Source organism: Puma concolor, chromosome B2 (assembly GCF_028749965.1).
Source record: "Puma concolor isolate L17-30 chromosome B2, mPumCon1.1.hap2, whole genome shotgun sequence".
Taxonomy (NCBI): domain Eukaryota; kingdom Metazoa; phylum Chordata; class Mammalia; order Carnivora; family Felidae; genus Puma; species Puma concolor.
Window position 1 is genome coordinate 121,681,722 of NC_141671.1, and position 288,358 is coordinate 121,970,079.

The window sequence follows — 288,358 nt, forward strand, 5'->3', positions numbered from 1 at the left end:
AAATGTGTACCACTGGTTCACAAGTTACATTCAGTTTTAGCAGCTACTGTAGCGGTTTCTATTACGTATGTAACGTTCAGCCTGACATTCTCATAGGAAAGAAGGTAGAAGGGAAAAACAATAGGCAAGGAATTTCCCCCCCTTTTGGGACCAAGTTTTTTAACCAATTGCTTTAGTCACCCACGTGCTTACCAGTTAAGTATCAGCACAGAAGAAAATACTTTAACAGTGCAGGCTTGAACTGCACAGATGGATTTACCTATATGTGGATTGTTTTCAATAGTTAGTCTAAATGTAGTCTTTCTTTTTAATGATGTTCTTTTCTGTTTAATTTTTAATTTTTATTTTTGACAAAGAGAGAGAGAAGTGGGAGAGGGGCAGAGAGAGAGGGAGACACAGAATCCAAAGCAGGCTCCAGGCTCCAAACTGTCAGCACAGAGCCCAAAGCTGGGCTCAAACTCAAGATCATGACCTGAGCTGAAGTCAGACACTTAACTGACTGAGCCACCCAGGCTCCCCTTGAATGATTTTCTTAATAGCATTTTCTTTTCTCTGGCTTACTTCATTGTAAGAATACAGCATATATACATATCACATATAAAACATGTGTTAATCAACTGTTCATGTTACCAGTAAGGCTTCCAGTCAACGTAGGCTATTAGTAGTTAAGTTTTGGGGGAGTCAAAAGTTATACATGTATTCTTGAGTAGGGGTGCTTGGTGCCCATAACTCCCAAGTTGTTCAAGGGTCAGCTGTACTATGAAATAGAAAGGAAAGTTCTATTTTGTTGGCTTATTTTTAAGCCATTTTACTTCTTAGAAAGGAAAGCTAAGAGAAATAAATAATTTCATTTTAATGAAAATGGCGCACACACACACACACACACCACAGAGTATTCTTGTGCTAAAGGCAACTCCATGACAATACATTTTAGGGTTTAATTGCAAACTTTTTGTGTTCCTGGTTTAGTGACTTTCCTATTATAATCAGCTTACCGTCCATTTTTGAAAGTCATACTCAATCCTTCTAAGCTTCAGATCATAGGGTGCAGAGCTCACCTCCCTTTAATATTCAGGAAACTTACATAGCCAACAAGCTCTAGGAACCTTAATAAAGTTCTTTGAAATGCAGAGCATGATGTGTATGTTAGTATACGTCATGAAGGGTGTTCCTCATACCCCTGCCACAGAGCAGAAAGGGGCACAGTGGATGACTATTTGATGACTTCATCAAATAGGACTTTTAAGTAACTTCCCTCTAAGCATCATTGTCCTGTATGGTGTATTTGGCACGTTTCTTGCGTGTGACATCCATCAACAATTCAAACATTTCAATGGTCACATCTTTCACATCTTTTACAGTGATAGTCTGTGAATGCTAAATGCATAAAACAATTCTTTCAGGACTATATTCTTCAAGTATCATTAAAATTTTTTTAAACCAGGGCACCTGGGTGGCTCAGTCAGCTGAGCGTCCAACTCTTGATTTAGGCTCAGGTCATGATCTCATGGTTCGTGGGTTCAAGCCTCATGTCAGGCTCTGTGCTGTCAGCATGGAGCCTGCTTGGGATTCTGTCTCTCCCTCTCTCCCTCCCCCTCCCCCACTGGAGCATGTTCTCTCTCTCTCTTTTTCTCTCTCTCTCAAAATGAATTAAAAAAAATTTTAAACCTGTTAATATAAGCATATATAGCTACATGGATGTTAATAGAATTAAAGCATAATCTTTTCTCCATTGTTGATATATCTACAAGAAGATCAAAAACTAAAGACGCAGAACACAATGAATTGCTTGCACATTCACGAATAATTAATAAACACCATGCCTAAAATTTATTCCACTGTATTGTTAAAAATAAAAGTGCTTTCTACACTCCTGAGAAAGTGATTAAATTGCAAGACCATGTCTGCAATAATAAAGTATTTTCTGATTTTTCTAATGTAATCTCTTGTCTCTTTACCTTATTAAATTGGTAAGTGCTTCCATATTAAACATTCCTCTGCTTTAGCAACCATTTTTTCAACTTTTAACAGACTTTAAAAGTCCTTCTTCCTGCCAATCATTCTTTCTACCTTTCTGGAATTATTCTGCCCTTATCCAAGCTTTTGTTTTCTTTCAGTTTTTCAATTTCTATGAAATATTCAATGGTAATGAATCTTAACATATTAAATAACACACATGAACAGCCTTAGCACAATGCCTAACGTACAAAGAACACTACCAAGATGACTTTCTTTTCATCTTTCTTCCTTCTTTGCTGGGATGGACATTCAAGAATATATTTCACCAGAAAATATTTTTCCTACAAAAATAAAGGATTGGGGTTGTATGTAAAATCTGAGGTCTGCTTTAATCCTCTGCTTCACTTAGGTTAATGACAGTGATAATTTACTCAGCCATTTGTGAAGAGGTAACACTTTCCAGGATACTAGATCTTCTTCCCAAGAAACGTATTATACTGCAGAGCAACATATTATCCCGTTCACATAATAAAAAGACTCTGCCTTTTATTAAAAATTCATATTGAGTTGTGCACCTACTATCTTTTATATTCCTACACATTCTCCCTGCACATGGCAAAAATGCAAAAAAGAAGAATCAGGTCATGAATAATGCTGTTGCATAATAGGAATGACAGTTTACTTCCTAACAAAACCTCAGGAAAGAGAAAACACACAGGTCTGTCCTTAATCCCTTCTCCACATACCTGTTGTATTGTAGATGAGGCCATTGTTAATCAAACTCCTTCTAGCAGGACCTTTATTTCCTTGTTTCTTTTCTAACCACTGTGAATGTTTATATGGAAATAGAAGACCTGCAGTATGTGAATGGTGCTATTCTAGAATTTATCAATTAATCTCAAGGGAATTGGGACTGAAATACTTAAGAGAGGGGGAAAAAAGCAAAAACAAACCCTTGCTTTCTAAAGTCTAACAGCTTAATAAGCCTAAACCACTCCTCTATCCTCTCAGGAGTCTCTGCTGCCTAAGTTGTCATCATCTGAACCTTTGGTCCCTAAGTCCGCTATTACATAATGACTATAAAAATGCAGCTGACCTGTTGCATTTCAGGTGGCCCTAAGGAAGCTGATCCCAACCACACAATGATTCCAGTAGAAAAATGGACATGTGTCCTCCAACTCTTTAGGAAAATCTGAGATCGTCACAGTTCGTATTTGTCTCACATTCCAGCCACTGAGAAGAGGCCTTACCATCCATTGTTTTTCTTTTTCTTTTTTCCCTCGCAAAAATGTGATTAGAAGAACAATTCTCATCAACCCTCTTAGACCAGGAAGAATGGGGCAACTTGCTGAATTCTCTTATTATTTTAAAAGTTTCTCTGTGGATTTTTGTGGATTTTCTATGTGGGTAATAATACTATCTATAAGTAACTATGGTTTTGTTTCCTCCTTTTCAATCCTTTAGGCTTTCAATTCCTTATTCTTAACATATTGTGCTAAGACCTCTAAAACAGTGTTGATTAAGGTACAATTACAAAATGATGAAGCAGCTTTTAAAAAAAACTCATACTTGTTATGACTGTTAAAAGTCTTCTGTTCTTTTTCTTTTTTAAGTTTTATTTAAATTCTAGTTACTTAACATATAGTGTAATATTAGTTTCAGAAGTAGGACTTAGTGATTCATCACTTACGTATAAAACACCTATATAACTTCTCATCACGAGTGCCCTCCTTAATACCCATCATCCACTTAGCCCATCCCTTGCCCACCTCCCTTCCAGCAAACCTCAGTTTGTTCCCTAGAGTTAAGGTCTTTATGGTTTGCCATTCTCTCTTTTTTTCCCCCTTCCCCTATGTTCACCTGTTTTGTTTTGTTTTTTAATTCCACACATGAGTGAAATCATGTGGTATTTGTCTTTCTCTGACTGACTTATTTTGCTTATCATAATATACTCTAGCTCCATTCATGTGATTGCAAATGAAAAGATTTCATTCTTTTTGATGGCTGAGTAATATTCCATTGTATATATATATACCATATCTTCTTTATCATTCATCAGTCTATGGACGTTTGGGCTCTTTTCATAGATTGGCTACTGTTGCTAATGCTCCTATAAGCATTGGGTGCATGTGCCCCTTCGAATCAGTATTTTTGTATGCTTTGAGAAACACTGAGTAGTGCAATTGCTGGGTCGTAAGGTAGTTTTATTTTTAACTTTTTGAGGAACTTCCATACTGTTTTCCAGAGTGGCTATTTCCAAGTTTTCAATCCCACCAGCAGTGCAAGAGGATTCCCCTTTCTCCACATCCTCACCAAATCTGTTGTTTCCTGTGTTGTTAATTTTAGCCATTCTAATAGTGTGAGGTGATAGCTCATCATGGTTTTGATTTGTATTTCCCTGATGATGAATGATGTTAAGCATCTTTTCATGTGCCTGTTAGCCACCTGGATGTCTTCTTTGGAAAAATGTCTATTCATGTCTTCTGTCCATTTCTTAACTGGATTATTTGTTTTTTGGGTGTAGTTTGATAAGTTCTTTATAGATTTTGGATACTAACCCTTTATCAGATATGTCATTTGCAAATATCTTCTCCTATTCCATAGGTTGTCTTTAAACGTTGTTGATTGCTTTCTTTTGCTGTGCAGAAGATTTTTATCTTGATGAAGTCCCAATTATTCATGTCTGCTTTTGCTTCCCTTGCCTCTGGAGACATGTCTAGTAAGTTGTTACTGCCAAGGTCAAAGAAGTGGCTGCCTGTGTTCTCCTCTATGATTTTGATGGTTTCCTGTCTCACATTTAGGTCTTTCATCCATTTTGAATTTATTTTTGTGTATGGTGTAAGAAAGTGGTCCAGTTTCCTTCTTTTGCATGTTGCTGTCCAGCTTTCCCAACACCATTTGTTGAAGAGGCTTTTTTCCATTGGATATTCTTTTTTAGATATTCTTGGATATATCTTTTTTCCATTGGATATTCTTTCCTGCTTTGTCAAAGATTAGTTGGCCATACATTTGTGGGGGTTCTCTATTCTGTTCCATTCATCTATGTGTCTGTTTTTGTGCCAGTACCACACTGTCTTGATGATTACAGCTTTGTAATATAGATTGAAGTCCAGAATCATGATTTCTCTTGCTTTGCTTTTCCTTTTCAAAATTGCTTTTGCTCTTTGGGGTCTTTTGTGGTTCCATACAAATTTTAGGATTGTGTATTCTAGCTCTGTGAAAAATGCTGATGGTAGTTTGATAGGCATTGCATTAAATATGTAGATTGCTTTGGGTAGTATAGACATTTTAACAATGTTTGTTCTTCTGATCCATAAGAATGGAATGCTTTATCACTTCTTTGTGCCCTCTTCAATTTCCTTCATTAACTATTCTATAGTTTTCAGAGTACAGATCTTCTACTTCTTTGGTTATTACTAGATAACTTATGGGTTTTGGTGAAATTGTAAATGGGGTTAAATTTCTTTATTTCACTTTCTGCTGCTTCATTATTGGTGTATAGAAATACAACAGATTTCTGTATATTGCTTTTGTATCCTGTGACCTTGCCGAATTCATGCATCAGTTCTAGCAATTTTTTTTTTTGGTGGAGTCTTCCGGGTTTTCTACATAGAGGTTATGTCATCAGCGAAGAGTGAATGCTTGACTTCTTCCTTGATGATTTGGATGCCTTTTATTTCTTTTTATTGTCTTATTGCTGAAGCTAGGACTTCCAGTACTATGCTAAATAACAATGGTGAGCGTGGACATCCCTGTCACATTCCTTGACTGTAAAAAAACACCTCTCATCCTCCATTAAGGATGATATTAGCTGTGGATCCTTCATGTATGGCCTTCATATATGATGTTGAGGTATGTTCCATCTATCTTTACTTTGTTGAGGGTTTTATCAAGAATGGATGCTGTACTTTGTCAAATGTTTTCTGCATCTCTTGAGGGGATCATATGGTTCTTATCCTTTCTTTTATTAATATGGCATATCAGCTTGATTGATTTGTGAATATTGAACCACTCTGGCAGTCTGGCAGCCCAGGAATAAATCCTACTTGATCATGATGAATAATTCTTTTTTTCATTTTTTAAGCTTATTTAGAGAGAGAGAGAGAGAGAGAGAGAGAGAGAGAGAGCCAGCAGGGAAGGGGCAGAGAGAATAAGAGACAGAATCCCAAGCAGGCTCCACGCTGGCAGCCCAGAGCCTGATACAGGGCCCAAACTCACAAACTGTGAAATCACCTGAGCTGAGATCAAGAGTTAGACGCTTAACCAACTGAGCCACCCCGGCACTGCCTGCATGGTAAATAATTCTTTTAATGTGCTGTTGAATTTGATTGGCTAGTATCTTGTTGAGAATTTTTGCTGCCATGTTCCTGAGAGATACTGGCTTGTGTTTCTCCTTTTTAGTGGGGTCTTTGTCTGGTTTTGGAATCAAGGTAATGCTGGCTTTGTAGAATAAGTTTGGAATTTTTTCTTCCATTTCTATTTTTTGGAACAGTTTCAGGAGAACAGGTATTAACTCTTCTTAGATGTCTGGTACAATTCCCTTGGGAAGCCGTCTGGCCCTAGACTTTTGTTTATTAGGAGGTTTTTGATTACTGATTCATTTTCTTTACTGGTTATGGGTCTGTTCAAATTTTCTATTTCTTCCTGTTTAAGTTTTGGTAGTTTATATGTTCCTAGGAACTAAAAGATCTTTTAGAGATGATATGGTTCCAAACTGTTTGGGAACTCCTGCTTGTCTTTTATTCAGACACAAAAAAGTAGCCTTATGGTAGTTAGTATTCATTTTTAGAAAATAAATAGCATAGTTTATTACTTAGTCAAATCACTGAGACTTTGCCTTAATGGTTTCTTACTGTTTCTGAAAACCCAAATTCATATTAAAGATTTTTACAAATATATGTGTATTTAATCTGCAAAAAATAGGATTAGCTTTACTTTAGTCTGATAATGACTTCTCACTACTCTGAATTAGTAAAGCTCTCATTGTGGCAACTTGTCACTCACATGCTTTGTATTGAAAGTGTCAGTGTATATTGCACTGCTGTACTCTGTTTCCAGTTTATTTTGACCCTTATCCTTCCCCAACCCAAACATATGCCAGCAAAGTAGATTTTAAGCAAATAATTTTTTATACGACAAAAGAGAAAGGAATTAAGGGAAGGAAGGAAGGAAGGAAGGAAGGAAGGAAGGAAGGAAGGGGAAGGAGGAAGGAAGGGAGGAAAGAAGGAAGGAAGGAAGGGAGGAAGGAAGGAAAAAAGGAAGGAAGGAAGGGAGGAAGGAAGGGAGGAAGGAAGGAAAGAAGGAAGGAAGGGAGGAAGGAAGGAAGGGAGGAAGGAAGGAAAGGAGGAAGGAAGGAAAGGAGGAAGGAAGGGAGGAAGGAAGGAAAGAAGGAAGGAAAGAAGGAGGAAGGAAGGGAGGAAGGAAGGAGGAAAGAAAGAGGAAGGAAGGAGGAAGGAAGGAAGGAGGAGGAAAAGAAATGAGAGAGGCATGAAAGGAGAAAGATACCCATGATACACTCATGCTCAAAACTCCCCAGTGGTTTCCTTTCTTAGAATAACATTCAAAGACCTAATTTTAGCTTAAAAGGTCAGCCATTCTGGCCATCTATTTGGTCTCATCTTCTGTAACTTTCCTTCTTAAAAAAAAAGGATCAGATATTTGAGAAACAAATCCAACTATGAGCTGTTTTTAAAGAGATGCATTGAAAACATACGGATAGAGACATTTTGAAATTAAAACAAAAATTAGAAAAAAATATTCCAAACAAATATAAATCAAAATAAAACATGTGTAAAACAGATGAACATAAGGGAAGGGAAACAAAAATAATATAAAAACAGGGAGGGGGACAAAACAAAAGAGACTCATAAACATGGAGAACAAACTGAGGGTTCCTGGAGGGTTTGTGGGAGGGGGGATGGGCTAAATGGGTAAGTGGCATTAAGGAATCTACTGAAATCATTTCTTCACTATATACTAATTTGGATGTAAATTTTAAAAAATAAAGTTAAATAAAAAAAAAAACTTGTGTAGTTATATTAATATAAGACAATGTATATGTTAAGGGCAAAAGCATTACTAATGAAAAGGATACATAACAAAAAAGAGTTCCGTTTCCCAAGATGATGTAATGCATGTAATTCAATCAGTCTACAAATCCATAAAGAAAAAAACTAACCAAACTACAAAGAAAAACAGACAAAATCCACAATCTTTGTGGGATCTTTTAACACATGTCTATCAGTAAATGAAAGGATAAGTACCAGGAGCACCTGGCTGGCTCAGTTGGTCCAGCACGTGACTCTTGATCTCAGGGTCAGGAGTTTGAACCAAGCATTGAGCGTGGAGCCTACTTAAAAAAAAGAAAAAGAAAACCACACTGTAAGGAGAAAAAGGATAAATACAAATATCAGTAAGATTTTAAATAAGTAAATAAGTACAATACAACAAAACAACTGCAGAACACATGGTCTTCTCAGGCATACACAAAACATTTATAAAAATTGATAAAATACTGGGATATAACATAAAGTCTCAACTAATTTCAAGGGACTGACATTGCATGTGTCAGGTTGTCAAAACACAGAGCAATTAAGCCAGAAACAAGTAACTAAGAAAACCCCTTGTCTTGGGATATTAAAACATACTTCTAAATCACTCATTGACTAAAAAGGAATCAAACATTGAAATTGGAACTTATTTTGAACTAATCCATGAAAAAAATGTATTAAGGCTTGAAAGAGTCATCTAAAAATAAAACTGAAGGGGATAAATTTTCCCTTAATTGCTAATATAAAAGAAGAGAGACTGAAAATTAGCTAAATAATCATCCATATTAAGAATTTAGAAAAAGAGCAGCAGAGAGGCTCAGTTGGTTAAGCGTCTGCGTCTTGATTTGGGCTCAGGTCATGATCTCACGGTCTGTGAGTTCAAGCCCCGCGTTGGGTTCCATGATGTCAGCGTGGAGCCTGCTTGGGATTCTCCTCTCTCTCTCTTTCTCCCTCTCTCTCTCTCTGTCCCTCCTTTGCTCATACTCTCTCTCTCAAAAGGAATAAATAAAAACTTAAAAAGAAAGAAAAAGAGCAGTGGAATACAGAAAGAAAAGGAAGGAAAAAATAAAATAACAGGAGTAATTGATACAGGAAACCAACATACAATAATAGAAAAGCTAAATAAAGCCTAGCTATTTTTGGGAAAGAGAGAGAAAGAGAAAATACATAATATCAGAAATAAAAGGCATCTGAATATGTGTAACTATATATTCAGCAAATATTAAAAAAGGTCATAGGGCATCGTGAACAACTTTACACCACAAATCTGAAAACCCTTGTGAAACAAACTCCTGGAAAAATATGGTTCATAAAAACTGACTCAAGGAGAAAAGGCAGACAGTCTGTTCTACAGTGTGTGTTTCCAGAATACACATTAGCTCATATCCGACTGATCCGTAGTAAGATGATGTCAGCATAATTCAGAATTATATTTTGATTCTTATGTGATCTTTCCCAACACATGAAAGTTTTGAAATAATTATGACAGGCTTCCTTGCAACTAGAAAAAAAAAGTCTTAGCAATATATAGAGGTCTTAGGGATCTTCCTGAAGCGAGAGGTAGCGGTTTTGGTGGTTTTGAAAACGGCTCTCTTAGCCACAGCTCTAATCCCTCTGGGGAAGCCGAGGGTACATATGAAAAGGCGGCAGTTATTTCCTCTGATGTTAACTTTTTTTTTTCTAATTAATGATCCATAGCATGCCCAAGGTTAGATTTTTAATTTTATTTTGTTATTAAACGGATCTCTATTGGAAACAAATGCGCTCACGGATCCAGAATGCAAAGGAGTGAGCAGAAGCCCCGTCAGAGAAGTTCACTGTGAAGCTGAGTGCAAATTCCAGTGGAAATTTACTCTACTGATGTTTTTGTTAGGATTATATTTGCTTTTGTTAGGGCCCCAATTCCAGTGCTACGTGGGACTTGGGTGGTCTGCCAGTAATCCTATTTTTCCCATTAGCTCTATTATTCACAGAGCACAATTTTAATAACATTGGTTTCTCAGGTACCCACACATTGCATTAAAACAGAAACATCTGTGACTAAACAGTCTGTGACCATTAAAATGAATAGTTGGAAATGTTCTCATAAAGAATGTTTCAGGTTCAGATGGTTTTAATAGCAAGCTCTACTGAACATTCAAGGACCAAATAATTCCTGTCTTACACAAACTATCTAGAATACAGAAAACAGTTTGCGAGTTGATTTTATGAGGTTAGCATAAACTTCATATGAGAGTGCCAAATCCTTACAAGGATATGCAGGATAGGAAAATCAAAGCTTATTCTTACTCGTAAACACAAATGTAACAGTCTATAGAGTTCTGAGTTATTTTTTTAAATTTTAATGTTTATTTATTTTTGAGAGAGAGAGAGAGCACAAGCAGGGGAGGGACAGACAGAGAGGGAGACACAGAATCTGAAGCAGGCTCCAGGCTCCGAGCTATCAGCACAGAACCCAATGTGGGGCCTGATGCAGGGCTCGAACTCACAAACTGCAAGATCATGACCTGAGCCAAAATCGGACCATGTAAGCATGGTTTGACGTTTTGACATTAGACATGACTTGCAGTCATTCACTACCATGTCAGAATAAGAGTGGATGATCATTTTATTATCTTAATAGACACATGATAAAATTAAAATCTACTTATTATTTTAAAAAATAACTTGCAGCAGACCAGGCAGAAAAGTGATTTCCTTAACCCAATTAAGAGTATCTCTGCAAAAAATGAAAAGTTTTCGAGAGATATCTTACTGATGAGACATGATTCTCTTGAGGATGAGGCAAACCTCCTGAAAACACTCCAAAATCATTTCATTTCCTTCTTTTGCTGAAGGCTTTGGCCATGCAGAAAAGCAGAGGAAAAATGTATAAAGATTAGAAACAGGAAAAACTGTTATTATTGACAAATGATACAAATATCTCTGTAAAATATTCAAAATATATGTTTACATTTTTACAATCAATAAAAGAGGTTAACAAAATTTGCTATATTTTTTTAAAAAGCAGTGTACAGAAATATTGCTTTCCAACATCAAAAAAGGAGTAAAAACCATAACTTTCTAAAAGCTTATCTTTACAACATAATCAAAAAATATATACAAAATACCTTGAGAAATAGATGTGAAAGTTCTTTATGGAAAAAGTTTTCAATTTTATTTAAAGGCATAAATGAAGCCCTAAATAAATGAAGAACTATACCGTATTCTGGGATTAGAAGAATTATTGTAATAAAGGTACTAATTTTCCACAAAATGATCTATAGAGTTAATACATTCTCTATTAAAATCTCAGAGGGTGTGCAAGTGCGTGTGTGTGTGTGTGTGTGCGCGTATGCAACTTGACAAGTTGTCTCAATAATGTATAAGAAATTATGAAGGTCCTCATAAACCTAAAGTCTCCAGATGAAGAAAAAGAAAAAGCAAGAAGAGGAGAAGGAGGAAAAAAATGGGATGAAGGGAATTTTCCTTTATCTCATTCAAAGACTTAATATAAAGTTATAGTAATTAAGACAATGTGGTGTTGGTATAGGTAAATGAAGGCTTCAAAGAGCCCAAAAACATATGGCTTCCTATATATATATATGGAAATGTGAGTTATGATACTGCTCACAACAGATTAATGGAGAATGGTTAGAGGTGCTAGGACAATTAGTTACACAGACAAGATAAATGAGTGGTGCCTGGGTGGCTCAGTTTGTTGAGCCACTGACTTCGGCTCAGGTCATGATCTCACGGTTTGTGGGTTTGAGTCCTACATTTGGCTCTGTGCTGACAGCTCGGAGCCTGGAGCCTGCTTCCGATTCTGTGTCTGCCTCCCCCCACCGCCTTTCTCAAACATAAATAAACATTAAAAAAAATTTTTTTTAATTTCCCAGACTTTGAAAAAGAAAAGATGAATGAAATTGGGCCTTGTCTCAACCACACACAGCAATCAATTCCAGAATTAAGGTGAATTAAAAACCTAAATATGAAAGACAAAGCTACAAAACTCTTAGAAGCCAGAGGGGCTCAGGTGTCTTAGTTGAGGGTCCAATTCTTGATTTCAGCTCAGGTAATGATCCCAGGGTCGTAGGGTAGAGCCCCACGGCAGACTCCATGCTGGATGTGGAGTCTGCTTAAGACTCTTTCTCTCTCCCTCTGCCCCTCTCCACCACTCATGCTCTCTCTCTCAAATTAAAAAAAAAAAAATGCTTAGAAGACATATAGGAAAATATCTTTATGCTTTCATTATATAAAAGGATTACCGCTGTCACCAAAAAAGGACAAAAAATAAATGCTTAATGAATCTGACTACATGAGGATAAAGAATTTGTTCAATACGTCATCAGAAAAAAAGCTGAAAAAATAAGCTAATAATTGGGGGAAGGCATATGTCACACGTGTACCTGGCAAAGAGTTAGCAACAAGAATATGCAAAGAACTAGAAATCAATGGAATTTTTTAAAATAATGTTATTTTTCCTAAAGTGAGAATTAAGCTGTGTGCATGCTCTTAGTGATTTTTATGCCTAACGTTTGTACCTTACATATACTGTGTCAAATATTCTGCACAATATTTATTAAAAACTAATTTGCTTGTACAGACAGATCATTACACTGCAATGCGTTACATGTCGTCATAGAACTATGCCTGAGTGTCTTTTGGAGATCAGAGAAGAAAGTAGCACCTGGGTCTGAGGCGTTATCAGTTGAGCTTTAGCAAAAAGTTCTGCTGTGAGGCCTTGAGAATGAGGACATGAACAATTTGATGAAGGGCATTCTGAATAGCAGAAATCGAGTGTTCAAAGCCTGGGTTTTGAAAAGCCTGGTTCCAAAAAGACACAGAATTTTCAGGTAACCTGGTGTGGCTGAAATATAATGTGCTTATAGAGGGGTAGGAGATAGAGATAGAAAAGTAGGCGGCACAGACAACAGACGGTCTTTTATGTCAGCCAGGAACTTGGGCGTTGTGGCGCAAGTAATATAAAAAGTACTACAAAACACTTAAGGATGTTCAACAGCAGAAAGACATTTCGACAAGGGGCCAAATATGGGTTTTAGAGGAATCGGTGGCTGCTGCTCTGAGAGGCTACTGGACTAGAGAGGTCAAGACTTGAAAAATGAAACCAGTTGTGGGATTTATCCAGAGTCCATGGAGAGAAAGTTGCGTCCGGAATTACAATGCGTGGCCCATACTTGACAGGAAGTGGGGTGTAAGGATGAGGAAGAGCCAAGGATTCCTCCCAGACTCTCAGCTTGAGCAATTGCAAGGATAGCGGGTGTCTTTCAATGGAGAACATAGGAGAAGATGGGATAATGGAACAACTTAGTTTAATTAGGCACATACAGGATTTTGGCACCTGCTGAAGGGGAGCTTCCCAATAGACAAAGGCACCAGTGTGTTTTATGTAAGTTGGCCAGACAAGAACAGAAACGAGGAGGGGGCAGCGAGAGTATGATCACAATGACTTTGAGGATTTGTTATATCAGCTAAACAGAAAGAGATCTGAGCTCAAAATGGATAGTCAGGGATATATTTTTAAATTCTCTCTGCAGCATGGACGAGGCTGACAATGCCTAAGTGAATTGGAAATCATAATCATAATCATAATCACCAACTTGTTGACTGTGTGATATGAACCATGTACTGTACGTCGTGGCAATGTGTGATAAAATACAATCTCATTTCATTTCCAAAACCTGCATTTTATCTCCACAAAAATTCCAGAGGGACAGGGAACGTGTTGGCCTTGTTCCCGTCTGTACCCTTAGCAGGCAGCTAACACAATGGGCTCTAACAGGTGCTTAATAATTCATACTTGTTGTATGAATGGATATATATAACAGGTGCTCAATAATTGGATACATATAAAACAGGAGCTCAATAATTCATACTTGTTATATGAATGGATAAGGGATTTAATGAATGAAAAAAATCCTCACAACACACTGAAAGTTACATACTACCCCTTTGTCAATAACAAAAATGAAATTTAAAGAGGTTTAGTAAATTGCTCTCTGCTGTTGAACATTGCTAAACAGTTGACAATCAACAGTATTTGAATATAAACTCAGGCTAATATGCTTCCAGTGACATCACAAACCATGATTCTGGTCTCTTTTGGTTATGGTTTTATTTGATGATGCAAACAGGAACCAGGAAGAAGGGTTTAGGGGACTCACCTACCCAGGTCATGACTACCATTTTTCACTTCATCTTTTTATATGGGACTAACCTGTCACATTGCTGTCCATGATCAAATTTAGTCTTGTGGTAATTCCGTATCTAGTCTACTACCTGGCAGTAAAATAGGGGTCACTGCCCTGTTTTGTTTTGTTGTGTTTTATTTTATTATTCCTTGTAATATGAACCGTGGAAGGAAAACCAATGGATGTTTTATGGGCTTTCCCTTATTCCCCAAACTTTCATAGTTTTCCATGCTTAGGACAATATACAGACAAGACGAAACCCTAAACCATTTAAAAAATAAAGCTAACGTATTTCAAGCATATGATATCACTGTTTGGAAACTCTTCTGTTTGTTCGAAGCCTTATGAGAATTGCTAATAATAGTAATTAAATGTGTTGATTGGATACTTACCAATGCCCACCGCAATTCATTTACAGTTTGACACTCTAAAGGTGCAATCTGAGTCCACAGTCCAAAGAGACAAGTGTAAGCAGCATCTCTTTTACTTCGTCTTCCTTTGCCAAACTTCCAGGTAAATAGAGACCAGAGGGCATCATTAACACATCTGCTGTTCTGCCTTGGTCATGATGGGAAATAATTTCACACTGTAAGTCATTAGGGAAGCAGTTGTACTTAGTAGAGATAGGAAAACATTTATCAGAGAACTTTATTTGAGGAACCAACTGTTTGGGGAATTCTCAGACTATTAAGCAAAGGCAAAGTGTAAATCTGAGGAAGAAAACTTTAGTTAATGCAAGAAAGCAAAACACTGACTTCTACCTTAGTCTATTTTCTTATTTGATGTAAATATGTTTACAGAACTGGCATAATGAGCAAAAAAACACAAAAAACAAAAAACAAAAAAAAAAAAAACCAAAAAACAAAGAATCACTGTCTGGAAGATTTCACAAGTCTCAGGAAAACCATTCAACTAACATCACACCTCAGCCAACCAGAGCTGAGGTGGGGTTAGTAACCGGGCAGAATAGTGGGTTTGGAAATTTCATAAATAAAAAGTTTTAAAAACGTGGGGGTAATTGTCAGGTTATCAAATAGTCATTTTAAAAACCCCATCTATTATTATCATATTTTCATAAAAGAAAAGAAACATCTTAATCTTGAACATTTAGCAAGGCCATGATCTTAGATGAAAGAAAATCTATTAAGTTGAATAAGCATTCTAAAATGAAAAACTCCTACCTTGTTATTTTCTTATTTCACAATGATCTGTAAAATGTTTGTCATATCCAGCACTAATCCACAGACTGAGAGGACTTGGGAAGTCCTGAGTCAGACTGCCAAGGCACCATTACTTTGAGAAAATGACATTAAAATGCCTAAATTTGGGGCCACCTGGGTGGCTCAGTCGATTAAACGTCCGACTTCAGCTCAGGTCATGATCTCGCGGTCTGTACCGACAGCTCAGAGCCTGGTACCTGCTTTGAATTCTGTCTCCCTCTCTCTCTCTGTCCCTCCCTTGCTCTTGCTCTGTCCCCCCCCAAAAAAATAAATAAACATTAAAAAAATAATAAATAAAATAAAATGCCTAAATTTCAAGAGATAACTTGAGAAATAATCTTTCTTGCTGCTTTAAAAATGCCACATTCTAATCACTTATCTTTCTTCTCTCCCGTCCTTGAACAAACTTTCCTGGGGCAACCACCCTGTACCAAGGCCCTGTGGCAGGTGCTGGAGATGAACACGCCAGGATTTCTGAGCTCCTTTTAAAACATGGTATAGTATTTATTATCTCTCTAAGTTTTCACTGTACTATATGAACTGAAAAATTCAGAATACCTTTATCTTAAGGATCCAAGTCCATGGTTGTTAGAAGAAATGTAGCTCAAAGGACCTAGGTTGCTAGTTGAAACTAAAGATTTCTCAGTCTCAGTCCAAACATGCCCCAAAACTTCCAGGGCGGTTAGGGCTTCAAACATTGCCTTAGGTAGTAGCTGTTAGCTAAACGTAGTTAGTTTCAGAATACAAGTTTTAATAACTTAACTCTTCAAATCCTTTCTATTCACAATGAATACGCATTTATTACCCAAATTAAACCCATCTAGGCACATCTGCTTAGAGTTGACTGGAGATAAAACTATGAGTCCTAGGGGGCGCCTGGGTGGCTCAGTCTGTTAAGCGCTTCGGCTCAGGTCATGATCTCGTGGTCTGTGGGTTCGAGCCCCGCGTCAGGCTCTGTGCTGACAGCTCAGACCCTGGAGCCTGTTTCAGATTCTATGTCTCCCTCTTCCTCTGACCCTCCCCTGTTCATGCTCTCTCTCTCTCTGTCTCAAAAATAAATAAGTGTTAAAAAAAATTTTTTTTAAAAACTATGAGTCCTTATAGTTTCCCTATAGTTGGCTCCACTTTCTGAAATAGGTTTCCTGGAAGGTGGAGTTTGTAGCCAGACAGACTGGGGCTCAAATCTGTCTCTAACTTTTATAAGCTTGATCCCCTTGGATACCTAATCATCCCATCTTCATTTACTCCCTCTTAAAAACATGCATAGAGTGGCTTGTCTGTGCCAGGCACTGTGCTAAGCACAGGGTACAACGATGACTAAAACATACTCTCTTACTTCAGCAATTCAAAGTTCTCTGGGGCAAAGGACATCTTAACATAAGTAATAAATGCACCAACAAGGAAGTGCGTAGGATATTTGGGAGTTCAGGGAAAAACACTTACCTGATCTGGAAGGATTAAAGATGGCTTCCTGGAGAGGTTCCCCTCAAGATGAGTACTCTAAAATGAGTAAATGTCAGCCGGTAAAGGGAGGTGGAGTTAGGGAGGAGGCATTCCAGGCATCAGGGGCTGCAGAAGCAAAGGCACAAAGGAGAGAAAGCACAGGGACTACAGAGAGCTAGGATTTGAACCCAGGTTTGCCCGATTCCAAAGCCTGAAGACACCCCCATGTGTGGGGTGCTGCAGGACTCTGTTTTACGCCAATGTGCACCAGGGCTTACACAAAGTATCCATTCAAACTTATTAGATAGGCAGATAATAGTTATTTTGCAAATATCAGTATCATATATGTATATATAAATACATAGGTATATATAAATACATATATGTATATATAAATACATAGGTATGGTACACACACACACATTTTTATATAAATTATTTTCTAAAGAAATAAAAATCCCCATAGCCTCTCAAACATACTGTATGCCCAACACCGACACGCCACAGACCAGCAATCTAAAAATGTAAACACCAGGTTCAACTTCCTTCTGTGTATAGATCTGGAAATAAATCTTCTGCTATTCTGTGGCATAATTGTAATTTTGAAATTTATTAGGAACGAGGATGATGTAATTCTGCACTATCTTAAAAAAAAAAACCCTCAAAACAACCTGCTATGGACTGTTTGCCTGTGTCAACTTCTCTGTGTACATTGCCTGAGCATATTCTGAGCGAGCATCACCGTAGCATTTGCCAATAAAATGACAAGGATAATACTAATAACATATGTTTGTTGAGCATTTTCGGGAAAGGCCCCATGTTCACCCAATAATCAACAGTCAGTGGGGTGGGTGCTATCACTGGCTTCCTTTTGTAGGTGAGTGAACTAAAGCTTAGAGTTTTTAAATAACTTTGTCCAAATAATAGCTGATAAATAGGGCTCCAGAATATAAACCCACAGTGGCTGACTTCTAAGCTTTCTCTTTCCACCGCGGATCATTTTCTTGGCATAGGACCCGAGTATCCACACTATCTATTCTACATTATTGCTCCCTGAGCAGCAGCCAGGGTTGAGAGGCTCTACTTTTTAACACATCGCATAGTGAAGACATTGACCAATAAACAAATCTTAGAGTTTATCATCTATCTATTATTGTTTATCTGACTTGTATATTTAGGAAGAAGACAGTTTACCATTGATAAACCATTGTGAGTGGCTTCACTTCAAGCTTCAAAGTCACTTAAGTTGATATATACGCTAAGAACTTTTAATTTGTATGAGTCAGGGATTTCTCTCTCCCAGGAAAAATCAAAGAGAGAAACAAATTACATGCTGATATTTATTATGACTTCACAGGAGAACCAGCCTCAACCAAGTTAAAATGGTGTATAAAATCGCTGGGGGTGTAATGACTTGGGAAAGGGGTTTCAGGAGAAGGAGTGATGCAGAAAAGATGGTCAGGACCTGGCAAAGATAAATTTATGTCCTTTGAATACTTTTTTACTGCTGACCATATACTCAATAACCTGTATTGGAAAATGCACATGTACCTTATCTTAAAAAAAAAAAAAACAAAAACAAAAAAAAACACTTCGGTCTGATTCTTATGTCATCTAGATTATTTGAGTGCAGCATTCAAAATATCTCTTTGGAGAGTTATTTTATGAGTACACTTAATAGTCTGCTAAATTTAAAAACAAATCATTCTTCATACATCTTTACACACTGAAGTTAAAGTTCAAGCTCTTGTTGACAATGTTCAATTAAACAGAAACTATGACTCACCAGAATCTGCAATGGGTTAGAGTTCACATGGTTTGCCTTATGTTTTTGGCAAGTATTTATGACTCTCTGAAGACCGGATTATTGAGTTTAAGAATCAAGTTTAAATGGGAATGGGTCTTCTAGTCTATTGATCTCTTAAGATGGCTTTATTATTATCAATAATAAATAAGTTCCAACACACTTCCTTGCTAATGTGTCTATTTTTATCTCTTCCTTAGTGGTACTTTATAAAAATTCTCCTCTTTGAGAGGAGAGTGGAAAAGGAGACTGTTTTGATTGGAAATTGGCTGGACTTGAGGAAAGGAATGTTATGCCATTGCAGTCATTTTCTTGGCCTTTACCATAACACAGTATATCAAGTTAAGATTCTTTCCGTGGATGCAACCAAGAATTATTCTCCAAGAGGATTTATCAGAAGATTATCTGGGATTCATGGAATACACTAGAGACTGGAGAAGTTAATTTGGAAATGGACAGTGAGGCAGCTCCAGGGTCTGGTAAGCAAGAACCCCAGTAAGACCAAGAGCGGTCTGATCATGATTTTACCATGTAGATGTCATGGAAATCCACATGTTTTCACTGTTTTCTACTAACGATTCTGCTAAAGATCACTGTCTTTCTCATTCTGGTAAAGGTCCAAATTCCAAAGAAAGACTTTCTGAAAATCTTAGCTTGGTTTACCAACCTGTCTATTTAGCTAGGGGGAACGGCAGGGGTCTATCTTTTCCCTATAGTTCCAACAAACTATATCCAGAACTATGGATACCCATAACGATGTTGGAATGCGACATTTCTCAAAAGCTAATTGAATGCCAGTTGGGAAATGGATTCTGGACAGCTAAAAGACAAAAATGCTTTCTTCATGAAGGAGTGAAAGCTGGAATAAAGCTGGAAATATGGAAAGACAAAATGAGTCTTTCTTCTTGTTTCACTGAGAGGGTGGGTTATGGGCTATCTCTTATTATGAGTATTAAAAACATAGGCTACGAGGCCATAACGTTGAGTAAAAAAGGTAGAATTATCTGAGTCATGAACTTGTCCCAAGAAAAATGTGGAATCAATATTAAAACCTGAGTATTAATTTAAAATAGATGTAAGACAAGGATGACTCTTATTACCACTATCGGTATTTCTTTGGAAATTCTGACTAATAAAGTATAACAAAGAATATAAATAAAAATCATAACTATTGGACGGGAGATAAAATTTAGCACTGTTTGAGGATAATATGACTATAGAGTAGAAGCCCAAACAAATCAATGGAAAAGCTAAAATCAATTTTACTGCATGCCAGCAATAATGGGTACCAAAAAACATAATGGCTTAAAAAAAGATTTATTCACAATAGGCAAAACACACATACACAAAAGTACAAAATGTCTAGGAATAATTTTAAGAATAATGTGTGGGAGCAAATGGAGAACACCACAGAAACTTGCTATAATGTACAGAAAGCTGTGTAAATGCTTTTGTTCCCTTTTTAGAATCTGACAGAATCGTCTCAGCTAAAAAAAAGTCAAGGTAATTTTTGACACTAGGAGTAAATAATGACAATTTGTCTTATACACTCAATGAAAAGGTAACTTGTGTTTTTTAAATGTACCAGAACAAAACTCTAGTCAGATCAATGAAACAAAACATGTAGTCTTGAAATAGACTGTGAGAGCTAGAAGGATTTAACATATCCTCGGAGATCATCAAGTTTGTGAACACACATTTGCATGCAAGAAGGTGTGTTTTAATTTCATTTAAAATTAGCTGCCTTACCCTAACGTACTCATGAGCATAAGTCTCTTTTATTAAATAAATAAATCCGAATCCCTAGGGTTACTCCCCATGCAACAGACAACTTGAAGCCTGTATGAGAAACAGTTCAACTGGAAATCAGTGCTTATAATTAAGAATGGTTGCCCACTCCTGTTAGGGAATCTCATTTGAAACTATCATTTGTTCTTTTTTTTCTTTTTTTTTTCTTTTTTTTTTTTAACGTTTATTTATTCCTGAGAGAGAAAGAGGCAGAGCATGAGTCGGGGAAGAGAGAGAGGGCAGAGAGAGAGGGAGACACAGAGCCCGACGCGGGGCTCAAACTCACAAGCTGTGAGATCATGACCTGAGCCGGAGCCGGAGGCTCAACCGACTGAGCCACCCAGGCGCCCCTGTTCCTTTTTTTCTTTGTGTGGATGCCATCTTAACAGGCATGGCATGTCTATTCTGATTGTACCTTTTGTTAATCCCTCATGCTTGGCTGCGCTGATGGATGGCTGTTTCTCTTTCGATGCAGCCTGGAACCCAACAAGTGGATTTGTCTTACTTCCTAGAGCTTGTATTTTGAGTCCTGCCATACCAGGCACAACCTTGAAATACAGTGAAATCCTTTCAGACACTTTCCTAACTTTCAGTAGCAGGTAACAGACAGAAACTTGGTTTCATTTCCATTAGTAAAAAACAAAACAAAACAAAAAAGAAACTGAAGTCTAAGTGGTCAACAGAGAAATGGTCTAAAAAAATCTTTGTGCATCCATACATTGTAACATTATACAGTTACCAAAAAATTATGTTGTCAAGAATTTTAAGTTTTTTCAGGAGGTGAACTATGAGTGATATCTTTATTTTCATTTTGTTTCTATACGATATTTTATTTTTATTTTTTCCTTATTTTCCAAATTTCCGCAAGTATGAGAATCAAGAAAGCATATTATAAAAAGATGAAAATCAAAATATTTTAAAAGTGGAATATATATTAATAAGAATTCATGATAAATAGCAAATTATGTATAAAAAGTATTTAATATCATTTAATGTGCACTTTATTTGATTTCACAAAAAGACATATATATTCGAGCAAATGGATGACAAAGTAATTCTAATTTGCATATCCAATTGCGGCCCCATAATTTCCAGCATTGAACAATTGTCAATTCATGGCAGTTCAGCTAAGGGCAAGAAAGGCTCTTAACGTAGGACCTTAAATTCTGGACTTGCAAAGCTTCTATGTAATAGTAAGCATGGCAAGGATTACATCCACTGTGTCCCAAAAAGGAAGTGAAATAAAAGCATTATATGTCACTATCCATTCTTTGGCTCAAACATTTGATGAAAGACCCCGCAATTGGTGCATGTGGTTAATTATGTTGTGTTCAAAATTATGATCACCAGCTGTTTTGCAAAGCAGTAAACAGTAAATATAACAATTCTATGGATGTGACTCTAAAAATAGTTTATACCTACAAGAGTCTTTTTGGAAAATTTTACCACATAGAATCATCTTCAGTGCTTTTCTGAACCAGGGGTAGAAAAATGCATAAACCATTGGATTGAAAGTAGAGTTCAGGTAGCCACACCAGACCAATGCATCATTTAAGGTGGGTGGAATAGCATAGTCCAGGAAAGGGTCCATGACCATGCAGACAAAGAAAGGACACCAGCATATTAGGAAAACTCCCACCACAATCCCTAAAGTCTTTGCAGCTTTCCTTTCTTTGTTTTGTGACATTCCATTTTTCTCTTCCAATCCAACTGCATCATTAATTGATCTTGCCTGTCCTTGAGCTATGAAGTATATTCTGGAATAGACACACAACATAATAGATCCAGGTATATAGAAAGAAGTCATAAAGGCCAGTACCCCAGATGTTTTGCTAAAGAAGACAGAGCAACCTCCTATACAGTGAATGTACTTGTAATATATCTCTTCAGCTCCTTTGAAGTTGAGCTCCAGAAAGATCATTCCAAATGCAAAAAGAGCGGGGACACTCCAACTAATGAAGATCATCACAAAAATAACCAAGATACTGATCTTGGCTTTGTATCTCAGTGGGTCACACACGGCATAGTAGCGGTCAATGGAAATGAAGGACAAGTGGAAAATAGACGCCGAGCTCAGCATAATGTCAGTGCTGGTGTGAATTTTACAGAAGACTTCTCCAAAGTACCAGCCGTGCTCAACAGATCTCACCATACTATAAGGCATGACCAGGCACCCCAGCAGAAAATCCACGGTCGCCATGGAATGAATGAGCCAATTCGTTGGGGTATGAAGTTGCCTGAAGTGTGATATGGAAATAATGACTATCAGATTGCCAATGAGTGTGGTCAGAATTATGAGCACCATTAAACTGTACAGGGAAGCACGGACATCATTTGACCATCTGCTTTTCACACAAGAAATATTAATGACATTGTGGCAAAAGGACATCATTCCTGAGGGCTATCCACCAGCTTATTTCTTCCTTTGCGTGTTGAGGAATCTTTCTTCAAAATCCATACTCAGGTTAGAGTTTCTTCTTTGCTTTCCATAAACCTATTCTGGAAACCTGGGAGGGGAAAAAAAAAAGAGAGAGCGAATCATTGGCAATTTGATTCTTTTAACTTCTAACACATTTACCTACTACTTCTTGCTAAAAAACTAATCCTTTTTTTAAAATTTGTTTATTGTTTATTATTTTTGAGAGAGACAGAGAGACAGAAAGCAAGCAGGGAAGGGGCAGAGAGAGAGGGAGACACAGAATCCGAAGCAGGCTCCAGGCTCTGAGCTCTCAGGACAGAGCCCAACGCAGGGCTCGAACTCACAGACCGTGAGATCATGACCTGAGCTGTAGATGGCCGCCCAACCGACTGAACCACCCAGGTGCCCCCCCCCCAAATAGTTATTTTAGAAAGAGCTTTCATTTCTAAGCTTAATTCAATGGTTCAGTTCAATAATTTTTTTTAAACATCTACTTGATGTCGGATACTGTGCTAGAAATGAAAAGTTGAATTATTAGGTTAAAGTATATGAAACGGCACCTTTTTGAGGCCAGAGAAGGTCAAATGATGAATTCTTTATATGCTTAATCTATGGAAATAGTCTTTGTTCAAAAGACAGTCTTGAGGGAGAGCTTTATATTCTAAAGGGTAGATACAAGTTCCCAGAAATTTTAGAATTAAAATTTTAGAAATTTTAGAAGAAAAAGTGAAATATTTTACGTGTGCCTCTTGTACACAGGTAATATCCCCTAGTGCCTCCTTTTGCACTTGATAATATATAAGTTCTTTCTTTTTTTTTCAATGTTTTTTTTTTTATTTTTGAGAAAGAGAGAGACAGAGCATGAATGGGGGAGGGGCACAGAGAGAGAGGGAGACACAGAATCTGAAGCAGGATCCAGGCTCTGAACTGTCAGCACAGAGCCCGATGCAGGGCTCGAACCCACCACCTGTGAGATCATGACCTGTGCTGAAGCTGGACGCTTAACCGACTGAGCCACCCAGGTGCCCCATATAAGTTATTTCTAATTATAGAATGAATTGCAAGTACATACCTTTACTTCCAGTTTGCAAAGCACTGAAATATAATATTCCAAGTGTTACGTCATTTAACATTTCACATCTACAATATAAACACTGTTCCTTATAAGGAGGACATGGCATGTTTTGTAAGTGTAATTATACTGGCAAGAAATCGAGGCTTAGTTCACGAAACCATTAAAGCTGGAATATGATCTGAGGTCTCAATTACTTGTACAGTTTCATCGTTACCAATCCATATTTTCTTTCCACGGCAGAAAGGACCAACACAGATGAATTATTTTCAAGAATATTAAGGGAATTGGAGGAAGATGGCGGCGTAGGAGGACGCTGGGCTCACCGCGCGTCCTGCTGATCACTTAGATTCCACCTACACCTGCCTAAATAACCCAGAAAACCACCAGAGGATTAGCAGAACGGAGTCGCCGGAGCCAAGCGCAGACGAGAGGCCCACGGAAGAGGGTAGGAAGGGCGGCGAGGCGGTGCGCGTTCCACGGACTGGCGGGAGGGAGCCGGGGCGAAGGGGCGGCTCGCCGGCCAAGCAGAGCCCCCGAGTCTGGCTTGCAAAAAGCGGAGGGGCCTGACGGACTGTGTTCCGACAGCAAGCGCGACTTAGCGTCTGGGAAGTCATAAGTTAACAGCTCTGCTCAGAAAGCGGGAAGGCTGGAAGACAAAGGGAAGGAGAGCTGCTGAGCCCCCGGACGACAGAGCTCAGTTTGGTGGGGAACAAAGGCGCTCGCCAGCGCCATCTCCCCCGCCCATCCCCCAGCCAAAATCCCAAAGAGAACCAGTTCCTGCCAGGGAACTTGCTCGCTCCGCGCAAACACCCAACTCTGCGCTTCTGCGGAGCGAAACCTCCGGCAGCGGATCTGACTCCCTCCTGCTGCCACAGGGCCCCTCCTGAAGTGGATCACCTAAGGAGAAGCAAGCTAAGCCTGCCCCTCCTGCCCCTGTGCACCTTGCCTACCCACCCCAGCTAAGACGCCAGATCCCCAGCATCACAAGCCTGGCAGTGTGCAAGTAGCCCAGACAGACCACCCCACCCCACAGTGAATCCCACCCCTAGGAGAGGGGAAGAGAAGGCACGCACCAGTCTGACTGTGGCCCCAGCGGTGGGCTGGGAGCAGACATCAGGTCTGACTGCGGCTCCGCCCACCAACTCCAGTTATACACCACAGCACAGGGGAAGTGCCCTGCAGGTCCTCACCACGCCAGGGACTATCCAAAATGACCAAGCGGAAGAATTCCCCTCAGAAGAATCTCCAGGAAATAACAACAGCTAATGAGCTGATCAAAAAGGATTTAAATAATATAACAGAAAGTGAATTTAGAATAATAGTCATAAAATTAATCGCTGGGCTTGAAAACAGTATAGCTGACAGCAGAGAATCTCTTGCTACAGAGATCAAGGGACTAAGGAACAGTCACGAGGAGCTGAAAAACGCTTTAAACGAAATGCATAACAAAATGGAAACCACCACGGCTCGGATTGAAGAGGCAGAGGAGAGAATAGGTGAACTAGAAGATAAAGTTATGGAAAAAGAGGAAGCTGAGAAAAAGAGGGATAAAAAAATCCAGGAGTACGAGGGGAAAATTAGAGAACTAAGTGATACACTAAAAAGAAATAATATACGCATCATTGGTATCCCAGAGGAGGAAGAGAGAGGGAAAGGTGCTGAAGGGGTACTTGAAGAAATAATAGCTGAGAACTTCCCTGAACTGGGGAAGGAAAAAGGCATTGAAATCCAAGAGGCACAGAGAACTCCCTTCAGACGTAACTTGAATCGATCTTCTGCACGACATATCATAGTGAAACTGGCAAAATACAAGGATAAAGAGAAAATTCTGAAAGCAGCAAGGGGTAAACGTGCCCTCACATATAAAGGGAGACCTATAAGACTCGTGACTGATCTCTCTTTTGAAACTTGGCAGGCCAGAAAGAATTGGCACGAGATTTTCAGTGTGCTAGACAGAAAAAATATGCAGCCGAGAATCCTTTATCCAGCAAGTCTGTCATTTAGAATAGAAGGAGAGATAAAGGTCTTCCCAAACAAACAAAAACTGAAGGAATTTGTCACCACTAAACCAGCCCTCCAAGAGATCCTAAGGGGGACCCTGTGAGACAAAGTACCAGAGACATCACTACAAGCATAAAACATACAGACATCACAATGACTCTAAACCCATATCTTTCTATAATAACACTGAATGTAAATGGACTAAATGCGCCAACCAAAAGACATAGGGTATCAGAATGGATAAAAAAACAAGACCCATCTATTTGCTGTCTACAAGAGACTCATTTTAGACCTGAGGACACCTTTAGATTGAGAGTGAGGGGATGGAGAACTATTTATCATGCTACTGGAAGCCAAAAGAAAGCTGGAGTAGCCATCCTTATATCAGACAAACTAGACTTTAAATTAAAGGCTGTAACAAGAGATGAAGAAGGACATTATATAATAGTGAGAGGGTCTATCCATCAGGAAGAGCTAACAATTATAAATGTCTATGCGCCGAATACCGGAGCGCCCAAATATATAAAACAATTACTCATAAACACAAGCAACCTTATTGATAAGAATGTGGTAATTGCAGGGGACTTTAACACCCCACTTACAGAAATGGATAGATCATCTAGACACACGATCAATAAAGAAACAAGGGCCCTGAATGAGACATTGGATCAGATGGACTTGACAGATATATTTAGAACTCTGCATCCCAAAGCAACAGAATATACTTTCTTCTCGAGTGCACATGGAACATTCTCCAAGATAGATCATATACTGGGTCACAAAACAGCCCTTCATAAGTTTACAAGAATTGAAATCATACCATGCATACTTTCAGACCACAACGCTATGAAGCTTGAAATCAACCACAGAAAAAAGTCTGGAAATCCTCCAAAAGCATGGAGGTTAAAGAACACCCTACTAACGAATGAGTGGGTCAACCAGGCAATTAGAGAAGAAATTAAAAAATATATGGAAACAAACGAAAATGAAAATACAACAATCCAAACGCTTTGGGACGCAGCGAAGGCAGTCCTGAGAGGAAAATACATTGCAATCCAGGCCTATCTCAAGAAACAAGAAAAATCCCAAATACAAAATCTAACAGCACACCTAAAGGAAATAGAAGCAGAACAGCAAAGGCAGCCTAAACCCAGCAGAAGAAGAGAAATAATAAAGATCAGAGCAGAAATAAACAATATAGAATCTAAAAAAACTGTAGAGCAGATCAACGAAACCAAGAGTTGGTTTTTTGAAAAAATAAACAAAATTGACAAACCTCTAGCCAGGCTTCTCAAAAAGAAAAGGGAGATGACCCAAATAGATAAAATCATGAATGAAAATGGAATTATTACAACCAATCCCTCAGAGATACAAACAATTATCAGGGAATACTATGAAAAATTATATGCCAACAAATTGGACAACCTAGAAGAAATGGACAAATTCCTGAACACCCACACTCTTCCAAAACTCAATCAGGAGGAAATAGAAAGCTTGAACAGACCCATCACCAGCGAAGAAATTGAATCGGTTATCAAAAATCTCCCAACAAATAAGAGTCCAGGACCAGATGGCTTCCCAGGGGAGTTCTACCAGACGTTTAAAGCAGAGATAATACCTATCCTTCTCAAGCTATTCCAAGAAATAGAAAGGGAAGGAAAACTTCCAGACTCATTCTATGAAGCCAGTATTACTTTGATTCCTAAACCAGACAGAGACCCAGTAAAAAAAGAGAACTACCGGCCAATATCCCTGATGAATATGGATGCAAAAATTCTCAATAAGATACTAGCAAATCGAATTCAACGGCATATAAAAAGAATTATTCACCATGATCAAGTGGGATTCATTCCTGGGATGCAGGGCTGGTTCAACATTCGCAAATCAATCAACGTGATACATCACATTAACAAAAAAAAAGAGAAAAACCATATGATCCTGTCAATCGATGCAGAAAAGGCCTTTGACAAAATCCAGCACCCTTTCTTAATAAAAACTCTTGAGAAAGTCGGGATAGAAGGAACATACTTAAAGATCATAAAAGCCATTTATGAAAAGCCCACAGCTAACATCATCCTCAACGGGGAAAAACTGAGAGCTTTTTCCCTGAGATCAGGAACACGACAGGGATGCCCACTCTCACCGCTGTTGTTTAACATAGTGCTGGAAGTTCTAGCATCAGCAATCAGACAACAAAAGGAAATCAAAGGCGTCAAAATTGGCAAAGATGAAGTCAAGCTTTCGCTCTTTGCAGATGACATGATATTATACATGGAAAATCCGATAGACTCCACCAAAAGTCTGCTAGAACTGATACATGAATTCAGCAAAGTTGCAGGATACAAAATCAATGTACAGAAATCAGTTGCATTCTTATACACTAACAATGAAGCAACAGAAAGACAAATAAAGAAACTGATCCCATTCACAATTGCACCAAGAAGCATAAAATACCTAGGAATCAATCTAACCAAAGATGTAAAGGATCTGTATGCTGAAAACTATAGAAAGCTTATGAAGGTAATTGAAGAAGATTTAAAGAAATGGAAAGACATTCCCTGCTCATGGATTGGAAGAATAAATATTGTCAAAATGTCAATACTACCCAAAGCTATCTACACATTCAATGCAATCCCAATCAAAATTGCACCAGCATTCTTCTCGAAACTAGAACAAGCAATCCTAAAATTCATATGGAACCACAAAAGGCCCCGAATAGCCAAAGTAATTTTGAAGAAGAAGACCAAAGCAGGAGGCATCACAATCCCAGACTTTAGCCTCTACTACAAAGCTGTCATCATCAAGACAGCATGGTATTGGCACCAAAACAGACACATAGACCAATGGAATAGAATAGAAACCCCGGAACTAGACCCACAAACGTACGGCCAACTCATCTTTGACAAAGCAGGAAAGAACATCCAATGGAAAAAAGACAGTCTCTTCAACAAATGGTGCTGGGAGAACTGGACAGCAACATGCAGAAGGTTGAAACTAGACCACTTTCTCACACCATTCACAAAAATAAACTCCAAATGGATAAAGGACCTGAATGTGAGACAGGAAACCATCAAAACCTTAGAGGAGAAAGCAGGAAAAGACCTCTCTGACCTCAGCCGTAGCAATGTCTTACTCGACACATCCCCAAAGGCAAGGGAATTAAAAGCAAAAGTGAATTACTGGGACCTTATGAAGATAAAAAGCTTCTGCACAGCAAAGGAAACAACCAACAAAACTAAAAGGCAACCAACGGAATGGGAAAAGATATTTGCAAATGACATATCGGACAAAGGGCTAGTATCCAAAATCTATAAAGAGCTCACCAAACTCCACACCCGAAAAGCAAATAACCCAGTGAAGAAATGGGCAGAAAACATGAATAGACACTTCTCTAAAGAAGACATCCGGATGGCCAACAGGCACATGAAAAGATGTTCAGCGTCGCTCCTTATCAGGGAAATACAAATCAAAACCACACTCAGATATCACCTCACGCCAGTCAGAGTGGCCAAAATGAACAAATCAGGAGACTATAGATGCTGGAGAGGATGTGGAGAAACGGGAACCCTCTTGCACTGTTGGTGGGAATGCAAATTGGTGCAGCCGCTCTGGAAAGCAGTGTGGAGGTTCCTCAGAAAATTAAAAATAGACCTACCCTATGACCCAGCAATAGCACTGCTAGGAATTTATCCAAGGGACACAGGAGTACTGATGCATAGGGGCACTTGTACCCCAATGTTCATAGCAGCACTCTCAACAATAGCCAAATTATGGAAAGAGCCTAAATGTCCATCAACTGATGAATGGATAAAGAAATTGTGGTTTATATACACAATGGAGTACTACGTGGCAATGAGAAAAAATGAAATATGGCCTTTTGTAGCAACGTGGATGGAACTGGAGAGTGTGATGCTAAGTGAAATAAGCCATACAGAGAAAGACAGATACCATATGGTTTCACTCTTATGTGGATCCTGAGAAACTTAAGAGAAACCCATGGGGGAGGGGAACAAAAAAAAAAAAAAAAAGAGGTTAGAGTGGGAGAGAGCCAAAGCATAAGAGACTGTTGAGAACTGAGAACAAACTAAGGGTTGATGGGGGGTGGGAGGGAGGAGAGGGTGGGTGATGGGTACTGAGGAGGGCACCTTTTGGGATGAGCACTGGGTGTTGTATGGAAACCAATTTGACAATAAATTTCATATATAAATAAAAAAATAAAAAATTAAAAATTAAAAAATAAATAAATAAATAAATATTTTCAAGAATATTAAGCTTTTAGTTTTCATGTGAGAACATAGGCTGTCTTGAAAAGTGGTACCCGCCAGTGAAGTATTATGTTGTGGTCCAATGTATTAGGGATTTTAAATATACGGACCAAAGTTATGGTAAGAAATGATGTGGCCCAGAGAAAAGACGGCTGAGGTGAGAAACCCAGGGAAACTGAGCTTCGGTGTGGGCTGTGGGCACAGTACTGGAGCCTGTTTTGGTTTTTTCTTTAAAGTTCTGAAACTGATTAAAAAAATTTTTTTTCATGCAATCCCAATTTATAAAACAAATAAAAGTAAAATCTTGTTAAAACAGAGATGGCACTTTCTTCTTCCTCATGCCTCATTAAAGAACCCAAGTCTCCATGAGACCGAGTTTAAAAATGTCCCCACTGTTTCTATATGATTCTGCAATTCTCAGCTAAATTCTGGAATTTTCAACATATTTTGAAATATATATGTATATATATACACAAATATATGTGTGTGTGTGTATGTATACACACAGATACATATACACAGAAAGAGGGAGAGAGAGAGAGAGGGAGAGAAGAATGTGAATTTCTGCTGTCAATGTACAACCCGTCACTAGGTTGAAATGCTACAAAATAGCAACAAGCCTTAGAATTCTAGGAGTCTGTCATCGTTTCCATCTCCTGCATTTCCCTCTGGGCTGACAGTTTAGATCAAGACTACATAGAAATCTAAATGCATCCAGGGGTGCCTGGGTGGCTCAGTTGGTTAAGCACCTGACTTTGGTTCGGTTCAGATCATGATCTCGCAGTTTGCAGGTTTGAGTCCTGTGCCAAGCTCTGTGCTGACAGCTCAGAGCCTGAAGCCTGTTTCAGATTCTGTGTCTCCCTCTCTCTCTCTGCTCCTCCTCTCCTTGTGCGCACTTTGTCTCTCTCTCTGTCTCTCTGTCTCTCTCTCTCAAAACGAAATAAAAAAACCTAAATGTATCCAGAACTAGAATTGGAGGAATAAAATATTTAGGTACTAAAATGCATATTTTCATAAATTTGAAACACCTCTCCCCAATTCCTTCCTGCTCTCTATTCCCGGAAAGAAACATAGTTATGCCAAATGAATCTGTAAGATGCATTTCAACAGACACCCAGGCCTCTTCCATGACAGAACAAATAGCAAGTTACAACTAGTTAGGTGATTTGAACTCAGTAACATTTGAATTGTAATTCAGATTTCACGAAAAGAATGATGGGTTTTTACTATGTAATTTAAATGTGCACCCAACTATACTCTATCACTTCAGTTATATATCTTCTACGTAGACTTTTTGTCTATTTCCCCCTTTTCCTTCCTTCTTTTATGTGTGCTTTTGACATATTAAAGGAATCAAGCAACACACTCTAATCACTGTTTAGGAATGTTTGCTAATTAGTTTCTGTCAGTCAAAATCACATCCTTACCTGATATGCTAAATACGGATTCAGAGTCCAAAAAGAAGTAAGGGAAGGGGGGGGGGGCGCAGGGGGAACAAACTTGCTTTTCAGTTTTTGAATATGAAATTCATAGAGGATGGGAAAGTCATCTGACAACTCTGTATACTTCGTTCTTTGTGAATCAAAATATCCGGTTCCTAGATACAAAACAAAGGGCTCAGAGGCTTTCTTCTCATAGTTGTACATACTGGTTTCCGAGAAATAGAGTGTTAAGCACAATATCTTGGAAATTGTTGATAAATTAATGACACTTGAGTAGAAAAATTTTCCTGTGGGGCGCCTGGGTGGCTCAGTCAACGGTTAGGCGTCTGACTCTTGGTTTGGGCACAGGTCAGGATCTCACAGTTCGTGAGTTCAGGCCCCACATCAGGCTTTGCGCTGACAGTACAGATTCTCTCTCTCCCTCTCTCTGCCCTTCCCCCACTCGTGCTGTCTCTGTCTCCAAATAAATGAAAAATAAAAAAATAAAAGAGCTGTGCTGACAGTTCGGAGCCTGGAGCCTGCTTCAGATTCTGTGTCTCCCTCTCCCTCTGCCCCTCCCCCACTCATGCCCCCTCTCTCTCTCACTCTCTCTCTCAAAAATAAATAAACATTGAAAAACACATAAAACTTTTTCCTGCTTATCTTAAAGAATATTACACATAATTTATAGCAAGTATTGATTAAAGTGTTATAATTTGCCTTTAAACAGATTTAATTGCTTAAATAAATGGCGTATGATGATATTACGCGTTAAATGCTTACCTAAGAACATGACATAATAGTACTTTTGTTTCTTTTCTTCCAGCTCTGAGAATTTAGCTAACTAGAAATAATCATTATTTGTATATATAAATAATGCAAGATTGTAATATGGAAAGTTAATGAATCTCTTTGGTTAGCTCGCTAAACAACCAATTCTGTACAAATGATCTGATCACCTAATGTTTGAAAATGGCATATGAATTAAAAATATACTGATAGGAGTTATAGTTTAAAATAGGTCTGTCTGACATGATAGGAACTCAGTGGTCGAGTGTTCCCACTTCCCGGTGAAAGACCATCAGCACTAATCTCACCATGCCCTTGGTCCCTGGTTCCACCTCTAACGGCTCAGTCTCTGTTGCGTACAACTCCCTAATCTGCACCTTTCTGCCATTACTCACAAAACCCTTCCAAGTGTGCCTTCTGGAGCTTGGGTTATCACCCTACTCCTCAAACTCTTCTCAAATATTTCCCTCACTTTGTTCTAACTGAAACCATCTCTCCCCTGAGTACACCTCATCACCCGGAGCCTTGTCAAAGGTGGCTGTTCTCTCTCCTGCATCCTTAATCCCCTTTGTACCATACAGCTTAGAGGAAAAGTAGATTCCCCTTGCATTGACTGCCACTGCAGATCGTTGTGCCGCCATCCTTCCTAACCACCACCCCTCGAAAGTTTGAAGTTCTGTGTTCAAACTATACCTCCTTCATTTGTAGACATCTACAGACTCCCAAGTCATTTCTCTTTATTTCTTGCAAAGGTTAGCTCCTGACCTACCGCCACTGTCTCCAAGTTTACTCCTGCCAAAACTCTTGATAATTTTAATGTCACATAATGATCCAGTAATGAGCTTTCAGCTCGTTGACCCTTTGTCTTCCAATAAGTATGACCCCCATTCTATTTTATCTCAAACTCCCATGGCCATGCCCTAGAATTTGTCTTCATCAATAATGCAGTCATTCCAAAATATTAACTTCAAGCTCCACACTTTGTCTTCCTAATCCATGCCACTAGTGCTCTTCTTTTAACACTTTTTCAACCCCCTCGAAGCCCTTCATTCATTTATTTTATCATCTTTTCACTATTCCTCATTCCCTCAGGCTCATCTCATTTTTTTTAATTTTGTTTTAATGTTTATTCATTTTTTGATAGAGAGAGACAGAACCTGAGTGCGGGAGGGGCAGAGAGAGAAGGAGACACAGAATCCGAAGCAGGCTCCAGGCTCTGAACCGACAGCACAGAGCCTGACGTGGGGCTCGAACTCACAGACCGTGGGATTGTGACCTGAGCTGAAGTCAGACGCTCAACCGACTGAGCCACCCAGGCACCTCTGTTTACCCAGTTAGATTCCAATAGTTTTTGACATTATCTTACAACTCCTTCTCATTAACAAACTTTCCTAGCAAAACCTGAACCTTTATCCAATCCAGTTGTCCTCTTGCTCTCCTCCTGCATTCATGCAGCTGAGTGTGGTGGAGGAAAACACACAAGGGGCCTCCTGTTAAATTCATGACAAGTATTGGCCACTAGAACTGCTCAAGGATCTTACCCCTCCTTCTATTACTTTTGTTCTCCCACTCTCTGAGATGACTGTTTCACACCTGCTCCCTCCTTCTATCTCAGATACCTTCTCTCTCATCTTCGTTCTCTGATGGCCTTGATCCTGTTTCACTGAAAAAACACACCCGATCAGAAGAAAATGTCCACACTGTATCTCTTCACTTACCTCCCAGCCTACATCTGTTTGTATACTTAATCCTCTGTCTTATTAATGCAAATAACCAACCATGTCTCATCGCACATGCCCAGTAAGCATCTCTTCATACCTGTTCAAGGACATAACCTACAGTTCTCCTCTCTTCCCTGGCTCTTTAGTATTTCCCTTGTAAATAATTACCTGCAGTACCCAAATATGTAGTACTCTTCCATAAAAAGAATAAATTCCACAAAAAGCAATTATTTTTAAATTCACTTCGAAAAACAAAACTTCTTCAAAAGAGTAATTTTCACCCCCTGTCTTCCTTTCTTCTCCTACTAACCTGTTTTTATTATTATTTGAGAGAAAGCGGGGTGGGGAGAGGGGCAGAGGGAGAGACAGAGAATCTTAAGCAGGCTCCATACTCAGTGCAGAGCCCCTGACGCTGGGATCATGACCTGAGCTGAAAATCAAGAGTCTAAAACTCAAGTAACTGAACCACCCGGGTGCCCCTCTTACTAACCCTTTGAATACACTCCAAAGAGACTTTTATTGTCAGCACTTCATTAAAAGCTTTTTTCTTCAGCTAAGACAGCAGAAGAGATGATTTTTTTTTTTTTTAACGTTTATTTATTTTTCAGACAGAGAGACAGAGCATGAACGGGGGAGGGTCAGAGAGAGAGGGAGACACAGAATCTGAAACAGGCTCCAGGCTCTCAGCTGTGAGCACAGAGCCTGACGTGGGGCTCGAACTCACGGACCGCGAGATCATGACCTGAGCCGAAGTCGGCCGCTTAACTGACTGAGCCACCCAGGCGCCCCGAGATGATTTATTTTACATGTGTTACATTCAGCCACAGATGAAAACAGAATGAGTCCTGGAAGTCAAGGCTCCTTGGCAAAGGATCAAAAGGGACTGTTTTGGCATGAGAAAGGTGGGTTTCTCGAAGGTGGTCATTGTGACCAAATGATGATGGATGTCTAGATCCACTGAATCAAGTTCTAGAAAGTAAGCGTGCAGTCCAACAATTTGTACAAACATCCCTGACCTCTGGCTTTCCTTATTTGTGTTCCTGTGACTTCCGTGGGTGCACAAGCTGGCAGTTTACTTGGACCTCTGCCTCATCTTTCTTCTTTTTCGCTTCAGCCTGTTCATCCACTGCTTCTTCCACTTGGCTCTGTGGCGCAGAGGTCTCCCAGAAGGTGGCACTGATGCTGAGAGTGCAAAACAATTTTTAATCATGATGTCCTGTGTTCTAAACCCAGTGATAAATGCTCAGACTTCATCGACTCATCATTCTCAGTATCCCAAGGTACTTCTTGAAACAATTTCTTTCCTTGGCTCCCAGGTCACCACTCTTAAACCTCTGATACCTCACTGGTTACTCTTTTCAGTCTTCCTTGCTAGTTCTTCCTTAAATCACTTGCCCTAAGGCAAGTCTTTGATTCTCTTCTCTACTTAGAACAGCTCCCTAGGTGATTTCTTAGTCTCCTGGCTTTAGGCTAATCTATATGCTGATGGGTCTCAAATAAATACCTCCAGCCATGGCCTCCTGCTTATACTCTGGACAAATATCTCCTGCTGCCTAGAGGATATAACCACTGACTATGTTTAAAGCCTCAAATCTTCACAACATGTGTCCAGCTCCTCTTCCTTCCTACACATCTAGAAAATGGCAACTCATTCTTGAAAATCCTCAGTCCTAGTCCGTAAAGTAATCATTGACTACTCTTTCTTATACTCAACAATATAGCCAACCCATCAGTAGATATTTTGACACTTCATTGAAAATATATCCATAATTGGACCAGCTCTCATAGTCCGAGCCACCAAACACTGTCAAATTAGTAGCCTCCTAGCTGGCTTCGCCGATTCTTGTCTTTTTTCCCTTCCTTTCTGTTTTACTTGAATACATAGCTTCTAAGCCAAGGAGTGGATTGGTTTCTTCCTCACCACTCTTTTGTAAAAGGTAAAGAATATGAGTGAATTATGTGAAAGGGATGGAAAGTATGTCTGACAGACAATGTTAAGCAAAGAGAAATTCATTCTGTTTGCCATCAGTTGTAATAATTAGTTATAAAGTGAAAGGAAAGGAGGTCCACTGTGCCCCTTCAAGAGATAATCACGGAAAATAGAATGGAAAAGTCATAGCTTTTAAAAATAAAACTGTTGGGGAGCCTGGGTGGCTCAGTTGGCTAAGGATCCAACTTCAGCTCAGGTCATGATCTCATGGTTCGTGGGTTTGAGCCCCGCACTGGGCTCTGTGCTAATAGCTCAGAGCCTGGAGCCTGCTTCAGATTCTGTGTCTCCCTCTCTCTCTTCCCCTTCCCCACTTGCACTCTGTCTCTCTCTCAAAGATATATAACAAATATTAAAAAAATTCTTTTAATAAAGCTGCAATCACTAGTATCCAGGTGAACAGAACCAGGGAGAAGCAGAAGTTACACAAGCTAAGAAAAGGAATTTCTCAGCACTCCCAAACACTACAGGAAAAAGTCACCTGATTCCAAGGCACATTTAGAGAGATATCAAGACCTTTTGCCCCAAGGGAACTGGCAGCTATAAAAGGAAACAATAGTAAAATGGCCTGGAGTTACAACAGTGCAGAATCTTCTGGTATGTCCTTAGCAAAAATGCACAAATGTAGAAATGTACAAAATGTAGAAATACAAAAGCAGTTTCCAAGGAGGAAATGTAGAGCAGTTAAATTACCAGGGAATTCAAGGCAAGGTATGCTTGATACCTTAAAGGAAACTAAGAATAAATAGCTGTCCTTGGCTTAGATAGAAGCCAGTCTCAATGCTTTGTTGGCTTCTTTGGATTCATTTAAGTGACTTTCCATTTCTTCTAGATGGTGACTTTGTAGTTAATACATAATGCAAAATTCGGAATAGAGATATAAAACCTTGTAACCCAGGATTTCATTTTTTGTTCTAGAACTATCCATGGCTATTTATAAGAGAAACTTTGAGGTATATAGTACTCTGACTGATGTGAGGGAGGGAATTTTTAAAAAGTAATATGGACCTAGGGCATCTGGGTGGATCAGTAGGTTAAGCATCCGACTCTTGATTTTGGCTCAGATCCTGATCTCATAGTTTGTGAGTTTGAGCCCCACATTGGGCTGCATGCTGACAGTGCAGAGCCTTCTTGGGATCCTCTCTCTCCCTCTCTCTCTGTCCCTCTCACGCTTGCTCTCTCTCTCTCTCTCTCTCTCTCCATAAATAAATAAACATTTGAATTAGAAAAGAAAAGAAAAGAAAAGAAAAGAAAAGAAAAGAAAAACTACTCTAGAGGAAGAAAAATGAGAGCTTTAAACAAAATTTAGCAAAAGCACCCAAGAAGATCAAATTAGAGCACAGAAAAAGGTTCTGAAAGCAAAAGAAATTATCTCGGGTATTTTTAAAATCCATAAAGAAGTTATAAAAGAGAATAGTCACAACTGAAGACCAAATCACTGACCTTATGAATCAAGTGGAAGAACATTACATACATTAAGCTAAAATACAAAGAAATAGAAATTCACACATCAGTTTTCATAAATATTGAGTAAATGCCTTCCCTCTGTCAGATACCAGGTACTGGGGTGAAAAGGCATAACAAAACTTCCTGCCCTTCAGGAACTTACATTCAGGTGTGGGTTGGGGGACACTTCATGTTCTCAATAAACATGAAATTAGATTGCAATAGTTACTAAGGAGAAAAAATAAAGCAAAGAAGAGAGAACTGCAAGGTTTGGGGAGAGGATTGAGGTTCAGGATAAGGTAGCCATGGAAAACTTAAATAAAAAGCTGACTGAATAATATATATATATATATATATATATATATATATATATATATATATATATATATATATCTGAAGGAACCAAGAAGCTAACCACATGGATATGTAAGGAAGCACAATCCAGGGAGGGGATAGAGCAGACTCCAAAGTCTTGAGATGGGAACATGCTTAGTGTGTTTGCAAAATTAGCAGATGTCAATGGGGATAGCACAAAGCTAGCAACACAGAGAAAAAATAGATGGGGAAGCCACGGAAGCTGTACAGAGCTACACTGAATAGGGCCCTTCAGGTCACAGTAAGAATTTTAGCTTTGTTTGCCCTTGAGTGAAAAAAGGAAGTCACTGGAGGGTTTTGAACCCAGCAACATGAGTTGACAGGTTCTGACAGATCCACCTTGGCTACTGTCTGAGAACAGAGGCAGAGGGTAAGGACAAAGATGAGATGATTAGGACGTTGTCACTATAACCTGGCGAGGGAAGATGATGGTTTGGACATAGCGGGGGCAGTGAGTGTGGAGAGTAGTGGTCAAGTTTGGAAATGTTCTAAAGATACAGCAGGCAGAATTTGCACATCGACTGAGTGTGGGCTGGGAGGAAGTTATCAAGAGAAATAGCAAGGCTTTTGTTTTGAGCAGCTTGAAGGTGGAGGGTCCCGTTTAAGGAGATGAAAAAGATGGTGATTGGAGAAGGGCAAGAAACAGGAAGAAATCAGGAGTTGGGTTTTGAATTTATGAGGTTGGAGCTGTGTGCTGAAGAGTGTGGCCTTTCAAGTCCAGGCAGGTCCGGCCATTCACCTATTCTGTGCCCTTGGACAGGCTACCCAAACTCTTGGGCCTATAGTTTTCCTATGCAATAAATAAATAAATAAATAAATAAATAAATAAATAAATAAATAAAAATCTATTTCTTGAGGTTTTATGAGGCTGGAATGAGTTAACATTTGTAAAGTGTTTACTTACAATAGTATCCTGTGCATAGTTTATCAAGTAAGTAAACATCCAAGAGGAATGTTATAGACATGTTAAGGGAATATATAAAAAAGCATCAGGAAACTCTTACAAGAATACACATATATTTAAATCAACATTAAAAAGGTACATTCTAAAAGGTCACTATAGGCAGAGGGAAAGCAATGGGAAAAGGGGGATGAACAGGGAAAAATCAAGATGAAATGAATCAAAGAAGGGAGTGTGTCATAAGGGAATGGGCTGTTTTATTCATTGCTATAGCTCCAGGGCCTGGGAAATGTCTAGAACATTGAGCACAAAAATGAATAAAGGATTGAATGAATGAACAAATGAACTAAGGAGTTCATTAGTTCATTTCTGTGCCCCCTGGGGCCATTATAAAGTAGGGCACATACACTTAGCTTGGTTCTGATTTCAAAGATAAAGAAGAAAATCTTCTAGCCATCCAGTTAGAAATTCCTTCATTGTACATGTTAAATGTGTATGGTTCTTTGCATATCAATTATATCTCAACAATGCTGCTTAAACACACACACACACACACACACACAAACACACACACACACACAAAGAAGGAAAGATGATTGGGCTAGCAATTTTGGAAGCCAGAGGGCAGTGGAAGAAGTTTAGAAACTATTAAGGAAATAGGATGGCAACTCAACAATCCTATATTCAGCCAAAACAGTAGTCAGATGAAGGCAAAAGAAAGACAAATATACATTTATGACCACCTTCTGAGAAACTCTAGGGAATACTCTAACAATACAAAAATGAAATCAAAACAAAAAATTCTAAATAGCAAGAGATGAAGAATAAAAACAACATCAGCAAGTAACACTATTTAAACTAAGATTTAGTGTAAACTAAAAGGGATTATGATCATATAACACAATGCAATGCTTATTAAAAAAGGATTTTTGAAATGAAAAAATATGTATTTCAAGAAAACTGAATGTTAACCTGGAGCTTAAATTTGCAACTATCTCAATGTCTCCCAGTTTTTCTCAGGATGGTGAGGGGCAGGCAAATGAAACTTCTTGACAAGATGACAAGATATATAGCTAATCATTTATTTTGGCCAGTTTCTCTAGCAGTATTTTTTCAAGTTAAAATACCTATGTTGTTCAACCCAGCAGTAGTTTTCGTAACAGCAACAAAAGTAAGAACTAAAACAGTCTGAACTTCTAACAAATATACACACATCAGTAGATATGACAGATATACAGTAAGATGTAAAATTAAAATATTTGGAGATATAGAAAGATGGCAATGATATCTTGTCAAGTAAAGAAAAAATATTTTCAACAATACTACTTGTATGGACACACACACACACACACACATTTGTATAAGCATGGAAAATAGGTATGGAATGGTATACTTTAAATGCTTAATATCATTTACTCAGAGGTGGTGAGATTGAAACTCAAAAAAAAAAAAAAATTAAACAACAGCAAATAAGAAAAATAATACCAAATTTTACCAAAAAAATTTCCTGGGTGGTGAAAGAACAGGAAAGTTTTACTTTTTCTCTATGTTTTCTACATATTCCAAGTTTTCTACTATAAGAATGTTTTACTTTCATAACCAGAAAAAAAGTATTTAATAAAATTAAATGTATTGTCTATGAATTGTTTCAAACAAAACCTTAACCACACTTTGGAAAAAAACCTCTTGGTTAGTAATTATTAAGAAATTATACAATTTGTGCTTTTTGTGCTTATATAATTCTTTACATGAGTTATTTATCCACATTAGTCTTATATTAAAATTAAAGTTTTGCTAAATGCCCTAAAGTTTCTGAAATGCCCTCATATCCTGTTTTTGTTCTATACAGATTTAGAAATAAAACTAGAAATAAACTTGATAATAATTTTATTCTAAAAATAGGTTTGCAGCTCTCTAATTTATCCACTATTCTTTTTTTTTTTTTAATTTTTTTTTTCAACGTTTATTTATTTTTGGGACAGAGAGACAGAGCATGAACGGGGGAGGGGCAGAGAGAGAGGGAGACACAGAATCGGAAACAGGCTCCAGGCTCCAAGCCATCAGCCCAGAGCCTGACGCGGGGCTCGAACCCACGGACCGCGAGATCGTGACCTGGCTGAAGTCGGACGCTCAACCGACTGCACCACCCAGGCGCCCCTCCACTATTCTTTATTACAATACCAAAAGTGTTTTGTAAAACACTTATTTTATTTTTGTTTTTTTCAATATATGAAGTTTATTGTCAAATTGGTTTCCATACAACACCCAGTGCTCATCCCAAAAGGTGCCCTCCTCAATACCCATCACCCACCCTCCCCTCCCTCCTACCCCCCATCAACCCTCAGTTTGTTCTCAGTTTTTAAGAGTGTCTTATGCTTTGGCTCTCTTCCACTCTAACCTCTTTTTTTTTTTCCTTCCCCTCCCCCATGGGTTTCTGTTAAGTTTCTCAGGATCCACATAAGAGTGAAACCATATGGTATCTGTCTTTCTCTGTATGGCTTATTTCACTTAGCATCACATTCTCCAGTTCCATCCATGTTGCTACAAAGGGCCATATTTCATTCTTTCTCATTGCCACGTAGTACTCCATTGTGTATATAAACCACAATTTCTTTAGCCATTCATTAGTTGATGGACATTTAGGCTCTTCCCATAATTTGGCTATTGTTGAGAGTGCTGCTATAAACATTGGGGTACAAGTGCCCCTATGCATCAGTACTCCTGTATCCCTTGGGTAAATTCCTAGCAGTGCTATTGCTGGGTCGTAGGGTAGGTCTATTTTTAATTTTTTGAGGAACCTCCACACAGTTTTCCAGAGTGGCTGCACCAATTTGCATTCCCACCAACAGTGCAAGAGGGTTCCCGTTTCTCCACATCCTCGCCAGCATCTATAGTCTCCTGATTGGTTCATTTTGGCCACTCTGACTGGCGTGAGGTGATATCTGAGTGTGGTTTTGATTTGTATTTCCCTGATGAGGAGTGACGTTGAGCATCTTTTCATGTGCCTGTTGGCCATCTGGATGTCTTCTTTAGAGAAGTGTCTATTCATGTTTTCTGCCCATTTCTTCACTGGGTTATTTGTTTTTCGTGTGTGGAGTTTGGTGAGCTCTTTATAGATTTTGGATGCTAGCCCTTTGTCCTATATGTCATTTGCAAAGATCTTTTCCCATTCCATTGGTTGCCTTTTAGTTTTGTTGGTTGTTTCCTTTGCTGTGCAGAAGCTTTTTATCTTCATAAGGTCCCAGTAGTTCATTTTTGCTTTTAATTCCCTTGCCTTTGGGGATGTGTCAAGTAAGAAATTGCTATGGCTGAGGTCAGAGAGGTCTTTTCCTGCTTTCTCCTCTAGGGTAAAAGACTTATTTTAAAAGAGAGAAAGAAAGAAGGGGTAGAAGAAACAACTTTTTCAAATATTTAAGTCATGAGTCTTGAGAAGGTGATATCACTGGAAGCAATCTTTTCCATCTTAAAGAAACAGGAAGCATGGCAAATTCCATTCGTTTGCTTATCCATCAACCCATTCCAGTTGAAAAGAGAAAAAAGAATCTTCAGCAATATTATGAGCAGGTAAATCAACTATACTGGAAAATTTTTCTGGTATGTAGACTTGCATAAGATGATATGCATCAAATTTAGGTCATCATAACTAAAAACTTCCTAATCTAATCAATCTAATATATGGCACGTAAACAGACACACACACACACACACACACACACACACACACGCTAAAGGGTGAAGTCATTTGGCAAAGGGCCAGGATTTTTCCCACCAAATAATACTTGTGCAAATAAGATTTTAGTTTTGTAATTGAGCAAATAGTAACAATAACATGCAATTTAATTTTAAAATGTATAAAAATCTCTGTGGGGATCGTTTTTTTATGCTAACACTAGCCAACATCCACAGAAGGAATTTCCTTCATTTACGAGAAATGGAGATAAAAAATCATGTTTCAACTTTTCAGGTTTCCTAGGTTTTCATAGGTGAATTTTTAATAAACGTAAACATTTTAAAAACACAGGTAAAGCATGCTATTTAAAAATATATCACTATTTTTTACCTTCTCTTACTAACTCAGGTTTTATGAAACTAAATTACAGAAACCTTGTTAACTTTTCTATTAAATAATCCTAAATTTTAATGTATTAGTAAGTACCAAACCATTGATAACTTTTCTGGCTGTCAGCATTTTCTCAGTGAAAGATTACCTAGGCCCTCAGGCTAGTCCCTATGAGCATTCAGACCTACCTTCTCAGGTAAGAGTGACCAGAGAGGGGACAAGCCGGCTGCAGAAACACTGCCTTTGGGGAGGAGGCCCCCTCCGCATGTGTCCCCCGGACAGCTACTGACTAGAGCCACTGCTGTGTTACCGTAGGCCACAGTTCACCTAGACAGATGACGCAAATATTGAAATCTGGAAAAGATAAGCTGATAATAAATCTTTCTGAAGCAAGGTAACAGTATATTATTGATACATATAACTGGGAAGTGCTTTTATTCTAAACCAGCATCAGGAAGCTGGCAGTGAGCAAGCTAAATAGAGAAGGTAAATATTACCATTACTTTTAAAATAATCTCAAACATAGGCCACCAGTAACCACAGTCATGGGTGTTACCAGCATATATATAAAAACACGTGTCCATTAAAACTGCCTTAATTGTTGATTGATTTGAAAGAAAAGTACTCCTGTGTTAGATATCTTTACAAAGGAAAAAACGAGCACTGAAAAAACGGTTCGATTTCAAAACAGATGACACGCCTGCCCAAGGACTATTTTGAAAAATTAGAATGTACTTAAACCCAATAACATCTTACAGATAGAAAATAAGTTAGAACAACGGCTTTCCCAAGCTTTGTTTTAACCACAATAGGAAGAAATATATTTTGTATCATGACTCAGTACCCATGTAGGTATGCCTCCATAACAGAAGCAAACGTTTTCATTAAACAAAATGCTTACTTCATTCAACCCACTCTGATATTTTCTATTTTATTTCCTTGTTTAATTAGTGGGATTTATCCCCCCAATAATGTTACTAATCACAATTACAGAAACACTGGTTTTGAGGGTAGGTGGTCACATACGTTCGGTCCATCAATTTTTTAATTCCTCTGTATAAAACTTCCAAAATGGAGCCAGATCCTTCAGTAGAGCAAAATGACTATCTTAAGTACAATTTCTCATCCATTTCTGTTTGTTACTCAGCCATAGTAAATCATAGGATTATTGTGATAGGCTACTGTTGGTCCCAGTTCTTCACTCTCCTGGCATCTACACTTGTGTCTTTTCTTCTCTGAGAATGGAAGCTACTATCCTGTCCTTAGAACTTGAGCTTTGTTACTTTACTTGTTTTAGCCAAAAGAATATGGACAGAAATAAAAGTGTGCCAGTTCTAAGCCGTGTCATTAGGAGAACTCTATATTTATGAATGTCCTCCATGCTTTCCCATGAGAAGACCAAGCCCCCGTGAAGCCCATTGGTCCAATGAGTTTCAGGGTGGTTTGCTATACAGAATTTTCATGGCAATAAATTACTGTGTTAATTGTTTTTCTGAAAGAAGCCACTGAGATCTACTACCCCATTCCCCCACCTTGCAGAAACACCGACACAGAGAAACACTGATACCACATGATGGGTCACTTGTGATCTAAATAGTCACTAACAAAAACTGTGATAGCAAAAACAGAAACAGCATAAAATGAAAATTATGCTTTACATAAGTGAAGTTGACATTTTACTAGGCGATTATAACTCCTGCTTCAGAAATTTCTAGATATTAAAGGATGGTTCAAGAAATAACATCCAAGTTCACTGCTTATAACAGTGAATAGAAAATATTATTCATCTTTCCAAACATGAGTTCAGAGTTTGCCTCAATAACACATACATCTGTCATTTTGTGAGTGAGTTTTCTTTGCAAGCAAGCACAATGCCTCATGTATGGGAGTTTATGATGCTCTAGGAAATCAGAGATCTTATCTGCTTTGTTCATTACTGTCTCCCCATCACCTAAAATAGTGCCTGCAAATCATTTGCTCAATAAATATTTGTTGGTTGAATGATGTTAAATTACTAATTGACTTCATTTTTCATTTTTAAAGGTTTTTAAATCAGAATATTGCATGAATACAGGATTCTCATAATTTCACTTGTGTTAATTATAAAACTGCACTGAAAAGCCTTCTTTCCATTTTATGTATGTCACATTCTTTCTTTTAACCTGAACATTTATTTAACTGACTGACAATCACTGCGAGGTAAGTGTGCAGGATAAAATATAATTATGATTCTTCTTTCCAGGAATATGTAGCTAATGGTGAGTCAGACATGCAAACAGATAAAGTACAACATAGAACGTGCTGAATAAAAACAGAAAGATTGAGTTATGGGAGCACATAAGACAGATCTGGAAACCACACACGGTAGCTAGGAAAGATTGCCTGCAGGTCGCATATAAACTGAAACAGAAAAGAAGGACTCAGAGCACTTCACAAACAGGCTAAATTTAGAATAGGGAAACATATGCAAAAACTTCATATTTAATCCTAAGAAAATAATTTCATAGCGGACAATTAAAATCTGTTAATCAGTAACAATCATGTTTTACATTTTTATTATCTTATTCCAGCACCTTTTTTTTTTATAAACAGAAGTGTTTTGACTGTGTACTGCAGGCATTCAAGTTAGTTTCTAATTCCTTCTTGTTACACACACACACACACACACACACACACTTAAAAAATAGAAATTAGCAAATGTCTTCATTCTCACTATCAAAGCTCAATGAACTCCAAGTTAATGATTAGCTTTATCCCTCTTGTTTTATTTGCAAAGAACAAAACTAAGGTATCTTTGTTTGTATTGGGAATTACTTAGTATCATTTTTATAAATGGCATGTTTCTGTGGGTATGTTGATATTTTCAAAATATGTTTTTAAAGTTACTTCTATTATATGTAAATAAAACGCATTGAGCACTCATTATGAGTGGAATTATGCTAAGTGCTAAAGTAATATTTTCACTTAACCTTCACAATAACCAAATGGAGTAGATCTCCTTATTTCCACTTTACAGGTTATGATGAGTCTGGGAGAACTTAAGTAGATTTTCCAATGTCATATTATTAGCAAATGGCAAAGCCAGAAATCAAACTAATATTTCTTTTTTCATCAAGGAAGAATGTAGTTGGTGCAAATACTCTTTTCCAATATGGTGGAAAAAGATGAGTACTAAGGCCAGCTAGCACCATAAATGAATCAAATTTTTAGAAAAGACGATAAGTCATGAAATGTATAGGCAAGGAATAAAGTGTCTGCTTTTAGATTCATAGAGGTTTTCCTTACCATGTAGGTGAGGAATCAGTAAATTGTTTCTGTAAAGGGCTAGATAGTAAATGCCATACGCTTTGAAGGCCATAGGTACATGGCAACTATTTAATTCTGCCATTGTAACATGAAAGTAGTCATAGATGATACATAAATGAATGGGTGTATCAGTGTCCAATAAAATTATATTTACAGGAAATAGTTTACTGACCCCTGATATGGACTATAGAAGAGATATTATGGGGGTTCATATCATCAATCAAAGCAAAATAATGGGAATTCAAAACCATTTTACTGGTAAGATCATTTTCTCCATTCTGCTAAAAATACAGAAGACAACTAGGGTAGAGATATCACTTGCAATGGGGAAAAAATCAGTCTATGGAGGCAAAAATAAGGAAAAGGAAAGACTTTATAATTCCATTTGAGTTTTACATTTGGGGATGCTTTCTACTGGCATAAAAAGAAAACAATGTTGTTACAGCAAGAAACTGTAATATAAGCCTCTTTATAAAGTTACCATAGGCATGATTGGTTATTACTTGGAAACTATTCCAGAAATGGCTTAGACTTAAGGAGAAATCTCTGATATGCAGAGCCTTCCCCTTTCCTAAGAACCCCTAAATTTTTTACTGTAAATGTAGCAAAGATTTTTTTCTGATGGTTTCATTATTCTCAGATGCCCTCCCTCTTCTTTCCATTTTAGAACCCATGTTTCCAGTGAATGGTCATCAATGACCCCAACTTTTCACCAGCAAAACAAATATGGCTATGCCCAGAGATGCTTCCATTGAAAGGACTTAAACAAACCAGGTCTTCAATGCATAAAAGAATGTCTCAACTTATGGAATTTGGGGCAGATGGGACAAAGATCTTGGTATAAAGAATGTGGCTTCAAGCCCCTGAAATCACAGCATAGCCCTGGCATTGTCTAGGACGAAGCCTTTCCTTACATGGGACATGTATATGGTCAGGTAGGCAGTGCTCCTTCTATTGTGAAAGAAAACTGACCCAGCAAACTATCGTGGCCTCCTGAAAAATATTCCACATGAATACAAATGTCTTTTACTATAATTTTTAATTGATTTTTAGCAAGCAAACCTATATGTATTACAGTTGACTCTTGAACAATGAAGGTGTTACGGGTGCTGACCTCTCATACAGTTGAAAATCTGTGTATAACTTTTGAGTCTCCAGAAACTTAACTACTAATAGCCTATGTTGACTGGAAGCCTTATTGATAACACAATTAACATATATTTTGCATGTTACATGTATTACATATTGTGTTCTCAAAATAAGCTAGAGAAAAGAAAATCTTATTAAGAAAATTTTGGAGAATAGAAAATACATTTACAGTTCTGTACTGCATTTATTTAAGAAAAATATGAGTATAAGTGGACCCACACAGTTCAAACTTGTGTTGTTCAATGATCAACTGTATTTGGGTTTCCCAAGCAAGCTTTATATCATGAAAGATGCTGCTGTTCTGACATGAGTATCCAACTGGTTTGGTAAGACGCAGTCAATGATTTATGGAGTGCTTCCTGGATGCCAGACACGTACTGTCCTATTGCCTTTAAAAAGACTGATGCTCAAGGCAACTAAGGAATTTGGTCTCATAGCAGAAAGTGGCAAAGCCAGGAATCAAAGGAAGGTCTAACTCTGAAGTTCCATTTCTCTCTGCTGCCATTTTATTTCTCCCGTTTTACAGACAACTAGACACACTCCGATTTATAAATTGTCTTTGGTGAGTTTAGTTAAAGTGGCTCAGTTTCCCAGAGGCTGATCATTTCTGGTGACACTGAGACTGAGTTTTAGAGCTTACAGTATAGAGAACAGACAGGGAATAGAACCGTCTCCCTTCCAAAAAAGGTCAACTTTGTACAATATCAATCTCTTGACTATATTTGCAGACAGTGTATAAGTACAGGATATGACCATGATACCTTGTGAAAACATGAGGCCATCCAAGGGCATGGAATCCAGTAGCTACTGAAGCAAGTGACTCTACAGAAAATTCCATGCATATCTCTACATTAGAGCTGAATATTCTATTTGAAGCCACTTCTATCTAAATACCTTAGTGTATCGGAATCATTTATATATATTTTTTAATGTTTATTTTTGAGTGAGAGAGAGAGAGAGAGAAAGAGAGGGAGAGAATGTGAGCGGGGGAGGGTCAGAGAGAGAAAGGGAGACACACAATAGAAAGCAGGCTCCAGCCTCTGAGCTGTCAGCACAGAGCCCCACGTGCGACTCGAACTCGTGAACCACTTGTGAACTGGGAGATCATGACTTGAGCCGAAGTCCCACATTTAACCTACTGAGCCACCCAGGTGCCCCTGAAGCATTTATATCTTAGGGGCCTAGTACAGCCTCTGCGGTCTAGAAACCCAGTAAGTAATAGTTCTGGAAACTAATAATAATAAGGAAGCTAAATAGCAAGTGATGCTTCAAAAACTGTGTTCAGTTTGGAGTCCTGAGGATAGACCAAATGCTAGCAAGTCTCATAAATCTCTTAAAACTGCTTTCAGAAAATAGGTTGACAGATAAATAAAATCATCCTGATGCCATAAACCCTGAATATTTTCATGAGTTTTAGAGGATTGTCTGTATATCTATCCTTTGGCCACTACAAAGAGAAGAATGGAATGTGAGGGGCATTCAGCTTATATATTTTAGGAAGGATATTTTCTCTTTTTGAACCTATCCTAAGACATGTCACCTTGAATGTTCGTTTCTTATTTATATATTTTAGGAAGGATATTTTCTCCCTTTGAACCTATCCTAAGACATGTCACCTTGAATGTTAGTTTCTTATTGAACTTGAATCTCTGAGCCAGATATTATATTCACTTGAACCTATAGAAGGCAGCCTTTGGGTTTTTATACCAGATCTCTACTCCTCAGGGCCCCAGAATGGAGAGACCCAGTATAAAGTAACTTCATCTCTTTCACCTTTTTTGTTTGTTTTCCCCATTGGAGGAGAGAGGAGGAACAAACTAGGGCAGCAATTTAAAATAGTGAATTCCCCCACAGTGTGCTGCTCAGAACCTTTTCTCACATTTTAGGATCTTGAAGACAGAACCTGAACATACTGCTCGTGTGGGCACAGCCAATGCTTGGTTCGTGTCAATAGTAATAAAGAGAAATTATAAGGAGGATGAGAAGGGTAAAGAGCAGTGGTGAAGGAGGAAGAGAAAGAAGAGGAGGGAACATAGGAGGAGGAGGAAAAAAAGAGAAAGAGGAAGAGAAGAGAAAAGGAGGCGGAAAAACTTACTGAACTTAGACCAGTCACTGGGCAAAAGGCATTACATGAAATCTCTCTGGTTTATTCCCAATACCCTCCAAATAGCTGGATAGGGAAAACTGAGATAATTACTACCTTAATGAAAATTTCAGCTAACATCCATCTATGGATCGGTGGGTTGGGGATTCTTATTAATTACAAGCTAAGCAAGGTGAAGTGATAACAAACTAAATAGTAGTATCAGAACATTTTCAAACTAGTATTTGTAATTGTCTTAATAACTAACATCATTGTAATATATTTTTATCAACAGTCTCTGAAGATAATGCTCACATCTTTATTTCAGTTAAAATTAAATTATATATGTCCTTAAGGAATAATTTCAGTGTTTAGATTTTATTTTATTTTTTTGCCATAGTGCTTTCATAATCTACCTCTAGAACAACTACTTTCCTAAAACTAGGTACACAGTGGCAGGCTTTTCAATCAATTTTTATTCATATTGCAACAGCAAATAAACCCTCAGTAATTGTCTTTGATAGAACAAGATGAAATTTTATCATAGACAGAAAGAAAAAAATCAGCTGGTTCACAATGAATTTCAGTTAAGTCAACACTGCAATCTGTTAAAAGAGTATTTTGTTTTACTAATATTTTCACAACTCAATTCAAAGTTTATCCAATCAACATGTCTACAAAGCACATTGCCCAAACATTAACTTTTTATTAGGTAATCTACCACCATACTGACAGGTGGGCCTTATTTGCCTTGGCAGGAGTTCAAAGTTTCTAGAAGGTATTGATAGCTGAATAGCTGCTAACACTGATAAGAGCTCTTGCCATATTTCTGTGGCTAGACCACCATATGCAACTAATTTCAAAATAGAAAGATTAAAAGAGCTCACTCTTCTGTTAACACATAGTCATTGATGCTTCTAAACTTACCTCTCAAGACTGAAAAATTCCCACTCTTCATTTTGATAATCTTCTCCTAATTTTTCAAGGCAAATTTTTATTCTCCATGCCACGTCAACAAATATGACCAACTAAGTTCAATCTTTGTTCCAGGAGATATATATGCTTTAATATTAATCGTGTACTTTCACCTTAGCTCTCATCCTGCATTCTGTCAAAGTCTGAGCTATTAAAGCTATGAGACTATGTAGAATGTGGCATATCTTTCCTGTAAAGGTAAGGATGCAATTAAAATCTGGCTTTAATAATCACTAAGCAAAGGGGTGCCTGGGTGGTTTAGTTGGTTAAGCTTCCAACTCTTGATTTTGACTCAGGTCATGGTCTCACAATTCGTGAATTTGAGCCCACATCAGGCTCTATGCTGACAGCATGGAACCTGCTTGGGATTCTCTCTCTCCCTCTCTCCTTGTCCCTCTCCTGCTCACTCTCTCTCCCTCTCTCTGTCTCTCAAAAGTGAGTAAACATTAAAAAATTTAAAAAAATATTCTTAAAAATATAATAATAATCCTAAGCAAATAATCAGTGTCCAGCTCACTAAACAAATAATCAGGATCCAGCATTTGAATCAACAAGATTAACACTGAGTCTTTCAGAAAGCCACAGTCTAGTGTGTAAGAAACCATTAGTAACCTGTAATACTAGAAAAAGCATTGGACATAAAATTAAAAGATTCCCCTTTGAGGATCTGATACACCTAAGTAAGAAGAGCAGAAAACAACACTTTGCTCTCTAAGGTAAAAAATGGAAGAAGAAAAAAAAAGTACCCACTTTGTGAAATAATAGAAAATGTATCTGAAAATGTTTTGTAAACTATGAAACACTATACGTAAGACATTAGTGATGTCCTTGCATACTCTGGGTAAGAAGACACAGGCGAAGTTGCCTTCAGATTAATGGAAAGGGCAAGTAAAGTTTGAAGGAAGTGGTCATCTTGGCTTGCAATTGGCAGGCACATGGGGCTGTCAACAAAGTATGGGGTAGGAAGCAAGGATTATAGTCTCACTATACATTGGAAAATAAATGATAAATAGCAGTGCTGGTGACTCATGGCAGACATTTATTGGGTGGAAATAAATGGAAGTGGAGAAAGAACATAAGATGCATGCCTTTGAAGACTTTCATTAAATGATAGCTGTTACTAGTGCTAACCAATATTTATGAATCCCTTCCCTTTCCTGGACACACAGGAAAATTATGCTTTCTGTGCATTTAAATTTAGCAAGTCCATAGGACTTGCTTTGGCCAAGAAAATACAAATGGGAATGACAAGTATCACTAGATGAAAGCATTTTTTTTAAAATGTTTATTCATTTTTGAGAGAGAGAAAGAGCACACATAGCAGGGGAAGGGCAGAGTAGGGGGGACAGAAGATCTGAGCAGGCTCCACACTGACAGCACAGAGCCCAATGTGGGGCTCAAACTCACAAAACACGAGATCATGACCTGAGCTGGGGTCAGATGCCCAACCAACTGAGCCACCCAGTCGCTCCTAGATGAAAGCATTTAAAAGACAGTGTGCAATTTCTCCATATTCTTCTGTCATGCTCCAGAAATTATGGGAGCATTGGTAATAAGGAAACAACACACAATGAAAAAGCCTGAGGTTCTGAGCTTTGACACAGAGGCTAGCTGCCCTGGAGTAGACTTTGAGTGAGAAATGAATTTTCATCTTATTTAGCCAGGAGATTTTTGGTTTTATTTGTTACTATGCCACAAGCTAGCGTATCCTGACTAATACACACGATAAAGAAAAAGTATAGCAGAGTGAAAGAAATTTGGTTTTGTAGTGTCTGTACTTAAAACACTAAACTTATTGATTATGGCAGCATGCTACAGTATTACTCGTGGATATAGGTATTTTCCCCATCCAAGACTCAGTGATTACAAAAGCAAAATTAAGGTAATGCATTTGGAATACACTCAAGACACCCAGAATAGAGAATTGGAAGAATGTGGGGAATGCAAGGTTAATTTTCAATGTAAGAGCCAAGTGATAGATTTCAGAGCAGCTTTTGACATTGATAATGACTTTCTAGTTGATTGTTGCCATATTCAGAACACTTCAATTGTTACTTTCCATTTGTTTTATATTTTTATAGATTAGTAGAAAAAAATCCTTGCTGATTCAAAAAGAAAAAAAAAACAGTTAATATGTTGATGTTCTTAAGACCCTTTTTCCTAGTAGTGTCATTTCATGAATTAATGATTCTGGAACTTATGCTGTTTATTCTATGTTACTTTTTTTTTTAAGCTTTGTTTATTTTTGAGAGACAGAGAGACAGAAAGAGAGAGAGAGAGAGCATGAGTGGAGGAGGAGCAGAGAGAGGGAGACACAGAATCCGAAGCAGGCTCCAGGCTCTGAGCTGTCAGCACAGAGCCCAATTCGGGGCTCGAACTCATGAACCGTGTGATCATGACCTGAGCCGAAGTCGGACGCCCAACCGACTGAGCCACCCAGGCACCTCTATTCTATGTTACTTTTTAATGTGTATTCTTTTATAAAGTAGACTTCTAAGAAGTGAATGTAAAAGTCACAGGTGTGTATCAGGAGATGATGCCACCACAAATGAGTTAATCCAACCAATTTAAATTTTACCAAGAGCAGAAATCATTAAATTATTCAATCTTTAGCATAGAAAATAATTGTAGAAAGTCCTCTGGCACAATACTTTTCAGATGTAAATATTGGGAGTATATTTTGAAAGACATATTACATATATAGCAAAAAGAAAAGGAAACGGTCCTATGTTTTAAAATTATATAGAAATACATATAAATATAAATACATACTTATCGTAACAGCCAGCATCCCAATTGATCTGCAAAGATCCTTGTCTCTTGATATTCTTACCTTTGTGTGATTCTCTCCCACATTGTACCACTGTTGGTCTGTGTGACAAATAGCATATGGCAGAAGTGATGTCACTTCCAAAATTAGGCTATAAAAGACTGAAATATCCACACCCTTCTATATATAGATATAGATGATATAGATACACATGATATGGATATAGATAGATATAGATGATATAGATATCAATGATATAGATAGATACAGATATAGATGTAGATGTAGATATAGATACAGATATAGATAGACATATTTGTCTATCTCATCACTCACTCTTGGAGATGCCAGTTGCTTTTTTGTGAAAAATTTCAGGTAGCCCATGCATAAGGAAAAAGGCCACAGCCAGCTTCCAGCAAGGAGCTGAGGACCATCAACAACCATGTGAGTGATCTTAGCAGTGGAGTCTTCAGGCCCAGAGGAACTTAAGATGATTGTAACCCTGGGGACAGGTTTATTACAACGTTAAGAGAGACCTTAAGCCAGAAAACCCATTTAAGCCATTCCCAGATCCTGACTCCTAGAAACTGTGTCAGATAATAAATGTTTGCGGTTTTAAGCTGTTACGTTGCCAGTAATTTGCTGTGCTACAATGGATATGTGATATATTTGCCAAAATAGAATAGCAAAGAAGCCCTTAGGGTTTATCGAAGGCTTTAATATTTTAAACTTAACACCGTTACAACAATTTTCTTCATTAAATTAAAATTGTATGAAGTATTGAGGCTTGCCATGATGATTGCGGTCCCTAAATACATAGGGGGTTATTTTCTAATGGGCCCTTTTTAAAAGGTAGTTAATATCACCCAAAAGTATAAGGTGAATTTTACTCAAATATTATTGGATGAGATAGTATTTTTTTTGAAAAGTATCTACCACAAAAATGTTTATTTCAAAATGATATATTACTGGTATGGATCATGCTCTCCTTTGCAGAAGGGCATGCTTCGTATAGTGTGGGGCTGATCTCGGGGCTACGTGGATAGTCTACCGGTTGAGAGATGTTTTTGACTTCAACGATGTCCTTTGTTTCACTAAGTTGTATCAACAGATTCTTTTGTTACTAAAAAAGAACATTTAAGGACAGATCAAGTACATGATTTCATCCGTGTGACTTTCTGCTTTCCCAACATCCAGATGGTCTGATGGTTTCAGCATCAGTTCATCAGCAATGCTTCTCTGAGAGTATCGAGTTGAGTCTCATGGAACCAGGCTAGCTGGATCTTCTTAACTAGGTAACCATTCTGTTTAAGCTTCAATTTATGGTAGAAATGGAGAGGAGAGGGGATTAGAATTTGTACTGGTTTTCTAGGGCTGCCATTATAAAGTACCATGGATTAGTTTAAACAACAGAAATTTATTTTCTCAAGAGTCTGGAGGCCAGAAATCCAAATCAAACTGTCAACAGGGTTGATTTCTTCTGAGGGCCTTTCTCCTTGGCTTGTAGATGGCCATCTTCCTTTGTGTCTTCACATAGTTTCACATAGTTTCCATAGTGTCTATGTCCTAATCTTCTCTTCTTATAAGAATACCAGTCATATTGGATTAGGGCCCACCCTAATGCCATCATTTTACCTCTTAAAAGACTTTATCTTCAAATGCAATCACATTCTGAGGTATGGAATTCAGACTTCAATACGTGAATTTGAGGGGGGACATAATTCAGCCTATAGGAGACCTGAAATAGATTGTTTAGATAAAAAAACTAAAAGACCAAATAAGTAAAATCAATAGAACACTTAAGCAGAGCTGAATAACAGATATGTGTTATCATACAAGTAAGAATGAATTCATATTTATTATAAGTGACAAGGCTCAGAAGCTATATAAAAATTAATATAAGAATCAATAGCAACAAAACAATTAATCGTGGAGAATTTCTCCATGGAGCCTGGGTGGGAATCACTGGGGACCAGCTTGGAAAAAGGCTACTACAGTGAGAGAGGAAGTGGTTACATCATCATCATGAAGTTGATAACAAATGATATCTTTAAATGAGGAAGTATCAAAAATTGCTCTCTGGACCATTCAGAGGAGATCGGGTGCGTTCAGGGTGGTATGGCCATAGACAGGACCATTCAAATTGATCAAGGTATAAAGAGATTAAGGAACATATATTTGAGCATTGGTCTTTTTTGGAATTGGGTTGTTTGTATTAAAAGAATATTACAAATGTTTTACACAGAAGAAAAAAAATCACAGTTAAAAAGCACATCAAAACTATTGTAAAATACGTACGTATGTGTTAAAGAAATGCACAGCGAAAAAGTAATCAGATCTGGGTATGGATGTTGTAAATACCATTTTTAAAAAAGTAAATTCATTGCCTGTAATGTTTAATTTTAAGAAAAATCATTCTAAGGCAAGCTGGTGAGTTTGCCGAAGTTAAAATACCAGATAGTGTATTCATATGAATAGTTCTTAGTTGATCTCCAGGAAAAATTTGAAAATAAAAACTAATGTGCTTTCTCCCAGGAATTTGAGAACATACCAAATCCATCAAAAGGCTTTGTGATGTGGTATCTTACAGTGAATGGATATCAACCATGTTTATAAAAATGATCTTATTTGGGGTATTAATCTACTTAGTACATTTGGCCATACGTTAATCAAGGTAATCTTTGCACATGTGTGCGTGATGGTATATAATACAAAGCAAATAAAGATATTCTATTTCTCTTTTTATGAAAGACACAGGCAATTTGCCCACTGAATTGCTTTAAAGGCTTTTAATACTAACATCTGTAGTTATGTAATACTTCAGAGCAGGAGTTAACAAACTTTTTGTGGAAAGGGCCAAGCAGTAAATATTTGCAGCTTTTCTGGCCATAACTGGCCATAACTGGCCATAACAGCTTTTCTGTGTCATAACTACCCAACTTTGTCACCATAGCATAAAAACAGTCATCAGCAGGGGCGCCTGGGTGGCTCAGTCGGTTAAGCGTCCGACTTTAGCTCAGGTCACGATCTCGCGGTCTGTGAGTTGGAGCCCCGCGTCAGGCTCTGGGCTGATGGCTCAGAACCTGGAGCCTGCTTCCGATTCTGTGTCTCCCTCTCTCTCTGCACCTCCCCCATTCATGCTGTGTGTCTCTCTGTCTCAAAAATAAATAAACGTTAAAAAAAATTTTTTTTTTAAAATTAAAAAAAAAGCAGTCATCAGCAATACTTAAACAAACGTGGCTGTGTTCAATAAAACTTTAGGTATTAAGACTAAAATTTGAACTTTAGATCGTTTTCATGTATCACAAAATATTCTTCTTCTTGGGATTCTTCCTCTTTTTTAACCATTTAGAAACATAAAACCCTTTCTTAGCTAACGGGCTATGCAAAAATAGATTACAGGCCAGATTTGGTAAATGTCTTAGAGCCTCCTTATTACTATACTTATAGGCTGACAAGGTAGACAAAACACTAAAGAGACGCTGAAAACCACAAAAAACATGAAGGCCTTCTAACAAGTTCCTAGGTGGAAGCCCAGCGGCCTTCTAGAATACCTCATTGCTAGGTACCAAGCCAAAGCCAATTAGCTGATGTTGAATTCATTGAGAGACACGCTCTGAGAGACAGAGCATGAGTGGGGAAGGGGCAGAGAGAGACAGGGAGCCACAGAATCTGAAGCAGGCTCCGGGCTCTGAGCTGTCAGCACAGAGCACAGTAACGGGGCTTGAACTCATGGACTTTGAGATCATGACCTGAGCTCAAGTCAGATGCTTAACCGACTAAGCCACCCAGGCACCCCGAATTCACTGATTTTCTAACTGAAATATGCAGGGTGACTGAACCATTGGAAAATGTTTGCACTTTAACAATTAGAGTGATATAGTTTTAGCAGTCAATATATTGTGCATGGTTTTCCTGTGACAGCCATTCACAGTTGTGATATTTAGCACACGTGCAGTCCTTTCCATGATCCAGTAACTGGTCTAAGGACTGTAAGTGTATTTTTTTTTCCCCACCAAAAAATCCCTAAAATGTGGGTATAATTGTTATTCTCATTTTATGGATTTTTCCTTTCAAAATTATGTCACTGCGTATCTGGCTTCTATTATCTGGTGTCTGTGTGTGTGTGTGTGTGTGTGTGTGTGTGTATGCGTCTAAAAACAGAGAAATATATACGTATAAATAATTGTATTCACTTGTACAAAAGACCATGACCACTCTTATCAAAAGCCCAGATCCATGCTTCTGTTGTCACCCATCATTTTTTAAATCATGCAAAATAAAAAGGGAAATAGAACTATTTTACCAACTGAATGAGCACACAGTCAGTGCTATAACTACGAGCATTACTCCCGGTGCTTGTGCCCTGAGGTCTGATGAAGCCTTTAATATCCAGTCCTTCTCGTACAACCTCCCAAACAGAGTTACGGTCAAGACAGGTCCCGATGGCGGCTTCACGCTAAACAAGCGTCCATCACTTGACACCTAATTAAAGCACAGAGAAGTTAACTGGGTCTCCCTGCAAGTTCTACAACCCCTAACACGCTTTTAAAATTCAGGGCAACTGGATGAAGAAACAGTAAAAATAATAATGGCTACCTTCTGTCAGAAATTTTGAAATGGTGCAGATCACGGGAAAAATTGGAGGTGTGGAATTGGCATGGATTCATTTATTATTGAAATGGCTACAGGGGCGCCTGGGTGGCGCAGTCGGTTAGGCGTCCGACTTCAGCCAGGTCACGATCTCGCGGTCCGGGAGTTCGAGCCCCGCGTCGGGCTCTGGGCTGATGGCTCAGAGCCTGGAGCCTGTTTCCGATTCTGTGTCTCCCTCTCTCTCTGCCCCTCCCCCGTTCATGCTCTGTCTCTCTCTGTCCCAAAGATAAATAAACGTTGAAAAAAAAAAAATTAAATAAAAAAAAAAAGAAATGGCTACAATCAATATCTTATAATTGACTTATTTGAGGAAGCATTCCATGAGGAAACAAGCATAAAGCAATGGGTTTGGGAAATCTAATGCTCTCAGACAAAATAGGCTCTTCCAAGTGGACAGAAGGGACTGACTGAGGGGGTTGAGCCGAGCCTCTGTCAACCCTGTCACTCGCTCACCACAGCCCCCCACCATGTTCATTGACCTAATGCCCCACAGTGGCTGTTCCTACAAGGAATACAGAGTAAGAGCAGAACCTGCAGGAAAGCCAGGGGAAGAATGTGGCTGGGCAGAGCTTATACAGTAAGGAACTATTTCCGGCCTTTAAAAAAAAAAAAACCTGTTTTGTTTCTTGACAATTTCAGCTACCATCAGATTCTCTCTCCTCAGCTTTTCCTTCCTTCTTTTTCCTCCTGTGATCACAGAAGGTCTTTACACAACAATGAAAGGAACTCCCTTTATTTTTGCTAGGCTATCACTGCTCTTGATGTGAAGGGGTTCCCTCTGGTGGGACTGGTCCTAAAACCCTTCTGGAGTCTTCTTCCTACTCAGGGGGATCCGAAACAGCCATCCCCCTCCCAGTAGTCTCCATAATATATATATGTATATATGTATACATAATATATATACATATATATTATGTACATAATATATATATATGTATATACATATATATATTATTCTCAAGGACACTAATTACTATAGTACGAATTTCCAGACAAAAAATTCAGCCTGCTCAGTGTGCCTCCTGATTCCTAAGAACAATTTTATCCTTTCCAAATGGAGATTTTTGTGATATTTGTAAACACTTGAGTCGGTTTCATACTCAAAAAGTGCTCCCTCTTACATGAAATGAATTGTCAATATTCAGCAAAGATTCTTACCTGAAATTCCCCAGGTGCAAGCTGACTGTCACTCAGCAACACCTCAGGGAAGACATATCGGGTTCCAAAAGTGCCACTGAGGGAAAACGTTTCAAACCTGGTGGAAGCAGATTCAACCGCATCACCACAAGTGCGTAAGTTTGGTGTTTTACACTTCAGCAGAGTACAAATCTAGGAAAGTAAATGCAAACCAGTGAGTCCTAAGAAAGCCAACTGATGCACCCTTCTGACCTACAAATATTGCCTCTGCAATGCCTAGGCTCTTTTGTTTGATAAAATAATGTTATTTTTCCATTCGATTAATTCAATTCATTGATGGATAGCTAATTCAACTATTAATAAAAATAAATGACTTCAGACCCTAATGCTTTCTGCCATTCACGGTCAAACAGATTAAATTTCATGAAGAAACAATCAGACCCTTGGTCTATAGCGATGAACAACTATACCCTCATTGTTCTCAAGCTGGCAATGCTTTTAATCATTGACTTCCATTTTTTTTCCAAAAGGTTAAATCTAGTTTCATCTCTACATTTTTGCCTATTTCCCGCAATAAAAGAAATTTAAAGTTGTAATGAACCCTAGAGTTGATCTAGAGGCAATCCCTGTGAATGGGAAAAGTCACACACTTTATATCTGAGCAAGAACTGAAATAGTTCTCACTATACTACACAGTTATATTCTACTCTACTCTACTACAAAATAATGTAAATGTAATGTACATGTAAATGTAAATGTAAAATCTAAGTATAGGGATCATCTCACTATGCAGATGCAAAGTCCCCAAAAGGAAGATCCATATTCATTGAACCTGTACTGCATCTTCCAAACCTTATTTCAAGCCACCTTACCTCCTGCCTGACTAAAGCAGCAGCTTTAACTGGTCTCCCTGTTTCTACTTTTGAAGTCAGAGAGTAAGAGCTTTAGAGCAAGTATGTTAAGATGGGATACAAATAGCTTTCAGATAAAGGAACAATGAATACATGCGTCTGTTTTATTCCCTATATCTTACCTAAGCCAAACTTGGTTTGTTTGTTTAAGACATGAACCCATAAGGATAGGAAAACAGGAGGCTAGAGCATGGCTTAATGTTGGAAGTTGGGACGGTTGATGCAAAAGTAGTGACTGACTTCCCAAGCCTAAGGAAAGCCAAGTCCTAATCTGGCAATAAGAGAGCCACGAATCAACCCTATCTACACGGCAGAATACTCAGAAGATTCCACCCCTGGGAGCACCAGGTACCTCAGGAACTGGTGAAGTTGTGGTGGCTAATGTAAGGAAAAGTGGTAGGAATTTGTTAAGGATGCCTCAGATTCTGAGTCCCCCACCATGGATGGGCAACTCTCCTTCTTCTATTCCAGTAAGAGATGGGGCATTTATTCCCAGAGAGGGTAAGGCAGATGATTTTTAGTAGAGGTTTTGAAAAACCTGGTTGAAGGGGATTACATGAATGAAATTTTGTTGAGATCATCCCCCTCCACCATGATGCATCCAGCAAGGTCATTGCTCTCACCTGGTTCTCTAAATGCTGTCAGCAATGAATTTACCCTTGAGAAATAAAATTACCAGATAAAGACAGGACAGGAGCCCAATTTAAATTTGAAGTTTAAATATACTAATAGTATAAAAAATGGTTTTTAGTGTGTAAGTATGTCTCAAATATTGAATGGGACAATCTTATATTTTTTAAATATTTGTTGTTTATCCAAACTTTGAATTTACTAGGGCACCCTGTATTTCAATTTGCTAAATTAGATAACATTATTCAGGAAGAGAATTAGAAGAATTTTAAAGACTGAGAAACCTGACCCATCCCAAGAGGAAGTCTCCAAATATACTTACTCCAAATATACTTACTTACTGTTTCCCCTAACAAAATGCCTGGTTAGATCACCCTACTTTGAAGTTTAAGTGGGCAAATATCACTCATGCTTGGCCCTTCACTTAGTTTTTGGTAAGGTTAAAGGGTTACTATATTTCTGAGGAAAGCTTCTAACATGAAAGAGAGAGTAGAACAGGTAGATAAAAGAAACTTTAGGGAAAAAGAGACTATTTAAAGAGAAGAAGCTTCAAGAAAAAATTTTCTGTAGGGCACCTGGGTGGCTCAGTCAGTTAAGTGTCTGAATCTTGATTTTGACTCAAGTTGCGATCTCACAGCTCTGGAGATTGAGCCCCCTTTCAAACTCTGCACTGACAGTGCAGCACCCGCTTGGGATTCTCTCTCCCCCATCTCTCTGTGCCTCCCCCACTCACCCTTATTGTCTCTCTCTCTCTCTCTCTCTCTCTCTCTCTCTCAAAATAAATGAATAAACATTTAAAAGAAAGAAAAAAAGAAAAAAAATTCCTTACCAGTCTCAGAGAGATAAAATGCTGGATCCACAAAACAACATCAACAGAAAAAAATTCATAAAGCAAAAAAAATAGTTCTTGAAAAATAAAAACATGTCAACAAAAATAAATGACTCAATGTAAGGCTTGAAAGATCGAGAGGAGTAAATGAAAAAAAGAAAGAAGAAAGAAAGAAAGAAAGAAAGAGCAGGAAAGAAAGAAAGAAAGAAAGGAAGAAAGAGAGAAAGAAAAGATACAAAAATATTAGAGGACAAACCCAAAAAACACATGATTCCAAAAATAGGAGTTCCAGAAGAGGAAACCATGGAGGGGAGGAAATTCTATAAGGTTTCTGAGGAAACAGTAGGAAGAGGGATACACATACAAAGCACCAGGAATCAAAATAACTCAAGAATTCTCAGTAGCAATACAATGACCTTGAATTTTATACTTAGGGAAATCCTCCATCAAATATGAAAGGAAAGGCATTTTGAGACTTGTAAGTTGAAAATATTTTATCACCCACTCAGAGTGATCTTCCAGGAACTTACACCACCAACAACAAAGGAGGTGGGTGGTACTGTGTAAGAAAATATAGTAAGAAATATATATTTGGTCTTTTTCTAGTGCCTGGCAAGAAGAGCTCTAAAATCCTTGGAATTTCCTTAGTGATGAGAGGTGAAATGTGAAAAGAGGGGCTTTTGTTACTAATAACAAGCCTCTTTCAACCACGACTGAGTTCATGTTAATGAGGAGATTTTTGGAGAGCCTTAAATAACCACAGGATGGAAACTGGTGACCAGGGAAACCAACCACCTGGTTAGAGAGTTGGAATTTTCAGCGTCGCCATCCCCACCCCTATATCTGCGAAGGGAAGAGGAGCTGGAGGCTAAATTAAGCACCAATGGTCAATAACTTGAATCAATCATGTCCATGAAATTAAGCCTCCATGAAAATCCCTAAAGTATGGAGTTCAGAGAGAATCCAGGTTGGTGAACAAGAATGCCGTATCTACATGATGGGAAGGTGGCATACCCCAAACTCCATGGGACAGAAACTCCTATGCTTGGGATACTCCCAGACCTTGCCGTATGTGTCTCTTCATCTGGCTGTTCATTTGTATTCTTTGAAATGTCCTCTGTAATAAACTGTTAGTAGTACATAAGGCACTTTCTTAGGTTCTATGAGCCATTCCAGAAAATTAGCAAACCCAAGGCAGAGATCGCAGGAGCCCCTGATTTACAGTCAGTCAGGTCAGAAGCATGGGTGACAACCTGGGCTTGTGATTGGAGTCTCAAATGGGGAGGGGACTTGTCTTGTGGGACTGAGCCCTGAGGCTGTGGACTCCGCTTTAGCTCCTGGTAGATGATGTCAGACGAGTAAATTTCAGAAGAAACAGTTAAAAGATTCAAAAGTGTTTGTCTTCAGAAAGAAGGACAAGATGGATTAGGGAAGAAACCGGTGTTTCACAAGATTTTAGTGCTGTCTTCTTAGGTGTGCCCATGCATTACTTTTATTAAAATGAAGAAAGAAGTGATAGAGGCAATCCAGGTGGTAGGAAGGGAGAGAACATCTGGCATATGACAAGGACTCAAGAAACAAAGGAGTTGACTCAGGACCTGCTTGCAATGCGGCCAGTGTTCACGTGAGCAAACCTGGTCGTATAGGTCTGACAGCTAAAAGAAAAGTTTATGTTACTTTTTTTTAGCAGCAACAACAACAACGATAATAAAAGTTAACATTCATTGAGGACTTTTTATGTGTAGGCACAGTGCTGAATTCTTTACATTTATTTGTTAGTTTATATATTTACTTATTTTTAATGTTTATTTCTTTACTTTGATCGGGGGGGGGGGCAGGGAGAGAGAGAGAGATTGAGCACGAGCAGGGGAGAGGTAGAGAGAAAGGAAGACAGTGCGGAGCCAGATGTGGGGCTCAAATTCACAAACTATGAAAGCATGACCTGAGCCAAAATGGAGAGTTAGACGCTTAACGGACTGAGCCACCCGGGTGTCCCTGTTTACATTTATTTATGAAATCAAAGTTCCCCCAAATGCCATAAATAATAATAATAATAATTATTATTATTATTATTGTCATCATTCTTACTTCCCTCCTAGGATTAAGTTAGGTCCTCCAGTTGTATGGTTTAATTGTCCGTGGTACTTTCCTTTGGAAACATTTGTCCCAGCTAAAATCAACTAGTGATTTCCTTAGTTTTCTCTTCAATGGCTGTGTCCCCACCAGCATTAAGCTCTATGAAGACAGTGACAGTATCTGTCTTGCTCATCTTAATATCCTCAGGCTGTACCAAGTGCTTGCACACAGAAAGCATTACATAAATATTTGGTGAATGAAAATGAATCCACATGTTACAGATGAGGAACCAGGGATTTAAAGAGGTTGGCCCAGGGCCAGGTGGCCACTATACAGTTAAGAAGCGATTTACCCAGAATTTCTGGCTCCAGAATCTATGTTCTCACCATGTCATATCCCTAATTTCTTACCCTGTTGGGAAATAGTTTCACATTCCAGAAGAGAGAGGCTGGTGATTTGGATGACTCTTACCTTGGTGGGAGGAAATGGAGAGGACAAAAGGTACAGAAAATAATCTCAGGAGGAAGATCTCCCAGGTTATATGGGGTAAAGGGAATGAACTTTTGTTTAGTTTATTCCTTCTTTATTAATTGATGTACTCAATGATTCTTTAAAATACATAGGCTGCTTCTCCCACTCTTCTATAACCACTGCTATAAATTTTTACCCAATCTTTTACCATCCTCTACTCTAGAAAATGCTACAAGCACCTTCTTTCCCTACGTCCTTAAAATTCACTATAGAACATTTGGAAAATCTCCGTGGCAAGATGCAGAGTTATTGTACCCTTATTTCCTTTTTTTTTTTTTTTTTTGTCTTCTCTTCTTAGTTAAGAACTAGATATTGGTGTTACAGAGATTTTTCTGGCATTAGTTATCATCACAGTTAGACTATGAAGGATTATGAATATAATCCAATACCCAAATCCCTCATTCTTAATTCCAAGACCAAACTTCTCTGAAAATAAAGGCTTTTGTAGCACATTGGACATTGAAACCTAACTTGAACTAACATAAGGCTATCCTGTTTTTAAGTTATTTAGGGTGCATAATCCCACGTTTTCCAGCAGACACATTAACACGTTTTATCTGGGGTGCTGCTCCAGACTCTGCTGGTGATGTCAGGTACCAGGACTCCAGCTGAATGTCCCATAAATACTTTGAAACCAGAATATCCATAGCTGAACTGAGCATCTCTCCACTGCCAGCCTGCTCCCCTTCTAACATCCTGAAACATACATTCACCCAGCTACTCTTGTCAGAAACCTGGCATTCTAGCCCCTTCATTCTGCTTTCCTGTTCTGTATCCAATTAGCTACTAAGTTTAGACTTCTACATATTGCCAGAGTCCACACCCTGCTCTTACTCCTACTGACATAATCTTGATACAGGTTTTAATAGGGCTATTTTTAAAATCTAACCAGTCTTTGTGCCCTCGCTCCCCCCTCCACAGTGCTGCCACAGCGATCTAACTCAACAGCAGACCTGATCACATCATTCCCTGGCTGAACACCTTCCCACAGAAGACTGGTACCCAGAGAATAAAGCCCAACCCTTAGGAATGACGGGTAAGATCCTGCCAAACGTGATCCTGCCTCTAAGCCCATCTTCCACCAATCCTTGCTTCTTACGTTATGCCTTAGTGACACTGACCCATATACCCTACTTCTTGACATGTCCTCACCCTTGCTCACACTCTCCACTCCACCTAGAATTTCCTCTCACTCTTTTTCAGTCTGGAGAATAGCATGAGCATAAGCTCATACATCATGTCTCCAGAAACCTCCCTGAATCCCCAAATCAGGCTAGGTATAGCTCCTTAGTATTTCCTACAACAAAACGTGCACTCTATGTTCTATCACATGCCGATTTGTACTGACATTACCTGGTCCTATGTCTTTCCCCCCTGCTAAATTCTTCAAGAGGAGGGCCTTGGCTTATTCGTCTTCATATCATTAGCACTGAATATATACACCTACTATGTAGTAGGTACTCAACAAGTGTCCAGGTAAAGATGCATTAAGACGGTGCTTATCATACAGCAAACAACATTTTGCACATTGGGTACAGTTCCAGCACTTATGCACAAGTATGTGCATCATTTCACATAATATGTCCTTAATAAAGCTGAGCGTAGGATGCCTGGGGAGGTGGGCTTGGTGCTACAGGAAGTGTCAGGGCAGCCCTCGGGGTGAAGATAACACCCGAAAAGCACCATGAATGGTGAGGAGGTGGGGCCATCATAGATAAAGGAGACAACCTGTGCAAACATCCAGAGGTTCCGCAGATGCCAGCACACTGGGGATGAAGAAATGCCTCAACATGAGAGGAGCCCAGGGCACATGTGGGTAGAAGTGAGAGAAGAGAACAGAGAGTAGGAAGAGGTACATGTCAAGCATTTCTGAGTAGCTTTTTGGTGAGGAAGTTGATTTGCCCATGAGAAGACAGTGAGGCCTTTTAAGCAAGGCAGGGAAATAATCAGAAATGGCTTTTAGTAATTGGTATAATTAGAGTATGGGAAGTGGATGGGATGGAGCTGAAACTGTCAACAGGAAGCCCTGTTCAGATGTTGCACAGTCTGAGTGACATAGGATAGGAGCCAGATCAAGGAAGAGGAGAGCGGAATGAGAGGAACATGAAAGTTGCTTGTTGCAACTCACCATAGCTCTTCCTTTGATGTTGAGGGCTGCGAGATACCAAGTCTCTGCACCAGTAAACTACTCTACTGCATGTCTCAGAGGTCAACCCTAGATGTCTCCAGGACATACTTAGTGTCAAGTTCTTAAGTTAAAAAAAAAAAAGGGGGGGGGAGGGGGCTGGGTGGCTCAGTCAGTTGAGCGTCCGACTTCGGCTCAGGTCATGATCTCGCACTTCGTGAGTTTGAGCCCCGTGTTGGGCTCTGTGCTGACAGCCTAGAGCCTGGAGCCTGCTTCGGATTCTGTGCGTGTCTCTCTCTCTCTCTCTCTCTCTCTGCCCCTCCCCACTCACGCTCTGTCTCTCCTGCTCTCGAAAATAAATATTGAAAAAAATTAAAAATAAAAATAAAAAGCTTTAGCGAACATATCAAGAAAATGGGTATGTTTGTTCAGGGAAGAACTATCAGAGGTTAATCATCCTTTAAAATCATCTGTAATTTGATTACTGTGTCATTTTAAATGCGGGTACTGTAAATAAATCTTCTGCCTTTTTCCAGCCAGTATAAAATTGGACATCTAGGATTGCAAGTTTTGGCAAATAAGAATGCAGGATGCCCAACTAAGTTTGAATTTCAGGTAAATAACAAAATTTTTAGTGTGCATATATCCTCTAAAGTGAGGCCCATTTTTTTTTCTTGAAGTGGGACACACTTACAATGAAACAATTCATTGTTTATCTGAGAGTCAAATTCAACTGGGTGTCCTATATTTTGCCTGGTTAATGCCCCTGCCAGCAAAACAATCATTACCTGTAGATAATAACTCCCTTCGACAATATGTAGTCCATCAAATGCCCCTAGGGCATAAACTTCATCTGGTTTCTTCTCAGACATCTTGTAGCTTAGATGGCAGCAGAGTTCTTTCTGACAAACTGTGTAATTTCCTGTGACTCTTGTGAGCTCCAAGAAGGTGAATTCATCAAAAAACGCAGTACTTTTAAATTCCTGATTTCCTGTGGAGAATGCTTTTATACTACTGGCATAAGAAGCCCAATTTACCACTCCAGGGTCGTATGAAGAAGAATTCAGTCGTGAGATGAGGAGTTTTCCCTCCTTTGTCTTCATGTCATAATGAAATGCTCTTGGAGAGTCAGGTGCATAGATGCCGCTTCCTGAAAGTGATGTTGGAAATGCATTTGAAATAGAGAAGTGAAAAAGGATTGCATGATTGCTACTGCTATTTTAAACTCACATTAACATTTAGTCTGGCTAAGCTAACTATTTCAGTAATTTCAGTAAAATATACTGACAGGGAAAGAGGTGAGAGGAAATCCAACAGGGTTTGCTACTGAGAAGCCAATAAGAGAAACTTTCGGGTCAGAAGTGGTCAATCTTGAGGGGGAAAAAAAGTGTGCCTATAAGTTGAATAGAACTAAATAAATCTACAAAACAATTTAGATTGAGATGGATTCTACGGTATGTCACCAGCCAGAGGTGCAAAAAATAAGAGTTGGAAAACATTATATTAAGGAGTACACGTTAGCTAGAAAAAATCATTATTTTGCTTTTTTGGTTATGGCATAAAGTTTGTACATCTTAGAGATTATACATTACCTGTCATCCTCTTGTGGGGGTGGTGTATGTTGGCTGCAAGGAAGTTAACCCCCATGCCCACTGCCCAAGCCGAGTGGAATTCAATAGCTGATAAATGTGGCAAGACGTTCATCCACGCTGTTGGGAAAACTATGGTATCCACATGGAAATCTTTCACCAGAGTAACAGCGGGATCATGGAAGAGTATATCGAAGCATGTGAAAATGCCAAATCTTCCAAAGATGGTGTCAAAAGTCACAACCTCAGGCTTCTTTGGTACGTTGAATTGATCCTCACCCATGAAAAGGTTGTACTGTAATAAAGAGAAGATGAAGTGGGTAAAAGTCTCTTTTCAGAAGTTGGCCTGGGTGTCAATGTGTCTGAAAAAGTGCAAGCCAACATCTCTTAGTGCCAATTTCATCCATAACCACCGTCCTCACAGGGAAAAAGTGTTACAGAATCAGAGATTACTATGGCTGATAGGAGCCTTTGGTTCAATCTCTACATTTTAGAGATCTGTAGAAGGGAATCCTTATGTATTAAGACCCTATTGAATCTTACAAGACCTAAGAGTAAAATAGATAACTTCTATTTGCCAAGAACACCTAAATATTTTCTATAGACAAAATTGCTCCTTTCTTTTCAAAACCAAGTCTATCTGGTAGGTAGTTTTTTTGTTCTAGTCTTGACCCATTGCCAGGGCATGTCCTTAAAAAGACAAAGTCTAAAAGGCAACATTATATTTCAGTGCAGGTACCTCCTGCTGATTCTCACATACTTCCAAAGATACATTCCTGTGTTCCTAAATGCATAGAAAACCTCTTGAGCCTCTTTATAGGAGCTTACCACGCCTAATCATCGTTTTCTATGCTTTGTCTCTACTCTGCTTCTAAAGTATGCTTATTATAAACATTAATGTTTTTTCCCCTTTTTTCCCACTTTATTTTGTTAAACATTCAGTATCTGAACTGTGTGCAAATTAATTTTACCTTATGGTAGCGTGCCACCAGTTTTCCCTGAGAATCAAATACCACATCAGTGTTGTACTGGTAACGGCCATCAGGGGGACACTGAGGGTCACTGGCATTGCATGGCTTCTTGTCCCCAATATTTGCCACAACGTAGATAGAGTTGTGCTTGGCCAGGCAGCTGAGTCTTTCTTGCACTGGGGTGTGGCCAAACCTAATATGTGTTCATTGGAAGAGGAAAACAAAAATCAAGCTTACCTCTTAATAAAATTCAGCGTTATATTGCCTGAAGCTATTATGTGACATACACAAAACTAAATTCTAAATAACATAATAGAAGGGAAGGATTAAAACAAGAATAGACTTTGGAGGAAGTACACACTTGTGGGAATTTGGTTGTAGAAAACTGTTCTAGGATAAGATTCTAGGTCATGTATCTTTTTCTTCACAGCATTTATCATCATCTATAATCAGTATTCATTATGTGTTTATCTTATGATCTGTGTCATATCTCATAGATATTTTGGGCAAAGATATACATCTTCTGTTCACTAACCCTGGCAGAAAAGAAGCATTAAAAAAAAAATTTCAATTGAAATAAGAACAACTTGGAATTAAGAGAATTTTGGGAAGATGGCTGAGTACAAAGCACCAGGAATCCATCCTTCCACGTAAATGGTATTTGTGCTGGCAGAATCTAACTGAAATTTTGGAGTCTATTCCAAGGGTTGTGAGTTCCAGGGGGAAGGCTTGGCAGGTGCATAGATGCCGCTTCCTGAAAGCGATGTTGGAAATGGCATTTGAAATAGAAAAGTGAAAAGGGATTGCATGATTGCTATTGCTATTTTAAACTCACAGTAACATTTAGTCTGTCTAAGCTAACTACTTCAGTAATTTCACTAAATTTCACTAAATTTCAGTTAGTTTCAGTCAATTTCAGCTCTTATCATGGGTAGTGGCTACCCATGCTCTACCCCACCCCAAGCCCCATGGCAGGCAGCCATGCAAGTGTTCCTGCAATACTGTGTAGGTAGTTTATGGGATCAGGTTAGACAATAGAAACCCTGTCCTCTAAATATCAGGAAACTGTATTCTGATCACTGATAGCTGCTTCTTATCCTGGAGGTGCAGACACAGGGACAGGTAGCCATTGTTGCATCTCCACCACTATAATGTTGTCAGTCCTTCCCCCACTAACTGAAATAATTTCTAGAGGATTTAAAAAGCCAGAGTCTTCTTCTCTCCCCCTTCTTTAATTTTGCTTTTTTTTCCTTTCTTTTGGGAATCATACATTGAAGGACTAGGATATACAAAAGCAATCATATATATAGGAGATTGTAGAAAGTCGCCACATATGCTCAGGGTAAAATAAAGGCTAAGACAAGGCTTCAAAAGATTTTATACCTCAAGCTTATGCCTAGCACAGAAACACCTACAGCAATCAAAACAGACAAACAAGCAAAAGGCAGTAAACCCTGGGGAAGGGGGAAAATTTCATTTCCAGAATTATCACATTTTAAGATTCAAATACCAATTTGTCAACAAAAAAATCATAAGGTATACAAATAAAGAGGAAAGGGTGTCCCCATTCCAAGGAAAATAAGAATAAACCTACAGAAACTATCCTTGAGTACGACCAGATGGAAAACTTCCTGGACAAAGACAAAAACAACAGTTTTAAAGATGCTCAAAGAACTAAAAGCAAATGCAGAGGAAGTCAAGAAAATGATGTGTGAACAAAAAGGAAATATCAATAAAAAAGATGGAAAACCTAAAATAAACCAAAAAGAAATTCCGGAGCTGAAAATTACAGTGTTTAAAATAAAAAAAAATTACTAAAGGGATTCAGAAATGGATTTGAGTTGGCAGAAGAAAGAATCAATAAACTTAAAGGTAATGCAAATTGAAATGATCGAGTTGAAAGAATGGAAAGAGAAAAAGACTGATGTGAACAAGGCCTAAGGGAGCTGTAGGACACCACCAAGTGGACGAATATACACATTCTAGGAGTTCAAGAAGAGTGAGATAAGGGAACGGAGAGATTATTTGAAGAAATAATGTCCAAAAACTTTCCAAATTTGAATAAAGCCATGACTATAAAGATCCAAGAAGTTAAATGATCTCCAAGAAGGATGAACTCAAAGACACCCATAGCAACACACATTCTAATCAAATTATCAAAAGCCAAAGACAAAATAAGAATGTTGAAGGCCACAAGAGATAAGTGATTGATACCATACAACCAATCCTCAGTAAGATTATCACAGTTTTTAATCAGACACTTTAGAGGCCAGAAAGCAGGGGGCCAATATATTTAAAGCACTGAAAGAAAAAACTTTCAACTAAAAATCCTATATTCAGCAACACTGTCCTTCAAATGTGAGGGGGAAATTAAGATATTCTATGCTAATATCTGACATAATTGACTTTAAATTAAAAAAAAAAAAAGATTTTAAGAGACAGAGAAGAGCATTGTATATTAATATTCACAATACAACAGAGAACTCTTAAAATTCAACAACAACAAAAACCCTGATTTAAAAATGGGCAAAAGACTGGAATAAACTTTTCTCAAAAAAAAAAAAAAAAAGGCCATAAAAATGGCCAATATTACTGGTAGGTCTGTTCTTTTTTTGATAAAAACCCTCAAGAAAGTAGGGATAGAAGGACCATACCTCAAGATCTTAAAACCATATATGAAAGACCCACAGCTAATATCATCTTCAATGAGGAAAAATTGAGAGCTTTCCCCTTAACATCCGGAACACGACAGGGATGTCCACTCTCACTACTGTTATTCAACGTAGTGTTGGAAGTCCTGGCCTCAGCAATCAGACAACACAAAGGAATAAAAGGCATCCAAATTGGCAAAGAGGAAGTCAGACTTTTACTCTTTGCAGCCAACATGATACTCTACCTGAAAAACCCAGAAGATTCCACCAAAAAACTGCTAGAACTGATCCATGAATTCAGCAAAGTCACAGGACATAAAATCAACGCACAGAAATCAGTTGCATTCCTATACACCAATAATGAAGCAACAGAAAGAGAAATCAAGGATTCGATCCCATTTACAATTGCACCAAAGCCATAAAATACCTAGGAATAAACCTAACCAAAGAGGTGAAAAATCTATACACTGAGAACTATAGAAACTTTATGAAAGAACTTGAAGAAGACACGCACACAAAAAGGAAAAATATTCCGTGCTCAAGGATTGGAAGAACAAATATTGTTAAAGTGTTGATACTACCCAAAGCAACGTATATATTCAATGCAATCCTATCAAAATAACACCAGCATTCATCACAGAGCTAGAACAAACAATCTTAAAATTTGTATGGAACCAGAAAAGACCCCGTATAGCCAAAGCAATCCTGAAAAAGAAAACCAAAGATGGAGGCATCACAATCCTGGACTTCAAGCTGTATTCCAAAGCTGTAATCATCAAGACAGTATGGTACTGGAACAAAAACAGATACACAGATCAATGGAACATAATAGAGAACCCAGAAATGGACCCACAAACGTATGGCCAGCTAATCTTTGACAAAGCAGGAAAGAACAGTCAATGGAATATAGACGGTCCCTTCAGTAAATGTTACTGGAAAAACTGGATAGAGACATGCAGAAGAATGAACCTGGGCCACTTTCTTACACCATACACAAAAATAAACTCAAAATGGATGAAAGACCTAAACTTGAGACAGGAAGCCATCAAAATCCTAGAGGAGAAAGCAGGCAAAAACCTCTGACCTCAGCCGCAGCAACTTCTTACACAACATGTCTCCAGAGGCAAGAGAAACAAAAGCAAACATGAACTATTGGGACCTCATCAAGATAAAAAGCTTCTGCACCTTGAAGGAAACAATCAACAAAACTAAAAGGCAACCAATGGAATGGGAGAAGATATTTGCAAATGACATATCAGATAAAGCATTAGTATACAAAATCTATAAAGAACTTATCAAACTCAACACCCAAAAACAAACAGTCCAATGAAGAAATGGGCAAAAGATGTGAATAGACACTTTTCCAAAGAAGCCATCCAGATGGCTAACAGACACATGAAAATATGCTCAACATCACTCATCATTAGGGAAATACAAATTAAAACCTCACATCTGTCAGAATGACTAAAATTAACAACGCAGGCAACTACAATGTTGGTGAGGATGTGGAGAAAGAGGATCTCTTTTGCACTGCTGATGGTGCAGCCACTCTCAAAAACAGTGTGGAGGTTCCTCAAAAAATTAAAACTAGAACTACCCTACGATCCAGCAATTGCACTACTAGGTATTTATCCAAGGGATACAGGTGTGTGTTTCGAAGGGGTACATGCACCCCAATGTTTATAGCAACACTATCGACAATAGCTGAAGTATGGAAAGTGCCCAAATGTCCATTGACTGACGAGTGGATAAAGAAGATGTGGTATATACAATGGAGTATTACTTGGCAATCAAAAAGAATGAAATCTTGCCATTTGCAACTACATGGATGGAACCAGAGGGTTTTATGCTAAGTGAAATTAGTCAGAGAAAGACAAATATCATATGAGTTCACTCAGATGTGGAGTTTAAGAAACAAAACAGATGAACATAAGAGAAGGGAAACAAAAATAATATAACAACAGAGAGGGAGACAAACCATAAGAGACTCTTATATACAGAGAACAAACTGACGGTTGCTGGCAGGGTGTTGGGTAGGGGGTTAAATGGGCTAAATGGGTAAGGGACATTAAGGAAGACACTTGGGATGGGCACTGGGTGTTACACATAGAGGGTGGATCACTGGAATCTACTCCTGAAATCATTATTGCACTATATGCTAACTAACTTGGATGTAAATTAAACAATCAATCAATCAATAAAAAAATTTTTTAAGGAATAAAAAAAGGATGTTATATTTTGTCAAAAGCTTTTTTCCGCATCTATTGAGAGGATCATGTGGTTCTTATCCTTTCTTTTATTAATGTGATGTATCACATTGATTGATTTGCAGATATTGAACCAGCCCTGCATCCCATAAATAAATCCCACTGGATCGTGGTGAATAATTCTTTTAGTGTATTGTTTGATGTGGTTTGCTAGGACCTTATTGAGAATTTTTGCATACGTGTTCATGCAAAAATGTTGGTGGGGTCTTTGTCTGGTTTTGGAATCAAGGTAATGCTGGCCTTGTAGAAACAGTTTGGAAGTTTTCCTTCTGTTTCTATTTTTTGGGACAGCTTCAAAAGAATAGGTGTTAACTCTTTAGATGTTTGATAGAATTCCCCTGGAAAGCCTTCCGGCTCTGGACTCTTGTTTCTTGGGAGATTTTTGATTACCGATTCACTTTCTTTACTGGTTATGGATCTGTTCAAATTTTCTATTTTTCCCTGTTTCACTTTGGCAGTTTATGTTTCTAGGAATTTGTCCATTTCTTCCAGATTGTCCAATTTGTTGGCATATAATTGTTCATGATATTCTATTATTGTTTGCATTCCTGTGGTGTTGGTTGTGATCTCTCCGCTTTCATTCATGATTTTTAAAAAATTTTTAATGTTTATTTACTTTTGAGAGAGAGAGACAGAGCACAAGCAGGGAAGAGGCAGAGAGAGAGGGAGTCACAGAATCTGAAGCAGGCTCCAGGCTCTGAGCTGTCAGCACGGAGCCCGATGCGAGGCTTGAACTCACAAGCCGTGAGATCATGACCTGAGCTGAAGTTGGACGCTTAACTGAGTGAGACACCCAGGCACCCACATTCGTGATTTTATGAATTTGGGTCCTTTCCTTTTTCTTTTTGATCAATCTGGCTAGGGGGTTATCAATTTATTAATTCTTTCTAATAATCAGCTCCTGGTTTCATTGATCTGTTCTACTGTTGTTGCTTTTTCTCGATATCATTGATTTCTGCTCTACGCTTTACTGTTTCCCTTCTACTGTTGGTTTAGGGCTTAATTTGCTCTTCTTTTTCCAAATGTTTTAGGTGTAAGGTTAGGTTGTGTATTTGAGACCTTTCTTCCTTCTTCAGAAAGGCCTCGGTTGCTATATACTTCCCTCTTATAACCATCTTTGCTGCATCCCAGAGGTTTTGGACTGTCATGTTTTCATTTTCATTGGCTTCCGTGTACTTTTTAATTTCCTCTTTAATTTCTTGGTTAATTCATTCATTCTTTAATAGGATGTTCTTTAATCTCCAAGTATTCAGGGTCTTTCCAAATTTTTTCTTGTGGTTGATTTCAAGTTTCATAGTGTTGTGGTTTGAAAATATGTAAGGTATGATCACAATTTTTTTTATACTTGTTGAGGGCTGATTTGTGTCCCAGTAAGTGATCTATACTGGAGAATGTTCCATGTGCACTTGAGAAGAATGTGTATTCTGCTGCTTTAGGATGAAATGTTCCGAATATATCTGTTAAGTCCATCTGGTTGAGTGTGTCATTCAAAGCCATTGTTTCCTTGTTGATTTTCTGTGTATATGGTCTGTCCATTGCTGTAAGTGAGGTGTTGAAGTCCCCTACCATTATGGTATTATTATCAATGAGTTTCTTTATGTTTGTGATTAACTGGTTTATATATTTGGGTGGCTGCATATTGGAGGCATAAATATTTACATCATTATATCTTATTGGTGGATAGACCCCTTAATTATAATATAATGCCCTTCTTCATCTCTTGTTACAGTCTTTATTTTAAAATCTAGTTTGTCTGATATAAGTATGGCTACCCCAGCTTTCTTTTGATGACCATTATCATGATAGATGGTTCTCCATCCTCTTAGTTCCACTCTGCAGGTGTCTTTAAGTCTATAATGAGTCTTTTGTAAGCAACATATAGATGGGTCTTGTTTTCTTATGCATTCTGATACCCTATGTCTTTTGATTGGAGAATTTAGTCCATTGACATTTATAGTGAGTACTGCAAGATGTGAATTTAGTGCCATTGTGTTCCCTGTAGCATTGGTGTTTCTGGTAATGTTCTCTGGTCCTTTCTAGTCTTTGTTGCTTTTGGTATTTTTTGTTTTGTTTGGTCTTTTCTCCACTCACAGGGTCCCCCTTAAAATTTCTTGCAGGGCTGGTTTAGTGGTAACAAACTCCTTTAGTTTTTGTTTGTCTGGGAAACTCTTTATCTCTCCTATTTTGAATGACAGCCTTGCTGGATAAAGAATTCTTGGCTGCATATATCCTGCAACACATTGAATATATCCTGTCACTCCTTTCTGGACTGCCAAGTTTCTGTGGATAGGTCTGCTGTGCACCTGATCTGTCTTCCCTTATAGGTTAAGGACGTTTTTTCCCTGGCCACTTTTATAATTCTTTCCTTGTCTATGTATTTTGTGAATTTGACTGTGATAGGTCTTGGTGATGGTTGGTTTTTGTTGAATCTAATGGGAGTTCTCTGTGCTTCTTGGATTTTGATGTCTGTGAACTTCCCCAGATTAAGGAAAGTTTTCCACTATAATTTGCTCACATAAATCTTCTGCCTCTTTTTCTCTCTATTCATCTTCTGGGACTCTTATGATTTGGATGCTATTCCTTGTTGACAAGTCACTGAGTTCTCTAATTGTATCATGATCTTTTGTCTTTGTTTCCCTCCTTTTTTTCTGCTTCATTATCCTCCATAATTTTATCTTCTCTACCATGGATTCGCTGCTCTGCTCTGCCCATCCTTGCCATCGTGGCATCATTCAAGATTGCATCTTGGTTATAGCATTTTTTTTTTAATTTTTTATTTATTTTTGGGACAGAGAGAGACAGAGCATGAACGGGGGAGGGGCAGAGAGAGAGGGAGACACAGAATCGGAAACAGGCTCCAGGCTCTGAGCCATCAGCCCAGAGCCCGACGCGGGGCTCGAACTCACGGACCGCGAGATCGTGACCTGGCTGAAGTCGGACGCTTAACCGACTGCGCCACCCAGGCGCCCCGGTTATAGCATTTTTAATCTCATCCCGACTAGATTTTATTTCTTTTATCTCCACAGAGAGGGACTCTATGCTTTCTTCAAAAGCAGCTAATATTCCTATTATTGTGGCTATAAATCCTAGTTCAGACATCTTCCTTATATCTGTATTGACTAAGCCCCTGGCTGTCATTTCCTCCTGTTCTTTATTTTGGGGTAAATTCCTTCATTTTGTCATTTTGGAGGAAGAAAAAAATTAATAAGATTAAAAATTAAAATTAAAAAATTAAACACAAAGCAAAAAATCAAATAAAGGAAGCTAGACCCAGCTGTTTTGTGTGTTTTGGTCTGCTTGTTGAAAGAAGCTTGATATAATAGAGTAAAAAAAGGAAAGAAAAAAAAAGGTAAGAAAAAATTTTAAATAAAATAGTTTATATAATAAAATAAAATGAAATAGAATAAAATTTTTTTAAATAAAAAATAATGTAAAAAAGAAATAAAAATAAAGAAATAAAAATAAATGTTTCTCTTTCTGTATCCAAGAAAGAGGATGGAACGAAAGAAAAGAGAAAACAATTTAAGCAAAAACAGAAGGAAAGAAAAGGAACAAATAAATGAATCAGCAAACAGAGTGAACTCTGGATGAAGTTACATCCAGTTTCTTCTAGAACTGAAACTATGAAACCTTCTATAGTCCATACACTAAACAGGTGGAGTGGCTTGTGCTGGTTTTCTAGGGGATGTGCTTGGAGGGTGCAGTTGGGCAGGGCTTGGTGTAATGGTTCCATTCTTTACTAGGTGGTGCTGCTTAGCTTACTGGGGTGGATCAGTGTGGCATGCATGTGCATGTGCACTTGCATGTGTGTGGGAAAGGTGGAAATGGCTTCACCCAGCTCCCTAATCTCTAAAACAGGAACTCTGTGCTCTTACCGACTTACAGTCAAGCACCACTCCTTTGTCCGAGGCCTCTGTCCACTCCCCACCTCTGCCTTGTCCGTGTCCAAGCTGTCCACCTGCCAGGTGACATCTGTTTCCAGAGTTTTATCTCAGATGGGGTTGTGTTTTAAAATCCCACACTTCAGAGACCCCCGTGGCTTGGACCCATCTGACTCTCTGGGGAAGGGTCTTCTTGAGCATTGGCCAGGCCTTGGCTTGCCCCAGAAAACATTTGTGCAATTGTTCAATAGCAGAGATTCAGAGATTATGGCAAATGACAACACACAGCCAGTGCCAGATTTCAGTGCACTCTGGAGTCTTTGTCCCAATACCAGCAAACGTGGCCGCTCTCCAGCGTCTGCTGGGACCTTTGCCTATGGGGAGAATGTATGGCCTTTACCAAATGCTTTCCAAGCAAGGGAACTGCTTCCCCTGTGTGGCACATGGACCCCTCAGACCCCACTGCCTGCTCCTGGGAATTCACGCTACTTCCTCACCAGAGTACCACCAGGCATTGAGCTCAGAAACTTCACACTCTGCACTCCGCTGTTTATAGAATCCTGGTGGTAATGCTCTCCTTTCTTCCCATCAACGGTTTTGGGGAACAGATTTCTTGATCAGGCCCCTGCAAGTATTTTCACTCTTTCCCTCTCTTTCTCTCCAGCTACTTCTGGGGGAGTACTTTTCTTGCACAATCTGATGTGCTGCACTCTCCCCCTTTCTCTTTCTCTGTCCTCTCTCTGCAAAAACAGCTCCCTAGCCTCTGTGGCTTTTCTCTCCCCCTGTTCACCTTTCCATGCTATGTACCTGCCGAGTTTTGTGGCTCAAATTATGCAGATTGTTGTGTTAATCCTCAGATCAGTTTCTTAGGTGTTCAAAATGGTTTGGAGCTGATCTACCTGTGTTTCATAAGTGAAACAAGCTCAGGGTCTCAATGCTGCTCCTTTAATTTGATTTTCTTTCTTTCTTTCTTTTTTTTTTAAGTTTATTTATTTTTGAGGCAGAGAGAGACAGAGCATGAACAGCGGAGGGGCAGAGAGAGGGGGAGACACAGAATCGGAAGCAGGCTCCAGGCTCTGAGCTGTCAGCACAGAGCCCGACGTGGGGCTCGAACTCACGGACTGTGAGATCATGACCTGAGCCGAAGTCGGATGCTTAACCGACTGAGCCACCCAGGTGCCCCTCCTGTGATTTGATTTTCATCAGAGGTGCTTGGCCAGATTATTATTTCCCTTTGTATTTCAGAGACTTGTTACAAGATGCAGAGCTTCTACTTGTTTCAAGGATGAGAACCTAGTTATGGCCAACAGGACCTGTCCTTTTATGGGCCTGCCTGGTCTTCACTGAGCGTTTTCTCTCAGGAAGTTTCTGCCTCTGGCAACACCAATTTCAAGGAGATTATCCCCCATGTTTTCTTCTAGGATTTTTATTGTTTAGGTCTTATATTTAAGTCTTTAACCCCTTTTGAGTTAATTTTTGTGAATGGTGTAAGACAAAGGTTCAATTTTACTCTTTTGCATGTGAATATAAAGTTTTCCCAACACCATTTATTGAACAGACTGTCCTCTCCCCATTGAGTATTCCTGGCTCTTTAGTCAAATGTTCATTGATCATATACACGTGGTATATTTCTGGGCTCTCGAGTCTGTTCAACTGGTCTATGTGTTTCTTTTTCTTGCCTAATTGCTCTGGCTAAGACTTCCAGTACTAATTAAATAGGAGTACTGATACTGTCTTTTCTTGATCTTAGAGAGAAAATCTTCAAATTTCATCACTGAATATGATGTTAGCTGTGGGCTTGCTATTTATGGCCTTCATTATGTTGAGGTATGTTCCTTTTATACCCATTTTGTTGAAAGTTTCTAAAATGAAAGGATGTTGAATTTTGTCAAATGATTTTTCTGTATCTATTGAAGTGATATGATTTTTATATTTCATTCTATTAATGTGGTGTATCATATGCTTCGATTACATGCGTTGAAACATTCTTGCATCCCAGGGACAAATTCCACTTAACCATGGTCTATGATCCTTTTGATATGCTGTTGAATTTGGTTTGCTAGTATTTTGGTAAGAATTTTTACATCTATATTCATCAGGGATATTGGGCTGTAGTTTTATTTTATTGTGGTATCCTTACCTAACTCTGGCATTAAGGTAATGTTGGCCTCATAAAATAAGTTTGGGACTATTCTCTCCTCTTAAATTTTTTGGATGAGTTTGAGATTAACTGGAATTAATTATTCTTTAAAAGTTTGATAGAATTTATCTGTGAGCCATCTGGTTCTGGGCTTTCCTTTGTTGAGAGTTTTTTGATTACTGATCCAATATCCTTACTCATTATCGGTGTGTTCAGATTCTCTATTTCTTCATGATTTGGTCTTGATAGGTTGCCTGTTTCTAGAAATCTATGAATTTCTTCTAAGTTGTCCAATTTGTCGACATATAATTGTTCAGAGTAGTGTCTTATGATCTGTAGTACTTCTTTGATATCATGTAAACATAATGTCTCCTCTTTCATTTCTAAAAATATGGCATGCTTCAGGAATTTGCATGTTATCCTTGTGCAAGGGCCACAAGGTTTTGGGTTTTGCTAGATAAAAAAGAGTTCTGGAGGTGGATGATGGTGATGATCGAACAACAACATAAACAGACTTAATACTACTGACTGCACATTTAAAAAGGGTTAAGATGGTAAATTTTATGTTATGTGTATTTTACCCCAGTAAAGAATATTAGAAAAAAGTAACCTTTTGTAGGCTAAGAAAAGGGAAATCTTGTTCAGGGAACTAGTCAATCTGGTTGGTGCAGAGGCATCCTTAAGGAAGAAAAGGGAAGAGGAAATTTAAAAAGATGCATTTGGGGTCATAAAAGATAGAGCTCAGCACAAGAAGCTAAAAATCTTATTTTAAATTTAACAGACAGAAAAGTACCATTAAAGGTTTTAAGGACAGAAGTAACATGATCTCAATTATTTTTCAGATAATAGGGCATTAGGCTATAGAATGTACTAGAATGGTGAGAGACTAAGTGTAGGGAATTGTTGGGAAACTGTTGGAATAGTTCAAGTTAAAAGCAACAAGGGTTGGGCTAGGGCGATGCCAGACAGTATGGAAAACTGGAAATATTGGAACATTTGTTAATGTTTGATTTCTTTATTCTTTATCATGTTACCAAGTTGTCGCAGTAAATCAACTAAAATACAATCTTCAAAAGTGAGACCTCAGAATATATAACATATAGCCATATGTACTCTACTGGCACAATCCTTAAATATTAAATGGTTAATACTAGGTTATTGAAGAATAGCTGAGAAGGGTAAAATTACTGTTGAATGAATGGGATATTGGTGCCATCTGCTGGAGCTTTCTTTGAGTATCAAATCTATACTGTTAGATCTACAAATTGGTAAAATTAACATAAGCAATTATCTACAAAACATATCCTTAAAAAAGACAATGAGGATGATAAACCACATGTAAAAATTATTATTTTAATGCATTTATATAAAGAACAACTATTTGATAGTTGTTCTCCCTGTTTTCTTCAATTAATTCCTGAACGACATAGATGTAAGCACAACACATTGAACCACTTGAAACATATTTAGCCCAAGTCTTTTCAGATCTCCACAAATGGTAGAATAGTATATTGAAATAGAAGCCTGGTGTTTGGGATTTCTTAAACAGTCCCAATTACATATTTCCCTCCTTTCTATTAACCTTGAAAGTACATCAGATATTCTAATATATTTACATTTAAACCACATTTTTCAGACTGTTTACTCTATCCAGGAAAGGCTCCAAAATGCTTTGTTAGAAAATACACCCATATTACCTACTCACTCACTTCTTCCAAGTCTCTGTTTAGATGTTACCATGGAGTCGACTGATGACCAAAAATTTAAGCCCCATGCTTTCCACCATATTCACTGGTCCTGCTTTTGTTTTTCTCTGTAACATTTACCTTTGCTACATGGCATAGAGCAGTAGATAGATAACAGCTAAATAGATATTATCTTTTTTTCATTGACTATCTCCCCATAGTAGAATATAAGCTCCAGGAAGACAGAGATTTTTAATCTATTTTGTCTACTCTACTGTCCAGAATAGTGAGTGCCTGAACATAATAAGTACACACACACAAAAAAATATTGAATAGATGAGTGAAGGCAAGGAATGGAGATGTCATTAGTTGATGGAAAAAAAGAAGGGCAACCAGATTTCTTGAAATGAGATGTATGGAAGGGTCTGGTGGGGATTTCCAGGAGACCCTTGGAAATGTGGTTCTGGGAAAAAGTCATTCAGAAGCAAGTGAAGTCAATACATAATGAAAGTGAACACAGAGTGTTGCCCTTTAAGAACCAAAAATCTGGCATGAGAGGTGGTCAAATAAAAAATAATCACGATACAATGAAATATGAAGATAGTAGACGATTAAGATAAATAATACTGAACTGTGTCAAAATCAAGGTGTCTCTGTACGCAGTTACAGTGGTTAGTTTGCATGGTTTTGAGAGCATTTCCAAAACGGGAGTTCCTAATGATGTTAGCAATAGCACGTTTGGAAAGAAGTGAGTTAACAGAGATAATTTTCTTAAATCTATAAGGTATTGCTTTGCTTACGTTAAAAAAAATAGTGCTCTTTCATCATACATTATATTTCTTTAGTTTACGCCAGACTTAAACCACTCACACAGTTCTAGGACACCAATAATTACCTTAAGCTCTCAGGATTTCATTCACATTAACCTCATTTAGCTATCTTATTGATGTAAAAGGGAAATTTTTAATCTTAAACTAACATGTGACTCTATTTTGCCATTTTCTCACAGTTTTCAGATTACAGTGCCCACATGGGGAAACAATTTTTTGTTCACTGGTAAGAAGTCAGAGACTAGAGTTTCATTCTGGTTCTCCCACTAATCAACTACCCCTGTAAACCATAAGCAAGTTATGCTATTGTCTTCCAGATTCATTCTCTCAATGAAAATATATTCACAATTTGGTGGTTTCTATGAGGCCTTCCAACACTGATCTCTGTGATTTCACAATTCATATTCTCTTCCCTAATAAATGTATCAATAGGAGGTGAAAAATAATAAAATCATCTTGAGCTTCGAGTTGATAGTGAATCTTATGCACTGATCTTCTACAAAGTTCTCCCAGATACAGTAAGTTCATGTTCATGATTGAATTGTCCACCATCTGTTTCTTTACCTGTTGGGATAATTACAAGGGATCCAGTTCACTCGAGGGTCTGGGATATCCTCCAAGTATGGATAGATAGTTTCTCTGTTAAAATTCCAGCCATAGATACCATCTTCTGGAGTCACAATAATATGGGCACCCTGTGAAAAATGTAGCTTAATTGAAATATTTCTCAATTGAGGAAAGGATCCAAGAAGGGTTTATAAGAGGACCTGAGCAACTGAGTGAATGAGAAACAACCATCCAGGCTTTCTTTTTTTTTCCCCCTTTCAATCCTAATCCTTTGTTTTCACTATTTTTAGAATTTATTTTCTTGGTCCAGCCATTTTTATTGTCTAATCCCACCGTCGCCATTTCTATACAACTTTTTCATTCTTCCATAAACATCAATAGCCTTACATGTTTGCCATCCACTGCAGTTAACTGTAAACCCTGGTCTTCTCAAAATCACTTCCCTTTTCTGGACTTCAGTCGGATGTTGTGTCTGTGTCACCGGGTTGACTTATACTCAAAGTCTTGGTTTTACTTCCTCCTCCGTTCCAGCCTTCCCTGCTCCGTGTCCTACAAAAGTGACTCTGGCTTCTCAGAAGGACACTCAGACCCTGGTTCCCTGAAGCGTGCCAAGCCCAGAGGTACACCCCACGCTAACCAGGGCAACTTCAGACCGGGGGATCACCCTGAAAGCTACGGTAGCCTTTGAGAAAATGGCTGGACTAAGGGTGAAAAAGAACCTCAGAATTCTTGCAGCCTTTAAAATGTTCGTAAGTATGTATAAGAACGTGTGCTGATGAAGTGTGAGATGTGATGTGTACGTTATACGTATGTATTCATGACTCATCACACTTTACATATCCCTCCTCTACACCTGATCTACAAATGCCTTATTTAAACCATACCCATTCAAACCACACACTTAAACTTAACCCTTCATTGAACTCAAGGACTTACTATGCATCAACATATACTTTTATCCTGTAATTAGAATGAAGTATGAAGTACATAATGCATATTAATTTGCAACTTACTAACTTTATTTTGGTGTTATGAACTAATCTGAAAACCTGCACCCACTTAAGAGCACAAAAGTATACCAAGGCTGCTAACACTCTAAAGCACAGCACCTGGTCCTGACCCATTTATCTTCCACCCTTTATGTGCAGCAAAAAGACGGGAGCAAAGTTGTGGAATTCACAGCAAGTTCCTCAAAGGCCTGCTGAGCCTTAATGTTGAGGAAGCCATTCTTTTCTTCCTTGGTCTCACTCAGGGAGGCGTAATAGTGTCCTTGCCGTAATAATTTTGAGAAGGAGGTAGGACTCCGATTGTACAGCAAAAGTTGTTGGCTACCCTGACACTTACGTCATCCAAAAGTATAACTGAACCTGCCAGTGACCCTGTCTCCTAAGACCCCCACTCTTCCTCTACATGGAATCTAGCACACTCGACAGATGGTACCTGTTTTGCTGCTGAAGTGATCGCTCCCTCCAAAAGATCCAGATTTCGGTTCATTAACGCCAATGCCTCTTCACGGGACACTGGTATTAGGGTGGTATTAGGCAATATCACGGCGTGTTCGTAAACAGCTGCAATGAAGGTATCCAGGGAGCTGACTTTTAAGACACAGGAAACTGAAATTGCCACATAAGCCAGCAACTGGGGAGTAATCATGCTGAAGTCCAATGACTGCTGATAAACAGAGCAAGTCCTGATATGTACAGAGAGAAAACACAATAAATCATGTGATTCCCAGGACTTGGTACCTTACAAGCAAATTAAAATCTACTATAAGCAAGCCGTGTGGTTTTACATCATAGAGATGCAAACAAATCTTACATAACAAAGGACTCTTATTGTAGGGATTTGTGAGGATCCGATGAGGAAATGTATGTTTCAGTTTGCCAGGCTTGTCATAATAAAGGACTAGAAACTGGGGAGTTTAAGCAACAGAAGCTTATTGTCTCACAGCTCTGGAGGCAAGAAGTTTCAGAGGAAAACAGATCTGGTTCCTCTTGAGGGCTATAAGGGAAGGCAAGGCTTCTCTCTGTGTAGACGGCTATCTTCTCCCTGTGTCTACACATGATATTCTCGCTGTGTCTACTCATGGATTCCTCCTGTGCGCACGTCTGAGTCAAAACTTCCCTTTTTGACGAGGACGGGAGTCATTAGATTTAGTGCCCACCTTACTCCCCTAATGACCTCATCTTAACTTATATCTGAAACAATCTTATTCCCAAATGAGGTCACATTCTAAGGTACAAGTGGTTGGAGCCAGAATTGGTATGATCACATTAACTGTCATTGACTAATTGCCAGATGCTCCGGCAAATAACCAAGGCAGGCAGTTTTCCTACTTTTTAGACAATGAGACAATAAACCTGTGAGAAACTGACAGGACAAAGAACGCTTCGGGAGCTTCAATTAGTAAGGGCTTCCAGAATCTGGGCTAGAGTTGTAAATTAAACAAAAAGTAACAAGAGCTGTTCATACAGTCTTTTTGGCTCTAAATTTCCTATCTTTGGTAATGAGGATCTCTCTACCTCCTGGTACAGAGAGGTTACCTTTCACATGGGAGATGTATTTCTTGTTTTCTGGAGGTGAAGATGGGGGGTGTCAGAGCTGGTTTTGTTTTGTTCTGTTTTGTTTTGTTTGCCTTGGTTGTTTCTTAAGTCGCTTTTATTTAAAATAATCAACATGCCGGGGAAAATGAGTGATGGGCGTTGAGAAGTGCACCTGTTCGGATAAGTGCTGGGTGTTGTATGTAAGCGATGAACTACGGGAATCCACCCCAAAAATCAAGAGCACACTTTACACACTGCATGTTAGCCAATTGACGATAAATTATATTTAAAAAAAAATAAATAATAAAAATTGGAAAAGATAGCAAAGAAAATAAAAATAAATAGATAAGATAATCAATATGCCAAAGTGGTCACATTTTGGGGTGGCCTGTCCTTGGTCCCTATAGTTTCCTCCTCGGAAACTTCCCTGGAAGTTTCGCACATTCGAAGTTGAGCTGGCAGATTGTTTTATGTCATTAAGCAGTATTTTAGTTCTAACCATGGGTTAGTGTAAATTAAATGAACTTTAGAAGGCTGTGCTGCTTGTGTATTTTCAGAGTGAAGCCGACGGTTCAAATAATCATATAGTAGATACGAGGCATTTTTATGGAAACAACAACAACAAAAAAACAATGGTCAAGATTAGATACATTATAAAACTGGTTTTGAGTTCTGAGAGTAGCCAGTTAAAAAGATTTCTAGATGGCAGGCTACAAGCATCTTCAAATAAGGTTAGTGCAGGCAGTGACAATTTGGCAGACTGTTTCGGTTTGTACAAGCGTCTCTGGTAACCTTTCTGAGCGACCCGCACAACAGGCATGACGATTGTTATATATTAGCTGTTGTGGTGACTTCTCTGGAGTTTACATCAAGTTGTTTCTATTTAGTCTGTAAGGCTTCAGAAAAAGGAGAAGTTTTATTTACAAAATGATTCCACGTCAAAATGATGGGAAAAAACTGGAAATGTTCATTCAGAGTTATAACCAGACACTGAAGGAAACTAGAAAAAAATCAAGGTCTGGTCTCATTTGTTTGTTTGTTTGTTTGTTTGTTTTTAAGTTTATTTGTTTATTTTGAGAGAGACAGAGAGAGAGCACAAGCAGGGAAGGAGCGGAGAGAAGAGGGGACAGAGGATCCAAAGCGGGCTTCTGTGATGACAGCACAGAGCCTGATGTGAGTCTTGAACTCACAAACCGGGAGATATGATCTGAGCCAAAGGCACGTGGTTAACTGACTGAGCCGCCCAGGGACCCCATGGATCTAGTCTCATTTATAATGAACTGTTTTAGAATCTAATATCTATAAAGATGTGTTACTGAAACATAATTTTCTTTTTATAAGCACCCTCATTTTACCAAAGATAGTCAAATTAAGACTGATTTGTTTATAAAATAAACGTAGTTTAAAAATATTGGCCTGATTCTTTATAAAAGTTCAGCAAGAATAGCATTTGATCATACCGACTCTTTTAAATCTGCTTTGCTGGAATTTTTTATAAAGAACCTCTAGACTCAACTTTTAACAGGCTCTGAAGGCCAGAAGCCAAGTCAAATCCTTGCCATCAGACTCTGCCTTTAATATTTATAGATTTAGGTTAATTCTTCTCTTCTTGAAGTCCTCAAAATATCCTGAGGTTCCTGCACCTGCCAAGAAGTGACCTTCTTTACCTGTAAGGTTGCTAGCAACCCCATAAGCAAGGTATTGGGCTGTTTTCCCAAGGAGCTTTATTGGCTCCCTATCATTAATACTAGTTCCTTAAAGCTGTCAGGTAATATCTAAGTTTTTGCAGGTCTCCCTCAAATATAACATTCCAGTCAAAGCCTCAGTAGTACAATCAATGTTTCCAATTATGTTCTGTTACAGGAACCGGTTCTTACTGAACTTATGCAAGTGGATACATTGCCATGAAAATATAAGAATATTCACTGAAAATTCTGAAGGGATCAGATAGAAGAAAAAGGTATATGTTTTAATTTGTTGAAAAGTTTTATTTTGTCAAATTGCTATAGGCCATAGTTAGCTTAAGAGAAAGTTAGTTAAATCTGGAAAAGCAAAACCTTAAAAGATCAGCAATGTTTCAAACAAAAAAAGTCATAAAAAGTATAATCATCCTCAGTTCATTTAGTCTCATGATATTAATTTGTGTTCTGCTTGAATCCAATTTCCCCACTAAACCAAGTTTAGTTTTAACGTCTTAGGGTTGCTAAAACACAACCTGGTGGTGCCTGGGTGGCTCAGTCGATGAAATATCTGACTTCGGCTCAGGTTATGATCTCATGGTCCATGAGTTTGAGCCCTGCCTTGGGTTCTGGGCTGACAGCTCAGAGCCTGGAGCCTGCTTAGGATTCTGTGTCTCCCTCTATTTGCCCCTCCCCCAGTCTCTCTCTCTCTCAAAAAGTAACAAACATTAAAAAAATTAAACAAAAAGCTTTAAAAACAATAAACCTATACTCAGAGTTCTTTCCATGAGTCTCACTGGAGATAAAATACATGTGCAGGAAACTGTTGTAAAAGCGTCTGAGAAAAAGTATAACTGTCTGTAAATGATAAAGGGCCTTAAAAATCCATGATTAAAGATGTGATTAGAAATCATTACAATGTAATTGGTAAGGAAATTTGGTTATTTTCCTGGTACATAACATTTTAAGATAATAACATACCAGGACATATCAGATTTCTAGGCGTTTCATACAATTTCCAGAGTACTGACTTTAGTAACATATATCTACACAAATATAAGACAGTTTAGTATTACTTATTTGGTAATACTTCCTATGTAATTTAACATACCAAGAACACCTAAGTAGTTTAATATCTCTCTTTTATGATGAGAAATAGAATCATCGAACTATTCCAGGGGCCCTCTGGAACATTTCAATTGGCTTGTAGTCAAAACACTATTTTACAGCTCAATTTTGGAGGGTGCCTGGCTGGTTCAGTTGGAAGAGTGTGTGACTCTTGATCTCAGGGTAGTGAGTTCAAGCCCCATGTTGGGTGTAGAGATAACTTAAAAATAAAATCTTAAAAAAATTTTGATTTTGGGAAGGTCATCAAAAAATATCAAAAGTTTCAAACATTTAATTAAAGAATGATCATACATCATTATAAAACTACTTATCAGGGGCGCCTGGGTGGCGCAGTCGGTTAAGCGTCCGACTTCAGCCAGGTCACGATCTCGCGGTCCGGGAGTTCGAGCCCCGCGTCAGGCTCTGGGCTGATGGCTCAGAGCCTGGAGCCTGTTTCTGATTCTGTGTCTCCCTCTCTCTCTGCCCCTCCCCCGCTCATGCTCTGTCTCTCTCTGTCCCAAAAATAAATAAACGTTGGAAAAAAAAAAATTAAAACTACTTATCAGTTTAAACAAAGTGACAATAAAAGATTTAAAATTTTTTTTTAATGTTTATTTATTCTTTGAGAAAGAGAGAGAGAGCATGAGAGGGGGAGGGGCAGAGAGAGAGGGAGACACAGAATCCAAAACAGGCTCCAGGCTATCAGCACAGAGCCCGACTTGGGGCTCAAACTCACGAACCGCAAGACCATGACCTGAGCCAAAGTCAGATGCCTAACCAACTGAGCCACCCAGGCACCCTCTGACAACAGAAAATTTTAAAGGCACATATAGAGGATTACGTAGTTGTAAACAAATCTTAGCTCTTTTAATATTAGGAAGACTCGGTTCTTGAATGATCAAAGATTTGATTAAAACAAAACACAGAATCTTTTTCTAGGCAGATTACATTAGAGGTAAAGAAATTTTTTATTACAATTTCTAATAAAAAGCAAACAAATCACCTAAGAAAGCTTTTTTCTTTTAACAGAGGAAAAAACCAAATTCTAATTTTCTTTCCATGAGTGTACTTTTGATACGAAAACTTATTCTTAAATAAATGTATTCTAATCTTAGCCATTTACAATTTTTTTTAAGTTTATTTATTTGAGAGAGAGAGAGAAAGAGAGAGTAGGGGAGGTACAGAGAAAGAGGGAAAGAGAGAATCCCAAGCAGGCTCTACACTGTCAATGCCAAGCTGGATACCTGGTTTGATCTCACAGTTTGTGAGATCATGACCTCAGCCGAAATCAGGAGTCTGACACTTAACCAACTGAACACCCAAGTGCCCTAATTTTTAACAGCTTTAATCACATGTATTAATCACAACTTTTAACCCTTACAAACTAATTTCTAGTGAAAACTAAGTAGTAAAAAATGTGAATTGTCTGTTTCTCCAGCATTTTTTAGATTGGCAATTTTCTGAATATATTTCATAGCTTCTAGAAGCATGTGTTTCTTCATAGTGCAATCTTTTAATAAAGCACAAAACATGGCTGCTAACAGATCCAAATTTATTTTTAGTTTCTCTATAATAAGGAAATTATAAGTAGATAAACCTATGCTTAGTATTTAATGTTTATTATTTTATCTTATTTGGAAATGACCCAGATAGTCAATGAATTCAACCTAACTTATCACTTAGCAAAACGTCAAGGTTTCAACTTGCCAAAAAGATTTGGGAACGCTACTCAAAAATTTTTTTTTAATGTTTATTATTTATTTTTGAGAGAGAGACAGAGTGTGAGTAGGGAGGGGCAGAGAGAGAGGGAGACACAGAATCCAAAGTAGGCTCCAGGCTCTGAGCTGTCAGCACAGAGCCCAACATAGGGCTCAAACTCATGGACCATGAGATCATGACACCAGCCAAAGTTGGTTGCTTAAGCGACGGAGTCACCCAGGTGTCCCTGGAGAAACTACTTTAAAAGTTTACCTAAAAACCTTTTAAAAGTTATATCTCTTCAATTTACTTGTTCTTAACAGTCATGCGTAGGTTACCAATAAAAACTACATGAGACATGAAAATCTTCCCAAGCTAATTATATTTTTAAAACATTTTACAACAGAGGTAGTATCCACTTACTTGACTTGAACTAAACTGAGGCAGAATAAAAGTTTTAGTTTTAATGGTGACAATTTTAAAACATGTCTATTTTAATTAAACCAACCACCTTAAATTACCTTTAACACTGAATATTTTCCCAGATCATATGAACTTGAAAATAAGCGCTTGCCTTTAAACCAACTAAATAGGGCTCTTTTACAAATTAATTTTAGTAATACCATCCAGATGTAGGGAAAAAAATCTCACACTTACAACATATGTGTTGTTAAAAGGAAAACCACAGGCCTAAAATGGAATTACTTAGGTTAAGGCTCCAAGTCAGTAAACCACGACTAAATACCTGAACTAACTGCAATTTCAATTCCCCAGGAATGCAACCTTTAACCAGTCAACATGGAATTTCCTGGTCAGCACAAGAAGTTTATTGATAGACCTCTTCCATTTCCCTTAGGAGGGCAACACAGCCTACAACAATGGATGCTTTGCTAAAAACTATCCTTTTCCACTCCACCTCTACTTTCAAAAACAGTTCCTTTTCTGTAGCACTCTGGAGTTCCTTTCTAATTATTAGATGGGACGCTCCCAATTCATGAATTGATTCATAACGCCGATTAGATCTTTAAAATTTACTCTGTTGGATTTTCGTGATTTAACAGTATGGACATACATACAAACATACTTACAGATGTAAACAAAGATCTTATCGTTTTTGTTTTGTGGAGAGAACATCATGGGTCTGATTTTGACATACCTTTTCTCTCTCTCTCCGTCTTCCTTCTGATGCGAAACTTTTTTTTTTAGAGTTTGTATTTCAAAGGATGGCTTTTCGGTAGAAAATTGATATCACAAAGACATAGAGAAAGTATCCAAGTTTTCTCCAACGTGGACTTTTGGGGACATATTGTTCTCTTATCAGAGATGTTAGAGCCTGGGCACAAGAGGCATTTTAGTAGTTTGTATTTTTAAAAGACCTTTTCTCTTCTCTGCCTTTTTCCTTCAGTCTCAGGCAATTGTGGGCTGTGTTTACATTTCAAAGGTATGATAAAAATTTATAATTTTAAGGAACAGAGGAAGAATGCAAGTTTGTTTTGTTTTGTTTTGTTTTTTAAAGAAATGTGGGCTAATTGCTATTTAAAATTTATTTCTGTTCTTAGGACAATTTTGCTCCAATATCCTGATCTTTTATAATATCTATAAGCATTTTGAGAGGAATAGGAAAGATTTTGAGATTAGTAAAGATCGGTGGGTTTGACTTGCTTTTAGAGTTTTGTAGAGATTTATAAGATAAAGACACTTGTTTTTAATTCCCCCAAAGATTTGGATTGCACCCTGAATATCAAGGGATTGACCTGCCTTTTTTTTTTTTTTTTTTGAGAGATTGAGAGAGAGAGACAGCACAAATGAGTGAGGGGCAGAGAGAGAGAGAGGGAGAGAGAGAGAGGGAGAATCCCACGATGGGCAGAGAAAGAAGGAGAAGACAGAGAGGGAGAGAGAAAGAAGCAGGACTCAAACTCATGAACTGTGAGATCACACCCTGAGCTGAAGTTAGATACTCAACCAACTGAGCCACCCAGACGACCATCCTGCCTTTTTAGCTAAACATTATATATTTATACCTGGGAGATGATTAACTAAAATAGGAATCAAAACCTTTATGCCTGTGTAAACTCTATATAAAGCACTCTAATAAAAGCCTTTTTTTTCCCCCTAAGTACAAAATTTAACCTTGAGCTTTTATTATATTAAGCCTTGAGAATCAGCCTTCCACTGATTAATTGAAGGAGGGCCTAGGAGAAATTTTGGTCTTCTGCTTCCTCTGTGAAGGGGGGCAGAGTTCCAGGGGGCCTTCTGTCATGCCTAATAAGCATATATATAATCATGAGCTGAAAGAAACTTCCCTTAGCAACCAGTCAAGTTCTCTGTGAGTGAGGCTGTGACTAGCCATTAAACCAATTCCTCTAAATTTGGTAGGATCTTTTCTTTGAAATATTAGTAGGTTTCATGCCCAGGGTGGAGCCCCATGCAGGGTTTGAACTCCTGACCATGAGATCAAGACCTGAGCTGAGATCAAGAGTTGGGTGCTTAGCCGACTTAATCCAAGCTGGTAGGGTCTTTTGAAAGTGGAGGAAGAGGGGCATTATAACTTAAAAGATCTGCTGCTGTTCAAGGGACATGAATTCTCTATGGTTGTTGGGGGCAGGGTCATTGCATAGAAATGCCTAAAGGTGGCAGAGCCTGATTAGAGCAAAGCAAGCCCTACTGCCTGTCTCAGGTGCTTCTGCTAAATTTACTTTTTGGCTTTCAGCATTTATGAGTAACTTGTATACTTTGAACTTGAGATTAAGCTGGAATGCTGTCTACAAATCTTGTACGGAGTGGAAAGTTTAATTTCTGTTCTTTGTCTTGTTAAGCGAGTCCCTAAGGCTAGCCTTATACTAATAAGACAATTCAGAGCTCTCTATAAAGATTTTTTTTTTTAAGTTTAGCTAATTTAAAAGATTCATCTTCTGGTCACTGATGAGTAAGATCTTACTATTAATAGTGACTCAAACCAGTAAGTCTTTTCATGGCTTAACCAAAGATACAAAAGGCATCCCTAGAGAGGGCATAGTTGATGAAGTTCCCATGATCCAAAAGTCTACTCTCAAGAATAGCCTAAGAAAGCAAAGGCCTTGGGGGACAGCAGGGAAGAATGGCGTGGTATACCCTGTGTCTCCAGCCTCCCACAAAGGTGCAAAGCTTCCTGACCCACTAATGTGTGTCAGCAGGCAGGTGCTGCCAGAATGGGATTTTTCTAGCACTTAACAAGCAATGAAAGTTGAGAGGACAAAGGTCCTCATGGTCTAGACATAAGACATTTTCTCATGACAAATTCCCCTGAGAGCTGGCACAGCTGGAGAAAGAGAGTGCTCCTCGTCAGCGGGTGTCTCAGATCCCCACTGTATTCAACTGGCCACTGAAGTGCACCCCAGTAAATGCACCCTCCGAATGCCAGAGAGAATGTTCTCACTGGTCACAAAGCCAAGCTCTTAGCACATAGAACAATATGAAAGGAAAACCCTCATCCGGTGATTACACAGGGGATTCACAGCAAAGTACGTCGGAACTGACACTGTCTGATGAGAAACTGTGAACTCATCACTCAGTGGGATCAGCTTGCACAGCAGGCTGGTAGGGTCTATGCTTGAGTTCTTCTCTACGACAATCCCTTTTAAGAAAAATAACACAAAAGACACAGACCAAGGGGGGAAAAAAAAGACCACCTCTGGGAGGAAAGGGATCACTAACCAAACAGTACTCTACCAAATTTTTACCGAGAGTCACTAAGCCAAAGAAACTAGTTCGACAAATATTTTCTCTTACTAATCTAATCTGAGAGAGAGAAAGAGAGAGAGAGAGACAGAGAGAGAAAGGCTGTCATCACTCTCACTCCACCAGACCTCACAGATTCCAGGAGGCTGGCATGGTAAGAAACCTTACCTTCTGCCGGCTGTACGTCAGATCTCCCAAGACCTCAAACCTGCAGAATCTTCGGAGCAAATATCCAGCGGAAGTTGATCCAGCTGGCCACGCCAACCATAGGGGAGGAACAACCTCCTCTGCTTTCAAAGATTTCCAGCTGGTCTAAGAATTAAATGAACATGAGACAGATTAACGGGGAGTGGGGGGGGGAGCCAAAGCTTTAATACGTGCATACAGAGTCCCAATAATGAAATTGAGTCCTAAAGAAATTACCAAGGCAGACAGTTTCTCAACTTTTTAGACAAAGGGGCAGTAAATCTGTGGTGAGGAATTGACAGGACAAAGAAAACATAACTTTGGAAACTTCAATGAGTAAGGAATTCTAAACAGAATTTAGGGACTACGGTAGTAAATTAAATAAAAAGTAACAGCCTTTTTGGTTCTAAATGTCCTGTCTCTGGTGATAAGAATCTATTTACCTCCAGGCACAGAGAGACTACCTTTTTCACAAGAGATTTGCCGTCTTGTTTTCTCACGACAAGGAGGAGTCAGACTGTTATTTTTGCATTGGCTGTTTCTTAAGTAATTTTTATTTAAAATAATATGCCAAAGTGGCACACTTTGGAGTGGCCTGCCCTTGGCCTGAACAAAACTTATTTTTTTAAGTTGATTTATTTAAAAAAAATTTTTTTTAATTTTTATTTACTTTCGAGAGAGACAGAGACAGAATGTGAGTGGGTTAGGGGCAGAGAGAGAGGGAGACACAGATCTGAAGCAGGATCCAGGCTCTGAGCTGTCAGCACAGAGCCTGATGCGAGGCTCAAACTTACAGGCTGTGAGATCATGACTTGAGCTGAAGTCGGCCACTCAACTGACTGAGCCACCCAGGCGCCCCTAAGTTTATTTATTTATTTTGAGAGAGACAGAGAGAGAGAGAGGAGAGAATGAGCATGAGCAGGGGAGGGACAGAGAATCCTGAGCAGACTCCGTAGGGACCAGGGGCTTGAACTCACAAATCGTTAGATCATGACTTGAGTCCACATCAAGAGTTGGACGCTTAACTGACTGAGCCACCCAGGAGCCACTTTCCTCCCCAACCCCAACAAAACTTTTAGAGAAAGTAGAGAGAAATCTTGATTAATACCACCAGACATCCAACCAAACCTGCAAGGATAGAGATGATTACCTGCTGAGAGGGAATATGTAACATCCCACTGCCCGGTGTTGGAATAAGACCTCCAGCATCTGGGGTTTCACTGACAGCAACCCAGGTAGCCAACCCCAAAAGGAACTCGGCAGCACATCTTGCCCAGCCCAAGTGGAAAGAACCAGAAACAGGAGAAAGGAGAGGAGAACAAAGACCGAATGGGGTGGGTACTGCCTGTTGCGTTTCTCTATGTACGCAATACCCAGCACAATACCTGGTACACAAAAGACCTAACAAATGTGCCATTTAAGGGATCACCCCAGGACTGCCACCAGCTTTCGATAGAACTTTGGATAATTTACTTCCCTCATTGGTTATCTGTTCAGTTGTTGCAGCTAATCCAGTTGTTCCGGATGATCCAAGGGAGGTCAATGCAAGAGAACCATGATTTAATCATGGGTGCCTATGTAATGAAGGGGTTTGGAGAGCTTTGGGGTTGGCGAGCACATGGAAGTATGGGGAGAGCAGCACGCTCAGAGAGGGCATGGAAACTCTGTGCCCCTTCCCCATACCTTGCCCTGCGCATCCTTTCCATGTATCCTTTTTAATGAAACTAATGTTAAAAAGAAAGCCACAGGCCCCAAAATGGCATCACTTAGGGCCCCAAGTCAGTAAACCAAGACTTAACACCTAACCTGTATATAATTGCAACACCCCAAGGATGTAACCATTCACCAGCCAACACGGAATTTCCTGGTCAATTCTAGAAAATTTACTGATAGGCCCCTACCACTACCCTTAGGAAGACAACCTTGCCTAAACAATGCATTCCTTGGTAATAAATTCCTTTTTTCTTTCTTTTTTTTTTTTATGCTTTCTCTCTCCCTTCAAAAACTGTTACCTGCAAGACCCCCAAGACCTGACCCTCACTCCCCACCTGCTTGTACTCACCAACCTTTGTCCCACATTTTTCCGTAAGCTCTTCTTTCCAGCTTATCTCCTAACTCAGACAAATAAAAACCAAAAGCACTCCTCAGGCCATAGTGACTGCCCTGACAAGACCTCCAGCCAGCCCAGACCAACAAGACCAGTTTGAGCTTAACTTCTGACTTGCACCTGCACAGGAGGACCATAGAGTGACCTCCAGAATGACCAAAAACTACCTTTACCTCATTATAATACTAAAATCTCTGCCCAAGGAAGAGCACAGACCTCATTGACATAACACACAATGCACGTATAGGCATGTTTCTCTAAGGCATGTGCATGACCTTATGACTACCTCTGCATACAAAGGGGAGGCTTCCTAATCTAAATATTCACCCTGAATCTAAATAAAGAGAATCCATTCACCCTTGCTTGGAGAGTCACTGCATTGGAAGCCATTCCCTGTAATGTCCTTATTTGCTGCAAATAAGTCTTTCTTTGTGTGCCAACTCAACCCAGTTCAATTTCTGATTCACCAAGGAGCAAACTTAACGTTGGTTCAGTTACAAAACCTGCCTCTTGTTTAGCTCAAGGGAGCTCCCGTCTATTTGCTAGATGGAATGCTGCCTGATTCATGAATCATTCAATAAAGCTAGTTAGATCTTCAAATATACTCGGCTGAATTGTTTTGTTTTGTTTTAACAAATTTGGGGGCACTGTCAGGATCTGAAGCACAATTCTGACTGTATTTGGGAGCAATGAGAAACACAGGTATAATGCTCTGTGAACACTTCTGAGTTCACTGTCTTGCTTCTCATGAGGGCCATTGGTAAGTCCCTCTCAGTTAAGCTCTGCTGTTTTTGCATTCAAGCTCCTGACCTAATTGGCTTTCCAGTCCATGGTCAACAGGTCGGTCTAGACAGATAGGAAGCTTTAAATTTTTTTTTTTCAACGTTTTTATTTATTTTTGGGACAGAGAGAGACAGAGCATGAATGGGGGAGGGTCAGAGAGAGAGGGAGACACAGAATCGGAAACAGGCTCCAGGCTCTGAGGCATCAGCCCAGAGCCCGACGCGGGGCTCGAACTCATGGACCGCGAGTTCGTGACCTGGCTGAAGTCGGACGCTTAACCGACTGCGCCACCCAGGCGCCCCTAGACAGATAGGAAGCTTTAATGGAGTGCCAGTCCTAAGCCTTTTGATCAGTCTGCAATTCCACATTGGGATTCCTTCTTAACTTCCACACTGAAGTCCCCATTTACTGGGGTTTCCTGGTTTATTCCTTTCCCCAGTTCCAGTCTGCAGTCTCCATAATGAATTCTGCTGGTTTAGTCCACAGTGGGAATTGCTAGTGGTGGGCACAGCCTTCCCTTGGCCAGTCCACAGTGACAACTTTTGTTTACTCCTGGTGCATTAAGGTGCCCATGTTTGTTTGTCTTGTGTCCTGTGAACAAACACTTAGCTAATGGGATTCTTAAAATCAGAAGAGTCAAGCATGTCACCTTCTGGAACACCCGCTTATTTTATGTCTAAAAACTATAGTGCTGGGGGCTGTGATTATCTACAGAAATGGTAAAACTTTAATAAAAACAACATAGAATTATGATGGCCATGATGCAGAACGTTTCAATTAGGTAAGGCCATCTAAGGAGTACACTTGAAAGTAAGGGTTCCCAAAGTAAACAGAATGGGATACCTGTTTTAATTGGCAAGCAGACGCCTGCAAAAAGTTTCCAAATTTCAAAATAGTTTCATTGGAAGATCCACTGCAAAAGGATAATGAAAAATTAAATTTAGATGAGCTACCTGCCAGGGCCAAGGGCAGGCTGCCCCAAGATGGGCCACTTTGGCATGAACGTTATTTTGAGTTAAAAGCAAAAGAACCCAACAGATTCAGGAAAACTCTTTACCTCCTCCTCCACTGCCTGCATCAGGAAAACAGGTATTGACAGAGATTTCTCTCTACCTAATAAATCTATCAGCACAATAGGCAAGCATTGTTTTCCAAACATGTCCTCAGCTTCCTGCTGATGATCTTTCTTCCCTTTGTATCTTTAGGAATTTCATGCCTGTGTGGATTCCCTGTATGTATGAAATTAAATTTGATTTTCTCCTGTCATTCGTCTCATATCCATTTGATTCTTAGTCCAGCTAGAAGGACCTTGAATAGCAGAGGAAATTCTTCCTCCTCAACACATCTTTGTAAGTACAGTAAAATCTTGGTTTCTGAGCATAATTCATTCAGGGAATACACTTGTAATCCAAAGCGTGAGTATATCAAAGCGAATTTCCCCATAAGAAGTAATGGAAACTCAGATGATTTGTTCCACAACCCAAAAATATTCATATAAAAATGATTACAATTCTGCAATATAATACAAAATAATAAAGAAAATACAAAATATAAAGAAAAATAAGCAAATTAACCTGCACTTACCTTTGAAAACCCTAGTGACTGGTGTGAGGGAGACAAGAAAGAGGAGGGTTATTGTATAGGATGACTTTCACTTTCACTGGATGTTGACTACAGTATAGTGTCATATACTGTATTTAATGTAACTGGCAATAAGGCAGCAGAGGAAAGGGTCTAGATCTGCAAGCAGCCTGACCTAGAATGAAGCAAAGCGTTCCTAAGCTTACTCTTGTATGGAAAAGTAGAGGACTGTCCATAGTTGCTATGAAGTGATAAAAAACACACTAGTGCCAGTTATGGGCACTTTCTTTTTTTTTTTTTTTAATTTTTTTCTTCAACGTTTATTTATTTTTGGGACAGAGAGAGACAGAGCATGAACGGGGGAGGGGCAGAGAGAGAGGGAGACACAGAATCGGAAACAGGCTCCAGGCTCTGAGCCACCAGCCCAGAGCCCGACGCGGGGCTCGAACTCACGGACCGCGAGATCGTGACCTGGCTGAAGTCGGACGCTTAACCGACTGCGCCACCCAGGCGCCCCCAGTTATGGGCACTTTCTAATGTTCTGAAAAACCACTGATTTCTGCCAAACACCGTGGCCTGAGACTGAGCATCCAAGCATGGGAGACCATCACCCACAATCGCACAGTGAGAGAGAGAGAGAGAGAGAGAGAGAAGAACCATTGGCTCACTTATGATCATGTGGCATTCAGCATCATGTGCTACTCATATTGTAAGACATTGCTCTTTTATCAAGTTAAAATGTATTAGAAATATTTGCTTATCTTGCGGAACACTCACGAGCAAGTTACTTGCAACACAAGGTTTTACTGTATTGGATTTTAATACTGCTTCTTATAAACTGGACCAGATTCTGATTTCTTCTAGTGTTCCCCAATGCCTGGTTATGACTCTCCAAACTAACATTTTTTTCTCTCACCTTTCTGACTTGAAATCATTTAAAAACTAAAACTGCCTTTATTTCTGAAGCTCTACAAACTGAATATAAACAACTTGGTATAAATTTTAGAGAAATCACCACAATAGCTCGTGTATAAACAATCTTCAGGCCTCTTGCTCTGTGGACCGCTCAAAAAGATAGCCTGACGGGCGCCTGGGTGGCTCAGTTGGTTGAGCATCTGACTTCAACTCAGGTCATGATCACACTCACACGCTGTCTCTGCCTCTCTCAAAAATAAGTAAACATTAAAAAAAATTAAAAAAAAAAAAGATAGCCTGACATATAAAAATCTTCTTGATTGGCTACCCTCAAAACTTGGAAATTGGTTTATAATTTGATACAAACCTTAACCATTGTTTTCTTTTGTTTCCATAAAAATGTCTCTTATTTAATATCTGGTTGTTTATACCAAAGGCCAAACTTTGAGAATATACCTTTATCATGACCTCCTGAAATGAGTTTAACTAAATTGACCTATTGTCAGGACTAAGAGACTGGTTTGAAAATATGAAATCATCCACCAACTCAATTTATTAATGTGTGAAACATCAGGGAAGTTTCAGACAAAGGGACTGTAGGGCAAAAGGGAGGCTGTCCCAAGAAGGGCCATTTTGGCATGAAGATTACTTTGAGCTAAAGACACATCCAAATTGAAAGTGAGATGATACAGCACCACCTATCATGCTAATGGACATCAACAGAAAGCTGGAGTAGCCATGCCATACTTATATCAGACAAACTATATTTTAAACAGAACTGTAGCAAGAGATAAAGAAAGTCACTATACCATAATAAATGGGTCTATCCAACAAGATCTAACAATTGTAAATATATGTGCCCCCGATGTGGTGACACCCAAATATATAAATCACCTAATCACAAACATAAAGAAATTCATTGATAATGATACAATAATAGTAAGAGACTTTAACACCCCACTTACAACAAAGGACAGATCATCTTAAAAGAAAATCAACAAGGGAACAATGGCTTTGAATACCACATTGAATCAGATGGACTTATAATTATATTCAAAACATTTCACCCTAAAGCAGCAGAATACACATCCTTTTTGAGTGAACATGGAGCATTCTCCAGAATAGATCACATACAGATTCACAAATCAGGCCTCAGCAAGTACAAAAAAAATACCATGCATATTTTCAGACCACATTGCTATGAAACATGAAATCAAACACAAGAAAAAATTTGGAAAGACCACAAATACATGGAGGTTAAAGAACATCTTACTAAATAATGAATGGGTTAACCAGAAAATTAAAGAAAAAATCAAAAAAATACATAGAAGCAAATGAAAATGAAAATATGACAGTTCAGAACCTTTCAGATGCAGCAAAGGAGGTCATAAAAGAGAAGTATATAGCAATCCAGGCTTACCTCATAAAGCCTAAAGCCAGCAAAAGAAGGGAAATAATAAAACATAGAGCAGAAATAAATTATATAGAAACAAACAAAAAAATCAGTAGAAAAGATCAATGGAACAAAAAGCTGGTTCTTTGAAAGAATTAATAAAATTGATGAACCCCTGGCCAGACTTAATCAAAAAGAAAAGAGGAAAAACCAAGAAAACAAAATCACAAACTAAAGAGGAGAGATCACAACCAACACCACAGAAATACAAACAAGTACAAAAAAATATTATGAACAGTTATATGCCAGCAAATTGGGCAATCTGGAAGAAATGGATAAATTCCAGGAAACATACAAACTACCAAAGCTGAAACAGGAAGAAATAGAAAATTTCAACAGATCCATTACCAGCAAAGAAAGTGAATCAGTAATCACAAATCTCGCAACAAACAAAAGTCCAGGGCCAGATGGCTTACCAGGAGAATTCTACCAGATATTTAAGAACAGTTCATATCTACTCTTCTCAAACTGTTTCAAAAGAATAGAAATGGAAGGAAAACTTCCAAACTCAATCTACAAGGCCAAAATTACCTTTATTCCAAAACCAAAAACCCCACTAAAAAGGAGAATTATGGGCAGCAAAAATTCTCAACAAGATACCAGCAGATCAAATCCAGCAGTACACTAAAAGAATTATTATTCACCACGATCAAGTAGGATTGGTTTCTGGGCAGCAGGGGTGGTTCAATATTCACAAATTGATCAACGTGATACACCACATTAATAAAAGAAAGGATGAGTACCATAGGATCCCCTCAATAGATGCAGAAAGAGTGTTTGACAAAATACAGCATCGATTCTTGATAAAAACCCTCAACAACATAGGGATAGATAGAACACACTTCAACATCATAAAGGCCATATATGAAAGACCCACAGCTAATACCATTCTCAATGAGGAAAAACTGAGAGGTTTTCCTTTATAGTCAGGAACAAGACAGGGATGCCCACTCTTACCATATTTAACAAAGTATTGCAAGTCTTCGCCTCAGCAATCAGACAACAAAAAGAAATAAAGTCTTAGCCTCAGCAATCAGACAACAAAAATAAATAAAAGGCATTCGAATCAGCAAGGAAGAAATCAAACTTTCACTATTTGCAAATGACATGGTATTCTATGTAGAAAAATCAAAGACTCCGCCAAAAAATTGTTAGAACTAACACATTAATTCAGCAAAGTCTCAGAACATACAATCAATGCACAGAAATCTGTTGCATTCAACGTGGATGGAACTGGAGGGTATTATGCTAAGTGAAATAAATCAGTCAGAGAAAGACAGATATCATATGATTTCACTCATATATCAAATTTGAAAAACTTATTAGAAGACCATAGGGGAAGGGAAAGAAAAATAAGATACAAACAGAGCGAGGCAAACCATAAAAGACTCTTAAATACAGAGAACAAACTGAGGGTTGATGGGGTTGGGAGTTGGGAGTAGGGAAAATGGGTGATGGGCATTGAGGAGGGGACTTGTTGGGATGAGCACTGAGTGTTGCATGTAAGTGATGAATCATGGGAATCTACTCCTGAAGCCAACGCCACACTGTATGTTAGCTAACTTGACAATAAAACAAAAAAAGAAAGAAAAAAGTCTGTTGCATTGCTACACACCAATAATGAACGAGCAGAAAAAGAAATCAAGGAATCAATCCCATTTACAATTACACCAAAAACCATAAGATACCTATGAAAAACTTAACCAACGTGGTAAAAGATCTGTACTCTGAAAACTATAGAACACTTACGAAAGAAATTGAAGAGGTCACAAAGAAATGGAAAAACTTCCCATGCTTATGGATTAGAAGAACAAACATTGTTAAAATGTTTATACTTGCCAAAGCAATCTACATATTTAATGTAACACCTATGAAAATACCACCAGAATTTTTTACGGGCTGGAAAATAAGCCCTAAGATTTGTATGGAACCACAAAAGACCCCAAAGAGCAAAAGCAAGTTTGAAAAAGCAAAGCAAAGCAGAAGCATCACAATTCCGGACTTCAAGCTGTATGACAAAGCTGTAATCATCAAGACAGTATGGTACTGGCACAAAAACAGACACATAGATCAATGGAACAGAATACAAAGCCCAGAAATATTGTTGACCCACAACTGTATGGTCAATTAATCCTTGACAAAGCAGGAAGAATATCCAATGGAAGAAAGGCAGTCTCTTCAACAAGTGGTATTAAAACTAGACAGCAATATGCAGAAGAATGAACCTGGACCACTTTCTTACACCATACACAAAAGATAAATTCAAAATGGATGAAAGACCTAAATGTGAGACAGGAAACCATCAAAATCCTAGAGGAGAACATAGGCAGCAACTTCTTCGACCTTGGCCATAGCAACTTCTTACTAGACACGTCTCCAGAGACAAAGGGAAACAAAAGCAGACATGAACTACTGGGACTTCATCAAGATAAAAAGCCTCTGCAGACTGAAGGAGACAATCAACAAAACTGAAAGGCAGCCTATGGAATGGGAGAAGATATTTACAAATGACATATCTTATAAAGGGTTATTATCTAAAATCTATAAAAGACTTATCAAACTCAACAGCCAAAAACCAAATAATCCAATTAAGAAATGGACAGAAGACATGAATAGACACTTTTCCAAAGAAGACATCCAGATGGCTAACAGACACAAGGAAAGATGTGGATAAATCTTTAGCCACAAAATGGCTAAAATTAACACCACAAGAAACAACAGGTGTTGGCATGGATGTGGATAAAGGGAACCCTCTTACACTGTTGGTGGGAATGCAAACCAGTGCAGTATGGAGAACAGTATGGAGGTTCCTCGAGAAACTAAAAATAGATCTACCCTACAATCCAGCAATTGCACTATTAGATATTTATCCAAAGGATACAAAAACACAGATTCAAAGGGGTACATGACCCTGATATTTATAACAGCATTATCAAGAATAACCAAACTATGGAAAGATCCCAATTGTCCATTGACTGATGAATGGATAAAGAAGATGTGGTATATAGGTACAATGGAATATTACTCAGCCATCAAAAAGAATGAAATCTTGCCATTTGCAATGACATAGATGGAGCTAGAGTGTATTATGCTAAGTGGAATAAGTCAGCCAGAGAAAGACAAATACCATAGGATTTCACTCATATGTAGAATTTAAGAAACAAGACAGATAAACACAGGGAAAAGAGGAAAAAAAGAGAAAGAGGGAGGCAAACCATAGAGACTCTTAACTATAGAGAAGAAACTAAGGGTTGCTGGAAGGGAGGTGTTCCGTGGGATGGGCTAGATGGGGGATGGGTATTAAGGAGGACATTGTTGGGATGAGCACTGGATGTTGTATGCAAGCGATAAATCACTCAATTCTACTCCTGAAGCCAACATTACGCTATATGTTAGCTAACTAGAATTTAATAAAAATTTGATGAAAAGAAAGTAATCAAAATCCAGCAAATTCAGGAAAAGCTCTTTACCTCCTCCACAACTGCCTGAAAAGAATTTAGATAGAGGATCAGCTCCAGGACGTGAGCTATCACCTTAGATAACTATGTTTTGACATGAACTAGGTGTGGCAGACAGGAAGAAACCTAGCAAGACTTGTTTCATCAAAGTCCTGTTTGTCTCACGTTTCATGAGAGGCCTAGCAAACATTTGTTTACCAACCATTTATTCTTTCTTATCTCCCTGTGAATTTCATTCCTTCCCTCTGAAGTCCCAGGCCCCACCCTCTTCTCTTTACTTCACAGTGACAGATATACTTCATTTTGCCTGATGTCTTTGGAATTTCCATGTGCATGTGGATTCCCAGTACATACGAAATCAAATTCAATTTTCTCCTGTTAATTTGTCTCATGTCGGTTTGATTCCTAATCTGGCTAGATGGGCCTTGAGAGGAAAACGAAATTCGTGCTCCCTTATATATCTACAGCAAAAGACAATTGGACTGATGTAACTCTCATGGCTCATCTCTATCCTCTTCTGAGTACTCCATTCTACTAATCCTCTGTCTAAATTGTTCTCCCACTCTGGAAAGACTACATAATTAAAAGCAAAAGTCTGCCGATTTAATGCTTTTACAGACACTCCTGTAACTACCTTCAGAGAAGGGCCCCCATGGGGCCCCCTCCCAGAGTTGAAGAAACTGAGGAATTTTCTGGTAAACTGCTACATTCTTCCCTTAAACAGCTAAGAGGGAACTGGTGGATATCAGAGCCTGCAGACAGGATTCTGGAAAAACTGTCAAAGGCCAGTGAAAGATGAAAATTCTTACCAGAATCACTTCTTCTGAATCTCTGTCTGTGATGCCCAGTCCAGAGAGGAAAATGAAATCTCACTGTTGTCCCTTCATTTCCAAATGCAAACCCATTGTGTATTGTTCTTTTCTCTCCAAGGGATAGGAATTGCCTTCTTACTTGTCTCCTTTTGCGTGAATAGGCTAGGCTTTCTGCCTGCCTGGTACATGCAAGTTGTTTCTTTTGGCTGTCTGTGGGAGTGACTCTGGATTTGAGAAAGATAAGATCTTTTGCACCCTCTTTGGGGGCCTGCTGGACACCCATGAGATGTTATGCAATACTGCCAGAAATATTTAAAATTAAAACTATGTACCCATGCAGCATTACTTACAATAGCCAAATTATGGAAGCAATCCAAGTGTCCATCGATTGATGAATCGATAAGGAAGTGAGATACACACACACACACACACACACACACACACACACACAATAAATGTAACTCAGCCGTAAGAAAAGAATGACATTTGCAGCAAAATGGATGAATCTACAGGGTATAATGCTAACTGAAATAAGTCAGTCAGAGGAAGACAAATAGTTATGTCATTTCATCATGTGGAATTTAAGAAACAAAACAAACCAACAAAGAAAAAAAGAGGGACAAAAAAAAAAAAAAAGACTCATAAATATGGAGAACAAATTTATGGTTACCAGAGGGGAGACCTGTGGGGAGATGGGTGAAATAGATAAAGGGGATTGAGAGTACACTTATCACAATGAGCACTGAGTAATGTATACAATTGTTGTATCACTATACTGTACACATGGAACAAATATAACATTGTATGCTAATTATACTGGGATTAAAAAAACAACAAAGCTATGTATCCAGAGGGAAAGAAAAAAAAAAGAGGATAATGTAGTAGGATAGACGGATTAACCTATAAAGTCATTTAATTTATAACCCAGTTCTTTGAGGAATTAAAAACAACATTCTTATAGATCTTTTACAAAACAAAAGTCAATCTACAGGCTATTCAAATTCGCCTATTCTTTTACCAATCCCAAAACTTCTCTTCTTCATCTGAAAAACCCTGTAAATCATCGGCCTTAGAAAATCAAAGTCCTTCTTGGGAGAACTCCCTTTTTTTCTCTTCCCCTTAAAGTTATACATCTTATCATGTCTTTGCAATGTAAATATAGCCCCAAACTACCTGAGACTGAAGGGGAAAAAAAGAAAGAAAAAGAGTCTTTTTTAAAATAAACTGCCAGGGTCCCTGGGTGGCTCAGTTGGTTAAGCGTCCAACTCTTGATTTCGACTCAGGTCATGACCTCACAGTTTGTGAATTGGAGCCCCATGTCAGAATATGACATGTGTATGTCTCACAGAATGTGGGAATGTGTGGCCTGCTTGGGATTCTCTCTCTCTCCCTCTCGAAAAATAAATAAATAAATAAAAGTAACTGCTAAAAGGGCTCTTGTGCCCAGACTCCAGCACAGCTTTCTTAAGATTAATTTAGGAACAAATACAAATGTTAAAATCTCCACAAATATTTGTAGCAAAATTAATTTTCAAAAGAGCTCTATTTAGTTGGTTTGAAGACCAGTGCTAATAAGGACTGCCCATTCTAAACCTCCGAAAAAGATAGAAATTAACCCAAGTGTTTTTTTCAAGTTCATGTGATCCAGGAAAATATTCGATATGAAAGCTGGTTTAAGGTTGCTGGTTTGATTAAAATAAACATGTCTTCAGAGCTATCAGCAATAAAATTAAAACTTTTATTCTGCCTGGGTTTACTTAAAGTCCTATAAATCAATATTATCTCTGTTACAGAATATTAAAAAAAAAATAGCTTGGAGGAGCGCCTGGGTGGCTCAGTTGGGTGGGCATCAGACTCTTGGTTTCAGCTTATGTCATGATCCCAGGGTCGTGGAATCAAGCCCCGTGTCAGGCTCCATGTTGAGGATGCAGCCTGCTTAAGATTATCTCTCTCACTCTCCCTCTGCCCTTCTCCCCAATTGTGCTCTCTCTCTCTCTAAAAGAATAAAAAATAAAATAAAATAATTAACAAAAAAGAAAAATAACTTGGAAGACGGACTTTGATGTATCACAAAGTTTTTATGAGTAACCTAAGCATAAATTGTTGAGAACAAGTAAATTGAATAAGCATAACTAAAATAAAAAAAAATAAGCCAAACTTTTATTTTTTTTTCAACGTTTATTTATTTTTGGGACAGAGAGAGACAGAGCATGAACGGGGGAGGGGCAGAGAGAGAGAGGGAGACACAGAATGGGAAACAGGCTCCAGGCTCTGAGCCATCAGCCCAGAGCCTGACGCGGGGCTCGAACTCACGGACCGCGAGATCGTGACCTGGCTGAAGTCGGACGCTTAACCGACTGCGCCACCCAGGCGCCCCAAGCTAAACTTTTAAATAATTTTCCTAAATCTTACTGGTCACCTAGAACCTTAAAAAGTTGCTGAGTTAGGTTAAACGATGAGTTCAGTTAAATTTGTTAAATATCGGGGCGCCTGGGTAGCTCAGTCCAAAAAGTGTCTGACTCTGGATCTCACCTCAGGTCTTGATCTCAGGGTCATGAGTTCAAGCTCTGCAATGAGCTTCATGCTGGGTATGGAGAATACATACATACATACATACATACATACATACATACATTCATTAAATATCTAGATCACTTCCAAATAAAACAAGATACTAAAACATTAATTACTAAACATAAGTTTATGTATTTTTGACTTCTAGTTACAGAGAAACTAAAAGATGTCCTGATCTGTTCATGCTCCACTGGAAAATTTAAAAAGGCATATGCTTCTAAAAATTATGAAATATATTCATAAATGTGCAAATCTGAACAATTGTGCTAAGACAGACAGTTTGCAATCACTACTTAATGTTCACTAGAAATGAAGGTTTCTAAGACTTAAAAATTCTAATGAATGTAATGTATTAGACCACCGGAAATGATAAGGGAAAAAGCTTTGTATGCAAAGAAAATAAGATGGATGTTTTCAGTGAAAAAAAATTATGAGATACAGAGATGCATTCTTGTTGAGGGAAAATAAAGTAATTTTGTCCTAAAGTGAGGCTGGTTATTTAAAGAGGGAAGACCTACGACAAATCTGAGTTAAAGAAAGAAAATTATAGAAGGTTTATATATTTAAAAAAAAAAAGGAACTTGGAAAGAACTTTCAATAAGTGATCAAGTTGGCTTCCGTGACAAGGCTGCAGCAACAGAATCCATAATGATTATAGCACATCTGGATGAGGTCCATTCTGCTTCTGCAAAAATGGTTTCTCACTGTCAGGCTGTTGTCATCCTGATATCCGTATAACATGGCAACAGTCTGCCCCTGAATCAGAGAAATTGAGGTGGGTAGACAATGGCTGTAAATTAAACGAATAGTTGGGGCCATCAGAAACCCAAGATGGTTGTTTCGTTTTTGCCAGGTCCTTGACAAACTCCATGTTTTTTATTTTTGTGTTCCTTCAACCACTGTAGTGCATTTAAGATGACTCAAATTATACATAGACATTAGTGGGAAAGCCTCTCTAAAATTGCAAAAACAGTCTACCAAAATGTCTAACGTGTCAGACCCATAATCCTGAAAAAAACTGATTTTTGTCTACAGTGTCCTCAAACCATCTCCTTATAGACTCTTTGAACCCCTACCTACAGCTAGACTTCATTCAATGGCCACTTAGTAGGGGTTACCAATATGTCCTTGTTATTGTATGCATGTTACCCAGATGAGTCGAAGCTCTCATGGGATGGGGGTGGGATGCTGCTAAAAACTGTGTTTCCCACTTTGAGTATACCTTCTTTAATCTCCAGTGATCAAGGCACCCGCTTCACTGGGTGAAGCATCTGAACCTTAATGAAAACCTTGCAAACTTCTTGAATTCTATCAATATATAACCTTCTGCTGATTCCTTGCTGTCTCATGCTATTATGGCCACTACTACTGTAAGTCTCTAATGCCTTATGCTCAAGCCTGTCATCAACAGGGTAAAGAAGCCTTCCTGGGTCCCAATTCAAAGGATCCCGTTGGTCCCAGTTTAGAGCCCCGTGATTGGGTATTCTGAATATGCCATCAGAGCAAGACCTCCGGCCCCATTAGAAAGAAGCTTACCAGGTGTTCCTGACCACTGACACGGCTACAAAACTAGAAGGTGTAGAGCCCTGAGTACATATTGCACAGGTGAAGAAGACTCAATCTGACCCCTGGTCCTGGAGACACTGGAGAGCTCTGAATCAAAGTGACAGGGAAGAGAAGTAGCTGAGGTAGACTGTTTCCACCCAAGATGCCAGATCGACTTCCTCCTTTAATTGAACATGAAACCCCTTGTCCTTCTTCACTCCTCTTCACTTCTTCCCCTTCCTTCACTCTGGAATTGGCTGGGAAAAATAACCCCCTCATCTTTATCTCCCAGGCCATTTCTGAGATGGGTAACCTCTGGAATTGAGAACAACAACCTTTTATTTCAGGCTAGGAAGCTGAAATCTAAATGACCCCCTACATCTCGTTGGTTGACTCCCCTGAATTTATATCATCAAGTTAGAAAAGGCCTACCAGGAGGCTCTCGTGATTCGGGACTCACTCCTTTGGCAGGTTCCGACTTCTCTGGCAAGGGATAAATATAAATGAGGCTGTGATCAGGAGCTCCTCTTTAATTCTTGAAATTGTTGCAGAATCCACTGCGAAAGCAATAACTGCCCAACAAAGATCCTTAGACCATCTGGCTTAAGTTGTTCTTGATAACAGGATAGCCCTTGATCATCTGTTGGCTGAGCAAGGAGGTGTCTGCTGTAACCAATTTCTCCCGCTATACCTGGATTAACACTTCTGCAGAAGTTAAAACTCCGTTACATAAGGTTACAAAGCGATCCATTTGGATTAAAAAGGTGACTCCTTCCGTGAGGTCTTTTTATTTGGTTTTGATTAGATTGGGCCTAGGGGACTGATGAGGAACACAAAGGCAAGAGAAACGTAGATAAAGTTAAATTTCCTTACAACCTGCAGCCCACTGATAAATGCTTGAGACCTGCAGAGTGTGACATTCCTTAAGGAACTCACAAACTGCCTTAATGTTAATGCTTTGCTAGAGACGAAAAGCAACCTTAGCTTGACAATAGCCAGAACTCCGGGATCCTAGAAGGTTTCTTTAACATCCAGAAATACTTTTAGAGACTTCCATTATCTCTAACACCCCAACTCCAAAATATATAATCAGTCATGCCTCACAACCCCAGTGCAGCTCTTTCAATACCCACAGGTCCCGTCCCTGTGCTTTAACGAAAGCACCTTTTTACACCAGATATTTATCCAGATACTTGATGCCCTCTCTTCATTCCTATTCTTATACAAAGCTGTCTTTCTTGGGCACAGGACAGTCACCTAAGTCACTAAGATGGTTGCCAATCTTAAGACTCCAATATCAGTTTTCCTCCTCATTGGTCACTGCAATCCCCTCCACATCTCTAGTCTAGTCACTTCTGGCCAAAAGACCTCTGCTTAGAGCCAGCTGAAACCAGTATGCAACTGAATTTAAAACCGTTGCAACCAGGGAGTGTTACGTGGGGAAGTCAGTTTTAAAGACTACATGTGTTGGAATGTCGCTTAGACCGTGATGGATTTCCACTTTATTATTCCTCATCAATGCCCCCTACTGAGTACTTAAGTTGTAATATTAGGTACTTCTGCTCTTGCAAATTCTTAGCATCTCCATGGGTTAAAATGGCAGCCTGTCTTTGGTTCATCTACTGGCACCTATTGTGTCCTGGAAAAAAAAAAAATAGGGAAGAAAAGAGACATCAACATCACTTCAGTAAACAAGCTGGTGTTCGAAACAGCTTTTTGAGGGATGCCTCTGGTTGCTTTGAACACCAGGGACCCTCGACATTATTCTGAATGGGATGCAACCCAGGAGCCAGGGGAGGGGAGGCAATTATGGTAACGAACGTATCCACTTTTATAGGAACATAAGATTTCCCTCTTTTTTTTTTTTCTTTTAAGGTTTACTCTTGACATATTGGATAATGATTGTGTAAATAGGCCCCCTCCTCCTAACAAACCTGGGCTACTGGAGGAATCACCGGCCGGTTCAAACAAGGAGGACATTGGCTCTGTTATTATCCCTCCTCCTTACAAACCCTAAGGACTCTCCTGCTTCCAGCCTGGCTGGACATAACAGGAGCAGAATCCCCCATCTTCCAGGAGCTTCTCCTACATCTGGACTATATCCCCTCAGGGACGTTGTTAATGGAGAAATGGGAACTATTAGAACCCGCGTCCCATTCTTCATGGAAGACTTGACTCATACAAAACAATTAGGATGATATTCTGAAAACTCTTCTCAATTTATTGAGGGTTTTCAACAAGTTTCTATTATGTTTCACTTGACCTGGCAAGATTGAGATAGATAGATAGATAGATAGATAGATAGATAGATATCACATTAACTCATGGCTGCACCCCTCAGGGAAAGAACCTTCTGGGCAAGGGCTCAACAATTTGCTGATGAGCTAGCACCCAGAGATAAAGATCGTTATGCAGTAGGGTAATGCTGGCCCAAATACCAAACCACATTGGAATCACCAGGAGGGTAGGATGAGAAGGAAAACATGAGACCATATGATCACTTGTTTAATAGTAGGAATGAAAAAAAAAGGATTCTCTAAACTTGTAAACTTTGCTAAAATTCAGCAAATTACCCCAGGAGCTGATGAAAATCCAGCTCTATTTCAGGGTCATTTGGAGAAGCCATCCTTAAATATATAAATCTGGACCCAACCTCACCTGAGTGAACAACTACATTAAACGTACATTTTATAAAAAATCAGTTGGTACCTGACATCTGTCAAAAATTGACTAAAGTGGCTTTAGGGCCTCAAACCTCCACCCAGTGTCTACTGGAGGTACCTCCTGGAGTTTTTTGTTTTAATTTTGTTTGTTTGTTTGTTTTGTTTTAGTTTTTTTGTTTGTTTGTTTTAGTTTTCCGAGGGGAAAGGGTAAATTTTATTTTTTCTCCAATTTTTAAAAACAATCTACTTAGTTAACATGTAATTGGTGATATTGGTTTCAGGAGTAGAATTTAGTGATTCATCACTTACATATAACACCCAGTGCTCAACAAGACAAGCGCCTTCCTTAATGCCCATCCCCCCTTTAGCCCATCCCCCACCTACATCCCTCCAACCACCCTCAGTTTGTTCTCTATTCTAAGAGTCTCTTTTGGTTTGTTTCCCTGATGGACTTATTTCCCTTAGCATAATACACTCTAGCTGCATCCACATTACAGCAAATGGCAAGATTTCCTTCTTTTTGATAGGTGAGTAATATTGCATTATATATGTATATACCACATCTTCTTTATTCATTCATCACTCAATGGACATTTAGGTTCTTTCCATAGTTTGGTTATTCTTGATAATGCTGCTATAAAAATCAGGGTGCATGTACCCCTTCAAATCTGTATTTTTGTACCCTTTGGATAAACACTTAGTAGTGCAATTGCTGGATGGTAAAGTAGTTCCATTTTTACTTTCTTGAGGGACGTCCTACTGTTTTCCAGAGTGGCTGCCCCAGTTTGCACTCCCACCAACAGTGCAAGAGAGTTCCCCTTTCTCTGCATCCTCGCCAACACCTGTTGTTTCTTGGGTTGTTAAGTTTAGCCATTCTGACAGGTGTGAGGTGGTATCTCATCAGGGTGGTTTTGATTTGCATTTCCCTGATGATAAGTGGCATTGAGCATCTTTTTATGTGCCTGTTAGCCATCTGGATGTCTTCTTTGGAAAAGTGTCTATTCATGTCTTCTGCCCATTTCATAATTGGATTATTTGGTTTTTGGCTATTGAGTTTGATAAGTCCTTTATAGATTTTGGATACAAACCCTTTATCGGATATGTCATTTGCAAATATCATCTCCCATTCCATAGGCTGCCTTTCAGTTTTGTTGATTGTCTCCTTCACTCTGCAGAGGCTTTTTATCTTGATGAAGTCCCAGTAGTTCATGTCTGCTTTTGTTTCCCTTTGTCTCTGGAGACATGTCTAGTAAGAAGTTGCTATGGCCAAGGTCAAAGAGGTTGCTGCCTATGTTCTCCTCTAGGATTTTGATGGTTTCCTGTCTCACATTTAGGTCTTTCATCCATTTTAAACTTATTTTTGTGTATAATGTAAGAAAATGGCCCAGTTTCATTCTTCTGCATGTTGCTATCTAGCTTTCCCAACACCACTTGTTGAAGAGACTGTCATTCTTCCATTGGATATTCCTGTTTTGTCAAAGGTTAGTTGACCATATAGCTGTGGGTCCATTTCTGGGTTTTGTATTCTGTTCCATTGATCTATGTGTCTGTTTTTGTGCCAGTACCATACTGTCTTGATGATTACAGCTTTGTTATATAGCTTGAAGTCCAGAATCATGATGCCTCCAACTTTGCTTTGTCTGGTTTTGGAATCAAATAAAGTTGGCCTCTTATAATGAGGTTGGAACAAAGGTTTTTCCTTCCATTTCTATTTTTTTGTAACAGTTTAAGAAAAATTAACTCTGGGGCGCCTGGGTGGCGCAGTCGGTTAAGCGTCTGACTTCAGCCAGGTCACGATCTCGCGGTCCGTGAGTTCGAGCCCCGCGTCAGGCTCTGGGCTGATGGCTCAGAGACTGGAGCCTGTTTCCGATTCTGTGTCTCCCTCTCTCTCTGCCCCTCCCCCATTCATGCTCTGTCTCTCTCTGTCCCAAAAATAAATAAACGTTGAAAAAAAAAAAAGAAAAATTAACTCTTCTTAAAATGTCTGGTAGAATTCTCCTAGGAAATCATCTGGCCTTGAACTTTTGTTTCTTGGGAGATTTTTGATTACTCATTCACTTTCATTTCTGGTAATGGATCTGTTCAAACTTCCTAGTTCTTCCTGTTTGGGAAATTTGTATGTTTCTTGGAATTTATCCTTTTCTTCCAGATTGCTCAATTTGTTGGCACATAACTTTTCATAATATTTTCTTATAATTGTGTGTATTTCTGTGGTGTTGGTTGTGGTCTCTCCTCTTTCATTCATGATTTTATTTATTTGGGTCCTTCCTCTTTTCTTTTTGATAGTCTGGCTAGGCTAGAGGGTTATCAATTTTGTTAACTCTTTCAAAGAACCAATTCCTAGTTTTGCTGATTTGTTCTACTGGGCTTTTTGTTGTTGTTTTTGTTTCTATACCATTTATTTCCACTCTAATCATTATTAGTTCCTTTCTGCTGAGTTTCCTCAGCATTCCTTTTTGCTGTTCCTTTTCTAGCTCCTTTAGGTGTAAGGTTAAGCTGTGTATATGAGAATTTTCTTGCTTCTTGAGGTAGGAATACTGGAATTTTTAATAATAGCAGTATGGTTTTAAGACAAGAAAAAGACTGAAGACCTAAATTGCAGGGACAAATACAGGCTCAAATATTGGCTGCCACTATCACAGATTCTCCACAATGCCAGACTAACCAGGAGCCAAAGAAAAAGCAGGTATCAGACAAAGGACAAGGTAAGATCCCATGCTAGAAGTGTGGCCATCAGATACTGGAGCAAGGAATGTCCAAACAAATGCTCTCCAGTAAGGCCATGTCCTTCAGTCTCAGAAGGCATGTCCTTCTGTCTCTCTGCCCCTCCCCTGCATATGTTCTCTCTCTCTCTCTCTTAAAAATAAATTAACATTACAAAATAATAAATAATAAAAGCTTCCTTCTTTACATCCTTCTCAGTGCAAAAACACGGCCACTATTTGCTTTTGAATGGACCTCACCTTTCAGCCCACAGGCTGCTCGATTAACATGGACAGTTTTGACACAGGAATTTAGAGACAGTCTCCACCTTTTCAGGGGCTGCACTTAGCAAAGACCTCTGTGATATATCCTTGCCTCAAAGAACAATAATTTGATATGTGGATGATATTTTAAACTGCAGTCCCACTGGAGAAATGTCTGATAGTAATTCTATAACTTTGCTTAATGTATTGGCAGATGGGGGTATTGCATCATCCCTAAGAAGGCACAAATATCTAAACAGAAGGTACAATATCTGGGATATGAATTAACACCAGATCACTGGACACCGTTTACTGACAAGAAACAGGCTATATTAGATCTTGAGCCCCCAACTACAAAGAAGCAACTCCACACTTCCCTAGACATGGGAAGTTTTCGCCACCTATCGATTCCTGGATTTGGGCTCTTAACCACACCATTGTATGATTTAATGACTAAAGCCCAACAGACAGCCTTTCAAGCACTAAAAACTTGACAGCTGTCCACCCCAGCCTTGGCTTTACCAAATTTAGAAAAACCTTTTCCTTTATATGTAGCAGAAAAACAGGGACAAGCCTTGGGAGTTCTTATCAAGAAATTAGGAAATAAAATAAGAACAGTGGACTATTTTTCAGAGATATTTGAGAATGTAGTGCAAGGGCGGCCATCTTGTCTTCAAGCAGTGGCTGCAACAGCTCACTAAGAGGAAGAAGCTTTGAAACTTACTGTGGGACAATCCTTGACAGTAATGACATCACATCAGGCCCAGAGAGTCCTAGAGACCAAAGACCACCAAAGAAACAGTGAAAATAACAGAAGACCAATATACTAAACATACAGGCTATGCTTTTAGATATTCTCAAAATAATACTTAAAACCTGTCAAACTTTAAACCCAGCTACCCTGATTCTTGGATGTGACCATCATGCCTCTATACTAGAACATGACTGCTCAGAAATTATCAAACTTGTTTATTCTAGCAGACTAGATTGAAAAGACTCCCCTATTGAAAATGCAGACGATGGTTGGTTTACTGATGGCAGTAGCTTCCCGGATAAGGGAGAAAGAAATGCTAGATATGCTGTAGCGATCTTAACTAAGACCATTGAGGCAAAAGCCCTTCCAGTGAATAACTGCCCAAAAGGCTGAATGAAGAGCATGTACCCATGCTCTTCAATCAGCCAAAGCCCTAAAAATTAATATTTATACTAACTCTAAATACACTTTCTTGGTGCTACATGACCATGGGGCAGGTTGGAAGGAAAGGGGATTTTTATCAAATCATAATTCCCCAAACAAATATGGGCCTAAAATAATCATCCTTCTTGAGGCTGTACACCTGCCTAAGGAGGGAGCTATAATTCACCTAGAGGACATCAAAAGGGTATGAATTTAGAGTCTAAAAGAAACAATTTGGCAAACCATGCAAGTGAAGCAGGCAGCACAAAATGAACATATACCAGTCTTCATTCTAATACAATCCATAACTCCAGTCTATTCAGACCAAGAAATTCACATAGTCCAGGAATGAGGATATTTAAAAAAAAAAAAAAAAAATACATGGGACTGGCTTACTAATAACAAGGGAAAAAAAATCTTCATATCCAAAAATAACCAGTGAAAAGTAGTACAGGGTTTACAGCAGGCTACTCATTTGGGCAAATATGCTTTAGAACATTTAATTAAAAATATATTTGATGATTGGGGCTCCTGGGTGGCTCAGTCGGTAAAGTATCCGATCTTCAGCTCAGGTCATGATCTCGTTGTTCACGAGTTCAAGCCCTACATCAGGCTCTGTGCTGACAGCTCAGAGCCTTGAGCCTACTTCAGATTCTGTGCCTCGCTCTCTCTCTCTGCCCCTCCCCCACTCACGTTCTCTCTCTCTCTCTCTCTCTCTCTCTCTCTCTCTCTCTCTCAAAAATAAATAACCATTAAAAAAAAAATATATATATATACATATATATATATATATATATGATGGAATAAATTTAACAACTACTATGAAATAGCTCTGTCGATCCTATATTGTTTGTGCAGGAGTAAATTTGGAAGGTGCAGTCTTTCAAACCAGTCTGAAGACTTGAACATATCCAGAAGAGGACTGGCAGCTTGATGTCACACAGATGCCTCCTTGCAAAGGCTGTAAGTTCCTACTAGTGTTTGTTGATACTTTCCCTGGATGAGTCAAGGCCTTTCCATGTAAAACTGAAAGAACCACAGAAGTGACCAAAGTCCTGTTGTGAGAAATTACTCCTAGACTTGGCCTTCCATGAGCCCTTCAAAGTGACAATGGCCCTTCTTTTACTGCACAAATAACTCAACAAATAGCATGACCTTAAAAATTATATATTTTTTACACTCAGCCTGGCATCACAATTCTCTGGAAAGGTAGAGAAAGCTAATCATACTTCAGTTTTTGAATGTTTTTATTTTTATTTTTATTTTTATTTTTATTTTTATTTTTTGAGAGAGGAAAAGAGAGCATGAGCAGAGGTGGTGCAGAGTGAAAGAGGTTGAGAGAGAGAATCCCAAGCAGGCTCCATGCTGTCAGTGTAGAACTGATAGGGAGCTCGATCTTGCAAACCTTGAGACATGACCGGAGCCAAAATCAAGAGTCAGATGCTCAACCAACAAAGCCCCTCAGGTGCCCCAAGCTAATCATACTTGAAAACAACACCTTACTAAACTTAGTCTGGAGATCCAAGAAAATTGGGTTACTTTCTTACCAATAGGACATCTCAGAATGAGGACTGCTCCAAAACAACTTATAGGACTAAGCTATTTTGAGTTATTATATGGAAAACCATTTTACAGGGGACCTGTTATTAGATAAAGATTATAATACTTTATTAAATTACTCACTTGAAGCCAGGTTAATTCATAAATTACTTCATATACCGAATGTATGCTCCCCAAATCTAATTTAACTATAACTGAAAGCTTACCCCATGCAAGCCCTGGAGGCATGGTTTATTTAAAATATTGGAAGTCAAATATAGTGGAGGGCTTAAACCCCAAGTCCATATCAGGCCATATTATGTACTCCCACTGCAATAAAATTAAAGGGACACTCTTCCTGGACTCATATATCTAGAATAAAACCGGTAACTCCTTCATAGTAAACAATGAACAAACTAACGTGACTTCTTACTCTTATGGACCTGTAGAAGATGTCAAATGACGATGAAGGTTGTACAATTTCTTTTCATTCTCTGTGCACCCATTTTAATAGACAATTCCTTTCTACAATGGGAACAACATTATACTGGACTTCAGAATCAAATAGCTTGTTGGATATGTGGAGTTTTGCCCATGTCACGTATGTCTGAGTTACCCTGATGTGTTTCTCCTTTACAAGGCACTGCTTAGTACTGCTTATGCACTTATGTTTTAGATATAATACATAATCCTGGGGCGCCTGGGTGGCGCAGTCGGTTAAGCATCCGACTTCAGCCAGGTCACAATCTCGCGGTCCGTGAGTTCGAGCCCCGCATCGGGCTCTGGGCTGATGGCTCAGAGCCTGGAGCCTGTTTCCGATTCTGTGTCTCCCTCTCTCTCTGCCCCTCCCCCGTTCATGCTCTGTCTCTCTCTGTCCCAAAAATAAATAAACGTTGAAAAAAAAATTAAAAAAAAAAAATAATACATAATCCTAACACTAGCATGTATCGTGATAGTTCTATCATTAGACATAATGTTTCTTCTTGGCCCATGATCAGTATGACTTGGAACTTTCCAGGTCATAACCAGACTTTTTCATACCCTACTAAGGTTTTAATTGAATTCACAAGCCCACTAGTTAATGCCCATCAAGGAGTGCCTAGATTATAAAACTCTACTTATCAATTTACCCAGGACAATATATATACCAAATCTGGGATTAATATTTATGGCTCACACCCCTTCATTGGACAACTCAGTCAAAAGGCAATTTTACACTGGAAACAAAGAAACCATATATATGATACCTGGACAAACAGCACACGACGTTTGGGCTGGCTATCTCTAGAAATCTGTTCTCAAACCATTGTATTCCAGGCTACTGATTGGTTTGCTTCTGATTGGTTTGCTACTGATTGGACAGGGTAGCCCAGAATGGGATGGGTAGCTCCAAACGGGATCCAATGGTTATGTGGATCTAACCTATGGCCCTGGCTTCCTCCAGGATGGATAATAGGTCATTGCCCCTTGAGTCTTGCTTGGATTTATCGGTGTATTATCAAAACCATGACTAATCTTCCAAATTTAAAACAACAATGGACACGATCAATACTCACCGATATGATCACTTAATGTCCATCTTTGTTCCATCAATGGGACTAGAGAATGTCATTTGGCATATGGAAGCCCTTAATCAATAAACTGTAAAAGCACTAAATGACTCACAAAGCAGTATTTCCTTAATGCTGACATTAAGCAGATATGTAAAGCAGTTCTGCAAAATTAAATGACCTTACCTGCTTTAACAGCTGCACAAGTAGTTACATGTGCCATTATCAAAACGGAATGTAGTGTATATATTCCAGAATTTTTAAAAGATATACTCCAGATTATCACAAAAACATAACAAGATTGCTGAATCCCCAAATTGGCACTTTACATCATCCTTCTCTCTCCCTTAATGATTGGTTAAGCTCCTGGACGGAAGGAAAATTTCAGTCCAACTACCACAAGTCTCTTTATTAGGCTTCTTTTTCTCATAATAATATTGATCTTAATTTGTGGTCTCTTCCAGTGTCTCCCTGCCTGGTGCCTAAGCTCCTTCACTTCCATGACTTCAAGCTGACAGATGAAAGAGATTCATGTATGTTGTCTGTCTTGGATTTGACTGCCTCTGCCTTTCGTAACTCCTTTATATAAATTCCCCAACTGACCAATGTTGACCCATAGGTAGGGACATCTCTACATAGGAAAAGGTTATAGAAGACAAGACCTTCCACCTCAGCAATCTCAAAGATTTAAGGGTCAAAATTGTTGGGGGGGGGGGGTGTGGAGAGTGGGGGTGGGAAGAGAATAATGAAGAGACCAAAGGCAAAAGAAATGCAAATAAAATTTCCTTACAACCTGCAGCCCATTGACAAATACTTGAGACTTGCAGAGTATGACATTCCTTAAGGAACTCACAAACTGCCTTAATGTTAATGCTTTGCTAGAGACGAAAAGCAACCTTAGCTTGACAATAACCAGACCTCCGGGATCCTAGAAGTTTTCTTTAACATACAGAAATCCCTGCGTGTTAAACTCCAAAATATATAATCAGTCACACCTCACAATCACAAGTGCAGCTCTTTCTGCCCCTGGGTCCTGTCCCTGGCTTTAATAAAAACACCTTTTTTGCACCAAAAATGTTTCAAGGTTTCTTTCTTGACTGTTGCGCTCAACGACCCGACAGCAGGGACTATGACTTCAAAGTACACTCCAAATGTCGGGAATTATCCCACTTATAGTAATCATAACAGCCTTCCTGGTACCTGATATTCTTTCAAAATTTTTAAATGTATCAGCAAAGGAACCAAGGATGATTGACTTACAGGGTGCAAACCTAAACTCATAATCCGCAGATATCACAGAGGTAAAGAAAAAAGTCATGACCTGTGAATGCCACACAAAGAATCAACAAAAGCTTCAAGAACTTCAGAGCAGTGGCATTACTGCCTCAAATTTTGATCACATCTCTCAGGTAAGCTGAAAGTCTGATCAAAAGGAGGGGATTGTTAAAAAGAAAATCACAGACCCAAAATGGCATCACTTAGGTTAAGGCCCCAAGTCAAGTAGGATGAGGGAGCCTGGGGCAAACTGAGGGCAAAGTACAGGCTAACAGAACCCCCTGCCATCACTAGGTGGGATATGAGTGATATTTCTCAGACACCCCCGGCTGCCCAAGAACAGGGGAAAGGAAAGAAGGCAAATGGTTGACTGATAGAGATCACAGTCATGCAGACAGGAGTCTCCTTCGGTTTACAGATAACTTAGTAAACTGCAAGAAAAAGGCAATCTTATCCATAGCTTAATCTCCAGAAACCTATAGGCTCTGTTTCCTGGAGCCCTACTGTCACCCTCATCAAGATGGAAGGGGGTTTAAGTACTTGCCATGATGATGCGGGAAACAAAGGCAAATGAAAAAGTAAATCCCCTTACTGCCTCCACCCCATCGACAAGTCCTTGAAACAGGCAGAGTGACCTCCCTCCAGGAGCTCAGCTGCCTCAATGTCCTGAAAACCTTGCTTCCAAAATACCTTAGAGACTTACTCTACCCCTGACCCCCTCCCAACCTGATGGTATATAATCAGTTACCCGTCACAACCCCAGTGCACCTCTTTCTGCCCACGGGCCCTGTCCCCGTGCTTTCATAAAATCACCTTTTTGCACCAAAGATGTCTTCAAGAATTCTTCCTTGGCCATTGGCTCTGGACCAACCCATCATCACCCCAAAACCCCATCAAGTAAACCAAGACTTACTACCTAACCCACTACTGCAACTGCAACACCCCAAATGTTACCCCATGTAACCTGTAACCAGTCAACATCAAATTTCCTGGTCAATTCTAGACCAGGATTGGAGTAGTAAGTAGTACTTACTATTCCACTTAGAAAGGCAACTTGGCCTAAACAATGCATTCCTTGCTAATAAATTCCTTTCTTCTCCTTCTCCTTCTTCTTCTTTTTTATTTATTTTATTTTATTTTATTTTATTTTATTTTATTTTATTTTATTTTATTTTATTTCATTTCGTTTCGTTTCGTTTCATTTTATTTCATTTTATTTTACTTTGTTTTTCTACTTATTTATTTTTATGCCCTTTCTCTGCCTTTAAATACCTTTTTCTTGTTTAGCTCCGGGGAGCTCCCCTCCACTTGCAATGGGATGCTGCCTGCCTGACTCATGAATCATTTCCAAAGACAATTAGTTCTTCAAATTTACTCGGTTGAATTTTGTTTTTTAACACGAGTAATCCAGTGAGTAAAATGTTTCTGAGTTCTAGTGAGCCACTAGGGCAAATTAACCAAACCGAAGGAGGGGGTCCTTGGACCCTCCTTTGTATAACCAGTCAGTCAGAAGCACAGGTGACAATCTGGGCTTGACGTCTAAAGTGGGGAGAGGGCAGTTTTGTGGGGCTAAGCCCTTCAACTGTGGGACCCAGCACTGTCTCTAGGTATATAGTATCAGAATTGAGTTGAATTGTAGGACCTCCAGCTGGTGTCAGACAATTGCTTAATGGTATGGGACCCTCCTCCCCCACCTCAGAATTGGGTGTCAGAATTGTAGGTGGTGATCAGAAGTGGGATCGGAGTCAGAGTTATAGTATGTTATGTATGATAAAAGATAAGAGATCTGCCTCCGTGTTGCTACTAAATATATATGCCTAGATATTAATATTGTTAAAAAGAAGACAGCAGTTCCAAAATGGAGTCACTTATTCTAAACCCCACCAAGACTTAATACCTAAGCTAACTGGCAGCTTCAACTTCTCCCAGAAATGTGAACTTTAACCAGACAACCTGAAATTTCCTGGGCTGTACTACAACTTAATCCTTAAGCTCCCCGTAGGAGAGCCACCTTGAATAAAATAATGCATTGTTTGATAATAATTTTTCTTTTTCCACTCTCTCTCTGCCTTTAAAAACCTTCCTTTTTCTAAACCTCAATGGAGTTTTGTTTTTGTTTTTTTCCCCCCTAGATGAAATGCTGCTGGGCTCATAAATCACTGAATGAAGCCAATTTGGTCTTTAAATTTACTCAGTTGAATTCTTGTTATTTAATACTTACTGACTAGAACACTTTCAGCTTTCTACGGACGTGAATCTGATGGGTACAGTTATTTACATTGTAAGAATGTATATATATTTTGCCACAGAACTTAATAAAACATTTATTTTTTAACTATCAGTCCTAACCATTGTTCTGTGGCTAAACTGGCTCCCATAAAAAGAAAAAAATATTTTTGCTCACCTGTAGATTATACTCTGCTGACTCAGGAATACTAGCTGAAGCCAAAAGAAGGATTTCACTCTCCAAAGAAAGAATTTAGACGAGGAAGTCGCTGCTCTGAGGAGTGAGTCTATCAGAGCTCCTCATTTATAAGTCATGGTAAATAAAGTGGGGGGGGGGGGAGATAAAAGAGAGACTAAAGAGGTCAAAGAAATAAAAAACATGTGGTATTAAAAGATAAGGATCAAAACAACTTCCAGAGAGACAGCTTGTTTGTTGAGTCATCGTGAGTAGGAGTGGAGAAACTCACAGGATCTGGTGATTCTGTGGTCTCCTCATGCTAGAGAAAGGGGGCAGAGGTCGCTTACGTAACATGCATGGGGTGAAGGGTGGTGAAGAGGCTGGGGCCACCAGGTACTAATGCTGTCACCAGACAAATGTCTAGGAAAGAGAGGGAAGAATTCTCGAAAAAGCCCGCACAAGACCATCAGGACAGAAGATGCCCATGTCCCGCATGGAAGAGTCCGGGGCACTGGTACAATCTTGGGATCTGAATGGCATAGCCCCTGGAGAGGAAATCCAGACATGATGGGAGCAGAGATCAAGGGGATCGTCTGCTGCTCAGAACATCTCCAGCCTCCTGGAACTGGGTTGAACTAAATGGAATGGAAATAAGCATCTGGGAGAAGCCTAGGAGAGCAACTGTCATCTTCTGTGTGAAAAAGATGTCCCCAGCCCAGAGTGATCCCCAACCACTCCCGCATGAACCAGAAAGCTCCCTGCTCTCCTGTGTGTCTCTTCCCAGTGTTAATCAGTGACCACCTGGAAAAAAAAGAGCTCAGCGGTAACAGGGCTGAGAGACCAATGGTAACTGGGGGAAAGGTGACAGGTTGGCCCTTTCTAAGGAAGCTCCCAGTGTAACACAGACTGCAACAAATCTGAGGATCCAGGGGGCTTAATCGGGATTGGATAAATTTTAGGATAGAATATTTCCAGAAGGAAACAGAGTGTGGTCTGAAGGAGATCATTTTTTCTTTTTTATTTCTGTCCTAAGGATCTGATTTCCATACAATTAGAACTTAAGAGTATAATAAACAGATAATAGAAGAATTTTAATCAGTTAACAAGTTACTCAAAATTTTTTGAAAAGTTACTCATAATTACTTTAGGAGATGCCCTTGTTTTTTTACTTCCTATATCGTAATCAACGAGGATCAAAAGCCCTCTGCATATTTAAGGTGCCCCCTGTGTATTTACAAATGATAGACAAACATTCACATATATCAGAGTAGTTAACACAAAAGGAGTTTTCTAAGTCCCCCTCCATTTAACTGCATGTTCTGCTACACACACATATACTCACATATACTTACATTGCACCTACACGGATCCTACATGCAGCTCCCACAAATGAGTTGGTGCTATATATCAAATACGGAAAACGTAAAACATATAAAACCCATCCACTGCTTTTCACGTTTTAAGTTCGTTGTTCCGGCCAATTTGTGACATCTCTTCTACACAGACATGAAGCTTTTTTTTTTTTTTTTCCCTCTCCCTTTCTTTGCCAGGGTAATCCTGAAAGTGTGCCAGTGGAAAGGGATCATTCTAATCTCCGGGGTCCTTGCCCCAAGCGCGGAGGGTCTTTGTCAAACACTCTTCCGTACAGGGCCAAAACTAAGACAGGCAGAGGGGTTCTGCTTCGGCTCCTCAGACGTCCGTCTCTCAAGACCTGATCAAAGAGAGCAAAGGATTTAACTCCAATGCAGAGCTTTGGTTTCCAGCCCAGAGGCCTTCTCTGACAGCATCATTCTAAAATAGTAACAGACAGGCACACGGGATTTGGTGTCAGAAGACCCATGTGTCAGATCTAAAGGTCGAAGGGTAGAGAGATTTGGGTGAAAGTGCAGCAAAAAAACTACCGCACAGGTGGTTAAAAAAGATGACGTATAAAAAAAATTCTTTTAACTCATGAAGCACCGCCATTATTACTCTCATTATTGCTATCATTATAACAACTTCTCAAAATAACATACCCATGAAATAAGCTGTAGGTGCATTGTTTAATGTGTTTAACTTGGGCCTTCACACCATTAAAAAAAAAAATTATTTATTTATGCAAATAAAGAGAACATTAGCTGCGGTCGTCCATAACCCTACTGTTGCCTTGGATATCAGCATCGCATTCATGTAGAAAAAGTGAACCCCAAATTCTCTGTCACAGCCTAAAGACATCTAGAACCACAATTTCTCTTCCATATTAAAGCTTCCCGTGTCTTTAAAGCTCTGCCTGTATAATGTGAACCACAGCACTGCAATGCTGTGTCATAATCTCAAAGATTTCCATGGTGCTAGTCTACCCCATCTGTTCAAAGAAATTGATCATCCTGAATTCCTCCTACCTCATAATGCCTTTCAGGAGCAAGCTGACTTCCACTGAGAATGATCTGTGGGAAAACATAACGTGTTGCAAATGTGCCGCTGAGGGAGAATTCTTCCAACTTGGTGAAAGCTGACCCCACGGGCTCCCCACAAGTTCTCAGGTCACTGATTTGACACTTCAGTAATGTGCATATCTGTGTAGACAAAGGAGAGAGAAGTAGTCAGAGATCTTGGAAATAGTTTCTCCATGAAAGACACAATCTCAAGGAATAGAGGAAGATTTGTTAAGTCGCATCTGTCAGGGAGGAAGAATTTCCTGTCCCCGTCAAGGTCCTTCTGGCCAGACTAAGAATTGAATGGACACGAGACAGATTAACAGGAGAACGTCAAATTGAATTTTGTACATTTGGGAATCCACACAGACATGGCAATTCCCAAGACAGGCAAAATGAGGTGCGCATATCGTTCTGGAATAAGGAGGAGGGTGTAGGGGTCTGGGACTTCAAAGGGAAGGAATGCAATTTACAGTAAGATGAGAAAGAATAAACATTGGGTACACAAATATTTGCTGGGCCTCTTAGAAACGCTGGAATGTGGAGGCCTTTGATCCAACAGGCCTCGTGAGGCTCCTCCCTGTTTGCCACACCTGGTTCCTGTCCTCACATCCTTACTTATGCTGATAGCTCTCTTTCTGAAGCAGATCCTCTACCTAAATTCTTGTAGGCAGTTGTGGGGGAGGTAAAGAGCTTTTTCTGAATCTTCTGGCTTTTAATTGCTTTTTTAATTCACAATAATCTTCATGCCCAAATGGCTCCTCTTGGGATGGCCTGCCTTTATCCCCTACACCTCTTAAGCAGTCTTTTCAAACTGGAGGTCAGAGGCTATTAGTGAATCTGAAAATCAGTTCAATAGGTCAGGACTAACTCCCTCCCTCTCTCTCTCTCTCTCTCTCTCTGTCTCTTTTAAATAAAGTGAAATGCAATAAATTGGATTTTAAAAGTCAGACTGCTATTGCTCATAATTATGGCTACTTCTAATTCTAATTGAAGTAATAAAAAAAAATATTTGTTTCAATTACCATCACCCATCTTGACCGCACAGCATCGTAACATGAAACAGACTTCTGATTCTGGACTCCTGTTGAAGACAGTTCGAAAAGCACTGTTCTAAAGTAACCTGACACAAAACGAGAAGGCATGGAGGTTGCAGCCTTTCAACTTGAATCCAGCTGGCTGAGAGCTCACTCATCAACTCGCTTTATGTTTTACCTTGCAGCCAAGAGAAGACATTCTGTTCTTGCTAAGACTAAACAAAGTGTGCTGGGGGAAAACTTCAGTGATGACTGTAACGGGCTACCAAGTAACTGAATCCAGCACGATTTTTAAAGAAATGCAGCGATGATCCAGAAGAAAAACTAATAAACAATCCATTCTAACTTACGTCACTATTGTTTACCTGAAGGTAATATTGACCTTCTACCGTGTGCAGTCCGTCAAAAGCACCTAGTGCGTAAACCTCATCTGTTCGTTTCTCCGACATCTTGTAAGTTAAGTGACAGCACAGGTCTTTCTGGCAAACTGTGTAATTTCCTGTGTTTCTCTTAAGCTCAATGAAGGTGAGCTCATCAAAATAAATCATCCCCGGAAAATTTGACTGTTCAGACAAGAATGGCTTGACACTTCTGGCATAAGCACTCCAGTCAACAGCTGCAGGATAGGTGGGTTCACTTCGCGGCCGGGACTTCAGTTCGGACAGCATCAGCTGGCCACTCTCTGTTTCCATGTCATAGTGATACACTTTGACCGCTTCCGGTGCGTAGATTCCACTCCCTATGGCGACACAAGGCAACGCAAATATTGGTTCCAAATTTTGCATGGTTACAAACTCATAAAATCATCCCCCAGAGAAATTCGATATGGCTTTATGAAAGCATAAGCACTTTCAGGACAGTTAAGGAGATGGCTTGTTAGCCTGGCATAGTTCCCATTTGCCTCTGTGTCCTCCATTAGGTTCTGCTTGCACTGACATTATCAATTGACTTGGGTCAATTGACTTTCTTACTTAAACTACCTCTTTTTTAACCAACTTAACAAACAACTAGGAAATTCCCCAACACGAAGAATAATTTTAGCTCTCTGCTGACCTAATTTATTTGTGTTTAAGTTTCTTCATCTGGATCAATGAATAACCCAAGCAGTCAAGAGGGGAGCTTGTATTACCTGGAACATGGATGCAATGAAGGATAAACTCTGGTTAAGTCTAAAATCATTTTATCACCTTAACCACAAAGATTTATTTCACTATTACTGATGGATGCGGGCAGCAAAGTTCTTTAGATCTGGCTTTGTTTTTCTTTTTTTGCTTGTTTTTGTTTGTTTGTTTGTTCATGTGACTTGACTTCTCTTTAACTCCAATGTTCCCTCATGTGAAATTGAGATAATAGCGTTTACCTCCTTCCGTACTCATAGGGATAATGGTCCTTAAAACATATTGGCACTGAAAGCCAGGCTATTATTAATTTTGTGACATTAGAATTAATAAAGGAATTATTAAAGACAAGTGTGGTTTGGAAATCAATGAAGACTGTCTAAGGCTATCATGGCCAGTCGGTGCAGGACACGTGTGAGTTACCTGTCATGTGCATGCTGGTGTTGTGGGTATTCGCAGCAAGCAAGTTGACTCTCATGGCTCTGGCCCACGCAGAGTGGAAGGGAACAGCCGACAGAAGGGGCAGCGTGTTGTACCACGCCACCGGGTAGAGGACGCTGTCCACTTGAAACTCATCCACCACCACCACAGCTGGGGTGTGAGAAAAAATGTCAAAGCAAGTGAAAATGCCAAACTTCCCAAAAGGAGTCTCAAAAGTCACAGATTCTGAATCCTTGGGGAAATCAAATTGAATTTCAGGCGCAAAAAGATTGTACTGTTAACAAAAAGCAAAGAAGGGGGAAATTCATGAGAAAACTACCAAGGAGAGGTGTTTCATACCCATCAAAATTTTTTCCCAGCCATGTTGACATGCATATTTAAAACTATTGCACATACATTTGCAGAAATCACACCCAATATACCACTGTCTAGGAGTTTTATTACGACGGTGCTGGTCGAAAACTCCACCTTTCCACAACTAACGAACGAAATCATATCTAAAAACGATATTTGAAAGGTGACTATTTCTCTTAACATCACAGGTTGAAAATCTGAATCTTATAAACTTCAGATTTTTTGTCACTGTATTCTTTAAATACCAACAACACTGCCAGTGTGAATCCTAGCACGTAGTAATAAAATTAACTTTGTCATATCTCCCTTTGATACTGCTGGGTTTATAGAAGTGAAGTACATTTAAAGTAAAGTTAGGCAAGGTAATAGCTCACACTTGTTAATCAGTGAGCCATTGGTAATTTTTTTCCAGCTTGATTATTGCTCCCCAACTCCACTTTGCCCCGGGTCAAGAGTACTTGCTCAGATACTATGTACCATGAGGCGATGTGTACATATGTGTGCTCTGGCAATACCCCCTCCCTTTCAGTGAGGGTCACTTGCTCCTCTACCCTACACGCAGGTGGAAGCTTGTCCTTCATCCCGCAGGGATCGGCTCAAGGAAGGCACGTAGCCTAACTGGCGTCAAGGGGTGATGACGAGGTCTACAAGGCAGGACAAAAGTACACTCTTCCTCTGGATTTTGCTCCTACAGAATGTGAGCTTTATGTTGAGCACCATGGGGTCTCTAAAAGCACAGCTCGAGTAAAAGCTGTAACACAGGTTAAGAGAGCTAGAGGAATGGCTGACGTCTTTTGAGCCTCTGAGGGACAGACTACATCTGATAAAGCTTAGTCATGCTATGAGTGTCAATGAATTGAGCCAAAACACTAACTAGGGTATAACAGCATTTCTCCTTCTTTCTCAGAGACTATTAACATCTTTGTGAGACTATGATCACATTCAATATTCTGCCAAATTCTGCTTTATGCTTAATTCAAACTCAGAACCCTTATATGAGACCAGAGTAAATGAAACCCCCTTTTCAACTAAAGCATAATAATCAAGAGACGCATTCATAACAGTTCTTTCGGCCATGTTCAACAAATGAATGTACATATATACCACAAACAAACACAAGAAGATATTCTTACCTTATGGTAGCGTGCCACCAGCCTACCCTCAGAATCAAACACCACATCAGTGTTGTACTGGTAACGGCCATCGGGGGGACACTGAGGGTCACTGGTATTGCATGGTTTCTTGTCCCCAATATTTGCCACAACGTAGATGGAGTTGTCCTTGGCCAGGCAGCTGAGCCTTTGTTGCACTGGGGTGTAGCCAAACCTGATTTAATAGATATGGCCTTAAACTTACTGTACTTGAGTGATTTCTAATCTTCCAGAACATACTTTATTTGCCTGTTACTTAGAACACAAGCTCTAGATTAAGAATCAAATCAGAAAAGATCTAAAATTCCACATGCAATATAGTCTTCATATTTATGAAAGCTAACCTAGTTTACCTTGCTTATTTTTTATTGAAGTATAGTTGACACATTGTTACATTAGTTCTAGGCGTACAGCCTAATGATTCGACAGTCCTCGACGTCGTGCTATGCTCACTACCAGTGTAGCTATCATTTGTCACCACACAACACTATGACAATACCATGGACTACATTTGCTATACTGTGCCTTTTAGTCCATGACTAATTCATTCCATAAAGGGAATCCCGTATCTCCCACTCCCCTTTGCACATCTTGCCCATCCCCCCGCCTCCCCTGAAGGCTAACCTATTTTAATGTGCCAGACTCTCAGTTGCAGTGTGAGACTGAAACACTGGAAAGATGGTGGAGGAAGAGGAGAAAGAAGAGAAGGAAAGCTTTCTCTTATAAAGTGCTTCTAGGCAGGCAAATGAAGGGCTTGAAATTTAACACACTCTTTTAGTGGGGAGGAGCTTTTCTATAATTCTAGCCATACTCTTACTAGGAAGCAGTAAATAGTTGTTCCTATGTCAATCGTCTTCTATAGAGAACAAATGCATCATTATGTACTTGAAATATTTCAGGGAGGAAGGGAGGGAAGGAGGGAGGAAGGGAGGGAGGAAGGAAGGAAGGGAGGGAGAGAGGGAGGAGAAAGAAAAGAAAGGAAGAAAGAAAGAAAAGGAAAAAGGAGAGAGAGAAAAAGAAAGAGAGAGAAAGAAAGAAAGAAAGAAAGAAGAAAGAAAGAAAAAGAAAGAAAGAAAGAAAGAAAAAGAAAGAAAGAAAGAAAAAGAAAGAAAGAAAGAAAGAGAAAGAAAGAAAGAAAGAAAGAAAGAAAGAAAGAAAGAAAGGAGGGAGAGAGGGAGAGAGGGAGGGAGGGAGGGAGGAAAGAAGGAAGGGACTTCACTGTGTTGCCTCAGTTTCCTTATCTGTCAGTACAACATAATTACTTCCTGCCTGCCTGCGACGGTGTTCATGAGAAACCCTGAGATAAATACGGACTATGAAATTGCTTCTCAAAGTATTGCCAAATCCATCTACATTGGGGACATTAACCAAGAAATAAGAAGAGATTGAGGTGACAAAATAGGTGGAATGATAGGTGGCTTCAAATATTTGAAAGGCTCTAATCTGAAGGAGATGAGTCATATATATCCAATGATAATATATAAAGTAATAAAGGCAGTACAAAGACTAACGTTATAGAGAGACAGATATGCAGAAAAGAAAAAAATGTTTGCAACCAGAACATTCTGTCAAAGGAGTGGATTCCCTGGTCACTGGTGATTTCAAATACAATATGGTGCATCCAGGTGCTCCAAGACTACCAGTTATCAGGGCTCAGATGGAAATGGCTGGGTTTGGTTTCCTGCCATGTTAATTACCAATATGAGACTGTAAGCCTCCTTTTTTCCCTGATATGAAAAATGGAAATAGTTATACCTGTCACATAAAGTGAACGAGACAATATGTCTAGTGTACCAGGTATAATTCCTGGAAACACGTGGATGCTCCATAAAGAAATAATGGCCATTATGGACTTTGTAACTACAGGGGGACAACCCAGGAAACTGATGGATTTACTGCTTCTAGAAGCCATTTGGGTTCTCTCCATCATCTCTCAGCCTCTCTACAGTTGATGTGGACCTAATCTTTGAAGAGAAAGGGCAAATTTATGACAGTGATTGATTTATGATTTATGATTTATGACTACTGTTTCAGATCATTTCTTTTCATTTTTTTTTTTTTTTTGCCCTCAGGAAAAACAGGGCAACATTGTTAACATTGATATTCTTTAAAACTTTCAGTGAAACTATCACCTATTTTCTTTTTTCTTTCTTTCTTTCTTTCTTTCTTTCTTTCTTTCTTTCTTTCTTTCTGCTAAATAATTAGGGCATTTTAATATCTTCTATTACTCCTCATGGGTAATGCTTAAGGAAGCATGGGACAGGTCAGTATTGTAAATGATGGTATTTAAATACACAAGGATAACTAGGTGGCCCTCTATTATCCCCTTTAAGTATAAATATTACTAGGGAAGAAATGGTGGCTTTTTTTAAAACCAATATTACCGTCTTATTAAATATCGGATTTCTGTTTTGTAAGTCAGGCTGAAAGTTTACCATTTGAGTAAATGTCTGCAACCCTCAATAATGTTGAAGTTTCATCAGTCATCTACCTTCCCAACTTAAAATAATTCATCTGAGATTAATTATCAGGATTCAGGACCTCTTTCCCCTAGGAAAGTCAGTATTATCAGCCCAGGCAAATAAAGTGAATTTTAGAATCAGCCTCTTGGATTATTGCAGATAATGAGTCCTTCCTGCTCTGAGGAAAAAAAAAACCAAACCTCATGATCAAGTAAACATTGAGTTATAGTTAACACGGTTACTGTAAACATAGACGATGCAACACGTAGATTATTTTTTCAAAGGTGAAACTCCTGGGCGAAACTGACCCACACAGTAGAACTCTTATGTTGCAACGTTGGACTTGACTCCCCCAGTCAATTTCAAATGTTAAAATTATTGAAGACATTCTTTTTCTTGTACAATAGATATAGTTCGGAACAGATGCCTGCAAGTTTAAAATTAGCAAATTAAATTTTTTTTAATGCATAGTTTTGCCTTTTAAAGGAGTTACATATAAACTATTTTAAAAAGTAAATACACCTAAAATAATTTCATAAATCTGTCTTATGTTTTATACAGATGTTCCCTAAGAAAGTTATGCTTAAACGAAGTGCCTGGGTGGCTCAGTTGGTTGAGTGTCTGACTTCAGCTCAGGTCACGATCTTGCAGTTTGTGAGGTCAAGCCCCGCATCAGGCTCTGTGCTGATGGCTCGGAGCCTGGAGCCTGCTTTGGATTCTGTGTCTCCTTCTCTCTCTGCCCCTCCCCTGCTCATGCTCTGTCTCTCTGTCTCTCAAAAATAAAATAAACATTGAAAAGTTATGCTTAAACTATAGCTATTAATATTGCTTAAATTTCTCAAAGACAAGAAAACAAAGTTCAGATCCAATTATCCTTTATTTTTATTTTTTTAAATCGTTATTTATTTTTGAGAGAGAGAGAGAGACAGAGTGTGAGTGGGGGAGGAACAGAGAGAGGGAGACAGAATCCCAAGCAGGTTCCAGGCTCTGAGCTGTCAGCACAGAGCCCGATGTGGAGCTCGAACTCACAAACCGTGAGATCATGACCTGAGCCGAAGCGGGACACTTAACCGACTGAGCCACCCAGGCGCCTCCAGATCCAATTATTTTTGTGGGAAAAAAAAAAAAAAAAAAGGAATCGTGACAGCTAACGTTGGAGGCAGCACAACTGTGTTTAAATTTTTTTTTTTTCAACGTTTATTTATTTTTGGGACAGAGAGAGACAGAGGATGAACGGGGGAGGGGCAGAGAGAGAGGGAGACACAGAATCGGAAACAGGCTCCAAGCTCTGAGCCATCAGCCCAGAGCCTGATGCGGGGCTCGAACTCCCGGACCGCGAGATCGTGACCTGGCTGAAGTCGGACGCTTAACCGACTGCACCACCCAGGCGCCCCAACTGTGTTTAGATTCTACGTGTATTACTTCAGTTGAAACTCTTGTCTACTCTGTAAAGGAAGTAGGACAGGAAATTTTATTATCTCTGTTTCGTGGATAAAGAAACGGAGATGAGAAGTATTTAGGTGATCTGCCACCCATCACACAGCTAGGAGGTGGTATTGTCTTGGAAATGATGCTTCCTCTTTCAAGTCCTGTGCAGTTTCCACCTGCCATACTCATCACACCGCAAATGCGAGTGATATCAGAGCTCTTTGGAAACATAAGTTCATTTATCTTTTTACCATTCCTGCAAAGGAGGCAGGTATTCATGGGTGAGCTTACTTTATTTGGGGACAGAAGTCCTAGCTAGTACAACTTTTTCACTTTGTTGAAACCCCATGGAGTGTATTTATTATAAAAACTATGTACACACAGGCCATTCATTAAAGAAAGCCACAATAAATAACCAACCAAGAATCATCATCTCAAGCCATGCCAGACGGCACACAGTATGAAGAGGCTTGTGGGTCCAGAGCCATAAATTGATTGCCAGAAAAGAGAACGAGTCAAGTTTAATGGATTTGTTATTTGTATTTTTTGCAATATCACAATTTTTTTGTTCAAAAATCAAAGGGTAATGACATTACCTCTGGGGATCTGTACATGGAATCCAGTTCACCTCTGGGTCTGGGATATCTTCCAGATAGGGGTAAATGGTCTCTCTTGTGAAAACCCAGCCATAAATTCCATCTTCTGGGGTAACAATGATATGTGCGCCCTGCTCAAAACAAGTACGAGCAAAACAGTCTTTCACAAATTCCAAATACCCACGCTCTTTCCAAGTTTCAAATTTCCTCTGCAATATCCCAGCCAGCATAAGAAAGGACAATACCTGCCTGGCTGCCAGTTTAACTGCGTTCTCCAAAACATCCATGTTCTTGTTCATCAGGAGCAAAGCTTCTTCTTTGGAAACTGGTGTCCCTGTTCTGTTTGGTAATATGACAGCGTGTTCATACACTGCAGCAATGAAAGTGTCCAATGCACCCACACATAGGACACAGATGGCAAATAGTGCCACATATTTTGGAAAATATGATGTAATCATAGCTAGAGGTTGGTGATCTTCGATAAACTCAGATTCTCATATTTGGTATCACTGGAGAAAGTTTTAGGGTAAAACCCGGCTCGCTTCCGGGTATTTATATTTTTACAGAAATAACATTACACAACACATTAAGAAAGAATGTTGCATAAGAAAACTGACAGCCAGAAGTACAAAATCACATTGACTCAAGTGTGCAATGTTCTTGTTGACAGTGATTCAGAGGTTTATTCAACTCTAGAAGTGAAATTAGTGAGTGAATCAGATGAGTTCAAGCCAATCCCCAAACCACTGGCTGTTGAACTCCTTTTTTAAAGTTTATTTATTAATTCTGGTATACAGAGAGCACATGCATGAGTGGTAGAAGGGAGAGAGACAGAGAGAGAGAGAGAGAGAGAGAGAGAGAGAGTCAGCACAGAGCCCAATGCAGGGCTCGAGCTCATGGGCCGTGAGATTTAAAACCTGAGTAGAAGTCTGATGCTTGGCCAACTGAGCTGCCCAGGCACCCCGTTGAACTCTTTTTTTAAATAAAATATATTTTCCTGGTAGCTCAATGGTTCCATTAATAAGGCCAATACTCAACTCTTCTAGAAGGCACCCAGCATAACAACAATGTGCTAAGAACTTATACGTGTGGCTGTAGCAGAAACAGAACAGAGCGTAAGACAAGCTCCAGTTTCAACAGAGCTCATAAAATGCCAAAGGAGAATAGATATACCTGCTTATGATTGGGTTCATAACCAGTGGCCCTCAATTTTTGCATTATAAAAGGATTTCAGCAGGAACCACAGTTGCTGGCTTCCCTCCGAAAGACTGTAAAATAGTCTGAAATGTAGGAAGTTTCTCTGACCACTTTGCAAAACACAGATTATAACCTGGTCAATAAGTTAATGAGTGCCCACTGAGTTGAGTCTCTGGGCGTCTCCAGAATCTGGCTACTGCTGTAGAGCTCATGTGCTGAAAACCAAGAAGTTAGGCTTCAGATCATACAATTTCTTCATCTTTATAGAATTGGCCCATTTAAAACACAATTTTTTAATGTCTATTTATTTTTGAGAGAGACAGAGTGTGAGTGGGGGAGGGTCAGAGAGAGAGGAAGACACATATTCGAAGCAGGCTCCCGGCTCTGAGCTGTCAGCACAGAGCCCGACACGGGGCTTGAACTCATGAACCGCAAGATCATGACCTGAGCTGAAGTCAGACGCCCGACTGACCGAGGCACCCAGGCGCCCCAAATCTGCCCATTTTTTTTAAGTGAAGTCCTCTTCCCTAAATACTTGTACTATTACATCATCCAAAATCTCATTTTCAGGAAATTATTTCCTTGTGCCTCTAAAGAGCTGAACATCTTTAAAATATTAGATATAGGTGTCATCCATTTAACTGGACTCTCAGACATTTTCCTCTCCCTTTGCTCCCACATCTAATTCATTGTAAAGTTTCTTTTAAACATCTCTTCCTGTCCTGGGGCACCTGAGTGGCCCAGTCAATTGAGAATCCAACTTCGGCTCAGGTCATAATCCTGTGGTTTGTGGATTGGAGCCCTGCGTTGGGCCCTGTGCTGACAGCTCAGAGCCTGGATCCTGCTTCAGATTCTGTGTCTCCCTCTCTCTCTGCCCCTCCCACACTCATGCTCTCTCTCTCTCTCAAATATAAACATTAAATAAATAAATAAATAAATAAATAAATAAATAAATAAAATATCTCTTCCTGTCCTGATTGTTTATGCTAAAGCAGGTTCTGCTTTTTAATTGATCTTCCTACCTCCCACAATGGCCAAAGTTGTTCATTCGACACATAGCCACCAGATGAATTTTCTCCGAAATCCAGCTCCTGTTATGTCACTTAAATTCCATTATTTAAAGCGTGATTTTCCATTATTTAAAACGTTAATTCTCCAAACGTGGTCCATGCTCCGTGAGGGGAAAGCAGGTTGATTTTGCAAGATATACAGATAAATACTTTTAATAGTTACAGATTAACTATCATGTTTATTAGATAATTTAAGACTCATAAACCCATGGATAGTAGAGTTTAGGATGAGGTAACACAAAAGATGTCCATCCGTCTTGAAAGATTACCAAGTAAGTAAAATGGTATATGGTTAATACAAAAATCATAAAGATAATGGCATAATGACATGATTTCCTGAAATTTGGGAAAAGCTGACATTGTTCAAGTTCTCCTACAACCTGGATTTATCTCTACGGCTGCCTTTATGAACACTTTATTCAGTGAAGTTGAATCATTCCCTGATCTCTGAACACATCATGCACTACTCCACCTAGATGATTCTCTGCCCAATTCTCCCTGAAATGTCCTGGCTCGCTGTCTAAGCTCTAACTCCGTGTACAGTTCTCCCAAACCTACCCCTAGTCCTAAGCAATATTTCTGAGCCATCAGAGCACATTTTTCTTGTCCTGGTGAATGCCACTCACCGCTTGCTGTTGTCTTGACCTTCAATTTAAATCCGATTCCGATATTTTGTTCTGTATATGTATGTCTTGTCTTCTTAAAAGATATTCAAAAAGAATCTTGTTGTATCTTTCCAGAACATCCATGTCAAATAATTATCTATAGATGATGCGTCCCAAGGTTGTGACTCCTGGGGGATAAGAAAGCGTCTTGCTGACTGATGAACCTCATCACTCCAGCCCACATGTGTAATAGGTGAGGAAGCCCGATACATGAATGATTGTTGAATGAAATCCGCTACCTGAAACTTCAGTCTGTTTCATGTTTGAACACTGCGAATTTTTAGAACACCCTTTCTTGCACTGAGATGCAATTTACATCATGTATCTTCTACGATTTAGAACAATAAACCCAATCCTGCTTCTTGCTTCCTACTTCCAGACTATTAGATAATTCAAAGAGAGTTCTAAATTGTCTCTTAATTCTTTTATTTTTCTGATGCATTATCCTTATAAATTCCTTAAGAATGGGGCCGCATTTTGATTCTCTCTGCTGCTTCTGTGGAGGTTTGTACTGTGCTAAGCTCTGTAAATGTTTTCTGATTTGTTAAACTCAATTTCCTGTCCTAGTTTTGGAATGAATCCCCTTTTTTGAAAGTGAGTTCATGTGAAGGAATTTTTTTTTTAAGATGTACATCTCTGATTCTAGAATCATTAATACTGGTACTTGCTCTCTCTCTCTCCGGGATTCTTTCTAATCATCTGACATAGAGAAACCAATAGGTTTTGGAGATTAATGTCTCTCATTTGTTTGGTTGGTTGGTTCTAGAGTTCAAAATCTTTCCATTCCAGTAACCGTTTTCCATTATCTGAATACTCCATTCTTCTCCCAGTTTCCCCAGTGAGTTTCCATGTGTCCTTATACACTGAAATGATGTTCATTAGATGCAAATTTTCATTTTGGCAAAAAAAAAAAAAAAATTGAAAGTGACATAGAAATTCTGTAAAACTAATGGGTTGCTTTGTAATGAGAAAAAGGAAACTATTTTCATATTTCAAATTGAAATTCTATTGTCTTGGTTCACCTGACTGTGCGAATAGAACCAAAAGAAAACATATGAGAATTTCCCTTTACTCTCCAGTACCCAATTCCAGGAAATGTACCAACTTTTATTATATTGAAATCAACAGAAACCCGGATTAAATGTTATCAAATGTGGTTAGCAATGGCTTTGCCTCATACGTGTATAAAGAATAGGGATTGTGGGTGTAAGTTATTTAAACAAGGTGTTTCTATGTAACCTGAATGACAGTTTGAAATTCTTGCAGGATTAGGGAGAGTTTTGTATTAAAATAAATATAATTCTGCTTTAAAATATGTAAAGCACAAATTTTAAAGGGGAAAAGCACCCTAGAATAAAATCTCTAAGAATTTGTTTGCCCTCCCCAAGTCTTTGTTTCTAATATCCATGGTTAATCTTCCTCCCCATTCCCATTATCAGAGTCCTAACTCTGTGGCCAAGCATTCCTCTTACTTACAGGGTTGATCCCACCCCTGACATGTTAATCTTCAATCAGTATTGCAAACCATTTAAGTTCCCTTAACCATTGCTCCCACTAACTAAAATTCTTCCTATATGTATAGCAAATCAAGGCAGACAACCAGAACTTTCTCTCACTTGGTGCCATTTTCTCTCTCCTGTTCTTAGCTCAGACCATTCTTCTTATTATGCTTTTTAATACACTTGCTACTGCCCTGATCCTGGAATGATGTCTCGCTAAATCCTGCCCCTTTGACTCAAGTCTTGTCGTTCTTTGTTGCTCATTTCTTCTCTGAACTTTTAATGTACTTATGGTCAGAAGCCACATTTTGTTAATTGGTGTTCTCATGCCATATTCGACCGTCTCTTCCCCATAGCAGATCTTTTCTATTGCATACCTTCGACTACCTGTTATGCTGTCTCTACCTTTAGCTCAAACTTTTCTCTTGAACTCCAGGCCTGTTTACCAACTAGACAGAGACTTCCCTAAGTTCCCAGCAAGCATCAGCCCACTTGCCAGCATCTTAGCCTATCAACTCTGCCTCCCCTCCTGTCACTGTAAATGACTGCCCATGGCCCTTTCCGTCCTTGTGCAGCGGATCCCAAAGATATATCTTTAGGAATCCTTCTCGCTTACTCAGCATCAATTTCTGCCTATTGGGTGATTATAATCAGCATACAAATACCCCATTATATCACCTATCTTAAAAAGGAACTCTCCTGATCTGACATTCCCTTACGGTTCCTGCCCCATTTCCCCGCTCCATTTTACAATGAAACTCCTTTACGGGCTTGTGCCCATTCTGTTTTAATTCCTTTCCTCCCACAGGGATTTTGCCCCCATGATTCCACCATCTTATCAAGCTCATCGTTGATCATCACGTGACTAAATCCATCGGTCAGTTTTCGGTCCCATTTGACTTGACTTATTAGCACACTTGCCATTACCTCATTCTCAATCTGCTTTCTCTCCCCAGGCTCTTCTGGGTTTCCTTTTCCTTCCTCCTTCTCAGTTTCTGCGCTTGTTTACTTTGGATGTTTTTGTGGATCTATTTGTCTTTTTCTAGTTGCTTCTTACCGCCTCAGACCTCTTAACATTAGTGCGTCCTGATCCGAATTTTTGGAAATCTTCTGTTCCTATCTGCACTTGCTGCCTGGGTGATTACCTTTATTTCATGGCTTTCAACACCATAAATATATTTCAGTGATAAACGGATTTATAACTTTTCACTCAGACTTCTCCCCTGGACTCCAAAGCCCATGGCCCACAATGTCTGCTCAAAACCTGCATTTGGCTGTATAGACACATCAAATCAACACAAACAAAACTGAGCTTTTAGCCTTCCCCTCCTGCCACTCCTACAATCTTTTGGATCTCAGTTAATGGCTTTTCATCCTCTAGTTTTTCAGGCCAAAGCCTTTGGGGTTCTCCTTAGTTCTCTCTTGGTCTCTCACTCTACACATGTTGCATCAGGAGACCTTTTGCTATTGCAACCCCGGTCCGAGCCGCCATCATCTCTGGCCTGGATTACCCCAATAACTTCCTACCTGGTTTTGGTGCCTCTGCTTCTACCTCTGCTCGATAGCAATCCTATTAAAATGTAAAAACAACTGTGTCGGTCCTCTGCTCAAAATCCTTCAATGGCATCTCACTTCGCTCAGAGCAAAAAGCCAAGTTCTTGCCATGCTTACAAGCCCCACTATGATCCGGGCTCCTGTTACTCCTAACATCAACTCCTACTAACCTCCCCCAGGTTCCTGTGGCTCCAATTGTATTGGTCCCCTTGCTGCTCCTCAAGCATGTCGCGATGGGCTATTCTGCCGCCACTACCCTGAGAATTGTCTCCTACACCGCCACGCTGCATTTAGAATTTCTCTCTACTCCTTTCTACTCCATCCTGCAAACCACTATCAATGATTTAAAGACTCTTTAGCTCACCATAATATTAGACTCTAGAATCTTTCAATGGGTTTTCTCTTAGCCTCAGGATACAGTCTACATTTTATTTGTGCTTCAGTGATCTGGTCCTTGGCTCATGTTCTTATTGTTTCCCCTTCCTCTTCCTCCTTTACCTGCCCACCCCACCCCTCCAAATCTATTGGACTCTTTTTGCAACATGCTATTCTCCCATGTCTTTGTATGCATGACTAAGTCTACCTGAATGCCCTTACTGACTTGCCCAGCTGGTCTCAGTCACCTTTCTTGTCTTCCAAGGTAAAATGGACTCCTTCCTGGCCCTGATATTGGTCACAGCATTATCATATTCTATGGCTTTTATTATAGCATGAAACGAGATGCTTGAAAACGCTTTAGCCCAGTGTGAAGCATTTTCTAAGTGTTCAAATTTGATTATTACTCTGCTAAAGAAAGACAGTAATGATAGTGATGTTCTGTTTCCTCTTCCCGACTGTGATCCTTAAGAAAAGAACTTTTGTTCTATTCATTATCACCATCCAGCACAAGGCCTCCCTGACAGATAGTAAGCATCCAAAAAGCTCTTTGACTTAAGATCAAAGAGACACATACAAGGATGTTCAGAGAAACTACTTAAAATAGGAATTAATAGTGGTAACTATAATAAATAAATTTAAAAAATTCGAAAACCGAAGCATCTGTTGAACAAGCTAAACCACAGAAACAAGTTCAGGGACAAAGACTATTGAAAAATGATGACTCAGAGTGAGCTAAGGTTGCTTCTTGGTTCAGCTTGTTACTAAGAAATCACATAATCACTTGCTTGCATGTGGCCGCAAAGCATGTGTTCTCACAGATGTGCACCCAAAGTTCATGGCTTCCACAGACCTTGTGAAGTGAAGAACACAGCAGATCAGAGGAAGCCAGACAATGGGCCTATTGCTTTTTTACTGGTGGCTGGGGGAGCGGTCCTGACAGCATGAGTGGAACCACCACTGCCCCACTTCTGCACATTTTGTTTGTTGCTACATCATGGAGTTTACCCAAGATGTTAGTGCAGTCAGCCGGGCCGTGCTTGCCCTATTTATCAATAAGAGAAAGGACACATGAAGATTGTTTTCATCCAGGCACCAGACAAGGTGCAACTAGGGAAACAGAATCCACACCAGTTATTTTCAGAGAACATAAGGATTCGGTTAAAGAGGTATTTGATGATTGAAGCACATGAAAGGAACACCTAGGTAACAAAGCAACTGCAAAAAGCAGCTACCACTCCTGGTGTTGGGGGGACAGAGGGAAGAGAAGGTGCTAGGGGCGAGAAGCTTTCCAGAGGAGCCTGTGTCGCCGAGACTCCAACCCCTGAGAAGAGTGTGCTGTCTAGCTGGAGCAGAGGAACAGATCCTGAGAGGACTGTCCCCAGGGAGCTAGAACTCACCTCTCTTGAGGGGACAATGGCTGGTGCTGGTAGTTTGGAAGAAAGGCAATGACACTGGTTCTGAAAGAATGGGAACGAATTGAAAACTGGAAGCACCTGCTATCGGAACAAACTACTGGTCTGCTGCCTGGTGGATGGGACAACACTGATTGGTGAGCAAACAGAAGGAGGTCCCATCGCCCCTCCTCCAACCTTCCGTATTCCTTTAGCGCCCCCTCTGGGCAGAATCTAATAGAGAGCCAGGCGGCCAAGGAGAAACATAACTTGCCTAGTCCTAGCCCAGCATCACAAAGAAGAATACTGAAGGGTAGGTTTGGAGCTGAAAGACAACAGCTCAATAACGAACTCATTCATATAACTGTACACCATACAGCAGTGAAAATGGGTGAAATTAGACTGATGCTTATTTACATGGATTAAGCTCACACTTTCTTATATAGAAATCAGAAATACGCAATATATTTGCATGCAATAAATCTGCATATGTACAAAGTTCAAAAAGATACAAAAAGTACCAAGTAGGAATAAGTACGTGTGTAATAAACAACCAGGATGTCCTGGGAATGATCTAGAAAAATCTTAAGGTAGTTATTTCCCAAGAAAGGACCAGAATGTGATTGGAAGGGAATACAAGGGGTGCCTTCTTCATGACACAAACTGAACAGCAGATCCACAGGTGATTGCTATGCAATCCTTTATACACCTCTGTGTGTCACATTGTCGTAATACGTTCTTAAATAACTTGCAATATGCGTGTTTTTTTTTTTTTTTTTTTTTTTTTTTTTTTATGAGTGAATGTGTCCAGGGGCGCCTGGGTGGCTCAGTCAGTTAAGCTTCCGACTTCAGCTCAGGTCATGGTCTCACGGTTTGTGAGTTTGAGCCCCACGTCGGGTTCTGTGCTGACAGCTCAGAGCCTGGAGCCTGCTCAGATTCTGTGTCTCCCTCTCTCTCTGACCCTCCCCTGCTGGCGCGCATGCTCTCTCTCTCTCCCAAGAATAAATAAACATTAAAAATTAAAAAAAAAAAATCTATGGCTTCCAAAAGGAAGATCTTTCCCAACTCTGCTCCCATATCATAATGGTAAACTTTGGGAGAGGATGGTGCATAGATACCACCGACTGTGAATAGAAATCTTCTAAAAACAAAAATGAAACCAACGTTGCCAGATTCCCCATCAGAACTGAGCATGTGATCATGTCACCATATTAGTTGCATTGAGATAGCACACAGGCTTCTAGTGCTGAATACTCAAGCACTTTCCCTATGCTCTATTGGAGAAAATTACAAAGGTCTCATTTCAAGTGAACTTTGAATATAATGGAATTATTTGTTACCATTATGAATAATTAAACCAAATATAAAAATCTTTGTATTTGGTAGTTTCTGGAAGGTAGGCTGACATGACTTGTGTTGGTCACAAGAAAATGAATCCCCATTCCCACAGCCTAAGCCACATGGAATTCAATAGCTGTCCAATGGGACAAGACATTCATCCAAACTATGGGAAACAGTATGGTATCCACATGAAAATCTTCCACCAGGGTCGCAGCAGAATCACGGAAAACTATATTAAAGCATATGAAAATACCACCCTTCAAAGATGGTGTTGAAAGTCACTATCTCTGACATTTTAGGGGCATCACACAGGCTCAGAAAAGAGGTGGTACTGTTACAAAGGTAAAGGACAAAGTGAGAAAAACCTTGTTTCTTGAAGACATAATTCACAGAAACCCTCCAAAGTTAGTAATAAGTTTGGCTATAGTCAATGGTAGGTACCCTATAGGAAGTGTATGAATCTGGTGATTGGAAGTAAATTTCCAAGGAATACAGGGGAAAATGCAGTTTCTCTCTTTCTGTCTCTGTTTCTGTCCCATGCCCCCCACCTTATCCTTACTCCTTCCTCCCAGTTAGGAGACAAACACCTTCCTATGAATCCTGAAGATTATGAGTTTCTTGAAACCTGAAGAACCTCTTTTATGTTTCCAGGTATCAGGGATTCAAAGAAGAATAGTGCATGTTATTGTCCTGAACAGTAAGTATCTGCTAATCAGATGAGGGATAACACCTCCCTCTTTACCATATGTTCCATCCAAAGTAATTTTAGAGACTCTTATCCAGCTTTCAAAATTGCTGTTGAAACTAAACATTTTATTCAACTCTCTTTGATTCCTTCCAGGTAACCTTTAAAAACTAGCCTAGTTTAACACAGTAGTCAGGGTCAACAGTTTAATAAAATGGTCTGCAACATAGGGAATGCCAAAGGTTAGGAATGAGACTATTAAAATGTCTCCCTACATTTATTTTCTATATAAAAAAAATATAAAAAGAAAGTGAAATTTACTAGCATTTTAAGAATTGATGGACAAAGGTACTCTTAATAGGTCCATGTGTCAGAGGTCATGGGTCACAAATGGTCTCCACGGTACCCAGAGGGGAGAACGATCCTTAATTTACACAGGATGACTGCAGATTCCTCACTAGCTCGTCCACGTTCACTGCACTGTGTCATCCTGCAGTTTACATGGGCCTGGTTAAGTGGCTTAACCAACTAGGCTACCATTTTAACTAAATCAACATTTACAGAATAGAATAATAGCCTAAAATGATTCTTGCAAAGAAAGTGCGTTAAAAAATGATACTAATAATGCGAACAGTCTCAAAAAAAAAAAAAAAAAAAAAGAACAGGTGACATTTCTATTCCTGGTATGAGACACATTTTTGAGGAGAATATGAAAGTTTACTTGCATATGAAAAGAAATTGTCAAAACCCACAAAGCTATGAGGAAAGGTTTTGGAAGTTTTGTGTTTCACGTATAAATGCAAAAATAAATAAATATATACATACCGAGGACTCATTAAAATTTTTTTTCCAGTAGGGATATATGATCAAAACATTTGAAAATCATTGGCTCAATAGCATTCCTTTTGGCTGATATCTACATTTTAACTGGAACTTCCAGGAGACAATTTCTCTACTCAAAAGATTCTGAGGCTACAATTTAAGATGCTTAGAAAAAATATAGGGAGGAAGAAGGCCGTTCACACTGATATGTATATCACATCGCCACTGAAGTATAAAATTTAGTATACTTCCCTACCCCCATTTAGTATAAAATTATGGCATAAGGTTATTTTAGTCTTGAAACGCAGACTTTAAAGTAGAAATTTTAGGATTTGACCTTAAACCTGTAAAAGGGTAATTAAATGAACTGGTATAGAAAATAAAGAGAAAGATGATTTTTGTGATCTGAAAGATAATAAGGAATTTAACTTCTATGAAACTGATTCATACAGTTTGGAAACATCTTTGTATCCTTTTGATATTAAGTTGTATCCAGATTATAGTCAACTTACTGTCTTTTGTATCAATATTAAAATGATTTGTTTTCTTATATGCCAAAAAATCTCAATCCTGGAATATTACACCTTTCTAATAGATCTTTGCCTACATTTTGTTCCAGAGCACTTTTTTTCTAAAATGCTATTTTCTTTAATTGCTCACTTAAAAAAAAATCTCTAGCATTGTCGTATTATAGAGGTAATGAAGATCAAACTTTTTTTAATGTTTATTTATTTTTGAGAGGGAGATTGAGGATGAGCAGGGGAGGGGCAGAGAGAGAGGGAGACATAGAATCCAAAGCAGGCTCCAGGCTCTGAGCTGTCAGCACAACGCCCCATGCAGGGTTCGAACTCAAGAACCCTAAGATCATGACCTGAGTCGAAGTCAGATGCTTAACCGACTGAGTCACCCAGGTGCCCCAAGATCAAACTCAAACACAGCATTGACCACTCGCACAGCAGGGCTCCATTTTACATATCCCCACCCTATTACTTATGGTAATGTGCCACCAGGTCCCCCCTCAGGAGGACATGTGGAGTCATGGGAACTACATGACTTTTTGTTCCCAATATTTGCCAAGACATAGAATTGTTCTTGGCCAGGTCGATGAGTCTTGCTTGTACTGGTGTGTGACCAAATCTAAATGAAATTTTAATTGAAACATTTCAATAAGTTAGACAGAGACAGATAAATACTGTATGATAGCACTTATATGTGGAATCTAGAAAAGCTGAACTCATAAAAGAAGAATAAGAATGGTGATTACCGGGGGCTTGGGGGAAGGAGGAATTGGGGATATCATTTAAGGGTGCAGAGTTGCAGCTAGCAGATAAATATGTCCTGGAGATTCAACGCACTGCATAGTGATTAGAGTTAACAACATAACCTAAAAGAGTATTTTATTCAGTTCATCAAGAAACAAACAGTAGTGAGAATCTAAGTGTGAGTCAATTTACAAGCCAATGTAAAAACTATTCATGAAAAAGATCATCATTAAAAGCCATAAGTTAAACTTCATGATTTTTTTTTTCACATCGGAGCTACTGCTCTGGCAATTCCTTATTCACTCTCCTGGGTCATTGGCTGTCTCCTCTCTACTGGATCATTCCACCGGCATGCAAATGTTCTCTAGTACTTAAAAAAAATAATAATAATTAAAAACCTCTCCTGAATCCATATGTCCCTCTAAATACTGTTCCATTGCTCAGCTCCCTCTTCTAGCAAAGCTCATAGAAAGAGTTGTCCATCTGGCTGTTTCCAGCTTGTTCTCTCTCATTCTTTCTTGAGGCATTCAAATGAGCTTCCGTTTCTATCATCCCACCTGACAACTCTTACCAATGCCAGCAGTGACCTCCACATCTTACTTGATGTCATCCTACTTGTCTGCAACACTTGACACAGTCAATGACACCCTCTTCCCAGAAACACTTCACCCTGCTGATTGGACCCCGCTCTCTCCTTCTCCTGCTCAATGGCTGCTCTTCTCATACTCCTTTGCTGGTTCTTCCTCACCCCTTCTGAGTCTAAACATCGGAGTTTCCTGGATCTCAAGCCTTAGGTCTCTTCTCTTCTGTAACTCACTCCATAGGTGAACCATCATGGTGCTAAAAATCATCTGTGTGCTGACCCTGGGTTTTCTATCTCAGTCCTGACTTTGTCCTTCCATGCCAGACTTGTATATGCAACTGGCAGGCTTACATCTCCGCCTGGATGTTGAAAGGGCAGCTTACACGTAAGGTGCACAAAATTGGCTTCCTAATTGGCATCCCAGACTTGCTGTTCCTTCAGTGCTCTGTATATCTGTAAATGGCAATTCCGTGTCTCCGTTTGCTCAGGCCGAAAATAGGAGTCACTCCTGACACTTGTCTTTCTCTCATACCCCCACAACAAATCCGGCAACAAATCCTGTCCCCTTGACATCTAAAATATATCTATTCTGATCACCACACAACATTCTAAATAATAATGAGTCTGTTTACCTCTACCTTCTCTCACTAAATATTCATAAGTCATGGTGGGGGAGGGCATAATCTTCATTTACTAAGCGCTGTATCTCCTATTTCTAGAATAATATCTGGCACATCACAGATGCTCGATAAATAATGGCTGAATGAGTGAAAATTAAGTGAATTCAATGTGACTATCCTGGATGATGATGCAAACCCATTTTCTGTCAAAATTCATTCCTTCTACTATAGGGCTGTGACAGAGCTCTAACCATAGGCAACATCCTTTCCCCCAAACTTCACTAGTTTCCATAGCTATTGTGATCTTTGACTAGTCCATAACTTTACAACATGTGTTGTTGTTTTTAATTTTTTTTTATGTTTATTTATTTTTGAGAGGGAGAGAGACAGAGCACAAGCAGGGGAGGGGCAGAGAGAATCTGACGCAGGCTCCAGGCTCTGAGCTGTCAGCGCAGAGCCCTATGCGGGGCTCGAACTCATGCACCACGAGTTCGTGACCAGAGCTGAAGTCAGACACTTAACTGACTGAGCCATCCAGATGCCCCAATACATGTAGTTGTTGTTGTTGTTTTCAATTTTTTTTAACATTTATTTATTCTTTTTTTTTTTAATTTTTTTTCAACGTTTTTTATTTATTTTTGGGACAGAGAGAGACAGAGCATGAACGGGGGAGGGGCAGAGAGAGAGGGAGACACAGAATCGGAAACAGGCTCCAGGCTCTGAGCCATCAGCCCAGAGCCTGACGCGGGGCTCGAACTCACGGACCGCGAGATCGTGACCTGGCTGAAGTCGGACGCTTAACCGACTGAGCCACCCAGGCGCCCCTAACATTTATTTATTCTTGAGAGACAGAGAGAGACAAAGCACGAGTGGGGGAGGGGCAGAGAGAGAGGGAGACAAAGAATCTGAAGCAGGATCAAAGCTCTGAGCTGTCAGCATGTAGCAGGATACTCTCAGGGAGTCGTGACATGCAACACGGAGGCTTTTCTTTCCAGGAAGCAACTTTATTCCCCACCCCACCCCCCCCCCCCCCCCCGCATGACTCAGTGGGGTTCCCACGGAGGAACTGAGCCCTGAATGACACATGGCATAGTTTTCTATATATTTTTTGCTACTCTGTCTCCCATATATGGTAACACACAAACGTGCAGTTTGATCAGGTCTTGTTACAAGGTTGTGAGGAATGTTATGTATGAGGATAGCCAGGTTGCCTTGAGGTTTTTTTTTTTCTTTCCTTAGGGAGGGGACCCTACCACAAGCACAGAGCCCCATATGGGGCTTGAACCCAGGAACCATGAAATCATGACCTGAGCCGAAGTGGGATGCTTTAACCAACTGAGCCACCCAGGCACCCCCAACGTATGTTGTTATTAACAGGAAACCCAGAACTTAACCCTACTGCGAGTTGAAAAACAAATGAGTTGTCCCAATTTTCAAAACTTCTATACAGAAAGACTGTCTAGCTATTGACCTCTTTTCTGGAACAAAAGAAAATTTACAAACACCATAGACAGCATCAACTCAGGACAAGAAGGATGGAGAGATTAACTGTCTTTTATCATGTCACCCAATATTTTCTTCTTTGTGTCTCTTTAGAGCTAAGAAAAGCTGTTTTCTGGTAACCCTTATATAAATGTCAGAAGAGCCAGGCATCCTAAAAAAAAGTATGGTATTCATAATCCTCTAGTAAAACCAAAAAAATGGCGGATAAATGTTTAATAAACTTAATCTGAGGTAAAAGAGGGAGAGAAAGTATGAGAGAGTAAGAGAGAGGATTTGACAGGAGAGAGAGAGGTGCCAAAATAGAAATGTGTGATCTGTACCTCAGTAATTTAATTTTCAAGCCTTATTAGACAGTAAGATTTATACATTAAATATGCACTTATATATATTAAATATTTTATATTAGAAAGTCTCTAGATTATTTTTCCTCAAGAAAATTAGCCTTATGAGCCTAGGAAAACACTGAGTTTCAAAGCATAAGGTCTTATGATTCACGAGAATGTACATAGTAAGCTCTTTCTGCCTGAGAAGTAGATTCTGGAACAGAAAGACTCCATAAGATTGAAGTTTCGTAATTTCTTTTTTAATGTTTATTCATTTTTTGAGAGAGAGAGAGAGAGAGAGAGGCAGAGAGAGGGAGACACAGAAACTGAAGCAGCCTCCAGGACCTGAACTCTCAGCCCCGAGCTCAAACCATGAGATCATGACCTGAGCCGAAGTGGGACGCTTAACCAACTGAGCCACCCAGATGCCCCCGATGTATGGTACTTTCAATGGAGACCTTGGGCTACTTCCCAAATACAACCCACTGTCTACTTCAGAAATGAATTTATTACTTGACTCCATGAGATTCTCTTCCCCTTAGCTTCTAATCCTAGCAATAAATATCTTGCTTACATATTTTCTCCAAATTTAATAAAGCTATCCATTTATAAATGAGTATTAAATGGTATCTAAGCACACATTTTTTAAGCAAATGCCAAGATGAAAGTAACAATATTGTATGCCACATCTGTGATAATTCAGGATTTATCATGTCGCTGTGGTGAACATGTGCATTTTAGAGAATTGCAGCATTTTTGCACAATGAGGATATTTAAAATATCTTCCTGGGCACCTCGGTGGCTCAGTTGGTTAAGCGTCCAACTTTCGATCTTGGCTCAGGTCATGATCTCACAGTGGGTGGGATTAAGTGCTGCGGTGGGCTTTGTGCTGACTGCATGGAGCCTGCTTGGGATTCCCTCTCCCTCTCTCTCTGCCCCTCCGCTGTTCCCATGCACACGTGCTCATGCTCTCTCTCTCTCTCTCTCTCTCTCTCTCTCAAAATAAATAAATAAACTTTTTTTTTTAAGTTTAAGAAATATATACCTCTGGGTGTTTTGACATGTAATCCAATTCACCTGAGGGGCCGGGATATCCTTCAGATAAAGAGAAATGGTTTCCCTGGAACATTTCCATCCATAAAGCGCATCTTCTGGAGTCACAGTCATTTGAGCATTCTGCTTAAAATAAGCGAAATCAAAATTATTTCTTCATATGTCACATAGTTCAACACTCCATTCTCCTACTCGCTCTCCCTACCTGCTTAGCTGAGTGCTTAATTGCTCTGTCTAGAAACCTATATTCTCGTTCATAAGGAACAAGGCATTGTCCTGGGAAACAAGCGTTTCTGTCTTATTTGGCAATATAACAGCATGTTCATATACCACGACTGTAAAAGCATCCAAGGCACTAATGTGCAGGATGATTAGGGCAAAAATTGCCACGGAGATTTGAAGAGAAGAAGTGATCATAGCCAACATCTAGTGAGCTCTGAAAGTGAAAGCAACATTCATTCAGTACTTCTAGAGAGGGAAGCATTTATATCACATAAAACTAACTTCCAGCTAACAGACTTTTCTTTTATAATCTTAGGAATATTATACCTAACTACTTTTGTGGAAAAAAAAAAAAAACATTTCAGTTCAATGAATACAATCAGAAACTATTACAAGGATTACACAATATGTACTATTGATAAGATTTGATATCGAATTTAAAAAAACACAAAATTCAAATGTAAGCCCACTGTACCCTTTTACTGATAGAAAGAAAATAAAGTAACTCTCGTGAAAAATCATAATACAATAAACATTTCATTTATTAAATTACAAAACTTTTTTTTTCTGCTCTATTAAATGATTTACATCATGTATATTTTTAGAAGAGGAGAACAATTTTAAAATATTTGCTACTAGGAAAATGCACTACGGTACAACATCGGGAAGAAAATTCACCCAAATTGACACTCTGGCTTACTTATTAAAGACTAAGAATGTGTGCTCCATAAAAGCATGATTTTGTGTCTATTTTATTCACTGCCAAATCCTCAGTGCCCAAAGCATGAATTGTGCAGGTGAGGTTCTCTGGTGTTAGGCCAGAGGAGAAATCAAGGTCACTGCTTAGCCGGACCCAGCCCTAGGAGAACTAAACTTACTTCTTCCTTCCCTCCCTCTCTCCTTCCATTCTGCCCTCCCTCCCTTCTGTCCCCTCCACTTCCTTCCTTCACCTCCTTCCAAAGTACATACAAGGGAAGAAGTATCTCAGACCAGTCATCATAAAGATAATCTCTGTTATAACTCAGAGAAGACATAACTTCCATTTTCTCAAAGACAAATTCATCACATAATAGAGTTTTAAGAATATGCTTTCCCTAGGACATCCAGATTCTCACTCCCTTGTTCCCAATTCTACCATGCAAGAGGTTTTTCTAGTTGTTTTAGGGTTTTTTGTTATTGTTGTTGTTGTTGTTGTTGTTGCTGCTGCTGTTGTTGTTTTAAAAAATCTGGCCTTCTTAGTAAAAGCCATTCAAATATTATTGTAGAGTAGCAACAAATAAATTATTCTGTGCTTTCCCTCATATGGAGATAAGATTCTTGGTAAAGGAAAGGCCTAAGGGCTATAAACAAGTCTGCTCATATTTTCTGCTTTGAATAGAATTTTCTATTTAAGAAATAACTTCTTAAATAGAGCAATACAAATAATTTTGAGAAAAATGGTCAAGCCCTTTAGTGGACAATGTGAGGGGAGAGATATATTTGTGAATTTTTAGCAGATTGTACAATAGATTACTAGTATGTGATTGTACTGTATAGTTTGTCCATAGTTATTATATTAATATAGGTAATTGGTATATACTCATCTCTATACAGTAGATTTTGAGTGCCTTTAGAGTTTAGAGAGCATATAAACCAAATGCCCACACTTTATAGGACAGGAATCTGAGGCACAGAGAAGCAGAGTAACTTAGAGACGGGGGTGCAGCTTCTCATTCCTGATTCCAGAATCTTCTCCTTATATCCAAGAGATCATGCGTGGGACTGTGCTCTGATTTAATGTCTGCATCCCAGGGTCTGAGCCCCGGAGCCGTTTAAAGAACTCAATTCACAGTGATCGCCTTAAGGAAACCTCACATGAATCTGCTAAGTGCTAGATGGGCACTTGATGTGGTCAATGCCTAGTGAAGACCCTTAAGCTTTTCCATCTCTCCCAGAACTATTAGGATCATGACCTACCTTCATGTGACTGAACTCACTAACTAATAATATTTCATTATCTCCTTTGCTTAGAAGTAGTCAGGTAAGCTGGCAAAGATGAGCTACAACCTTTTCTTTTTGAGGCTAGGAGCAGAAACAGCCATATCCGTCCTTCACGTCTTAGCATCCCCCAGTTTCCTGGACGATGTTCTTCTTTGTGGCTATGCAAGAGAGAAAGGGTGTTAAATAGGGTTTTCGGCTGTAGGGGGAAAGGGGCAACAGCTTCTGATGTGAAGTCGAGAGGATGACCGAGTTGCCTCTTTTCTCTGCAGCCTTTCAAAATTGTCTCATTACAATTGAGGTGTAACAAAAGTAAAGGCATGGAAAACAGCAATTAAAACACAGAAAGATCCTTGAGATAGAATTGAAAAGTGAATCATCTTTACAAACATTTGCTATCGAGACAGTTGCTATTGCCTGAAATCTTCAGAAGTAAAAGATTCAATTCAAGACATAGAACTTCCAGAGTTCCCATTTTCATGTTCATTAAAGTGATTGACTAAATAAAGCTTAACTTCTTTAGTTTAGCTCAGTTATAAAATAACGTTACCCGTCACAGGAGCACGGATGAATCATAATTTGCCGCTAAGAGTGCCTACCTTCTGATTTACCATTTTGTGATTAACGGACTTAGTTGCAAGGGTGAAGAGTTACAATCGATTCAAAGTTATTTGGTCAAGGAGTCACTCTGAAAAAACATACAAAAAATAATTGTGAATCTGGTTGTCTCTAAGAACGGTGCTCAGTTGGGGCTAGGTTTCGCATCTGTAATAAGGGAAAAGAATAGAAGCGTAGTTTCTGCTTTGCACTCCCCTTCTTTGAACCTCTGTCTCTCACCTAAGAGTTCAGGTCATCATACCTGCTCTATCGCCTTCACAAGGTTATTCGGAGAGCCAAAGACACAGGAAAGTCCTCCGTAAGATTACGATGGGATCACAAGCATTAACAAAAAGGAGCGCCAATGCAGCAATGCAACGATCCTGACTGCTCAATGTTCTTTGTTAAGTTCACAGAGCCACTGCTGTTCAGTTAAACGCATCTATGCTGTTCAGGGTGCTGTGCTGGGAAACAGCTGGGAACAGGTTGTGGACAGGATATCAAGCCAAGGCAGGAACAGCAGATGCACAACGGGGGGCGGGGGGAGGCGGGGGGGGGGGGGGGGGGGGGGAGACTGGGGAGGGGGCGGGGGAAGGAGGCGGGGGAGGGGGGCGGGGGGGGGGTGTCGTCAGAGGCACAGCATAGGCACCAAGACAGGAAGGAGGGAGCAGCTCCGGGCTCTGACACGGGCTACAGGACTGGTCTGGCCTCTCTCCCAGATATGAGATGATAATAAGCGAGTTAAGAAATACAGGGTTGGAAACAGCATGTACAATTTTTGACAGCATTTCCTCCTAGGCCGCCAGGATGACACATCAAAATAGAAAGCAAGAAAAACAGAAAACTCGGGCCCTTCTTGTAAAACGATTTTCTCTGGATAGCACATGCCAAAAAAAGAAGACAACAAAGATCCCGTACCCCAAAAAAGGAACATGGAGTTAAAGAACGTTTCTGTCCTGCCCCCACCCCCACCCCACCCCCTGGATTCTTGGCCCGCGTCCTTTGCAAGACAGTTTGAATCAGCCTCCGTGGAAGGGAGGGTCTTTTTTTGAGCAGAACCAGCCTGAACTTGACCAGAGCCGGTCTGAACTTCAACCAGTGCTCCTCTGGCCTGGCCTGGCCTGGTGTGGGCGTTCTCTTGAGACCCGCAATGCAACTGAAGCCAAGACAGGATCTGAGATCATGGATTACAGGATGGAGGTGTGCTGAGCCACAGAGAACAGGTAGCATGCTCCCATTCGGAGGGCCCCGACTTCCTCAGAAGAAAAACAGTACCGAGCTCTCTTATTGATGTCACTTGCAGATTGCCAACTTTTGCTCTGATCCAACTCTGCCAAAAGTTCATCGCATTCACCAGCAGAGACCTGTAAAAACTCTTTCGGTTGGTGCTATAGACTGAATGTCTGTGTGCCCCCCCACTCCCCCCTGCCTCCCACATTCATATGTGGAATCTTGATCCCCAGTACGATGGTGGTAGGGGGTGGAACCTTTGGGAGGTGATTGCATCATGAGGGTGAAGTCCTCACCAATGGGAGGTCTGCGGTTATAAAAGAGACCCCAGAGAGCTCCCTTGCCCCTTCTGCCCTGTGAGGACACGGTGAGAAGTTGGCAGTTTGCAGCCAGGAAGCAGGTTCTCACCAGACCTGAAATCTGCAGGGGCCTTGTTCTTGGACTGCCCGGCCTCCGGAACTGTGAGAAATAAATTTCTGTTGCTTATAAGCCATCCAGTCTACCGTATTCTGTTACAGCAGCCTGAACTGACCAACACAGCTGGATTCAAGGTCAGGGTGACCGCTGCAACTAAAACAAATCCAAAGGAAATGGATCGAAGTCATTTGTTTAATTGATGAGGCAGGTGAAGAAGCATGCATTTAAAAGGATATGATATTTGGGGCGCCTGGGTGGCTCAGTTGGTTGAGCGCCCAACTTTGGCTCTGGTCGCGATCTCGATCTCGTGTTCATGGGCTTGAGCCCCTGCATCGGGCTCTGTGCTGACAGCTCAGAGCCTGGGGCCTGCTTTGGATTCTGCGTCCCCCACCTCTTTCTGCCCCTCCCCTGCTCAAGCTCTCTCTCTCTCTCTGTCTCTCAAAAAATAAAATAAAATGTTAAAAAAAATTTTTTTTAAAGAAGGAAAGGATATGATACAAAAACAAAAGTGAAATCTCAGAAACTTACAGAGGAAAAAGATAGATGAAAAGAGAAAAGTGTCCATCAAGCTGCGGTACATTTATCGTTTTGTTGAGTCATATGAAAGCACCACACTAATCTATCATAATTCGCCTTGTTCTTTTTCAGTGAGCAAAGACATAGAAAAGCATGTCGGAGGCCCAAGATAACTAGTTACAGGTTCTGTCGAAGTGAAGCCCTCTGTTCCCCTGGATCCCATCTGCTTCTTTTTTTCCAAAGCCGGTGGCTCCTCCAATCACCCCTTTCAGTTTTGTTTTACTTTCCAGAGGATTCTGCCCTCCTACTCAGGGACCAGGAAAGGGAGTATTTGTTTTATCTAGCCTGACAACTCTGATTCTGGGGTTTTCTTTCAAGCCAACGGAGGCCAGGTTTACACTGGCACGATGGGACTGCATGATTTCTACTGAACGAAGGCCAAATGGCCAGGAGAAGTAACAGGGCAACAGAAGCTGGGAATTTCTACCTCTGGGCCTAAGCTGACTCTTAAGTTCATGTCATATTCTTTTTTTTTAGCACATTATTCTTCTATTATAACACAGATCTACTCTAGAACTTTCCTCGGGGTGGAGATGACTACATTCTGTATGGTCCTGCATCTAATTACTGCTAACTTAGGTGACGTGAATTTTCCTCACTACAGTTATGAGTCGTGATGGTATTGAGTAACGGTTAAGGAAGCCAGAGGCTTGAGTCACTTTCTAGCTGTGCAACCGTGAGCAAGTTATGTGCCACAGTTTTCTTCATCTGCAAAATAGTGATGGACGAAGTGATTTTTGCCGTTATTATTACTGCCTCAGGTCTACAAGACAGAGGCTTCATTCTGAGGGCAAGGCCCAGCGCATCTTTGACCCACATCTTTAACTCTTGCTGATCAGTGGGCCACCCATCCCTGACTAATAACTGGTTAAAAGAACATGAACTAATCCACATTCTCTATTTTCTCATTGTTCCGTCTCTTTCCACAAAGTCCTTCTTTGTTCCGTCTCTTCTGCGTCAGCCTGACCAGAATGGTTTCTCCTGAACTTATTCAAGTCTATTCCTACTAGATAATCTGGATGGCTTTCCTTCTAACACGACCAGAGAGTCTCCCTCTGATCAATAGCCCTCTATCCTTATTTCTTGCCTCATTCTTTTGTTTAAACCTCCCACACAGAGAGAAAAACAGCTTACCAACAAACTGGATTACTCAGGCGTCGCTGTGGGGAATGGAAAATGGCCCCGCCACTCTAGAAAACAGATTGGCAGTTTCTTAAAAAAAAACTATCCACTGCCTGGCCCCCTCTGGGATGACAGGCAAATCAGGGAGGTGGGGCAGGGTCACTGTGCCTCCTCTATCCTCGTGTTCCCTGCTCTGGAAAAGGAGACAGGACAGCATGGAGAATTTAGAGACCCCAATTTAGAAATGCTTTAGGAGATGTTTCTTCAGTTCCTTATGGGCCACACCAGTAACTAAAGTGACCATATGCCAAGACAGAGAAAAAAAACCTGCAGGTTTGTGTTTGTCTGCTTTGAACACCCAGAATCCCAATCTTATGTCATAGCCCTGCTACACGGAATTCATTTACATGGGTGATCAATTAATGTGCAATATCTGCTTGGGAGTTCTCGCTCTTCTGAACCCACGAAACGTGGTCTTGAAAGCCGTGTGAAGATAAATTCACTAGCTACAGGAATGAAGACGTTGTCAGCAGATCTTACTGTTCTAGGCAGGTTTTTTTTTTTTTCCAATTAATAATGCTGCTTTACCTCAAGAACATGTTTTCTTAAAAAAAAAATGTGCAGCGGCATGCACGTAATCCAATGTGGCAGCCACCTTACCATGAGATGAGCGGGTTGCTTCCTCACAGACATCCTTGTTCCCTCCCCACCATGTTCTGGATCCGGGGAACGGATCTCTTAGGAATGGACTCATCGACAACCAAGTGACTCTGATTTTTACCACACAAATAGAAGAGGCAAAAGCCAACCAGTAACAGTGATAGAACAGAAAACAATAGAGGAAATGAGTATAGTCCAAAGTTCTCCAAGTGTACAAAGAAAAGGTATTAAGTTTCTCAGGATCCACATAAGAGTGAAAACATACGGTATCTGTCTTTCTCCGTATGACTTATTTCACTTAGCATCACACTCTTCCCAGTTCCATCCACCTTGCTACAAAAGGCCATGTTTCATGGGGGAGGGGAAGGGAAAGAAAGAGAGGGAGGGAGGCAAACCATAAGAGACTCTTAAAAACTGAGAACAAACTGAGGGTTGATGGGGGGGGATGGAGGGGAGGGTGGGTGGTGGGTACTGAGGAGGGCACCTTTTGGGATGAGCCCTGGGTGTTGTATGGAAATCAATTTGATAATAAATTTCATATTAAAAAAAGGAAAAGAAAAGGTATTAGTATTACGTTTAAATGAAGTCTTTATCTACACCGGTTTTCTCTTAAAAGCAAAAAGAAAGCTCTATCTGAATTCATCCAACAACTGATCTTGTATCCGTCACTTTTAAAATATATAATAATGTGACAGCTAATTTGGTATTCAAATTTATCTTGAATGACAAAAACTTAAAACCGATTGTTTTTTGTATTTGTATTTGTCACACTATTGTTGAACCATTGTCAACAAGAAATACACTTTGTTTTACTACTGATGACAAAATCACACTAAACCATAAATCAAAAGTTATTATCATGCTTTCCTAGATCATTCCCTATAACTCAAACTATAAATAGGCTGGGATTAGAAGTGAAGCTGTGAATTTTCTGAAGGAAACTAGGGCAAATATTTCAAAGTTGCAAGTTTTCCTAATGAAGACCAAATAAGCAGACCAGTTTCTTTTCATACCTTAGAAAGGTATTTTTTCAGTCTAACTATGTTGTTTCTGAGACTTACTCTTCTGTGCATGTATCTCATAAACTGAGGACATATGACAGTGATACCAAAGGAAAGGTAACTGTCCTAGTAGTCATTTTTGGATCATTCCCTTTTGATACGATTGTATGTAAATAGAGATATCTGCTTCTTTATTTCTCATTTATTAACTGTATTTAATGAAAATTAGTTGGCTGTGTAGTATTATTACTCACTTCTTTTGCCACCTAGATTTAAGAGGGTATATTTAACATATTGAATCTCGATAAATTAATAAACAAGTAAATAGAATATTACATTAAGGTATGATATTTAAGATGTATTGTCTAAATCAAATTTCCTATGTAAATAAGTGGGTTATTTGGGGCAAAAATGAAGTATCATACAACCTAGCAGTTGTATTCCTGGGCATTTATCCCAGAGAAGTAAAGATTTGTGTTCACAAAAAAGAACCCTGCAAGTGAATGTTCATAGCATAGTTTATTTGTGTTTTATAATCATAAAATGGAAACAATCCAGATGTTCTTAAGTGGATGAGTAAACATACTGCATATCCGTAGCATGGAATGCTACTCATCAATATACAGAAATTAACTACCAATATGTACACGATCTAAAGAGCATTTGGCTGAATGAGAAAAAAACAATCCCAAAAGGTAGCATACTATAGGATTCCATTTGAACACGTTCTTGAAATGATGAAATTATAGAACTGGGGAACAGAGCAGTGCTTGCCTAGGATTAAGGAGGGGGTGAGGGTGAGAAGGAAGCGGATATGCCTATAAAAGGACAACATGAAGGATGGGACTGTTCTGTATCTTGACTGCACCTTGGTTTTAATATTGTACCGTCCTGTTGCAAGATGTCACCACTGGGGGAGCCTGGGTATGGAGTAAACATGGTCTCCGTATTATTTCTGTGTATTATTTCAACCGCATGTGAACCAGCAATTGTCAAGGCGAAAAAAAAAAAAAGTTTCAGAAAAACGATTTGTGAATTTTTATTTGCCCTTATTTTATTTTCCATTTGGATTAATTTGCATGTCTATATTTATAGATGATACCTTTTATTTATTATTCTACATTCAGTCTCATTTAAAAAAAAAAAAAAAGGTTTCTTTTAAGCTGGGTATCTTTGTTACATTTAGAGGCATACAGATCTATAAAAATATAAACACACATACAGTGATTTCCCTGAGAGTTTTGACCCACCTTTTCATCAAAGTTCCTCTCTCTTTTCTCATAGTTTTGAATTTTTGTCATCTATTTTAGCATCTGCAAAATCATAAAATGAGGAAATGGCAAAGGTGGTTTTGCACAGTGTCTGTAAATACACAGGTAGACGGCGGCAGGTATTGGAAGCATCGTGTTTGGGAAGGGGGGCAGAAACCTCTCGCCAGAAAGCCTGGAATCTTTGCGGTGATGGTCAACAACGCTGGTGATCCGGAGCCATGTGGCATGCGAGCCCCGCGAGCCCGGTCGCAGCGCCCCAGCTGGGAGCTGCAGGATCCATCGCCACAGTGATTTAATAGCGGCCCCGTGCGGCAGCGGCGGGAACTGCAGGTGTTCAGCGGCAAACTGGGCCCCTGGGCCGACGCTGGGGTGCAGCGGGTCAGGGGCACACTCCATCCCGGTTCCACTCCGGGAAGTGGGGCACGGGGGCTGGGTGACCGGCCACTGCTTCTCACATTCACTGGACCACCCTCTGGAGTGCCCACAACGGAGGGACTTCGGGGGAGAAGGGCAATGAAGATTTCCGCAGTTAAAGCCAATTTTCCAACACGTGGTTGCTCTCCATCATCCCCATCTCCATCATCCTTTTAATTTTCTTTTCTTTTTTTTTTTTTTTTTTCGCTCTGGTGGTGTTGTTACAGGGCATCCCACCCTGGGTTATTTTTCCCTTTCAGGATTTGATTTGCTCCTATTCTTCCCCATCTCACTAAGAGGCACTCTCATCCACCCACATACATCCTCAAGCCAAAACCTTGAATCACCCCTAAATTCCTCTCTCCCCTCCTTCTACATGAGCAGGTCCTGTTGGCTCTCCTTCCAAACACATCTTTTATGCTCCATCTCCGCCACCACCTCCATGGTCCAAACTACTCATGTCTCTCTCTCTGTCTCCAAGCTCCCGTAGATCTCCCTCCATCGTTGCTAGACAATGGCCCTCCTGAAACATGAATCAAATTCTGGCATCCCCTGTTGAGAAGCTGGTTCCTTCCTACCTCCCCAACATCCTATGTTTACTAGATTTCAGCCACATGGGCCACAGTGTCATCTTTGACCATGACAAACCCTTTGGCACGGGCTAGGGAAGGCTCTCCCTCGGGATGACTGCCTTATTCTCATCCTTCGGGTCTCAGTTCAAACGTCTCACCTCCATGGAGAGGCCTTATCTAAATTAGAACCCCACACCTAATGACTCCAGCCACTTTCTCTTTCCTATCACCATGTTTTCCCCTTAATAGCAACTCTGTAAGATAACGGGAGAGTCTGGTATTTATTTATATGTTGTCCATCCACCAAGTTCCAAAAAGCAGAGATTGTGTTTATTTTGATCACAGTTCAATTCCTAGCACGTCACAGACTGTCAGTTTAGAGAAGTCATTCAATAAAAATTTTTGAATTAATACACTTCTTCTAATTAAAAAAATGGGGGTTGAGGGGATAAACGTGGCTACTACACCATGGAAACACAGCAGAAGCTATGAGAACTACACAGTAGGGATTCACCCACTTCAAGCAACAGCACAGATTTTACGTGAAGTCAGACAAACCCCTTCCCTGAAATATAGTAAGCAATCCTGTGGGCTTACTTGCTTGGGAATGGGATACATCTACCAGAAGTAGGTTTAAAAAAAAACAAAAAACAAAAAAAAAACAAAAAACAGATGACAGAACAGAAATACAGACATTAAGGGAAATGAGTAATGTTATACTAAGTATTGTTTATAAATCCAGATCATAATTCATAAAGTACGTTACAAAAGGGAAAATCTAAAGTAAGGTTATTCTTGTAACTCTCACACAAACGAAACTTCTAGAAGAGCTGAGGGCCCGGGAATACTATGCAACTTTTGCATGGGAGGAAGGAATTTTGCCTTTTGAAAAGAACAAAACTCTTAGGACACAGATAAAGCATGCCTTTTAAAAACTGATTTCACAGTAACTATTCTATACATTTTGAGAAATCTTGGTACTACTTTGAGGCATATCAAATTAATTCATTTATTTCCCTGTTAATAAAGAAAAGGTATATTCACAGAATTGGTGCATTTAGAATAAAAAGTAAACAGAGGAATCAGGAGACCTGGAGTCAATAACCTCTTGATGGACAAATTCGATCACCTAAAAACACAAACTTGCTGATTCTCAACCGATCTTCTCACACTTAATGTTTCACACATGGCTGGTTCAACAGGCCAGCTTTTCAGGAAAGCCCAACACAGGATTCTCCAAAAATATGTTGAGACTTTCAGGATGGTGGGGTGTAGGTAGGGTCTGTGGAGTTTTATGTGTAATAGTAAGAAAACCCCTTTCAACTTTGATGTTCAAGGCCAGGAGCCATCAGCCTCCCCACGGGTATCCATCCAGGATTCTTAAGGCTAGATTTCATCAGGTAAGAGAGCAGTTTGCTCTTCCTCTGTGCCGAGGATATTTTGGAGTTTAGATCTGCGTTGAAGGGAAAAAGAGGAGTACCTTACTATTTCTCATCTTAAAAAGACCCAGTACCTACACCTCTGCCTTTCCCCTTAAATGCCATCTACCAAGTGATGAGGCTTACAGTGCCCAGAAATCTTCTGCCTGAAGGAAGGGCGTAAAATGGCTATTTCTTTTCCACTGCCCTGGGCTGACTTTTCTTTTTTTAATGTTTACTTTTTTTTTTAATGTTTTTGTAATGTTTATGTTTGAGAGAGAGTCAGAGAGAGACAGAGCGTGCGAGGTGGAAGGGCAGAGTAAGGAGTCACAGAATCCGAAGCAGGCTCCAGGCTCTGAGCTGCCAGCACAGAGCCCGACGAGGGGCTCAAACCCATGGGCTGTGAGATCATGAACAGAGCTGAAGTTGGACGCCTAACCAACTGAGCCACCCAGGAGCCCCTAATGTTTACTTATTTTGAGAGAGAGAGAGAGAGCACATGATCAGGGGAGGGTCGGGGGGGAGGGGGATCCCAAATAGGCTCCACGAGTCAGTGCAGAGCACACGAGGGGCTCCAACTCACGAACCCAACTGTGAGGTCATGACCTGAGCCGAGATCAAGATCTGATGGGTACCCAGCTGAGCCACCCAGGTGCTTCGAGGGCTGATTTTTAAAGGGAAAAAAATAAGACCAAGAACTGACCATACCTTCTTCTCTGTGCGTGCTCCCACAGGTAAAACAAGCCCATCGCCAATCCCTTTAACACAATGAAAGGGGCAGTTAATGCCAATGCTCCAAATCACGCTTCTCTGCAAATGCCAGGAAGATGAAAACAAAAGGCTACTCACACTTGTCAGAGCCCAAAGACCTTGCACAGCAGCTGCCCATTCAAAACCAATTTTCTCATAAAGAAATCCACCCAGTGTGGGTCCTATAAAAGCACTAAGAAAAGAAGAAAGCGTATTAAATAGTGTAAAAAAAAAAAAAAAAAAGAATTATTTCCTAAAGGCCGCATGATCCCTCAATCATAGATCTTCATTAAATTGGAACTGTAAGTACTGAAGACAGAAGCCAATTCCTGGACGGAGCACTGGGTGCGACAAAACCAATTCTACCCGATAATGATGATGTTTAACGCTTTTTAAACAATTCTAAAATTATAACTGCTTCTAAAAAGTTGGTGCCTTACATAAAAATTTTAAAATGTGACATACATGCAAAAGAACCCTTACATGATTCTCTCTATTGTTCTCAATAATTGTATTTAAAATAACTCAAGTCTGCACATATTTATTGAGATATTCTACAGTTCCAGCATACATTTATTCCTCAGGAAGAGCAAAGAATAAAAACGAAACAAATGAATGAAGAATACTGAGACATGACCTGTTAAAGGAACTTAGAAAGGTCACTGAAGACAAAGTATATGGGGACCATTTTGATTAGGTATTAAACTGCTGGTATAAACTAGTGATCTTGGAGTCAGAGGGTGTGGGGTTAGGACTCCAACTCTGCCCTAAATGAATTAAGTGCCTTTGGGCACCTCATCAGACCTCTCGGTGTCAGTTTCTTCAGGCAAATGCAGATAGTATTTTCCATCTTGCAGGTGTGAACGAAATGGCTACTCACCCAACTGACCACATGGCACTGAAGAGCCCCGACACAAGTCCCAAGGTACTTAATCCTTCTTCAAATCCATTTTCGCTGCAAAGAGACAAGAGTAGATCTGTTATGGACAGGGAAACCTGCGTGAAAGCAATGAACAGTGTGTGACAAATAAATTAAGAGACTGGGAATAATCTGGGGGCACCTGGGTGACTCACTGGGGTAAGCGATCAACTTTGGCTCAGGTCACGATCTCCTAGATAGTGGGTTAAACCCCTGTGCTGGGCTCTGTGCAGACAGCTCGGAGCCTGGAGCCTGCTTCGGATTCTGTGTCTCCCTCTCTCTGCCCCTCCCCTGTTCACACTCTATCTCTCAAAAACGAATAAACGTTAAAAAAAAATTTTTTTAAGAGACTGGGAATAACCTGAACAAAACCAACAGACAGAACACTCCATCTCTAAGATAAAAGCGAATCTAATCTGAAGGAATTTTCATAGTTACCTCTACTCCATGGTTTTCTAAAAATAATTTTACTGCATATCTAAAACATGATATTAAGAATCATGACCCATTTGCATGAAGTCTCATAAAAATACATAATTAAGAAATTCTTTTTTTTTATGTTCTATTTATTTTTGAGAGAGAGAGAGGGTGAGCAGGGGAGGGCCAGAGAGGGGGGGACAGAGGCTCAGAGGTGGGCCCCCTGCTGACAGCAGCAAGCCCATGTGCGGCTCGAACCCGCGAGCCCGCGAACCCGTGAGATCATGACCGGAGCAAAAGTCGGACGCTCAACCGACTGAGCCACCCAGGCGCCCCTAAGAAATTCTTAAAATGAGATGAACATGCAAAGAGAATAATGGGCAACTTTTAGAAAACACGGAGGCAACTCATTATTCCTCAGAGAATACTGAGTCAACCCAGTGGATCTCCTCCCTGCTCTAGTTCACGTGGTGTTCTTTACCATCATGCCTAGTAAACAACACCGATGGCCAAGTGACAAATACCGGTGCGATACTGTGATTCATAGTAAGAAATATATATCTGGTCTCCCTCCTGTTTGCAGCATAGAACTCATAACACCCTTGGAATTTCCTAAGTGATTAAAACAATTTCAAGTACCTTTTTTGTTATGTTCATGTGGTGGCTTTTAGGGGCTGGTTGCCCAGAGAGTCAACCATGTGATTAGAGGGGTTAGAACTTCCAATCCCAAGACCAGAACCCCCCACCTCTGAGGAGGGGCCAGGCTGGAGATGGAATCAATGGCCAATGGTGAGTGATTTAACCAATCAGCAGTATGTACACAAAAATCCCAAAAAGGACAGGGTGAGAGAGCTGCTGAGTTGGTAAACCAGACCCTTTCCACATGCCAGTGTGCCAGGGCTCCAAAACCCACAAGGACAGAAGTTCCTTTGTTCAGGTTACTCTTTGTGTCTTTTCGTCTGGTTGTTGATTCGTATCCTTTAATCTCTTTTGTAACAAATCACTGAATCTAACGAGTACGCTGGATTCCTGAGTTCTGTGAGTCACTCTAGCAGATTAATTGAATCTAAGGAGGTCATCAAGGGAACCTCTGATGCACGGGCCAGTCAGTCAGAAGCACATGTGAACTTGTAACTAGCACCTGAAGCAGAGGGCAATCTGTGGGATGGAGTCCCTCACCTGTGGGATCTGATCATATCACCAGACGGATAGTCTCAGAACGGAGTTGCATTGTAGGACACCTAGCTGGTTTGGGAGAATTGCTTGGTGGTGTGGGAGCTGCCCCCTCTCCTGACCCCGCACTGGAAATGGGACTAGAATCATTTTACCTGGTCATTGTGTGCCCGTGTATGGACCTTCTCCGTGAGAAGGAAACAATGCTGAGGCCTTTCCGTTGTGCTTTAGCTTTTCAAAAGTGTTTCTGTTCCTAGGCATCAACCAAGCCAAGCCTCCATCCACAACTCATTTTACCTATCATTGTATAATATTACCATATACGGTAAAACCTTGCATTGCGAGTAACTTGTTCTACGAGTGTTCTGTAAGACGGGCAAACATTTCTCACAAATTTTAACTTGATAAATGAGCGACTGTCTTGCAACAAGAGTAGCATGTGACCATGAATGGGACAGGATCACAACTGAGGCAATGACTCTTCTCTCTCACTGCAAGACTGTGGGCGATCATCAATGCAATGTCACATTTCCTCAAAATCCTCAAAAAGGGGCAAAGGCGAGTGTCATTGGATAGGTTCCTTGTTAAAGTTGCACAAAAAAAAAAAAAAAAAAAAAAAAAAAGATTCCATTGAGCCAGTAGATAGCAGTGATTCCATTAGTGATAGTGAAAGTCATTCTACACAATAACCTTCCTCTCTTGTCTCCCTCACACCAGCCATGAAGGTTTTCAAAGGTACGTGCAGGTTAATTTATCTTTCTTTATATTTTGTGCTTTATTATTTTGTATTATATTATAGTATTATGATCATTTTTATATGAATATTTTTGGGTTGTGGAGCGAATCATCTGAGTTTCCATCATTTCTCAAGGGGAAATTCGATTTGATATACAAGTGCTTTGGATTATAAGCATGTTTCAAGGTTTTACTGTATTTTCATTTCAATTACAGAATTATTGCATGCAGTATTTATATCAGAATATTGGGTGACATAAAATCATGAAGATTTGGCCTTGTGGAAAAAAAAAAAAATCCAACATCCTACAAAATTGAGAAATTCAAGAAAGCCTGTGATGCTCACTGCTATTTGCAACACAGCTCCGCAAGCACAGAGGTAACTTACTATGCACAACTGAGAATCTCCGGGAAGGTTGGAATGATACTCATTCCAGCAGAGACGCCATTCAAGACTAATATCAGCACCAGCAGCCAGAGCTGACTGCAAAAGAGTTTTGGGAAAAGAAACAAAACAAAACGACATGAGCATGTTGATAGACACAGGGCTCAAGGTAAGGAGGGCAGGCTGAATCCCAGAGAAGCGTGCTTCCGAGATGGCATCACTAGTCGGCCTCATTCCCATCTGATCCCACTTCATTCAGAGACAGCACCCTCTGGCGCCTCCCACTTTGAGGGGGGTGGCGAATCAATTCACCACGATACCTCAATGTCTTTGGTCACATATATCACATGCCCTCTTATCACCATACGGAATCTTTTCAAAATTGGTTAAATGTTAACGCTGCTCCTTCAATCACTTGGCTTTGAAATTCAATGGACAGAAAAAAAATGGCATAGAAGGGAACTGGTAAAGAAGGGGCGGGAAACTAATTTGCTCGGCTTCCTGCACTGTGCCAATGGCTTAATATCCATTACCCCCATTGAATCCTTGCAGCAATATTCTGCCAAGTAAGCACCATCATCAGCTCCTTTTTGGAGATAAGAACACGAAGGCTCTCGGAAGCTAAATGATTTGCCGGAGTTCACATACCTAGTAAGTGGCAAAGCAAAATGCAAACCCAAATGTGAAGGACTCTGAAATCCTTGCCCTTTCCATGTCACACTTGATCCCAGACCAGCTGAAAAGCTCTAAGCTCCCTTTGTTTTAGCAAATACATTACCCTTAACAAGCTCCAATGAGCCGGTACCACATGCTAAGAATGATACAGAAACAAACAAACAAAAAAAAAGACGTGATCCCAGACTCAAGGATTGAGAAAGAGTAGGAAAAAAAAAAACCAAAAAACACGTTTTAACAGCTATCAACCAAAGGGAGGCGGCAACAAATGCTATTTTCAAAATAAAGTACAAATAAGCGTGCAATTGAAACAAAGGGAGAAGCGGTTTTTGCATTTGATCCAGATGTGATGATGCATCTTCTATCTGCTTGTAGCAGTGCCACCTTCTGGTAAGGTAGGATACTGCCAGTCCAACCCAACAATTCAACAGCGTCCTAAATCAAGGTAGTTATTTAAATGGTAAGGTTCAATATACGAAACCATACCAGCAGCACACAAAAAATTTCTGTAGTAATTCTTAATGTTATTCAGCCAAAAATACAGAAGAAGGAAAAAACATTACCTTTGAATGTGCAAGACCGGGATAGGTCCCAAGAGCATGTAGCATCCGGCTGTGATTATGTTTCCCGAAACCAGAAACCATTTCCTGAGATGCTGGTAAAGAGAAGGAGAGTCCGAAAAACCCCTGAGAGGTAAAGCCCCTCCACAATCAAGGCATATACACAAAAATCACTGAAGAACACAAGCCCTGACATTTAAAAATCCAAATACATTGAAGAAAATGAAACTTTACATTTAAGAGAAAATATAGGTAGATGGTAAACAGAAAGGCGAGACAATATACCCCAAGATAGGCAGTTTCTAAGGACAAGGATTCCTTGGGAAGGGAGTGTATTGTAGATTTTACACATGGTGAACTATCCTCAAAGTAACAATTTAAAAAGCAGCCATCCTGGGGCGCCTAGATGGCTCAGTCGGTTAGGCATCTGACTTAGGCTCGGGTTCATGAGTTCAAGCTCCATGTCAGGCTCTGTGCTGACAGCTCAGTCTGGTACCTGTTTTGGATTCTTTGTCACCCTCTCTCCCTCTGCCCCTCTCTTACTCACTCTCTCTCTGTCTCTCTCAAAAAATGAATAAACATTAAAAAAAAATAAATAAAATTGGGGTGCCTGGGTGGCTCAGCCGGTTGAGCGTCCAACTTCGGTTCAGGTCATGATCTCACAGTTGACGAGCTTGAGCCCCGCCTTGGGCTCTGTGCTGACAGCTCAGAGCTGGATGGAGCCTGCTTTGGATTCTGTGTCTCCCTCTCTCTCTCTGCTCCTCCCCTGCTCATGCTCTGTCCCTGTCTCAAAAATAAATATAAACATTTAAAAACGTTTTTTTAAATAAATAAAATAAATAAAAATAAAAAAACAGTCAGCACAAGGAACCACCTGGTAGATACAGTACCTGAAAAATTCACACTATTTAAAAAGCACCCAATAAAATTACTCCTTTTAAACTACTTGAATGCAGGCTGAAAATTCTAGGGGTAAAATAGCTGCTCAGTTAAATAAGACTGTCTTAAAACAAGCTCCAATCACTGTTTAAGACACTTGCTTTTTGTCACCTGGGTTACTAAGTAAACTCTATGTAATTTAGGTTGTGATAAATATTTATGCAAGTTTAACAAAGAGAGGAAATGCAAACAAGTAAAAAGCACTAAAGCCACAGAAGCTTGGTATTTGGTTAACAGTACTTACTAGTACTATTTACCAGCATCTGGAGTGAATGGTTTAGACCTAAGCAAAGGAGAACAGAAGGGAATTTCTATCAGGATAGCTACAGGATAAGCAATGTACATTTATGTAGCCACCCCTTTCATTCCCACAGAAAAAAAACTAAATTATCTCCTCTCAGTCTGACCGAGTCCTAATTAGGGACTCTGCCCTAATTATTTTATTTTTTTAAATGCTTATTTATTTTTGAGAGAGAGCGTGAGTGGGGCAAGGGCAGAGAGAGAATCCCAAGCAGGCTCCGCACTGTCAGTGCAGAGCCCGATGTGGGGCTTGAACTCACCATCCGCGAGATCATGACCTGAGCTGAAATCAAGAATCAAACGTTCCACTGACTGAGCCACCCAGGCGCCCCCTGCCCTAATTATTAAGGCCAATCCGTGTATTTTGCATCAAGTGAGTTTCATCCTTTAGAGAGTCTAATCCAATAGTTTTCAACAGCCTTGTTAGCACAGACCCCTTTTCCCCAGAAGAAGCAATTAAAAGTGAATGTTCTCTGAATGATGGCAGGTTGGAAGACATGGGAACCTCTCCATCAGCTCCAAAAATTGAATATAGTACAATTTAAGTGTTCTCGCCCCCTCAAGTAAAAAAAAAAAAAAAACAGAGAGATAATACAGAGGTGATGGCTGTGTTAATTAACCTGACAGAGGACATCCTTTCACAATGTATTCGGATCCCGAATCACCATGATGCACACTTTAAATATCTTACAATTTTATTTCTCAATTAAACAGTGATAAGCTAATTTTTAAAAAAAATTTGAATGTCAATTCTAATCAATGGACCTCTAGAGTTCCAGAAGTACAGCTGGAAAGCTCACCAATCTAAATACACAAAGGTGTTTCTCAAACGTAGGTTAAGTGTACGTACTGGTATTTTATCACTTAGTAAACCAAACAGCGGTGAAGAAATGGCGTAGGATAGTGCCAAACCCAGGAATACCAGTCCCACATAGCCAGCTGGTAAATTAAACTGTAAAAGAAATTTTTTATTAGAGTTACACCATTAAGTCATTTTTTACATAAACAAAAATCTTTTCTTTTTTTAAAAAAAAAAGTTGATTTATTTATTTTGAGACAGAGAGAGAGAGAATGAATGGGCAGAGAAGGGCAGAGAGAGAGGGAGAGAGAGAATCTCAAGGAGGCTCCGTGCTATCAGTGCAGAGCCCGATGCAGAGCTCAAACTCATGAACCGTGAGATAATGACCTGAGCCAAAATCAAGAGCTGGACACTTAACTGACTGAGCCCACCCAAGTGCCCCACACATAAATCTTTTCTACACACTTCTTCAGCTCTTGTTATCTGCCATGAGCCCACTATTAACACTTGGCATCGTTCCTACTTTTGGTCTTACTTTTTTAAATGGATTACTTTTTCTTTATGAGGGGGAAAAAATCTAATCAGAGGTCAAAAGTCCTAGATATCTTGTTTTGCAGCATTTGATATTGTACGTATAAATTTGTTTCTATGAACCATAGTATTTTTACATATATTTTTACATTTAAACCAGTGCTGTATAAACTTCATGTGCATCAGAATTACCCAGAGAACTTTTTTTTTTAATGTTTGTTTACTTATTTTGAGAGAGCGAGCATGAGAGCAGGGGAGGGACAGAGAGAGAGGGAGAGAGAGAGAGAATCCCAAGTAGCACAGAGCCAGACACAGGGCTTGAACCTTGAGATCATGACCTGAACAGAAATCAACAGTCGGTCCCTTAACTGACTGAGCCACCGAGGCACCTCCCAGAGAACTTGTTAAAAGGGTTTCTTAGTTGGATCCAAGTGCTAACATGCCTTGGTTGAAGGGATGGAAAAAAACAAAAAGGTTCTTAGGCTTCAGACCTAGAATTTCTGATTCAAAAGGTATGAGATGGGGCCAGAGAATCTGACTTCTAATAAGCAACTAGGCAATGCTTACTGTCCATGGACTGCAGTATACTGATGTGAAAAACCCGGAGGATAATATCTATTCTGTCCATTTCAAAGGGATGTTAATATCTAATTTAAAGAATTACATGGTATGACACTTTGCAAAAGGCTTTTAAAACAGTAAGTTAACCACATCACTCTGTGATATTGTTACTATTACCAGCATGGTACAAACACCTTTCTTTGGTTAACTGAATTGTTTTCATTTCCTTAATTTCCTTAACTGATTTTCTTAAGTAAGCACGTGAGATTTATATAGGAGTCCATGTACATTTCAACAACTTTATGACAAATTAGTCCCTTAAAGATACGAGGAGGAAGAAAAAAGTCAGAGATGTCTTCTTCCGGTTTTATAACTGGTCAAGACAGAATGGAGCCCTCACAGCCTAAAAGGCTGGGTCACCAGTGACTGGACAGTGAACTGTCAATTCAAACAATGATGTAAAGTCAGAAGAATGGCAATAGGATAAAAAAAACTCTCTATAAAAAAACAGGAAAACTCAAAGATGTATTTTTTTTATTTTTTTTTTAATGTTTTATTTATTTTTGAGACAGAGAGAGACAGAGCATGAGCAGCAGAGGGGCAGAGAGAGAGGGAGACACAGAATGTGAAGCAGGCTCCAGGCTCTGAGCCATCAGCACAGAGCCCGAGGCAGGGCTCGAACCCACGAACCGTGAGATCATGACCTGAGTCGAAATCGGACGCTCAATCGACTGAGCCACCGAGGTGCCCCTCAAAGATGTATTTCTAAGTGTATTTAGAAAATGACACTTGTAAAGATTTCTTATGAAATAGACATGCACAACTGGGATTTACCAGACTTTGGCTAAGATATTTTTTCCTCATGTGGGCAGAAACTCTCTTAAGAAGATACAAAAATGACTCCTGGAGAGATACACTGTTGATGTGACTGCAATGTGTCCTCATAAACACAAAATATGTTTCTTGTTACCTTATGGATGCTCACTGCTTAAACAAGATATTATATTATTTTTTAAGTCTTGGGCAAGGCACCAAAATGACAGTGTCCACGTTTATCTTTTTGGATATTTCACAAACACAAAACTGTCCCTAGTGCCGTTGAGGAATTGTGTTTCTGGTAACTGCTTTTTTAATTCCAGTACCTCACATAAAGTCAGCATGGGCCGCAATTAGATTTCTACCTCAATAAACACATGTTAATCCTTCAGTATAATTAACTACCAGAGTTGGTCATACACTTTATCACATCACTTATAATCCTTTTTTCAGAAATATCTAAGAGTGGGGTGCCCGGGTGGCTCAGCCGGTTAAGCCTCCGACTCTTTAGCTCAGATCATTATCCCAGGGTCATGGGATCGAACCCCACACTGGGCCCCACTTCAGGCTATGCACTGAGGACAGAAACTGCTAAAGATTCTCTCCCTCCTTCAGCCCTTCTCCCTCACTCGTGCTCTAACCTCTCTCTCTAAATTAAAAAAAGAAGAGAAGGAAAAGAAATATCTAAGAGCAAATCTCTACAACAACCCTTTACATTCAGAATTTATTTTCCAGCACTAAAAAAAAAAAAAAAGAAGAAGAAGAAGAAGAAGAGTCTTGGTTCCTTTCTACCGTCCCAGATTAATATATTCCATAGTCATTCAATTATATGTAACAGCCTAAAAAGTAAGTGGACCCACAAAGGGACCTGTTAGTGAAGAACATTAAATGAGCTACAGAGTACCCCAAATGCTTCACTGGAATTCAAACAAGTAGAGGAAAAGTGTCCTTGTCAAGCACTCAGGATAATTCCCAAGCCAGACATGTGATGACTCAAGCAAGACCTTGAAAAGGAGACCAATGTTTGGGCCACTTGGTGAAAAGCTTCTCTCACTTGCCCTGAATCAGACCCCTGGCGAAAGGGATGTCACAGAGGGAGGGGACAGGCTGTGTTGGGGTGTAGATCTCATTCTGTCTCCTCACAGCCACTCAGAGTCTTTCTACAGAGTGGGGCCCCAGAGCAAGCAAGTGCACCCACCTTCTACAGTGCAGAGCTCTCTGACAAGCAGGCTACTCACCTTCTCCAGAACAAAGAGAGACAGAGTAGGATCAAGGAAGCCAAAACATGAGCTGAGGGAGTTGATGACGAAGGCTATAAGTGCAATCTTGGGTAATGTGATGAGTTTCCAGAATGAGTGTTCACCTGGATCAGAGTCTAAGGGTAAAAAATCCAAAAAAGAGTAATTAAAACTCTAACCTATTTGGAAAAGTGAAATTGGTAAGGCCATCTTTTATCTGGTAATCAAAATAACTGCACCTCTGAGTTTGCCTAAAATTGCATATTGTCTGCATTTGCGTATAAATTATTCACACCTAGAAGCCACATTCAGTCTTCTTAAAGACAATTTCTCAAATTGATAAAGAATCCACTGGAATCAGAGTGTGAGGAGAAGAGAGGGTCTTAGGTTATAGGTTATAACTTTGAAGCAAGTTGAGGCCTTCCCCCCAATGAGATAGAGACTATATGAAGTTAGATTTGGTGCATGGGAAGAGCCAGAAGCTTTATCAAGGAAGGGAGAAATCTGAGTTCATCAAAGGGCACAGACAAATTTCTTTTTTTTCCTGATGGCAGAGAAAACACCAGATTCAGAAGGGTGTTACTGAATCATGCATAAATCACATGGGCATTCAAGGTCAACTGAGCACGGACCTCACTTCTAGCATCCCCCTTGTAGTAACCCAGATTCTTTACTGTTCCCAGCAACAGGAACTGTTGTATCCAAGCCTCCAATCACATGCTATGATTCCTTTCTTTTTCTCCTGCTAATTTTTCAAATTCTATTCACTCTGTGAGGTCTGGCTCTGGCCCTAATTATTCCACAAATCTTACCTTCCTCTGTTTCCTACTGCACTTCTGCTCTGTACCATACCTTTTAGCAACTAAACCACATTTCATTTTACATTGTTTACTATTGTTTGGTGATTTTCCTGTCTTCCCGTTAATTTACTGAGCCATGTCTTTGCTGAGTCAGGTACCATGCAAAATGCTGGGCAGACAAAGACAAAGAAGACAAGCTCAGACCCTGTTCTCACAGAGAAGTTACAGTAAAGAGTGGAGAGAAAAAGGATGGAACAAGGAGGGAATCTTTCAAAGCACAGCAGATAGTTGGCTAAAACAAAACAATAACAAAAACAAACAACAACAACAACAAAAACAGAGAAAGCCATATAGAGAAGGCTTTCGTCAAGTAGTAATATCTAAGTTGGTGCCCAAAGCATGAGCTTAAGATGAGCAAGCAAAGAAGAAGGAAAGAATAATCCAGGCATATTATTCCAGGAATGGTACATTCCAAGACTCAGCAGTGAGGAAAACTATTCTGAGTTTGAAGGAAATGAAAGAAGAGAAGCAAAGCTAGAGGATGGAGATTAGAGTAGGGGACACCAGCACGGTGGAGAGAGAGATCATACTGCAGAAGCATGTTATGCAAGACTTTGTAAAACATGCTAACAGGCCTGGGAAATCACTACGGATTCTAACCGAGGGGTAGGAATGAGATCTGTAGTTTAAAGAGACCTCTCTGTGGCCTTGTGGAGAATGGAGACAAGAGGACCAGTTAGGAGGCTGTTGGAGTGCCAGGCCAGAGATGATACTGGCCAGGTCTGGGTAAGGAAGATCTTTGAGGGTGAGGATTAGCCCCTGTTATGCTCTCATTTCTCCAAAAACACCCACCATGCTTCATTGCTTAATTCTTGGTGAATAATGATCTAGCATGGAACAAATTCAAAGAAACACAAAGATCGGTTCAAGTATTTTAAGTGTTACATTTAGACTTTGTCAGGATACAAGGGATAAAGGTTAAACCATGATGTTAGTTTCTTAATTATTAGCCAAATATTCAATGCTAAACAGTCCACGACGCTCAACCACAGAAAGTGCACAGACTTAGAAAGGGGACAAGCACTAGCATATGGCTCGGTGCAGTAGGGCCAGCAAGGAGACTCCATTTGGCGAGTATTTTGAATTGTTTATTAAAGATGTTCATTAGTCGCCTTTAAGATATAAATTATAAAAGATCAACTTGAATTGGTTATATTTACTTGCATATAAAAGGTATTATGGATTTATGCTATAAGATAAATTATTATGGCAGAAATGGCCCCCTTCTCTAAATCCAAAGTGGGAAAGATGAGAAATCATAATGAGAGTACGTAAGAACGTCCATAGCAACAAATACATAATGAGTTTAATTAAACTGTTGCAGAAGCCCAAGTAATGAAAACCTAGGCTGATTATCTGCTTTAAGAGACAGATGAGGAGCTTTTCCAAGCTACTCAATTACTCTCTCTGCTCCCCACAATTCTGACATATTCTTTGAGAGAGACATGACCCCCTGGTTGACCTGGCCTGCCACAGGAAGCTACCGGTAGAGGCGAGAAAGCAGGGGAGGGAAACAGGGAACCCCTCAGGTGTGAAGGGGCAGGAAGCATGCTGATAACTGCAGCACTACTTACTGAGCACTTATTCCAATGACCGAGAAGCTTCAGAAGGATTTCCCAGAAGAAGTAATACAAGTTAAGTTTTGAAGGATGAGGAGGGATTAGAGTGGATGCGAAAGGGACAGGTTTCAGATCATGTGACTCCTCTACTGGGATCTCACAACAGCTTCCTCACAGCTTTCAGGATAGGGCTCACATTTCACAGATTCACAGATTTTTAATAAGAGGATTGGCACGTCCATGACTGTGCTTTAGAAATATTTCTTTAGAGCAGTACAGGAGAGGGGACTTGATGCACAGATACAAAGGATGAGAGAGAGGGAGGGACCAAAGTTGACTCGAGAACCATGTTGGCTACGAGTCTAGAATGGGGTAAAGGAGTGGGGTAGAACTTGTAGGACACAAAATTCTGCCAATATCATCAAAATAAAAGACGATTTAATTGTCAGGCTTCTCTCCATAAGCTCTCCCAAAACACTAATTTTATTTAACTTTTTTATTTTTTTAATGAACCATTTTTTTAAATATTTATGTATTCATTTTTGAGAAAGAGAAAGAGAGCGCATGTGTGAATCAGGGAAGGGCAGAGAAAGAAAGGGAGAGAGAATCCAAAGCAGGCTCTGCGCTCAGAGTGGAGCCCGATGTAGGGCTCGATCCCACACCCTGGGATCATGACCTGAGCCGACATCAAGAGTTGGGCTCTCAACTAACTGAGCCACCCAGGTGCCTCCCAAAACACTGATTTTAAAAAGTACTCCTAGGGGCGCCTGGGTGGCGCAGTCGGTTAAGCGTCCGACTTCAGCCAGGTCACGATCTCGCGGTCGGTGAGTTCGAGCCCCGCGTCGGGCTCTGGGCTGATGGCTCAGAGCCTGGAGCCTGTTTCCAATTCTGTGTCTCCCTCTCTCTCTGCCCCTCCCCCGTTCACGCTCTGTCTCTCTCTGTCCCAAAAATAAATAAATGTTGAAAAAAAAAAAATTAAAAAGTACTCCTTAATGAGAACACCTAAACCTATACTTACAGGCTTTACATTATCAATCTCAGAGATCTTTTTATTAACACCAGTTTTTTCCATTCAATCTAAATAGAAGGTCCTTCCATAGATAACCAGTGTTTGCCAAAAAGTTTGTTCATAGAAATATAGCTAACTGGGGCTTTGTTGAGTTCAGTGAAAATGCCGGGAGATTTTAGTTGAGGATTAACAGAAATGAAGAGAAATGACCATCAAGTAACTAGGCTGGTGGCAACCAGAGGGGGCCGCAAAAGATTGTCGGGGGAGGGAGGAGGCGAGGGGAGCAGGCCAGGACTCCAGGAGAAACAGATATTGGGGCCGGTCCAGTGCCTAATCACACAAGTTCTAAATACCCTGCCCTACCATTAATTAATAAACACAGTCTTTCCCCCATACAGTGTGGTAAAGGGCGAACGTGACTCTTTTCCCTGCTCCATGACAATGTGACCTGGTGTCAGTGTCTTGATTATCGGTCCATTGTTCATCTGTGAACCAAGCAACCAGGACGCTTAACCACAGAAACCACTGTAGAAGAAGTAGTTGTACTTCTCACAAGTAGAAACCACCGTCTTACATGTTTCAGCATGGTGGTGCCTCTTTAGAAACATTCTCTGGCTCTCTCCTCTCTAGCCTTCAAGTTAGCTCTCTAGCTCTGTTCCCTTCGTCATCGGATAAGTGTAAAATGCCAGCTATGTCACTAGGCAATCTTGCTTACAGTGAGAATAACCCTTGCCTGGTACAGAAGAAACTGTACATGAACCTGCACACCATGATTTGTGCCCTGAGTGTTCTGACTCTTGTACCCGGCACGTCCCTCGTGGTGATCCTGAGAGCTATGTCCAGGAAGTTGCTACAGGATAGGTTGACTCTTATGGGGTGTGAAGGTTTGAAGCCAGAGTGACCCCCATTACTGCCTGATGTGGCCCTGTGTCTTTGTACTTGGGCTGTGCTTCACAGGCAGCTGGGAGGACCACTGGGGAGAAGGTCAGGCCTTGCCCTCCCGCCTGGTGGCCTTCCAGGAAGACAGTGCCATGTGTGGCCCTTGGTAACTCGTCATTCTGAAATATTTAATTAAGTCCAAGAACACCTCTGGTGGACACTTTATATGGTGATGTTTTATGACAAGGAATTAAATATTCGTTAGTTCTAAAGGTCAGAAAAAATTGTAATATATAGAAATTCACATAAACTGCCTACAGCAACATTTCTCAAAAGAGAATCAGCTCTTTCAGGGTACTCTAGAAATCTACCATGGAGCATACAAGATGAAAGTGAGTACTGTTAACTTGGTCCCCTATACATGTATAAAAATACTTCAGTTTAAGATTCTTAAAGTGAGTAATAAATGCAGTCTTACCATAATTAGGTAAAATGTACATGTTGAGTGGTACCATCAGCAGAACTATGCATCCCAGAAAGATAAAAGGCACCTCATAGCCAAAGGATTGATACAAGAAGCCACCTAAAGGGGGCCCTAACACTAGTCCCAGGCCAGAAAAAATCTCAAGACTTCCCTAAAAATGGGGGAAAAAAAGAGAATTGAGTCAATACAGTTGGTTTGAAGAATTCACAAATAAAGATTTAATGGACGCTAACTGAAAAAAAGGCTATCCACTTCACAATTTACACACCCAAACCCACACAACCCCAAGATGAACCAAAACTTTAAACATGCATATTGAAACCACAGAAGTACTAGAAAAATAAAATATGGGAGGAGGTTTTTTTTTTCTATGGTGGGGAAGTTTTTCTAATTATGACATAAAACTCAGAAGACACAGAAGAATCATAAATCTGATTACATGAAAATGTGAAAAAACTATGGATGTTAAGCACATAAAAAAGACAAATGAAGAATAGTAAAAAAAAAAAAAAAAAAAAAATACTGACAAAGGACTAATTTCCCCAAATATATCAAAAGAGCTAATACTAATCAATGGGGGAAAAATGAACAACCCAATAGGAAAATGAGCAAATGCTACAAACAGACTATTGACACGTGAAAGAAAATGCAAATACGTCTCAGGCATGTAAAAGAAAGCTCACCCTCACTTAAAAAAAAAAAAGTAAACGGTTAAACCACAAGATAACAATTTTTACCCATCACCCATCAAACGCTCCGCGGGGGCAGCAAAGTGAGGAAAGAGGCACGTTTGGACACGGCTGGTGAGTGAACACAGGAGGGTAACTTGGCAAATCTATCAATATTACAAACGCACATACTCCCTGGCCCAGAATGCCATTCTGGGAATTGAATTTATATGGGGAACCATAAAGATGTGACATGGTGTATGCACAAGCTTGTGTGTTATAGCACTGTTTGCACCAGGAAAATACGTAGACAATCTAAATATTCATTGATAGTTTGAAGAAACTATGGATGTATGTTACCTCCATCTAGTGAAGTACCGTATACTGCTACTAAAGGGAGGTAAAGAGTAAGAAACTCTTCACCCATAGGCATAGAAAGATCTCCAAGATGGTTTCATTGTTAGCATATCAGCCAGGTTCTGAACAGCGTAGAGAGTATGCGACCACGAGTGTAAAGAAAACAAAGGGGGAAGGAATCATGCCCTGCGTGTGTGTGTGCACTTGTGTGAGCGTGTACATACATGTTCATACACACATGGAATCACTCTAGAAGGAACCGATAATCCCTGTTGCCTTCTGGGAGAACGATGTTGGACTGGATGCCTGGACAACAGGTGGGTCTATGAAGCTTGAGGAAAAGTAACATATAGAATACATTCACTCTATCCTCTATAACTTTTGAATTTTGTAACTTTTATAGCTTTTTATAACTATTTGAATAGTTCAAATAGTTATATAACTTTTGAATTTTGTAACTTTTGAATTTTGAATATAACTTTTATAACTTTTGAATTTTGTACCATGTAGAAGGCGTTTAGTAAAATTAAAATAAACAAAACGGTGTTATGGGAAATATTTTACCATTAAAAAACTCTTACAGAAATTGCGCCATTTTAAATCAATGTAGTCTTGGGGCGCCTGGGTGGCGCAGTCGGTTAAGCGTCCGACTTCAGCCAGGTCACGAGCTCGCGGTCCGTGAGTTCGAGCCCCGCGTCAGGCTCTGGGCTGATGGCTCAGAGCCTGGAGCCTGTTTCCGATTCTGTGTCTCCCTCTCTCTCTGCCCCTCCCCCGTTCATGCTCTGTCTCTCTCTCTGTCCCAAAAATAAGTAAACGTTGAAAAAAAAAAATTTAAAAAAATAAATAAATAAATAAATCAATGTAGTCTTTAGGGGTGTTAAACAGAGACTGTGGTTTACAACCTCACATCCTCCCTCAGACCTCAGAGAGGACACGAAAGTACTCCATTGATAACTTTCAATTTCCTAAAGAATACAGGAATTCTCCATTTAAGCACCATGAAGCCATCCAGAACAACCACCGTGTTAGGGTGTCAGTTTTTGGCCACAGTTTTTATACAGAAACTCAGTACGGCAACATTAATTTCCCCTGTCGATCAGAAAATCAAATGGACTCCCGTCGTCGTCACAGGAGTTTCTTGGAAAGCACCTTCCAGAATGTTCCACAGAACGGCAGCTCTTTAAGAGTTAAAGAGTGTGGCCATAGTCAAATTGAGTTGGGGAAAATATCTTTACTACAGGATTTCTCGGAGTCTTAATACACTCCCGTGAACTGGATGTCTCTAAGTTGGAAGGGACGTGTGCTCCAAACATTTTACCCACAAAACCTTATTTTACAGAGCACGTCAATGGGCTCATGTTCTCCAGAACCCTTTCTGAGAAATGTTGTTTCTGGGAAATGTAAGCAGTACGCCTATCACAGTGGCCACCACTGCGTGCCACATGGCTGTACAACCCAAAATAAACCTAAGCAGCTAGCTGGCCGGCTGTAGATATAGGTATTTAATTAAAATGGGAGTAAATAACGATCTCCACAGCAAATAGTGTACTTAATGGCCAAAGCTATAGTATTAATATGGGCAAAGGAGGAAATTCTTGGTACTAAGCCGATGAGGCCCTGAAGTCTCAAGGATAATTATTTGTTGGGAGGGCTGCATTTGGTCTACTATGCAAACCACACGTCCTTCAGAAACGCATGGGTCCAGAGGAGACAGGCAGGAGAGAGCCTGCTTGGGGTGAAGGAGGCAGTAGCCAAGAGCTGGGACAGAAATCTGGTACATCACCAGTGCCAGGCATCCAGGCACCTAGCCAATATATTATGTTAATACAATGCTACCAAGTTCTGGGTTTGGGGGAAAATAAGAAAGCACTCGGCAAACGGCACAGAGGCAGGGAAAGGCTTTAAGGTCTCTAAGATTCCTTCCACGAACCTGGGAAGAGTAGAGGAAGGACATTAGTATATACTCAAGTGGCCACTAGGGATGACTTTTCTAAAGCAAAGGAATGCCTCCGGCAGCTCAGCCACAATCTGGGCTACAGAGACACAACAAAATACTACTGGGCAGGTGTTGTTCTTTTAAGTGGTTGACTCTAAACCCAGGAAGAGACCTAAATAAGACTAATGGTATGTTCAGTGACAGTCCGCTGCTAGAAGCAGTAATTGGAGTAAAAGGTAACCAAAACACAGAAAATAGAAAAGAAAAGAAAAAGAAAGGGCAGGTCTAGAAGAATGGATTTCAGCTTTAACTTGGAAGGGCAAACAAATACTTGAGCCTACGCTAAAAGGAAAACAGGAAAAACGCGTAAAATACATACCAACACCGTGGCCACACTGTTTGGAAAAGCCTTTGCAAGAATAGAAAAAGATGCAGTTATTGCCGCCGCAAAGCTGACTGCGTCTGCTATTCTCACTAGAAAACACATAGCGGTAAATACCGGTCCTCCTGGAACTTGGTCCAACACACTAAAAAAGAACAAGACAATTCTCAAATGCCAACTTGGTTTGTCGTCGTCGTCGTCGTCGTTATTGTTTTCCTTTTTACCGCTACTCACTGAAAAGAGTAGCATCTCACACAGTTATTATAATAAATCTCTTTAGAATATGAATGTTTTCAATTGCTTTATTATACAAAGGGAAGTCTCTTTTTGGGGGGCAGATGGGTAACCATTCGATTCATAATGACGGTTTAGTCGCCCTTTTCTGTTGATGCAATTGGCCGTTTAAATGATAACACTAGTTTCTCTGAGATATGTAGAATCACTCTGACCAGAACATATACAAAAGAAAGACTTCTTAGTTTCAGGTATCCCTCAGTGGTAGGACTCAAACCTTGGGGGGGAAAAGGGGGGTGGGGCAGAAAATAGAAGACCATGCCCCTTCCCCTGCCAAAAAATAGAAAAAGGAAAAGGAAAAAAAAAAACAAAAACCACTTAGTTTGACACGAAGGCTTCCTAGCTTACTTCACCATAATCTTACAGCACTCTTCCTTCTCCTATGTTCCCCAAGAAGCTGTGTAGGCTCATCCATATTATTTGCCACTAGGCTGCTGATTTAAGGATTCTTAAGAACTTCCACAGCTATTTTGCCTCTATTTTCCCTTTTCCTGGAAATAGCAATGGAGGGAACCATTCTGAAGTGAGCATATGACTCAAGCCTGGCCAGAGTACCCCCTCCCCTGCATTAACCTTGATGCAGGGATAGGTCACCAACAAAGATCAAGCCAGGGGCTCCATCCTGTGAATCTCCTGGAATTCCAGGAAAAGTGGCATTCTCTTCCTCTGGGAGCTGCTGGGGAATTCTTGCCACCACAAGCAGACAGCTTGTCCATGAACAAAGCACAAGAAGAGGAAAGCAAAACTGGGAGCTTGAGATAGATTTCCGATGGCAGTATTTTAATATGTGTGTCCTGATGTTCTCCAGCTCACTCTTTATTGCACTTTCTCTGCTCGAGGCAAAATGTATCTGTGACTCCGAAAAGTGGGTTAAGTTTCTGTCACTCCCACTCATAGCATTCCTAATGAACAGATTCAGAAGCCACTTAATGCTCAGCCCTTAGAAGACTCTGTCCTTCATTAGTCCCATCCTCTAAATCACCCAATAGCTACACGCTGAGCCCTCAACAGACAATCAATGGGACGGACTGATTTAAAGAATTCATTAACATTTTAAACTGAAGATAAATTATGAAATCTGTTCAAGCTCCCAAACAGATCAGAGCATGACTTACCCAAAGAGAACTGTAACTCCTCCTGAGACAAACATTCCTGCCACAAACATAAATTTTGCTCCAATATGTACAAGCTATAATAAATGTCAGAGAAGAGTCGGTAAATCGACGACTGTTACAAGTCTACATCCAGATAAACACAAACCCGCTGTATCAGGAAATATACAAGATTTGGGAAACATATGTTTGGGAAATATAGTTAATGTAATATTGTAATAATTCTTTAGTGGAATGGCAACACACATTGCTTAAAAACATGGAAGAAGCAAAAAAATCAATCAACCCATTACGATAAGCAAAGTAAGTCAGTCAGAGAAAGATAAATACCATATGATTTCACCCATCTGTGGAATTTAAGAAACAAAACAGATGAGCAAAGAGAAAAAAAAGAAAAGAAGCAAACCACACAACAAACTCTTACTATAGAGAACAAATTGATGGTTACCAGAACGAGGTGGGGGCGGTGGGGGGGGAATGGGTGAAATAGGTGAAGGGGACTAAGGAGGGCACTTGTTGTCATGAGCCCAAGGGGTTATATAGAAGTGTTGAATCACCACACTGCACACCTGAAACTAATATTACACTGATGTCAACTGAAATTAAAATAAAAACAAAAAAAATCAATCAACCCTATGAACGGAGTTATCAACAGAAGCATATTTCATAAAATATAATGGTGGTTATTTCTGAATCAATGGAAATTCGAGGCTTATAGATTAGAATAGGTCATTACACAACTTTCAAAACTTAAAATGTTCCCATGAACTTTAATACTCACGTATTTTCCAAATACCAAAGATGCCAGCAAGTCAAATAAAGCATAACATCCAAAGATCATACCGGTAACTGTATTGCTGGCTCCTTTCTTTTCAGCCTTTAAAGAAACGAAAAAGGAAACAAAGTTTGACAGACAAATTAGCATCAGTGAGGAAAAATAGAGCTATCAGATCAGAGCATTGTTTTCTTATAACCTTTATCTGTGTAGCAATTTTCAAAGATTATTATTTTAAAATAAGCTGGATGGGGAAGGAAGGGAAACTATGGTAAAACCTAGTCTCTGACATGGAAACTATTCACTCAACACACCCCTAAAGAATTGTCAGCTTTACAATCTTGAGAAAGGAAAACAAAGCTGGCAGCAACGTACTTTGTGATTTCAAAAATAAATTGCAAAGCTGAATTAAAACAGCATAAATACAAACATACGAAACAGATTAGAGACCTTAGAAATAAACCCACACATATATGATCATTGATCTTCCACAGGGTGTCAAGGACACACAACGAAGAAAGGATAGTCTCTTTGACAAATGGCGTTGGGGAAACGAGACATGCACCAACAAAAGAATGAAGTCAGACCCCCATCTTACACCACTCACAAAATCAACTCAAAAAGACTTAAACGTAAGACCTGAAACTGTCAAAACCCCCAGAGAAAATATGGGGGAGGAGGTGCTTCTTGACATTGGTCTTGGCGATGATTTCTTGGATTGGACACCAAGAGCTCGGGCAATAAAACCAAAAGTAGACAGATGGGATGAGAAGTCAGCTATCCATAAGCCAAGGAGGGAAGCGGGAACAGACTCTTCCCTCACAGTCCTCAGGAGGAACTAACCCCGTGAACACCTTCATCTCAGACTGGTGGCTCCAGAAGCCACCCAGTTTGTGGTACTTTGTTATGGCAGCACCAGCAAACTAAAACAGGTACCTCAGAGGGAAGGTAGCATCGAAGGAGTCAATAAAGATGTAGAAAGAACACTCATGGGTCAAGCCACATTATCCACGTTCTTTGCTTAATAGATCTGAGAAGTATTCTAGAGTTTGGCATTACTTATATAATGGCCTCACAACTAACACTTACTGGCCCCCCACTATGAGCCAGGATCTCTATTATTCAGCACTGTTTTACATGGTTTCTAGCAACAATGAAATAAAGCATGTATTTTTAGTGGGCCCCATTTTATAGATGAGGGTACAGACTTGCAAAGTTTATAGGGTCACAGAAGCCATGACAGTTTCCATCTTGAGCAGGTTCCCACGTTCACCGTAGAGACGGGATGGTGACTTCAGATATCCTAGAATCACATTCCACGGCAGCAGCTAAATATGACTTTTGGAATGTGGATCCTGCTTCACATCAGTAAGCAAGAAGAGCTATTAAAAGCAATTTCTGGTTCACATGTTATCCTGTGACAACAAAAGAGGATGCCAGAAAAAGGAGGACTAGAAATAGGAACCTTACTCTAGAATTTAAGAAGGGCCCTGTTTTTCCTTTGCCTAATTAGCTCTGGCTAGAAGGAAGGATAACAGAGCATGCAGGAGGAAGGGTAAGTTTTTCCAGTGCATTTGTCAACCACAGGGTTCTAATAAGAAACAAAAAGGAAGAGCCCACTCTTTGTATCTAGACCTTTTAAAATTAGAGCGCTCTCTCCTTGCCTGTTTTCTTTCCTTCAGCCTTCCCTCTTGTAAGCAAAAAAACTAAATCAAAAACTTAAAAGTATAGCATAGGGAATATAGTCAATAATACTGTAACAACTTTGAGGATACCTGGGTGGCTTAGTTAAGCATCCGACTTTGGCTCAGGTCGTGATCTCGCTGTTCCGGAGTTCCAGCCCTGCATCGGGTTCCCCACTGAAAGTGTGGAGCCTGCCTGTCATTCTCTCTCTCTCCCTCTCTCTCTCTCTGCACCCCCACCCCCCCCCCCCCCGCTCGCTCATTCTCTCTCTCTCTCTCTCAAAATACATAACTAAACTTAAAAGATACTGTAATAACTTTGTATGTTGACAGATGGTAACGACACTTACCGTGGTGAGCACTGCATAATACACAGAATTGTGTATTTGCTATGTTGTAGACGTGAAACTAACATGGTACGTCAACATTTTGTCAATTTTTTTTTAAAGGGATTGGAAAAATTATTAACAAAATCAAAAGACACACATCTGTAGTCTGGTGTTCCTTTGTGTGCATTCCACTAAGCAGAAGCTAACATTAGTTGCTCTAGTGCCCTGAAGGTTGAGCCAGCTGCCCAGTTTTCAGCCAGGAAATGCCCTGCTAACTGGGCATCATTCTACTTCCTCCAGTTCCTCTCTGCCCTAACTCTGCAGGCTCCACCCATCATTATATTTTCCAAATCCCAAAACTGATCAGGCTAGTCTGTCTTGTTCTGATAACTTCTCACCGACTAATGTCTCCGGCATACGCGTAAGGACCCCTGCATTCTAGCTCTGTCTCCTCCCCAGACCTGCTGCCTCTTGGACCTCACTCCACCTCAGGCTCAAGCCACATCAAGTTGTCTGCTTTCCCGGAGAACATGCTATTTCCTGTGCTAATCCCATGACTATCTCAAGTGATTTCTTTCCTAGAACACCCTTGCCTCTGTGGTTCACCTTGAGAGCTACCTTTCTGAAGACCAATGTTTTTTCATATTGTCTCACTCCCAACTGGTAGACAAGAGAGGGACATTTTCCCGATTTTTTTTCTGTCCTAATGCATCCAGTGCCTGCACACTCTAGAGTGGGAGACGGTTACCCCTCCCGCTCCCACTCAGTAAATAGAACCGAACTGAGCCAGTGGCTGAACTTCTGAGTCTTGTCTTCATTGGCAACATGACAGATGGCGTTCTCACTACGCTGCCTTAGGGAGTAGCTGCAAAGACCAAATGGGATAAATGCGTGGGAAATCACACTGAAAACTAAAAAGCACTGTATGGGTACAGAGTCACATTGTTCCTTTGGCAGAGAAACCATATCCATTCTCCTTGGTAACACGCAGAATGGTGGATGGGGCACCTGGGTGGTTCGGTCGGTTAAGTGTCTGACTCTTGATTTCGGCTCAGGTCATGATCTCACAATCGGGGGATCAAGCCACTTGTTGAGCTCTGTGCTGAGCATGGAGCCTGCTCAGGATTCTCTCTCCCTTTCTCTCTGCCTCTCCCCTGCTCGCTCTCTCTAAATAAATAAACAAACATTCTAAACAATAGAAAATAACACATGGGTATATCATCTCCATGCAACCAAGCCATTTGCAAGCCATAGTTTCATGCTATGTCCCACTCACCTCCAGATTCCAGGTGGATTCTCTAGGGGTTAACCCCCCGTGAGTCTGTGCCATGAACTATAAACCCTAACACCACATAAAAGGCAATGATTACAAAGAGCTAATCAGTATTAACCAGAATTCTTCCTTGGGACAAACCATTGCCATTAGATACCATCAGAAATTCAAGTCAGAAAAAGGGAATTTAGTGGATCATGTCTTCCTAATTCCAAAAATATCAATAAGCGAAAAACTCCAGGAGACAGACTTCCTGTCTCAGCACAGACCTTTTGCAGTAACACTCAAATCTCAGTTACTCAAAGCACCCCCTTTGTTTCAGTTGCTGAAACCAAACAAAGATTTATAAAACTACATGGTAAGCAAAGCAATCCTCAGAAGGTCAGTTATATTTAGGTGAGTTATTTCCCGAGAGGATATTCTTTCTGACTGGATTGTTTTTATATCTGGCGTCAAATATTCTGTCAGAAGTCTTTCTGTTTACTGAAGTTCTATGCATCATCTTTACTAAATGCAGAGTTTCACATTTCACATACTGTAAAATGAAATAATGCAAAGGGCTTTTTTTTTTTTAAATTAGAGTTCATAACAATATTAAAATGTCTCACCTCCTTGGGGAAAAAGGGTCCAAGGATAGAATAGCACATCATAGAACCCAAGTTAATGGAAGCTGCCGATATCAGCACAAAAAGCTGTTCTCTTGAAAGCTGTCTGGATGTCTCTCTTGTACCTCCTGGAGGGCCATCACCTTAAATGCAAACATGCTACAGTCACAGGCATGTAATTGGGACTGCTGATTGAAGTTGACACATGTCACTTCTGTGCAATGTGAAGATAACATATGCTAAGCTAAGGGCTCTTTTGAATATACCACATTTGATAAAATGTCACACAAAATCTGGTACAACACTGTCATTTTGAAAACACCTCATTTTCAGGGCAGAATTTATCAAACCATCTGAAACCTGTTTTGCCTTCACTATTTCTTCCACCTTTGGTAAATTCCTTCAAGAAGGATGAGGCAACCAGGTGATCTCCAAAGGGTGCTACTCTCTGAAGTATAAGGTAACTATAATGAAGTTACCAGCCTCATACGTTCCATGGACTTAACAGTGTTCTAAACATGTCACCTTAGCTGTTGGTTAAGCATTCTGGAGTAGTGTAGAAGTCAAGTGAAGTGTAAGTGGGAGAAAACAAGCTAGAATATTCAATTGGCAAATGACATCTTACAATGGTAATGCTCCTGGAGAGACAGGTCCCATAAATCGGTAAATCAATACACATTTTACACTAATAACTGGCCTTTTGCACCGATCATTTTCATACTGATTCCCAAGGCTAAATCTTCATTTAACTTAAAGACAACAGGTCAATAACTCAGTTTCAAATATTCAGCGAATCTATCAGTCATTTTTAAGGTCAATGGTTTGGGAAAAAAAGAAATTTAAGTTAGAAGACTATACTTGGTTTGCTCTACTTTTCAGAGGTTGTCATTGCGGTCCAGGAAAAAAAAAAGAAAGAAGGAAAGAAAGGAAATCTGTGCAAGATGAGGAAGTCTCAAGAATCTTTGTAAAACTTCTGGAGTAGATGAGGAAGGGAAGTGAAAGTTAAAAGGGGAGGAACAACAATGGAATGTTTTACCTTTGTCTAATGGCATACTAATTTGAATGCATTTCCAATCACATGGTAATTTATAAAAGCAGCGCTACACGTAGAGCAAAGTCTTGAGAGAACTCTCTCTCCTGGGCCCTGAACTTTAACCCCTTGCAGAGAGAGAGAAGCTCTAACCCGAACCCCACCCTCAGGCCCCAGGCTTTTCGAATCTCTCCGAAACAAACCAAGCTAAAGCTAATTCAATCGTGGGTAAAGGGGACAGGACCCATGCCACCGAGAGGTGTCCGTCCGTGCCGCTATTGGTCACCTCCGGGGAGGCGTGGGCCCTCGCAGTCCCCCGGCGCGTCCATGCGCGGTGCGCGATGCGCGGTGCACGGTGCGCGGACTCCGGCGCCGCGGCTCCTGGGTCCAAGCCCGCTCCTCGGACTCGACCTCGCACGGGCAGACCAGCCGGCGGCGCCCGTTCAGCCCGACCCAGGCATCTTCGCTTCCCAACGGGCAGCGCTGGGCCGGGAGCTGCAGGCAGCCGGGGCGGACACCTAGGGGCTCCGGGAGGCGAGGCGGGGCGGGGGCGGGGGCGGGGGCGGGGCGGGGCGGAGCACCGCCTTTTTTTTTTTTTTTTCCCCCTAAAAACACAGGCTACCGTAGTAATTCACGACCTTGGATATGTTTGGGGTGGGGTGGGTAAGGACTAATCTACATTCCAGGTAGCTGAACCCCCAAGTTTAAAATGAGTAAAATGTATTTCTACTAGCAGTAAGAAAGGAAGCTTATATAGGCACAGAAGAGCTACAGTGCCTGAACTGAAAGGTGCTAATGTGAACTAAGAAAATTAGTCCTCATGGGGCGCCTGAGTGGCTCAGTGGGTTAAGCTTCCGACATGGGCTCAGGTCAGTCCGACGTGGGCTCAGGCCATGATCTCACAAGTTTGTGAGCTCGAGCCCCGCGTGGGGCTCTGTGCTGACAGCTCAAGAGCTTGGATCCTGCTTCAGATTCTGTCTCTTTCTCTCTCTGCCCCTCCCCCTGCTTGCGTTCTCTCTCTCTCTCCCTCTCTCTCTCTCTCTCTCTCTCTCTCTCTCTTTCTCTCAGAAATAGATAACCATTAAGAGAAAAAAAGAAAATTGGTCCTCATCAACCCCAAACACACGGTATTTATAAAAGCAGTGCTACAGAGGAGAAAAGTCTTGAGAGAACTCTCCCAGGCCCTGAACTCGAACCCCTTGCAGAGGAAGAAGAATCTCTAACCTGAACCCCACCCTCAGGCCCCAGCCCTTTTGAATCTCTCTGAAACAAACCGAGCTAAAGCCAATTCAATCGTGGGTAAAGGGGACAGGACCCACGCCACCGAGGGGTGTCCGTCCGCACTGCTCTCGGTCACCTCCAGGTGAGTGGTTGTAATCCCTTAAATCATACGTGAGTAAACTTGAAATGAATTGACTGGATTAACTGATGTGAAGCACCCAGAGTAGAAAAATATTTGCAAGAATTATGGTGAATGTCGAGGAAGCATAGCTGGGAGTACACCTGTCGAGGCAGATGACCTGAGTTCCAATACAAGGCACTTACTTTCTGTTGGTGACTTTGGAGGACATGGTCAATTTCTCCACGTGCACAATTGGGGCACTGATGCCTGGCTTGTGGGTGGCTGTGAGCACTGGTGATAAGGTCTGTAAAGTGCTTGGAGCTGGACCACAAAAGCCGCCACCTTACTGTCACCAGCACAACACTCCCTGCTCGCACCACACCCCACCTACACACACACTGAGGCTTCACTTATCTTCACCTTATTTACTACTTGGGAAGAGCTAACTATCTGGGAAATTCTTGATTTGGGGCCAAGATAAAATTTAAAAGACTATCCAATTACCACCTTGTTCCAGGCATGGTGAATTTAAAGATGAGTAAGCCCCAACCAGCCTCAAGTAGCATATTTCCATCTAGCAGGTAAAACAGACATCTATTAATAATTTCTTATGATACAATGAACTCTGTAATAGAAGCATATTGGCAGAACTATTTACTTTGGCTCAACCAGTCCAGGGTGGCTTCCTGAGGAAGAGAGGTTACCTTGGGTCTTGAAGTTTGTGCAAAAATTCCTGGGTAGGTAAGGAGAGCCTCAGAGCCATACTAAACAGAAGGATTAGCATTAGCAAGGTTCCTTCCAGTGGCTTTCTAGAATCTTTATGATCTAACCCCTGCTGGCTTCTCCAATCTATGTTCTCTCTCCAATCTAACACCAAACTGTAAAGGAGATTTTTTTTTTTTTTGCATTTTTTTTTTTGATGATTACATTTCCTTTTTTGTTCTCTTTCCAGACTGGCCCTCTTATTTATTTATTCTCTTCTACTTTTGATCTCTTACTGTTCTTGGTCCACCTGATAGGAGTTTCCCCCTACTTTATCTTCCAGTCTTTCAGCTGGATTTTTCATTTCTGTTGCCATTTATTTCTCTCTCCATTCCTTTTCCTCTCCCCTCCATCAGCAATCATTTTTGTATCCTTTAAGATTTTATTTTTAAGTAATTTCTACACCCTACATGGAGATTGAATTTACAACCTGAGATTGAGAGTCCCATGCTCTACCGACTGAGCCAGCCAGGTACCCCATTCTTGTATGTTTAATGCAGCTCTTTTTTGTTGGTATATATTTTCACAAAATGTGTATTTTTTTTTAATTTTTAAAAATGTTTATTTATTTTTGAGAGAGACAGAGTGGGAGCGGGGGAGGGGCAGAGAGCGAGGGAGACACAGAATTTGAAGCAGGCTCCAGGCTCCGAGCTGTCAGCACCAAGCCCGACGCGGGGCTCGAACCCATAAACCGTGAGATCATGACCTGAACCAAAGTCAGACACCCAACCGACTGAGCCACCCAGGCACCCCCCATAAAATGTGTATTCTTATTTTGCATCCGTCTACCTTTCATTTATATAAAGTGTATTGTCGCATATATTCATATTCCTAACTTTCTCCCCACTTCTAATCTCTACTTCCTACCTTCCCTCCACACGGTCAGTATTACAGGTTAACATATTATCATATTAGTGTTCCGTGGTTGCTGTCACAAATTACTACAAACTTGGTGGCTTAAAACAACAACACAGTCCTGTAGGCCAGAAGTTCAACACTAATTTCGCTGAGCCAAAGTCCAAAATGCTCTCATCTCAATACCTTTAACTGAATCACATCTGCATGGACTTTTTTTTTTTTTTTTTTTTTTTTTTTTTTTTTTTACAAATGCGGTAACATTTACAAGTTCCAGAGATTAAGATGCGGACACATCTTTGGGAGCCATTTATTAGTCTACCACAAGTATCCACTCACATTTTTTTTATACTCGTCATAAACATATGGACACATATGGAACCTTTTTTTTTTTTTTTTTTTTTTTTTTTTACAAACTAAAATGGAGTATTTTATTCCATTGGAATGCTATTCCCCCAGATAAATTCATTCTTCGAGGATCTTTTTATTGGATATAGAAGTATGAGGAGAAAGTTGTTATCTTTTAGCCTCTTCAGGACATGTTTCTACTGCTTTCAGTCCCCATAATTTCTCAAGAGAAATCGGTATAATTTTGCATGTTACGTACCTTTTTCTTTTCCTGGCTGCTTTTTGGAATTTTCTCTTTGAGTTTCAGTAGTTCCCCTATATGTGTCTATTTGTATTTATACTTCTTGGGGTTCACTGAGCTTCTTGAATCTGTAAATGTGTGTTTCATAAAATTTGGGAAGGTTTGGGTCATTACTTTTTCAAATGTTTTTGTCTGTCTCATTCTTTTGCCTCCTGGAACTCCAATTGCATATGTGTTAGAAATATGCATTTAGTTATATACATGTTAGCCTTTCAGATTTTGTCCCACAGATCATTACAGCTGTATTTAGTTTTTCTCTCTGTTCTTCAAGTTGGATGATTTCAGACTGATCTAGCTGAAAATTCATGGAGTCCTGCTTTTGTCATCTTCAGTCGACTGCTAGCCCTTTCAGTAAATGTCTCACATGTTATTTTTCAATTCTCAAATTTCTATTTGATCCTCTTTTGTAGTTTATACTTTTCCTATTTGCTCATTCACTGTGAAAATTATTATTTTTTTACATTCTGGAGCACCTTTTTAATAGATGCTTTAAAATGCTTGTCTGATATTTTAACATTTGGGTTATTTTGTTTGGTTGGTTGTTTTTGCTCTGTGCCAGCACAAAGCCCAACGTGGGATGTGAACTCTCAACCCTGAGATCAAGACCTGAGCTGATATCAAGAGTCAGACACATAACCGACCGAGCCACCCAGGTGCCCTGGCATTTTGATTATTTTGGATTCAGTCTCCATATTGCCTTTTTTCTTATGTATGAGTCATATTTTCCTGTTTCTTAGTATATATAATAACTTTGTATCATAGCAAGGACATCATGAGTAATATGTCACAGGGACTCTGGATTCTGTTGTATTCTTTCCAATAATATTGATTTTTTAAAAAATTTCACTAAGAGTTCACCTGCCTTGACTCAAACCTTGTATCTGTTTCCCTAGTGGGAAGCAGCTGAAATTGTCATGCATTTTGTTTGTCCCTGGCTGCGATGCTAGGAGTCTGCCCCATGCATGTATAGTTCAAAAGCCAGCCAGAGATTTAGGCAGAATATTGGCCTCCACCTTTCTGAGTCTCTCTGGGATTTTCCCCTCCTCTCCATTTCCAGTAGCTGTGGTTGTTCTAAACTCCGCCCTCTGGGTTTTCAGGAAGTAAAACTGACAAATCTGGGCTATTAGTTGCCCCATAGGGCACTGACTGGGTCTGCCCTTATACTAGAAGCCATAAAAAAGGGAATTTAGCCACCGCTATTCTTTTTTTCAAGTGTTGATCACCACGATCCTCACCACCCCCCACCCCCCCCACCCCAGTTCTGTCTACCTTTGGTTACTGCTCAGTGTCTTTAGGTAGCTGTTTAAAAAAATTTTAGGCTTACGTTTGTTATCTGCAAGATGGTTAGTCTTGCAGAACCTCCTAGTAGTTATGCTGTATTTTATTAAGCTAATAACCTGTGATGTATTGGGTGAAAAATCTCCCATACAGTCAGTTCGTTTGAAAAGCACTGCCTTTGAGACTTTTCATGAGTTCTTAGAACCAAGATCCCTAGAAGCACCCTGTGTCTGGCATTCCTCAAATCTGATTGCTCAGCAAACCCTTTAATTCTCTGAGCCATCCAAAAGCTTACCAGTAAATTCATTTTTTTTTTTTTAACGTTGGCCATAGGTCATTCGGTTGTACCCAAATTACCATAATTGGTACAGTATTATCCAAATTTTCTACAATGAACATGCTTTCTTGTCCTAATACAGAAACAACAACAACAACAACAACAACAACAACCAATGACCGTCATTTACAAATAAAGACATCATCTATAACTTGGATACAGAGGAGGGAAGCTGGCATCAGCTATAGCTCAGTGTCATGTCATGAAGTCATATGATTTCAGAAAATGAATACAGCAGACCACATAAACGTTCGACATTTGTTCGAAGTTAAATTATTGTTTCAAGATGATGACATAGAATGTCCAAACCAAAAGTCTTAAGAACATCTCATTCTATTACATTTTGCAGCTGAGGTACTTGAGGATCAGAGGCTAAAAGTATTTTGATCAAAGCTACAGACTCAGAAAATGATAGAGAGGAGAATCAGGGTCTGCTCTCTCGGCCACTACTCTTTTTCATTTATAAATTACCTGTGTTGCTGGGTACATAATTAGATTATTCATAAACTTTAAGTATTATCTCTATTTATCTTCCTATGTTTAGTTTCCATAATCCTGCATCAGCACTGTAGCAAGCAGCTATAGCACCCAAACAACTCTGGGGAACAATAAAAATAAGGACTGAGGGGCGCCTGGGTGGCGCAGTCGGTTAAGCGTCTGACTTCAGCCAGGTCACGATCTCGCGGTCCGTGAGTTCGAGCCCCACGTCAGGCTCTGGGCTGATGGCTCGGAGCCTGGAGCCTGTTTCCGATTCTGTGTCTCCCTCTCTCTCTGCCCCTCCCCCGTTCATGCTCTGTCTCTCTCTGTCCCAAAATAAATAAAAAAAAAAAAAAATAAGGACTGAGAAAACATTCTTAGTAACACTTAGGAAAAGGTCGATGAGAATCACACAAAACCTTCCAAGTATACAACCTAGTGACATAGGCTTCCTAGTTAGCATTTCAATCACCTCACCCCCTTCTCCCCTATCACCATTTCCCCCCTTAATAAACTAGGTTTTCCAATTAAAGGCCTCACAGATTAACTTTACAAGCTACTACCTACAGTCTTTATGAATTCATTCCATTCTTACTCGTCTAGTTCCTTATTTTCTTTCTTATTCTCTTCCCTCTTGCCAACCTTTCTTTCTCCTTTGATTTTACCCTTGATATGCTGGGATTCTATCTTCTTTGGCCCAAACCTCTCTTCCGCTACAACTAATTTTCTGCAGTATGTTCAAAACCATATGCTATGTAAGCCAAGACTAGACCTATATGTTCCCGAGCTGCCGCGGGATGATGGTTCCTGAGTTTTCTCCTATTTCTTAGCTCCTGTTTCCATCCTTTGGGCTTTTTTTTCTAGCCCCAAAGGTGGGGACATTTTTAAAGTTTTCAAATTAATAGCGGTTTCCTGGGATGCCCAAAGCCTCCAGCTAAGTCCTAAGAGATGTTAATTTACGCCTGTAGTTCTCCACATGGCTTTCTTTTAGGTATGTCGTCTACACAGTTGCTTCTTGAAACTTATTTCATTCGATGTGTTCATTTCAGGACACATCAGTTTAGTGATTCCAACACACAAATCATTCTACTAAGCTCTGTGTGGTTTAGGACAGGAGAAAGTAATAGTTAAGAACCTTTCCATATACAGTTATTTTCATATGAAGTTCTCGATAATAACTATAGGGGTAAACACTTTAAGCAACCATTCCATGTAATCCTCGTAACAATATCACAGTATTATCACAATTTGGCTGGCTCAGAAAGTAAGTAATTTGCCCAAGGCTACAAAGTGAGCTGAAATTTGGACTCTGCTCAGCTAGCTGGTCCCCACCTCTCCAAGATGTAAAATCTTTAATGTACCCTGGTCCAGCTTCTCTTCCCAGCTCTGGTTTTCCAAGTAAGCTTGTTGAAGTTCAACTCCAAGATCTTTTCTAGCATTTAATCTGTCCTACATCTCTTCCTTCTTTGACATCTGTTACAGGCTGAATTGTGTTCCCTCAGAATACACATGTTCAAGTCCTAATCACGTCAAGACCCTATTTGGAAATAGGGCTGTTCTAGATGTAATTTGTTAAGATGAGGTCATACTAGAATAGGGTGAGCCCTTAATTCAAGATAACTAGTAGCCTTAAAAAAATGAAAAATTGGGGGGCACCCAGGTGGCTCAGTCGGTTAAGCATCTGACTCTTAATCTCAGTCCAGGTCTTGATCCCAGGGTCGTGAGTTCAAGCCATGCATTGGGCTCCACACTAGGTATGAAGCCTACTTTGAAAAACAAAAGAAAAATTTGGACACAGACATAGATAAGGAGACCATCACGTGAATACTGGTGTTTCATACTGCCATAGCAGAACACCAAGATTTCTGGCAAGCCTCCAGAACCCAGGAGAAAGGCATGAACAGATTCCCCCTCACAGCTTTAGAAGGAGGCAACCCTGGAGACACCCGATTTCAGACCGCTTGCCTTCAGAACTGTGAGATAATAGCTTTCTGTTAAGTCACCCAGCTTTCGATATTTTGTTATGGCAGCTGTAGCAAACTAATGCATCTACACCTAGATCAAGAACCTAAATTTCTACTGCCCTCTTTTTCTGCCTAAAACTGCAATATTCCCTTTCTCCGTCTGTCCAACTTTTTAGCATGATGAAGTAGAACCAGTCACATTGTTCCCAACTTGAGAGGTGAAGAGTCATCGCTGAATTCTGTGACCTCTCATCCGCATCTGGGCAATCATTCTGAATGGATGTAGGGTTGGAAGCATGAGCTTTGAAGTCCACTGGGCTCAAATACCAGCTTCAATATTTACCAGCTGTGTGATCTTCAGCAACTCTCTGAGCTTGCTTTGTTACTTTGTTAACAGGGGCTAAATAGACCACTGCCACATAGGCTCTCAAGGACGATCAAGGGAGAAAATACATGATAATTTAGCACACTACTTGGCATATAGAAAGTGCTAAACAAAATTACTTATTATTGTTTATTGTTCCTAAAGCAAACTTCAGAATTTAACTTTCATGTGTATTTCAGATGCACACTGGGGTACAGTCTAGAAGTATTATAATCGGTAACTGGCCTTTAGTCTCTATGTAACCATTGTCTTCCAACTGTTGGCAATATCTAAAGTTGAAAGGAGGTAAACTTAAACAAGTGAACTAGGAGAATTTATATTAAAGTTTCCTTGAATCACCAGTGTGTCCTTTAAGCTCATTCCTGGGATTAGAAACAGCTATATTACTAGAACTTTAAAAAACAAAAAAAATTGTAGCTCTGGTTTTAAGGAGAGGGGTTTATAACTGATAGACGAGGTATTTATAAGGTGAAATATTAAGGCATAGACCCATGATATTTTAGACTACCAGCTTCTAGAAGACAGAAACCAACAACATAAGCTAAAAGGTACTTGTTTTCCCCCTAAGTAAATACATTGTTTGGAAATGATTATTTTCCCCTTTTATGTATCTTGAGTTTTTACCAAATTCTCACATTCTAAGATTTGTTTTTGGGGGCGCCTCTGTGGCTCAGTTGGTTAAGCGTCTGACTTCGGCTCAGGCTCAGGTCATTATCTCACAATCCATGAGTTCAAACCCCACATCTGGCTCTCTGCTGTCAGTGTGGAGCCCGCGTCACATCCTCCGTCCCCCCCCCCCCCCCCCCCGCCCTCGTGCACGTGCATGCATGCTCTCTCTCGAAAATACATTAAAAAAAAGATTTAGGGGCGCCTGGGTGGCTTAGTTGGTTGAGCGTGGGATTTTGGCTCAGGTCACAATCTCACAGTTCGTGGGTTCAAGCCCTTCATCGGGCTCTGTGCTGACAGCTCAGAGCCTGGAGACTGCTTCGGATTCTGTGTCTGTGCCTCTCTCTCTCTCTCTCTCTGCTCCTCCCTCACTCTCCCTGTCTTTCAAAAATGAATAAAAAGTTAAACTTTTTTTTTTTTTTTCCAATTTGGGTTTGGGGGGGAGGGGAAGACATCTAATATGAAACGTAATGCTTAGCATACTAACTTTTATTAACTTTAATTACACATTTGCTGAAACTACCGCATTCTCTTTCAAAGATACAAATGTGGTATGATAACTTCCAAAACAGCCAAGGAGACATCTGTGCCTCTGCCCTTACTCTCTCCATTTCTCTCATCTTCCCTGTTTGGGATCCTTTTAATTGTTATTGTTGTGTTTTCCCGTTTCAAATGTTGCCACAGCCTTCAATCCTTTGTCTTTCCACATCATCCCCACTCTCTGACCCCCATGCCGCTTTGTACCTTCCCTGTGGCCTTTAGGTACTCTAATCTTCAGTTCAAATCTTAATCCGGCCACAAACATGAGAGTGGCAGGAATAAATCTCATCCTTAAAAATCCTGCAGCTTTTTTTTTTTTTTTTAAGCAAAAGTTAACTAGGTAATTAAATCGCCAACTAAGTGAGCAGCATCATTTTAGGAGGAGTTATGAGTAGAAAGCAGCAGCTCAACACTTTTAAAATGGAAATTTGAAAGCACACAAAAAGCTAAAAAGGAACTATGTAAATGTATTATACTTCCAGTCTCTCCAGTCTCTCTCGGTTCTGGTTAATTCTGCCCCACACCCATGTTACCTATTTTTGTTTTCTTCACAGACTTGGGGAGTCTCACATTATCTGCTCACTGTATCCATGGTGCTGGCACTTATCAAACACCTAATAATTGCTGACAGTGATAGGCAAAAGATAGGATACAAGAGGCAGAGAGGGAAAGATTAAGACCTAAGGTCCCCGGGTAGGGAAAAACACAAGTTTTGGAACAATGCAGAGTGTAGGCCCACAGCGAACCCCCTCAGGCACAAGGGTCCTCTTAAGAATCTAACAGACACTACCCACCCCCCAGATTTCCCTCAGAAATCTGACAAAAGGCCTGACTAAAAAAACGAGACCACAACACCGTGTGACCCACCAGGAAGGGTATGGCCATAGACCACCCCTCATACAATGGAAACGAGCCAATCAGGAATGGACAACCCAGCGCCTAGTTATCAAGCCAATACGGGTAGGAGCAGAGAAAGAACCAGGGGGAAGGGAGGGCAACCAGAACCTCATAAAGCAAGTACCCTTGCCTACGGTCCTGGGCATTCACTTTCGAATGCCACCTCTCTGAAAAGAGGGCTTCCATACTTTTCTTCCTTTCTTACATTCTAATAAACTTTTGCCTGCTGCTCATTTTGTTACCACCTCTTCATTCTTCAAAGCCGCAAGACAATGATGAACCACGGGTATTGACGTAAAAAAAAATCCTGCAACAGGCTTGGGGGCTTATCAGGAAAGGAAGTTCAAAAAAAAAAAAAAAAGGCAAAAGGACTACTGACTATATGCGGCCGTATTTCATATGTTTGCGTTTTGAAATGGGGACAGGAGAATGACCAATCAATGCAAAATTCAAAATGTTGCTTCCAGTAAAAGTCAGTTTCAGGGATCTCAGATTCCACTCCTAACTCTTCCAGGTCTGTATGGCGAAATTCATGCCGGATTTCTCAAAGACTACGTTCTCTCTTTACTATATCCCGAACCCAGTTCCTGTGTCTGGCGCGTCGTAGGCGTTTTAAATGCACCTAATGAAATGCACCTACTGAATCCCGATCTGCGCGGGTTTACGAATTTCGGGAACAATCTGGCGTTAAAAACAAAACAAAACAAAACAATTTTAGAACCAACTGCATTTAGAAACTGTAACCAACCACCTAACCAGAGGTTCCACTTTAATCATACAACGCCGGTAAAGAATTTGCGGCGTACTTAGCAGTGAAGACGTGCTGGCTTTCGTTTCACAACAAAACACGCACAAAACGACACACTCGCAGACGTCTAGAGTAACTGAGAAGCGATGCGAAAGCGGGCCGTGCAGAAAGGCCCAGTTAATGGGTTCGACAGGAAATTACAAGGTACTGACTTAACGAGGAAGACAAGGAACCAGGGAGCTAAGACCACGCAGACGCGCGCTTGGCCCTTCTCGCGCTCCGTAGAAGCCACTCTCTGGGCCTCCGTAGGCCACGCCCCTGGCGAGGAAGGACGATGTGAGGCTGCCCGCGTTAGTGCCTGTTGCGCGTAACAGTGACCGGCCGCGGAGAGTCGGAAGACTAAGAGTAATCTTGCCTCGGGTTGGCCTCAATCCGGAAATAGAAATTCTCGAGTCCCGGCACCACCAGAGCCACCTCTTTCGTGAAAGGGAGTGCACATGCGCCTAGGGGGTGGGGGTCCTGGGAAGCCCTTAAATACCGTCATGCGGGCGCGCACGACCTCTTTCCCTGCCGCCGCCGAGTCGCGCGGAGGCGGAGGCTCGGGGTGAGTTGAACGGTAGTGGGGTGGTGGTTGTGGTGCATTTGGCCAGGGTTGGGCTTGCGCGGAGTTGTTTGTTCAACTGGTGTCTTAATTTCTTAACCTTTTTTTCTTTCTTTGCATTACAGTGCGGTCAAGATTCGGCTCCATCCGTAACCCACCGCCATGGCCGAGGAAGGGTGAGTACAGGGTCGGAGCCGTGGGGGCGGGGAAGGGCATGGGCAGCGAGCCTGCTGTCGGGTCTCAGGGTCAGCCGCGGCCTCCTAAGGGCGCCTGCTGTGCCTCGTTTGTGATTTTTGAGTCCCAAGCGGTCCGGTGGTGCGTGGGGAGTTTAGTGATGGTTTTGACTTGCTCCGTTTTCAGCATTGCTGCTGGAGGTGTAATGGACGTTAATACTGCTTTACAAGAGGTGCTGAAGACCGCCCTCATCCACGATGGCCTGGCACGTGGAATTCGCGAAGCTGCCAAAGCCTTAGACAAGTACGTGTATCAGTCTCAATACTGTGGGTTGTTGGAACCGGAACAAAACTGCAGCCAAGGAGAGAAAGCGTGAAGTTCATGGTGTTAGCACAAAAGTTCTGAATGGCATCCGTTCTACAGGAAACCTAGGAAAAGGTATCAGAACTCAGATCTGTGTGGCCCACCTAAAGTATGTGGGTTCGTTTGGAGTGGGGATGAGTGCTTTATTCTTAAAGCAAGACTACAGTGTTTGAATGATGACTTAAGTTGTCGGATACCCCTTCACTCTTTCTGTGAGTGAAACCTAACAGTCTGACAAACCTGTAGATTGTGGGGCTGATTTCACATTAGAGGGCAGATAGGTATCCTCGAGTGAAACTAGAGGTTTTCAAGCTAACGTTGTAGAAGCAACTGGACTCACAAACGAGTTCAGGAAGTGGTAGCCGTAGAAACCCACGTAAGTACGAAATATTCGTAAAAACGTCTGTTTAGGTTTTCAGTTATTTAAGTGGGCAAGACAACTGTATGTGTTCGCTATTGGAGTGAAGCATCCGTGCCCTTCAGGAATTTCTTACAGCTGGGTTAAATTTTAAGATCTCTTAGTTTGCCTTGGTGTAGACTGGCTTCTTGAACCCAGCGAAGTCGCACTTCGCCGGAAGCCCTTCAGGTCCTGGTGTGAAGCCCCTGCGCTGTTTGTACAATGGTAGTGCTGGGCAGTATTAAGTTTTTAGGCCGGTAGCCGGTAACGACTCTGATATCGTAGTTCGTTTCTCATACCGCCTTTTAAACGTGTAAGTGGCTCACAGGAAAGGATTTTTCTTTGGCCACAGATGGGTAAACCGGTTGTATGTGAAGTTGGTATTTTTAGGGAATCACTGCAGGCCTGGTGGTTCTAAAGACATGTGAATATATATGCTTTTTGACCGGCTTCTCAAACTGAGGCACTTGTGTTGTTCTCCAGTGGGGGTGCTGCTTGTGTTCCCCCAGTGTAGTCATTGCCAAGATAATTCTCGTAAAGGGTCGGTAGTAGTAAGCTCAGGTTCGAGTTGCGGTTTCTGTTGGATTGTGCATTTCAGGCGCCAAGCCCATCTTTGTGTGCTTGCATCCAACTGCGATGAGCCTATGTATGTCAAGTTGGTGGAGGCCCTTTGTGCTGAGCACCAGATCAACCTAATTAAGGTAAGTTGTCCATCTTTTTGAGTTGAGAGATGCTTTAGCTTCGTGAAAATACAGCCAGTTAGGGTCATGTTTGGGTTAAAGCTATTATACCAGAGCAAGTTCTGTATAAAAATGGGTCATTTCTGGTGCTGTGAAAAACATGGCTTAAACTTGGTATTTTGGGCTAGTTTATGGGAATGTTTCATTCGTGCAGAATGAATTGCTAGTTTTGGTATTGGTACAGAAAAAAGTGGCAGTGTTTCTGGGTGATTTTGGTGCTGTACATGATGACAACTGGCTCCCTCTACTGAACTGCTATGAGGAAACTGCCATGTCACCCTATCTGACTACAGCTACTGTCTCTGTTTGACTTACTGTCCTTAGTATTAATGTCTGCTAATATGGTGATCTTTTTTTTTTTCCCCCTCTTCATTCCATCCCAATAGGTTGATGACAACAAGAAACTAGGGGAATGGGTCGGCCTCTGTAAAATTGACAGGGAGGGAAAACCCCGTAAGGTGGTTGGTTGCAGTTGTGTGGTGGTTAAGGTAAGTCCGTTTTTATCTCTGGGTTGAAGGTTGTGCTGGGAAACTGCATAATTCTGTACTCCGTTTTAATTGTTACAGTCCAGAACCTCAAAGAAAAAGATGTGTGATTTTCAACATTCGGAGTCGTGTTTTCAGCTTTTCAGAAAAGGAAAATAGGCTGTAATGAAGCCGGCCAATGAATCTGCTTAGCTGAATGTGTTTCTGCAGAAATTGAAAAAACGCTGGCAATAGGAACGCCATGTTACGAGCCTTAAAGACATTGAAGTCATTAAGGTCCCTGAAAATGGCTACAAGAAATTTTAGTGATGGGAAACATTTTCATAAGACACGAACTAGTTTTGTAAAGCTTCACCATAACTAATGCTAACAAGAGTTATTAATGTTAATCAAAAAAAATTGCTTTTTATTTTTTAGGACTATGGCAAAGAGTCTCAGGCCAAGGATGTCATCGAGGAATACTTCAAATGCAAGAAATGAACAAATAAACTTGACTCTTGTTCCTCACCTGTTTTTTTTTAATTTGTATTTTATTGGGGGCAGTAAAGTAAGGTCTCTGTTAGCAAAAGACAAAAGATAATCATTGTAAAATTAGCCAAATTACTAGAAGCAAGTTATTTGTCTCTTGGTGTCTAAATGAAGGCCTACTCCAACCAGTAAGTAACTTCGGTGTTGACAACTGAAAACAGAATGACCTGAGTAAAGTTGGCTTTGCAGTGATCAGTTCGTGACAGCCAGGGCTTCTTGGGTGGGTGCACATTCACCACAACTGAGGCTAGAACAGCCTGGGACCTGGAGTAATGGGCTGAGGCTGGTCAAGGGTGGGTGTGTCTTTACAACTTGTGACAGCAGACTGAAGGTCACATAAAGTATTAAAGCTCAGAAGCAGGATACTCAAGTCACAATCTGTGGGGGGAATTAGTGATGACCCATGTATTTCAATAAGCCTGGAACGAGTTGATTATATTGGTTTGAGCGTGAATTATTAAGCTAGGTAGGATTCGTGGAAATGTCATCACAATTTCATGTAAATTGGGTATACTTTTGAGTTTATCTTCTATAGTTTCCCAGTATTGCCATGCAGTTACGGGAGCACATGTGAAACAACTGGAGCCAGATGGGTTTGTAAGTTTAGGAGACAAGCAGGGGAGGGCAGAAAATCCCTTGCAGGCTCTGCACTGTTGGGCTCTAAGCCACCCAGGTGCTCCAGGTGTGTTGAATGCTCAGTTGTATGGTGTTCTTCCGCATGTTGGGAATTTACAGGGTTAAGCCCTTGTCTAAGATCTACTTTTAAGTTTTGTAGCCATCTCGGGTATAGCTGAAGGCTAGTTGTCCTCCATGTGGTAACTACAGTGGTGGAGTGAATGGCCTCAAATGAAATTTGAGCTAATTATAACTCACAAAGCATCATGGGTAGTTCGCTTAGATAATGTAGCATGGGGTCAATCTGCTAACATTAAAGCAACCAGACCCAGCTGGTATTTAAGGGGATGGGTTTGTATTTACTTTGAATTCTGGTATATGCCAACATCTGAAACACTTATTCTGTACCTGGCACTGTTGGAGCTGTTGATGCAGTAGGAAAAACCCCATCTTTCAAATACTAGGTTTGGTGGTTTATGTGAAATGTAGTTAGTGTGAGGGAAAACGGCTGTGAGTATAGAGCTTTGCGTTTGATTTTTTCGCTGATGCTAATCTGAATATTCCCTCCCACTGGCTTGTTAGCATTTTTTTTTTTTTTTTTGGATTACCAGATTTACTGTTCCTTCAGCTGCAAAACATAGTCAAATCTCTTAAGGAATATTCTACCCTTGATCCTACATCTTCCTCTAAGTACTACCTTAGTATGGCACTTCTTCAAAATCCTACCAGAGATGGTTTCCATCCTCTTACTCTACTTCATTCTCTTTTTTTGTCTTCTGTCAGGTAAAATGTCAGTGTAGTCACCAAGACCTCTTTCTGGTCAAATCCAGTAGCATCACAGCCTTCCTCTTTACCTCTTGGTGGCATTTTCTAGAATAATTTTGTCTGTACTTTAACTTTGGCCAGATTCAGTCCTCAGCCCCTTTGGCTGCTTTGTAACAGAATTTGGCTGTGGTCCTGTTTACTTCTGTGCAGCCTTCGTGGCCTGGGACATCCTACTCCTGTAGCTTCTACTCTAGATTTCCTTTCCTTTCCAATTTGAGTTCTGTTTTGTGTTTGATTCACTCTAGATAAATGGTGTGCACTAGGGGGTATCCCGTGAACACCCATTTGTAGCTCAAGTTTTGTATGCCTCAAAGCGAACATCTTAAAATGTTTCCGGTTAGAATGTAGCGTTCTTGAATATCTAGTGTGTATCAAGCGCTGCACCAAGCGTTGACCTCTACTTTGTACCAACTTAAGGTGGAGGCCTGGGGCATCCTCAGCTCCAGCCTCTACCTTGTATAGCTATGGCAGACTCTTCAAGGGATTGTGGTGGCCCCTCAGCTAACTGCTGTGAGTCACGGCTCCATTCAGTCAGTCCACACGGCTCTTTGTAATTCATCTGTGGGCTCATTCTGCCTCAAGTGCAGTTTTCTCTACCTGGCAGTCTTCTACTCATCCTTCAAAACCCAGGTTAAACCCAACAGTTGGGATTTGTCTGTAGCTTCTGTGGGGTTCGTGAGGGAGCTCAACCATGGTGAGGTGCCAGGGTAGAAGCAGATGTCTTCATTTTTCACTGGGGAAAAGGGTAGTTTTGTGAAACCAGTTGCTCTGTGCACTTAATCTTGAGGACTAACCTCATGGACCCAAACAGATCCCTGAGCTAAGCACCTTATACTGTTTTCTTGCTCTGGTGGTCAGTGACATTCATTCCTGTTCACTTTGGCAATAAGAAACCTCCAAGCCGATTATTCCATTTTCTTTGTCCTTAGCTTAGTGTTTATTTTTGCTTGGTCCTGATTTTATTAAAATTTCTATTACATGTATTCTTGGTAAGCTTAAATGCTTTTAAAAAATGAACCAGGACATCACAGAGGAATTGTAAAAGCTGAATTAAGTTGGGATGTGTTAAAAACAGGAATTTGTTCGTTTTCAGCTGGATCGTAGAGGCAATGGAACCATTATTTGGGCAGAGGTGTTACAAGTCCTAAAAAAGTGGAAATATCATTTAAGGCTAATGTAGTCCTTAAGTTGGAGGTAAATTTTTTTTTTTTTCCTTTTTAGGTAAGTATGCAGAGTTAGGTTCAAGGGATATGTTAAACACAAGCAAGCTTTTAGTTTCTCTTCCTGTACTCCTGAGACCCTTGGAAGGAGGAGGTGAGGCTATTTAGCCAAGGAGAGGAAACGAGCACAGCTTTCAACGCTCCAGACTGAATATAGGACAGGCTGAGAAGGAGAAGACATTGTCTTCCCAGCCAGGGTCCTCAGCCCAATCCACAAGCCAGAAGAGAACTTCCTAGTAGTAAGTTCCAGCAAGAGCAATGGGGGCACGATGGCTGGGCTAAGGACGTGTCCAACACCGAGGCCATCAGACTCCTCTTCTTGTATGGAACCTGTTGAGTGAAGCCTGACTCCTTGTTGGGGGCAGAGGGGTCTCACTTCTTTCAGAGGGTGATGTGGTATTTGGGACTTTGGCCACATATTATGCATCAGAGTGTTCAGAGGGATTTTTCTTTTTTTTTCCCAACGTTTATTTGTTTTTGGGACAGAGAGAGACAGAGCATGAACGGGCGAGGGGCAGAGAGAGAGGGAGACACAGAATCGGAAACAGGCTCCAGGCTCCGAGCCATCAGCCCAGAGCCCGACGCGGGGCTCAAACTCACAGACCGTGAGATCGTGACCTGGCTGAAGTCGGACGCTTAACCGACTGCGCCACCCAGGCGCCCCTGTGAGTCCTTTTTAAAAAAACATGGTTTATGCTTCAAGTAGCATAAGCACACCTAAATTCAAACCGCTTTATCCCAAGCAAGGTGTTGAAGCCAGCTTTTTATCTAAAACCTGCACAATCTAACTGAAGTCTGCTGCTTGAACTTGCAGTACAATCTGGCTTTTCCTTAGAAACTTTCAAAAATGAGGGAGCAGGGGGTGCTTGAGGATTCAATATCTACCCAAAAAGGGCAATCTTCTCAGTTCCCTCCTGGTTTGCAGGAAGCATGTGTTAAGAGTATTCCTCTGCTTTTCTTTGGCTCCGTGGTCACTGACCATCATCCTCACGTTCCTAATTTGATTTCTGTGGCAAACTGGCTTTGGAAAGGGAAAGTGCCAGAGAGGAGACAGAGAAGTACTTTTATAGGTAGAAACTCAATCTCTTTCAAATCTCTTTATGAACTCAACTAGATTGTGAAATGTGCAAAGGTAGAGGCACTGGTGATCATCCTGTGACCCTGCCAACCCAAGAGGTCCCATCAACTCTTTGGGTTTTTGGTGATAAAGGGAGAGAAAAAATAACATCAATTCAGAATGCCCTTAGTTATGGACACACATTTATTGACCACTTACAAAGGAACGAGTGATTATAGCTATTAGTATACTTACCACAGGACTATTGGAAATACTTTTGTGGGTTGAACTAGGGGAATGATTAAGTAAAATGTGTTTCAATTACATAACGGGATATGATGATGCCACAAAAATGGACAGTACGGAAGGACATTTGTTACTATATTTTAAAGCAATATTAAGAATGTATGATAGGACCACATTTTGTAAAAAAAATAAAGGAATATATAAATATACATCGAGGTTTTAGTGGTTGTTTCTTACAAGGTGGGTATGTGGGCTTTTTGCTTTTTTTTTCATTCGACATATGTTGCTTTTGTAGTAAGAAAACATATTTAAAGAAAGGAAATGATGGTATAGGGCTCTCTCAGGGTTAACAATAAGTATCACAAATCGGGGCGCCTGGGTGGCGCAGTCGGTTGAGCGTCCGACTTCAGCCAGGTCACGATCTCGCGGTCCGGGAGTTCGAGCCCCGCGTCAGGCTCTGGGCTGATGGCTCAGAGCCTGGAGCCTGTTTCCGATTCTGTGTCTCCCTCTCTCTCTGCCCCTCCCCCGTTCATGCTCTGTCTCTCTCTGTGCCAAAAATAAATAAACGTTGAAAAAAAAAATTTTTAAGTATCACAAATATAAAAGTTTTTTTAAAAAATTAATGTTCTGTGAACAAGTGCCTTTATTGACTCGTCTAGTAAAATAGTTGGGTAAAGCACAAAAAAGGCTGACCTCAGACTTAACCAGCAGAGGGCAGTAAGAAGCTGGCGCCTGGTGAGGGACGAATGGGGGAACAAGCCCGATAGGCACTAACCAGGGTGCTCGCTTCGGCAGCACACTGACTGAGTCGGAACAACCCAGAGACGAGCGCTGACCCCTGTACGGGGATGACACATCAGTTCGGGAAGCGGCGCGAACTACAGCAGGCTCCTCATAGGAAAAGATTCTTCTCCCACTCTTGGAAGATCAGTGGGGCTTTAGTTTACTACTGGCTGCATTTGCTCTTTGCCTTGCTACTGCAGAATCCACAGTCCCTAGCAGGGAGGTCATGATGTGCCAGGAGGCTGTCAGGAGAGGCGACCGTGGTTATTTTACGTACAACCGAGAAACGGAAACTCTTGCCACCGTTCCCAGAGGAAAAGGTTTGGGTCCATAATTGTATGCTTTCATTAGACTCCTTTCTCTTCCACTACACTGAGCTTTGTGGAGAGCTGCCTGTCCCAGAGCGGGCCTGTTTCAGGCCTGTTTTGGAAAACGGGCATAATTTGGAGAGTATCAGGGCAGCGGAGGTATTTTGGAGATGACAGAACACAGAGTCACTCCGTGGAAGCATTGACTTTGTTCTGCGCTGTATCGCTGGGACCTTGCTTGCTCTGGTAGGCCCTCCAGTATCTTTTGTTGGATGAACAGATTTGACCTTTCAATCTACTCAGTGAGGGAGGGAGGTAGGTAGGTAGTGGGGTTTCTTCTCAAGGCTTACACTCCCCAGCCCCTTTGACACATGAATTTCTCATGTTCCTTTTTTTCTAGCAACAGTAGTCAATCTCTCAAGCGGGGCCTCTTTTAGACTAGAACGGTGCCAAGCTGTCTCAGCCTGCCTTCGCTCCAGCTCCACTCTAGGGAGCAGGGCAGAGAAATGTATCCTATCACAATATGGGGTACAGAGCTCTAAGAGTCTGAGAAATCACTTTAAAAGCCACTTTGAGACCTGGGAACAGTAAAAAGCATGTGAGTTCGGTGAAACTATTTTTACATTGCAATGATTTCTTTTTGAAGCCTATTTATTAAGACACATGCCAACAGCACGGTATTGTACAGGCGATGTGAACGAAACCTTACACAAATGTAGTATTTGTCTTTTTATTTTCCCTTCTCTCAACTCAGCTGCCCCCGACTAAAATTTACAAATGGATATAAAAATCCTGTTTGTACCTGGTTGGCTTGTTAGAGAAACACTGAGTGAAAGGCCTGTGACATTTCATAGCACTGCCACCAGATTAACAGGAGCAAAACGCACGTAAAGAAAGAAATAGCTATGGGATTCATAAGGGGGAAATAAAATATTAACATACAAGAGGCTACAAATTAAAAGCCCTGTCTTCGCTTTCGGATCCGATGCTCGGATATACTCGGTGAGTTGCAGGGGTCAGCAGATGTTTTGCTAAGTGGGCGCAGGTTGTGAGTCGCTGGGAGGTGCTTCCCCACACGTGGATTATAAAATGATGCAGTTATGCCAGTATTTCAGAAGGGAGTCCCCATGTCATTCTTAAGAAGAAGTTAGAACCTTCCCTACTCTGACCCACAAGCTGCGTTTCGGAAGGCAGCAATGCTCACTGCACCACCAACACCACGCCACGAGCTGAATTCGGGAATCATCCCGTCCGAAATCTCATATTCTAAATTTCCGTCCTGTAAAGAGTCTGGAAATTTTACTCTAAAACATGAAAATGATAGCACACATCATGTGGGCCCTGCTGAAGGGCAGACGGAGGATTCAGAACCCTGTCTGGAGAGCGATCGAGGTTTATTAAAGCTTGCAGGTTTTTAAGTAGCTGTGATCAAGGCATAAAACTCACACTTGTTATGACCTTCATTGTTGCCTACGGTTGTCACGTGAAGCGCGCCTCCTTCAAAGCATTCCAGGTAGCATGGCGGCCATCTGGAGGGCTGTTGGAAATAGAGTGCAGGACAGATGTAGGTTTGGCTAACATTCAGTTACGGTTTGCAACTATCGGGTTGGGTGGCAGTAAAAATAAAACAGGTAAGAAACGAGCTGGTCTTCAAAGAGGCTTCTCTGTTTTAGTAACACCGCTCACTGCGTTTCCCCTGTCATAGCTTGAGAACAACGGGCAGGGGTTCCTGTCATGAAGCAGAAACCGGCCCGAACAAGGAGACCCAGTACTTTCTCGCATAAGGACAACTTGAAAGGAGGTGTTCGGTTTATTTGTGGCAAGTGAAGGTGACGTTGTGAAAGCAAGCTGTATTTCGGTGGGGGTGGGGTGCGAGTAGAGAAGAAGAAAGAGGAAGGTTGGGGGGGGGGGAGGAAACAGGGGAAAAGAGACAGAAGAAAAGAGGAGAAAGAGGTGTAGGGGCCAGGGGCAGACTGCCTCAAGATGGAACACTTTGGCATGAAGATTATTTTGAGTTCAAGGCCATCAAAACCTAGTAGATTCAGGGAAAAGCTCTTTACCTCCCCAACAACTGTCTAAATGGATGGAGGTCTTGCTTGGTCCACAAGGAGAGCTGTCACCACAGAGAACCACATTATGTAATAAGAACTAGGTATGATAAACAGGGAGGAAACTGGCAAGGCCTGTTTGATCAAAGTCCTTTGCGTCCCATTGTTTCCGAGCGGCCCAACAAACAGTCGTTTACCAAACGTTTAGTCTTTTTCATCTTCCTGTGCATTTCATTTCTTCCCTTTGGAGTCCGGGCCCCTACCCCCTTCTCTTTAGTTCAGGATGACATATACCCCTCATTTTGCCTGTGTTTTGAATTTCCATGTCTGTATGGATTTCCTGTACATAAGAAATTAAATTTGATTTTCTCTTGTTAGCCTGTCTTTGGCTAATTTGATTCTTGGTCCAGCCAAAAGGACGTTGATGGGCAGAAGAAATTCTTCCTCCCAGACAGAGGGAAGGAAGAAAGTAGAGAGAGGGAGGAGAAAAGGAAGAAGGAAGAGGAGGAGGAGGAGAACAAGAAGCAGGAGGAGGGGAGAAAGGAAGAAGGAGAGGGAGGGAGGAGTGGGAGAGAAATACATGTTCATGTTGTTATAACGTAGTAGGAAGAATTTATAAATTTTTTTTTTTTTTTTTAATTTTACTTCTGAGAGAGAGACAGAGCGTGAGCAGGGGAGGAGCAGAGAGAGGGAGACCCAGAATCTGAAGCAGGCTCCAGGCTCTGAGCTGTTAGCCCAGAGCCCGATGCGGGGCTCGAACTCATGAACCGTGAGATCATGACCCGAGTGGAAGTCGGACGCTTAACCGACTGAGTCACCCAGGCGCCCCTGGCAAGAATTTATTAGTTTACTCCACACGTTATTTTCTTCAGTGACAAAAATGAGAAAATGTCAACATTCGCCTTTGATTTTGGAAGGTCAGCAATCACTTAACGTTGTAAGTCATTAGTTGAAAATACGTATACATGAGCTGAGTATCAGCTGACCAGTCCCACTCGCATTGCATTGGTTAGAGGTCCAGTACTTGTCTTTCCTGGTGATCACAGTCTCAACTGCAGTGGTCTTTTATTGAAATGGAAGTGCTCGCAATCATTGCCGGTCCCCACCCTTGTACTTGTGTGCTAAAAATTCTTCTCAGCAAAATAAAACATTATATCCTACCTATATGGTTAACTCCATCTTCCTTGTAAGGCAAATTTGGAAATTAACTGCCAGTTTGGATGAGTGATACAAACTCTTATTTAAGGAGAAAATACATTGAATAATATTTATATTACTTTATTTAAACCGGAACACAAATAACCAAGCACAGTCTTCCCAACACACAAATAATATAGAACAAAAACAAACCCCATAGGTAGAGTTGAGTGGGCGAGCATGTCAATTGTTCCTTTCAGCCTTTAATTCTGATTCTTTGTTGGCTTGATGCCTTGATGAGAGTTCAACTGTGCAGAGAAAGAATAGACCTTTCTCTCATTCTATCATTTTGTCATCTTAGGCAATCCGCAAATTGCTGCGTATCTGATTTGAGTCCTTTGAAGAGAGACTACCAGGAAGGGGTTCTTACATAATTCTGGGCTCTATTTAAGAATAATCATTTAGTGCAAAAAAAAAAAAAAAAGTATATTTCTATTATACTTATCATGATCACCTCCCAAAGTTAGCTTATTGCTAAATGGTACAGAATTTAGGGAATTTTAGTATTTTATATAATGACACAAGTGCCTTCTTTAATATTGTCATCTAAAGTAATCATAATGGCAATTGTGGTAAATTGTTTTCTCACGGTAGCTACCTTGCCTCTATTACCATTACTGGTTGTGTTATTTTATTGAGGTAACTATGTGGGCTGACCAAAATGTGACCTTGCTATTTTCTTCCTATATTTCTGGAGAAGATGCTTTCTCTTGCCCAGAGAGAATTAGGTCTGGAGTTTAGGCCAGGCCTGAAGTGGCTACATTTTCCCATGGCAGACTCCACTTTGCAGTTAGAATCTGAGTTTTTACGATGGAAGGACCTGAGAAACATTTTTGTTTGTTTGTTTGTTTGTTTGTTTGATTCCTTCCTTTTCCAGCTGAGAAGACACAGTCCCAAATCCCAGGGCATGCCCCAAGAAGCCTTTGGATACGCGAATAAACTAAGAGATTACAGGATTTGTCACTTTGTTGAAGATGAAACTATTCTGTACTTAATATGTAGAGGGATTATATTTGTAAATTGCTATGTGGAAGTGAAAAATATCAATGATGAGAACCGCAAATATACTGTAAGTCCATAAACACATTTTACTGCCTGAAAAATAAGTCAATGATGGCAATTTAGTTGGCTCCCGCAAGAGGAACGTACAGATGTGGGAGATTGTTTATACAAAACTAAAATGTGCATGCATAATCTTCCACAGGCCATCCCTTTGCAATGCTCTGCACTTGGAGTTTGGCTGTGCGGTAATTTTCTGACCTGCACTTGTTTCATATTATCCAGGCCAACAACGATACAGAGCAGTGAAGGTTCCCAAACTAGAGATCTACAGTGGACACCCTTGTTGGGCCCTCGATTTACAGGTGACCTAACCGATTCAAAGACGTGGCTTTAAAAACAACAACAACAAAAAAGGGAAGATAAGGGGAGATATTTGTCCAGAAAACAGTGATTTGAAGAAAACTTGTCTCAAAGTGAATAATGACGATGCATTTTACAAACGGTTTCAGCTAGCTGCTTTATCTTGCCATTAAATAAATAAATTCGTCTCACTTTTCTTTTTTTTTTTTTTTTTCAACCTTTATTTATTTTTGGGACAGAGAGAGACAGAGCATGAACGGGGGAGGGGCAGAGAGAGAGGGAGACACAGAATCGGAAACAGGCTCCAGGCTCTGAGCCATCAGCTCAGAGCCCGACGCGGGGCTCGAACTCGCGGACCGCGAGATCGTGACCTGGCTGAAGTCGGACGCTTAACCGACTGCGCCACCCAGGCGCCCCAAATTCGTCTCACTTTTCAGAAGCAGTTATAAATAACTTTAAAGGAGGAAGGAGCATTACCATCTATAACTGATTGGTAGGGGACTTGGACTTTTCCTTTTAAAAATGGTTCTGGATTAGATATCCAGTCCTCAATATACTGTTGGCAGAATGTTGCTAATGTTTGTCAAGAAGAGCCTACCTCTTAATGATCTCTTTGAGTTATAAGCATGAGATGTGGATTCTTACCCTAGGCCAGAATGCAGTTCCCATCCACACAAATCCGAGGAGACAATTGCATTCAAACATCAGTGTTCATGGTTTGTGAGCAAAAATAAATAAATAAATAACTAAATAGCTTTTGAAACTATGGAACTCTCTGGTGAGTATGCTTTTAGATCCTAAAAGTTAACGTTGAATAGAAACTTTTGAAACGTTTATTTGCTCACTTGTCTCTGTACCTTGGTAAAATTCCACAATAAAACTGTAATTTTTGTCACCGTTGAACTTGCCTTCCACCAGCTCTCTGTCCGGTGAGTGTTTCTAAATTCGGAATCGTTGCAGAGAAATCAATTTCTTGAAAACACTTTCGCTACCATTAAAATTCAACACATACAGTTGTTATTTTTAAAGTTTTAAAATGCTTTATTTATGTTTCATTTGAAAAAAAAAAAAGTAACTGATAATGGAAGCAGTATTTAGAAAAATCAGAACTACCACCTTGTCTCGATAAACACTCCCAAACTCCTACAGTAGCTTCTCTCTAAAACATATCTAATCTAAAACAAAATTATTGTGGCGTCGCCATTGTGAATATAATTGGCCTTCATCTACTGGGTGAGCAAAGTTAGGAGAGAGCCAGCATTCTCTAGTTGGTCGTTTTTATCTATTCCATTCCTTTGTGTTCCTTTGGAGGGTGATTTCATTACATTCTGTGCCATGAACAGAAGATGGCAGCATTACTTCAGATGTTCTGGAAAAGACGGCTGCTAATCCCTTCTGAAAAGAGAAGGTTGGGAGCCGATGGAGAGTAGAGTTAGAGTAGCAGGTGCTACCGTGTGTCTATCAAGCAGGATACACAGGAAACAAATGTGAAATAAAACTGTTTAATGCCTCTGAATGCTGCAGATTTTTACGCATATTTTCCAGTGTGGTAGTCCCTTCCTTTGTAAAAATGAAATGGGTCAGATGTTGAGATTTTTATGGGATTTAGGAAGCTGTACATGCCTGACAAAGAACTTGGCCCTACAGCTGTGGGATTTTCAATCTCTGTTTTTTTTTTTTTTTTTTTTTTTTTTTTTTTTTTTTATGGAGAAGTAATTTTCTAAGAACACTAAACATGTATCTGCTTTCTGTCTTCTCAAATTTCTAAACAGACTTTAATAATAAAGAACAAGGAACCTGGATTTCAGATCAATAAAAATGCATATATGCACCAGCACTAGAAGTACTACTAACTGCTTTGTTAAATGTTAACGTGGGAGAAAGTGATTAGATTAGTAAATCCGTGGGCCTCCACGTCTCTGGACCTCTGCTTCTTTTCAGCATTGTTTGGTACCTTTCTTGGCGGAGGCAATTTCAAGGAATACAAACATGTAACATGCAACCTGGATATATTTTGCTGCAATCCTGAAAAAGATACATATCCGTAAATCAATCTACATGCACTCTATGTGTGACGAACTTGGCATAGTCTTTCTCAGCTTCCTTTGGGAATTTTAACCAGCTATTAGAAGAGTACCTGGAGAATCAAAATTTATTGGCTTTACAAAAAAAAAAAAAAAAAAAAAAAAAGAGGAGAAAACAAAGACCTAAATACAGAAGGTTTTTTTTGCTACTTATGGTAGGTCTTTACCCTGGTTAAGAAATAAAAGATTCCAAGGATTGTTTTATTGTATTTTATTATTATATTTTAATGTTTGTTTCTTTTGAGAGAGAGAGGGAGACAATGTGACCAGGGAAGGTGCAGAGAGAGAGGGAGAGGGAGAATCCCAAGCGGCACAGAAGCAGACACCAGGCTTGAACCTTGAGATCGTGACCTGAGCCGAAATCAAGAGTTGGATGCTTAACTGATGAGCCACCCAGGAGCCCCTCCAAGGATTAATTTAAACTGGAGAATTGCATTCCAGCCTTTACCTTCATTTTAAAATTCTACATATTTAGATGTCTTATTTAAAACATATTTTAAAAAACTCTACCTTTAAATATGGATTTCTATTTCTCATTTTCATAAATCTATGAGCTTTAATTTCCTCATGTCTTCATAGAGTCTGCTTCATAGAGTTATGCTTGTTGTTTTTTGTTTTGCTTTGGTTTTTGTTTTGTTTTGTTTTGTGTGTGTTTTATTTTTAGAAAGCAACCCTCCCACAATGGCATCAATTTGACTTCTGTGTACTAAACAGAACGTTTTATTAATAAGCCAACTCTTTTCCATTAAAATCCAGGGTTAACAAATACATAAATATAGCTTTTATGAGTTGACCAGAGATTCAAAGGTGAACTTGAAATTTAGTCCACGACTTGGCAGCTTATATCACTGACAGGGTTACTATATCAGAAATAATGGCTTGAGCGTGAGTCTGAATAAATGAAAACCATAGATGTTTAATCATAACTCAGTAAGAGCTTTATCCTAGCCTCCATATGTAGTAGGAAGGGAATATCTAATCTTAAAACCTGTTCCACCTTTCTTTTTCAATGTGCTTTCTTTCACATTGTGAAGAAAGGGACTGCTAGTTTTCATCCCTTTTGACATACTAAGGACTTTAAAATGAGATTTGACAGAGGTTTTTGGTAGGTTTGGAGGACCAACCAGTGGGCATCAGATTTGTTAGTAGAAGTTGTGGTGTTCATAATCAAGTCATTTGGAAAGTGATAAGTCAAGCAAACACAATGGCTTCCAGTGTGTGTGCACATGCGCACACACGTGTACTGGTTGTTTCAGCCCACACTGACTTGGGTATGAATCCTGGCTTTGCCAATTAGTGATTGTAAGACCTTACAGAAGTCATTTAGGTTCTATAAACCCCAATCCTTTTTCTCTAAAATAGGAATACTAATAATATCTTATAGCTTTTTTCTTAAATGAAGATTAATTAAAACGATATGTGTCAGCTGCTTAGCCCAGTGTTCAGAACATAAATGGTGGTGGTTATTATTATGATGATACAGAATTATCACAGCAGATTTAAATAAATATACGTGTATATAAAATACAATTAGATCACTTTTGTCTTTGCAAAGCCCCAGGCTATATAAAGATAGTTTTAAAATCTGTGAAAAACTTGGATATCCCTTAAGGAATAGGTTTATACCTTTGAGTTACATAGTGCTTGAAACAATATATTTGTGTAACCGTCTCAGAAAAGTTTTATAAATAGCTTTCGAAGGCCATGAACTTTATTAGGGTCCCGGTCCTAAGGGGTTCATAGAAGCTGGTCTGAAGATTATTTAGAAAGATTATAGAAAACTGTTCTGCCCAGTGGGAGTTTATGTCTGTTCAGATTCCTGCTCTTGACTTCAGCCCTCAACTCTGGCTTTGTGCTTCTGTAGATAGTATGCGTGTTAAGAGCATTGGCCGTGGCTGTGTGGAGACATTACTCTGAACAGCATTTCTCAAACGGGACATCCATTCTTGCACACTACTTGCATACTGGATGTTTAACACAATGTCTTACTTTTTATTTGTGTAGAATTTTTTTTGTTGTTTCCTAGGGAACAAAACAAATTTAAATATTTCCAAAATCTAAGCCTTCTGCCTTGAATGCTCCTTGATTTTTGGGTCTATTGTGCTTTGTTGTTGTTGTTGTTGTTGTTGTGTTTTCTTTCAATGACAGTTTAGGTCTTTGAACAATGAGGTCAGATAATCTTATCCCTGATTCTGCCTGCTTCTCTCCCTGCACTTTCTTACCTGCTCTAAACCCTCATTTGCACACCCACGCTAGCTTAGAGATTGCATCCTTGATTAAGACTCTCTTGAAGGTAGGAGGCATCCTTCTATGCTTTCCCCGATGCCTAATGTGATGTTTTATTTAAAAGGTATTTAAGAAATGAGAACACGAATATGAACTGTGGTCACATTTTGTGTATTGGGGATACAAGCACTGCCAAATATGATTAGGATAAAATGGAGGTTCTTCATTATGGAAAGATGACAGTTGAATTCTATGACAGGGGTCCTGTGTGGTGCAGACTGAGCAAACACACTCTTTTCACCATTATAATTTAGGCTAATCTGTGAAAGAATTACACAGAGAGCTACTTTGCATATTGAGGAGATACCATGTTACTCTAAGGGTGATAGAAGCCAAAAAGAGTAAGTTTGAATAAGTGTAGAGGCAAAATGTAAAACGAATAGTGAAAGGAAGCCACAAGTTTTGAGTAAATCCCTAAACATTAGAATTAATGTAAGCTGTCGCCATCTTGTTTCTGCCAAGATTGAGCAGTTCTATTGAACAGGCAGAGCCCAGCCTTGGACAGCAGGGCAGTTCTTATGCTCTCAGGGGCCATAAAGAATGGAAGGTATAACCGTTACAATTTTATAATTATTTTGTCCTTGTTCCCAGCACCCTTCATCATCCTCACATAGCAAAACCACAACCTTGGCTATTACAATACTGTTAATACAATACTGGTTAATACTATATGAGTGAACCTATTCCATTCCTACGCCCACACAGCCGGACGCCATTGCAGAAAAAGCATGCAACCAAATCAACTGGGTTCATGTTGCAGACTGGAGGTTAGAAATTGTGGTGGCAAGTTGATGTTCCTCCCTGATTATTTTTGTTTCTCTCATTGAAACAAGGAAGCAAGGTCACCAGCCAGAATCAAGATGAGGGAGGAGGTGATGGAAATTTGAGGTGAGAGGAGACGTCGGGAGAGAGACAGAGTGAATGGGCAAAGTATATGTTCCTACATCCTTTTTAGCTACTGTCCCCATTTCTCAATTTCCATTTATAGCAAAACTATCCAAAAGAGTTGTCTGTACTCCCTGTTTGCAGTTCTCCTTCCAGGTCATCTCGAAACCACTCCAATCAGTATTCATTCAAAATTCCCCTGAAACTTCTCTTCCCAGGGTCACCAGTGAATTATGTGATTAAATTTCATGTTCAATTCTCAATCCTTACCTTTCTTGACTTCTTGGTAGCACTTGAGAGTTGATCACTGTCTCTTCTGTGAAACACTTCCCTTACTTGTCTTTTGTTTTTGATTGCTTCCTTGACTCCTCCTTCTTGGTCCACATTACCAGTTCGTCGTTCTGTCTCTGACCTAAATGTTGGAGAACACAGGTTTCATTTCCTGGATCTCTTCTCTATTCACACCCACTCTCTTGGTGGTCTCATCCATAGTTTTGTCGATGGCTTCCAAATTTATATCTCTCTTTTTTTTGGAGAGAGAGAGAGAGAATAAGTGGGGGAGAGGGGCAGAGGGAGAGAGAGAGAGAGAGAGAGGGAGAAAGAGAGAGAGAGAGAGAGAGAGAGAGAGAGAGAGAGAGAATCTCAATCAGGATCCATGCTCAGCACTGAGCCCAACTCAGTGCAGGCTCAATGCCATGGCCTTGGGATCATGACCTGAGCCAAAATCGAGAGTTGGATGTTCAACTGACTGAACCTCCCAGGCTCCCCTAAATTTACATCTTTTTAATAGAACTTTCCTCTGAACTCCAAATAGCATATACCCAACAGCTCACTTAACATCTCCACTTGGATGTCTAAAAGGCTTCTCAACCAAGCTTCTCATCTTTCCTCCAAAAACTCCCTCCATTCCTGATTCCTCCCCATTGTGATTGATCACAACTCTATCCTCTTAATGGCTCAAGTCAAAAACGTGGGAGTCATCCTTGCCTTCTCTCTTTTATACTCCACTTTCAATTCTGTCAGCAAATCCTGTTGTTTTTAACTTCAAGATATAGTCAACATGAGGTGATCTCTTACGACCTTCATTGCTTTCATTCTGGTACAAGTCAGTATTCTGTCCCACCTGGATAGCTGCAGGAGTCTTCTAAGCAGGGTCCCTGCTTCCACCCTTGACCCCAACAGTCTGTTCTCCCCAATAGCAGCTGCAGCGAGCCTTTGAAAACTTACATTAGATCATTTCCCTTCTCTGCTTGAATTCCCTTGTGGATTTTCATCTCACTCAGAGTAAAAGACAGTCCTTACAATACCTACAAGGCCCTACATTGTCTGATTCTGCTTTCTCTATGATCTTTCTCTCTTTTCTCATTGACTTCACTTTAGCCACACTAAGGAGAGGCACCAACAGGGTGGGAAGGGGATGAGGCTGGGGTGTTTAGACTGGGGCTTCTTGTTGGTTCACCCCAGTCCTATAGGACAAGAGCGTTGTCCCAACTCTCTCCAGGGGTGGTGACAGCTTTCTGGTCTTACTTGTCCTAGGACCCTATATCACTCCTTACTGTTTCCCCAAATGTGCTTACTCTTTTTTATAAATAATCTCTTTATTAAGCTATTCTCACTTAGACTATCTGAGTATGCCATTTATTTCCCACTGGGACCCGGACCGATACAAGGACACAGGATATTCTAACAGTAATTTTAAGGAGCTAAAGAAGACAAGGGGGATTATAGACTGTTCTGTGGAATTTGTGCAGAGACCCAAAGACATGTGAGGGGATGGAGGTTCAGTGTAAAACCCCCAACAGAGAACACTTTAACTCACTGAAATTAGACATCTGCAAATAGGGGATAAAGCAGCCCGAGGTCAAATGGCCAAGTCCATGATGATCATCACAAAGAAAAATGAATTAGGATACATTCTGAAGAAGCTAACAGACCGGTGATGCCCTTTCCTCAGTATTACGCTCTAGCCAGGCAGAGGTTCACAGAAAGGTGATGATACTTACTCACTTTTTCTGTTTCCTTGTCATCTACACCCTCTAACCTTGACACCCCTTTGTTGTTACATGTATTTAACATGTCCTGTGATTCTTGTGTGATACTGATTTGTAAAATAAAATTAACAGGCCATCACCAGTTTACCTGTGTCAAAATAGCTCTAAAGGGAAAGATATCGGGGCGCCTGGGTGGCTCAGTCGGTTAAGCGTCCGACTTTGGCTCAGGTCACGATCTCGCGGTCCGGGAGTTCGAGCTCCACGTTGGGCTCTGTGCTGACTGCTCAGTGCCTGGAGCCTGTTTCAGATTCTGTGTCTTCCTCTCTCTCTGACCCTCCCCCGTTCATGCTCTGTCTCTCCCTATCTCAAAAATAAATAAACGTTAAAAAAAAAAAATTCTAAAGGGAAAGATATCTGTGGAGGATAAGTGAGAGGGCACTTAGGTGGCCAGAGGAACCCAAAATAAAGAGAAGGATGAAAATAAACATGAGATGGTGCGGTTTGGGAAGCAATTTATATACCAATGTGACAGTGGTAGAGAGACTTTCAGGAGAAAATCTGACATTCATCTATCTTGGGGACAACAGTGACTGGGCTCTCAGGAGATCAAAAGGCATAATGTTTCCTATGTGTGTTCATTGATCTTCAGTTGTATTTGTGAGTATGCACAGTGCTCATAAAGTGAACATAAAGAACAAATTATTATTTTTTTATTATTAGCTTAACTCAGTGCAGCACCTAACAGAGGGCTTTGTATATTGAAAATGCAAGGATTAGTTGACTGAATAAGTAAATATTGATCTACTGAAAAATGGGCACAAACCACTGGCATATTAATAAGTCAACACTTCTCTTTTTAGTGTAATGTTTGGTCATTTAGCTGATTGTTGTTTTGTTTGGGATTAACTGACTATTGTCAATTAATAGTCAGTTATCAAACTTATCAAAGAAACACAGTGAGTGTCTGTTTACTTGGCCGAAAGCTTAATTGCAGTGATTTCAAACATCTTTTAGATCTCTGCCTAAAGGAGTTACCGAAAAATCTATTAATTCTTTAATCATTAATATACAGCCATTGTGACTTGTGTGTATGAGTATGGAAACTAAATGTCCATGTCGTCAAGTTACTATTTATTTCTAGTTTGAATCCTGAGTTTCCTTGACCACTTTTTTTTAATGTTTATTTATTTTTGAGAGAGAGAGACAGAGTGAGAGCAGCAGGGGAGGGGCAGAGAGAGAGGGAGACACAGAATCGGAAGCAGGCTCCAGGCTCTGAGCTGTCAGCACAGAGTCCGACGCGGGGCTCGAACTCACAAACCGTGAGATCGTGACCTGAGCCGAAGTCGGACGCTTAACCGACTGTGCCACCCAGGCGCCCCTCCTTGACCATTTTTAACCTGAGCAAAAGTATCACCTGACAGAGCAGTGAAAACCCAGTGCTTCTGCTGGATGAATGAGTAAAAAAATGTATCCCCCGATGGAGCATCACTACATCCTTACGTATTTATGAATCTGCATATGAAAGAGTTTGGTTTTAAATTGAATTCTTAGAATTTTATAAATACTCTATACTTTCTTCAAAAGCTGATTTTGTGCCATCTGATTCATCAGGTAAGAGGAAAATGAGAAAACGTATTTCATATGTGAGATTCAAATACATTTAAATGTTGGTGCAGTGTTAGGCTTGAGACAAAACACTGGGCTACTATAGAATTTTTTTACATACTGTATAATAAAAGTCTGTAATCTGATACCTCACACATCTCCATTAACCTCTGACATTGAATTTGTTCTATTCTGATTGTTTTTTCATTGATACAAGTGTTGGTGAGGAATTAAGGAGCTTTCCTTCAAAAATGTTTTGTTTGATTTACAGCGTTTTGGGCTGTGATATTCCTGGTTAGAATACTTTACTGCTGAAATCCTTAAAAAAAAAATTAGTTGAATTCCCAAAGGATAATGTGCATCAGTTCTATGTTAAGCTCTTTGTTCGGACTTATTATTTCAGCCTCCAAAATGTGTTTTCACTAACATAATAGCGTGATAAATGCAAAAAGTGTGTGCACAGCTTAAAACATTTGGAAATGCTTCTGCAAGTTGCTTTATACTGGGCAGTTTACTTTTTCTATAAAAGCATTTCTATTCCATACTCTACTGTCCCCCAGGTTTCTGAAGTGTGAACATGGACTCTGTGGGAATTCTATTTTTGGATTAAAAAAAAAAAAAACGAGTTGCACAGTAGATGGCATTCACTCTTGTCTAATTGAGCGTTTTCTCCTTTCTGCCTTCGTGAGTACATGGACATCAGTTTCACTTGTTTCCCTTTGACTATGTGTACTCCCTTGATGTATAGGACATGAAGCTTCCAAGAACCATATTGTCGTATTCATCTTGTATTTTCCATGCTGTTTCATTATCTTTTTTTGACCCTCCTAATCACTTCTTCTCCTTTAGGGCTTTGTAGTTGTGAGCCATCCAAATATATTACCATCATCAAGACAACCCACATCACTAAGGTGGTTTTCCCCTTTACCCTCTGTATCTGCTCTTCCCAATATGGCAGCCTATAGGAGTGTGTGCCTGTTGAACTCTTGCACTGGGGCTAGTCCAAATCGAGATGCGCTATAAACATAAATCACACACTGGATTTCACTTAGTAGAAATAAAAAGGATGTAAGACATCTTATTAATGATATTCATGTTGATTACATGTTGGAAAGGTAATATCTGGGGTTCATTGTATTAAATAAAATGTTTTGTTAAGAAATTTAAAAGTGTGAGTAAGAATTTTTTTTTCTTTTTTGAGTGAGGCCACTAGAAAGCTTTGAAATGGGACTACCAGAAAATGTGGGTCACATTTGTGTCATGCATTATATGGAGATTAGACAGTACTGCTCGATGTCAATCTTTTTCAGATCTGGTTATCCATCAGAAGCCTCTAGCAAACTTTTAAAATCCTCAGTTTTCTGGGTCTGACTCCAGACCTGAATACTGGACATGAGTCTTAGGAATCTGTACTCTCAGAAAACTCTCCTGATAATTTTGAGGCTGCTAGTTAGTAGAGAAGCACCGGAGAACTTCTATTCTATATGGTCTCTTTTGCTACCTCATGCAACACTTTTTGGTCCTGGGTGGGTCCCGTGCTATTTTGTATGACTGATTATGGTTGTGGGTAAAGCACAGAACAAACCCATAACTGCTTCCCTTAACTTATTTATTTAGCCCCCTCTAAGAAGGGGCTTAATGAGTAAGCGTATTTGCATAACACTATTGAAACTCTTTTATCTGGTTCAGATGGGACCAGCAATGGTCATTTACTTTTCTTCTTAGACATTTTTTTTTTTAAAGTAGTTTTAGGTTCACAACAAAATTGAGAGGAAAGTACAAAGACTTCCCCATACAGGTCTCCCACCCCACATGCCTAGCCTCCCTTACCACCAGCAGCTTCCATCAGAGTAGGACGTTTGTTACAACTGATGTACGTATCACATTTGACACATCATCATAATCCAGGTGTACAATTTATGTTAGGGTTCACTTTTGGTGTTGTGTTTTTTTTTGTTTGTTTGTTTGTTTTGGTGGAAGTCTATTTTACTTTTATTTTATTTTATTTTACTTTATTTTATTTTATTTTATTTTATTTTATTTTATTTTATTTTATGTTAGTTAACATACAGTGCAATATTAGTTTCAGGAGTAGAATTCAGTGATTCATCACTTACATACCACACCCCGTGCTCATCCCATCAAGTGTTCTCCTTAATGCCTATCATGCCTGTCCCCCACTCACCTCCCTCCATCAGCTCTTAGTTTGTTCTCTGTCGTTAAGAGTCTCATGTGGTTTATTTCCCTTTCTTCTCTTTTCCCAATGTGCTCCCCTGTTTTGTTTATAAGTGAAATTATATGGTATTTGTCTTTCCCTGATGGACTTATTTGGCTTAGCATAATACATTCTACCTCCGCCCATGTCATTGCAAATGGCAAGATTTCATTCTTTTTGGTGGCTCAGAAATATTCCATTGTATATCTACACCACATCTTCTTTATCCACTCATCAGTTGATGGACATTTGGGCTCTCTCCGCAGTTTGGCTGTTGTTGGTAAAACCACAACGAGATACCACCGCACACCTGCCAGAATGGCTAACATGAACAACTCAGGCAAAGACAGATGTCGGCGAGGATGCGGAGAGAGAGGATCTCTTTTGCATTGTTGGTGGGAATGCAAGCTGGTGCAGCCACTCTGGAAAACAGTATGGAGGTTCCTCAAACAACTAAAAATAGAACCAGCCTACGACCCAGCAATTGCATGATTAGGTATTTACCCAAAGGATACAAAAACACAGATTTGAAGGGGTACATGCACCCCAATATTTACAGCAGCCTTATCAGCATTAGCCAAGCTATGTAGAATGATCTTAAATACACTTATGAGTGATCTACGTGCAGTGCTGTCTAGCTTATTGTGATTTTTTCTTAACCTGTGATTTTGTCACTTAATTTGGCAGAAATCATTTTTCCATCTATCCTTCCAAGGAGTTTAACTTAGTTTCCACAGAGAACAATATTTTTGCTCTTATGTTTCATACATTTACATACTATTTTTTAAATATAAAAAGCCCATAACATTTCCAACTGTCACAGTCAGATGTGGGAATAAACCAATTTGACTTATGTTAAGCGTAAAACTCAACTGGCAGGAGCAGGACTTCTTAGGTGTAATCTGTTGACAACATTTAGAATGCCATGGGCGTCAGTCTATATGCTTAACAGAAGGAATGGATAGCATGGTGAATTAATCTGGCCAATCAGTTAATTGAAAGTCATTAAGAGATGCTCTACTATAAAAAAATAATATAGGGACACCTGGGTGGCTCAGTAGGTTGAACGTCCGACTTCGGCTCAGGTCATGATCTCACGGTTTGTGGGTTTGAGCCCCATGTCGGGCTCTGTGCTGACAGCTCGGATCCTGGAGCCTGCTTTGGATTCTGTGTCTCCCCTTCTCTCTGCCCTTCGCATGCTCATGCTCTGTCCCTCTCTATTTCTCAATAATAATAAATAAACGTTAAAAAATTTATTAAAAAACTCTTCAAAAAATAATATAATAATAGTAATAGTAACTGATATTTATTGAACACTTACTATGTGCCAGACGTAAACACTTTATGCATAATACGTCCCATTTGACTCACAAACATCCTTTGAGGCATGATTTAAAATTAGCTTCATTTTACGCATGAGGAAATTGAAGCCTCGAGAGGTTAAGTCACTTAAGGTCACACAACTTTAAGTTTGGAGATAAAATTCAAACCCAAGTCAGTCTGATGGAAGAATCTCAGACCAACTTTAAGTTCGAAAGCCTAACCTTGACGAAGAGGGTTCATGCTGTCCCTTGCTGGAGACCTCACTCGTCCTGACATTGATCTATGGGACTGGGTCAAGGGCAGACACTCTGCAAAGCAAGCAATCACCATAACAAATAACTTGCATGTGTGTCCTAGATTAGAAGACAACTCTATAAACCTTTTTAGAATATGACAAAGCATAATGTAATTAATATATCTAATGTCTTAAACCAATGAATAGATTGGGTGTTTTGAAGCAAACTTTGCTGAGAATATTATTTGAGCTACAGCCCAGGCTCCAAAGAAATAAATAAATTCTTACCCTCATTTCTGGACACTCTATCATGGGACCCTGAAACCGGGTATTTATCATGCTGTCTCCTCTGTGGCGCTTTTCCTTGGTGTGATGAATGTGGCTTCCTGGAAAGGTTGCTTTACGCCAGCCTTGAGGCAGAGACCTTTTAGCTCAAAGAAAAATAAATTGGCTTCAGGAAAAAAAAAAAAAATCACTGTCAAGCTTTTTAATCCTTCATTTTCCATCTTCTTTTTCCTGACTATGGTACCATGCATAGTTCAGTCTTCAGGGATCCATTGTTCATTTCTAAAAGAGCATCAGGTGACCCAGACGTGTACTTTGAGTGCCTTTTATATGCTTTGTCACACCCATATTTGTATGCAATAATTAATCACCCAAGGATCAATCACCTAAAATACTGCCCCAGGCTTGCTTTGACCCCGCCACAATCTTCCTCCCACAGGAAAGAGGGTGGGTAGCTTTGCCCATGTGTCATTTGGTAATAAAATATTTTGCCAAGTAGTTTTCTAGTGAGCTATGAAGCTCTTAAAGCAATTTACACCTATTTTCCTGTCTTTGCAAGTGAATAATGGTATTTACTTGCTTTGAAGTGTAATTATGTCCAAAAAAGTCATTCCATTTATTTGGTGGTTCTAGATTTTCTAAGACTTTACTTTTGAACCTGTCACATTTGAACTATTTTTTTTTTCCCCTAATGATTATTTTGATCTGGATGTTAAAAAAAAAAATTAAGCTGCAAAGCTTCCTTTTGCCATGCCTTTTGCCTTTGGAAGAGCAATTAAAATTATTCTGTGAAGTTTTCAGTTCATAAAAACTTGCTTCCAGGGAAGTAAGCAACCTTGTTAGAACCTGAAACTCAATGGGACATAGATTGGCTGTGCTGTGTCATTTGTAATTAAAGATGTCTGGCTGCTAGAAAATAAGCAGCTGCCGTGAGTGAGTAGGTCCAGAGAGTACAGGAATCCTGAAATTTCTCTTATTTGAGGCCTGTCTTGGGTGTCTATGAAACAATATTAAATGTGAGTTTCACTTGATTTCAAAAAAGTGAGCCTTATGATGAAATCAGCTCCTTGGTGAGAAGAGATTCTGTCTTTGGTTTTTGCTAGAAGGCCTGCATTTTAGGATGGAAAATCAAATTGAATATCAAGAGTGGATGGGAACCTTGGACATGCTTTGATAGATGGACAAACTCAAATAATTTGCAGAGGGCGCTGGAATGTGGATAATGGCTCACATGTGCCTTTTAAAATAAATACTGTTTCTGTAGTGGAGCAGTGGTTCTCAAACTGTGGTCCCCAGACCTTCAGCAACAGCAGCAGCATCACCTTCATCTAAAAGAGGCAAATTCTCAACCCTTTTAAATCAAAAACTTGTGTGTGTGTGTGTGTGTGTGTGTGTGTGTGTGTGTGTGTGTATGGGGGGGACGGTGCAGCAATATGGGTTTAAACAATCCCTCAGGTGATCCTGTATACTGATGTTTAAGAACCACTGCTATCAGGGGGGCCTGGGTGTCTCAGTCGGTTAAGCGTCGGATTCTTGATTTTGGCTCAGGTCATGATCTCACGGTTCGTGAGTTCAAGCCCCACATCGGACTCTGCACTGACAGCATGGAACCTGCTTGGGATTCTCTCTCTCCCTCTCTCCCACTTGTGGTCTCTCTCTCTCAAAATATATAAACTTAAAGAAAAATTTTTAAAAAAAAACACAGCTGTACACAATTATTTTAAGTGGAAGGAAATTTTGGCATCTTCTCTCCAAACTCATCACTTAATACATGAAGATTTGAGGCTCAGAGAAATTACATGATTCAACTAAGGTCTTAGTTTGTTCCAGGTTGCAAGGAACAAAATCAAACAATAACTCTTTACTTAATAGAAAGTTTTAAAAAAAAATTTTTAACGTCTATTCATTTTTCAGAGATGGAGAGAGACAGAGCATGAGCAGGGGAGGGGCAGAGAGAGAGGAAGACACAGAATCTGAAGAGGCTTCAGGCTCTGAGCCGGCAGCACAGAGCCCAGTGCGGGGCTCGAACCCACGGACCACGAGATCATGACCTGAGCCAAAGTCAGAAGCTCAACTGGCTGAGCCACCCAGGTGCCCCTAGAAAGTTTTTAAAAGGATGTGTAGGGTATCACTAGTACTGGGTCTTAACTCTATTAGTATGTGGACTCAGTTGTCTGTCTGTCTTTCATGGTTTCTGTTATTTCTGATACTTCTCTCTTTCTACCTCATGGCTTCTGTTTACTTACAGCTTTTATTGCTTCCTTGCTTTCACTTCATATCTTTTCTCTCCATTAGCAGTTTTGTTTCGTCTTGTTTTTCAGTTTCTACACCAACCCACAGCTTGTATCCCCCTCTGTGTCTTACTATATAAAGTCCCCAAGGGAGAAGATCTGGTATAAAATACGGAGTTCTCCTGTTAGGCAGAAGTCAAATGCCAGACCGTCTCATTCACTCATTCACTAGACAGCTCTTTACCGGGACTTCGCGTGTTTTATTATTCTAGGCTTTAGAGACACAGTGAAGAAGGTAAACAAAACAATTAGGTCTCCATGGCTCCCAGATCCGAGCTGGGAGGATGGAAAGAATACAGACAAGGAACCAACATGTACAGGCCCTCAATCTCTTATCTGTGGTCCTGAAATTCAAAAAGCTCTTCAGACTGAAAGGTCTTCTCTAACGCAGTTGGCAGCAAAACCTGACCTGGAGAAAGGTGAAGCTAGTCGTAGTCTTTGTTTATCTCTCTTCGCATGAATCCCCATGTGCTGCGTGGAAGAAATATTAGTGTTCGATTATGGGGAGCCGTCACCGACCCTGATGGAAGTATGCCATAAGGTCTTTATAAAAAAATTTTTTTTCAGGTTGAATTCTCAAACACAAGCAGTCCTAAGGGTTTCGGATAAGGGTTGCAGACATGTAATAAGAGTTGTTAAGTGATATAAGAAAAAGACGATCAAGGTAAGAGGACAGAGAAAGTAGAAAATGCTATATACGTCCTAAACACTGATGACTGCTGTGATTCTTCTCAGCCTGCACCCAACTCTGCGAGCAGGTGCTAACATGTAGGGATGAGAGATATAATAACCAGTAGAAGATAGAGAGATGCCTGCAAATATGTCATTCCAAATTTAATCATTTAAAGGCTTCTAACCAATCCTCACCAAGTGATTCTTTAAATACGTTAAATTTTTAAATATTAAATAAATTAGGAAATCTTATTAAAATTATGGCCTGATATAAGAGGACATTAAAATTTTCTATGCAATATTAGTGACAGCATCAGCCTTGCCAATTTCAAATTCTGTGCCCCTGTTTATATTTAATTTTTTTTCTCATGCCATACTGCATATAATATTTCTTCACCTGCTAGGAAATATTATTGGTAGGCTGTTATCAACATGTTTAAAAAAATATAAGCGGTGTCTGACTCTATTGCCTTATTATTTTATCTTAAGTGTATAATTTGTGATAATATTTAGGGTGCACTGAACTATGTCATAAACCCAGGCTAAACATAATGAATATTAAAGACTGGATATGCATCTTGACATATGCAGGATTTACATTTTTAAGTGATTTCTGGCTTTTTGATCTCCAAAATTTTTAAATAAAGTGTTATGTTTGGCAAAGAATCATACATTGAAATCTACAAAATCAGTGCTGGGTGAAAAGTTAAGAATAATTTCATCATCCCCCTAGGCACACCATCATACCATCTCTGCTTGCACGCTTGTGGTAATAGCCCCCTCTATTTCTTTTTACCACTTTATTTTGCTCTGTGCGGAGTGAAATACTGTATTAGCAAATGTTGATTGTATTTTCTGAAATTACAGAGGCTAGACTCCTCTTCCGATCTTTGACATATACTACCATAGTTTACCCTCATCTTTTCTTTCCCAGGTTCTTACAACAATTAGTTTTGGCAAATGTCTTCATAGTTCATCTTTTCTAAACCAAGCAGTTTTCAGTAGACACTGTCTTATTTTGTATTGTCCATTTGAAAATGTAACACCCAGAAACAGTCAAGGTTATCTGGCAGTGTTCTGACCAATATAGAATATAATGACAATAAAGTTTCCTAAATCTGGAACCATGCTGGTAGTTTGCAATCCTATCCTATGTTTTCTACTTATTTGTTGTTTTTTTCACTCAGAACTGTTGTCTTTGGTACTTTTCTGGTATCTCTGACACTTTGCTTGGACTACTCTGGATCTTAGATTTTTACAGATCGTCCTACATTCATGGTTGGTTGTATCTGTGTTATGCAGAAACAGACTATTTACTAGTAAATTGATAGGTTGATGTGAAGGCTGCACATGGGAATAGTTCAAGATAACCAGAAAAACTCTGATGACGTTAATCGGAGTTTTAAAAGCAGAGTTTTCATTTTGTTTTAAAGTTTGAGGTATAACTCAATTGTTAACCCTACTGTTAACAATATTCTTATTACTTTGTGCCTTACACTTACTGATTTCAGAAAATGTCGGTGAGGTTCATGTTCAGATATGGAGCCCAGAAGTAACAAGTAATAGCTTCAAGTAGTATTGTTGCATATAAAGTTTTTGGAGTAAAAAAAAAATAAAAAAATAAAAACCTTATCTTGGTATTTGTTTTCTAGAATTGACCATAAGGATGTTATAGTTTCTTTCTTTCTTTCTTTCTTTCTTTCTTTCTTTCTTTCTTTCTTTCTTTCTTTCTTTCTTTCTTTCTTCTTCTTCTTCTTCTTCTTCTTCTTCTTCTTCTTCTTCTTCTTCCTCTTCTTTAACTTATGTGGGTAGAAGAATGAGTTACAGTGTTGATTACAGATCTTCATTGCAGACCTTCAGCTTATGAGGTTAGGGGAGTGATTTATAATGTTGACTATAGGTCAGATTGTCTTTGAGAAAGCTGTGCTTTCAACACCACAGGATTAAAAGGGAAAACCGAAAGGAAAATCACTATATTAAAAACAACCCTCCTCCCCGCTCTCATTCTCAACCCCCTCTCTCCCCAATATCCTGGTTTATAAACCAGTGTAAAATTGATGCTGGTGACTGATTGTCTTTGCCTCCATGTGTCGACTTTCTTACTGTTTTACTTTTCCCCAGCTTCCCTGTCTGTGCTCATTACTTTCACTCACTCTAGTTCTATCAGGATTATTAAACTCGTTGAGTCCTGCTTTGTGGTCTCTTTGAAAGGAAACTCATAGCTACAGCCACAGACAATGGAGGAAATTTCACTTTCCTGGTTTTAGCATCGTATTGCTAAGGGAGTTACACTGTGTCATGAAAAATTGGTTGGTTACCAGATTTCCAAGACCTCACTCATGGATGTAACCCTTATAAAATATAAATAAAGGCAAGAATCCAAGAAAGCCATGCTAAACTTCCCAGAGGGAATTGTATTTTCAAGATAGTAAACTTTTAAATGTATTATGCATGATCCTTTTAAATATTATAACTGATTTCCTGATTATAGAGAGTAAAGTGGCCAATAACACAAGGAAAAATATACAAAATAATAGCTCTGAAAAGCTGCCATTTAAGTATCCATGCTGGATGTGGCAATAATGCATATTGCATATTTTTTTTTTCATAAGTCAGCTAAGCACTTATTTTGGATTTTAAGTGGTCTTACATTTAATCTTTTATTCCAACTTCTTTCCTCATTCTAGAATTTTCACATTGACAAAAACTTTCTTAATTGCACCTCTATCTAACATGGATAACTTAGAAATAAGTTCTGATTCATTTGTTATCTTAACAGAACCAAGTTATTAACATAAATGTGTGATAGTATTTTCCATAAAGATTATTCTCTGAGGAAAAAAACCTATTGACCATGATAAACTGCCCAGACTTTATTCTTATAGTGGGTAATATAATCAGAATGTCTTTGGGGAGTCAATTCACTAAGAAATGTAAAATATTTCATTGGAGGAGTGTAATTATTGACAAATTATAAGTCTTCAAATGTGCCCTCCCACCCCCCACACATATAGACTAAAGTTCCATTGAACTTGCCTAATGACCTTGTAAACTAGAAAAGCAAAAGTTGAATGGTTTATCAATGTCAACAACACTCTAGCTAGATGAAACTCGAGTCACATAAGCAATCCTTGAGTGTATATGTTTTTCATTATAATAATTTGCTTTTTAAAAGTCGTATTCATATTAAATGTGTATGTCTTCTGAATGTAGAATTGTCTTCTGAAAAGGGATAACCAAATACTGAAGTGTAAGCCAGGGAAAATTTTGAGACATAGACTCCAGTTGATGGAGGACATTATAGGAAAGGCCAATCACCAGAAAACCAAAGTGACATTTGGGATTATCATTGACTGTCCTTCCAACCAGTTTTTAGTTTCTCTGGTTCATTGGATAGCACTGAATGTTTTTGATTTAGAGCAGGGAGAGAAAATCTGTGGCAACTCAAACATGGAATACATTTCAGCTAATCTTTGCTCTCTTTATGAACGACGAACTGATTAAAAACAGTGAACAGGATTATAATGGAAATGTGTGTTTTGGAATCAGACTAAAAATCTTGTAGCTATCTAAGGAACTTCTCCAGATTGTCACTGTGCTACTTAAAAGTCTTCCCTAGTTTTTCCATTCATCCAACGCTACACTTTCTTAGTTCTAAAAGCAATGCAACCCATTCTTAAAAACAAAAACAAAACAAAAGAAAATTCTGTAATTTTGATATTTGCTTATGCCAGTTTAAGTCACTAATTTCAATTATTCCTAATATTCTAAATCTCTATTTATTCACTCTTTTTTTAAATTAAAAAAAGTCGAATTTTATCTTAATTCCTGTATAGTTAACATGCAGTGTTACACCTGAGTTTCAGGTGTACAACCCAGTGATTCAATAATTCTACACGGCACTCCGTGCTCAAAATGGTACATGTTCTCTTAAACTCCTTCACTGACTTCACCCATCCCCCCACCCACCTACTCTCTGGTAACCACCGGTTTGTTCTCTATAGTTAAGGGTCTGAGTTTTGGTTTGTCTCTAGATCTCTGTCTAGATTGGCTCTGCTCCTTCCCATCACTGCCTTGAACCTCAGTTCTGGGTGGCACAGACACCAAAGCTCGATGTAAACAAATGGCAGAGATGGAGATGGGCAGCTGGTAGTGGGTGATGGAGGTGCTGAAATGGGGTTAATCAGAAGTTAATAGGCTCTCAGGTCACAGTGAAGTTAGGAAAGTGAGTTCTCTCACTTTTACTTCTGCAAACCTCTTCTCTCCCTGTTTCCCCACCCTGGGAGAGTGCCAATTATAAGACCAAGTCCAAATAGGAACCAGATAAAATAATCCAGTCCAGTCCAGGCGTGGAAAATCTCAGAGGCCTAGGACGGAAGCTGTCCAGGATTAAGGTGAGATGTAGTCAGAGTATTGGAGGCAGAGCTGGATCCTTGAAGCATTTCTTCTGGAAACTGAGGGGAAAAAACAGAACAGAGCCTAATCTCAAAGATTCGCAACTTGGATAACAATGTGGGAGCCATGGGGCATTTGGATGGAATGGGAAAGAATGTGGTTTCCCTGCGTCATTGGAAGAACATACAATAACATTTAAACTTTATCAAAACTCCTGACTGTGGTGCATGGACAGTGCCTCCCCTACCATGTCTCCCTACAATCCCCAAAACCTCACACCCATCCACTGCCCTTCATCCTAAACTAAATTAGCATGATTTTATTCTCCAACATTTATAGACAGCCTGTTATAGATCAGATTAATCCCCGTGGGCATCATAGTGTAATGAAGAAGTCGGATAACTAGACTTAGCGATTAAAGAAAGTTCTCAGACATACCATGATAGGTGCCATGTAGGATAGGGCTCTGGGGCCAGATCGTTTGAAATCTAGCTCTGCTACTCACTGGCTGTGTGACATTGGGCAGGTCACAACATCTCTCGTGTCTCAGTTCTGTCATCCATAAGTGAAAATAATAGTAGCACCTAACCTAGAAGATTATTTTGAAAGTTAATTGAGGTAACAGAAGACAAGTATGTAAAACAATAAATACGTGACACAAAGGAAGTGCTCAGTAAACATCAGCCAGTATATTCCAGCCCGGGGGAAGGGCAGACACGATGAAACAGAGCATAGGGACAGCTGATTATTGTTAGTACACTCTAGTAAATGTGACAGATTGGTAGCAGGAGTCCTCTCTGATTGGTTGCGGCACATTTCTGATTGGCTGCTATGTCCATTTTGATTGGTTGATGACTGTGCTATATGGGTCATTATTTTTTTGTATCATTCCAAAGTCATTAGTTCTGAAACTTTATGATATGTATAGAATGCTTGCTAAAAATGTAGTTCCTTGGACCTTAGCCCAGAGAATTAATTCAGTGAATAGAGCGTGAGCCCTAAATACTTTAAACAAGCACGGCAGGTCTGCCTTCTGAGGAACTCTGTGATATAGAGAGTCAGGGAAGGTTATCTGGAAGAGGTAGCTTTAAACAAAGACCTGAAATTCTAGTACCTTCAGGCAAGAAGGTGGGGAGAGCAGAATGGGGCAGGAAGGAGATTGCTCTTCTCATAAGGAATAGCATGGGCAAATGCACAGGAGTTAGAGGGGAGAAGTTAGTTCAGAATGGCTGGAGTTTTGACTACAGAGGTGGAAAGGAGGGAGCCGTGGAAAAGTCTCTGATAGACATTTTATGCTGTGTTTTTTTTATCTCCAGGACAATGAATGGGAAGTCACTTAAAATATTTTAAGGATGGGTGACAGGATCATATTTACACACTGGGAAAGCTCTGGTCTTGTGCAAAGGGGGGAAGGGCAAGCAAGTCAGAGGCAGGAGACTGGCCAATGGGTGTTCTAGTGAAGCCGTTCCCGTGGTGGCCTATTATCTATCCTTACTTCTGCACTTGGCACTCTCTCTGACTCCCTCACTGCTTTGACGTCTGGACCTCTCTTGACTTAGCCACTCAGGCCTTATTATCTTTCTTCCGGTCAGGTGTGGCTTCCCTGCCCTGGGCTCTGACAATTCAGGAAGAGCAACCATGTTCTGGCCTCAGTGCTTGGCCACAAAGCTAAGGAAGAGGAGAAAGAGGGTGGGGGGGGGGGGTGTGGTGCCTGGAATGTAAGATATGGGGAGACATGGCTCTGTCTTGTCCATCTCTCTATGGCTACAGAAATGGCAACAAGGGTAGCAAGAGTGCCTAGGGGAGTAGTACATACTATGTGCTCAGTAAATATGTCCTGAAAGATGAGAGCTCTGTCTCCAACAGTGGACCTACCCATAAATAGCAGAGGGCAATTCTAACTTCCACAGAGAGCATGGACTGATCTAGAATGACCCACCCTGTCATTGTCAGTTAGGAGTCATTTTAATTCATCCTGTTGGTCATCCTTCCTTCTTCTTTTTTCCCTTTGCATATTTCCTAACAGGGAAAGTGGGACGGACATCATTTTTTAAATTAGTTAACCTCAAAACATTGTATTTTAGCTACACAGGCTATGCTGCTGTTGTATCTTTGGCTTATTTGGAATTGCTCTGCCAAAGCAGAGAAAGTACAAATCCTAGAAACCTGCTACACTCTCTAAACTCACTTCATAAACCCATCCAGAGTAATTTTCCACACTGAGATTGAAAAAGAAAGAACAGGCAGTAATCAACTGTAGCACTTACCAGCTTACCCCTCAGATCTTACCCTCTGCCAGCTCTTTGGGGCAGGATCCCAGAAGGGCAGGAAGTAGAGAAAGGGGTTGAATAAGCTTCTAAAATGGTCATAATTTTCCAAAGGCCATGTTTTAAAACCCTGGGATTAGTCCCCGGAAAACCATTTATTCAATTATTAAAACAAAGTTATGGACGATGCTCTTTCCTCCACAAGCTGACTGGCTGTTTGTTAAAGCTGGGTTGTACTTATTGATAATGGGGATTAGAAAGGGTTCGCTCTTAAGTGCCAACTGCGTGTTTAATTGTTACTGCAGGAAAAATATAACCTACTGGTTAACTGTGCAGAATTTTAAACAAAGTACCCTTTTTTTCTTTGGAAGGAATGTGGATGCTAACCAAATGTGTCCGCATGGTTTCAATTAAGCAGAGGAATGTTAAATGTAAAGCTAAATTGATGAAAATAACCAAACTTTCTGACAAACCAATAAATTGGAGTCTAGAACTCATTGCCCATACTGTATGGCAGCCAGAGAAACATTGCTAGATCATCAATTTTTACCTAATTTTTTGAGTTAGTTTATACTTAAAAAGAAAGAAGGAATGCTAGGAAAGTCATTTAAATTCTTCCCAGCTATCAACAGTGAATATGCACAGTGGATATAGACCTTATTCTTCACAGTATGCAATAGAGCTAATTGTTTATTCTTTCAGCAATTTCCCCGGTGACATTTTTGGAAACCTAAGACAAAGTTTTGAGGGAACTGTCATGTCAACATTTTGGCAAATGGTCTGGCAAAATCCTAGTCATTGGACTATTTTTCTAAACTCCTCCGAACGATTCCATGGCAGTCCTTTATTCTTTCAAAATAATGTTTTAATTTTCCTCCCTTCAAAGTTTGTATTCCTTCATGTTGCTGTCGCACTGAGATGACAATGTACTAGGAAAATTATGAGTTTGGGGAAAATTTTAAATTTCTTGCTGAAAACAGAGGATAAAATTACACAGTTAGAAATCTAACGCTTGGCACATTTTTGCATATGTCAGATATTTCTATTTCTAACATAGAAATTGACCTCTGAATAGGTCTTTATATTTTGTGGGGAATGGCAGGAAATAAACCGCTTAAACCCCAAACAAGTGGAAGCTGAAGCTAGCATCTGTATCATTGTGATCTTCATGCGACATGAAAAGCCCTTGCTGGAACGTGGTCCGGGAACTCGCTGCGCGACAGGCTCAGAGGTCTCCTGAGATCCCCTTGCTTCGATAGTACAGTGGTTTTCACATGCAAAGTGGAGTCTCTTAAGTTTTCAAGTCCCTGCCTCAGGCTCCAAGGGTACCAGATGGCCGCTGTCCTCTAAGTTAGTACCTTCCCAGCCAAAGGCCTTTTCAGAACCTATTTATGTTATCATTTTAACAACTCTGGAAAAAAATTAATTTTTTTTTTGAATCAGATGGTCCTTCAGCACATTTTATTCAGTGATCACTTAACCAATGTTGTTCTTTGGAGACAGTCAGGAAACTGCTTCTTTATATGCTTTTAGATGAGGCTTCAAACCTTTTTTTTTAATCAGTATTTTTTCACATTTGCCTAAAATATCAAAGCAGACATAACTAAATACATTACACATTTCCTTAGACTATATTTCAAATTTTCAGTATCTGTGTAAATAGCATCCAGAGGGGAAAAATAGTCTTGTCTGAAAGCAGTCAATACAGTTTTCCCGCAAATTACCTTTTATCTGTTGTTTTTAATGGTTCGGACTTTACTCAATATTGCTCCTATTGTTCCCATGAAGTGCTGAATTTAACATGTGTGGTGGTGCCCCATAGATGAACCAGGTGTTACAGCATTTCATGTAATAATAACTATCCTCAAGCTTTGTATCATCTACACATTTGACCAGCTTAAACCTCTACGGTATTCATTCACATCATAGTTAAAAGTATTCCCATCTGAGTTCTGTGGTAAGCCACTGGATATTTTCCTCCAAGTTCAGTTGATCTGAAAACACTTACTATGTATCCTTTGCTCAGTCTTGGGATGCAAAGATAAAGGATATTACATGGTGTCTGCCCTCAGATGCTTTCAATAGAGACTATAGTAATGCATTGATTGATAAATATATTTCATCCAGCTATTAATGTATTTAAGGTATTATTCACTGGGTTACATTCCTAATTCTTCTAATTTATTAAGTGCCTACTAGATGTCAGGAAATATGATAGGTCTTGGAAATAGATTAAAACACGGTCTGTGATCTTTATTTCAAATTTATCCTGGAAGGCTTTATCAAGAGCTTTTCCTATAATCAAGATCCAACTTGCCTGTTAATTAGGATAGTGTCAGCTATGTGACTTTACCAAATTCAGACAGGCATAGTTTGTAGGGAGCAAGCTTAATTCTCAAGTTTAGGATGATACCTGTAGTTTTCTGATATTCTGGCTCATTAGTCAGACATCCTTCTGACTTTACCATCCTTTTTTCTGGGTTTGATTATATTTTTTTCTAATGACTTTGTGTTTAGAAAACTCCGTTACATTTTTGTGTTTCACATCCACACAGTGAGTCTTTATCCTCTAGTCTTTATTCTCTAGTCTTTCAGAACCCCTGCCCTCCAGTTCTGTCCAGCACTGTTCAATTTTCACACCAGTGTCCCGCCTTCAGTCAACTTACTGTCCGTTCCAACCTTAATACTTTCAAAAGATATGGAAGGATATCCAAAACGTGTGTGGGACATGATATTTATCAATAATTATACATTATCACTCTCATTACATACATTTGCTTTAAGCGTACCCGAGATCATTTTCATCTCTAACGCAAAGAGATTAAATCATGTAATATAGGGGGAAAAAAACATTACCCTTTACACCACAACCGCAAAACCTAATAAACGCAATGTTATTATGACAGTGGTGGGGCAGTGTATTTCAAAGTGGGGTTTTCAGGAAAGTCTGTATTCATTATTGTGCACTGGAGATATACTGTTAAGCATACGTCATCTGATCTGCTCTTTAAGGCCCACCTGGAGTGTGTATGAACCTTTCTATCACAGCACAGAAGTAAATGCAGTCTGGAAGGGTTTCCAAGTGAGTGATGTCCAGCCGCTTTATAATCCTTTCATTACAATTCTGTGTTGTCATTTGGTAAAGAAGTGGTAACATTCAGATTCAGCAGTCATTTAGAATTTACTTTTCCTTTTTTTTTTGAGAGAGAGAGAGAGAGAGATAGCAAGTGGAGGGAGGGGCAGAGAGAGAAGGAGAGAGAATCTGAAGCAGGCTACACACTCAGTGCAGAGCCTGACTTGGGCCTTAACCCCATGACCCTGGTATCATGACCTGAGCCGAAATTAGGGGTTGGATGCTCAACCAAATGAGCCACCCAGGTGCCCCAAGGGCCTATGGGCACCTTCACAACAAATTGTTTATTCTTTATTTTAACAAATATATATGCTGAGAACTTATTATGTGCCAGGTGTTCATACCATATGGAAGATTTGGTATTTGGTCTAAAATCCTAGGGAAAATCCCACTGAACATAACATATGAAGCAAAAGCCTCTCAGAAAGTTCGTGTTTATTTTACCAAAATAATTGTGAGAAAGTTTCCCATATTCCAGAGTCTCTAGATATTGAACAACAACAAAACAAAATATGAAACTTTTAATATAAGAATATTGTTATTTTTATTTAATTTTCCTAACATAATGCAGAATAAAGCAAAGATCATGTATAGGGGAAATATATATATATTTATATATATACATTTTTACATATTACATTTATATATATATATATATTTCTACCTCTGAAAAAAATTTTTTTTGCCTTTTTCCTGCTTGGAGTCATAGTAACATATATTGAATATAAGTTTATAATATATTTCATAATTTTGTATTTTACATGAATTTTAATGTAAATACTCAAATTCAAACTGAATGGTTTGGATGAATCCTATTCTTATATGAACAGCAACTCACATAGTTTTGCTTACCAGGAAACCTGTGTGACCTACTTGTTGGTGAATTCCTTTATTTATTTTTTATATTTTTTTATAACGTTTATTCATTTATTTTGAGAGAGATAGAGCACAAGCTGGGAGAGGCAGAGAGAGAGAGAGAGAGAGAGAGGGAGAGAGAGAATCTCAAGCAGGCTCCATGCTGTCAATGCAGAGCCCAACGTGGGGCTCGAACCCACAAACTGCGAGATCATGACCTGAGCCGAAATCAAGGTGGACACTTACCCAACTGAGCCACCCAGGTGCCCCTTGGTGGATTCCTTTATCTTTTCCTTTCAGAAGTGTTGAGTTGTCAGTGTTGGTTAAGTTCTAAAAAAAAGATCAGAATGGAACTGAGAATAGTCTCAGAACCCAGAAAAATTTGTCCCTCATTCTTTTTTTTAATAGAGTATTTATTTATTTATTTTGAAATGTTTATTTATTTTTGAGAGCGAGAGTGTGAACAGGGGAGGGGCAGAGAGAGAGCTGGACAGAGGGTCTGAAGCAGGCTCTGTGCTGCCAGTGTAGGAACCATGAGATCATGACCTGAGCCAAAGTCAGACGCTTAATCGACTGAGCCACCCAGGGGCCCCAATCTGTCCTTCATTCTAATTTAGGCTATGACGTTAGCTGTATACCTTTATTTCTCCATATTTAACACAGATGCATTTCTATTGAGTAACAATCTTCAGGGATCCACTAAGAATCATTTTAATTTTAAAGGCCATAATAATAATGATGATAGTAAAAACAATAGCAACGTCAAAAATAGTAGCTAGTGTTCAAGAGGCCAAGTATTTTATTTTATTTTCTTAATTTTTTTTAGTGTTTTTATTTTTGAGACAGAGAGAGACAGAGCATGAGCGGGGGAGGGGCAGAGAGAGAGGGAGACACAGAATCCCAAACAGGCTCCAGGCTCCGAGCTGTCAGCACAGAGCCCGTTGCAGGGTTCGAACTCACGGACCGCGAGATCATGACCCGAGCTGAAGTCCGACGCTTTACCGACTGAGCCACCCAGGTGCCCCAAGGCCAAGTATTTTAAACACACCCTCTTTAATCCTTACAAATGTAGGTTCTATTATTGTAAGTTCTATACTGTATATATTGTGGGTTCTATTATTCTTCAGGTGACAGCTCAAAAAACTGAAGTTTCAAGAGGTTAAGTATCTTTTCCAGATCTGCCATGTTCTTAGTGCATATTTCATAGGGTTTCCTTTGGACTTTTTTTCCTTATCATTTGGCATTTGTCTTATGAATATTACGTTGAGAATAGGTATATCTGTAAACCCAAAGTTAGTTCAAAACACCATTGTTTGATAATGTATATATAAAGATAATATAGGCACCTGGGTGGCTCAGTCAGTTTTGCATCTGACTCTTGATTTCGGCTCAGGTCATGATCCCAGGGTCATGGGATCGAGCCTTGTGTTGGGCTCCATGCTGAGCGTGAAGCTTGATTAAGATCCTCTCTCTCTCCCTCTGCCCCTCTCCCCTGCTCATGCTTTCTCTCTAAAATAAAAAAAAAAAAATAAAATAAAGACTATATATATATATATATATATACGTGTGTGTGTAACATATAAAGATAATAAAGATGTAATCTAAGGATAATAAAGAAATGCCAAATCTGAGTTTGAGACTTAAGATAATATCCTTCAATTATTAGTAGCATCAGAGAAACATTTGAGTATAACGTACTAGAAGGTTAAGAAAGTAAGAGAGGGGTCACAATGGAATGGCAGTCCCTGAGATTTCGGGAGAAACCAGTAGGGCCCTTGGGGCAGTCTTTAGAAAGTGCTTTTGCTCACTTCTTTCTTCCTTCACTTTTTTTTTTTTTTTTTTTTTTTTTTTTGCAACTTCTTTTTTCCTTGGGGTTGTAACAAAGGGCATTTTGTTAATAGAGCAGTTTATGTCAAGTCCCCTTCTGAGCCCAAGAAAACTGGACTTTGGCTTCCAGGTTATATTTCTCTCATCCTTCCAAGGCCAAGGTTTTCAAAAAGCTCTAAAAGCAGGATTCAATAAATACATGAGCTTGCTAGGAATATTTAGCTGCTTGGTCTGGTGACTGTGGCAAATCATTCACTTGAGCAGAGCCCGAAGGGCTTTTATTTCCCGTTATGGGAAATACAATCTGGGCGAGATGGAGAATGTTCTTTAAAGGGAGCTGTTTGTGGGTCACTTCAAAGTTAACGTGTGCTCACCTAGGGTTCTCTCCTTGAGGAAACTTTGTTAGCATCAGCATCCGTGTTTCTGTATTTAGTTTAGAATGCACATTTCTCCTGCCCACTCACCCCCCTGTTCCTCTTTTTCTGGTAGCTTTGCAGATTCAAAATGCCTCTCTCAGGACGCAGTGGAGAGAGGCCCGGGATGTGATGCTGAGAAACCAGCTGTAATTTAGAACAATCGAGGCCCCCTGGATGTATTTTCTGCTTTACCAGCAGTTTGATAACTAAGGACTATAAACTTCGAGTGGTGATTCCAAGTCTCTGGAGGCTGCCCTGTTCACAGCCCACCTTCCACGCTATTTTATAGAGTACAACATTGGCTCCTGCCTTTATAAAAAAGTATTTTCTGGTTCTTTGGAAGCATTGAAACGTGATATTTTCCAAATGTTGGGAAACTAAGTCGGAGAAGACTAAGTTGACAGTATTCTTGTGTATAAATTCCTTTTTTTTAGGACGGCCTTTCCTTACCTATTACTTATAGTTACAAATAATCAGCCCGAGCCAAGTATTTTGGTGTACGTATCCATCACACAAAACCCATTCAAGAATGCTTGGAGTCTTTTTGGTGAAGAGTGAGGATGTATTTTCTCATGCAAAAAAAAAAAAAAAAAAAAAAAAAACCACAAACGGGTTCTGTTGTGATTTTTAAAAATTTAACAAACATTCACTGAGGATGGCTAAATGCCTTCTACGGCGCTCAATGCCAGAGAATGACGAGCAGAGTTCCTGTAGTCAAGAACCTTCTGGTCTAGAAGAGCTCACTTAAAAAAATCCACCAGGCTACGGATTGCTGTGCTTATTGAGATTACGTTAAATATTATAACCAAAAAAGACAGTAATTTTCAAAGTATGTTATTTAGTTTAAGTTTATTTATTTATTTTTTTGAGAGAGAGAGAGAGAGAGAATGGGGGAGAGGCAGAAAGAGAGGGAGAAAGAGAGAGAGAGCATGAATGGGGGAGGAGCAGAGAGAGAGAGGGAGAGAGAATCCCATAGAGGCTTTGTTTGAATTGGCAGCGCAGAGCCCGACGTGGGGCTGGAGCTCACCAAGCATGAGATCATGACCAGAACCGAATCAAGAGTCGGGTGCTTCACCAACTGAGCCACCCAGGTGCCCCAAAGGGTGTTCTTACCGTAACTACTATTTAAAGTGCAGTTTGTTAATAGGTAATAGGCAAGGAAGTGTTTTGCAGTCAAATACGTTTGGAGAAAATGCATGGTCAGCGAAGTCAAACAGGATTTTTTTGATGATCCTTCAGAAGGAGGGCTGGTTGTAGGACCCCAAACTTCCTTGAGCTCGGAACCCCTTTTTTTAAGCATTTCCGGGGCAGGGTACTGGAAAACCCAATTTCAGACAAATAACTTTCAGTCGCTTTAAAACTTCATTTTAAGGAGGCTTGCCGGCCAGAAAGTTCCAAGATGACAGTTCGCAACGGAACGGAAAGGTCTGTTTGTTATGTGACAGTTTGCTTTCATTGTTGCAGAGCATCTGGGGCCTGTAAACCTTTGACCTGACACGCCCACATCAGGAAATGCCAACTCCCGCCTTGCCTTGTTTCCTCAGCCTTCCCACAACAGTCCACCACCTGAGAAGGGATGAAAAGAGTGTGGAGAGAGTAATTAGGAATGTCACCAAGTAGCGGTAGGTGCCCAGGCATGATGGCACATCCCTCGGCTTGAGTTGGAGCAGCTGGGCCAGGCATCACCCCAGGAATCTCCTGAGGTAATTCAGGGCCGTGACATTGTTATAAAACTGAGAATTTGTCTTCCCAAATGAAACATTTCCCCGAGGTGTTGTACACAGAAATGGTGGAGGCAGCTGGGAGGGAAGTGGCCAAAACATTCCAGGCGCCAGCCCGGGGGCCCTGGCATTCTGTTGGACACAGTTGCTCATTTGATGGGAGAGAGACTTCTAATGGTGCTTCACAGATTACCAAGTGCTTTCACGCAGTTCATTGTTTTTGATCCTTCTATCAGTCTCTGGATTAGTATGGCAGGGATCCTTCCCACTCTAGAGATGAACAACTTTGGTCTGGAGATGAAAGGATTTGCTTAGAGTTACATGTTAAGGAAATAGCCAGATCAAATCAGTGTTAGAACACAGGCACAGGGCTTCTCAAGGAATCATCTGGAGATTCTGCTTTAGTAGGTCAATGGTGTGGCCAGAGATTCTGCATTTCTAACACTCTTCCAGGGGATTCAGATATTACTGGTTCCTGCTGGACCGTACTTTGAGTAGCAGGGTTCTAGCCTACATTGCTTCACATAAGTACAAATTAATTGTAAATGCATGGGCAGCTTGTTTCTCAAAAACTATCTTACAAAGGTCTCACTTGAGTAACTGTAAGACTCATGATGGCACTAGGTGTCTCTACGGGCACGTGGCTAGCTTCTCACACTGTCTCGGTCCAATCTGTCATTGCTTTGTCTGGGGAAACCCCTGTTCTATGCTAGGCGTTAAGTCTTTTCTATTTTGCATTCTTCATATCTGTCCACCTGTCTCCTGTGTTTAAAGAGCTCATCTTGTCCCTTTACCATTGGCTCCATCTAATTTTTTGAAATTCAAAATATACTTTTTATCAAGAATTTCTTCCTATTGAATTTAACAAGCCCAATTCATAACTAAGGGCCTCAATGAGTAAACAGTACACAACTGTTATAATTATTAACTTTTTGTATAGTCTACAGTGGATTCTGTATAATCCATACATGTGTATAGAGTGATATTTATCAAAGGAAAAAGTTGGGTTTTTTTAACTGTAGTTCTATTGTGGATACATTTTTCCTAGGTAGAGAAGTGTGTCAAAATTATATTTTGGTTTGGTAGAATGAGTAAGGACTACCATGTTATAGGTAGCAGTGTGAGGTAATGTTTTCTAGCAGGCTTTTGGAATCACACAGACTTGATCTGAAATCCCAGGACTTCTACCTGTGTGAGCTGGGCAATCTATCTAACCTCTTCTATACAATGGGAATAAATGATAACACTTGTCTCCTAAGATTATAAATGTTAGAGCAAGATTTTCTGTTTTACAGAGACTAAATGATGTATGATTGTTATCATCAAACTATAACATAGTGAATGTCACTTTAGCATCAAATTCATAGAATTGTCCATGAGGTTAAGGTATTGAGAGAATAGATCAATGATTAATCGACAAATATTTAACTTTTAAAAGCTACAATATATGATCCTGCAATCTTTTGCTTTCTAAAGTGTAAGGTTTGTTTTCCAATTTAAAAAAAAATAAGATTATTATGCATATTTACACATCTCCAAATAAAATTCTTGTGCTTTCAAAATAACAGTTTATTTTTAATTTGGAAGTTTTTTGTTAAAAGACTTCAAAACAAAAATAATCTGTGGCCTTTGTAATTATCAAGAGTTAGTTTTCGGGAAGGTGTGAAACATAAAACTCGGCGATTCTTGCTGATCATAATTGACGTATCCAAAATCTTTTAAAGTAATTCTGAAACTAATTTTGTCTGAAATCTAGAGAGAATTTGCATGAAGAATTGGGACCTTGGGTCTTTCCCAGAGCCTTGTCTGTGTTGTAACTTCTATCATTAACAAAATCTCGGTGCCTGAGAATTTTTTTTTTGCTGACTCAAGACCTGGTTCTCCAAGTTGAAGCTGCTGCCAATCTCAGGGGAGTAGAAGAGTGAGACGGGTAATTGTAGCACAAGTTCACGGAGTGTGTATTTCAATCTGGACCATGAAGAAGATGCTGGGTATGGATAGCTCTCAGGGAAGGAGACACTAAAGAAAAGAACACCTGATGTGGATTAAGAGAAGAAAGGAGCCCGACCTCTTTTGAGTGGACTATGCACACGACAGAATGGCGAAAGGTAAATATGATGGAACCGGTAAGGCTGAATTTGTAAATTTCCACCTGATGGAGGGATTTGAACATACTGCTGAAGGTTTGCTTTTGATTTTAAAGCTTTTTAAGTATAGCAATCACATGATGAAATCTACATTTTCATGATACTATCCAGGCCTTTAGTGTGCAGATTGGCTTGAATCCAGGAGAGACTGAGAGCAGGAACCCATTTAGAAGTTGATTGGAGGAATGCAAGTAAAGGTGAGAAGTGGTGTCCTAGAGAGGTGGCCAAGGTCATGGGGAGCAGGATAAAAGAGCAAAATCAATTGCATTAAAAAACAAACAAACAAACAAACAAACAAAGCATTCTGTTGTCCATTTGCATTTGAGGAAGTAATAGAAAGAGAAATTCTCCCTACCCTAGAGGTTACAAGCTTAGGAAGCTGGCAGAATAGCTCACAAATGGAAAAAAAACCAAGAGATAATTTGTTTGCTTTTAGATGTCTCTTTGAGGTAATTCCAGAACCTTTATTTATTAAAAAAAATTTTTTTTAATGTTTTTATTTATTTTTGAGACAGAGAGAGACAGAGCACGAGCAGGGGAGGGGCAGAGAGAGAGGGAGACACAGAATCTGAAGCAGGCTCCAGGCTCTGAGCGGTCAGCACAGAGCCCAATGCGGGGCTCGAACTCACCACAAGATCATGACCTGAGCTGAAGTCGGACACTTAACCGTCTGAGCCACCCAGGCGCCCCTAGAACCTTTAAATGTAGATGCTTTGTTGTCAACTGCGTGTTAAGAGACCCAAGAAGTAAAATTGAGAAGAAACATTATAGAAGGGGTAGTTGAGGTGATTCACCGCATAAATTCTCTAATGAGGTAAGCTGAAAAAGAGAAGATACAGACAGCCAAGAATGGACTCATGCCTATGGAGAATGGAAAGAGGTAAAGAATTAACTGAAGACCGAGGGGGGACATGTCAGTGAGGTAGGAAATGGATCAAGCGGAAGGCAAAATCCAAGGGTTTCTTGAACGCTGACTCATCAATTGGGCACCAAGTATGAAGCAGAGAAGCATGGGGGTAGATTCTAGGGGAAAACCATGTCTTTTTAGATACACAATGAGCCTCTTAGCATTCATGTATACATTACTACTTCATTAAACGTTAGTGTAAACATGGAAACATTTATTGCTGAATAAATTTAGAAAAATGGTGATAAAAATTGAGCAAGATTACCCTTTCTTGACAAATTAAATTTACTTTGTGTGAAAAAACAGGCAGTCCTTTTAGCAAATTGAAAAAAAATTTAATTGCAATAGCAATAGTATATGAATAATTATGAAAATCATGTAATATATTGAGTGCAATCATAATAGCATGCATACTCATGTGGATAAACTGTTCACTCTTCTGAGACCGACTTCTTCCTGATAGCTCATCCTTTCTCCTTATGCAAGAACAAACTCCATCCATCTATCCTTTGCTTTCTATTGAGTCATTTACATCCACACACCAACATGTTCTTTCTTCAGTCCTAACCTGTTGCGAAGAAAAGCTTCCTCAACTTCACTTTTCCTTCAGGTTTTGCTCATTTTCGCTGCTTCTAAAAAAAATTCCTCAGAAGCGTTGACTTTACTTGTGGCCTCCAATCCTTTCTCATTGCCTTTCTCCATAGTCTCGTGGACTAATCAGCCTCCTCCCCCACCTCTGATCCTTTTATTCCACCAAAACAGTTCTGTCAAGGTCCCCAGTGACTGATGCCCTTCGTATTGTTGAATTCAGTAGTCAATTCCCAGCCTTCATAGCACTCAGCCTCTCAGTAGTGTTTGATGTACTTGCTCACTTCCTTGGCATACTTTCTTCGTGTCCCTGACTGAACTTGTCCCAAGCTGAACTCCTTACCTCAGCCCCTCCCACAGTAAACGGCAACTCCATCTTTCCCATTGCTTGGGCCAAAAAACTTGGTATCATCTGTGGCTTCTTCCTTTCTCTCAAACTCCACATCCAGTATGTTGGCAAATCCTACTGGCTTTACCATCAAAATACAGCCAAAGATCTGGCCACTTCTACTCCTGACGGACGACACCATCGACTTTCGCCTTGGTTGTCACATCTTGCAACTTGTCTCCCTGTTTCCACCCTATCTCTTCCTATGGTCCATTCTCCATATAACAGCCAGGGATACTTTCAAGAAATTGAGACATATAATATCACTTCTTTGTTCAAAATTCCTCTGTGACTTCCCATGTCGCTCAGAGTAAAAGGCAAACTCCTCAGGATGATCTCGAGGAGCTCTATGTAATCTGGTTCCTGCTACTTCTCATTCTGATACCCCTGAGAGCTTGGATATGCCACCTCAGGGACATTGAACTTGCTGTGTTCTTTGCCTGCATCTCCCTGTGGCTCACTCTCGTAATTCTTTTAAGAATCTGCTCAAATGCCACTTTTCAATGAGGTCTTCCTGATCTGCTTATTTGAAATTATGAGTCCTAGCTCTTTATACTCCAGCTTTCTTCTATGCTTTATTGTTATTTTTTATTGTACTTGCCACCATATGACAAAATATATATTTTATGTGAATGTCATTAGAGTAGGGATTTTTTTTTTCTTCATTTCTGTACCCTAGGACCTAACACTTGTCTGGCACACGATAGGCACTCAATATATAAATGAATTAAATTAAAAACAAAATCAGCCTGATTTAATTTAACAAAATTATTTGCATTCATCTCATATTAAACACCTGGAAAATTGTTTCTATGAACAGTGGAGTATTTTTAGTTTCCAATTTAGTGATAATCTAATGATAAATTTCAAAGATTGTTTAAGTATTTTAGGCAATATTGGTTTCAATGGGAGCATTGCTTTTTGGGAAGTAATCTACATTCATAGGAAATGCATCAAGGAACTGATATATGTGAGAAGGTCCTGGCATGGATTATCAGTGATTATCAGCTCTTCAACAGTGTTCTTCTGGCTATAAATATGTCTCACTCTCCATAGTCAATGATTTAATGAGAGGCAGAGTGGCCAAATGGAAAGAGTCTGAGATTTTAAGAAGCCTAGGCTACCCCTGATCAGTTATATGACCTTGGGTAAATTATTTAACCTCTCTGAGGTATTTTCCTCTTTAAAAAAATGGTAACAACAGTGAGGCGATCGTGATGATTAAGTCTAAAATTTTCTGAGAGCAGGGATTCTGTTTTGTTCACTGCTATATTCTCAGTGAGTATTACATATGAACAGTGAGTGTCACAGGGTATACTCAGTAAAATCAGTATTTGTTGAATGAACAAATGAATGAATAATGTGTGAAAAGAATCTAGACTAGTGCCTGGCACAATGTAGGCACTTAATAGATACTAGCTACTATAACAGTTTTTAGTAAATTAACTATATTTCTTTAATTATACAAAGCAGAGATTTAAGAACATAGAATAGGTTCTAGCTGACTTCAACTGGTTTTTTTTTTTCCTTATTGGATAGAATTGAAGATGGTAGAATTTACAGAATATTTTTAACACTAGAATTAGAAAACATTTTCTTTGGCTTTTCACTTGATGAAAAGTACCATTTAATGCTGAAACTAGAGCTCTAGCTAAAATAGAAGCTGTAATATGTTTTGGTTAACATTTAATGTCAGAACTCCATTTCCTTGGGTTTTTGTACAAATATGATGGTAGAACTATACAAGCAAGTGGTCCTGATACTTTCTTTTTTTTAAAAATTTTTTTTTTTCAACGTTTATTTATTTTTGGGACAGACAGAGACAGAGCATGAACAGGGGAGGGGCAGAGACAGAGGGAGACACAGAATCGGAAACAGGCTCCAGGCTCTGAGCCATCAGCCCAGAGCCTGACGCGGGGCTCGAACTCCCGGACCGCGAGATCGTGACCTGGCTGAAGTCGGACGCTTAACCGACTGCGCCACCCAGGCGCCCCAGGTCCTGATACTTTCATGTAACCTGTTCACTTACGGTCATGGTGCCACCGCAGCAGAACCTTAACGTGTCAATTACCCAGTTGCAGTTCCTTATAAACAGACTTCTTCTGTGTTCAATGGCTACCAGGACGGCACTGGCTGTATTTACCTCCAAACAGAGAAGAGTTAACAGGAGACGAACTGGAATCAGAAGATCCAAACTCTAGTTACAAGGCTTCAGTAAACCAGTCATATAACGTTAAATTATTTGACTCAGTTCCTGATCCATTAAAGGTGGATAAAAAATGCATACCTCATCCACCTTTCAACGTAATTTCAAAAGGAAAAGTACTTATTTCACCCAGGGATGCTTTGGTTACAAGCAACAAAATAACATCTAAAGTTGGTTTAAATAAAGGGGGAGTTTTGGGGGCTCCTGGGTGGCTCAGTCGGTTAAGCGTCTGACTTTGGCTCAGGTCATGATCTCACAGTTTGTGAGCCTGGAGCCTGCTTCAGATTCTGTGTCTCCCTCTCTCTCTGCCCCTCCCCTGCTCACGTTCTGTCTCTCTCTGTCTCTCAAAAATAAATAAAGGTGAAAAAAAGAAAAAAAGAACATGAGAATGAAAATAAGTATGAATGCCGCTTATGAAATAAAATGAGTAAAGGGGGAGTTTTAATAAGACATCGGGTGTATCTTACGGAACCGAAGACAGGATGTGTAGCCAGATCCAAGTGAGTGCTGGAACAAAGAACTAGAAAGCCCTCAGAAACCAAGGCTCCTTAATCGACTGTCTTTTTTCTTTGTGCCGCTTATGTTCTTTCTGTTTGTGTTTCTGCTTCATTTTCTTGATTTTCCCCATAGATGGCTCTGTTGGTTGGCTCGTTGACACAAAAAATTTTGAGTTGGTAGTCGTAGCCACCGGTCTAGTAACTGGCCAGAATAACCTCAGTAAACCGCCTGTGTTTTAACTGCAAATTCCCAGAAAAGAGAATCTCAGAGAACTTGTTCGGGTTAGGTGTTCTTCTGGTCCAATCAGCTATGGTCTGAGTTTGGGTCACATGTCTTGCTACCCATTTAGTGGGTCCTGTGGGACCATTCTCTTTGAGATGGGGGATGGGCAGATTCTTGAAAAGAGGGTTAGAAATAATGTTCAAACAAAATGGTTGGCTTTTCCACTTTGAGTCTTTAAATTCATTTGGAGATTTAAAAAATAAACATATAAAAATTCGAAATCAATCATCTCTGTTTTCCCCAGTGTACTGATTTTTGAAGTAAAACTATTATATGATTAAGATAGTTGACTTGATTATGATTCAAAAAGATTAGTTTAGCTCAGAGAAGTGTTTAATGTACAAGATGGAGTTATCCAGAAGGGAATTATGTGTTCAGAGGGCTTTGTCTGAGGTCATAGCTCTGTTATTCTTCCCTCCTCGCCCCCCGTTCAGTGACACTCCCTCCACTTTCTCCTTTCATCTGAAATTAAAAAGAAAAGGAAACATAACAAACACACAAACAAAAACCTCCCGGAAATATTTGGCCTCTTATAAAAACACAGAAAAAGAGCGCTTGCTTGGAAAGTTTTCCAGAAGTTGTGTTTGGTCCCTGAGGTAACATGGTCCATCCCAGATGGTTTGTTTTTATTTCTTTTAATGTGATATGTATTTATATGACCAAATTAGCACTGAATGGATTCCAGTGTGGTTTTGGTTTACCTGAGTACTCTGGAGAGTCTCTTCCTTGTTTTTATTAATGTCTTTTTCAAGCATTTCTAAATGAACTTTATTTGTATTGCACTAACATCAGACATGACTCATAGAGAAAAGTTTGGGGAATATGGAAGAGTATAAAAAAGAGAAGAAAGCCACAGAAACCATCACACTACCTACAGGCACCAGTTGTTCATATCTTGCTTGTTTCAGCACTTGTACAATGTTTTCTAATTTTTTTTTGTTTTCCCAAGAGAGGTCATACTGAATATGCGGCTTGGTACCCTGTGTTTTCCAGTTAGTATGTTATAATATGAAGTGTCTTGTGTCATTAAACTCTTCAGAAACATCTCTAATAGTGTCAAAATGTCCTACTAAGTGAATGTGTTATGTAGTACAAAACTTGTTTACTTTTATTTACCCTAACAGTGGGCATTGAGGTTGTTTCCTGTTTTACTGGAAACTGCTCTATGTGACCATACACATTTTTTACCATGCAGTATTTGCCCCAAGTTTTGTTATTCCGTAGGATAAATTATTACAAAAATAATTACTCAGTCAGAGTTTGTACATGTTTTTCATGTTCTTAAAACCACTTATAAATTTCTTCAGAACACATGTACTCATGCTCGAACATGAGTTCGAGCCCCGCGTCGGGCTCTGTGCTGACAGCTCAGAGCCAGGAGCCTGTTTCAGATTCTGTGTCTCCCTCTCTGTCTGACCCTCCCCTGTTCATGTTCTGTCTCTCTCTGTTTCAAAAATAAATATTAAAAAATTAGAAAAAAATATTAGTCACTTGGATTTCTTCTGAAGACCATCTGTTTGCATCCTCGGCTCATTTTTTCTTTTGGGGTCTTAATATTTTCCTTATGAACTTCTATGAACCTTTTATTTATTAAGTGTATAACCATTTGTCATATGATTTAGAAGCATCGTATTGTTTTACGTATAGATGCTGTATATTTTTTTAGCTTCAAATCCATTGTTCTTACTAGAAAAATTTTCTTCCATCTTTCTTTTTAAAAACTTTCAAGCTTATAGAAAAATTAAAAGAATAATCCAATGGGCCCTGTGTATTCTTCACTTGGATTCACTGGCTGATCATATTTTGTTCAAAAATGAATAAACATTAATAAAATTTAAAAATTTTCACATTGATATACTCGCTGAGACTCTAGTAATACCCTCAAATCATCTTTATTAAAGTTACATATTTTTCTTGCTTGATAACTCTTGGTTCTTTTAGGAATTATAATCTATGTACTAATGCCACTTAATAGTTTTCAAAGTTTCGATGAGTACAAATGGAATGTTGCTTCCAATCATACATATTCTAAATACTATCCCAAGATGAAGAGAGCCATAGTCCTGCTCAACATTTATCACCAGCTCACTCTTCTGCCCAGATCCATCCTGAGTGTTTTTGTGGAATTGTACTTCTGGCATGAGATTTGCAGCTTTGATTGTTAAAAAGATCGCTTTATAAAATTTGTTGTTATGTCTACATTAAATATGCTCTTTGTTATATTATATAGGGTCTTGCTTATGAGAACCTATTGGAAACTTTTCTCTCTAGTCTCACTATAAGGAGTGCTTTTCCCAAATAGTTGTGTTTTAATTTTATAGAGAGTGAATCTTAGAACTCATTATGTTTGAAATTATACTTTTGTCGTTTGAAATCGTAGAGCCAACTTTGTGACCCTCATTCTTTCGTTTCCTCCTCCAAGTTTCCAATCAATGCTTTTACAAAAATCCCAATTTCTGTACTTTGTTTTCTGAGTACCTACTTGCATCCAAATGGTGTTTTGTGCTGTCTGTTTAAACCACTGCTTTAACTGGTGTATTTGTGACTTTTCCTCATTCTCTTTAAAATATTGCAAATTTACCTATAAACCGAAAGAATGGTTTCAGGGAGCAGTAAAAGAATGGAGAGAATACCCACTATGGTAATAATGAGCTTGAGTCTCATATTTTAAAGAGACTGTAAGTTTAGCTTTGCTCTGACACTGGAGCAGGAGTGTTGTAAACACTTGAAAATCACTACCTCCAGGCCTAGGCTCCCTTTGCTCCTTCTCATTCCATAAACCTTCACTCATGTCCTTCCAAATATGAGAGAATTGACCTCATTACTATTTATAGAGATTTTACTTCCACAAAAGCTCAGGGCTCTTCAGGGGCTCTTAATATTATAGCACCTTTCGCTAAGATCTGAATCGGTGCATTGTTACATATTCCAAAATATTCTTGTAAAAATGGAGTGCGCCACATTCTCTCTTCCCCAATTCAAGGAGGAAGAAAAGTTCTGATTTCATACTTAAACAGCTGCGTGGAAGGAAAGGATATTCTAATCACACCGGGAAGTCTCCCGACGTTTCCCAGACTGTTCTACCTTCAGACAGGGGAAGGTGATGACAGACTATTTACAGGTGCATTTCAGGAGAAAGGGCTATCTTCCATCTGCTTTCTCTTTGGATGAACAGTTTTCTTTAAAAGCTAATATTCTTATCAGTATATAAGGGGCTATAAATATATGTATGTGAACACATATACATGGACCTCTTCTTTCTGTTGGTATTACATAATGGGCCAAAAGTCATATCTATCATGACATCCTTTTATGAATCTAGAAAGTTTTCTGTTTTCTTTTTCCCCTTTTTTTTTTTTTACTAATAAATAGTACAGTTAAAGTCAACAAAAGAGACTGCCTTTTCACAAGCTGAAGTAGTAGGCTGGGAAGTTCAGGACCAGCAGTCATGGAGACAAATGTTTGGTTTTAGTTCTAAAAGGCCAGAACAGGGTTATCAAACCTAATACCATTGTCTAAGAGGTTAAGCAAACTCCCGTGAAGAGTTGGCAGACATTTTTTTTTTTTTTTTTTTTTTTTACATCTGGGGGTTAGGGTTCCGCCTGAATTTTTTGTTCTTTATGGGCTTTAGATTTTGTGTGGGTGTCGCCAAGCTTTAAATAAGTTCACTCGAGGTAATCATATCTCTACAATTATAGAGTGTTTGGGATTAACATCACAATTATGCAGTTGCCTAGTTTTTCTTCTGGTAAACATGGTAGCAATCAAACTGACGGGAATCAAGAATTTCTGAAAAGTACTTGGCTGAAGCACCTATTAGTTGCATTTTAATGCCATAAACTTTTAAATAAGGAAATCACTCACAGAAACACAAAAAGAGAGGTTTTTTTTTTTAGCAGACCAACTTTAAGTATAGATAGTATTTTACTGTTTTGCTATAAACTTTAGTTCCCATAGCTAGGTTCTTGCTTTATTCTGAATAGGAATCAAGATTTATTGTCTTAAGGTGATACTGTGTAGAAATTTTTTATTTATTCCCTTGAAGAAACACCAACGATGAAGGGTTCATGGTGGAATTCTCATTATACTTATGATTAAAAAGCTGTGTTTTATACTACTCAATAAAATTAAACTTCAGTTTCACCGGAGATTTTTGACACTAACAACTGTGGGAAATAAGCTTAAACTTAGGAATTCCCTCAGCTTATTCCCGACAAACAGCCGCATGTTGTTGCTTTTGATGATCTCTGTAATGTCCATTTCTGCCTTGTGATTGTTACCATTATCAATGGGAATTCTCCTTTAGTAACTTTGGGTACCATATTGGAAGACAATGCTGAATCTGGAAGTACCTCCTGTACCTCCAAAGAGAGGTTGTGATGTGCATTTGGTATTTACTGAATGTTATTATAGCCCAACTCTTTGGAAATGGGTAATGGAAAAATAGCGTACAAATCATTGATAGCTTTCTTTTTAAAATTATTTTTAATGTTTATTTAGTTTTGAGAGACAAAGAGAGGGAGACAGAGTGCAAGTGAGGGAGGGGCAGACAGAGAGGGAGACACAGAATCTGAAGCAGGCTCTAGGCTCCAAGCTGTCAGCACAGAGCCCAACGCGGGACTCAAACTCATGAACTGTGAGATCAGGACCCGAGCCGAAGTCAGACGCTTAACTGAAGTCAGATGCCACCCAGGTGCCCCTCCTTGATAGCTTTCTTTAACCTTAATGTTTGAATATCATATATCCTTTCCCCAAATCTTCTGGGTAGGCATTTGCTGTAATATTTTTGGAGTCATTTGTACGTATGGGTCTAGCCTGAAAGAGCAAAAGAAGGAACAGGGGCTGTGCCAGATTTTTCTGAGCCAGTATCTGACCTGGTTGCTTTTCCTCAAGGAACCATAGATCAATCAGGCTTGATTTCTAAGAAATGCTTTGTTGCTTTGAAGCATAGCTATTCATTACTTTCAATAGCAAAACACAGAAGCTGGAAAATAGTTTTTTAAATAGAGCCAGCCCATGTAATTTCTGAGCATAATCGTTTTATAAAATTTTACAAAAATTTCCAACTCCTTCCAACTTGTGCATTCCGATTGAGCCTAATCGCTTTGCGGGTTTTGATGATCTAGCAGGTATGGAGCACTATACATTAAATGCAGTGTTGACAAAGGAAATTCACTAGCAAGGGTTTCATTAACTGGGGATTAAGCTAAAACCCTTTCCCAGAATTGCCAATAAATGAGACTCTAATCTAAAATTTCACATTAAGTTTAGTACAACTAAAATGTGTGTGTTCGCACATGTGTGTGTGCTTGATGAATGAATGTGTATGTGAATGAGGGCAAGTCCTAAAATGTCTCTTTTGTTTTGTTTTGTTTCATTTTGTTTAATTCACTTGGCTGGAAAAGGACAATTTTTTTCTGGTTATTTCATAAATATAATGTACTAAGCAGGAGAAAATCCTACAACTTAAAGCCTACTCTATAGACCCATCCAAGCGGATGGGGAAATATATCATTGAGAGATTTGAAAAGTGAACTATTTGCCACATTCTATGGGTGGGCTCAGGCATGATTTAAGAGAATATCTTAATAGTTACTTTACAGAATGGAGATTTTTCAGAAGCTGTTTGTGAAGTTGATCCTGAAAATGACACTCTGAAAGAATACATTGTAATATTTGTATTCACTATTATGTTTGGATTTGGTTTTGATTATTAAATTACCCTAAGCTTAGAATGAAGATTGCTCAGATATTGTTGACATTTTTTTTCTATAATACCAATTTAAGTTTAGATTTTGAGGCAAAATCGGTTCTAGTTCAACTTGTCAACAGAAACCTAATTTCATGATTAAATTTTAATGGTTTGCTATTTATTAATCATATTTTTTAGTTGAGAGTATAAGCTTTTGCCATCTTTGGTCTGAATAATTTGGACTGATACTTAAATTCAATGGATAATGGCTTATTGGACTGCAGTTTGTTCTGTTACAATCTAATGTCAGTCATGAACATTGTGATGAATTTGGAGATATTTATGAAATAACAGTCCTGAGAGCTTCAAGTGAACTCCATGGAAAGTTCAGCTGAGTCTCTACTCTGAGTCTGAAAGTTATATCCCACATCTGCAAATGAATCAACAAAACCATGAGAAGTTTAATGACCTGCTCTGGTTGTTGCATCTTGTTTATATATGGTACGTGGGAGACTAGAAGGCAGGTAGGTTTCCCAACCTCTTATGTAGAGTTGCCTTCATTGCATCACACTGCATTTTAGTGATTTTTCACTTTAAAAGAAGTTTTATTAGAGAATTTGTTAATTTAAATATATCTGAAATGAGAGAATAGTATGGAAACCCTCCCATACTCAACCCCCAGATTAAGTAGCAACTCATGGCCAATGTTTTTTATCGACGCCCCAATTTATTTTCCTTTTCCCATATAATTTTTTTTAAAGTTTATTTATTTATTTTGAGAGAGAGAGAGAGCAGGGGAGGGGCAGAGAGAGAGAGGGAGATAGAGAGAAGCTCAAGCAGGCTCTCCACTGTCAGGCGCTTGAACCCATGATCTGTGAGATCGTGACCTGAGCTGAAATCAAGAGTCAGACACTTAACCTATGGAGCCACCCAGGTGCTCCTCCTGTATTATTATTTTTTTTTCAATATATGAAATTTATTGTCAAAATGGTTTCCATACAACACCCAGTGCTCATCCCAAAAGGTGCCCTCCTCAATACCCATCACCCACCCTCCCCTCCCTCCCACCCCCCATCAACCCTCAGTTTGTTTTCAGTTTGTAAGAGTCTCTCATGCTTTGGCTCTCTCCCACTCTAACCTCTTTTTTTTTTTTCCTTCCCCTCCCCCATGGGTTTCTGTCAAGTTTCTCAGGATCCACATAAGAGTGAAAATATATGGTATCTGTCTTTCTCTGTATGGCTTATTTCACTTAGCATCACACTCTCCAGTTCCATCCACGTTGCTACAAAGGGCCATATTTCGTTCTTTCTCATTGCCCTGTAGTACTCCATTGTGTATATAAACCACAATTTCTTTATCCATTCAGTTGATGGACATTTAGGCTCTTTCCATAATTTGGCTATTGTTGAGAGTGCTGCTATAAACATTGGGGTACAAGTGCCCCTATGCATCAGCACTCCTGTATCCCTTGGGTAAATTCTTAGCAGTGCTATTGCTGGGTCATAGGGTAGGTCTATTTTTAATTTTCTGAGGAACCTCCACACTGTTTTCCAGAGTGGAATGCATTTGCATTCCCACCAATAGTGCAAGAGGGTTCCCGTTTCTCCACATCCTCTCCAGCATCTATAGTCTCCTGATTTGTCTCCTGTATTATTTTGAAGTAAACTCTAGACATTACCACACAACACACACACACACACACACACACAAGCTAAAATTTATTACTGATGTTACCGTAAGACTACAGTTTAGTCTTTTTCTTTAGTCCTGGTTCTCAAGTTTGTTAGAATATCATTTAATTTGATATTTATTAATTTGCTTATACACATTACTAACATAACAGACTCGGAAAAACATCCCCAACAATATCATTGCTGAGAACAGTTTAATTTGTGTGTGTGCTGGCATGTTTATGTGTAGGTGTGTACTTCTTTTCATCCTTGGGGTATAAACTCTAATTTCTCTTCCGTTACTCAAAGATGATGGTAAATTGACTACACAAATAAAATCAGGAGATGTTCAAATATAGGAGAAAATCCCCTGGAAAGCATCAGAAGAGTAGATGGTTACAAAGATAAGCACAGTGTGAGGAACTGAGTAGGTAATGAAAGCAATTTCTTTGTTTTTTAAAAAAGTTTATTTATTTATTTTGAGAGCGAGAGAGAGCACAATTGGGGAAGGGCAGAGAGAAGGTGAGACAGAATCCCAGGAAAGCTCCGTGCCATCAACACAGAGCCGGATGCAGGGCTGTAACTCACGAGCTGCGAGATCGTGACCTGAGCCAAGATCAAGAGTCAGTCGCTTAACTGAGCCACCCAGATGCCCTGAAAGCAGTTTCGTTACACTTTGCATTGGCTACTCGTGGGTTGGGCATACTCCCTAGTATTTTTTTCTGAAAAGACAGTGAAGCCATTACCAAAATGAAAAAAAAAAAAAATTCTTAGACATAGGAAAATACAAGTAGAAGCAACACTGAGAGAAAACGCAAGTTACTCAAAATGAAGGAGTAAAAGTTGAGGCGGTAACTGAGTCGCAGTCCTCAGGTATAAAATAAATCTCCAGCTCCGCTAAGAACAGAAAGAAAAGACTGGATGTAAAAGCTGATGAAAATCAAAATCAACCAACCATTTCTCAACATTTTTCCAAACCTTGAACACGGCTGTGCATTCCAGGGGAGACAAGAGTATATGAGACCTTGTTTCTGTTTTGAGAGTTAATGCTATAGTGGATACTCTCTGGTCATTCTTCCAGAAGTCCCTCTTTGGCATGAACTCATAGAGATGCTCTTGACACAGACTTGAATTTGACGTGTAGTCTGTCCCTCCCACAGCTTATTTGTTCAGCGATGGATATGTAACCCCAAGCTGGGATCACCATATTGTCTCTTTGAGACAATATTAATTGGGATGAAAAGAGGTAGGTATCCATCGTGGTTAGTCCCTTGAATACAGGAGGTGTATAATTCTGGTGTGGTCATTTTTTGTCAGGTGGACAGAAGTGCAACACAGAGAGAAGAACATAGAAAGGAGAAGAGAGAAGAAAACCAGATGTACTGAGAGAAACAGTGAGAAGAAATGGAAAGAGATCAATGTCTGGGATCCCAGGAGCCTCCCAGTTTCCACTTTGAGTCTTTCTGGAGGTGTAGTTGTGTTTCTGACGTTAGATTCTGGGAGACATTCCTGCACTCTCTTGTAATAAATTTCTCCCTCATTTTTCTCTTCTCTTTTCTCTCTCTACTGTCTCTCTCTGTCCTGTCTCTTTCTCGCCTAATTAACTTAAATTGATCTCTGTTGTTTGCAAACAAAGGAATTCTAATCAAAATAAGCATCCTCTTTAGGAACAAGGAATTACCTAGCATCTAAGACTTCTGACTATGTGCCAAAGGGGCTTTGGAGAAATTTCAGAAACCATGGATGTGAAACTAACACGAAACAACAATAACAATGGCAACTTGCATTTATTAAGAGTTTATCACATCTCTGGAACTAGGCTAAAACTTTTTAAAGACATGATTTATCATACTGTCATATATAATCCTCACGCAGCCCAGTGGGGAGGGCGCTAGTATTTGTTGCCCTTGGCGGCTGAGATGTGGGGCGTAGAAAGGTTAACTTTTGTGCCCAAGATCGCATAGTTAATATGTGACTTCAGAACCTGACCACTTAGCCACCATGCATTGACTTCTGGGCTAAATATAGATACCACATTTATGGAACTGGCAAATTTGAAAACCTCAATCAGACATTTAAACAATAATCCACAGGTAGGAGGAAGGTAGAGTCAAAGTTGAATCATTTTATCTAGTTAATAAATGTTAATATGCAATACCTTGGACTACCTTAGATTAAAATTTTGAGAGTCATTATCGATCAGATAGAAGAAGGTGAAAATATAATTGAAAAACATGTTACACGGCGAACACTTAAGTACTGTTCTTGTACAAAGCTTTTGGAACTAAAATGACATTTAAATTGAGAGAAGGGAAGTTTCCAGAATGCTGGAGCAGCAGACCCAGTCATATAATTTGAAAAAGATTCATTGCAAACTTCACTCCTTTATCATTTCTTCCTGGTTATTTGGGCTAATAATTAAATAATTAATTAAAGAGTTTCTGTCTTTAATGTTTGGTGGGGAGAACTAAGGCGTTTGAAATTTTACTTTGCTTTGCTTTTCACTCTAGTCAGTGGAATCAAAACTCTACAGAACCAAAAATACATAAGACAGGTGCACGTGAACAATACTTTAAAATGCACTCAAGTTCATCGGAATTGTATTCTCCACTCTTATTTGTATCAAACAAACAAAAAAAAATGAGATGGCTTAAAAAATAATAAACATTTTCTCCCCCCTCTCAACAAAAAGCTCCATTTTCTACCTCAGATAAGGGTGGTCTCAAGCCATTAATAGCTGATCTGACAGAGTAAATCTGAAACAAATTGCTGTCATGATAATCCCTCTTTGGTGTGAGCTGATCAGGAAAGAAACCACAAGTGTCTCAGATATGAGCTGATGTAGTTGGTGAACAATAGGTTCATTATCATCTAATGAGATGAATGTAATCTCTTTTATCTGTACCCATCAAAATATTTTTAGGGAACAAATATATTCATCTGGATAAAATAAATGATCACCTAATTATCTTTAATAATTCTGAACCCTCTGTGAATAATTTTAAATGAATATATTTTGTTTGATCTTTTATTTATTGAAATTGCTTATGATGTCTCGTTTGAAAGGCATTAACTAAAATAATGGTTGAGACCATGTAAAACTCAAATAAGGTTTAATTAATATAAAAGCTTACCAAACAAAGAAGCATCATTGTTCAAACGTTTCCTGGAATTGAAAACGGAAAACAATGACTTCTTAATGTCCAAATTAGGTTCTCATCCTTGATTTGGCGTCTAAATGATCATCCCACCTGCCCTCTGCAATCATATTTTATATAACATTTCAAGGCTCCCATAATACCTCAAATATTGGCTATATCACAGGTCACATCATTGAGCTAGCCAAGAACTGCATCATAGCTCAGAAGGCTTGATTTGGAGAACAGAAGTAAAAAGCCTTTCTTAAAAAAAATAAAATTTTAAAGGCCTTTTCTCCCCATCATGTTGATTTTATTAAAAAAGTTTTTTATTTTAGTTGCTTATATGTATACGTAATACTTCTTTTAATTTAATACATTTCATTTTGTTTTTCTCCACTCCAGACCACTGACCAGCTCAAGAACTTATTCCAAACTGGGTCACAGAGGGACTGTTTCAGGTGGATTAAAATAAAACCCTTGCTGTGTATATTAAATTAATTAGGAGAAAAGGAGCATTTGATGTCATAACCAACAACTTTTTAAAATGATAGACGAGGTGGGGTGAGGCGCCTGGGTGGCTCAGTCAGTTAAGCATTGGACTTCGGCTCAGGTCATGATCTTGTGGTTTGTGAGTTTGGGCCCCGCATTGGGATCTATGCTGAAAGCTCGGAGCGTGAAGGCTGCTTCAGATTCTGTGTCTCCCTCTCATGCTGCCACTCCCCCACTCATGTTCTGTCTCTCTCTGTGTCTCAAAAATAAATGTTAAATAAAAATTCTTTTAAAATGATAGATGAGGGGCTCCTGGGTGGCTCACTTGGTTGAGCATCCGATTCTTGATTTCAGCTCAGGTCATGATCTTATGGTTCCTGAGTTCGAGCCCAGCATCAGGTTCTGCACTGACTGAGGAACCTGCTTGGGATCCTCTCTTTCCCTCTCTCTCTTTGTTCCTCGCCTGTTCTCTCTCTTTCTCAAAAAATAAACGAAAAAAAAAATTTTTTAAATGATAGAGGAGAAATGATTTAAATATGGATTAGATTCAAGAAAGTACTATATAAAGCCTCAGAAACGAGTTGTTTTTTTTGTTTGTTTGTTGAAGATTTTATTTTTAAGGAATCTCTACATCCAATGTGGAGTTGAACTCACAACACTGAGATCAAGAGTCACATGCTCCACCAACTGAGCCAGTCAGGTGCCCCGCAAGTTATGTTTCTATCCTAGGATTTAAAAAAAACTTTATAATAGTGAGCATTAGAAAATATCAAATTTTCTGAGTAAGTGATACAGGTAAAAATCCAAATGTACCAAAAATGGTATTTAGATTTTCTTGCAGGCCAATTCCTGGTAAGTTTCAAATCTAGCAAGGAAGACCCAAGTGTGTTTTTTATTAAAGCTTAAACAACCAGCTAGTGTAATGTTCCTGAAGTTTCATCCATCATGCTACCAATTTCTTCATACTAGGGAAACATTATAGTCTCTCGTTATGTCTCAAAGACAAGCAATACATTCAAGAAGTTTTGCCAGTGACAAATGAATAATTGAGATGGTGAAAGTCATAGACAGCATTATGCTTGCTAGGAGGTGTTTAGAAAGCAGGGCAAAGAGATTTCCAAAACATTTTACTGTAGTATGAGCCATGCCCAGTGGATCCTTAAGTGGTGAAATCTATGAATTTACTTTTACACTTTTTCTGGTCTTCTGTGATTCAGAGCTCACACAATAATTAGCAGAAAGCTGTCCCTGAAACCACCACATATTTTGGCAGGGAAACGAATCTGTATAGAAAGCGTGTAACACAATCGCAGACCATTGGGATGAAGCTTCTGATAGAAATTATAGCATGAAGCAAGTTGTGTAAGAGATTTTATTGCTCTCATGTCCTCGGCCGATTAACAGTATTTGGGTGCTCTTAAGCAGTGAGAAAATAAGTGAAAACTAAAAATCAGGCAAATGAGGTGGATTTTGCTGCTGCTGAAATTATTACTCATTGTTACTCCAATGAGAAAGCAGGCCGTCACACTGGATGTGTCCAAGAAAACTCGCGACATGTTTCCCACTGCCTGTGGCCCCTGTCTAGATGACTCATGTGAAGCAAAAAGCTTTGATCTCAACCTTTTGGGACAGTTTTACTCTGCTGTTTTGACACAGAAAAAAACGTACTCCTGGAAAGCAATGAACACAAAATAAAATGGAGGCATATTAAATCTGCACACAATTCTTTTTCTAACCAAAATTTAGATGCACGAAATGGAATTAAAGGACATTGTTCTTGTACAAATAACAGCCACACAGACGCTACCGAAAACAAAAAAACCCCACAACGGCTTGGGTAAAAATTGGTATGGCTAAAGATCCCATAACGTAGCTAATTCTTCATTGGTCATTTATATTATAAAAGGAGATTGAAAATAGGTTCAGTAAATTTGAAAAAAACAAAAAATGGAACGAGTTAACTGTGCCATTTTGAAAATTAAAAAGGGATTAAACTGGGGCGCCTAGGTGGCGCAGTCGGTTGAGCGTCCGACTTCAGCCAGGTCACGATCTCGCGGTCCGGGAGTTCGAGCCCCGCGTCAGGCTCTGGGCTGATGGCTCAGAGCCTGGAGCCTGTTTCTGATTCTGTGTCTCCCTCTCTCTCTGCCCCTCCCCCGTTCATGCTCTGTCTCTCTCTGTCCCCCAAAAAATAAAACGTTAAAAAAGAAAAAAAAAAAAAGGGATTAAACTGACAACTTGGCAGAAAATCATTGTGTGTAAAAATTTATCATTAAAGATAAAATCCTGATTAAAATGTTTATTTTCATAAACATGGATTTAGATTGCACTCAGATGCAATATGGTGGATCCAAATGATCATATATGATAACATCCTGTATTCAGTTTTATGAATTATCGTCCACTTACTGGCACTCGCTTAACTTTTCACTTATTGCCAGTTTAATGAGTGTGAGGATAAGACCAATCATTTACTTCAGTGTTTCACCCCCCGAAAGCTTCATTCTGTAAATTCACCGAAAGATTTGTCACAGTATTTGATGCCTTCCGATACACTCACTCTCATCTGGCTTCAATTTAGTGAAGCATCATTATCTTTTCATATTCATGGCATTCTGTCTCTGTTTATTGTTTAAATGCGAATAATTTATGCCTCATCAATATTCTCCAGATTACTAGAGTTTATCGTAAATTCAAAGGCATCTCCTGCGTTTGTTTGAGCATTTAATAATGAAACAAATGGAACTATTAAAATTAATTCCAGCAGTCCATGACAAGGTCCATGTTGAATGACCAAATTTTTACTAAACAAATCTACTCTCTATATAATATCTTTAGAATGTTTAGGACTAGGATTTCCCTTAGTTGGATTTTCAACATTTTCATGGTTATTCAGGTTCAAAAAATTAGTCATTTTTATCTTCTTTTTAAAAAAATATCCTTTCTGTTACTAATCTATGACATTCAAATGTATTTCCCTCCTTTTCCCCACAGCCACAATCTTAACTTGACTCCTTACGGCCTGGATTTCTTTAAGTATCTGTGACTCCTTTCATATCAGACTCAAACTTCTGAGTCTGGTATTCAAAATGCCCAGAATCTGGCTTATTTTGCTATTCTACATTATCTTCAACACTTCCGCAATCTCTAATCTGACTACTCCCAGAATTCCCATGTACCCACATCTTCGTTCACACATTATCTGCCTCTCTCGAAGTAGAATGCCCTCGGTCTTATTATTCCACACCAATGCTCCTTTGAATACAGATTTCAATCTCTACTTCCTCTTTAAAGCATTTTCCAGACAATCCCAGCCTATGTTGAAACGCTGCATGTAATTGTCTCTACTGTATAGGTTAAGCCGTGGGATTTTCTCGAATTGCTTTTTAAAATGAAGTCTCTCTCCCCAGATTTTAAACTCCAAAAAAAATAAAGCTAACAATGCATCAGCCCATGCTGAGCAATAGAAACTCTTAAATCAGCGAATGATAGCTAGGATTGAAATGAAATACCGAGACCTAAAGAATCAAAATGGCTCACAGTGCTCTTTACCGATGGTAGTATGCTAAGGTAAGGTTTTACAGACCTTAGTTGCTAAACAAAAGAAAGGATTCAAGAATGGAAACTTAAATTGAAGGGATTTACATCCTCTTTTGTAATCACAAATATATCAAAGAAGAGTTAGATTTTAATTTAAGATGGAAGGAAGTTGGGGCGCCTGGGTGGCTCAGTCGGTTAGGCATCCGACTTCGGCCCAGGTCATGATCTCGCAGTTTGTGAGTTCGAGCCCCGCGTCAGGCTCTGTGCTGACCGCTTGGAGCCTGGAGCCTGCTTCCGATTCTGTGTCTCCCTCTCTCTCTGCCCCTCCCCCGCTCATGCTCACACTCTGTCTCTGTCAAAAATAAATAAACTTAAAAAAAAAAAATTAAAAAAAAAAAAGATGGAAGGAAGTTATTCAATGAATACAGTTTTTTCTATAAAGATAGTTTATTGGAAGCAGCAATTAAACAGTATTTAAAGAAAGGACTCTACTGATTTTAGAAAACCTCATCCTTGACATAACAGACCTTTACAAAAAACTAAATATGTTTCAGTGTAAAACGATATGACAAGTACTGTAGCTATTAATTTCTTTGAGAAGGTAAAAGTTAGAAGTTAAATCTAGACTTTAAAAAAAGTGTTTTCGTTTCTAATTCAACCCCCAAGAGACTAGGAAGGACAAGTAAACTAATTAGATTTCTCTTAACTCTTTACGTATCTCCAGTTTGATTTAATAAGATCAGCCACTACCTTCAGTGTTTCTCACAAAAATGTTTACTCTCATATGGCAATTAAAATATATTTATCAACTCAGATAAACTCAGCCAACACCACGTTAAATATCCTTTGAAGGGACTATTCTAGACAGTCCAAAGTTAGAAATACCTGTTCTTATCTCTTCTCTGTCTTCCAAATCATAGCTGTCCTTTATAGCAGAAAGAGTTCCTCAGGGTTTTTTCTCCTCCCCCTCCCTCCCCCTCCCTCCCCCTCCCTCCCCCTCCCTCCCCCTTCCTCCCCCTCCCTCCCCCTCCTTCTTCCTCCCCCTCCTTCTCCCCTTCCCCTTCTTTTTCTTCTTCTTCTTCTTCTTCTTCTTCTTCTTCTTCTTCTTCTTCTTCTTCTTCTTTTTCTTCTTCTTCTTCACATATTTCTGTTTTTTATCTTTAAGAATCAAATTGATTTTCTAAAAGTATAGAATTTGTAAGCCTGAGATTATCCAGATTTAGTCTTTGTAGATAGATAAGGCTCCCTTCTTTCTTCTGGAATCTGCAGACCACAAGTTCAAGCCTAACTCTTCCACCTACAAGCTATTGACCTTAAGCCAGCTAATATCTCAGAGGCTCAAAGTACGTATCTGCAAAGCTTGTGAGTGATAAGAATGCCTGCTTTCATAACGCTCTTGGGAGAATGGAACTTACTCCGAAGCATTTGGGTACAGTGTCCTATCCAACTTTGAAAAAATGTATTTCTTGACTGAGTCTGGATATGCTGCGATGTAAAAGTTACTGAAAATCAAGTGATCATACGTACTGATTCATCATTTAACAGATCTATTTTTGATCTGACCTTTTGCATGTGATGCAGGCCAAGAAAAATGTCCTCTGTGCTCACTGGAAAAAAGGGAAATGGGAGGCAGGAAGTTAAGATGGGTTTAAAGACAAGCCTTACCCTGCGTGAGATGCATCACTTCTTCCATCACTGTTGGTGGCAGTGTGTTTGCACAGTCTGTTCATTCACTGGAACATATTTACTGAATGCTTACTATTTGTTAACTCTTCTGACATCTTTTTTTTTTAATTAAAAAAAATTTTTTTTTTAAATTTATTTTTGAGAGAAAGACAGACAGAGTACTAGTGAGGGATGGGCAGAGAGAGAGGAAGACACAGAATCTGAAGCAGGCTTCAGGCTCTGAGCTGTCAGCACAGAGCCCCACAGGGGGCTCCAGCTCAAAAACTGTGAGATCACGACTTGAGCCGAAGTCGGATGCTCAACCGATTGAGCCACCCAGGTGCCCCAACTTCTGACATCTTTTAGACTCTTTCTTTTTTTTTTTTTTTTTTTAATTTTTTTAACATTTATTTATTTTTGAGACAGAGAGAGACAGAGCATGAATGGGGGAGGGTCAGAGAGAGGGAGACACAGAATCTGAAACAGGCTCCAGGCTCTGAGCTGTCAGCACAGAGCCCGACATGGGGCTCGAACTCCCGGACCGCGAGATCATGACCTGAGCGGAAGTCCGCTGCTTAACCAACTGAGCCACCCAGGCGCCCCGCTTTTAGACTCTTTCTAATGGTAATGTGATAACATTCAGGTATTTCTGAGAAGTACCAGAATTATTGTTTGATCTGATACCAATCTAGTAACATTAAGTCCAATGAACACAAATATGAAAAAGTAGAGAGGGCACCTGGGTGGCTCAGTCGACTGAGCATCAGACTCCTGATTTTGGCTCAGGTCATAATCTCATGGTTCATGGGATCAAGCCCCTCATCAGGCTCTGCTCTGACAGCGTGGAACCTGTTTGGGATTTTCTCTCTCCCTCTGTCTCTGTCCCTCCTCTGCTCATGCTCTTTTACTCTCTCTCTCTCAGAATAAATAAATAAACTTTAAAAAGAAAAAAATAGAGAATTCGTAGTATTATTGAACATTTGATAGTTTTAAATAGTTACTTTTCCATATAGAAACTCTAAGAAAAGAATCCGAGTTAATCTCTACTTATTCTTTCCTTAGTGGCGTTTCAAAGTCAAGGTTGCCTTGAGAGCAGTCAGTAAGGGGTTGTGCTGCCCTTAGAGACTTTATAAACAATTATACAACCAACTTTTAGTCAATCTGCTTTATCAGCATGTGCCAAAGTTAGTTGTAAACTATTTTTCAAAAAAAAAAAACCCACTGTCTCAGTTTAAATAATTGATATGGTTATGTGTATATATATATATATATATATATATATATATATATATATATATTAATGTTTATTTTTGAGAGAGACAGACAGACACTGTGAGTGCGGGAAGGGCAGAGAGAGAGGGAGACACAGAATCTGAAGCAGGCTCCAGGCTCTGAGCTGTCAGCACAGAGCCCGACACGGGGCTCAAACTCAGGAATGGTGAGATCATGACCTAGGCTGAAGTTGGATGCTCAACTGACTGAGCTACCCAGGTGCCCCGGTAGTGTCCAGTTTTAAATGCGTGTGTGCACGTGTATGGGTGTGTATAAGCTTCCAATAAGCCTATTATTAAATTTATCCTTTAATAAACATCATTTCCTATATAAAAGCTCATTCAGAAAACTCTCCGTTTTATAGTCTGACCTCAACAGACAGAGACTCAGCTACACGCATTCATTTTTAGAGCAAGTTCTTAAGGGTTCCTTCTAGTTCTCTTTGGGGGGCAGTTCGTGTTCATATCTCCTGATAGCATGTATTCTTTTCTAAGTACTGGATCTGAAATAAAGGATGATAAGATGATGATTGCTAAGATGAAAAAGCAGAACTCGAGTTGCTTTAATTTTGTTTCTATAGATTCACTTAGATATAGATTCAGTTAGAATTTTTATTTATGTTGAAAATTTTCAACTGGAGGAGACATTTGAAAACCCCTCGACTTGATTCGGAAGAAACAAAACCAGAACTGCAACTTCTGGAATTTATGGTGGAGTGGGATTTTTCTGATTCTTGGTCACGCTTACCCTTATGTCTAAGAATTGTCCTATTTGTGTATCTGTTTCTTCATGTGAAAGAAACTTTTCAAAGTTAAAATTATAAAAATGGTCTTTAACCAGCCATAAGCAAAGGTAAATTTTAAAAAGTCTGACCATAATGCCTATGAGTACGCAAAGATCAATTTTGACAAAGTCATTTACAAATTCGCAGAAGTTAAGCCTCTAAAACAGAAATTGTCTTGTTTATTATTCAGTACTGTGATAGACCAATATGCAGGTATAAACTTTTTTCTCTTCTCCAAAAGATACATTAATGTATAAAGAGACATTTAATGTATAAAATATTATTTATTTTTGAGAGAGAAAGCGCAAGTGCAGGAGGGGCAGGGAGAGGGGGACAGAGGAGCCGAAGTCAGCTCTGCGCTGACAGCAATGAGCCTGATGTGGGGCTCGAACTCACGAACCACGAGATCATGACTCCAACTGAAGTTGGACACTCAACCAACCGAGCCACCCAGGGGCCCCTATTTTATATTTTTACCCAATATGAATATATATACAAAGTTCAATAAAAGAAAAAAATTCACCACTTACATTTCTTCTCTGGCTATATTGTTACTTGTTTCCATGATCACTACTGGAGATAATCTTGTTCAATGGGGGTGTTAAAAAGTATTTGCTCCAGGTATGCCACTGTCTCTTCATCAGTATTTCAGATAACCTAAAAACACACAGGAAAAGTAAGTAACCTATTTCAACATAACCGCAGTGGGTGTCAGGGAACTGAGGAAGTCCTGCTTTTTTTTTTTTTTTTTTTAAGAGTTTAAAGGAGATACAGTCAAAGGTACACATTGTGATTCTAAAATTTATTTTCTTGTTGAGAGGCAAGCAAGTGTTAAGCAGACCTCCATGTGGCTGACTACCAACATTTGAATGGCTGATGGTCATTAAAATGGCTTTAGGAATTGATCCCTATCGTAATGGGTGTAACAGCTTATCCCCCATATTTAGGCAACGCAGCGAAAATGACTGGTGATGGAAATTTTAATAGAATATTTTTAAATTGTGTTTAAAAATTAGTGTTTGGGGCGCCTGGGTGGCGCAGTCGGTTGAGCGTCCGACTTCAGCCAGGTCACGATCTCGCGGTCTGTGAGTTCGAGCCCTGCGTCAGGCTCTGGGCTGATGGCTCAGAGCCTGGAGCCTGTTTCTGATTCTGTGTCTCCCTCTCTCTCTGCCCCTCCCCCGTTCATGCTCTGTCTCTCTCTGTCCCAAAAATAAATAAAAAACGTTGAAAAAAAAATTAAAAAAAATAAAAATTAGTGTTTAACCCAGGTTAAAACATCCAACATCTTTTTCCCTTGAGTAGATTTTATGATCTAACGAACAAACAAACAAACAAAACAGATCACAAAACACCTGTCCAGGCCTGGTTTGCTTCCTCGTTTTCCACTCCCCGTTCCCTAACCACCACCCTCCAGTCAGGGTGACTGGAGTAAGCTGGATTAAATGTTCTTTCTTGACCTCTCTAAACCAGAATGCTCATTCACGTGATTTTTCTTTAGAGAAGCTATTTAATCTCTGAGAAACCTAAAGCAACAGGGAATCTTCAGAGCAAACCTTTCTACCGAGGTAAAGCCCCCATGGCAGGCAGGCCTGCCTCCAGTTTGCTTGTGCTGTTGTTTGTCTGTTTTTAAGTTTGGAGAGTTTCCTTCAGTATTTAAATACCCAAGTAACATGTCCCGTGTCTGATGTAATCCGAGAAACACAGCATGTGCCACCAAGGACATGAAAGAGATTTCCTGGTGAAAACAAGCCAGACGCCTTCCAAAATGCTTGGAACTTCTTCAGTGAGAAGTAAAGCTTTTCTCTCTAGAATTTTTCAAAAAGGCTTAAAAACTAAGGTGTACGTAGTTTGCATCAGATCTCTTCAGATGCTTTCCTGAGCATGGCTTTTGCTGAGGAGAAAGTTGCTAGTTGTGCCAAGGGACGCTGGCTACACATGTGGCACTTGTGAAGGGGATGGCAAGGGGGACACAAGAGCCTGTCATTAAACCACACACTCATTGCGTGGCTATAGTCTTTTACTTCATTACCCCAAATGGATCTGTTCTGCTGTACATTTCAAACTCTAGAACATTCGTGACACCCTCCGAACATGAAATTGACTTCACCGTCTGGTTACGGTGAAGCTGGTCACTACTCAAAGGAAGGCTTTGAGTAGTGGGAAATAACTAATCTGAAAATTAATCTCTTCCAGAATAATGATCTCAGTGCATTACCCCTACACAACCACATGAGTCTGACTTTCTTGAAATTCTTGACCCTGAGGCATTTCTGGTGGCCCAGTGGGAAGACAGTTTGGTTGGAGTGGTGGCAAGTTCCTAAAAGAATTCCGAATAATCAACTTCTTACTCTGTCCCTCAGTCTAGATATTATCTTATGGTCTAGAAAAATCTACACTCTTCTCATGCTTTTTGCAGCCAGGACAGTCTTTTTCAACTATCAGAACTCTTTGGTACAAGTCTAATTGTCTATCATCTTAACAGATGTTTAAAACATTTTATTAGATCTATATGCTTTAGTGGTAACGTCCATAAGATATTTATCTAGTGTGTCCTAGGCACCGATTTAAGTGTTTGACATGCATTAATTTCGCTAACGCTTACAACAATCTAGTATCTTATTTTCTTGTTTTATAGATAAAGAAATTGAGGCAGACAGAGGTTGGGTGATTTGAACTGGAGTTCCTGGGATTTGAAACCAGACTGTGGCTTGAATTGGAGTCCATTTGTGCAGTGACCGCCCTATACACCTCTCTGCACATGACTTAGGGAAAGCTTCACTCACTCTGAAAGGAGAAGTAACCCCAGGTTACTTCTGAAGACAGGTGTTTTACTATATTCAAATTTGTTTATTGTTGGCAAAATAAGCCAGTTCATGTTATTTGTTTTATGGGAGCAGGGCAGAAGTCAGTGTTATTTACGAGAAGATCTGATCTCTGTCTAATGTGCCTGCATTGCTATCATAAGACCCAAGGGATTATTCTGTCAGCAACTGGCACTGAAACCAAGTTTGAGCTGGGTCATTATTCTCTCTGTAAGAATTCTGGAACAAACACATTGTGTACCTTTCATGACCCCAAAGTAAGTCTCGAGAAAACCATGAAAGCATCAGTATTTTGCAAAATGAGAAATTTAAAACATATATTCAAGTATACCAAGCTTCTGGATATAAACCACCCTAATAATACAAGGGACAGGGAAACTGGTTCAACCAAACCACATAGATATAGCAACATGGCTTCCAAGTCCAGTATGGTTTTCTTACATGAAAACCTAGTCTGGAATTGAGATTTGGAAGTATGAAGGAAGAGAGTATGGAAATGCTGACAATGGACACATTCTGTGGATAAGACTGGGGGCTGAAAGAATGATTGGATGGAAAGGGGTAGCTGGTATACTGCTTTGTTCATACTGGACAATGAAAAATTTAGATACTCCCAAGTCTGATTCCATTCGACCAGCTAACATGTTCTCAAGGTTAGAACCACAAATAAATAATGATTAAAAATATAAATTATTTTCATTCTGAGACTTCTCCAGCTCATTTTTAACTGTGTTTTGTTGTGAACCATATCTTCTGGGAATTCTTTTCTGCTTAAATGATTTCCACCCATCTGTCTTTAAGAAATTATTTTAATTGATATCCATTTGCTTTGTTACCTGCTTCTGATGGAATTGTCATTTTAGACACCTCTAGATGTAGTTGTTCACTAGACATTTATTAAGTACCTCCTGTGAATTGTGCTTAGCCCTGGAGATCCTGGCTATTGAGATCTTAAATGAAATATATATTTCATGAGAGAAGTACAAAAATGCTTAGGGGAACACAGTGGAGAGGAATAAAGTTTGCCTTGAGTTGAGAAAAGCTGCACTGAGCAGGTGACATTTGAGCTGAACCTTGATGAATGAGTGGGAGCCTGCTAGTTGGAGAGAGAGGAAATAACATGTTCAAATGTCCAGAGTTGTGAAAAATTCATGGTATGTTGTGTGGTAGAGGGATGTTTAATGAACTGATTCAATGGGGAGCAATATGGTTGGTAAGGCGCTCTTTCTCTCTCTTTCTCTTTTTTTTTTTCTGAACTAAACTGAGAAGAAAAAAAATCCCAGAGAGCCAAAGCATTGTACCTCACAGACTAGCAAAACACTGGTGCCATGAGTACCTCCCCATGTTTATCTTGGGAACTTTGAACTTTCACTTACAGGCAAAGGAGAACCAGTGATAGACTTTAAGCAGGAGAATGAAATGATCATAGGTTTTAGACAAAGCAGTGGCTAGGGCTAGGAGGGAATGGGCTGGATGGATTTAAGAGAACTGGATGATGCAGAATCAACAGGCTCTACTGTGTTATTGGCTAAGGAGATTAAAGACACAGGTGAAGGGAGGCATGGAGTTTGGGCACCTGGTAATATGGTGATGTCATTTGCTGACAAACCAGGGGGAGCTCTTTGGAGGATGGGGCAGTGGAAGAGATGAGTTCATCTTTGAGCTAGAGATATTTGAGGAGGCTGAAGTACATCTGGGTGTTGAGATGGGTCTGAAGCTCAGACAAGGTCAAGATGAGGTGTTTGAACACATAGGGAAGTAGCCGTGGAAGTCATGGAAATAGATCTCTTTTAACATTCCGTTCAAAAATATCTTGAACTTGGGTTCCTTTGCATTCTATTTAACATGATACTTGCATACTTTATATAACTTCTGGACTTACAATCAAGCTTTAAATGGATTCTGTATCTAGAACCAAACTATAGTTCGGTTAATTTGATAGTGTATCAGTATTTTTCAGAACCCCGCTTCCATCAACTCTTTTGAGATTGCTTTGAGGAAGTCAAATATACTTAATAAGTATATACTTTCTGTCCAATCATATATATATATATATATATATATATATACATATATATATATACACACATATATACTCTCTGTTCAATCCTGGATTTAATGTTTCTTTACTCATTCTTATCTCTTTCTCTTGACAAACTTTTTTTCTTACATTTTCTCTTTCTTTTTGTTCTCTTAACTCTTGTGATTGATCTTGAGTCTAACCCTTCTCTCACTCTGTTGTATGCCAAAAATCAGTCACTCTTAATCATCTCAAAATTTCTCGGTAAGAAACGCTTCTTTTCTTTTTCCATATTGGTGAGCTGCCCATAAGACTATGGTTATTATTTGTTTTGTGATTGAGTGAGTTTACATTGATGAATTATTCTCTGCAACCTATTGCTGTCTTTCAGCTCCTCCTAGAAATGATAGTAAAGTTATTGGTAAACGGTAGCCAGTATGGGCTGTGCTCTGCTGGGCACGTAAGTTGCAACCACAAAAGTAGCAGCAGCAAAGACTTAAATATGTGCCACCCACAATATTAAGGGAATTATGTATACAGTAAATCAATAAAGCAATACTTACTGCAATACCATTAGGTAGGTATTATTACTATCCCCACTTTAATTTTTTTTTTTTTAACATTTATTTATTTTTGAAACAGAGAGAGACAGAGCATGAACGGGGCAGGGGCAGAGAGAGAGAGAGGGAGACACAGAACCGGAAGCAGCCTCCAGGCTCTGAGCCATCAGCCCAGAGCCCGACGCGGGGCTGGAACTCACAGACCGTGAGACTGTGACCTGAGCTGAAGTCGGATGCTTAACCGACTGAGCCACCCAGGCGCCCCATTATCCCCACTTTATAGCTGAGGAAAATAAGGCACACTGAGTAACTTGCCCAAGGTCTCCAAACTAGTAAATGGTCGTCAACCAGATTCCTGTCTGTGCGCTGAATCTGCTGTTCATTCCACCATTTTGGTATCCACATGTTGTCCGTGTTCAATTATAGTGTCTTACAAATAGGCAGCAGCACTTTTTCAGTATGGACGGTGGTTGTCATCTTTTCTAAAATCTAGACAATGTCCCGAGCCCATAGATGAGTAGGTAGTCTTACTTACTAAGGTCATACTCATAAATACTGTGGTTGACTTGTCATAGAAAGCAAGCTTGAATTTGATCTCTGTGAGCTCTGTGTATGACCTCTTATCACCTATGGATTTTCGTCCTAAAATCCTTGTGACTGGGGAAGTCTTCTCCTCTGAACTTTATCCAGTGGTTTAATGGACGTCAACGAGCACTTCCTATGGAACCCTGCCTTCTCAGTGTCAAAAATGTACAAAAACACTGATGAGCATCAAATGATGTTTGGTGCCTGAGATTTGATGTTAGCTCTTCTAAAACTACCTAAGGAAACAACCCTTCTGAATAATGTGGAGGATTTAATTGGATGGGTCAGCTCTTTACTGGTCATTCTCATCACAACGTAAGTTACTATGCCCACCGAGGCCGGGTCAGTATTATGATTCTGCTTCTTTTTGTCAGGAAACCATGACCTTTCTTTTAAGCATTGGGTCCATTTATAGGCAATAATTTTTCCCTACATTTTCAGACTGGTCAATATCAGTATACATGACGATGTGCTTCCTGTTATCCCAACAGTACTGCTGGCCAACTGTTCCAAGTGAAGACAAGTAGTGCTGAATGAACTACCTACCTTGATAAGGACAATCTGAAATATATCCCCTGACAGATATTTCACATCCTATCACTGTGCAGTCGAATGGCATTTCTGTGTGAAAATTTGGAAGCATCAAATTCTCTGTTCTTTAGAGAGCCACGGTAATTAGCGAACATGATTTCTTTCTGCAACGGGTCTACCGTATTTAGATATTTAAGAAAAATCTTGGCTTTTTACGTGTCTGTTTTTGGTTTTTCAAACATCTATCTAGAAAAATAGCTTACTGTGGCAATATATTGACTTGAGCCATTTCAGTCACTGGTTTTGTTCAGTTTTCAGGCAAGAACCCTATCAAGAGCAATATTATAATTTTATGCATCCTGTGAATTATGTTTATAATTATATTTATGATGGGTTGAAATGTGTAAGGTTGGTGAAGATTTCTTCTATTTTCTGATCTTCTTAGCTGCTTTCCAAGAAAAGAAAATCATGTCTACTTTCTAGTTATTGCGGAGAGCAAGCTCATCTAGGATATTTGTCTTTTCTTTTTTATCTTGTTATTCTCCACTGTAAATCAATCATTCCATTACGTCCTGTTTTTCATGAAATAATTGCCAGAGGTTCCTCTTTCTATTTTGGTCAAACAACTCTTTACTCGATTACTTTATGTCAAATCCACATCGAATTTCTGAAGTGGGCTCCACACAGTCTCCGTACCTGAGAGAATACCAGATTTCCTGCTTCCTGATTTACATGACTTCTCAAAGTCAGCATTTTGATAATGACTTATAATGAAAACGATCCTTTTAAAAAGGAACGGCTTGCCATTGCGAGGGGCGGGAGGCATTTGGGGGTGACCGAACAGCTTCAGTCCCCTCTTTATTCGAGGATAAATGATGAAGGGGAATTTGAATGGGTTACCAAGTTATAAATTAATCTTGAGGTACTCAAATGATTGTAAACCACCTGAGCTTTCCCCTCAGCTTTTAAATCATATGATATCAATCTTTGCTCATTTTCCTCTGGGTAATTTGTTATTACGCTTATGGTCACCAACTCCACGAGACATTAACCGGCAATCCACATTACCAGCAAGTATACATTACAGCACTAAAATAAAAATAAACTCATTGAAGAAATAGCTGGAGACCTCAACCGTGCTTTTCTGTCTGCAAAATGGCATGACAGTTTGGGGATTTGTAACCGAAAATAAATTTAATTATGTCACTACCTTGCTGCTGCTAATTAGCGCGTGAGATGTGTATTGGGAGGGCAGCACGGGGCCGATTTGGAAAAGAGGGTTCACTACAAAGGCGGGAGGAAGAAATGGGCTGCCTCTCTCACTCTTAGTATCTGAAATGACATTTCAGTGAGAGCCTGGAAATTACCTTCTCTGTTTATGTTAGCAAGATAGTTCTCTCTTTTGCCGTAGTAGAACAGGGAAGCAGCTTTAAAACATTTTGCATTGCCTGCATGAAGTGTTTTGCATACCTGTAACCTTTCAATTAATGTTATTTATGTTTCAATAAACCACCAGGCTACTTTTCCAGATGTTCTAATCCTTCATGTAAATGAATTTATTAGATCCAGCCACCAGACTCAATGAAATCTGCCAAATTCACTGTCTGGGCTACATACCATGGCGTTTAAACCATATTTGCATAAGCTTGTTCTGTAAGTGTAATCTTATGTATCATCTGCAGAGTTAAAGTTTCACTAATGTAAATCCCCGACAAATCAAATACAGATGTAGCTTTTTGCCCTCAGGGTTGAGCCTGTCAATTCTCTGCTCTCATATCTACCTCCTCCTCTTGGGGCTGGGGCCTCCCATCCTCAACTTTTTTTCCAATTTGACTAATCTTTCAAAGTTGTTTAGGATGTAAATACATTGCAGGGACTGAATGTCCCTGTGAACAAGGGTTGCCCCGGCTTCTTTTTTGCTCATTCTATCAGGCTCAGAGAAGGTGGGCGAGTCATTTGAGGGGATCTAGTTGTACCACCTGGAAAAATTTGCTCTGCCAATCAGTGGATGGCAGACAGATTGTTTCAGTTTGCCTGGAGATGTTTTAGATAAGGAGGAGTCAAGCTCAATAAATGTGTTAATGTCAGCCGGCAAATTCCATACTGTGGCCAAAGTAAATTCAATAATAAGCCAATAGAGAAAGGGCGGGGGGGGGGGGGGACTGGCATGAAGAAGCTGGTGGGAGGCGGTTGGGGGAGGGTCTATCTCTTTGCACCCAGTCTTTTTGGTTATTGTCACAACCTCGGTGAAAGGCAGGATTCTTCTTCAGTTGCAGTGATTAGCTTCAAAAACTCTTGACAGGTTTAAGCCACGTATAAAAAGAGGGTAAATATGACTGCTGAATGTGGAGGGTGTTAGTGTTCTTTGGGTTTGTTTTTGATTATTTTAAAGCCTAAATATGTTTCCTCTGCTGGTGCCCAATTGCTATTTATTTGGCTTTAGCCTTTGATCCCCCTTATGCTGGCACATCATAAAAAACATATTCCTGTTCAAGTCTTATATTATGTAGTTTGCTTCTGCTCAGGGTGTTCACCAGGCAGGGCTGTACCCACTGAATAAGCCTCTCTTTGTGTTTGATAGACTCCAGGTGTTTATCGCTATAAGTTAGTAACGGAGTCAACCGCAAGAAGAAAACTAGAAAAAGAAGGAATTGAGGAAACTTCTGAGCTTGATAACTTAGGAGCCTGCCTTCTGGCAAAACCCCTGAGGGACTAAATACTCTAAGAAAAAGGGGCCTTGCTTCTGCTTTTTAACCTAGTTAGCTGAAATTGGGATGTTAGTATGCATAGATGCTCATTCATTTTATCTCTTTCTGTGAGTTTCTTTGAAAGTGGCCAAGAAGCCTTTTTTTCTCCGCCTGCGTTTTCATCATGGTACTGAAATGAGTAACGATGGCTATTTCAGAGGAGATTACTGATATCCATATTCTTGATCTGAGCTAGAAGGATTAGTGCCAGAAACAATTTTCCACCTGTGGTAATTTTTTCTTTCCCCTTTTGAAGGGGGAGGGCAGGGGGATGGTAATATTATTGGGGTGAGTGTCTAACAAGTAGGCAGTGAAAGTGATCGGAGGGGCCCCCTTCTTTTCCATCTCTTTCCAGTTGGAGTCCTTATTTTTGCATTTCTTTTCTGTTCAACCAGACGTTATTTTAGGGTGTTTGAGGCCAAGTTAAGAGCCTTTTGTGATTGTGAACGAGATTGTTGACCAGTCTGTCCATTTGTATACTTTCTCTGTTTATACAAATGTATAAGGCTCTTTCCGTGTTAAGGATGTTTTTCACCTCCAGGGCCCAAGAGCTAAGGTCAGGGCCTCTGGGGAATGCAGACTGTTCAACCTCCAACTCAGACTCCTGTTCTTCTGTTTTTTCATAAATTATTTTTTCACCTGGTTTAAGTATTACAGTTTTAGGCATAATAAAAATGTGTGTCCAAATAAGATTGTGGGATTAAACAAAATATTCATACAGAGTGCATTACAAAGAGAGGCAGGTTTAAGGAATACACATTTCATAAAGTACTGCTTACAAATTTGTTTGAGCGTGTGCTAGGCCTTGCTCAGCTATTTTTCCCATGAGTTAACACATTTAACTCTCTCACTGACTGATCAATGAGGTAGTCGCTGTTATTATCTTTACTTATTGAGGAGGAAACTGAGGCACAAAACACCTAGCTCGTTTTCCCCAACAGCAAGAGAATAGCATAGCCAGGCATAAATCACAAGACGGTGTGGTGCTAAAACTTGTGTTTTGGACCAGGTTTGTATAAGATGCAAGTAAGAATAGGTTAAGTTTCCTAACTTCCAAAAACGTATGCTGCTAAAACAGAATTTTTAGTTAACAAGATCTTATCTGAAACTTTTAAGAGAAATAAAGTCCATAAAAAGTATGACTTAATACTAAATGTTCTGTTTTTTCGCTTGATGTTTTTGCCATACAATATATATTGGGACTGACATTATAAATCAACTAACAGTTAATTTTTGTTTGACTGTCTCTAAATAGAGTTTTCTGATATTTAAAAACTCAATTTGGTGTCTACTGTGATGTCTAAATAGGTGTGTATCATAGATATGTATATTTCATTTCAAATGAAAAAGGTAGTCATAGGACTATAAAGAGACAAAAATCTATTCTTACTTTGGTCTTTCTAGAGCAGTAAGTTACTCTCTCTTCCTTTCCTTTCCTTTCCTTTCCTTTCCTTTCCTTTCCTTTCCTTTCCTTTCCTTTCCTTTCCTTTCTTTTCCTTTCCTTTCTTTCTGGACTATACTGTTCCTTGACAAGTCTAGGAAGAAATATTTCTTTTTCTTTCTTTCTTTCTTTCTTTCTTTCTTTCTTTCTTTCTTTCTTTCTTTCTTTCTGGACTATTCATTTTCCTGTTTGGTGCCATGTAGACGAAAGGGAAGGGTTTGAGAGAGTGACAAAGGTGGTTCTACTTTTAGGATCCCCCTTTTGGTATTATCTTGTTTTTAGGCCCTTTTTAGAGACACTCGTGGATCCATTTATATTCTATTTACAAAGACATGTAGTTATTCTTGGACATTCTCCCATCTCTCTACTCCACATCATCCAAAACACTTAAGAATGGTTTTTTTATGTATGTAAACAGTGGTCCAGTACAGCATTTCCTTCCTTTTTATGTTTCTGAATATATAAGATCGTATCCAAATAGGCGTGGAACACATTTTTAGGCCTCTCTGTCTCAACACAAGGCCAATATAGAGGATTTGGAAGTGCTCTGGAAGGTCATCACAAGATACCTTTTTAGGTACCTTACAGTTCATTGGGTTTAAATATCCTTTTTAAAATTCTTAAAAATATTTATTTATTTATTTATTTATTTATTTCATTGATTTTATTTATTTATTTATTTATTTATTTATTTATTTATTTATGTGAGAGAGAGAGCGAGAGAGAGAGAGCACACAGTCTAGCAGGGGCAGAGGAAGAGGGAGAGAGAATCTTAAGCAGACTCCATGCCCACCTAGAAGCCTGATGGGGGGCTCGTTCTCATGACCATGAGATCATGACCTGAGATGAAATCCAGAGTCGGACGCTTAACGGACTGAGCCACCCAGGGTCCTCTCATCGGGTTTACACAGCCAAAACCCTTTCCAAGGAGCAAGACTCGGGCTTAGCACGCTGGGCAACAGCAAACAGCCATTTCATCAGCTCGAGTCCCATAAGCAGGCTTGACGCGTAACGGTCCTCCAGTGGAGAACATACACAGCCGTGCCAAAAGCCCAAGGGTGACTCCAAACAAGGCCGGGGATGTCTGTGCATTTGCAAAATGATGATGCGTCAAGGCAGAAATCATTTCTTCTGTCACTCCAAGCCGCCGCGTGCAGCAACACCCCCAGTGACAGACAGCAGCTCCCATGAGCGGGACAGCGGTGCCAGGGGCGGGGTACAGCCAGACACTCTCATATCGTGTTCATTCCTTCTCCCCTCCCCCTTTTCAGCTGCTCAACTCTTATCATGGATTTTTGTCTCAAGAACTATTATTTGGGGAGCGGCGCCAAAAGGATAGCGTTCCAACGACTTCTCCAGTGTTTCTAATACTCGCCAGCCTGCCAGGCAGTTTCGTACTTTGACCAAATTGCTGTGGCCCCTTGTGGGATCGCTTCTGCTGAACTGCGTTTGGCATCATGCCCTCAGCAAGCATCAGGGCAGGCGAGGAGAAGCTGTCACAGGAAACGATTGTAGCTTTTATTGAAAGGATGTTTTTAAGTATGTTGCTCATCCCTGTCTGCTTTGCGAGGCCCGCAAGCGGCATTTCTGTTAAGCCTGGGCCAGACAAAGCTGTCAGCCTGAGCAAGTGCTATGTTTCCAACTTACAGATGCTGGGCACCTTCTAAAAGCAAGCTCAACGAAATTCAAGTAAATAAAACGATAATAATGTAGCTAGGGTACACAGTAGTCATGTTACTGCTGATTATCTCATCAAACAGGCTATAGTTCATTTGGAATAAAATGGTCCTATCACTGATCATAAAAACAGCCAGGGTATTTCCATGTGGTGGAGAAAATGGTCTGGATGTAAATATTTCCATTCACAAGAGATATTCATGCTTCCAACTGGATGAGGATGGTGATGATGATGATAATGATTTGTTTTGAGGAGTTGTTGCTTTTTATTTTTTCCTCTTTTGACCGCTCGTGATGTCAAGGACTTTTGTTGTGGTTAATTAGTAAGAAATCGAAGGCGATGACAAGGTAAATGGCAGCTTAGAAATTCTGACTGGGGCAAGGCAGAGAAATTTATTGATAGGTAAAGAAAGCAAGCACATCTCAGGGACCACAAGCCTCTGGAGATTTTACTCTAAGTACTGAAATGTTCATTGGCCGATTTACTATAGATCAATTTAACATGAATCAAAACGTAAAGACTTTTAAAGTTGGGCAAAACCTGTTGCAATTTGGAAAGTAGAGGACAAAACTTAGCATCAGTACCCAGGGGAGGTGGTTCAGGATCAGCAGCCTCAGCGTCCCCAGTAGCTGTGGAATTGTAAGACCTGCAAATTCCTCCCGAGGGTGATTCCAAGAAGCTACAGAACCACTGCCACGACTTCTCCACTGTCAAACTTCTCCATGGTGATGGTACTGAGTCCTTTTCTCACCCAGACTGATCGTCCATAGGCCTAATGTCTCAGAAGGAACTGCTCTAGGCCATAGTGTAAGAAATGTCCTGATGAGAGAAGTCTCACTTACTGATCAATTTTACATTTTCCTCCACATCACAAGGTAATGATTCAAATGGATCTACAGAGAAATTATTCACATTTTACGGATCATCAAATACATTTATCTTCATATGGTACTTTTTCTTCAAAGACGTCATAGTTGGCTATGATCTGGTAAGCCTTCCATGGTCGATGTATTAGTAGTGACTGAATTTGTGTCAATCTGGGAGGCCTCTGGGTAGCGGGGTCTCACCCTGTGCTTTGGAATTGCCGAGCAGCGCTTCTAGAAACGTGGAGTATTCATAAAAACTGAAGGGAATCACACAGTATCCATTAATTCTGTCCTAAATTTTTTTTGAAATTATAAAAAAAAATAATGCTCACTCTACAAAAATGAAAACAAACACAATATTTTTTTTCAAAGGAAAATTAAAGTCTCTTACAAGCCCCACCACCTTTCCCCATCCCGCCAAAACCCTGCATCGTTATTTATTCTTCAGAGGTAATTCCTGGGAACAATTTGGGGTACATCTTTCTAGAACTTTTCCATCCCATAGCAACATCTAAAAAGATTCCATTTTTTAAAATGCAAATTAAATTATACCCTGCATACTATTCTGCTACTTGTTTTTTGCACAAAAGTATATTGTGGGACAAATTTTTGTAACTAGGATTTACAGAAGATACGATTTTGAAAAATCAGTGTGCAACCGGGTCGCTCGCGCTGCTCTGTTAAGGAAGGATCAAGTGTTTGCGCTCAGTAGGTCTACAGTGTGGTTGGGAAGGGCACACTCATCCTAGGGAATCCGAGCAATTAACAGCTGAGTCGCCAGGGACTACTTTATGTGTGGTTTTGTAAAGAAGACAGGTGAGAGGTATCGGTAAGTCTTCAACTGCCAAAAAATTTTTCATGAAAGAGGACGTAGGTAAAATGCAAAGGATCAGGAACACTAAAAAAGAAGTGGGGGGTGGTGATGCTGAGGTTTTCAGCTTTTCTAAAGCAGGAAAAAGTCATAATAATAATAATAGCAGAACTGAGCATGGCATCTGGAAGGATACATTAAAAGACTGGTCTGGAGTGAAGGGGAATGTTTGGGATTAGTGGGAAATCCTTCGGATTAGTGGGGGAGGGGGAGAACATTTGACATGAAGGCAGGGGAATTTAGACATGATATCATAAAATACTTGGATAAAAGAAAACATGAAAACATTATGTGATACAGACATGAAGGAACATCCTATTTTCTTCACATTTATCTAACAGATACTTTAGATTTTTGGAAAGCAAACACACGCACACACACACACACACACACACACACACACACACACAGAGCCCTTCTTTTCCAAGCAGTTTCATAAAAAGGGTAATTTTTTTGGTAGTATTTAGTTTCATAGGGTGGATATTTCAATAATTAATACATAAATTTGAACTTGCATAATTTATTATGTGATGATTTAAAGACCAAAGCCTTGATTTGCATAACGGTTAAACTCGGGAATAGTTGTGGCTTTAAAAGACTCTTTTGGGTAAGTGTTGAAGTATGATTTATATCTACATGTTAATTTTTAATAGAAGGGTCCATCCTGAACCGCAATCAGCTCACTACTTGTCATCCATAACAAACACTGTTCATGGTAATAGTTTTACTCTGAAAATACTTAAATGGCACGAGGCAGATGTTTGGTACTTTTCCAACAAGAACCTTTCTCTGACAAAATATATCTAATTCTTTCTTTGGCTCCTAGGATTCACTGAATGTTATAAAAGTGTAATCATCATTGCCAGAAAAGTCCAGCACTGGGTAAGCAGAGTGTTAGCTGCTTTTGAAACAGACTGAACACTTAGCAAGATTTATTTACTTTGTCTCCTTAGACTAAGATCAAATGAATGAACTCCAAGTGAATGCTGTAATTGAAGGAGACAAGGGAAAATGAACGACTATATTCCATCGCTGACCTTTCCCCAGTATTGAGATAGAAGGCTCCGTGGTCCCGACTCACGCCTCAGATGAGTAGGGTTTTCCCAAGGAAAACAGCAGAATGTCATGGTGTTACAAATGTGTATTTTTATGCCTTTAAGTCTTTTATGATGTAGCTGATTATCTTTACAAGGGAACATCACCACACTAAAGAATCTCCCTAGGCTTTATGTAATAATAAGATATGTCGGGCGTGTTTTTTCTTATTTCCTTTCTAAGTACCACACAAACATAAATACACAATTTGTTTTAAAAAATCTGAAAGAATGAATAAATCATTTCCAATAGGAGGGAAACACATTAAAAGCAGAAATTTGGAAAAAGCCAAAGAAAGCCTCAATCTGTGTATTCTTTCTATTCTATTTCCCTCTTGTTTTTCAAAATCCAACTTGTGTTTTAGTATTTGAAACTATTGTACCTAAAATGTCCCTCTCTCTCTTTTTCCAATGTTTCTTCCCACTGTTTTTTTTTTTTTTTTTTAAAGCTCTACGCTGGTGAGAATTTGGTGTATGAGTCTGGGGCAGTTTATGGGCACCAGTTATTTTGGTCTACTAATCTTTCCCAGGCTTTCCCTATTTTCAAGACACATTCTAATTTGGGGTCATATGGATCATTTATAAGGAAATGCCTTTTTGTAATCCACTTGCCCCTACATATATTTTTATTTGTAATATTTACACAGCTAATTTGACCAGAGGAGAAACTGCTCTTGGAACATGAGTGATTTCTACACAGAGACCAAATTTAGTTCCAATCAAGATCTCTATGATTAGGAACGGGTGTTCAGAGTAATTTGGAATTCAGGGCAGCTACTAATGTAGCACACGCTTAGATTTTTAGATGTGGTGGTGAACTGTTGAAAAGAAACTGGCTGAGATTTGAACCTCATTTGCAGTGGAAAAAGAAAAATAGCTTGTCTTTGGGCTTTGTGCCATTTTCTTCCTTTGGTATCTGAAGAAGAATTTTTTTTCTGGCCCAGGGAAAAAGTGAGGCACCAAGGACTCTAATGGTAACCAAAAATGGTTCCTATATAAGCAAGGGATTTCTGCCTGATATATCTCAATAAAACTAGGTCTAGGAAATTTCAGACAGACTCTTATTGCTAGGATTAGGATAGAAGGAACAGAGGATTATGGTGTTCTCTATTCTGAAATATTTGATATTGGGTTGTTTAGAATAGTTTTAGCTGTAGTAATAAAAACCTGACATAAACTGGTTTAACCCAAAGGAACGTTGTTATGCTACATCCTAGAAATCCCAGAAGTAAGGCTTCAGGTGTGATTAGTTTAGTAACTGGGATGCAGCATCACGGACCAGAGTTTTTTGCTTTCCTCACGGTAGGTCTGGGACCATCCCAGGTATTTCTTTTGGCTGTGAGAGAACAGCCAGCGATAGTCAGGATTCTCCCTTCCTAGATTGCTCCCAACGGGAGAGAGAGAAAGAAATTGTTTCCTTCAAACACAGTGAGAGATCTGTCCCTTCAGTCTGGTTACACCTTTCAATCCATGGGAGACCTTGGGAGATAAATGATTGATAAATCAATTGATAATTGATTTAAAGTAATCACGATCCACCCCAGGAGCTGGGCATAGACTCAGTTCCTGCTTTTTTTTTTTTTTTTTTTTAAGTATTTGTGTTTGAGAGAGAGAGAGAGAGAAACAGAGCATGAGTGGGAGAGGGGCAGAGAGAGGGAGACACAGCCTGATGAGGGGCTTGAACTCACAAACTGTGAGATCATGACCTGAGCTGAAGTCGGATGCTTAACCCCCTGAGCCACCCAGGCGCCCCTCAGTTCCTGACTGTTCATTGCAGTATTGAAATACTATTCGTTGGGGCGCCTGGGTGGCTCAGTCAGTTGAGTGTCCGACTTCAGCGCAGGTCATGATCTCACACTCCATGAGTTCAAGCCCCACATCGGGCTCAGGGCTGACAGCTCAGAGCCTGGGGCCTGCTTCAGATTCTGTGTCTCCCCCTCTCTCTGCCCCTCCCCTGCTCATGCTCTGTCTCTCTCTGTCTCAAAAGTAAAAATAAAAACATTAAAAAAAAGAATTAAAAAAAAAAGAAATACTATTTGCTGCCATTTCTGGGAAAGCGTTGTTATGTGCCACAGTTTAAATTTATTCTTGTTAGAATAAGTTAGTACCGGCAGTTTAGTACCTTCCCAATTAGGATACAGAACTAAGAACAAAGGATGATGCCATAGAAACATGTGGTATACACAATTGATTTGGGGGTGTCACCCGGGAACGTAACCTCATTTCGAAGCACTGCCTCAATGGAAAAGTGCATTCTAAGTTAAAAAAGAAATCAACTTCAATTGAGTAGGGTGTATTTATTCCCAAAAAGTAGCAGATTCTGGCAAGGGTAGGTGATCAATAAATACATATTGAAAACATGTATGACTTTGGAAATACAACCTATTTGTAAGTTCAGAATGCCTGCCTGCAACCCAATTCTTCTCTCAAGGAACTTTAGTGGGAGATATGACATCTGTAAGAAAGTGTTAGTGATCACAGAACAAAGTATGTAATAAAATACTAAATCCGATATCACCAAGAATTCTAAATATAAAGTGTAACCATTAATGTCTAAAGATAACCAGGGAGAAAAAGACAACACTTATTGCAAGAGCATGTGTTTTTATTTTTTATTTTATTTTATTTTATTTTATTAACTTACTTTTTCAGAGTATGTGTTTTTCAAGAGTTAAATCAAAGTTGAACCTGACAACAATAAAACAACGAGTATATCATAGTATTTAAAAATATAACTCAATAGACTATAGAATTTAGAAAATTTTCACCAGTGTTAGATATTTGGAATCTATAGCTACAGGTATAAGTTAAAAAATATCAAAAAAAGGGGTGCCTTGGTGGCTCAGTCGGTAAGCGTCCGACTTCAGCTCAGGTCATGATCTCGTGGTTTGTGGGTTCGAGCGCCGCATCAGGCTCTGTGCTGACAGCTCAGAGCCTGGAGCCTGCTTCAGATTCTGTGTCTCCTTCTCTCTCTGTTCCTCCCCCACTCACACTCTGTCTCTCTTTCAAAAATAAACAAACACTAAAAAAATACATCCAAAAATATTTTTTTAGGTCAAACTGGTATTTTGAACATGTGGTCAAATGTTTTTTTTAGGGGCGCCTGGGTGGCGCAGTCGGTTAAGCGTCCGACTTCAGCCAGGTCACGATCTCGCGGTCCGTGAGTTCCAGCCCCGCGTCGGGCTCTGGGCTGATGGCTCAGAGCCTGGAGCCTGTTTCCGATTCTGTGTCTCCCTCTCTCTCTGCCCCTCCCCCATTCATGCTCTGTCTCTCTCTGTCCCCAAAATAAATAAACGTTGAAAAAAAAATGTTTTTTTTTTTAGCCATATCATTGCAACATGTGTTAGAATTTCAACCGTGATTTTTAAGAAAAATAATTTTTAGTTTGAAGAACTCATATAGTGAAGGGCAATGTCCTAGATGTAGCTTTATTTCTTTAGAGCAGGGCAGGACCTGATCATGTTGGCACAGGCCATTGCCCTTGAGTGATGATTTGAGAAACTAGAAAGCCTCTTTTGCCTCAAAATACGTTTCCTATTCTGTAGTCTCCCTTGTGGAATCTCACCACCAGATATTTGTTACTGTGAGTCAGCATATGTGCTCTTTTGAAAAACTATTCGTTCACCTCTTAATATAAAAAGCAGCTCTAATTCATTCTTCCTCCTCTGTAATTAAACCTGGCCATTTAGGCAATTCATTAACTTGTAGTCATTTAATGACACCTGCCATGAACTGGACATTATGTAAATCTCTGGTTTGCAAAGAGATTATAATTCGTCTCTTTTTTATTTTTATCTTTTTCAACTTTTTATTTTAAATGTTTATTTATTTACTTAGAGAGAGAGAGAGAGAGAGAAAGAGAGAGAGAGCAAGCAGGGGGAGAGGCAGAGAGAAAGGAGAGAAAGGATCCCAAGCAGGCTCCGCACTCAGCACAGGGCCTGATGTGGGGCTTGATCTCACAACCACAAGATCATGATCTGAGCCCGAATCAAGAGTCGGAGGCTCAACTGACTGAGCCACCCAGCTAGGCATCCCATCAGCAGTCTCTTTTTTCTTTTTAATTTTTTAAAATCTTTATTTTTGAGAGAGAGACAGAGTGCAAGTGGGGGAAAAAACAGAGAGAGAGGGAGACACAGAATCCAAAGCAGACTCCAGGCTCTGAGCTGTCAGCGCAGAGCTTGACACGGGGCTTGAACTCACGAACCACGAGTTCATGGCCTGAGCTGAAGTTGGATGCTTAACCGCCTGAGCCATTCAGGCGCCCCTCAGCAGTCTCTTTTTTAGAAGTCCACAATTTCATTAAGAGACCAGCTTGAGTACAGTGATGTGCTGGGGAGTGTTGCATGGGTGTCAATGCTAATCCACATACTAGGGATAAAGGAGGGACTGTTTTGTGAGAATGTGGAACTTTGGCACAGGGCAGGTGGCAAAAGAGTCCTTGGACTTTGGTGGGATGGAATTTCTAAGGTAAGGAATAGGGAAACATATGGCAAGAAGTAAAGATAGCACAGGTTATATTTTAAATATTTAAAACTAATTCTTGTAAGTGGAACCTTTTATAAAATGATCTCTTAAATGGAGACATTCCTGTAACACTGGTTTGAATTTTAGGATAAAATTGTGGTCCGTTGATAACCTTGATGAGAGCGTGTTTAAGACAAATGTTACAAGGTGCTTCTTGAACAATACATGGTGACGTCACTTCTGTTCTCCTTCATCTCCCAAATACATGACAGATGAAGGCAAAGTGACAGACGTGTATACCAATGATGGTTATGGTTGCAGCATTTGAAGTTACTCATGACTGACAAACCATCACAACATTCCTTGCTGTTTTCCAAATACTCCTCCTCAGGTCGGCAACGATTTCCTGTGCAAAAGCCCAGAGCAGTTGCTCTCGGGACTGAGTCTCACCATCATCATTCAGATGTTATTTCTCAGTTATTTTAAATATTAACTTAGAACATAAGTCCTGATGGTAAGATGCACGAATGTATACCTTGATTGGTCTATAAAGCTGGTTAACAGTACTGTCTACGTCACAGGTTACATTGATGCGATTATACCATCCATGTCTGAAGGCTGAGCTTGTAAGACTTGGGTGCCAAATCACTTGCGCATTCCTAGTTCTCCTTTTAAGTATGAATTATGCTATCATGGTGGGTCACATGGTTTCTCAGTCTTGGTATTTATTAACCTTTTGAGCCAGATAATAATTTTATGGGGGAGGGAGATTTCCTTAGCATTCCTGGCCTCTACCCACTAGATGTCAGAAGCATACTCTTCCTCTACCAAATTGTGTTGACCAAAAATGCCTCCAGACGTTGCCAGATAACCTCTGGGGGGTAGAATCGTCCTTAGCTGAGGACCACTGGGCTATCTACTACACTAATATCCACTCTTCAGTCATGGAATTGATATTATTTATAGATCTAGTTTTTAGGGCTATAAGGTATTGAAAAGAAGCCTACACATGTCTCAGTGAGAAAGAATGACAGACCAACCGGATCAACAGCACTCATAGCCAATGATACATTAGAATGCACTTGACCACAGATGACAGTATCAAGTTTAAGCAGGAGGAAGTAAAGTAGGAGGTGAACCATGTGGTATGATACAAGAGATCTCGTTTTGCGTTTGATGTTTTTTTTCCCCTGCTTTTAAAAGTAATATCTGTGTTCATTACAGAAAAAAGGCAACGTATATGAGTATGAAGAAGAAAAGAAAAATTAGCCTTAGAATTATACAAAGGTTATTGTGGAAATTGTATTATATTTTCCTAATATTCGCTCTTTCTCCATGTGATGTGTGGCATCCTCCTTATAAGAGGATTACTCCTCTTGCCCCAGTGAAGACACTTTTGTCCAACTTGCTTTGGCCAATGAAATATGAATGGAAATGACGTGTTACTCCTGAGTACCGCCTTTACAAGTCGTCACATGGTTTCTCCTTGGCTCTTGTTTCTCTGACATGGAGAAGGACAAAAAAACCAAAGGACTGTATCTTCAGACTAAACAGTAGAACAAAGAGGATGCATGGAGAGACTCCCAGATGACATTAAACAAGAGCAAAAATTTAATGTTGATTGTTTTGTGACTAAATTTTAGGATTATTTGTTACTACAGCATCACCTCCTACAATCTAACTTACAGTGTATTTCATTCTAGTCCTTTAATATACATGTGTGTATATGTCAGAGATAAAATATACATATGAGTAACTTTCACCTATGTGTCTTTGTGATTCACTTTTCTCTCTTGGGTAATTTTCAAGTATAATTATCCCTCTCTTACATGAAGTTTAATAACTGCCTCGTATCCTATTGTGCTAAGTCAACGCTCTATTTTATTACATGTTTACTGTATTTTCTTACACATTGTGTATCTCTGATTATTTTCTTAGGGTAAGTCAAGGAAGTGAAAAACTGGGCAAAGAAGGTGAACATTAGGAGAACTTTTAGTGGAGATTGCAAAGTTGCTCACCATAATTATCGCACTCAAAGAGTCCCTCCAGAGTGGATCCAGGTTTTACTCATTCACACCCTGGTCAAAGTTGGAGTCCACGTGAAATTCAAAAAGAAAAATTTTGAAAACGTCCTGGAGCAAAATAGTATTTTTCAGTTTCCTTTGCTGGTGCCATTATTTTTTGCCTATTATTTTCAGTGCTCTGCTCTTATTTTCAGAG

The 288,358-nt window shown here is 39.7% G+C and overlaps 5 protein-coding genes, 1 long non-coding RNA gene, 3 other non-coding genes and 2 pseudogenes across 20 annotated transcripts; 5 read left to right on the forward strand and 6 right to left on the reverse strand.

Annotated features, from left to right (window-relative positions):
- Positions 1–19,968: 19,968 nt before the first annotated feature.
- Positions 19,969–47,778, reverse strand: TAAR1 (trace amine associated receptor 1). Its single transcript, XM_086707878.1, has 2 exons — positions 43,104–47,778; positions 19,969–22,962 (listed from the first exon to the last, which is right to left on the reverse strand). The coding sequence occupies exon 2, from the start codon at positions 22,845–22,847 to the stop codon at positions 21,843–21,845; it is 1,005 nt and encodes a 334-aa protein (XP_086564004.1). The 5' UTR covers positions 22,848–22,962; positions 43,104–47,778; the 3' UTR covers positions 19,969–21,842.
- A 6,817-nt stretch (positions 47,779–54,595) lies between these two features.
- On the reverse strand, positions 54,596–123,888 carry LOC112862287 (pantetheinase). 8 transcript variants are annotated; one of them, XM_086707871.1, is made up of 10 exons: positions 123,756–123,888; positions 93,584–93,727; positions 84,112–84,361; positions 82,669–82,799; positions 68,651–68,843; positions 67,683–67,974; positions 66,879–67,240; positions 59,010–59,180; positions 57,505–57,683; positions 54,596–54,936 (listed from the first exon to the last, which is right to left on the reverse strand). In XM_086707871.1, exons 3-10 carry the CDS (start codon positions 84,322–84,324, stop codon positions 54,921–54,923), a joined length of 1,557 nt encoding a protein of 518 aa, XP_086563997.1. In that variant the 5' UTR covers positions 84,325–84,361; positions 93,584–93,727; positions 123,756–123,888; the 3' UTR covers positions 54,596–54,920. The 8 variants fall into 8 exon arrangements, with proteins under 8 accessions (XP_086563997.1, XP_025781363.2, XP_086563996.1 ...); XM_025925578.2 differs by lacking the exon at positions 123,756–123,888 and adding an exon at positions 122,404–122,712; XM_086707870.1 differs by lacking the exon at positions 123,756–123,888 and adding an exon at positions 115,183–115,201.
- On the reverse strand, positions 123,481–135,812 carry LOC112862121 (vascular non-inflammatory molecule 3-like). Of its 2 annotated transcripts, XM_086707877.1 has the most exons (8): positions 135,624–135,812; positions 133,650–133,743; positions 133,405–133,535; positions 128,901–129,093; positions 127,396–127,687; positions 126,220–126,593; positions 124,785–124,958; positions 123,481–124,114 (listed from the first exon to the last, which is right to left on the reverse strand). In XM_086707877.1, the coding sequence occupies exons 1-8, from the start codon at positions 135,656–135,658 to the stop codon at positions 123,986–123,988; spliced, it is 1,422 nt and encodes a 473-aa protein (XP_086564003.1). In that variant the 5' UTR covers positions 135,659–135,812; the 3' UTR covers positions 123,481–123,985. The 2 variants fall into 2 exon arrangements, with proteins under 2 accessions (XP_086564003.1, XP_025781150.2); XM_025925365.2 differs by lacking the exon at positions 135,624–135,812 and having other exon boundaries at positions 133,650–133,940.
- An 8,898-nt stretch (positions 135,813–144,710) lies between these two features.
- LOC112862632 (pantetheine hydrolase VNN2-like) lies at positions 144,711–152,683 on the reverse strand (annotated as a pseudogene). The gene is made up of 6 exons (XR_015251548.1): positions 152,409–152,683; positions 152,149–152,237; positions 151,619–151,710; positions 149,556–149,786; positions 149,343–149,473; positions 144,711–145,143 (listed from the first exon to the last, which is right to left on the reverse strand). The product of XR_015251548.1 is annotated as a pantetheine hydrolase VNN2-like (transcript).
- Positions 152,684–154,985: 2,302 nt separating this feature from the next.
- Positions 154,986–156,382, forward strand: LOC112862630 (splicing regulator RBM11 pseudogene; annotated as a pseudogene).
- A 3,289-nt stretch (positions 156,383–159,671) lies between these two features.
- SLC18B1 (solute carrier family 18 member B1) lies at positions 159,672–187,382 on the reverse strand. Of its 3 annotated transcripts, none has more exons than XM_025925838.2 (14): positions 187,146–187,382; positions 185,833–185,972; positions 181,947–182,042; positions 181,169–181,242; positions 179,757–179,904; positions 176,411–176,567; positions 171,626–171,762; positions 168,531–168,632; positions 166,445–166,536; positions 165,210–165,305; positions 162,458–162,532; positions 161,677–161,770; positions 161,536–161,585; positions 159,672–160,862 (listed from the first exon to the last, which is right to left on the reverse strand). In XM_025925838.2, exons 1-14 carry the CDS (start codon positions 187,186–187,188, stop codon positions 160,796–160,798), a joined length of 1,371 nt encoding a protein of 456 aa, XP_025781623.1. In that variant the 5' UTR covers positions 187,189–187,382; the 3' UTR covers positions 159,672–160,795. The 3 variants fall into 3 exon arrangements, with proteins under 3 accessions (XP_025781623.1, XP_086564007.1, XP_086564009.1); XM_086707881.1 differs by lacking the exon at positions 187,146–187,382 and adding an exon at positions 186,866–187,072; XM_086707883.1 differs by lacking the exons at positions 179,757–179,904; positions 181,169–181,242.
- A 10,001-nt stretch (positions 187,383–197,383) lies between these two features.
- On the reverse strand, positions 197,384–198,029 carry LOC147581215 (uncharacterized). The gene is made up of 2 exons (XR_015250871.1): positions 197,818–198,029; positions 197,384–197,692 (listed from the first exon to the last, which is right to left on the reverse strand). It is a non-coding gene; the product is annotated as an uncharacterized LOC147581215 (long non-coding RNA).
- A 230-nt stretch (positions 198,030–198,259) lies between these two features.
- Positions 198,260–201,026, forward strand: RPS12 (ribosomal protein S12). The gene is made up of 6 exons (XM_025925202.2): positions 198,260–198,363; positions 198,486–198,536; positions 198,721–198,837; positions 199,893–199,995; positions 200,421–200,522; positions 200,937–201,026. Exons 2-6 carry the CDS (start codon positions 198,523–198,525, stop codon positions 200,997–200,999), a joined length of 399 nt encoding a protein of 132 aa, XP_025780987.1. The 5' UTR covers positions 198,260–198,363; positions 198,486–198,522; the 3' UTR covers positions 201,000–201,026.
- LOC112863002 (small nucleolar RNA SNORD101) lies at positions 199,065–199,137 on the forward strand. The gene has a single exon (XR_003223845.1). It is a non-coding gene; the product is annotated as a small nucleolar RNA SNORD101 (small nucleolar RNA).
- Positions 200,252–200,328, forward strand: LOC112863017 (small nucleolar RNA SNORD100). Its single transcript, XR_003223857.1, has one exon. It is a non-coding gene; the product is annotated as a small nucleolar RNA SNORD100 (small nucleolar RNA).
- Positions 200,688–200,817, forward strand: LOC112863012 (small nucleolar RNA SNORA33). The gene has a single exon (XR_003223853.1). It is a non-coding gene; the product is annotated as a small nucleolar RNA SNORA33 (small nucleolar RNA).
- Positions 201,027–288,358: the final 87,332 nt, after the last annotated feature.

Excerpts from the sequence above, each read along its gene's own strand:
- TAAR1 (XM_086707878.1), bottom strand. The coding sequence starts at position 22,847 with ATGATGTCCTTTTGCCACAATGTCATTAATATTTCTTGTGTGAAAAGC.
- LOC112862287 (XM_086707871.1), bottom strand. The coding sequence starts at position 84,324 with ATGATTACTCCCCAGTTGCTGGCTTATGTGGCAATTTCAGTTTCCTGT. Across the intron at positions 67,975-68,650 it reads TGGTGGCACGCTACCATAAG|TACAACCTTTTCATGGGTGA; the intron begins GTAAAATTAATT and ends TCTTTATTACAG. Across the intron at positions 57,684-59,009 it reads TTGCACCTGGGGAATTTCAG|GTGTCAAGTGATGGACGCTT; the intron begins GTAAGAATCTTT and ends TGCTTTAATTAG.
- LOC112862121 (XM_025925365.2), bottom strand. The coding sequence starts at position 133,862 with ATGATTACATCATATTTTCCAAAATATGTGGCACTATTTGCCATCTGT. Across the intron at positions 133,536-133,649 it reads TTAAACTGGCAGCCAGGCAG|GGCGCACATATCATTGTTAC; the intron begins GTATTGTCCTTT and ends TGTTTTGAGCAG. Across the intron at positions 127,688-128,900 it reads TGGTGGCACGCTACCATAAG|TACAATCTTTTTGCGCCTGA; the intron begins GTAAGAATATCT and ends TTTTGTTAACAG.
- SLC18B1 (XM_025925838.2), bottom strand. The coding sequence starts at position 187,188 with ATGGACGCGCCGGGGGACTGCGAGGGCCCACGCCTCCCCGGAG. Across the intron at positions 182,043-185,832 it reads GACCCTTTTTCCCCAAGGAG|GCTGAAAAGAAAGGAGCCAG; the intron begins GTGAGACATTTT and ends GTTTCTTTAAAG. Across the intron at positions 176,568-179,756 it reads ACAGTGTGGCCACGGTGTTG|GGAAGTCTTGAGATTTTTTC; the intron begins GTATGTATTTTA and ends CCCCATTTTTAG.
- RPS12 (XM_025925202.2), top strand. Across the intron at positions 198,838-199,892 it reads GCTGCCAAAGCCTTAGACAA|GCGCCAAGCCCATCTTTGTG; the intron begins GTACGTGTATCA and ends TGTGCATTTCAG. Across the intron at positions 199,996-200,420 it reads ACCAGATCAACCTAATTAAG|GTTGATGACAACAAGAAACT; the intron begins GTAAGTTGTCCA and ends CCATCCCAATAG.